Genomic DNA, 277,675 nt, shown 5'->3' on the forward strand with positions numbered 1-277,675 from the left:
GAGGCATCTGAAAAGCTGAGCAATGAGATCTTTAAGTGAATGTCTAAAAGCTGTCAGGGGGATGTGAGCAACATGCTGAGGAGCCTTCAAAAACAGCTGTTGACAGAGTCATTGGAGATTCAGTTAAAAAGTACCCTCTTAGCACTGTTCATTCAGAGCATGCCAGAGATAAGGGCAGCACCTTATCAGCAGGAGAAAGGCCAATTTCCTGTGCTGGCCTCAGCCCAGCTGACAGTGACCCAGAACTCCCTGGGGGCTTCTGCAGGTACAGGATCCTCCTGCATGATGGCTTCACCTAGCAGGAAGGGGACCTGCAGGTTGGCAAAGATCTTTTATTAAATCAATTAATTCAGAATTTATTCAGACTTTTGCTGTGGTTTTTTTTCAGCAAGCTGGACAGCACACATTAATAGCAGAGGGGTTTCACTCTGGGAAGCAGAACTAGCAGAGCCAGAAGTCTGTAGGGCTATCACTGTATCACACTGAAAGGAAAAGCAAAAAAGCATCAAAAGGGCACTTTAATTTCCCTGTTCAGTTAAATTACTAAGATACAATGTTTTGTCTTGTTCTACAAATGATATTTTCTCAGCCAGCAGTGATTTTCCCAAATAAACCATTTACATCTGATCATCCCACCAGCTCTGTTTCCAAGTTTGACAGCTTGCACTCTAATGCCTCCAAATATTGGGAAAGGCAATACCTCCTACATCAACCACCAGCTCAAGCAGCCAGAAACCCAACCCAAAGCTGTGTATTTATGCAGTTAGAGAACATTCCAAGGCTTCTGAGAAAACAGATACACATTTTAACCTGTTTTCATTATTTATGTTGTCTTTTAGTCAATGTTCTGTGCATAACTGGCCAGTTACCTTCCCTCCCTTGCAAAAAAATCCCTGCATTAAGAAAAACAAGAAAACAGTTTTACAATGGATTTTAGGAAATTAATAAAAAGTCAGATGCTCACCTGGCAAAAGGCCAGTATATGCTTCACATTAATTGCACAATATTTATTCCAGTTGAAAATGTGACCCACTCTCTAAGGAAAACCTTAAAAATTCAGTAACCCTGCAAATTACACATAAAATCTCCTTTTCCCCCCAAAGGCATAAAGTTTCTCTTTAAAATTCTACAAATCTCTTTTGCAGGGTAAATAATGTTCAGCCTTTAACAAACACCAGACTAATCTTACAGTCTCTGGAAATGAGAATTTCTTACTGCTCTGCAGCAGCCACTGTGCTCACCCTGCCCAGGCTGCAGAGGAGGGAGCACCCTGTGTGTGAGCAGGAAGATTGTCTTGGTCTCTCAGCCTGCTCAGGAGAGGATTCAGAGATTTTTTCCTCCACAAATACACTGAACAGCCAGAGCAGGGTGGTCCTGCTGCCATCTCAGCTCCCAGCACCTGCCACAGCTCTTTGAGACATCCTCCCCAAGCTGCTGGAAATGTGCAAACAAGCTGCAATATCACAAAGCCATTGATCAGGAAAAGCCATTGATGTCTCATATGCATATTTCTATGCATCAAATATTTGTTTTACCCTACCAAGCCTGTAGAGAAAGAACTGCAACAGCTAGAGGGCCCTGGCTTTGCAAGCTCTGGTATAATTAAAGAAAAAAACACTAAGTTTGTGTGGTGTTGTTGGTTTTCAACACTTGTTCAACAAGCCCTGAATAATTCAGTGGTACCTTTGCTTCTTATGAATAATGTACTCAGTCTTGAATCTGAGCCAGTAAAAACTTACATTGCATCACTGAATTTTCTCCTAGGCACAACATCAGCAATGATCCTTACAGATGTCTAATGGTTTAGGGTACAAATTTGTTTTGCCTGTACTCCAATATGGCCATACCCTTATGAATAACAGCTCCTTACCATTACTTAAATGCCCCCATGACACCTTTGACTGGAGTTTTCCATATCCTGAGATGATTTTTAGCCTGATTGCCTGAGAGTGCTCAAGAGTCACAGAATTTACTGCTCTGTCCTCTTCCTACTAATTCCTGGGCACCTTAACTTACTGTTTTGACCACTGCTGAGCAACCAAGACAATGTATTCACCTCAGAAACCATCACAGCCCAGGTAAAGCACTCCTGAATGGCAATGGTCAGCTCAGAGCCAAACATTTTGTACATGATGTTAGGACGGGTTTTCACCATGTATAGCTCTGTACAATTACAAATAGTGAAATCTCATGGTTTTCTGCCCAGTCACTCTGTCTCCAAAGATCCCTCTTGAATTCTTCACACATGGTATGATTTTTTACCGCCCTCAGAAGCTTACTATGAATATATTGAACAAAGCACCTCAGTGCCTGGGCCATAAAATCATTCCATCCTTCCTTAGGTTATTCATTCCTCTGCTCCATTCAAGTCAAAAGAACTGAATTTTGGAGAAAGATGAAAGACAGAAATTGCTAAGTCTTGGTATAGAAAAATTAGGAGCAGAAAGAATATTGCATGCAAATATATACAGCTGGGAAAGGAGGCAGTTTTTGTCCCAGCCTCACACTGTCCAACTGGGACATCCCACATGCAGGCCTTATTGTGCCATGCCATGGTGGGACAGTACAGGGCCACCTCTCTGCACAGGTGTCCCTGTGTGCCTGCCAAGGGGAGGGCAGCACCTCAGGCTCTGGGAGCTTGGAAGTGCTGCTGGCTCAAACATTTCAGGCTTGAAAGGTTGTGGGGAAGGGGCAGGTGTGGCCTTGGCTCTGGTGAGGTGATGCCCTGCCCTGCACAGCCCACACCCCAAGCCTCTACCCCAGCTCTGCAGTGGCTGCCAACCCCTGGCACCCCAGAGGCAACACTCCACACCCATCTCTGGAGCCCCAGCCCAGCTCCTGAGAGGACAAATGACCAGAAGTTCCACCTAGGGGAAGGGCCCAGGAAAGCCAAAGGTTGTTTAACCTGAGACATGAGGCAAGCATGTTTTGACCCTGCCTTCTCTTAGAATTTCTATCAGCTGAACACAGCTGGAATCAGGAGTGGTAATTATGTTTGTTCTTTTTTATATCTTTTCTGTCTTTCTCACTCTCCTCTTTGCCTAATTCCTTCTTGGGATTTTGAGAAACTTAAAATCAGAGAGGCTTAGCATTTGCTACTTGAATGGGCGAAGTTAATGCTTTGAGAAGAGCTTTATGTTGATTGAATGCTGCTCTAAATCTTTTGTCGAAGTTATTTGATTTTCTAAAGTTGCCAGTGAAGTTCTTTTTGTTGTTTTGATCTCCTGAGAATATGACCAGTATTTCTCCTGTGTGGCTGACTCAGAGTACGTGAACAGCTCAGTCCTTTGAAGTGTCTCATTGAGGGAGAATTTTGGGGCCTCACACGAACCCTGAAGGGTTTGGTTTGCCTTAGTGCTGAGCTATGGCACCACAGTCAGTGCCTGCAGCAGCACCCAGAAAGGGAATCCTCCTGCTTGCCAGCAAGTGAATTAATTTGAATAAATAAATCTACATCCTGACTCCATCCAGCCTGGCATCTTTACAAAACAACAGTGTCTCTTCAAAACTCATTGCTTGGGGCCGGTTGCAGAATATTGTCCCTGTGGCAGGTCAGGTCCCATGCACCCAGGCCATGGCTGCTGGTGGTGCAGGGAAATGCTGCCTGGCCTCAGAGCTGGAGCCTGTGGGAAGACAGTCACAGCAAGGGCACCTTCTGCACCACCCCTCCATGGCAGGAGCTCTGGGGCTCTCCACTCATCCCCTGCACCCCATGGAAAGGAGGAGGGAGGTGGATGGAGCTCTGGGACTGTGCCAGATTCCTCCCCTGTGCCTCAGAAAAGCACCAGCCTCCAAACACAACACCTTGCTCACGCCTTGCATTCATTCATTCTCTTCCTCTGTGCTCAGGGTTTATCTGACATTATAATCCACCTCTATTCAAGCCCCAACACAATGCACCAAGGATCAATTTATAAGATAGATACAAAATTTAGAAAAGAATACTAAAATAAAATTCCAGGAGTCTATGAGATCAGACTAAGTAATCTCACAACTGCTCCAAATCCTTACTGATAAAGCCCCTAAATACATCATACCTTAAGATCAAACATTATCACAGCTGAGGTACATTTTATTTATAATAAATTCTAAATTTCTAAATTATAAATAAATTTTTATTTATAATAAATAAACATTGCCAGTAGTGCCTCTGACAAGAAACTTCAACACCTTTCTTACATAACAAAGTCTCTGCTCCTTCTGGCACTTCTCATTTGCATCTTTTCCACTCACTCAAGTCTGAATATTGTATTACATCAAAGGGAATACAATAACCTCTTTGCAGACCTAAGTCTAAAAGAAACTCTTAGGCATTCCAGTGGAAGAAAAGAAATCTTTCAGTTAGAGACCCATAAAAATCAGCAGGTATCAGGAAACATTTCCATTTTGATGAAATTACACTCTTTGCTGGGAAAATATTCCACCTGAAGATTGAATTTATTCTAGCTCATGTGAAATACTGCAAAATATAAAACACTTTAAATGCCTGCATGCAGGTGATGACCATTTAGTTCTGGTCATTCACCTGTGAGGAATGACTGGTTTGCAGCACAAATACAGGAAACACCTGGATCATACCAATGCAACCAACCCATTATTCTCAAAACCACGGAAGAGACTCTGCACATCAGATATGCAGGTGCACTGTGGTGTCTGTGGGTCTGTCCTGAGAGCTCAGCTGCTCAGCAGCACAGGTGCCAATAGCCTTGTACTCCAGGAGAACCTGCTAGTGAGACCCAGGAGACAGTTCTCTCTTCCAAAGCTGTAATGATGGTTCACAGATTTTCATTTTGCCCTCTTGTTTGCTACTCATTTATTCATGTTTATACCAAAAACTCCAAGGTGATACCCAAGATTTTACAACAGTCCTTACAGAGGTTTCAAAAATAGAAATAAAATTTAATTGCTCACCAAGCTGCATAGTCCTCATCCTGCTTCCAAGTTATATTTGATCTTGTGTCCATGTTATGTAAAAGGCAAATGACATCATGGGCACCTCTGCTGCAGGTTTAACTCAGCAGCAGGTCTGTGCTTGCTCTTACAGGGCACTGAAGATGTTCTCTCTGCCCAAGACAGGCTGCTCTGAAGCAATCTCTGAAAGTCCCCCTTGACCTGGCTCCTCTTCCTCCTCCCAGATTTCAAGCCCAGGCTGTACCCAGGCCCCAGCAGAAATCCCTGCACACTCCTCTGCACTGGCTGCCCAGCTTCTCTCAAATGGCAACTCAGCCCCACCATTTGCTTTTCTAATTATCATAGAGAGTTAAATACCTTTTCTATCAGCATCCTTATCAGAGAGAGAGGGTGTGAATCCTGCTTGTGGTTTCTCTGTAATGCTGCTGGTTTCATAGGCTCACTTCTGGTGATCTGCTCATCTCTGGTCTTTGCATTTTCTTGGTCTTTGCATTTTCTTGGTCTTGACCAGCATTAGGGTCAGGTTCAACCTGAAAAGCCTCTGTACAAAGGCACAGCAAATAATTACCCCAAATGGGAAAGCCTCATGAAATGGTAGGCACCAACAGCCTGCAGAACTGATTGCAACACAATTCTGGCTCTCCCTAAGCCTAATATTTACATTTACTTTAATAACCACAGATGTGTTCCTTTCTCCCTATCATCTCTTGTTTGTTTACACATTGTTGCAAACACTTGTCAGCAACACCTTTCCTGCATTTAAAAAGACCAGCCTCGTTTCATGCTGAATTTCAAGTGCTCAGAGTCCAAGGCACCCTCAGACACCAAGGGAAGGAGCACTCTCCAGCAGTTCAGCTCCCATAAGGTGGGATTGAACTCACCAACAGCAAGTATCAGCTCTTGCTGTGGCTGCTGAAGGAGGCTCACACTGATGCAGCTGGGCCCTGGAATACTCCCAGGATAAACATAAAAGGATTTGTTAGCTGCAGTTCCTCTGAGTTTCAGAATATCTGAAAATCTTCAGCTTTCCTCTAAATTTTAACTTTAGTTCCTTGCAGGTATCCATAATTATTCCAGATCCAACCCTGACCCATCCTAAGTGGACTTCCACCAAGCCAGCTATGGATGCACAGCAATCACTGACTACCTCCTCATCCTCCATTGTGTATCTTCAACCCTGACTCTTTCCTACCTCCTGCCCCAGAGCTTGGTGAAAGCCTCCTCCAGTGTCCAGCCTGAGTCAGAGACAACAGCTCTGACCAGCCCTGCAGCAGCCTCAGTGCAATCTGAGTCCTGAGATGGTGCCACAGGGCTGAGCATCAGCACACCCTGAGGAAACAGGGAAATCAGCCCATCCTGAACTGTTTTCTGTCCCACTGGAAATGACTCCTCATCACTCACCCCAGAGCTACTGGGCAGGGAAAGGCTAAGGGCCTGACCCTGCCATGACTGCTCTGAAATCAGGGAAGAAAGGGTAAAGAAGAAAGGTTCTACCTACTTCTTGTCCATGCAGGAGTAGCAGGATTTTTTCCATGATGGAGAAATCCAACCCTGCATCCCCAGGGACAGGGATCAGCATGAAGTTCCTGTGGCTTACCCAGAAAGTGCTGCAGAATCAGCATCATTTCATACACTCCCAAGGTACAGGGTCACTGCAGGATCTCTGTCTGGATGCAGGCTTTGGTGCAGTGAATTCACACTGCTTCCAGATGGGCCCAAAAGTCTTGACTGTAAAAGAAACCTGAGATCCAGGAGTCTAACACAGACAGCTGGAAGAAACATGTTTTCATCCTGTCAGGCTCATGCATTGCCCAAGGTCACCCTGTGGCTCAGGGTAAACAGTTTAACCAGAATTTGTCAGCACAGCTGTCTGAAGGCCTTCCCCACACTGCACAAAAACATAAAGCAGAAAAGAAATTAAATAGGGAAAGCAAGTGTTGATTTGCAATTAAATAACAGCCTTTACATTTTTCAAGTTTTATTCCAGCAGCTTTTACATCTCATTGTACACAGACATGTCTCTTACTTAATATTTGCATAAAGCTGATGATGTGCAACAGTTTTTATTAATAAAAAACCTACCTCCTCTCCACTTTTTAAATTCACAATGATAAATACATTTAGAAGAAAATTCTCTATTCCAGCTGCAGCCCCACAGCCCACTTACACACTGATTACACTGGGGGTGCCTGTGACCAGGATTACTATTCAGCATGATAGTACTTCAGAAGCTCTTGTTGCTAGCATCTTTTTCACCTACACTACAACCAGTCTTTTCTTCATGCCCACCACCAGACAGCTGCAGATTATATCCCCTCCCCAGCCACTGTTTAAACCACACATTAATACCAAAGATGGTTTAGAATAAAATTCTTCAGTTTTGTTCTCTCCCCTACAGACAAAAAGAAATGCCCACTCCTGCTGCTGCCACCTCCAGTTCAAACAGAGCCCTCAAAAACCTGCCAAGTTGTTCTCTGCCAGTGATCAATACTCTCCAGGCTTGATTACACAATAATGGCTTTCAGGAGGAAAGCCCAGAGGGTACAGATAATGCTCAGGGAGACAAACTTGGCCCACAAGAGGATCACAGAGTACCTCGGGTCGGAAGGGACCCACAAGAGCAATTTCATGCCAAACCCTGCAAGCTACTGAAGGTTTAGACTGCATTTCTCAGTGTGTTCCAAGAAACTCATTCCAGGGAGATCAGACCCTGCAGCTGTTGTACTCCCAGCTTTCTCAGAGCCAACCAACTTACAAAGCCAAACACACAAAAAGGGAGCGTGAGCAACAAATCAGAAGCATTTAAAAACCAACAGAGATCCTGGTCCTGTTTACTGCTGGCAAGGAGGCACAGAAGCAGCCAAGTTCTTCAAGGAGTTCTCTCCAGCTGTGGTACCTCACCCACAAAGGTAACACCATGTGCATGATACATGGCTTGCAGGAGCTCATTCTGCTAGGAAATTCAAAATCACTTTTTCCAAGCCAGGCTTCCACCACCCAAACTCTCTTAATGTAATTCAAAATAAGTGCCCTTCATTCTCTTACAAGGCCAGGCTGGATGAGGTCCTGAGCAACCTGACTTAGTGGGTGGCATCTCCTGCCTATGGTGGCAGGAGTGGCATTAGCAGAATTTTAATGTTCCTTCCAACCCAAACCATTCTATGATTCTGTGATCCTCTGACAAGAACTGGCAGTCCTGTAAAAGGTAAAACATGGACTTGAACACAGCAATGTTTTCAAGTTTTAACTACCAATGAACTTTTATCTGTGCAGTGCTTTTTACTCCTATTTTTTTCCTGAAGCCATCTGAATAATTGCAGTTTCATTCCAGTGAAGATTTTTTTTCCCAAATGATAACAAAAACATATCTTACCCACAGAATCACATAGAGACTGGGGTGGGAAGAGACCTCTACAGATGGCTTAGTCCAATCTCTTTCTCCAAACAGGGTCACCTACAGCATGTTGCTCAGTGCTGTATCATTAGGTTTTCAGTATCTCCAAGGATGGAGACTCCAGAATCTCTCTGGACAACCCAATCCAGTGTCCCATCACTCTCACAATAAAATGTTGGGTGTTCTGTTATGCTTAAATATAATTTTCTTTCCTAACACTGAGAACTACATCTCACTTCTTTACTCTCCCCCCCAGTCAAGTACTCACACATGGGTAAGGTCCCCTTGAACCTCCCCTTCTCCACACTAAATAATCCCAGCTGAAGCCTTCTCCTGTGGCACGTGTTCCATTCCTTAACCATCTTTGTGGCCCTTTTCTGGATTTGCTGCAGTATGTCCAAGTCTCTTCTGTAACAAGGAGCTCCCCTATTGGCACAGGCCCCAGATGTGGGTGGCCACCTCTGCCTCAGGGGCAATTGATGGTTTTTGGTCGTCCTGGGGTCCACCAGGACCCCAAGGGCCTTTCTGGGGTCAGCCCCAGCCTGTAGCAGTGTATGGGGCTGGTCCTGCCCAGGGCCAGCACTGGCCATATGCCTTGGTTGGACATCATGAGGATCCTGTCACGTTCCTCCAGCCTGTCCAGGTCCCTCTGGAAGGCAGCACATCTCTGGTGCATCAGCCACTCCTCCCAGTTTCACATCACTGCAAATGTGCTGGCACAGCAGCACAATCAACCAGGATCATTAACAATGAGATTAAACAGCTCTGGCCCCAGTATCAACCCCTGGGCCACCAGTGGTGACTCTCCTCTGGCTGGACATGGCTCTGTGCCCAAACATTCAGGCAGTTTTCAGTCCACTTCACTGTCCATGTGCTAAAGGACAACATCCTTTAAACATCATAATAAATAATAAACAACACAAATAAACAACATCCACCACTCTCTGCTTGACCACTGTGCCCATCATCTCTGTAGGAGGGCACCCAAATTCAGCCAGAACTAGACAGAAGTGACACACAGGACACATTACATTATACTAAAATTTAAATAACAATCCCTGAATTGTGATTCCATTTTATGCTTACCTAGAACAACACAGACTCCTGCTTTGTTTAAGAATAACCAGTTTATAACATCAGAGGGAGGTTTGCATTAGTCAGGTAAGCAGCTATTTCCTCCCATGTCTCCCCTGGAAAAGCACATTTGCTAGAGTTCCAGCAGAGATGGCATCAAGATAAATGTGTTCTTGAGTGAAAAGAATATGCCACAGCTATTCATATGCTGACTTGTTCTTGTTGCCTCTTGACTTAAATTCATGATCTATATTAAGATTAATGAGAAAGACTAAGTATGTGCTCTGAAACATGCATGCTAATGAAGATGGCTTCGTTTGAAGCCAGCTGAGAGGGAAATATCTTGACCTCTATCTGCTATTGAGCTACACAATTACCCCCGCCCCCCCCATCCATTTACTCAATTTCCATTTTGAAATGCTGCACATCTCTGTCAAATTGCAACAAAATGCCAAACATTTCTAAAAGAACCCTGAGATCACAAGGAAAACCATGCAGAGGCCAAAGTTTTCAAGAGGTTAGTCAGAGCAACAAAATGCAGTCTCTCAAGCTCTTCAACCAAAGCATTTCTGATTTTCAACACCCACTACCTGAGCCCAAAGAATACTGGCAAGGTGTATTCCTGCTGCCTGCCTTAATCTCCCTACAGTCCACACATCCCCATGAGGTTTTAATATGTTTTTAATTTGATAACATTTTGAAGCATTTTTCCTTATTTCTAACAATTTCTTAGAAGTGAATTCTCATCCCTCTTTCACTTGTCTCTGTCCTACTGACTCATCTCTTCCCCCTCCCTGTCAGCCCAGTTTTTAACACCAAGTACTGTTTTCTCTCACACCTCCCTATTTGACCCATCCATCCTGTGCACTCCAAGTAAAGCTCCACAGCAGCAGGCAGCCCTCACCTATATGTCACATCCCTGTTTGAATGAGCCTACATCCCATTTTAACTACCATGACTTCAGTGCTACTTTTCCTCTTTTCCTCCTGTCTCTCCCTCCTGACTCCACGTTTTGGTTTTTCCCCAGTGTTAGAAGCTGTGAGCTTCTAACAATCTTTTAAGCCTCTCTTCCACAGCACCAAGCATTCAGTATGAGCAGCTGAACTTAGCACTGAGCAGTTGTGACAGTTGGGTTTTGTGTCCAGTGCCAAATTGTCTTTTAAATGCATTAACATCTCCCTGTTGCTAGTACAAACCCAGTCTCTCCTGGTGCCAGACTTGGCTGGAACCCTTTGCTGTCACTGATGCTGCCTGCCAGCAGCTCCTCAATGAAGGAGTTTCATCAGCAGATTTCTTCACCCACATGACTAGAGGCCAAACATCAGGTCAGCAAGGGGGGCTGAAGCTATGACAGGATGAGTGTCTCAGGCAGAGGACAAACTGAGGCAATAGGGATGGAAAACCTCTCTCAATGTCATGACAAATTTCACCACACTTGTGACCAAAAAGACCCCATTTTTTCCACATTCTAAGGAAAAATCTTTATTATCATTTGGTCAAAATAATCCCGTGCCCACAGTTAGTCCTCATCCTTGAGACTGAAGGGACATTCACATCTTTCTTGCTGTTGGTGCTGTACCTCAGATCCTATGAACCTTTTACCCAGAACAGTCTGCAGGGAGACACTGAACTGTAACTTTCCACACCTGAGTGACTCCAGCATCACCAGACTGGATCCTTAGTAGTTACATATGTACTTTGGTGTTAAAAGCCCAAGTAAATTGACAAATAATACCCCTACAGCATTGCAGAGGGCAGGAATGCACCACATCTAGAGTTAGAAGCTCTGTACCTATGCACAGATCTTACAGGCCCAACTAAACTTTGGTTAAAGGTCTCATCACAAGAAGGAAAGTGGAGTGGCCTCAGCACCCATGAGTTTACCCTCAGTGTTGTGCATACAACAGGTGCTCATCCTGTGGCAGCTGCTCAAATTTAACTGGAGCTTATGCTCCTGGAAAAGGAGCTTCCCAATTTCCCAGACAACCCTCATGCACCTTTTACAGACAGACAATGCCCACCACGATCTGTGCATCTCACCTGGTGGAGAACCAGACCAGCAGCCACTGCACAGAGGCCCTGCTGTCTGTTCACCGAATTTCACAGAAGTCTGTGCACATTTTCCATTATTGACTGTTGTGTTCTGGATCCAGCCCGGTCAAATCTGCTTCAAACTGCCTAGAAACCTGGTATACCACTGCCAGAATCTGCTCTGCCAAGTTTGCAGAGCTGGACAGGGAACTAGAGGCTGTGAATGCAGTTTAGCAAAGAACCTGACCTGCTTTTCCAAAAGTCACTTCAGACATTAAGGCAAGTCTCCAACAGAGACGAGGCACTGTTATTTCTTTCAGGCCAAGAATGTAACAGCCTCCCTCTTTATCCAGTGAAGGACAGCAGCCCTTTTATTGTCTGCCAACAGAAATGTCACTCTGCCAATCCCACACCACAACCAAAACCAGTGTCTTTATTTTTAATTTAGTAGTGTTTAGTCCTGAAGGAGAAAGACTTTATTGTAGCTTTGAGTTTACTCCAAGTTTGGAGCACAGTCATGTTAAAATGAATTCTCATCCACCACTATTATTCTTCTCTACACTCACACTGATTGCAAAAGTCACTCATCTTCTAGACCCTACAAGGCATGTATCAAAATTGTCATACAGCCAAGGGTCCAGGAGTCAGGGAAATTAATGTGGGCCAGCCCCAGGAGGTATCCATCACATCTGCAAATGCCCATTTCACTGGCCTGGGTCACCCCTGTGATTCAGATGTGCAATAGATTTTGCTGGCTCTTCTCCCAGGATCCAGACTGGGCAGCAAATCTCCAAACTGAGCCCTACCATCTGACATGCCATGAGCACAGGAGCTGGTCCTGAGGAGCCGGAAACTGCACATAGCTCAAAAGCCAGAAAGTGCTAACACTCAGCTTACCCACAAATTTGGGAAATAACTTAGAGTTAGTCAGCTTTTCTTCCTCTTTGGAAGCAGGGGGATGCACCATGCTCCAGAGGTGCCTCTCTGACTCCCTGCATGGCTCAGAGGGATGTGTAACTTCTAGACAGCCACAGCTAAGTGAGACAAATACTATCCTGCAAAGAGAATGACAAGCTGACATGCTGTAGACTCCTCCAGCAGTATTATTAAGTGACAAAACTGCCAGTTTCTATAAACTGATTCACTAAGATCAGCATAACCAGAGTCTGCTCCTGTGGATTGAACATTTAAGAATTCTTAAAAATTACGGGGGCAAAAAAAAAAGAGAGACACAGATTGTGGAGAAAACCAGCAAAAAATTGGTTTTGCATGGGTGGTAAGTAATGCTGAGAATATGCACAGCTTGACATAACTGGCATTTATAAGACAGGAAGCAAAATATTAACGTTAATATATAACTAAATACACTTTCCCCTAACTACTGTTTACACTCTGCCTGTGGCAGGATACTGTCAGAAGGATTCAAGAAGGTTAGGAAAAAATTCAAACATTTTAAATACAAAATAAAATCTAATTGCATAGGCAGAAATTTGGAACAACCAGTAAGTGTTAGGAGGCAGCAGGGTTGGAAAGACAAAGGTGAGTGAAAATGAAGGACACTCCCTCTGTGCAGTCATAAAGGCTGACACAGTTTTGACTGCACAGACAAGAGTATCAGGAAGAAGGGAAAGTAACTCAGATTTTCCTAATTGTTACAGCTATCTTGTGACAGTCCCTGAACTACTTCATGCTGTGTTTTAAAGCACTAGAAAATGGAGCTTATTTACTTGCAGAAATAACAGTGCTACAGGGGATTAATGGGATATACAGAAAAGAGTGGTTATGTTCCAACAGTGACTAAGTGTAGTTAAAAGAATGGACATATTTCCAATAGATTAATATTTTTCAGTATGCATATACACTTACCATGGGGTAATGAAGGTTAGGAAGAAACTTCCACACAACTGAAAGCAAAATATATCAAAGCTGTAGGCCACAGTTTGTAAAAAAGCCACAGAATCACCATGGCTGCAACATCTGACACAATGCTGCCAGGTGCAAGCAGAACAGTCATTTATGGATAGCAACAACCATGGATGCTTAATTTTTTTCTAACATTTACACATCTCCAGAGCATTGATGCAAAGAAAAAAGCATATTTAGGAAATGCAGAAACATCCACCTTTTGTTCTGTGGCACTACCACTCCTTCTGCACTTTCTTATAATGTGGAGGAAATAAAAGAAATAACCACATCACAAACTAAAGGACTCTATCTGCAAACTTTACCCAGAATAAGATTAGATGAGGATGTGAGATAAGATCTGCAAAAACCACAGTGCATACTGAGAGTTTATCAGAGGACACCCCTGGTATGTTAGAAGACACCTATGACTTGTCCTGCAGCAGACTGGTTCTTTCTGAAACAGGTGCCTTAGCAGCAGGAGCTTTCCAGCCTCTGAGTTGCTGTCCTTGCCCTCTGGTCTCTGGTTTATAGGCACAAAGTGTGGGTGCTGCCTCATGTATGCTTTAAGTTCCTTTTTGTTGAATTAGCTGTTTAATTTAGCAGACTGCCTTTTTCATGCAAAGTAACTTACAACAGAGAACCCCACTGCTGTGCAATACATAACATCAGCATCACTTGTCACAACAGCAGAAAGAAAACCAAAACAAAAAACCATTGTAATTTGTTGCTGACACAGAGTGTCAGAGAGAACAACCATCAAGAAAGGAGCAGCTCTTCCCTGCTGGAAAGTTTTAAAGAAGTCATTTGTTTCCCTGTCAACCCTGTTTGCCACCAAGCTGCTCCACTCAAAAGGTCAGTTTGCTTTACAACAGTCAGCAGTTTCCATCCAATGAACCAGTTATTTCATGGGGAAATTAACTCTTCCATTTCATGGAACAAGCTATCTTGCCTAATTCATAATTTCATTGACCAAAAGCAACATAGCACAGGGCAGGTCAATCAAAACCTGTGCAAACTCTGGGCAAAAGAAAGGGCTGAAACTCCATTACACTCCAAATATTCACCATGGCTTAAAGAATATTAGAAGACTGTAGGAATTAACATCAGCAGTGTATTTTTGGTGCAGAGGCTGTAAGGCAGTACCCTCCTACCTGCAGCATGTGAGAAATCCCACCCTGAACTGCAACACCGACATCAGACAAAACACACTCTGCAGGACTGGTTCTGCCATACACAAAGGGGTCATGAGCTATATAACACAGAGGGAGTAGCCCAGTTGCAACATGAAAAACCTACATTTAGGTGGGGAAATCCCATCTCAAGAATCCCCCCAACATATGAAAACTGAGCCTTGAAGCCTGAAGGATATCCACATGTGACTGAATTTACAAGTGCCCAAATCCCTCACATGTCATCTTGGTGACCTGTAGAAAAATGACATGCAACTGCCTTTTGGCATTCCTAGGACTTTAAAATCTGCAAATCACACAGCCAGGCCATTCATGCACTGCACAGATTAGCAGAGGACTATCCTATGAGATGTTAAGGTTTCCAATGGGGGGTCAGGAGGAACCTCTTCTTTTTTTAATAGCCACATGAAGGACTACCCTGCTCCTCAGCATGTAGCACAATAACCCTTGCCACAAATGAACACCATCCAAAATAAACATTTCTTTTCCCAGAGAAACCATCCCAGTGTCTGCTTCCCTTTACAATGCAAATGAGGACTACAAATGAAGATAAGACAGCCTATCACAGTATGGGCTCTTCTTGGGATGTTTTCCTACAAACAATGGCTCTGGTTGCAGACTCTTCTCCAGTCCTGACATTCCTTAGAACATTGTGGAGCTCTCAGGGAGAAAAGTGTGCAGAAGGAAAATGATACTACTTCTCCAGTGTTCCTACCCAAAAAGAGGCAAATAACTAATAGCAGAAAAGAAAAAAACAGTCACAGATCTTCATGAAAGCCTACCCGAAACTTCACCAAAAGAGGTTGTTCCCCTTTTAATATCCAACTGGCTTTTGGTGTGGTATTTGGTAGCTTGCCCCTTGTATTGCAAAGGTTGATCACCTGTAAACATTCTTCTCTTCCTGTTCAAGGACTTCTGTCCTTTTATATCTCCTTTCCTTTGATGGGTCCTTTTATGATTGAATGGCTACGATGAGCAGAGAAGCCAGTCTGGGGGAGGGAACCTCACTAGCCCTTTGGAATCTTCCAATGTTCCAGCATGTTAAAATCACTCTCACAGCATAGAGAACAGCAGGAAAGTACTATGAATAAAAATAATTTTTTCCTTCTTTTAATAAGACCCCTATGCATCCCCATGTAGGCAGAATGACTTAGAAGAATCTCATTCTCCTCACTTTCCTTGTTACTAGCTGGAAATAACAGACAAGTAATTTTCACAAAACTATAAAGAAACACCACAATGCAAACAAAACCACCCTGCCAAACCCAAGTAGCAGTGCTGTGCAAAGACAAGGTCTCACTCCCTGTTATTGTCCTACCAATCCATGGTACTGCTCAGTGGAAACCTCTTCTGAACAGGAATGGCAGCAGTAGATCCCATATAGCAAATCTTACCCTTTGGATCCAAGTTTTCTAAACAGTGAATGGTCCCACTCAGGACACTTCTTATTCCATAACAAGATACTCTATTTTCTAACAGATCAATCAATACTCACATGTTTGGAAGTGCTTAAGCTCTCAAGGCAAAAGCATAAGGTCTTTTTCATACCAACAGACAAAAAAAAAGACACTCTGATAAGTACAGTATCAAGAACAGAACACAAAATGGACACAAAATGCATTAATTTAAGGTCTCAAATACTTTTGTATTTTACAGCAACTTAATCTTTGCACACATACACAGAAGAGTAACTCAGGACTGTGAAGCAGCATTTAGTCCTTTAAACCATTTGCTCACATACTGTCCACTACTAAGCTGAAGACTAGTAAGTCAGAACTGTTTCCTGCCTGCAAAAGGCCTTACCTTGGCAACATCTACTTACAGGAGAAGTACTGCATCAGCACTTTAACACACACAGCTGTCTTCCAACACAAAATTAAAAACTCCCTTCTGCATTTATCTTGCCTGGCTTCAGAATCTCAACTTTGTCCAAACCCTCAGCCCACAGCCCCTTCCCTGCCCCAATGCTATTTTGAAGCAACACTTTGGATGCCAAGGGTCCTGAACACTGAGGCAAGGGAAAAGCCTTAACAAACACCTAATACAAACTTCAAAATGGGAGCTTGAATTTGTGTTATGAGGTCTAGCTATTTTCTTAATATTTTAGATTGAGAAATTCCAGAGGTATAAGACTCTCAGAGCAGGATGGTAATTCCTCCATACTTTATTAAGACCTTCAGTTTATATACTGCTGCTTTGTTAGCTTGTCAATAGACCGTGTAAAACATTAGACCAAGTAAAGGGAAATGTTTGGTAGAAGTGTGACAGGCTCTCTGAACAGCAGGAATGAAGTTCAACTACACAACACAACCACAATGGAGTAAAACAACAGCCAGCCTGTACAGGCTCTCAAAATTGAATGAGACCATCCTTACAGTACAGAGGTTTTACTCACAGCACTTCTTCTTGCACAGACATCAACAAAAAAGGACTGTCCAACAAGAAAAAAAAAACAACTGAAGAGCTCCAACATCCAGGAAAGCTCAAAAAGGTTTAGGCTACAAACAAAAACCCTCAGTTAATTCCAAAAGTTCAAGTGCAAGTGAACTTCTGATTAATATTAATCACAAACACCACCAGTTTACCATGCAAATATTTTAATTATTTAAATTTCTCTCTTCTGAGCATGAAGAGACAGCAGTACCACTCCATGGTGGTATTTCCTATGACAGTGACAAAGGACCGCTTGCTTATAACTTAAATATAATAAATTCCCATTTTGTATAACTGAGGCTGAATACCCACAGGATATTATTAATATTTCCCCTCCAGCATCTGGTCTAATAAAGAAACACAGAACAGCTTTGCTGTAGTACAAAAGTTTACAGAAAGTTCAACAATTTAATTAAAGACAATACAAAATATGTTGTCTGAATTCAAATAATTTATGTAAAAGTACACGCATGAGAAAATACTGGCAAGAAGATTTGGGTAACCCTATTATCAGATGCACGTTCTTTGTTCCTAGAGATAACATACAGTCAAAAATACATTTATAATTTAAATTACAATAGAAGACAGTATTTCAAATACAATTTTGGGTCTGCCAGCCCTTCAAGGCAAAAGAAATTCCTGTTAACACAGGACAAATGGATAGAATAAAAAAAAATAGAGCAATACTGAAGTCACTTAACAAGCCTGCAGTGTTTTGTTTTTCCTTTTATCAGGAAGGGAGAAGATACCAGAAAGTGAAAGGGACTGTGTCTTCTCAGTCAGGTTTTCAGTAAGTGTGATCAGAGCATCAGGGATTACTTTCATCCATATACCCCAGAAAAACCCATTCTCCTTGTGGAGAGACAGGGCACAGATCTTCTCTTCCACACACAGCAGTGCCATGCCCACATAAGTGTGGATCCTGAACTACCTGGTTCTCAGGGGGCAGCTTGGCCCCTACAAACTCCTTCTCTGAGCCTCCAACAGCACCACTAATCCTCTCACATCACAAGTTATTCCTCGCCTTTATCAAATACTGAAACCCCAGAAGTCACCTTCTTCATTATGGTATCAGACTAAAATACCCAATATTTCTTACCATGTGTCACTTGCCCTCCACATTTTTGTGGTCAACTAAACAGTTTAACAAGAAGACACATGATTAACTTCTTTCAAGATACTTTAGTTCATTGATTCTCAATAAAAGCACTGGTTGCAGTACAATAGTTTGACATACAGCAACAAAAGGTACTCAATTTACATGCACAAGCTATTTAACAATATTACACAGTCTTTCCTATTGCCATTACGAAACAAATACTACTGTGACAGCTGGCACAATCTTCCAATTGTTTTCATGAGCTGTAACAGAGTGATGAAAACAGTGTTGCAATGGTACAATGCCAAAGAACAGAGATTTGGCCACTGCTGGAAGATTTCAATCAAGATGTCAGTACTGTAATGGGAAACAATGTTGAAGTAATTGTAAAAACAGCAACAAAAGAAGCTATGTAAAATTGCTTTGACTTGTACTTCAGTTTAAGAAAAACGTGAAATCTACATACAGCTTTGTATAGAAACAAAAGTGCACGCAGAGGCAGAAAAGTTAAAAGTTCAAGGGAAGACAAATGTGTGGATGAGTAAAAAAACCTCTGAACACTGAAGTACTGTAAACCAGCAGCAATCTGTTGGTGAAAGAGTGCATTATTGCCTTTCTGGGTTGTTTTTGTGGGTTGGGGGTTTTTTGGTGGATATTTTTGTGTTATAGTTGGGGAGGTTGTTGTTATTTGGATTTTTATTTTTTATTTTAATAAAGCTTCCATCTTTGAAGCACAAGTGAACCTCCTCTGCATTTGTGTTTGCTGCTTGGCTGAGCTTTCATACAGTTTTACAGCTTGGTCCAGATTTTCCTGGTTTAATGTGCAAAGTACAGCACATACTATTAGGACTACTCACTCCAAGCTTTTAACATCTGCTTTTTAAGAAACAGATACAAGTGTCACCTTCATTAAAGTCAGTTTCAGTATTGCTGTTAAAGGGCGTCTAGAAATCAGAACAGAGAAGTCAGATTTATAACAAGGAGCTAAGCAATGAGTTTTGTAAAACACACACGTTACAGTAAGACTTTTCCTACAGCAAATAAAAATCATCAGAGGACTTGACTTTTTTTTTTAACTTTTCTCTCTAGGTTTCAGGAGTGCTAGCAATTTCCACAACAAAACTTTCAAAGTGCCCTGGCTGTGTCACTTTTTAGTGGCTTTTCCAAGTGGTATTCAAACAAGTAAGAAACCTTCTCCTCTAAGGGACAATTAGCAGTTTAGCATTATGCTATTGGCAAGTAAGATCCTGAAATATTATGAATATTCGATAGTTGTCATCATTTTATTCATAACCATATAAAAAAGCACAGTTACATGATACTGTCAGGTCTATAATACGCCAAGTGAGACTACAAAAATAAAAGTAAAAAAAAAAAAAGTAAAAAGGCCTCAATTCTCCTATTTTTGTTGCTTTTTTTTTAACTAATTGTCTCAGGAAAAAAAAAAGTAGCAAAGGCTAATCTTAAACACAAAGGTATTATCATCAAATCAGGTCCTCTAATCCAGACTGATGGTACACTTATTATTTCAACTGAACCACTCATAACAAACGTGCAATGCCAGCATTCATTCATACCCTGAACTGTTCCCTGGCCTCATCTACCCAATCAATTATTCACACCTTATATTAAGCAGAACAATTTCAAAAGTTGTTTGTGGTTTTGAAACAGTTGGTCTGAATTCTTTAATACCACACTCAAAACAGAGGAAGACAAATTTAAGGATATTTCAACTCAATTCACAAAACACTGTTTAGAAAGGGAAAAAAGAGGCACAAATATGGAAGTACAGAAGGTTTAAATCACCACTTTAAAAATGGACTTGGTAGAGAGCCTACACTGGAAACACTTACCTTGTCAAAGCATCAACATGATCATCAGAAGACAATTCAGAGACACTTAAGTCAGAATTGTGAAAAAAATGAAACTATACTGTCAAAGATCACTGAAATATCTAATCTAAGGCAGTGCAAAATGATGGCTGGTGAGGGGCAACCAGTCTCCTTGCAAAGTGAGGGACTTCAAATTACTCATCCCTGACCTTCTTAGTAATCTGCATTGAAGGACCTGATGAACACCAGTGATATTTCTGTCATGCAATTACAACTGTTAAGCAACCAATATGCAGCTTAAGAGTGATACTGTCATCCATGGTGGATTATTGAAGTAATAATCCATTAAAGAATAAGTTCAAAGGGGAAAGTGGTAAACATCTTGCCATAAGTGAAAACACCTCAAAAATTTACAATTAAATAAAAAGTTAGATGATATCTTATAAAAAGAAGTACTGAACACAACAAGGCCACAATAAATTAGTGTTTCCATAAAATGACATGCTGAAGGTTTTGTTCCCAAGTCTATACATTTTTTTACTGTCTGTTAATTCCTAAATATTGACAGCATAATTGAATAATTGAGGTACAGTAGTTTACATTTGTATATGTCTTGTAAAAAGATTATTATTTTTCTTCCAGTTTTTCTTCCTCCTCTCCAAAGAACAACAAAGGAAACATTCCTAAAATGCAGCCAACGGTCACTCCAATAGCTTTACCCTAAAGAAAGAGGGGAAAAAATTAAGTTTTTCACTGATCAGTTATTACTCATTTCCCATGTACCACCACAACCAGGGACACACAACCCTTGTCCTACTTTTCAGCTGGGAATCACATTTTTCTTAGCATGCAGACTAGAAACACAGTCTATGAGAGAGAGACAGATATGACAAGGTTAGAAACAGCGTTTGCTATGACAAAAGACAATTCTGAAGGAGGGGGGCAATGATAATGAAGAGCTGCACAAGTGGAAAGGGAGGAAACAGACATTCAAAGGATTAGCAGAATGGCCAGGAAAGGAAAAAAAAAAAAACAAAACAAGCCACCAAACAACACCTACACGTATTTTAGGTGCAATTATAAATGCATCTGCTTGTATCTGGCACTGCAAATCATCAAAGGAATAAGTGGCTCCTTGCAAACATGATGGCTTTCAAAGGCAAAAGGCAAAACCAACAAAAACTGGAAAACATTTCAGTTGACCTGAATTTATGAGTCAAGAGGAGAGGCAATAAAGACAAGCAGCCTCCAAACCACATCAATAGCAGTAGGTGGATAGTGTTGAAAAACTTCAGACAGCAGGTAAAAAAGACAAAATGCTACCATACAGGCAAAAGTGCACAGAAGTCTTTTCACAGAAAAGGAATATAAACAAACTGAGTGCAATGACAGGTTTTGCCACAGGCTCAGCTTTTACTGAGAAGACTCTTAGACTATGGGGCAGCCCCCTGACAGCATGCCAACTCTTCACTGCTCTGTGCTTTGATCCATCACTGCTAAAACCTGACTTTTTCTACCATAACTTTTCCTCAATAAGTGCTATTTCTTCTCCCTTAAATCTCCAAAAGTATTTTTTCCCAATGAAGGCTCATTCTGACAAAGTGAAGTATCTGTTTCTTTACTCAGTTTCTGATAATCTGTTTCTTTAATCATTGCTCACTGCTGAAGTGGGACCACTTCAAATATTTAGATGTTAAGTAAGCAATCACCCTGAAAATGCATCTGCAAGGTGAGTGTCCTGTAACTGTAAACACAAGCAGTGAATACCACTCAAATGTTAAAAGTTTGGCCAGAGAAAAGCTGATTTCATATCCAAGCTAATTATAGAACATTAGAAATTAGTACAAACCAGCACAGGTATATGAATAGCAAGCACTTGACAAAGAATATATAGGAGAGAACTACTAAATGGTAATAACTTCCAAGTAAATTATCTTATCACCACAGCCAGAACTCAGCCCAGGTATCTGCACAGTGTACACGAAGTCATTGCAGAGACTATCCGTGTCACTTGTCACTTGGGCTTGCTGCGTACAAAAAAACCTCTCAAGCTCAAAAAATTGCCATCTCTTGATTCTCCCTGTCATGGGCTCAAGACTAAACCCTCTGGGGAACATGCACAAAGTTGGTGGTCACTTTTTCCATTTATTCCTTGATGACAAAAAGCACTTATCAGCTGGTTTGAACACAAAAAGCTCCACCCCAGCAGTGCTGCCCACAGGATACTCACCAAGTGTGCACTGAGCCGGGTCTGCCACATGTCAGCTTGTTTGGGTGTCAGGTCAGGGATTGACAGACCCAGCCGGGAAGCCAGAGCTTCCACATAACCTGCAAGACTGAAGAACAAGAAAACAAGAACAAATGATTTTGAATCTCACAGTATCTTCTAAGTGAGGGTTTTGAAATACTTGAACTTAAAGACAAGAGCTTTTCCTTCAGCATAACAATAAAGTGATTGAGAGAAAGTTATGGAACAGAGTTCAGACTTCTAAAGGTCACATTTTGCAATGTAATTTAATTATCTCACTGATTGAAGACACAGTATTACTAAAAAACCTTATGCAGTACAACATAACTGGTGTGAATGTTAACGCATTTTTACAGAGCTTTTTAAGTAACCTTTACTGGAGGAAAGGTCACACACAAACTAGTTAGTGGCAAGCCTTGTAATTTGCAGAAAACAAAACAGAGTGAAAGTGGGAAAAACAGGCATAACAAACAAGTTTACTTCCAGCAGTTATACAGGAACTTCCTGTAAAAACTAAAAAAAGCTGGATCTGTTTTTATCAGAAATAGGTATGCCTAAACCTGAAGACATTGCAGAGATATTGTTCTAGCTGAGGAGAAGGAAATCTCTTCAGATCTGGGGATAACAACCTGAGACGGTATATTAGGCAGAACTATACTACATTACAAAAAAAATTATTTTTCCACTTTGCATCTCAATGAATGCACTTAATATTCTTAACACAAGTTCATACATACCCCAGTCCAGCTAAATCTGAAACAAGGTTTCCCAAAGCTGCAGCTGGAGGGAGGAAGAGGGAAGAGAAAAAGGTATTATTTTAGCTACAAACAAACCCAGCTCCCACCCTGAAGTGACCTTCGCATACTCTCATTTTTTATAGAATTAAAGACTAGACCTAAGCTCCTTATATTTTAGTTTTTATTCTGACCTTATTACAATTTAATAACAGCAGCAGATTAGAATTAGTAAGAGGTGCAACTATTTTTCCCAATTTACATGGCGAAAACTTGACAAATACAAAAAAGGCAGCACTAACACCTGGAAATCAACATAACTTTTGAGATCAGAGTTAAGAACAGCTGTGCATGATTGTCAGCTCCATGCAGCTAATGCTGGACACCAAGAAAAGCCACCCAGTGCCTGAAGAGGCACAGGAGCACTGGAAATAGAAGGAGCTGTCACTCAGGTATGCAGCTTTGATAAACATGTCAATATATCCATGAACTGTGTCAATTCAAGAAGAAATACTGTACACAGGTGAACAAAGTTACACACAAAATACAGATTTCACAGCAGACCTTACTAAGATAAGCTTCCCTGTGACTGTCTCACATTGAACCAAGGCCTGCAAATTTCCAAATCTTTAACTTGCCCTGCTGTAACATTTTCAGTTCAGCTCTCCCTCCTCGTGCTTTTCAGCAATGCTGCACCTGCAGCTGGTGGATCCATGAGCACCCTGTGACACTGCAGAGGCACCAGAGCTGCTGAGCAGAGCTTATCAGTTTGGCCCAGGGCAGGGGCAGGGTGGCTGCTTGGCCTCCTGTGGTATCTCACAAAGGCAGAGGAGCCACCAAGAAGTGCAGTAAAAAGACACCAACACTGATCTCCCCTTAGCACTGCAAGCCATCAGCAACATACAAACACATATATCCACATACACTGACACTGGGCCCTGGGGAACTTAGAGCAGTTCCATCACAGAAATGCAAATATACTTTCCCAACTGACCCAGGATTTTAATTATTAGGCTGAAATCAACAACAAGCACTTCAAAAGCTATTTGAACTGAAATTCCATTTCTACAAATGGAATATGTCCTAGCTTCACCCAGAGGTTGTTTCTTTATTAGGAAATGCAGCTGCAAGACTGAGGAAGAGCCATTTCCAGCCCTGTGTGCTACTTTCAGCTTAAAATATAGGAATGGGCCATATTAGTCTAAATGTGCTGCAATTTTAATACTTGCCTGCCATAGTTGAAATTCCTAAGACAACTCCAATTGACAATTCTATCTGGGTTCCCTGAAAAATAAAGAGTTTTCTCATTATTTGAGGGATTTGGAGTTAAAATAAATTATATTGATACAACTGACAAAAGTATTGCTTATTGCTTGTCTACATTAAAAGTGAAAGGATAAATGGATATTTCTTGTATTAGATCACAGAGATCTTATCTTCCTGGCATATATTCCCCCTAAGGCAAGGGTCTACTTCTGAAAGTCTTTTAATATTTCATCTGTACTCTCTCAGGCAGCTGGGGGACAAACCTGCAACCCCTATCCCTGCATAGCATCTTCCCCACTGCAATTTTTAGCTGAATGTAGAGCTCTGAACAAAAACTTCTACAAATACTGAGCAAACAAATAAAACAGAGTATCACAGCTCCTTCTGTTCTCAGCTGAAGAAACAAAACCACATGGTCTACATTATGAAACACCAGAACATGGTCAAAAGATGAGAGACAATGTGCATGAACTAAAAACAAGACATGTTCCAGTTGGATATAACAAATCATTTTCCATCCTGAGGACAGCTGAGCTTTGGAACAGGTTGCTCAGACAAGCTGCCCTTGGATTTCTCAAGTCCCTCAGGATAAAACCATGAACAACATGGTCTCATCTTACAGCTGGCTCTGCTTTGAGCAGGAGGTTAGACTAGAGACTCTGAGATGGTCCTGAGCAGGGGGACTTTCTAGACTAGACTTCACAGGCCATTCTATTCTGTTCTCTTGAAAAACATGAATCTTACACACTTGTTCAAGGAATTAAACAGTGAACTTACCGCAGCAATCATAATTGCGTTATCCAAAAATCCAAACCCTACAAAAGGTAATGCATTGTGGAAGAACACTAAAAGAAATAAGTAACAAAGAAAAAATAAGTATTCATAAGAGAGTTCACTAGTGCACAGGAACAACTGAAATGTCTAATACTGGTTTTAAGAGAAACAAAGGCAAAATACACAAAATTCCTTTCCTCCTGGTCACCTTTTTGTTACTGGCAGGTGTGGTAAAACCCTTTGCTACACAGAAATGTTACTAAGGGCTTGTGAAGAACCAGCTAAAAAATCTACTTTGCAAATACTTTTACAATTTCAGGTGGAAACTACTTATACCTATTAGTGCATAGGAGAAATACTTAAAACTACACTAACTCTGCTACTATTTACAGACCTTACAGCAATGTTGCAGTATCACTGAAAATCACCAAACTGTCTCACCAGACTTCTTGAAATAAAGACCCTTTTTTCTGCAAGTCCCTCACTATTTCTGTGCAAGAAAGAAACTCCATCTTCTTCACACATTCCTAAAATTTAGTATTTCAATTCTCGTCAAAACTCCTTCAGCCAAATCTGCAAATGCTCAGGTGGGTTTCACTAGGGTGTCATATACTGTTAATTATCTCACAATTTCAATTGTGAATTGTATCTCGACTTTGTATGAGCACTATCCTCAGTGCAAGTTAGACTTGTAGCTGCTTTTTAATACATTGCTTAAGAAACCAAACTCCACCTTTTGTTTCATGCATTTTCTTCTTTTTTACTTATAAAACAAATTAAAACCTTTCTGAAAATATTTCTGTTGCAGAAGCCTGGAACATGCTGGTCTGAGTAATTTCTCAGAATGAGCAGAGTGCTACTGTTTCATTCCTTTTTGTCTTGTTAATTTTCTCTCTCAGGTTTTAGCTTGTAGGCTTTTGATGGGGGTGGGATTGAATTTGCACAGCATTGCCTCCAGCTGCATTTCAAGGTGCTCACTTCATAAGACAAAATACAGCATGAGAAGAGACTACATGACAACAATACAGCTGAAAGTTGAATTTTTTCATTTTTTAACATTTAAAATGCAGCAGAGTTTGGATTTGGCTGGAGTTTGTTTTTTTTTTTTTTTCACTTCACGTTGGACTATAATTCCTCTATTTTACAAACTTAGAGATGCAAACCTAAGAAGAGGGATGAAAAAAGAGTGGTTGAACCCCACAGTCATATGAAAAGAAACTGGTATCCAGTACCTTTTGGGTTTCCTTTCTGCAGACAGTATGAATCCATGACCACACAAAAAAACCGAAGCCACATTCAAGATCTTTCATGCTTAGGGTACTAGAACATGAATGGTCATCTGTAGCTAGTTTGTGAGAATACACCTATTTTCTAAACTGCACAGGTGAAAGACTACAGCACAAAACCTATGAAACGTTTCAGTTATTTTTAAACTATCACAGGACAAACTCAGCAAAACATAAATAACAAAACAAGCACACAGATATGCCCAATATTTTCAAAATGTGTGTACTGGAGCTAAACTGGGACCTGAAATTCTTGTTAAAATGCACAGAATTTTGGAATTCATGGAGTAAACAGAACTCCAGGGACAAAGGAGGAGGGAGACAGACAAATTAGAAAAAAAAAAGTAGATAATTAGAAAAGGAAAATGTTTGCCTAAATAAATTTGCTCACTGCAGAGGACAAAACCACAAAAATACACTAATTTGGAAACTAAATCAGAATTTGAATCATGAATGCACAATCTGTTTCCAATTTCTTTGCCATTATATACCACTTCTCAGTCCTTTCAAAACACAAAACCTGCACAAGGCACTGCAGCACCAACACTGCTTGGCTTAGAAAAACAATGTTTGCTGCTGGCTTTGAACAGTGTGCTCTCATTTGGGCTTTGTGTCCTACTTTCACTGAGTGCTGCTCATTCTCCAGCCAAGGTGTTATGAAACAAAGGCAGCAGGGTGAGTGTTGGTGCTTGCTTTGGTTTTCTCTTACTCCATAAACAGGGATGAGGACAGACCAGCACTTGTGGAACAAAGATGAAGCCAATTCAAAGAGAGACTGCACAAATACTGAACCACATTCAACACACATTCTTCTTTTACCATGTCTCAGTTGTCCTGGAGATGGTGGTGCAACCTCCAACTTCTCTAGAGAAGTCAAAATGAAATGAGAAAGTTAGCTGCTTCATCATAGATTCAGTTTATTATCAAGTCTTTACCAAATTTCTAGCAGGCAAAAAAGCAGTTATGTTATTTAACAGCTATCAAATGAGAAAGAAAAATACTTCACACCTACATTTTTATTATTTTTACAAAAGATAACATGGTATTAAAAGCCAAAATCTCTTAGAATATTACAAACTTACACCAGTATAAGTGATTATGCACAGTAACAGCATACTTCAGAAGCAGCCCAACAGCCATCTTCATTTGAAAATTACAAAACCACACCAAAATTAGAAAAATCAAATCTTCTACAGACAATTGTATGTTATTTTTTAGAGGTCCTCTAAACATGCAGCAGACAACCTTCTTTTCCCCAAAGAGTCTGCAAAACAAATACTACCATTCATATTCTCACAAAAGGTATTTTTCACAGCAATGTAAGAATAAAACAAAAATGGAAACCACTGATTTTGGTAACAGCAGATTAAGTTTGGTCATTTGGTGCATGTTTCAGGTATCCTGGACTCAAGTCAGTGAGAGTTTGCAAGGACCAGGACATCACTCCTGAACCTGACAGAGTACTTTCTCTACAGGAAACCAGCACAATTGTGATCAGAGATGCTGTGCAGAATGCAGCAGCAAGTTACTCGTTTAACAGCAGCAAGGGAAAAAACCTAGCTACTCTTTTAGGTTTCTCTTGTGCATTTTTTAATGTAGATATGGAGTATAAGACCTCCTTTTTAAAACAGAAAAAAATCATTCCCCAAATATTTTCCAATATTATGAGATTATGACAAGTTGCTTCCATACTTCTGCTGAGGTAACTTCCACAGACAAAGGTTAAAAATGGTACAAAGTGGAAACTACAGCTCTCAAGTATTCAAATTTTACTTGGGCAGACAAGTCATGGAAAGACAAAGCTGCAAACACAGAGTGTGATTGATTTGAACCTATGTCTGAGCACTGCAGACTGGAGTGAGTATTCTTGCATCCAAGTCACTCTTAGACTCAAAGCTATTTCAAGGAAGAAATGGAAATATTCACTAAAGTACCTTTGAGGAAAAAAACATTAGATCATAATACCAGTATTTAGCCAACCAGGACAATGACTTCCAAAATAATTTCACTAACTGAAGGACTAACACTTTCAAGCCCTAGCAGTTACTGAAGAGGTGCTTCCTCCCTCTGCCCAATATAAACACTACCTAAGCTCTACAAACACCAGATGCACTCACCAAGGAAATGGGACAAGTATAGCCCAAACACTACAGAAATAAAGATTATTTTGCTCTCCCCTAGAAAATGTCAAGGAATCCACAGATTCAAAGCTCAGGCTGGAAGAGGAACATGGCAAATAGAGGGGCCCCCTGCGAGAGTCAATCTTCTGAAGCCTCGAGTATTGATGGCAAGGAAACATCAGACCAAAATTTCCAGCTTGTGTTCAGGGTGAATGGGACTGGGGATGGGACTCACTTTCATAGGATCTCCTCCTGTTCTCACAGGTTAAGCAGATCTTTTACAGAAGCACAGACAAAGAAAGAACTGTCTATATACACCAGTACTGCCCTTTGGGCAGCTTTCCTCAGAGACAATTTCCAAACACTGGGGAAAATCAGAGCCACCTTGAAACAGAGATTATTAGCGGAGGCCACTGACTCCAAAAGCTCCAGATGCCCTCAGGGTGGCCAGGAAACCTAAGTTAACACTGTCACATTCCTGATGAGGCTTACCTAAACTCATTTGCTCCATCCTGCTGAATGCCAGTGTGAGAATAAAAACCCCACACTGAACACAAGCACAGGAGGTCACAGAGTGCTGCCCTCCATGGCTTTCTGCTCTGGTGGGAAGCTCCCACACTAACCACTGTGGTTCCTGGGCTTCCTGTGGCACTGCCACTGAAACCACCCCTGCTGCAGTGCCCATCAAATTTCTAGATCTATGTCTCCATGTAAAGGATTTTATGATAAGAAACTGTAACATAAAGAAATTTCCAGGAAACACTCTACCTCTGAGAAAGGCATCTTTTCAGTTTTCCCTGATTATGACAGCCAGTTAGATTAGATAATTTCCATCTATTTTGGGTATCAATACAGAATACAAAACACTATTCAGCTTGTCACAAAATACTACAAAGCTCTAGAACATCAGTTCTGTAGATTTAACTACAACTGAGTTTGATAGCACCTGTCAGTCTACAAAATTGCATTCTACTCAGTCTAGCTAGACAGCTATTAAAAAAAGCTAAAAAAACCCAGTGAATATTTGATTTCAGAACCTTACTACCAAAAGAAGGAGAATTAAGGGTGTTTGGTAGAAGGACAAAGAAATAAAAATGTCTTACATCTAGGCCTAATGGGAGTTCCAAGTTATAATAACTAAAAAGAACATCAGCTCCTCCTTCTCAGCATACATCAAGGGCTACCTTGGGATGTTTCTAAAAAAGGGAGGCTGGGGGACACTACTTTGAGGTTAAAGACAAATTAGTGCAAGCTAGAGGGAAATACCAGGGGATCAAACATAAACAAAAACTACTTAATCATTGACATAATCTGTTTCAGTAGCATGGGATTCCTGCTAAGTAGGCATTTTATCAAGCAGTCCTTCAACACTATCAGGGCAGAAGTTGCCAGAGAGGTCACTGGGGACAGCATGGTGGCACCATGCTCTGGAGACCAGACTGCTCCTGATCAGCCACAGGGAGCTCATGCCAGTAATGGCATCCTTCTTACTGCACATGCAAGAGCTTTATTTTATAAAAGGGAGTCTTGTAAACTTGTGTGGAAGCGTGCCTTGCTTAGAGCTTCCCTCATCATCAAGATAAAAATTAATCTGTGAAAAAAAATCTACGATTACACATATTAATGAGACAGGAGAAGTGTGCCAGATGAAGTTCAGTAACTGGTGCTGGTGAGCCCTGCTCATGGTCTGGCCAGGGCAGCGCTCCCTGCCTGAGCCAGGACAGAGCCTGAGAGAGCCTCTGACTCCCCAGCACAGAGCAGGGGGCTCGGGACCTTGTCACAGGGCGCCTGCAGGACCAGGCTCATGGGAAAAGCTGTCCCCTCTGGAGCACCAAAACAAAGCTCTACAGCACAAAGGCAACTTCCCTGAGAAGTGAGGCTCTGCCTCTGCCAGGTACAGAGCACTGCCTGCTGCAGGAAAGGGCTGCTGCAGCTCAGCTCCACTTGCACAGGCCAATGATTGCTCTAAATCTGGGACATGGAGAAGGAAAAACTGGCGTGAAAGCCAAAAACCTTTTTACAGAATCATTTCCAATACCACCTTTTTAAAGCATAGCGTACTTTAAAACTCTCCAAGATATGAAAGCACTGAGAGCCAAAAAAATTCTTCAAAAAATTTTTTTTAAACTCTAGATAGCAAAATGTATTTCAGTACAGGTATTTATTCATAGGAAGTTGTTCTGACTATTTGAATTTTTAAGACTCAGCAAAAAATGAGAATAAAAATATTCAGAGAGTACAGCAAGGGAAACATGTCCTTTGTTTATTTTCCCAGAGGGAAAACAAAATCCAAATTGCAAAACCCTCTTTAAAGAACTCAATTCAGCCAGAATCAAACAATTGAGAGCTTAAATGTCTGGAGGAAAAAGAAAACAACTCTAAAGTACTCCAGAATTGCATTTCACGATGGCCATTCACCAGCTCATCCTGCACTCAGTAAGACACAGAATTCATCTTACTGCAGAGGGAATGAAATGAAATGGTGGAGTGAGGAATTGCTATTTTCTAACTGACATTCATTACCATAAATGAGGTTATAAACCAAGGTTCAAGTGCAATACATGTCATGAGCCCTGAATTAGCAAAGTCTGGGAAGCAGAAAAACATTTACTACTTCTTAAATCTGTTCTTGATATTTTTAAAATGTATACAACCATCTATTTCTCTATTTTACAAAATTGTTAGAACATGGGGGGAAGGGGGGGGGAGCATGGGGGTGAAGGAGCGAAATATAAAACCATCAACATAAACAATACCATCATCCACAACTTGGTCCAAACCAGCAAGTTAAAGTCACTATGCCAACTGTAGACAAGTACTTGCAATTTAGTTTTAGAACTATTATTCTTAGCTGACAAACTAACCACTGACTAACAGGTAATGGGAGTGCGCTTATTAAAAAAAAAAAAAAAAAACCCAATCAAAACCCAGCAAGTTGTCATCACCAGTTTCTGAATTATCAATTTTTTAAGAACTGACATACAAGAGAACTTGCAAGCCTAAAGGCATGTATTATGTTTTATTCAAATTGCAGCTAACACCACCATAAAATTTTATAGCTGAATCTGTTACTGTCACCCAGAGGCAGGGAACACTAACACTGAATGCAGGTACTACTGCCAGAGCTACCCTAGAAAATACTTCTGCTGACTATTGCCATATCTGAGGCAAAAATATGAGCAGTGTTTTATAGATTTTTAAATAGTGACTGAATTGCTTAAATTAATTATTAACCAATGGGTATCAAGAAGAAGAATACAATAAATATTAATAATCTAGATCTATTATAACATCACTTTAGGTTCCAAAGGCATGTAATCTAGAAGTTACAGAGGGTTTTGTCTTGAATTTACCAATTTGTTTCCTCCACAAAGCCTGTCCAGATAATTTCAGGTAATCATTCAGATACACATCACTGAAACAACAAAAACATCACTTACACAGAACAAGAAATCAGAGCAAAAAGAGGCACTATCTACTAAAAAGAGGCACTCCTTTGCACATAAGTTCATGAGAGGATCTATGCAACCAAAATTCTGGATTGGAGCTTAAAAATGAGATGTGTTATTGCTTTGTTCAGAGGTGGATCCTCAAAAGCAATTTCTGACTCTGATGTATGAGTTCATTCATGGAATAAGATCATAAGGCAACTCCTTATCATCCTTTTTTCTTCCTCTGCTCTTCCTCAGTGTTTTCACCAAAACTGCAATCGAGCAAAATTGAAAAAACTTGTCCCATTGATCTTCAGTTGGGTTCCCTTAATATTCCAGATGGGGAAACAACAATTCCTGAGTTGACAGTAAAGAAAAATTCTGCATCATTTGTTATAACTCACAAGTGGTTTCCTGTTACTACAGCAATTAAGGCATGAAAGGAGGCTGACTTGTGCAGTGCTAAATATAAACCTGGCTGTCAGCCCCTTCAGTCACATGCCCAGCACAGGGAAAGCTGGGCGAAGCTCTGGGACAAATAGAGGAGCTGATAGAAAATTTCTCTACTACTCTGGAGAAGGCAGCTATGTCCAAAAAATATTCTGCATAAATACAAATAGGATAGTGGTTTTATAATACTCCCTGTAACATTGTAGAGAATTACACAGTGATCCCTGAAAAACCTTGAAGCAGCAGGAGATTATCACCTTTATTTGAAACCTTTGTTACATCTACTGAACAAAGAGCTGAACAAGCTTTGCAGGAATGCAGTGTGCTCCCTGGCCAATCAATTCCCTTCAGAACAAGCCCCAGTAGTGACTTCAGGTTTAGTTCATTCCTGTGATCCCCTGTAGTGAGTGTACAATACCCTTATCCTATTATCCCTTCCAAAAATGTGGCACAGCATTCATACCCTTTTAAAGATGCTTGACAAAACAGAGAGACCTAAGATGGAAACCCCAACTGGAAATGTAGGAGAAAGTATGAAATGCAAATGGTATCCAGAGCCTCAAATCACTGTCCTCATCATTAAGAGGGTTTTATCCTTGACCTAATCCCCATCTTCATCAGTGCCTTATAAATGTGAAGGTCAGCATTTCCACTCAAACAGGTTAATGCCAAAGTAGTATTTGCAGTGGTTTGCTTAAAAAAGGTCTCAAACCACAGCTGGAAAAAAAAGACTTAAGATGCTTGCCTTGGGATTCAAGGGGGTTAATCAGCTAAAGTGATGACAACACAGAAAGGACTCACAGCTTGCAATAGAGATGCAGGATAAGGATAGAAATAGAGTTTGAGCTATCTCCTTCAGAGAGAAACAGAAAATGTCAGAAAAGCAGCTGAAGTGTTTGCATAGAAGTGCCAGCAATGTAGTAAAACTGATAGGAGAGCAAACAGGACCAATAACGACATCTCTGTTCCAGAAGTAAATGGTTATATTATTATTTAAGGAAAGAAAATAAACATAAGAAGGTTCTTGAGAGCTGCCAAGAAACAAACTTGCTATAGTGATTTCTTCACTGGAAAGAACCATCTTCAGAGTTAAAATTCTCTGCCTCAAAAAACCAAATACTTGTCCAACCAAGAGAAGGCTGGCTCTGTCTTCCCTCCTCACCCTCTCCATTTCAATGCCTGAGGACTGCAAGGAGTTCTTGGGAGCCAGAGGACAGACATCTCCCAGTGGCATAGCATTTTGGATGAAAGAATCTTTGCCTGGGATTGTTAACAATCTCTGCACTAGATTTGGAAAAGGACTGGATGAGTCCTTCTGACTAACAGAGTGGAATTAATAGCATCCAAATATGTTCATTTAGCTGTTTCAGTAAGATGAGGTTTTGGCATTTCTCTGTCAGCAAGGTTTTTTCTTGGGCCCCCTCTCGTTCAAGGGAGGGATCTGTCCATCATTTCATGGGTCTGCAGTTGAGCAGAGCAGCAGCATAGCAACAAGTGCTGAACTGGAAACAAGACCATGGTATCTGTGCTTTATCAGAGAGCAATATATTCCCCTAAAAGGACAAGCAAAGCAATTCTGTGGGACACCACAGAAGATTTGCTAACAAAAATTATCAGCACTCTGTGTACAATCAGAGATCTGATCTATTAGAGAACTTTCATCACCTCTAAATAGGGTTGTGTTAGGCAACACTGATATCTAACCATGAGAGCTCATGAAATATCTAGGGAGTTATATGTACAATATCCTTTATTCATTTATGTTCCCCCCAAGCCCTGCTTGAACAAGAAATCTGAAAAGCTGGCAAGAAACAAGCTTGTTTATTCCTGCTCCTCCTCTCCCTTATGCCCTTTCCCATCCTGCACAAAACCACACTCCTTTCCCCAGGAAAGAAAGCCAGTGGGAGAATGGTTTTAGGACAGGGAGCAGCTTTGGCTTTCAAGGCCAGGTCTGGTACCTGCAGCCAGCAGCAGAACCCCTTAGAGGAGACAGCTCACTGACAACTGCCAGTGCAGAATGCAGGGGAACCAGGCACTGCCTCCTCCCTGCCCTGGCACAAACCCGAGAGAGGGCAGTGACACGAGGGGCTGTGCCTCAGCCACAGCTGGGCTCCCACAGCCCCTGGCACCAGCAGCACCTGCACTCACACAGCACAAACCCTTCCCACAGCCACCACCAGGCAGCGGGGGCTGGCTCGTTAAATATGTTTCATGGGATCAATCTTTTCCTTTGAGAAAACCTTTGACTACAATCTTTACAGAGAGCTGAAGACAAACTGCTATTAAATCACATCACTAAGTACCAGCCCTCTTGTAAGCAGAAAGTTCCATCCCCTGCCTGAGGACGACCTTGGAAGCAAGTACAACTGCAGAAATAAGCTTCTGTCTGAAATAACTTTAAATGCATGTAGAGTTTATTGCTTTTCATCTGTCTCAGACTTAATAAAGCAACCCAAAATAAGAGAGAGAGAGAGGACAGAGAAACTGAATGATTGTCCAACATTTTGTTACAGACTCATATTAAGTGTAATGACATTCCTCCTAATTTTTCATTGCATTAGGGCATTAAAGACAGAAGTATGAGCTGCCTTGAAATCCGTAAGAATCTGTTCATTCCTGTCAGCAAAAGGAACACCATAAGAAACCACTGTTTCTTTCTGACAATTTAAGTTCCAGCCATAAATTACACTCAAGTAATTTGTGCCTCTCTATATAAATGCCTAATGAATACAGAATGCAGTAGCAATGAAGCTATTCTTAAATCTTTACCTGCTGCTAGAGGAAGTGCAGCAGATTGATCCCTTTGATACCCCCTCCCTTCCCCATGTAACTGAGCAGAGCCTCATTTGTGAAACTAGTCTGACACCCTCATCTGACTCCTTGCACAGTCAAATTCAAACTGCAATGACAGCTTCCTCTGGCAAACAGCTGAAGGAATGATTATAATATAAAAACAGATAAAATCACTCCACAGGAACTTCACTGTAAAAGATTTTCTTTTAGCTGTTATGTTGTAAGACTATGAAATATCTACAGGTCTGTTCTGCAGCTGCATTATGTAATAATTTATTCTGCATATGAATTTTAAGTTCTAATAAAAAACTCATTCTGTTCACAAAAACTGTCTGAAATATTAAGATTGCTGGTTTTGTAAATAGAGTCATACAGAAGGAAGAAGCAAAAGACAAAAGCTACTGTGCTCTACTCTTCCTAAAAGTGAACAGTACCGAGTTCTAAGCTCATTTTTTATTCTTTCAACCATTTGCCTTTATTCTGCAAAGCAAAAAAGGAACATCCTTCTCCTGGTCAGTGTTTCTCCAGCCTCTGGCAAGCATCTCTCTCAGAAGGATTCAATCACAAGCGCATCCCTGCAGCTTCCAGCTGCAGAGCCAACGCAAGCTTCATTTCCCATCACACCCCTGCGAGTGCCAGCTGTGCACACACTCCCTCTAAAGCTGCTTCAGGACCTCTGCTCTATGGAGAGCTGCACATCTGCTCCATCCATTTAATCCCAATGCCTCTTAGCTTTCCCAGAAAGTACCCAGTGTCAGTTTATGAACACACAGTTCTGCTACTTAGGACAGTTTTTGTTTTTCAACTTTACACATTTCCCCTTTTCCACTCACAGGGTTTTTAACCTGTTATTTTGTCACAGCTTCACTGTAAGCAGGCAGCAGAATCCTGTGGGTGCTGAAATTACACCCTTCACCTCCAGTTCTGCTAATCAGCTTGAGAATTAGTGAAGTGCAAGCACAAATCCTCAGCTCAGAGTTTGCTGTATACAGAAGCCTGTTTTGTTTTCCACAGGAGAGGAAATATGGAATCTAATGTATTTAACATTTCTCCCCATGGCAATGGAAAGCATGCTGTGGCACTGCCCACATCAGTGACATACTGCAATGCCACTATTAACTGGAGATCTTAATGAAATATGCACCCCTGCAGTTTTCCACGGTGTGCAATGGAGACTGATCACAGTGTGCCTCCAGCATCCTTCCCTGCCTCATTCTCTTCTCCCTCTGCTTCTCCAAAATCTGCTCAATGTTTACACAGCCCCTTTTCCAGAGGCAAAGAAGGGGAGGGATTCAGGCTGAGGTTGCTTTTTGCAGTGCTGAAGCAAAGTACTGTGTGATGTGGTGGGCAGCCACTCAGACCACGATGAATAATCCTGAATAGAGAGCCAGAGGAAGGAAGAGGAGAGACAGCTCCCTTCCTAGGCACAAGACAAATGTTGAGATAAAAACTATAATTGCAAGTAGTTGCCAAAACATCAAAGGTAACCTGGGAGATGAAACCAGTATTGCTCACTAGTACAACTCAGCGTGCACTGTTAGGGACACAGAGATCCCAGAAGAGACTCCTGCCTGAGGCACAGGAACCCTCCTGGCCCTACCCATGGGAAAACACAAAGGCAGAACCTTAGGTCAAATACAACACTGCACCCTGAAGTGATCTGAAGTCAAGTTGTTACTGCAAGGGGTGATTTGATACTTTTCCTCCCATTTCTAAACTCCCTCCTGATCGTGTATTTGGGACTTCTTTATTCTGGCACTTGTTCTCAGCCAGGTACACAGCCAGGCCCAGAGAATGACTGCAGTGCTAGGATGGGAAGCAGAATTGAGACTTTCATACCCTGAGGTTTTTGGGATAGGGAAAGAACAGAACACTCTTTACAACACCACAGGTGAAGCCAGCAGTAAATCCACACCCAGATGGCCAAGTCACATCTGCTACACATCAATCACCTCATCCACAGCTCATCCAGGCCTGCCCTTACCCACTGTGGAAAACCCAGCAGAATGCTTTTCCTCTATGGCTGGGAAAAAGTAATTAAAGTGAGCCTTTTTTTTTTAAACTGAGCTTTTAACACAGGATCAGACATAAATCACAGTAAAACTCAGCCATAGTAATGTGCAACTGCAAAAACTGAGGTAAGCATGGAAAAGAGGTAGACACAATAGGTTCATAGCCTCCAACCCTGAGATGTAATCCAACAGTGAAAACTTTATAAATCCAAAGACTTTTTTTATGTTTTGGTAAACCAGATCAAATACACAAGTAAAAAACTTGTAAAAGGTCACATATCATTCCCAAGAAGAACAGTCTTTTTCAGCCTGGGCCATCTGTGATTTATCAGAACTCAACTGCACATTGGTACATTTCTTCTGTTCAGGTAAAGGGACACTGAATCAGAGGAAGTCTGTTGAATATTTGCAAGAGGAAAAGGTCATCAGGCTGATTATTTATAACAGCACTGTCACTTTTGCAGCTACCTATTTACTTAATTTACTTTACTCCATAAAATAATATAAATAAATAATGAATTTGCAGAAGGAGTGGTGGATTTCAAGCTGTTCTCCTATCTCTTCCTTATGGCAAAAACCTTAATTAGACAAGAGGGCTGGAAACCTAACTGGAAATTGTTAAATCTCACTCATGAGTGAAACAGTTAATTTTATATTTGTAACATCAAAGTTTTACTTGAACTTTGTGAAAATCAGCCTGTTGCCAGAACTGAAGCAAAGAAACAACTGGATCAAGAGGTTACCTGTAATCTGAAAATACAAGCTGATGGTATTTGAAAGGGCAGCTGGCTAAAGAAATTGATTTGTTCCATGCACATTTTTCTCCAGTCTTCCAGAAAATTAAATAAAGCAGAAAAACCACAGTTTCTACCAATTCAGATTGTTATGAATGATGAGATAATATCCTCATGGAGACTGGTGATTCACACCCTTAGTGTAAGATAAGTTACAGCAAAGCAGCCAGCACTAAGGGATAGATCACTCCACAAAGTCAAACGCTATCAAGTGCAAATAATTTGAAAAGTTACTGTAACAGCACAATAACCAGAAACTGATAATGCCTAGAAGAAAAATGTAGCAGGTCAAAGTGCAGCAATTGTTGGCTCCCAGTAAGCATTTGGACCTGAGCTATGTGGCAGTACAAGTTCACATACAACATAACCCAAAGCACAGACCTCTGTCCATGGCATGGACAGAATCACACACCAGGGACTGTCTCCTAACCCTCCCCCAACATTCCCACAATGTTTTGGGAAGCCCAGACAACAGGTCCCAGATATCTCCAAGAAGTGAGCTTTGGGAACCCAAGGCCAGGCCACTCTGCACACTGTATCTGCACAACTCCTCTCAGTTGAAGTTGGTCTCACTGTAGAAACCTTTTTGTCTCAAACTTTTCCATTCTTCCTGAAATTAGAAAGATTTTTCAAAGCTGTGTCCTTCCCCCAGGTCATGCAGGAGGCTTTCACCAGGATCACTGCCAAACAGTAAGGCATGTTTTAATTCTGGAAATGCCTAAAAGCCATGAAGCATTTTAACAGCATTAAGGAAAGGTTTTATTTCTACACACAAGCAGTAGGAGATAATAAAATAAGCCACCTTCTTCTTATGGCTGCTTTAAGCCAATAGGAGAGTTAATACAGAACATGATCAATCTCAAAATACGGAGTCTTAAACATGTTTCTATTTCCCCTTTCTATTATCTAGAGAAAATAATGTGATTTAAAAAAAGAATTACTTGTAAAAGTATCTCAGTCTAAATAAAATTTAATAAAAACTCAAAAGATACCCAAAAATGAATGAATATTATGAGCCCATCACATACAAAATGAAACTGGCAACTGATGCAGGAGAAAAGTATAGCAAGTAGCAATAATCACTATGTATTATGGCTGCTAGGGAGGGTATTTCATTAACAATTAGCATATAAATATCTAAGTATCCAAAGTAAATGAACACTGGAAAAAAACAGCTATGGTTTTATATTCCATAGTTTTGAATGAAACATGCACTCTGCTGGGTTGAACAAAGTATTTTGTGGGCTTTGCCTGAAAATACTCCCCATGTTTCAGAGGAAGCATGTGGTTCAGGCATGAGTTAGTCATGTCCCAAAAATTCCATGTTCATTCACTGTTAAAGGAAGTTCTCACACACAGCAACAAAGCAGAAACAAAAAGGCATGCTTTCAGAATATCTGAAATATCACTATGCTAATTTAAATATAAAGTAGAAGGGAGGCACAAGGCAGCTCACATATTCATGTCTAACTTTCCCAAAAAAGAGCCATTTTTGTAAAAAAATCCCAACAACAGCACAGAGACCCAAGACAGTTTCTTTAAGTACTCTGCTTGCCTGTTATATTTATTTTTCCATTTACTGGTTGTTTTTAGAAAGGATTTTTTTCTGGAGATAACAGATGCCTCTGTAGTTTCATATTTGGATTGATTAAATAATAAATGAGGCTGACTTAAGCTAAGAGTTTTCAGCTGAATGAGTCAGCTTTAAATAATTTCTTTCTTATAGAAACTGGCAGACTTCCTTTTCTTTTAATTGAGGTTACACACTGGAACCTCTGTGTTCACAGAATAAACATGATCTATTTCATTTGTGCCTGTTGCAGGGAGATCTTAATGTTTTCAATCTATCACTCTCAAGGGTTTAAGTTGCACTCTAAGTAAAAGCTGCATTTCAAGTGATCTTCTGTAAAAAGTCCTGAATCAAAAGCAGTTTTGTACTGGACAAGAGAGTTATTGGGAGACGGATTTTCCTTTTAGCTCTAAAATGTACTATTTTACAAAAGACACAGCTGAAGAACAATGCCTTAAGAATCAGATATTTTTTTCTGATTTGTGAGATAAAGGATATTTGCGCATGACACCTATTTTGTATTCATCACATGCTTAAACACATGCAAAAGACAAAACAAATTTTACTTGGAGCAATGTTTTATTTTAATTGAAGCAATCTTATTTTACCTCTGGCAGCAAAGGGCAAAGGCAGCTAACTAAATATTTTTTTTAATTATAGTATCATTCCTGCATTATATTTGGACCTTGTGATTTAACACACATCACCTTCCAAGAAAATAACATAAGGTAGTTGATACTGAGCTGCTTCAAAAAACTGAAGTTGTTTCACCTGATCAAGTATTAACTAGAAACTCTTGTATAGTGCAGCAGTTTCCAAAATACCTGTGCTTAAAACACCTTGGTCAAGTTAAGTGTAAGTACCTGAAGATGTGGATTGCTGAAATTCTTGAGACTGAAGGCTTTATATGAACATGAACAAAAACTGTGTACTTCTATTTCTTGCAGCAATACATGCCAAATGCATCAAAACAGGCATGCAGGAAGTCTGTCAAACCAGCAGCCTGCTGGCCTTATGCAATGCATATGTCAGCAAACACACTTTTCCATTTGGGCTTTTTCTACTGTACCAAATTCACTGGTCGTCTCTGGTGACTCTACCTCCTCTGCTGGCTTCTCCAGTGGTACCAGTGGTTTAGGATACCTTAAGCCTACAATGAGTTTTCAAAAGCAAAACAGCAAGCAGTCATTATTTAAAATCTTCCAATCAATACTGGAGCACCCACCAGCAAGAAAAGATCCTTTATAAATATTAAGACTGGATTTCTGTGGGTTTTACATCAATTCCACTTGATTGTTTGCAGGGTTTTCTCTGCAAAAAAATAAGATGAAGTTTCTGCATTTAAGCAGACTAGAACCTGCTTTAATTTTTGTGAGCAAGTAAAATTTCAGAATATGGAAGCAAACTAAAGCACAACAGAAAAATCATGAACTTCAGAAAACATTACCTTGCTGCAGGTGGTTGAAAGGTAGACAGTTACAGCTGACATTTTCAGAGAGCAGTTTCAGAATAATTTTACCATGAGTGACCATGCACCAATTTTCTTGTTTATGACATTAAGCCTCAGCCCATAATTACATAACAGTCTGGGTTTGAAGGGATTTAATGATCATCCAGTTCCAACCCCATGGGACACCTTTCACTAGACCTGGTTGCTTCAAGCCAGATCCAACCTGCACTTGTAGGAAACGGGCACTCAAAGCTCCTCTGGACAACTTATGCCAGTATCTCACCACCCCCACAGTAAAGAATTTCTTCCTAACAGCTAATTTAAACCTACTCTGCTCCACTTCAAAGCTATTCCTTCCTGTCCTATCACTAGATGTCTTTGTGACAAGTCCTCTCCAGGACACTTGCAAACCCCAATTATGTGCTGGAATGTGCTACAAGGTATCTCCAGAGCTTCCTCCAGGCTGAACAGCCCAAACTTACTCAGCCCAGAGAAGCAGAGGGGCAGACACAGATCTCTTGTTTGTGGCAGACTCAAGGGAAAGGCCTGAAGTTGGGTCAGGGAAGGTTGAAGTTGGATCTCAGGAAAAGGTTCCACACCCAGAAGGTGGCTGGGCACTGGAACAGGCTCCGTGGGGAAGTGGTCACAGCACCAATCCTCACAGAGCTCAAGAAGTGTTTGGACAATTCTCTCAGGCACATGGTGTGATTCTTGGGGGGGTCCTGTGCAAGGCCAGGACCTGGACTTGATGAATCTTGAGGGTCCCTTTAAACTCAAGATATTCTATGATTCTGATGCATGAGGTTCAGATATTAATGAAAATGACCAGCAGAGCCTCAGCAGCACTTTTCCTTCGGCACTCTGCCTTCATGAGAGAGCTTCAAGACTCGGGTCAGGAGGTGGGGGGTACAGTTAAAAAAAAAAGTTTCAAAAGCAAAATGTAGCACATCCTTCTATCTGAAACACAATGCTTCTTTCACCAGCTAGTATTTTTGACACAGCAGTGAGATTGGTAACAGTCCTGGTATAGGCTGCAATGGTCTGAGAGCATAAAGGGACTCACATAGGCAGGCCAGCAAGAGTTTGCCATTTTACCAGCTTGACAGGCACTTCAAACTTGTGAATCAGACACCTGCCAGCAGACCTTTTCCTAGAACAGCAATCAAACACTAGAGTTAAAAAATGTATTGACCTAGGTCACAGCAAGGGAAAGAGAAATAGACAACACTGCTCCACCCACAGCATGGCACTGACCTGCATGTGCTGGGTGTGTGAGGGAGAGAGGAAGAGAGAACTGTCCCCACCAGGTGCCACGGTACCTGGCACAACACCATGAACAGCTCCTGCTCTCCCAGCTCAGGGGCTGAGGGCAGTGCTTACCACAAACCTCACACCCGCACTCTGAAATCACTCTTCAGACAAAACAAGTACTTCCAGAAGGATGGAATTCTGTTTTGTCGTGTTAGCACAGATTCAGTTCTAACAAAAAGAGGCACTAAAATCCAAGCAGCCCTAAAGCACCATGGCAGATGAACCAGTGTGTTCATATCAGCAAGAAGCATCTGATTCATGCAACAGAGGGAATCTTTTTCACAGGAGGCTTGTTTAGAGTGTCTAAAAACCTCAGTGAAATCCACTTGTCTTTGATGACTTTGCATCTTTTGAATTAACTTCTCTTTGTAAAGCTGTGGAAGTAGAGGCACGTAGGCTCTAACACTCCCTAAGCTATTCTAGTAAACTGGGGAGCTCATAAATTTAACACCAGAACATAAGCCAATGAGGTTTCTTCTGACACCAAATGAGATTTCACCCAACAATAGCTAAAACCTTGTGAATTCCCTGAGATTCTGCACCAGCTGTCAGCCCAGCTGAATGCAAGGAGGTGCAAGCTACGGTTTTGGTGCTTTGTTTGTTTTTAACAAAAACAAGGTGCAGTAACTTGAACTTATGAACAGTTTTCTATCAGAATGCATCATTTTGGTCAGATTGTTTATGTATCTCAGATTATTATGAATGGTATGATATCCCAGTGCCTTCAAAGAGAATCTAGCTAGAAACTGCATTCTCCAAAACCTGTAAATTAAATTACAAAAACAGTTGCCAAGACTCATTGCTGAGGTGTTTTTGCATGTTTTCCAGGTAACACAACCTCACCAAGCAGAGGAAGAAGAAACTGCACTTCAAAAGACCTTTCATTTAGTGATCATTTCACTAAAGTCTTCCACTTAAAATATAAAATGCAACTAGGTGCTTTCAAGGAATTGTGTTCAATATACAATGTACATACATTATATACTAAAAACATCTGTTCTATGTATTATATACACACACATATGTATTTTATGTGTATGTACACAAAGATAGGAAAACAGGAGTTGTTTTCCCATCTTTGCAACAAAAGATGGGAAAATAAAGGATTGTCTCACTCTCAAGACCTGAGATTTCTTAGAGGCCCTAGATAATCACTGTGTTAGTAATATTAATGAAAAGTAGTTAGATCTGGGCTCAAGAATATTGTAAAGCAACACATAAAAGACCAACAATTCCCTAGGAAGCAATAAAGACAGAGCAAAAATGCCAAGTTTAGTATTTCTTACTTAAAGTCAAGCCCTTTAGTATTTTCCCAGCTCATTACCAGGCTTGCTGCACTGCTTACAAGTGCATCTTTCATGAAACATCTCATATCATACATTGGAAACCAAAGGTAGAAACCCTAAATATAAGCTCCTTAAGAAAGAAGTTCCATCTTCTTCCTAACACCACTTTTGTCAATGGAATATTGCTATAGAAGATCAGAAGCATTCTCCATATTTTCTGGAAGATTTTACACTTTCATCTCCATCATTCAAGAAAGAAACAAGAGAAATCTGATTATCTGAAGCCAACAAAACTAAGCCTTGTTTATGGGGCACTACTTCTGGTGACAGAAAGCAGGACTATCACATTTGAAATCAACCAGCCTACTTGCTACTTCAGTGCTCCTGTAACCATGAAAATAGAAATATACAAATTACTTCTATTCAATTCCACATGCATCATCTCTTATCTGGTGTGGCTGGGTGTGGCTGACATGCTTACAAGAAACATAAGCTAAAATTTAAAATCTTTGTTTCAAAGGTCTTCCTGGGGAAAAGTGACACTTTATTCATGTTTCCAAGGTTCAAAATGGGAAAAAAAAAACCCAAAAAACTCAAAAACTTAAAGACTTCAATGCCGAAGGAAAACTAAATCCAGATGAGAAAGGATTTGCAGCTGTCTTCAGAAAGAACAGCTCAGTGATGTTTTGACTAAATTTTAAGATAGTAAGATACAGATTATAGTCTAAATCGGGAGATTTTCAAAATATTTTCTGAGAACTGTTCTATCAAGATTCAATTTCACAGTCTTCCCCCCAGCTTCTACTATGCAAAACACATCTATGAATTCAAACTCCGGCTTTTAGCCCTCAGCCATCACATTCTCACAGACAGAGCTCTGTCTTCTGAGGCACTACAACAAACAGCAGAATTTCAGTCAGTGTTCATTTATAAGCTAGGCTGCTCAGCAGACCTCTAGTGCCCAGTATCTGGAAGCTCCATAACCCTGCAGGTAACACGGGTGACAAGGTGATGGCAGGCAGGAACATACTCATAAACCTCTCCCCACCTACATTTTTCATGACTACAGCATAAACAGATGTTTAAGGTTTCAGAGACTCAGCTAACTTACAGGTACCAGCTACAGCTCACCTACCTGAGGGCCGTCCTTGGGCGCAGCAGCCGCAGCAAAGGATGGGTTTCCCCGCAGCCTCTGCCATTAGCGGAGGCCACAGATAGTGTGTCCTGTCATATTTCCTGCTAGGGCAATTAGCTGCTGGAACTGCTTCCTTCTGCTGGTAGGCCTGGGAATGGGCTGAGGAACTTGCCCCATTTGGTTCTTGATGTGCCCAGGTCTGCCCATATTGCTGACAGCCTCCCCTAGCTGATATGGGGTCTGTTAGGGCACAGAAGAGGTAGTGAAGGAAGAAGGTCAAAACTTAACCCAGTAAGGACTGTGATAAGGAGGGTATGGACTAACACCTCCCTTTCCATAAAGAATTATGAAAAGATCACAGGCACAAAACAAGCTTAAGCAGAGTAGCAAAACTACAAAGGCATTTCATGATCAAGGAGAGACTGATTTTTCAGACTCAACCAGAACACGGGAATTTATGCAAGCAGTAGAGAAGAGAATTTGAAGGCTGCGTTTGGATCACTTTCATTGGAAATCAACACAAAAGTATAACCAGGGCCCTCAGCTAAAGAATCAGCTGCTGTGAGCTACAGCATGCTGCCAACGAACAAGATAATTGATAACATTGCTATAATAGTTTTGTCTTGACTGAAGTCATGATTTGTAAAGATCAAAAGTGCCACAAGTCAATGAGAGAAAGTACCTGGAAAGCAAGGCACAAATAGCTCTCCCCTCATCTGCTACTCACAACCTGTGTACCTATTCAGGTCATTGCTTCACAGTCACCATTTCAACAGCAGGAAACAGCAACCATACAAAATATTTCTAAACATAATGAAGCATTTTAAACACAGAATACAAACACCTAGCTCAGAAAAGTCTCTAATTGTCTTTCAAGGGTAGCCCTTCTATCCACCTTGTCTTCTTCTGGCACTCCACAGCATTGACAGTGATGATACATATCCAACACCTCTCTGCCCTTCTTCACACAAAATCTGAATTCTTTCTTCTCCTCTACAGAAAACAGCTATGGGCAATAAATTCAAGATAGGGTTTTTCTCCAATTTCTATTTAATTACTGGAATTACTCAAATTCTACTTAACTTACTAGAAGGCTCTTCAGTTATGATTTTATTTTCATAACACATGAAGAAACAGAATTTCTTACAGGTAAAAGCTGACAGCTGTTATCATGCTGCAGTTTGGTAAAAATATCCCATGAATAGAGCTGGCTAAAGGAAAAGGTTATATACAAAAAATGTCTTATCCAGCTAGATGGGCAGACCAAGAATCTGACTCCAATGATGAGGTCCGATGGCACTACAACACTTTATGCAGCCCTTACTTATGAGACTACAAAGCCCACAGCTGAGATTTTGCTGAAATAATCTCTCCAGCAAGATTACTGATTACAGTTTCAGGCACAAGTGAACTGCAATTTCCACTAGTGGAATAAACTTAAAATCAATTAATAAACTCCCATGCAGTAAAATGTCTAAATGCAAATTGATGCTATTGTTACTTTGCTTCTACATCCTGAATCATCAGAAAGTCACAGCATTTTATAGAACAGACTTTCACATTATAACTAACAGCATCTGAGCAGCAAGATATTAAATACGACCATCTGTTGATTTACATCTGTATAAAAGTTGAGACACTATACTGAAATTTTAAATCTCATTTTGATATCCACCATATGATCCTCCAGATACACAGTTCCGTTCTATTTAACCTGAGCAATACCTGATGAGACTCACACAAAAACCTCATGGCAAGAACCCTTCAGACACTTAGAAGGATTTATTTGGGAAGAGTATTAGTTGTTAGTATTCAAAAGTTAGTGTCAACTTACAGTTCAAAGCATTCTACCCTCTGCGTTGTAAAAAAAATAAAACTGATTCACTGTCTGCAAAACAGAAGCGCTGCTGCTCCCAAAATAAGGTGTTTAAGCGAACTACTCCCACTCTGACTAGAAGCACTAGTGTTTATATGCAAGTGTGCTACAAACAAAACCCAAGAGATACCTGAAAGGGTTCTGTCTTTTCACAAAAGCAACACTTTTACAGCTGACTCTCAGACCTGCTCCCTGCCCACCCAAATTTTCTTCCAGACATCTACAGAGGAGCCACAAGACACAGAAATGCCCTTTCCAAGGGCACGCCACTATCAAAGTCACAAAGAGGCCTAGATCAAATGCACACTGATCTCTTAAGTACCCGCTATCATCTTCGCTGCAACACGGATTGTAAATTACAGCTGAGGATCAGAACGAGAAGCAAGGAGGCTGTAATTAAGAGGATTTGGTTTTGTCAGGTTTTGATTTGTTTAAGGAACAGTGTCAAGTTGGCAAGAACAGTTGGATCAGATGAGAAAAATCACTGTGAATTACTTTAATTGGCGTTGCATAGCCGTGTATTCAGAGATACATCTGTAAGCCTTCCCGGCACATACACACCTTCCCGAATGAGAACCGACACTTGCAAGAAGCAGCGCCGGCAGCTCTCCGGGCAGGGAAGTGTAACTCATGAATGAGCGCCCAGAGCAGCAGCAGCCCGGCGTCTCTTAAGAGGTCTGAAATCAATTTACTGCTGCCCTGGTGTCAGGGGGATTTTATGAGACACACTTTGCTACTCCCATTCCGAAAAATGGCCACCCGTGGCTCTCTGAAACACCCGGTGAGACGACAGACCCACCGAGGATTTGGCACATTGGGCCGGTTTAAGTTCTAAAGGTGCTGCGGATGCTTCTGGAAACTAAATTTCGGGTCGTGTACCTCATTTATACCCAATTACGCGAACACACAGGGGCGAGTGCTTCTCGATGCCTCCTTCGGCTGGAGTTTCCCACTCGCCCGAAAGAGCCGCCTGGGCGAGGGCAGGAGCACCCCCAAACTTCGGAGGCTCAGCCCCGCTCCGGCCCGGCCCTCCCACCCCAGTCGGGCTCGGGTGGGTCGCGGCTCACCTTGGGCGATGGCGATGGACTCGAAGCGGTGGAGCTCCCGCAGCAGGCAGCTCCGCTCGGTGGAGTGCAGGCTGTAGATGAAGTCGCGGGCCCCCTGCGCTGTGTTCAGCGCCTCCATCGGCTCCTTCTTGGGGTGGGTGCCGAGCGCCCGCGACCCCCGCGGGAGGAGCAGCCCCTCGGCACCGCCCCGCAGGCAGCTCAGGCGGCGGCGGCAGCAGCACCGCGGGCCCCGCAGCGAGCCCAGGCAGGACGAGGGGACGGCGGCGGGGCCCCCCGGCCGCCCCAGCAGCAGCGCCGCCCGGCCGAGCCACGCCGACATGGAGCCGGGGAAGGGCGCGGCGCTCGGGCCGCCAGAACCGCCCGCGGCCGAGTCGCCCGGGCCGCGCTCCCGCGGCTGCTCCGCCGGTGGGGCCGGGCGGTCCGCGCCAGGCACCGCCCCGCCGAGCTCCCGCCAGCAGCGGCGGCAGCGCCGCCCCGCCCCGGGCCGGCGCCAGCCCCAGCCCCGCTCCCTCCGCTCGGGGAGCCTCGGCCGCAGGGCGGGGCGGAGGGGCCCGAGGGGCGGCCCCGCGCAGGCGCCCGCCCGGCCGCGCTGAGGGGAGCGGGGCGGCAGCGCCCGGGGAGCTCCGAGCCCCGGCCGGGGCAGCTCCTTCCTTCCAAAGGCTTCCCTCGCACCCACTGCCGAGTGCCCGGAGCCCACAGGGCTTCTCGCACCGCCAGGCTACAGCAGCTTAGCAGGGCAACACTAATGAGGTTTCGCTTCTCTCTCCCGTTTTCCAGGGCCTTGCCGTAGAGTACTGTGGTGTTGCATCATCCAGTTTTAGGTTAAGTCCACTTCGCTTGCATATAGCGGTTGTATTCTTTTAAATTAATTGGCAGGTATTCTACCTGACAGTTATTAAAAAAAAAAAAAAAAAAAAAAAAAGGCAACAAACCCAAACCTAACACATTAAGGACAGAATTTATATCTCGAGGGAGCAGAGGTTGCTTTGAAATCAGGTTTGGTTTTAAACCTCTCTTAGTTTCGCTGCCACAAATACCATCCATATGGGTTAATCCACAATTGTTCACTGTTTTGTCAAACACTGTATTCAAATGGTGTTAGATATTGTAATTAAACTGCAAAGAACCTATACAACCACAAGAGACTCACATATTTTATGCCTCATTCATTTAATACGAAAGTGTCTTCAGGAGGCACTCAGCATTTACTGCTGTATCTCCAGCTCTTTAACACCAAAGGTAGCAGACCTATTGATGTCCATCCAGGTGGTTTCTTCAACCAGGGGAATCTGCTGCCTTCTTGGAGGGAGGCAAAAAGGAAGTTTTAACTTTGTATGAAAAAGCAGCATTTTCTTTCCATTTCCATGGCTGCAGAGTTAACAAATGGTATAAAGATCTCATGGTAAACAGAGGTGCCTTACTTAGACCATGCATTCAAAACTATGGGTGTTTACCTATACTACGTGTACAGTACAGAGGGAGCAGAAGTTGAGTGCAGAAATGTAGAAAATAAGTTGTAAAGGCCTGGCATATAATATTTTAATTCTCACCCTGTTAGTGAAATAGCAGAGATAAATGAGTATAAGCTACTATTTTCATTTAAGTGCATTTTCCCCTTGCATCTAATAGAGCCTGCCTCTGAGAGGAGAGATTGTATTCAATTCTGTCTCTCTGTATACTCCTGACCCAGAGCCACTAAGCCTTTGATGGTGTTCAGAGCTGTGCTTATCTTCCCAATTGTTTCATTGAAAAAGTGCAATCTTCTGCTACTCTTTGGGGGAAATATGGAAATCAGTAATAGTTTTCAACCCCAGAGAACTGTAACAGCAATATTCATAATTCTGTTCAAAAATGCTGTTAAAATTTTGGTACCAGATCGCTTTGACAGTAAAAATGCATGCTTCCACATGGAAAGGCTGGACATGCAATGGGGCTACAAATACCTGAAAAAAATATCACATGAAAATAAGGAAAAACCAATCTTTCCAGAGGCCAAGCCTTTGCTACTTCAATTTGTTGTATTTCTGATTGTGTTATACATTATATATGATTTTATATATTCACTTAGCTGGATTGCACCACACTACAGACAGAGCAAATCAGGAGCACTGGCCTCTGGCAGGAAAAGAGACTTTATCTCTTTCCCACCACTGCAGCCCTTGTCACACTGCTTAGGTATTACAAAAAGGGATTGCATCTGGATTATTCTTCAAGTGTTTTGACAAGACTCAAAACACTGCAGGTCTTTTCAGGCACTGAAGCACAATGAGCAGGGAGTTTCTAGCATAGCCTTTAGGTATTTGCTGTAAAGGAATATTCACTCTATAGAGAGGTGCAAGGACATTATTTAAGTAGACAATATACAATACTGTTATGAAAATAAAAGTACTTGTGTGTCAGGACTGAGATCACGGTTTAGCAGACAGTAAATTCTTCTCTGGCCATCAGCTGTGGTTTACACCTTTCCAAGCCTTTAAACTGCATTGAACAAATTAGAAAAAAATGGCATTGGAGGGACTATTCTGCAAGGACAGGAAATTGTCTAAATAACCTAATAGGTTTTTTCTGTTTTACTTTGCTGGAGCTTTTATTTTGTGAAAAAGGGAAATTGAAACCATTGGCTGAACTGACACTTAAATTAATCAGACTGTCTACTTAACTCTGTTCAGTGGGTGGTGTACAGTAACTTTCATTAGTCCCTGCCACTCCAGCAGAGCTTGAGAACCTGCTGAAATTCATATTTCTCACAATATTCTGAAAAATGCAGAAATTTCCCTGTATTTTTTTTAGGATTTTTGCTGACAGCCTAATTTTCTCCTAATATGATTTATATTATGAGTGACCAAATTAATAGAGATGGCTTATGTACCAACTGACAGAACTGGAAGGAAATTGTTAAAAATATTACACAGAAAGTTAGATAAGGTCAGCCTTAAAAACTGGAAGGCAGTTTATGTAGAAAGCAGCAGAAAAATGCCAACAACCTTTAAGAGAGTTCTGCAAGGGCTCCCAGAAACTGCAGAGCTGAGACACAAGTCTTTTTGTGGATATTGGCAGGAAATATTTTGCAGCCCTCATCCTATATAAATAATGTGTGTATAATATGATATAATTATATTATTTTGTGGTCAAGTAATATAATATTAATAAAGGAACTTTCTATTAAGGATGATCTCCCTGCCCAGTGTAAAGGTGAATATTGACCCAGATTTAAATGTTGATAATCCATAACATAAATTGCAACTACACATAGTTTGTGTTTTACTAGTTAAGTACTATACTTTTATATAAAGTACTGTATTTTGAGCTATGCAGGTCAAAATTTATAGTAACTTGCAGATAAATAGCCCAGAGAGTGCAAGCTACTTTTATTTTGCCTCACATTTCTGAAAAACAAGTGGGTCCTCTGGTCCTGCTAGCCCAGCTAGGGGCTGACCCTATAGTCCTTTGTGTGCTGGCAGGTGGAAGAATCCACAGAGTATGAAACACAGCTGCTCACTCAGAAAAGGAGCCCTGAAATATATTGGCCATTTGCTAAAATTAAAAATTCTATCTACAGTCTAAAATAGTAATGTAAGGCAAATAGAGGAGGTTAAATTACCATTAATTACTGCAATAGTGCAAAAAAATGACTAACATCTTATCATTTAGGAATAAAAGAAGAATTTGTATTAGTCTTAGAATAATAATCATAGAATTACAGAATGTCTTGGGTTGAAGGGACCTGAAAGACATCTCATTCCAACTCCCATGTCATGGGCAGAGATGTCATTTTTACTACACCAGGCTGCTGAAGGCCCCTTCCAGCCTGGCACTGAACACTTCCAGGGATGGGGCATCCATAATTTCTCTGGGCAACTTGTTCCAGTGCCCCACCACCCTCTGAGTAAAGAGCTCCTTCCTGACATCTGATCTAATTCTTTCCTCTTTTAAATGTTTAAAACCATTGCCCGTTTTCCTGTCATGATCTGCCTGTGTAAAAAGTTGCTTTCCCAGCTTAAGAACTTAAAGGAGATCAAGTGCAGCCAGAGGATCTTTCTCACCATCACCACTTCCCTCCTTGTAGAGTTTTGTACAATCATATGCATTATAATATTGATAAACACTTATAAATTATTTTAAACAATTTTTGCCTTAGACTCTACTGGCTTTGTCAGGGACAGTTAAAATTGTTTGCAGTAACTGGCGTGGGGCTGTGTTTGGGATTTGTGCTGAAAGCTGTTGATAACACAGGGATGTTTTAGTTACTGCTGAACAGTGCTTACACAGAGTCAAGATCTTTTCTGCTCCTCATCTTTCTCATGTAAATTATTCCATGCTTTTAACATTCAGAAAGCAGAAGGCACAATGTGAGGTTTGAACAAACCTGAATATCATGGTAGACAATCACTGCAGTAGGCTCCCTCTGGAACACTGTGCCTGAAAGGGATAGTGAGTCTTTTTGCATTATAAACATGGGTAATCAAATACAAGATGTGAAGTTACACGTATTCTCTTGTCTGTCTTTCAGGGTAAAGGCTTTCAGAATATTGTATTCAGCTACAGCATCCTCAATCTGGGATAAATTGCACATAGTTTAAAAAAGCATTGGGAAAATTAGTAAAGGTTGGGAAAAATGCTGGTTAATAAGAGACTTCAAAGATCAATTTATCCACTTTATTAATTGGAAGTTTGGGAGTTTAACATAAACATAGTGTCTAAGACGCTTTATAAAACAACATTTTCAGCACACAGTGAAATTATACAGTACAGTCACAGCTGCCCATGTATATTGATGTATGGCAAATCTTGGAGCCAACACTAGTCAGAATTAGAGTTTTATTTAAGCAGTTAAAATAATAACAACTGGAACAACTTTCTGAAGGGTAATTTTCTACAGGATGGGATCTGCTTCGTATAATAATTAAGTGAAGTCTTATCTTAGTCAAGCTCTTCATTCTGCTTAGACAATCTATTAGTTCTTATTTTGACTTTGAAGAGGCAGATAAAGGTGTTTACTGTAATTTCTCCCACAATTACAATACATGGTTCACAACATTTCTTCAAATGAGTCCTGAAGCTTTTCACACTAAACATAATGGAATATTTTGCCCTTTGTTCTCCAGTATTTGTGTTCTACTTGGAAAAGATAAAGATCAGTACATCATTTGAGATTTTAAAAGAAAAAGATTGTGTTTGTAAATTGGTTAAGGTGACAGCACTGAACTGTTAGAGTTAGTTAATTGCACTAAAATGTGTCATGGAATGTATGAAAGAAGAGAAATCTTCCAAAAGAGGGTCAGGAATGTCAGAGGAAAGCAACACATATAGCTTACATTTATTGAGCCAATTTAGCTGTTTTCTATTTCATCTCTCCCAAAAAAGGACTGGGTGATCCAAAATTGTCTCTGGTAATTTCTGCTGTACAGAGGGTGTCCAACATCAGTGTGAAGCTGTGACTCATCAGGGGGTACTTAGACATACTTGAAGGTGTGTAAGATGGATTTTGGGTGTATAAAAATGCTGAGCAGGGCGTGGGGTGGCTGATGTGCTGTGAGGAGTGAGCAGCTCCTGCCCAGCTCTGCCAGCTGAACACGAGGATGCTGCAGAGCAGCTTTGCCCAGCACCTGCATCTGGCTGCTGAGTCCTGGGGTGGTGGAATATTATACCATTGCCTTCCTTTGAAACATGAAAGGAAGATAAAGGTCTCAAGGCCTTAGAACAAGCTGGGTTAGGGCCTTGGAGACATCCACCAGTCTGCAGGATAGAATGGATGAGGTGACCTTTAGTGACCCATCCTGATAATGTTTGGCTGTGTCTGAGGCTGCTGCTCCCTCGTGCTTTATAGAACATCACCGTCACCATTATCCACGCTGCCCCTTGATCCTGTTTACTTCTAATGAGCAAAGCTAATTAGTCACAGGAGATGAGAATTAAATGCCACCAAAAGGGCAGCCCAAGCTGTTGTTCAGCCTGTTTACACATTCAATGAAAGAGGTCATGAGCAAAAGCTTTGTTACATCCCCCCAGAGGTTTTCAGGCAGTTTGACATCACCGATTTCTCTGTTTTCCTTGCTTTTCCTTTACATGAGCCTCTTACTTTCTTTGGCTCTCTCTACTCTAGAAGTCTCCCACCCACACTACCCTGTTACCACACTCAGCCTGGCTGTGCCTGATCCATTACTTTAGAAGGGCCCATGGCTGCTTTTCAGAGGCTTTCCCCAGTCCAGTTGCTACTTGCTGGTCCCCTCTTTTTCCAGAAGTAACCATGACAACTTGTGTTGAAGCCTTCAGTGCAATTTTCAATCTCCATTCCCTAATTTCTTGGTAATTAGGTTGCTGTTTGAAGCTGCCTTGTAATACAAAAGCAAATATGATTATACACTGTGATAATGTGATGGCCCCTGTCAATAATTGTAAAATTTCATAGCCTAAACTCTTCTATGAAAATTCAATTTCAAAAATCACATGAGTTCTATGAACACAAGTTAGTTAGGATGCCAATTAATTAACTGATTCTATCACCTAGATGGTTTTTAAAAAGGAAATAAACAGGTGTGAGGTACCAAAAAATCCAATGTCTTACTGTAAAATTATTTGTATACTCACTGTCTGGAAGCTTGAGGGTCATCTAAAACCAGTGAATTAACTCTTTCCTGAACAAGGTCACATATGCATGTCCCCTCAAATTAAAAAAATTGCTAATACTCAGAATATATTAGAATCCACATTAAGATGTTTCCTGTTGAATAGCTGCTGTGCAGATTTAACTACTGGATTAATTCATTCTGAGAGTGGCAATGAATATTTAATTACTGCCTGTGTAAATCTCAGACAACTTCCACTGTTTCAGTGAGATCATCAAAAGTTCTATTGCCTACAAGATTTATTTAATTGCTGGTAGAGGACTTATAAATCTATGTAAAATAAGGAGATGTATGATGACAGAAAGATGAGAAAATGAGCAGAAACAGGTGGTGTATAAGATCGTGATGATAGCTTGCATTAATATTTCATTCAGAAATGGGAAGAAAAAGCTATAGGCAGTTCATAATAACTACAGAGGTATAATAATCTCTAAATGTGCAAGTGACTGTGAGATTCTAAATCCATCATTAAATCAAATGGTGTTTTTAACATGTTTTATGTTATGGTTGGTTTTGTTTTTAATCATCCACTTTATTTATGTATGGATTAATAAAGATCAAAATTTTGAAAGGCTTGATTGCCCTATCCTTTAGCAAAAAGGAAGTAACTTCCTATGGATAAGAGTTACAAGGTAGAGAACTTTTACAGTAACTGGCCACTCACAGCAAAGAATTGGAATATGCATGTTATGCCTGCATGACTGACTCCTGTGCAGGTAAATACTGATGAGTTACTCCAGCCAACTGCTCCTAGCATTGTATTCAACTTAAATACCCAATTGAGTATGAGAGGAGGTGTTGAAACCTTATTACTAAAGTCCCATACCTTCTCAGTGATTTCTCATGGGCAGTTCCTCACAGCATTGACTCCTTCTTCATAGCACAGCCAACAAACAGCAGCTCTTTTCTCAACCAGCTCCCCCACTCTTCGGTAGCACTCAACTCCTTATTGGACACAGCTGTGACCTATTGAGGGCAGGCCTGTTCCTAATCTTTGGTGATTAGTGCAGTTGCAACTCCTCAGGTGTGAGACTACCTTCTGCACTATATTTTCTTACATTCTATCCCTCCACAAGGAGGCAAAGAATTTGTTCATGAAGAGAAACTTCACCCCAGAAAACCAGATGCAAGTGTGAAATAGATCAGTAATGACCAAAAGCCACTGCTTTGCAGTGTCTCAGGCAACACAACACCCTGAGCTCCTTCCTGAACAGCTGCATTTTGTGTCAAACTGGAAACAACCTGAACTGTCAGGGGCAGCTGGCTGGGTACAAGGCACAGCCTGATGTTCTGCTTCCCTGGCACTGAGGGTTCCCTGCTGGCAGCCCCTGGGAGTGTTTGCTGTACCAGGGGGGTGAACAGAACAGTAGCACATGGAAAGTCCTGGCACTAAATTCCAAATGGCCCAGTGAAGCTGATCCCCAGCTGTTACAGGTAAGGAATGACTATTGCATGTACATCACAATATTGGCATGTGTTCTGTGAAAGTTAGTATCTGTGATGTTTTAGTAGTTTAGATGGTAATTGTAATACATTTTAGTATATTTTTAAAGCATACTAAAGAAAGAACCTGGTTTCCTTCCCAAATTTTGAATGCACAGCCTTATCCAGGAGACCTGGACAAGCAGCTGACAGAAGGAATTCTCCCAATCTCATGGGCAGGGGCAGAAAACTGTCAATATTCATTGCAACAAAGTATAAGGTTCTGGGCACTGTATCTTGGCTCCATTCCCTGTGTTCTCCTGATGTCCTCACCTCTTGTTTTCTGGGCTGTTGCTGGGAGAATTTTTATAAAACAAGACACAAGGTATGAAATTTGTCCTTGTGCAAGCCCTTAAGAAATTGTCCTGAAGCTAAAGAGTCAGAACAAGATGAGACATTTAGCAGAGTGGTTATCAAAATTGAATGTGAAAAGGTTGGAATAGAGAATGAACAGTACGAGTCAGGAGTGAAGCAAACTCTAGTTCTGAGCCACTTTGAATGGAAAGCAGGTTATTATTCCATACCTACCTGCTGTGGGTTTCTTGCATTTGTGCAAACGTCAGGTAGCAATCACTGTCAGAGATGAGATTTGTGAACTAGAGGGAGAAGAGGCTGCATGAACATTGTCACAACCAATGCTTCTGGATTCTCTCACACCCTTAGCCACTTGTTTGGAAGAAGTTGGAGTGGATACACAAACAAACAGTTCTGTTCGTAAAGGAGAATGCTTGCTGGCACTGAATCTCACTTGTGAAATCCAGGGATTTACCTTGCTTCTAAACTGCGTATACTTCATTTGAATTTTCCAGCACCTTCATAACTCATGGAGGAATGTAATGCTGAAATGCTTTGACCCATGTTCTCTCAGACAGTGCCACTCTTAGGAGTGGCTGAATTGTTCATTGCTCTGATCTTTTTAAACAAAACAAAGGACAGATCAGTCTTGTAGCCGTTCATTACCAACACAGTAGGCCACTATTGCACTCTTGTTTTTCTCTTTTGCTCTCAGTCTATAGGAAAGTGTCCTAGAACTAGTCTTTATATATAGGGGATGAATAAATGTACACAATTTGCATTTGGGCTTAAAAGGTGCTACAACAACTGAAAATATATTTATTGATTTATTGACCTGTTTTCCTCAGATACTTCAATGCTATAGAGGAATTCTTTTCAAGATGATTTTTCTTCTGAAAGAAATAACAGATGGGGAGGGAATAAATTGCCTTTTTGGGGATTTGTGTATTACAAAGATATTTGTATTTGATAAACAAACAGAGGATTTAAAGTGTGACACCAAACTTTTGGGGGCCTGGAGGTAAAGAGGCTCAGTGGAGCTATGACACTTCTATCACTCAGTGTAATGCTCCATAACCATTCAGTTTATAGTCTAGTTTTAACAACAAAATGAACTGCAAGTTTATATTTCTATTTTTATTTGTTTATTTGCCTTATTCCACTGTCTTTTTATATGTCTGTACAACTACAAGAAATAAAGATCTTATGTTAAAAAAACGTTTCCCCAACAATGCTCAATATCTAAGACTGCTTGCCCACAGGAAGGACAGAGTCTGTCCTGCCTGCTTTCTTCACAACTGTGTAATCCAAGGAGCTATTGATTTTATTTTATTACTCTGCTTCAGTAGTGCCTCACCTCAGTGATCTCTGCCAGGCATCTTTCACTTGCATTTCAGCTCTGTGCTGCCTCACCTCTTGCTCCCTGCAGCCTACGTGATCTGGAGCAGCAGCACAGATCTTTACAGTTTTGACCCTGTGTCATGTGTGTGTATTTTCTATCAGTCTCCTCAGTCTCCTGCAGTTTTCCTTCTGGGCTTTACTGCCTGAACGTCAGGTTTCCATGGACTATAAAGAGAGAGTAGAGCAGCCAGCTCATATTTGCACACCTAGCTTTGCAGATATCCAAGGTAGCATCTAAGTGCAGGTGTCTGTGCAGAGGTGTCTGGCCTCCCAGTATTGGTGGGGAGGGATGCAGACACCTGTGGAAGACAATTCACTTGATTTGCTTAGAGGCTTGTCCAGTGAGGAGCTTAACCACCCTCTGCTGGTGCCTGGCTATCTGCACAGACTGCAAGGAGAACTGGGAGTGACTATGGCTTAAATGCTTAACTTCCAGATGCAGGAGCTTTAGCAGGTAGGCTTTCTCAGAAACACCTTTAAAGCACAGATACTGCTTGTCCTCACATGCTACTTTACTTTTATTGACTCTGCTTTTTCTACGGCAGACCCTGGGTAGGATTTTAAACCTGCTCAGCGGAGTGCTTGCTCTTCAGGAAATAAACCCAAAGGACAAGAGGACATGAGCTCAGTGCATGGACTCTCAGCTGGTTGGCTGATTTGTGCAGAACAAGGGAACCTGCATCTGCTATGAGATGTGTCAGAAGGTAAATCCCACAGTCCAGAATAACTTCATCCATATTTATCCCAATCTTTTACACCCTCTACTCTCAAATTATTCTGGAATATAAACTGGTCTTGCCAGTACAAATTATTATCTGAACAACAACTGGTATTTTCTCAAAACTGTATTTTGGAAAGAAGAAGGAAACAAATACTCTCTGTGCATGAACTGCAACTGAGGGAGAAGCAACTACTTTTCTAGAAGTTTCCAGTCATGATGCACCAGAGGAGCAATTTGTTGATATCAAGCATTGCTATTTTCTGCTGTATTGCCACTCACAAATGTGATTTTTAAGTGGTTTACAAAATTATTGCTGTGGAGGGCTCCAAAGCACATTGTGTTTGACAAATATAGGTGGTAATTAGACACAGCGTTAATGACTGGAGGCAAATGTTCCTCTGGAGATGTACTGGGGATATGGTGTCCTCCAGAGAAGCAGCCTCCAATGCAGATTGCAATGCCACTTAAAGAACAAGTGGAATCACGACCAGAAGTTTTGCTCTTGGCATTGCTACAAGCCAAGTAAAGGATCAGTTACATAGCAGTGGTTATACCAGTCATTGCAACACAATTTTTCCTGATTTCTGTCCCTCCCAATGCAAGATAATTGTGTGATTATATGAGAAGAAACAACAAAATCTTCAAAATGTGTGACAAATAATGCACTGTGTCTTCACTTGTGTTCTTTGTGTATTTTGCCTCTTCCTCTTTGCAGCTCTATGAGCTTACTGTACTCACTTTTAAGTAAATACTTCCCAAGGCACAGAAACAAATGAACTTGTGATTTGAAACTTTGCAGTTTAACATTGCACATAACCCATAAAACCAAGATATGAGATGATTTTTTTTAGAAAATGCAATCTGAGCTCTAGTAATAGAAAAAGTTGGTTTTTTTTTCAATTGACAGTGTGTATCAGACACCACACACAAAATGCATGTGAAGGGCTTCAGAACAGAAGAATGTTACTTTCCCAACAGTGGAAATTGTCTTTGGCTTTTCCACAGGACAAAACGTTGAAGTTGTTGATTCTGTGGTTGTGTATTTTCATTACCAAAGTGTGTTTGGCCAGAGAGATCTGTAAACACATAGACTTGATTTTTGCAGTAGAATATAAAAACAATTTTTAACATATCTATTAAATGGGAATTGCTTCAGAGAATTAGCATCAAAATTGTTCTGTGTTTTTTTATTCCAGCCTTGTCTCATTTTCTGATTACCTAGAGCTCTTGCTTACATTCACTAAATGGAAGACACTGGTCACTTTAAAATGAGACTACAGACTGCACCTAAGTCAGAAGTTCCCTTACAAAGTTGTACTGCTTCATCTTTACAAAACACCATTTAGCTTATGCTCCTGCTTTATAATTCTTGGGGAGTTTGAGGCTTTTAAATACATTCTATCAATGTTCTAAAAGTTTTTATTATAGTCACAATGACAAGAAATTTACATGAAGAAACAAAAACAAAAAAAGGAACTATTGTGTAAACTTTAGACTTGAGCTCTTAAAAGCCCCACCTGTTATCATGAGCATCATTAAAACTATTAATGATTGCCCAGATCAGAGTTTTACTCCATGGAAGGGTGAACCTGCTTGCACATAGCTTTTAGCTTTGCTTACCTCAGCAAATTAAATGACATTAGGGGGTCATCAGCACATCTAAGATCAGACAGAAAGTGAGACACTGAGAATTCAGGGCTATGTGTACTCTAATTTGAAGGTCAGAGGTACTTAGAGAGTAGTCTGGTGCCATGTGTCAATTTTGACTTTACAGCTCTATTTATGAATATTGTTTGTAGTCAAATGAATAAATTAAGATTTTTAGGAGTGTTTTGAAAAAACTGTGCCAGTCTTCCAAACTGTCTATATAATGAAATTTTCCATGTTAATGGATTTCTGGGTACGTTTAGTCTAAAATACAGATCTACAACAGAGCTAATGAAATCTCCATGAACTCTTAACAAGAGTTCTGTGCAACTGAAGCGCAAGCAGCCAAGATTATCTAGAAGTTTCCATTTCTTATATAGAATATGAAATTATGCCTAAAGTATGTTACAGAACTTGTTTCAAATTCTACTTGAGTATGCACTTTACCTCTGGGCGTGTTCTGTCTTGTTTTGGAAGATCTGACTGAAACTTCTCTTTCTCTATCATGTTCTCAGCAAATAATCAGGAAGGGAATTGCTCAATAGAAGACTTAACAAAAAAAAAAAGTACAGACTGTGTATGATTCCTTTATAATCATAAAATGAAAAAGGAGGAACTTGGCTCAGTATATAGAAAGATGTTCTGTAATGATCCAATTACACAGAAGTATAGAATTAATGCCAAATAGGTAAAATCCTGTAGGGTGAAAGATGGGAGAACATATACATATTCATGAGTGTTTAATACATAATCATCTATGTGGATTAAATTATAAGATGCATTTTTTTGTTTGTTTTACTAGTTCAGAGTCTCCACAGAGGTCTCCTTGCTGCTGCTGCTGCAAGTATTGTGAGGAAATAGGAGAATAGGGCCCTGACTTGGAGAGCTTTGTGCCACAGGAGTCTGGCACTGACCATCCTATCAATAACCTTGATACCAAACCTTTATGAAATGGTAGTGACAAGAATACACAGCAATCAAGGACTCACAGGTAAATTTTCCCCCTGCCATTCTGGCAACATTTGTATAGCACTTTATACTTCTGAAGAGGCAGATAAACACCAGTGCATTAATTCCCTCTGGAGGAAGGCACTTACACTTTATTTTACAAGCAGAGAAAACACCTCACAGTGAATCAGTGGTTTAAGACCTGCCCAGGTGTATCCACTGCATGTGAGATTTGACTCATTTGATTAGCTCTCATCATCCTCTGCTGTGGCAGTCCCGAGTCAGAGGCTTGCTGTGCAGCCCCCTTGGTGGCTCCTGCTCTGCAGCTGGGTGCTGGGGTCTGTTTGCCACTGTCCAAAATATCCATCATCTGCCTCACGATCGTCACTGGGGAGACCACCGAAAAAACAAGACCCCTCGTGTCTGCTGATCCTGTAGGAGAAAGTCATGTGCCTGAGACATGAGAGTGTTGCTAAGTTATTGTTTTTACAGGTGCATTTGCTATATGCTACACTGAGCTCAAAGGGCATTTTCCCCTTTTGCACAATAGCTCTGGAATTCTCCCCACCTCTCAGCCTGGCTGGACTTCTCCTAAGCTTTAGGGTGGTCCCCCCCAAAAGAAAACCTCTTGTGACAGACAAGCTGAGAGGTAAGAAGCCTCTTCATCAAGAGTCCAAGACATGAAATCCCTATTTGAGAAGGCCCCCTCTCACCTTCTTCCAGGGACTGAGACTGAAACCCCCAACCCAGGGGAGGTGTACAGTGCAGGGAAGAAAAGCTGCCCAAAGCAAGATGGATGTTGCAGGTGCAGGCAACCACGAAAACAATGGCTCTCGCCTGCTGCTGAACATGAACTGTGTGTACCCCTATCCAAACACCATTCTTTCCCCTGAAGATACAACAAACTACCTTTGATTCAGTTGCAAAATCCATTCCCCCTTCCCCCATCGAAAAAGAGTATAATTGGGGTCCAGATGAACTGCACCTCTGAGATCTCCCCGACATAACAGGTGGATCCTCGACTGGACTGGACCAAAGGACTTTGTCTTTACATTTGGTAGCTATATCCCCCTCTTTCTCTCTCTCTTTTCTCTCTCTTTCTCTTTTTCTCTCCCTTAATCCCTCTATCGCATTTTGCTGTGGTCATTCAATAAAGGTGCATTTGTTTTGTAATCCCCTTGTACCGTGTCGGGTTTTTTGGCACCCTGAGATCAATCCACGAACCCCATTCGTAAGGACGGATCGTGACACCAGAGCATCCCAGAGCCCTTTCCCAGCCACAGCCGCTGCGGGGGCAGGTGAGCTGCCCTCTGCAGCCGGGGGCTGTGAGCAGTTCTGTGAGCTGTGAGCAGCTCTGTGAGCTGCCCTCTGCAGCCGGGGGCTGTGAGCAGTTCTGTGAGCTGTGAGCAGCTCTGTGAGCAGTTCTGTGAGCTGTGAGCAGTTCTGTGAGCTGCTCTCTGCAGCCCGGGGCTGTGCCCTGCAGTGCCCGAGGCCATCCAGCCCTTCCCGGAGCCAGAGCCCGCAGCTGCAGATTTGCCCCGTGGTCTGTGGTGCAGGCTTACCTTGCTGTGTGATCTGACACACAGGGACACAGCACACAGCACTGGGACAAGTTAATCCTGCTTTCAAAGCCATTGAAGTCCCGCTGTAGGTCATGTGCCAAGCAGCCTGAATTGGCTTTAAAGCCTTCTAAAAATGGCTGTTAAAAATTCAGTAAAAAGAGTCCAAGGCACTAAAGCCTTGTCCATCCAATAGCCCCAACTGAGTTTAAAATTGACAAAGCAACTCCCCAGTGTGCAATGGGTTTTAAAAAGCTAATACTAGCAATTTTATCTATTCTAAAGCTTCAGCTTTGCTGTAGTATTATACAGAGTTCACTAGAGACCATCATCTCTCTGTAATAGCAAATAAAGATGTTGAGCAACAAACATACAGTATCTTCTTTTGGGTAGATTTCAAAATATTTCCATTATTTTAAGAGTGCTTGAAACTATGTACCAATATAAATTATGTAGGTTAGTAATGAATATTGCTACACCATTCACATCTTATTTTATCTTATTTATATAATATATATATATAAATTATATATGTTATATATTTACCAATTAAACTAATTCCCAAGACAATGATCAACTCACAAAAAGTCTTTTTTACCACCCTTAGAGAGGGTGAAATTGTTCTGGTCATGCAGACATTCTCTGTGCATGCTGAGTGGTCTCGTTAGCAATGTGATCTCTGCCTCTTGGCTGAAATCACCCCTCTCACCTGGTTACTCAGAATCCTCTAGCAAATTCAGTTCTAAAGCCCATCTTCAGGCAGCCACCCAACTCCAGCCGAGCAGGGCTTTCCTCAGAAGTGTGGCAGGTCACAGCACAGCTCCTTCTGGAGGCGATGAAGGGCAGCTCTCATGCAGAGCCCAGCAGGGGAAAGCTGAGTTCAGGGGAAAGGCTGACAGAGAAAAATGTGATTAGTGATTTCATTCATTTTTGGAGTTCTTATGGTTTCCATTGTGGAGTACACAAAATTAATCCCATGTGAGATTAATACAGGCAAAGGAGGAGCACCTTCTGTGTTGTTCAGCACAGAAAAGCTGTCAGGCCTGTCCAAATAAAACACGTGTTCATTTACAAACACAAACAGAAAGGCTGCAGCATGCCTAACAGTGACATGCACAGCCAGGCCTTTTGATGAAAGTTTGGAAAATCCTCTCTATTTTTGCCCATTTACTTTAAAAATCTTTTTTTTTATCTGTCATATGTTATGCCTGTGATAATAATGAGGGAGATTTTGGGACAAAGAACATGTGTTCTTAAGTGATTTTCCACTGGGTTATTATTCTGTAGTCATGTGATGTTATTTGTAGACCATGAAACTTGGAAGATGATATCCTCAACAAATGAGAGAGAAATCTGTATTATTTAGAAGGAGGAAATGTTTCTAACACGCTGATCCTGGCATTTCACTACAGCTGAAGAAGCACAAGCTCAAAACTGTTTGTCAAATTTTGTTTCCAAAGTAGCCTGTCTCTGTATTCCTCTTTAATTTCAAATTAAAGTAATATTTGACCATTGACCATTTGACCCTTATCATTTAAAATAGAAAATTTGAAAGTTTGCATTACTTGATAAACTTGCAAAATTAGAAGTAATTTCAATGAAAAATCACTTACATTAATTTTAAAAATTTCTTCTAGATCCCAAGAGAATTATCATAACAAATTATTCTATAGCAGCCAGATACTTGATTATCTTGTACAGCAAAAATATATTGATACCGTATACTATAATTGCAGTGGGATGGAAATTAACAAATCCAAATGCAAGATTCTGCACCTAGGGTGGAATAACAGCAGGCACAAGTATAGCCTGGGAGACCAGCTCTGAAGAAAGGGATCCAGGGGTGCTGTTCAGCAGCAGCTCAAAAGGAGCCAGCAGTGTGCCCTGGCTGCCAAGAGGGCAAACCCCATCCTGTCACAAACACAGCATGGCCAGCCAGGAGAAAGAGGTGGTGATCTCTTGGGATCTCTGCTGCTCAGAGTGACCCTGAGGTACATTAGAAAGTCTCTTTTCCCAGCCCAGTGGTCGAAGAAGGAGTCAGAACTCTTCAGTTCTCAGTTTCAAGGTTGTTTATTGTTTCTTATCTATAAAATTCTTTCTCCTGTTCAGCCAAGGTCCACTCAGAAGGACAATCAGAGGCACTCTGCCTGCCCCGGGGCAGTGTTATCTTTTTATACTAAAAACTACATGTACAATATTCACAATTACTTTCCAATACCTATCACCTGTGATAGTGAGCTTCTACTCTAAACCCATCCAAAAGTGCCACCATCACAGCAGAAGATGGAGGCCAAGAAGAAGAAGAAGGAGAAAGGCTGGACATGCCCAGATTCCTCCATCTAGCCTCCTGAACCCCCATTCTAAAAACTAAAAACATCTATTTTTCACCCCATGATAAATTCACTATCATTCTACTTAAACTTTCATGGCTTGTAATTCTTTGTATAAGGTTGGTAATTGTTTTCTCCAAGGGCTAAATCAAAGGCACAGGGGTCTTGGGCTCTGTGCCAAGGTCTCTGAGCCCCCTGGGCAGGGGCTCGAGCTCTCCAGGGCAGCCAGAGGAATTTTCTGGGTTCCGACAATTATCCTGCTGTGTTCAGCCTTGGAGCAGCCTCAGCTGGAGCTCTGTGTGCAGTGCTGGCACCCACCAGTGAAAAAAGATGTGAAGGTCCTTGAATGCATCCAGGAGAGGGCAACAAAGCTGGTGGAAGGGCTGCAGGGCAGGTCGTGTGATGAGCAGCTAAGGGCTCTGGGTTTGTCTGGTTTGGAGAAGGGGAGGCTGAGGGGGGACCTCACTGCTCCCTTCCTGGGGAGGGGTGAGGGAGGGCCTGAGCTCCAATCCCTGGGATCCTGTGCCAGGGTGCAGGGGAGTGGTTCAAAGCTGCTCCACAGTAGGAATAGACTGGATAATAGGAACCACTGCTGCACCAAGAAAGTGCTCAAACACTGGAACAGGCTTCCTGGGGAGGCAGCCAATGCCCCAAGCCTGTCAATAGGCCTTAACTCTTGGTCAGGCAGTTGGACTAGATGAGCACTGTAGGTCCCTTCTAACCAAAACTGTCTATTCTACCCTATTTTACTCTGCTCTATTCTACTCTATTCTTCAATACAATATAATGTAATATTTACTCATACTCCCTTTTCTTTGACCTTATCCTAGATTCATCTGTTCCTGCTATATAACTCCATCTTGCATGTGTAAGCAATAGGGAAACTTTTTTCCAAAACCTCTGAAGTTTGTGAATGAAGACAGTTCTCTCTCCTTGACATACAAGAAGATCCTTTCACTGACTGGTTTTTACACAACTGCATAGTGGCAGTGCAGTAGTGTTTGAACTCAGCATCTTCCTTAATATTCCTGTCCCCTCCCTTCTTTTATCTGTGACTAACGGTGTCACTGTTCTTCCTGCCACCCACACTTTCTAAACTGGGTGTCATTTGTTTCTTCCTTTTTTGAGCACTTCCTTTTCACCATCAACTTCATTAATATAACATTTCTCATTCTCAGCTTCACAACCTTGCAGGAAGCCCTATTAACTTCCTTTCCCCCTCCTTCCTGCATTCATTGACTTTGCCAATTATTTTGTCTTTTCATTTTCACAATTCAAGCCTCAGGACTGAATCTTAATGAAGCAACTCCACCAGCACACCAGGGCCTTTCTCTGATGACCCCCTCCACTCACACTCCTGGCCAGCAGCAGCAAGAGAAACAGCTGGATTTAGGAACATGCTCTGGTTTGCATTCACAGTCAGCCAGACACTTGTGTGGGCACTAATATGTAAATTGATGGTTTATGTGGCTACAAATGCTTTAGGAACAGCAAATCACCTTTGAATAATTTTGATGCTGTGCTTGACATTTCATGTTATTTTTGCCAGTTCTGGAGGAGGGAAAATGATGAGGGGGAGGGAAACCTACTGTCAATATCTTTCCCTTGAAGATACATGGTGTCTTTACCATTAACTGTCTTGAAAGGTTCTTAATTTTAAAATGATCACTTTACTGTACATAGTGGACTGAAAGGAATCATATACCTTTATGCATATTTGATTAGTTATTATGAATCTGTGAAGTTTTTGTACTGTGTGGTGGATTCAACTTGCTACTTTCTAAATTTCCTTGCCCTGAAATATATTCTAAGCTTGGACTGACACTGATGATTTTTTTTTTTTTTGTGTTCTCTCATCAGAGTCAGAAACATCCCACTAAAATCAGATTGTTTGTTCAGACTAAATTTTTGATGTTAGGGAGGAATTCGTTGGTGCCTCAGCTGAATTCAATCCCAGAAGAGGAATTTTGGTTATAGATAAAAATGAGACTGTTACTTTTTATCACAGTTCTGTTAGTTTTAGGGCACCCTTGGGAGGAAAGAAGAAAGCAGTTTTCTCAGCCTTTGCTGTAGACATTCAGTTTTACAAATTATAAATTGCTGGAATGTTCTCCTGCTTGTTTACTGACAGAAATATCCCAAACTAAATTAGTTCACTACAAATTTCTTTTCTATTGTCAGCAATGAAGTTTGTGTCCAAGTCATGTTTATATCATATTAGCACCTCAGATGGTTTAAAAGCAATCTGAAAACATGGCATTTTATACAAATTTATTCTTAGTGCTTAAATTGGTTTCCACTTGTTTCTGGGAAAGCAACAGAGGAACTGAAATATGTTACATTAAAGAGGATAATATAGATAAAGAGGCACAGGTGAAGCTGTCAGGTGATTTTCTGTTATAATTTTACCCATGATATTAAGGTCAGCCACGTGTTACAGGGGAGAAACACCAACCTCCTCTGTTCAGCCATCTCAGGAGGCTGAGGCTGTTGTGTACAATTACTTCAGTTCTGATCCTGGGTGGGCACTGGAGAAACAGGAGCAAGGAGCATTCCAGCTGGAGGCCTTCCAGATCCCAGTCCAAGGAGCATTCCAGCTGGAGGCCCTTCAGATCCCAGTCCAAGCCTGCAGCAGCTGAGACAAAGAGGCTGGGCAAGGACTAAGAAGATGCAGAAGCTTGTGTGGGACACACCTAAAGGTGACCAGAGCAGACAGGTGGCTCTGCTCTTCAGAAGAATAAGAACAGCAGGCCAGTGAGGACACAGCTCATGACACAACTCTCACCTGTGCCCCTCCCCAGCCTCCAGAGCCCACGGAGCTGGTGCAGCTGCAGAGCACTGGGCCTGAACCTGCCCCCACTGGCAGCTGGGACAGCACCTTGCAGCCTCAGCACCCACACTTGGCAGCTGGGAACATGTTCCCATGCCTTTGCTCTACTTTAAAAGCAAGTAAAGACTCAGGAGGAGTGTGGTTTTTTCCCATGTTAACGTCCCTCAGCCATCACAGTTTTTGCAACACCTGACAAGTTGACAAAGACAATGGATGAGAGGCATTTGAATCATAGATTATCCTGAGTTGGAAAGAACCCACAAGGATCATTGTGTCAGAACCCACAAGGATCATTGTGTCCAGCTCCTGGCCCTGCATAGGACCTGAGGAATCCCACCATGTGCCTGAGGATATTGTACAAAGGCTTCTTGAATTCAGACAAGCTTGATGTTGTGACCAGGGAATTCTGTTCCAGTGCCCAGCCACCCTCTGGGTGAAGAGCCTTTTCCTGATATCCAACCCAAACATCCCCTAACACAGATCTGTGTGCAGCCATTATTCTGTGGAGAAGAGGAGCAGGGCTCTGAAGCCTCACACCCATTAAGGGACATGGAACCACACTGCACCAAGATTCAGAGCTGCAGGAGAACCACCTGCCCAGAAAGTACATGCCATCCTGGAACTGGCTCCAGCAGGGAAAACAAGTCCTAGGAATGGAGGCATTAACACAAGAACCTGCCCCAGTGAATTCAGTTGCAAAATTCTCATTACTTCAAGGGACTAGGATGTCATACATTGCACTTGGGTATGGGACCATGTCTTCTTAAAGTGATTAGGAGAGGATCAGCATTTCCTTTGGATAGCCCATTATGGGATAAATTAATCCTAAAAACCTGCTGGCTCCCATATCTTGCTGTAACTGCTTGCTTAAGCTGATCTTCCAGCATTACATTGAAGACTATGGTAAAAAGCACCTAATGGGAAAGGAAGGAAGTCTTTCTCTCTTCCCAGCTACAGTTCAGCTTATTTCATTCCTTATTTGCCATCTCTATTGATGTCTAAGCACATATGGAAGTGGGGAACATTTAGAAAACAGCAAATTGGTCCTTGCTCCAACCACCTCTGTGTACATAGCAGCAGAAGTGATAATGTGTCCCAGAATGGGGACTTAATGTGCTCGTCTGGTGGAATATTACATTTTGGGGACAGAGAAGTGAGAATAAGAGGTTTCATGTGGTTAATTGCTTAAGTAATGTGAAAACTACGTGAGTTTGAAAACAGCCTGAATGAGAAAATGTGCGGCCAATGAAAGTAAATTACTCACTTTGCTGCTCTCACATCATAGTGAAAAGCTACCGGGTGTTTGCTAGTGAAAGCAACAGTGTAATAAACCTGGTTGCAGTGGTTGATTAGCACTAAAACCAGGTCTGTGTAACCCAGCATTTACTGTTGAATTCTGAATTCTTGCAAACAAAGTGTTTGGCTGAGTAGAGTACAAATTCATACTTATCTTGTATTTATCATATAAAGCAGCTATCTTTCTGGGAAATTAAGGTTGAAATATTTCTACACATAAATCACTAGGAATTTTTCTTTCAATTTCAGTGAAGAAATCCAAAGACATTAGGAGATGAAGAAAATTAGCATAATCAGCTCATGTTGCTTAATCCCCCTAGTCCAACCCAGGAATGTTCTCTATGTGCTACGGGTTAACACTTTTATCCCAGCCAGGTTTAGATGACCTGTAATTCCCCACTCTGCTCACAATGTGCATCTTGAATCTCGCAGAAAGACATGCTGCACAAATATATTTTAAAAGTGTAGTTATATTAAGTATAATGAGAAAGAGCACAGGGAAATATGGGAGCTACAAAAGAAAATGCTTTCAAATCTGATTATTTTATATGGTATAATACATGTATATTTTTGATTCCTTCCTTTTAAAGAGGTGTTATGATTTAATAGTGACTGGAATGATGAATGCAACAAGAGAAGGAGGGCTTGTAGTAGGAGATTTTTCAGAAAACAGAGAATTCTATTGAAAGCTGTGGAGTTTCCCCTGGACAGCACAAGCATTGTGGGCTCAGAACTGCCACAGGTAAGAAAAACAGCTTCTGTTATGCACATATTTGTGTCTTGCTTAAGTAATGCTTGTCACCTGTCTCTATAATGTTTATATTAGAAACATAAAGTCCTGTCAGGCTTCATTTCAAATAAAAGAGTTTCAAATTCTATCCCTCAGATCAATCAATTTTCATCAAACTAAGGTGAAATCACCCCCAGGTTATTCCATGTGAAATGAACTGAATGTGCACTGATTGCAGACCATGCAATAAATGCCACAGTATTGCTGGAATTTATACAAATCACTGTTATTAATGCAATGCCTGCTGCTACAGTAGAAGAAACAAGGTAAACAGCTGTGGTTATAATAATTTTCTCTTGAGAGTTGAAGAAAAACATTTAGATTTAGACATCTATGATTGATTTTTGTGTCATTAAACAGAAATAATGCCAGTTCTGGAGAAACTTTCCCCATTTGTCATAGACTCAGCTGGTGTCTTTCATTCCACTGAGCTCAATAATCTGAGAATACCTGACAATTTCTCCTCATGGCTAAATGTTATTCCATTATATAAATCCTGGATGTTATTCCAATACACAAAATCGAAAAGAAGAAAAGGTAAAACTAGTGTATTAGGTTGGTTGCTGACATGAAAATCTTGACAGAAATGAAATATTTATTAAATCCAGCAACATAACTTGGTGGGAACAGGAATGGTGGTTCAAAATGTCTCTAAGAATGTTTAACAAATATGTAACGATATCAACCCTATGGGTGGTCCCTGTACAATAGACTTTGGGCAACAGCCACAATTCTTTTGTATTTTCTAGAGATTAATTTGCCTTGGAAAAATGCAAAGTTCATAAACACACATACCTATGCATCATTTTCCAGTGGCACATTTGTAATTTGTTGTCTTCCAACACAAGAAGAAAAGCATTCCAGTTATGACTGTTTCTATTTTTAAAATGGCTTAAGGAAAAAAAAAAAAAAAGCCCAAACAAAGTGCTACAAAAATCTGCAGCAAGAGAGAGAGTAATAAAGGGATGGTCCACTCAGCCCTGGATAGTCAGAAGCATTACTCTGAGCTCTAATGTACGAAGCTCTTCCCATGGCTTTCTCCTCTCTCCCACAATTACCACAGGCCTGTTTGCTTAGGAGTTTGTTTGAGCCAGTCTGACCATATGACATTTATTTTTTTCCTGTGAAGAGCCTCACCAAAAGTTATGTACTGAAAGTTTTCTGGGTTGTTTGGGTTTTTTGTTTGGTTTAGGGGTTTTAAATTTATTTCGATAGTTTCTTTTTTTAAAAGGCCAGTTGTGACTCCCAAGAGATATTCAATCCAGGAATATCATCGAAAGATAATGGAAAAGCTGCTAAAGCTCTTAGTTCCTGTAGTTACAGTCTTTACCATATGTAAACTGCAAGGCTTTTATAATGAAAAAGCACAAACAGGTTTTCAAAGATTGTTCACCCATATTCAGTGAGGAGGATCTGGCACAGGTGGATCTGTCCTTATCCCTGCACTTTGTGTGTGATCCCATCTGCTTCCTCAGGCCAGAACTGCAATGGTGTGCTCATGGGATAATGCAAACCAGGAAACTAATCTGGGGCTGGGAAAAAAAGGATGCTCAGTCCATAGTCTGGTTCACTGTGAAGCCACATCCTGCTGGGATGAAGGGAGGACAAGGATTAAAGCAGGGACCTCCCATTTCACCAGTGACACAGAAGTCCATTGGTTCAAACAGATCAAGGCAGTTTAGCCAGATGGCCTGATCCAAATCCTGCTAAAGCCACTGTGAGCCCTCCACTTTATCTCCTCTGGGAAGGATTTCAGAGAAGGGTGAGCAGAGAGAGAGAGAGGCTCATAGCAGCACTGTGGACACCCTGGCCAAAACATCTGGGGATCATCCACTGCAACTTTGCAAAGGTTTCTCACAGCACTGAGCTGTGGGGAGTGAATCCTGTTTAATAAGATCCTGTGTAGGGACCAAGAATTTGGCTCTCAGAAAGGAGAATGCACCATAATTTTTTGCTGACAGTGCAAATAAATTCTTTTGTAATAATTGTCATGCCAGACAAGACTGAAGGTGCAATTCCAGGGACATTTCTTCAAAAGCAGTCCTGGCACATGGCTTGTGTGGAAACAGTAAGCTGGACACAGGAGCTTCCAAGCAGGTAGAAGTATTTTTTCCTTCCAGATTTTTTTTTTCTCAGCAGGGTACTTTTTAAAGTTCACTGCACCTTGAAGAGATGCTGTGCAGCTAAATAGAACAGAATAGAGCACATCACAGTGGCACAATACAAATGTTAGAAACACTCCATCATTTACTGTATAGAAATTAATTATGAATGTTATGTAAATCAATACACTGATATGAGGCATAAAAATAAATCTTCATAGCTACCTCCCTGCCCTCCTGTTATAAAAACCATCAATAGTAGAATTTCCAGAGCTCACTAGGAAGCTCATCACTGTGCTGAGCTCTTTGGAGATGGAAAGCTTTCTGTAATACTTAATTGAATGATATTTTGGTGCATATTATGACATCCACTTTTTTCCTGCCCTCAGAAGGAATGCAGAGAATGTTATCACCACTGGTTATTTTGTCCTCAAAAAATCAGCTGGTGTATGGATATGTTTTTGGTTGAAGGCTGCAATGCTTTTAACCAGAAAAAATACATCTTACCTTAAATGAAAAAATGGAGATGAGAGGGTAACTCCTTCTTCCTTGACCTCATATATAACATCATCCTTGTCAGGAATATTTGAAATTTCTGGCAAAGCTGCAGTGTTTTCAATAAGCAGAAGAAATCTATCCTTTCTGTGTCATTTCCATGCACACTTTTGATTACTGAGACATCTAAAATTTCTGTTTCATTCCTTGTTCGTGACATTCCTAGCTGCTCAGAATGTGCATATGAAAATCAGCTTAGCAGAAGTAAACCATAATGGAAATGCATGGGAAAAAAAGCCTGGTATGTTCTATTTTGTTTGCATCAGCCTTCTTTCCTAAAAATTCTTTTCCACTATTTAGCTCCGCCACAAGTCATAGAATCATAGAATTGTAGAGGTTGGATCATTGAGTCCATCTGTGTCCAACGTGACTGGAGTGTTTGCACAGCATTAGAGTTTGAACTCACCCTGTGCAATGACAGAAAATGGAACATTTTACAGAGGATCCATTTTCTCTCTGGTCCATGAGTGAATGCAGCCCCTCATGGCCTGGTCAGAGGAATCCAGTTCAAGCATTATCAATACTCAAACCCCACCTGTCTAAGCCATCATGTTCAGCCTCTTCTGTGGCTAAAATGTTGTCAGAGGCCCCCAGTAGCTCCCCTAAAACAGTCAGCAGTGGGAAACATTCTGTGGCTTTGAATCAGCTGCATCACAGTCATACAACTCATCTGGTCTAAAACCTCTGACAAATGTCCATGCAATATTGCCCTATCTCTTCACAACCCAATCTTTGGGTCCCTAAGACAGTTCATATTACAAAGTGTAATTAAGTTCAAGACCTCTGTCCTGACCCTTAGGGTAACCAGTGACCTGTGCCCAGGATATCTGATAGACCAGCTAAGGGCTACAAATGAAAATCAGTGTCAGCAATTCAGCTCTCTACTAAAGCAGATTATCTTACAACTACACTAAAGCTCCCTGGTCTAGAAAGTCACACTTCTTGTAAAGTCCAAAACTATTATATTATTTCCAGTAAGCTCAGAGGCATTATGAGCATCATGACATTTTGCCCTAAGTGGTAAATGTATCCCTTCAATTTAGTCTTCCCTACAGACATTATTTCCACAGTGGGGAATGCCAGGTCATTGAACAGGAGCTTTGTAGAATCTGAATGTTCAGCCCCTACTGGGAAACAGGTATTTTGCTTTCTCCAATTTGCACTTCCAGCCAACTCAATAATGAGTTGATAAGCAAAGAGCTTTATCCAGTTACCAGTGGCTGGAACACTAGACAGAATTATTCTACTTCTAAGGAAGTTAAAGCTCTCCGTAGAATTCTGGAAAGCATTCAGGAACTGCAAGTCTTTGATAGCTGAGAGAGAGAAGTGCCAGGCTGTAAAGCAGTATCTAAATTCACTGCATGCCTGTCCTTGCCCCTCCCCATGCCAAAGGTATGGAAGGAAAGAAAGAAATAACAGAGCAAAGCAAATAATTAATTGAAGATGGTAATTCACTGTCACTTCATAAGGCCAGGAACATCTCCTGCTCATTGTGAGGGTGGATGCTGGGTCAGAAAGCCCAGAGCTGGGAGGAGATGCTGGGTACTATTTGTGACCTGTGTGGGATTCTTCTGTGGCTGTTTCAGAACTGCTCTTACAGACACAGACACTAAATGTGGGGCAGCAGAGGTGCAAGGCTGGCACCTGCTGCATCCCTCAGGAGCACATCCCCTGTCAGTGGGGTCAGAGGGATTTCCCTCCCCGAGCATTTCCTCCCTCCCCCTGTGCATGTGCAGCTGTAAATTATCACAGCTTTTGTCTCCTTTCTTATCTCACAGTTCAAGCCTTACAAGGATCACATAAGTAATGTTAACATTTCTAGTCTTGGCTGTGAACTGTTTGATTCTTACAGCACCAGAACACCTGTGTGCCTGGCACAGCTCTGCTCTCCCACAAAACACGCTTGCCATCTTCTGGCCAGGCCACCAAGCACCACGGGGCTGGCTGGAAATGCACTCTCAGCTGTCTGTACCACACAGGCTTTCCCAGCTGTTTACACAACCACCCAAGCAAGCAGCTTGAAGTGAAATTTTGCTTTGGGAAGTTCCCCTATCAAGAGGAATTTAGCTTTCAAGCCATGCAAAATTTGTCTTTCTTGATTCATAAAAATTTGCATGAGTTTCAGCTTCTGTCTTTATACCTGCAAATATCCTGGGTTTCATTTATCCAAAACTTAAAGAAAACAACTGGACTCAAGTCTGTATTATTATGCTACTTTTACATTAAGCCACAAGTTTCAGTGTGTAATGTAAAAGTAGTTTTCAGTAGGAAACTAGTGTTGATCAGAACTGGAATTACAGTTTCATTAATAGTTATTAAACACCAACCTTGCAGTGGAAGGTGAGGCTGAACAAAGTTCATGTGGTATCAGGTTCCAACACAAATATTTGATGTGGCTGTAATTAAAGCCAGTGCTATAGTTTGATATTCACCTTGATACCCTCCTCAGCCAGGGAGGATCTTTCAGGAAGATCACATCTTCTGCCATGGCAGATCTAGTCTCCTGCATTCTCTCTACTTTTGTCTCTCTCATGTTGTCTATGAACACATATCCCCCAGATCAACTCTTCTGAAGACTGAAATCATCCTGAGAGGTGAATCACTTCAGGCAAAAGTATAAAAATTATTCTTTCTAGTATGTAATAACAATAACTATAATATTTATCAATGTTAGTATTACTATTACTATTATTTTAATGCTACTGTGGAGAGCAGCTGACACAGTCAGTTGTTTGCACCTAGTTTTGTATCAGCTCACTGGTGTTATCTTGCTGCAGGTGCTGGTGACCAGCAGTACAATCTGGTCTGTGAGCTGTTTTCAGCTATCAAGAACCAGCTAAATTCAGCAGCCCACAGATCAGCAAACAGTTCCTGTTTGGGACTGTGTGGGCAGAGGACAGGGGAACTAGGGGCAGGCTTGTCCTGTATGTCACTTCAGAAAGTAGAGCAGAGGTTTTCCACTCTGATTTCTTCACCAAAGCTCTGTACTGACAGTGGAGTTCAGTGAGAGTGGGAATGGCAGCGTGAAGCTCAAGGCAGAGAGGCAAGCCTGGCAGGCAGGCTCAGCTCAGGGGTGACAGGAGTTTCACAAATGACATTTCCTCTACAAGGCAGGGTTTGCAGGAACACCACATTTTCTGCTGTGGCATGGCCAGTTCCCAGTAAAATTCTGATTCTCTCCACTTCTGTCTTCCACAAAACAAGCAGCACAAATGGTAAACTGAATGTCAAGCCCCAAACTAAAGGAACTTGCCTTGCCCTCTGTTATTTCACTTTGTAAATCAGGAGTTCTATAACTGCATTCCAGATGTTACTAAATAACTGAGCAAATATTGAATTGGAATAAGCAGATCTTGCATTTCAGTGATACAAACTCCCCACATCCAGCCATGCATCACCTTGTAAGGGGAAAAAAATGCTGAGTATAATGTATAATTAATCTCCTTAGCTGCAAAAAAACCCATATAGTGCAAGGTACAGCTGCTACTTTATTTGTTGCTTCAAAGGGAAAATTTTCATTAATGAGTTTAAAAATTAACACTAGATCTGCATTTTATTTCTTACATTTACAGCTGCCTAACACAAAGCATGGCTGAGGCCAGATAAAAACTGCTATGATGGCAGCATGTGCTTTTCCATGTGCTCCACACACAATAACACATTCATTTCCATTCCTCCCTCTCAGGCACACCATTTCTGAGCTGCTGTCTGGCAATTGAAAAAATGTGCTGCACCAGCTGTCAGGGTGTTCCAGCTTCCCCCTGTTTTAGCAGATACATTTTTCTTTGAACAAATAGATACCGAATTTCCATTACAATAAGTAATAGTCAGGAACAGCTACAAAACAGAAACTAATATTAAAATACAGAAATATTAGAAATATAATGAATATTAACTCCTAGGACAAATTTCTAGCATCTGATCTGAAATACTTTTAAAATATTTTACTACTTGAACATTCTAGACCTGTTTTTACTGCGTATGCAATTTGTAGGAAAGCGTGCTGGTTTTTTTCTATGGAATAATAACAGGATTAGGGGATTGGGAAAACCACTAAGAAAAGGGATGATATGCAACAGGCAAGCTCATAATACTGCCTGTCTCAAGCAAGACGTACTCAAACACTCGAAAACAACGGCAGGAGACAAAAGAACACATGGCAATAATGAGGAAAAAAAAGGGATCTTCATTCTTTTGGTTTCTGCTTGCTTAGTTTTATCTTCAAATCAGGCCTGGAACACAGAGTCAGCAGCTCTGGGAAAGAAGGCAAATCTCTGCAGCAGGAGCTGCAATGTGTGTGCAGACAGATATTTCTCCGTGTAGTGCTTGGAAAACAAAAGAACAACATCGACAAGGTTCAGGAAGGATCTGGGAGGAGCGATCTAAAGCGGTGCATTTCCCAGAGCCTGGCAGAGAGGGGAGCGGCCCGGGCACGGGGCTGGGCAGGACCCACGGGGCTGTCCGTCAGTCCGTCCCGTCAGGAGCAGCGGACACGCGGGAAGGGGCTGCACTCCTGAGCTATCCTCCTTGTCTCTAAGGATGCTGGTCAGAGTTAGGAAATGAGACAAATGTGCCAATGAGTAACTGTTAATAGACTTTGTTCTCTTAGCCCTTTTTTATTTTCGCAGATGGCAAAGGCCAAAGGCCTTTTATCTGCACAGTTTTGTTCTGTAGAAATTTGTAAAGCCATATGTTACAGACATTGTGCAGATAAAAAATCAAAATCAATCCTTCACACAAACAAGTCATTACAATTTGGTTTGCTACATGTTAACTATAAGTAAATCTCTTTCTGCTTTGTTAGCATCTTTTAAGGCATGCTATCTAAGCCCATGGCATTTAGCTGTAGAGAAGGACTAAAATCTAAAGTTAATAACTAATCTTAACCACATGAATTTTTGTAGGGAAATTCTTAATATGTTCCGAAGATCCCTAGGTCAATAACTATATTTACAGGTTTTATCTTAGCTTTTAAAATATTACTTTGATTTGCTTTTTTCTCTTCAGAAGAAGACACAGATATAAACTACTCCCAGGTAAAGACTGGTGGTGTCGTTAATAACAATATTAAAAATACTCCCATGAGTGTAAATAATTTCTATTGAACTTTAGGCAGCAATATGTTCACTCATCTTTCAATATTTCGCCATTACTGCATTGGCAGTGCCCCATACGCAGGTGTGTCCACCCTGAGCATCAGAGATGAGGGAGAGCTGTGCATCTTTGTGCCTGTGGGCACTGTGCTGTCCCAGCAGAGCTCACAGCAACAGCACCAGGCAGAGCTGGGGCACGGGCTGTGCTCTGCAGGAGCCACAGAGCTGCTCACCAAGGCACAGCTGCCGCTCAGTCACCAAAGCCCACATTAATCAAACATTGACATTTGGCTTTTTAAATATGCAGATCAGTCTATTTAATGCAAGCAGATCATCTTAGGAGAAGAAAATCCACCTTAGGTTCCTTTCATGAGCTTTTGGTTTTTGTTTCAATCCAAAATACAGATATCCTTAGTGATCGTAATGAAAAACAACTAAAAGAAAGATAGATTGCACAGAGCTTTATTCTTATACGAGGAATGCAATACAATATCAGAGAATCCACTGCAAAAGGTCTCTGGAAAGGAGAAATGAAATTTGGGAATCGTTTATGGATTTTTTGCTACATATATTGCAAACTAAAACACAGTTGACATGTGCATTTGCACTATTTTTCTTAGGAGACAACTGTTTTCATTCTTACAAAAATTACTGTTACTGAATCAGGCTAAATTTACACCGGGTGTTTCAAGGCAAAGGTATTGTGTGCATTTAGTTTTTTAGGATCATGTCATTAGGAAAAAAAAAAAAAAAAAAAAAGCTAATCCTCTTAAAACCCTCCCTACATTTTTATTCTTTTTAATTATGAAAATGTGATTTTTGCAAGACCATGTGATTTTTCACTATCCGATGTGAGCACTTGCATTAATCCAATAAAGCCTTTGGCTCAAAGGGATCATGAGAGCATTCAAGCAAATGGGGCAGCTTCAAGAAATCTAAAGTTGTTTTGCTAAAAAGTGGGTTTAGATTTGGTCATATTATATAGGCACAGCCCCTAAGCAAGGTCTCAGCAGACTGACATAGAAAATAGGCTGTTCTACCATTCCAGAAGATAATAAAAATTCTCTTATGTCCAGTTAATTCAAGGCATGTGACTTATACAGCTGATAATTTACATTTATGCAGTTCCTCTTGTTCTAAAAATCTCAGATGAAAAAAAAAGCTAAGTTTTTGAAAAAAAATTGTATTAATTTTGACCACTCCAAACTATCAAAAATACCTCAACAATCATTTTTACATGACAGAGTAAACCCCAACCTTCTGCCACATACTGTAAAGAACATCAAAGAATTCCAGTGTCTTGTTATTGAAATAGACTGATCTGCATCTGTCTGACTCAGCCTCGTACATGAGGTGTATTAAGTTATTCTGAAACTATTTTTGAATATTACATCCTTATTTATTATGAAACAGCTCCCTAGGGCTTGTTCTTTTGTGCTGCTGTGTCCTGGGTGTGGGCCTGACACCTGACACCCAGCCAGGGCAGGTACACCCAGTCCCAGTGATGCTCCAGGGAACAGCCTTCATCCTGAGCCAGCCATTTCCCCTCAACAATTCATCTATACAGACAAATGAAGCAGCTTTCTTCTTAATTTGTATGTTAGTTATCAATGAGAAATTGAAGAATTCCTCAACCAGGGAAACTTTTTTTGATGCATTAATAGAAATGTACTGGGAATAGTATTTAACCCCCAAATGTACACAGAAGTTGAGACTGGATTTAACTCTCAAAATTGTATGCCAATTTTTCCTGCACTTGTGTCTATGACTGAAGTGATTTCAGCAGAGGTGTGCTTGTGTAACCACGCTGAATTTGGTTTATTATTCTATTTGAAGCTAGGTGGTGCAAATTGCAAAATGAAATATATCCAGTAGATGTCATCATGCTGCATCCATGTGCCTGAAAATCCAGTTTAGATTTACCTTTTTTTAATTGAACTGAAATCAAAAGTAGGAGTACTAACAGAAATAGGTTTTCTGAAAATTTTGTGTAAAACATACTCATTTGATATGCCTTACTAACACTAAGATTTCTGGAATGTTTACAACCTGGAAGTGTTCATGCACAAAGTGATTTTCAGACATCCATGACTGCACTTACATGTCCAAACAACATCTGTAAAATATACCAGCAAATGCTTGTATTTAAACTTGAAAATCCATTTAATGGGTTCCATTTAATCCACATGTCCTTAAAGCAATATAAATATGTACTACAGCATCACCTCTGATCCTGAAGTCTGTACTGCAAAAATAGATTTAAGATACTCTTTACAGAGGAGAATATTAAATGAAGTTGAAAGGGCTTTGGGAGGTCAGGTAATTTCATTTCCATAAATAGTGCTTTGAGTTGCTCATTTCTTGAAATTAATATCTTCATATATATTACTGGGATTTATCAAGTACTCTAATGTGCTTGATTTGAAATTAAAACATTGGTTTTAATTTCAAATCAAATACTGTTATTTACATTCAGCAGCTTTATACTTAATTGAGAAGCAAAATGGTTCAGGCAAGTCCAAATCACTGTGATTCAGCCGTCTTCAAACGTTTTCACATTTTAAACCCTGACCTCTATTATTTGCTGTGGGGAGACTTACTGGGTCAGAGTAATGCCTCTCAGTATGTGATTAAAACTTGCACTTTGTCCACGTCCATGGATTTTGTAATACAATCCTTTAGCAATCTGGCAACATTTCTGGCTTTGTTAGCTGGGGCATTGCTTAGGAAAATTCCTGTGCAACACAGTTGTGGTCTGATCCAAACCCCTTTGGAAACAATAGAAAGGCTTCCAAGGGCTTAAGCCATGGACAAATGAGGTTCGTGCAAAGGCTGAGCCCCAGCAGGTGAAGCAGCAGGCAGACACTGCTGGGAAATTGCAGCGTGGCAGATGCCAACAGGCTCACAAGCTCATCTCAGTTGTGTCCTGGAACTTTCAATTCCCACAAGGGATGGGGTGGGAAATGTCCCAGTTTCAGATGGGCTAATAATATTGTTACACATTGCTTTCAATTTAGTAATAATTTCTTTATTTAGTAAAAATGGTACAATCACAGAATGTTAGCGGGTTGGAATGGACCTAAAGGATCATCTAGTCCCAGCCTGGTAGGGACACCTACCTCTAGACCAGGTTGCTCAGAGCCCCATCCAACCGGGCTTTGAACACTGGCAGGGTTGGGGCAGCCGCAGCCTCCCTAAGGAACCTGTTCCAGTGTCTCACCATCCTCACAGCGGAAAATTTCTTCTTTATGTTTACGCCAAATTTTTCCTCTTTTAATTCGTACCCTTTACTCCTTGTCCTATCACTACAGCTCTTGATGAAAAATCAAGGCAGCTTGAAGTTCCCACTTGCCCTTGTATATGTGGCTTCTGTGAAAATGCATGAGAAAGGAGAGAGGATCTGAAAGGAAAATGCCTTTCTTCCTCTGACCCCTCTCTATGGTTATGCATTGGCTAAGACAGGTCTTGTGCATCCCGCTCAAGAGAAATGGGAATTCTGACTAAAGCCCATTTAATCAGGCTGCACAGCTCCCTGACAGCCCTGGACGGTACCGAGCACTCCAACATTCCCGGACATCGCGGGGCAAAACTGCAGCCGTGAGAAGCGCTGCGGGATGGGGACACGGGGCTGACCCCTCCCGAGGGGCTGCAGCACGAACCCGCCTCTTTACGGCTGGCAGGGGATTCCTGCCGAGGCTGGGCTTCAGGGGCACTTTAGGGACACCAGGGGCCGAAGCGCTCACGGGAGCAGGCCCGCTGCCATGCCGTCATTTGAGCCAGGGCGTGCCCTCAGGGCAAGGAGACCCGCGGCAGCCGGGGTTGTACCGGAACAGTGTGAAGAGCACGACCGGGCAGTGACTGTCCCTTGGCACCCCGTGCTGCGGCCACAGCCCCACCGCTGTGTCCGGTGCTGGGGCCAGCTCTGGGCCCTCAGTTCCAGAAGGACATTGAGGGGCTGGAGCGTGGCCAGAAAGGGGCAGCAGAGCTGGGGAAGGGGCCTGAGCACCAGGAGCAGCTGAGGTTGTGGGGGGCGTTCAGCCTAGAGAAAAGGAGATCCAAGGGGGATCTTACAGCTTTCTACAACTCCCTGAAAGGAGGCTTTAGCCAGGTGCGGGTCGGTTTTTTCTCCCACAAAAGCAGCGACAGGCTGAGAGGAAATGGCCTTAAGCTGCGCTAGGGGAAGTTTAGGTTGGACATCAGGAAGTTTTTCAGAGAAGGCTGATCAGACGCTGGAATGGGCTGCCCCGGGAAGCGGTGGGGTCACGGTCCCTGGAGGTGTTTGAGGAAAGCCCGGGGACGGCCCTCAGAACGCTGCGGGGTCATGGCCCGGCCCCGGCGGCTCCGCGCCCTACCCCGACCCAACCGACCCCGGCAGTCCCGGGGGCGGGGCTGCGCATGCGCCCCCTCGGCGCGGCCCCGCCCCCGAGCCGGCGGGCGGCGCTGCCGCGGGCGCGCGCAGGAACATGGAGGCGGCGGCGCGGGAGAGCCGGGCGCGCCGGGCGGCGGGCGCGGGGCGGTAGCGGCTCCCGGCCGCCCTCCCTCCCTCCCTCCCTTCAGCCCTCCCTTCCTTCGCTCCCGCCCCCTCCGCTCCTCCACCGGCGGAGAGAGGCGGCCCGCCTGCCCCCCCACGCAGGGCATGGCGGCCCCGGGCCCTCCGCGGCTGCCCCAGCTGCGGCTGGGCCCGCGGCTGCGGGCCGGGCTGGAGGTCGCGCTGCGGGTGCCGAGCCTGTTCCTCATCGACGCCATCTTCAACTCGGCCCCGCTGCCGGGCGGCTCCGTGAGCGCCGCGCTGCTGGGCGCGCTGCTGCGGCTGCTGGGTGAGACGCCTTCCCTTCCTCCCCTCCCGAGAGACACGGACCGTGCCCCGGCGGCCCCGCTCGCACCGCGGGCACGGCGCGGCCGCCGCTGCTCCGCGCCCCTCACCCGCGCCTGGCTGCTGCTGTTAGTGCTGCGGCCCGGCTCTCCCCTTCCCCCGGCCCCGATTCCCGTCCCCACCGGCTCCTCTCGGCCACCGCCGAGCCCCTGCTCGGCCGCCCGGGCTGGATCATCACCTCGGCCCCTCGTGCCCGCTCCGGGCCCCGTTCACCCCCCCGGTCTGTCTCCCCGGCTCCTTCCGCCTCCTCCTGCCCCCGTAGCGGCGCACGGAGCCGGCGAGGGCTCGGGGCTGTGACCCCCCCCCCCCCCCCCCCCCCCCGCTCTGGGGGCTTTGAGGGCGCAAGACATGTGATTTAGTGAGTATAGGGTTTTCATGTGGTTTTTAAAAACCCTTTGGATAGCGTGATGTCTTCCTGAAATACGCTGTTAAAGCCTTATTTTAGCAACAGCAGTTCAGAAGTGCCGGGAATTTGGTTCACAGTGGAAAGAGAAGCCTTTTGAAACTTGCCAATGGTTATTTTCAAGCTTTTTTTCTTTTCTTCCCATGATGGATGAAAGTCAGTGGTATAACTAGGTGATACTGTTTCCAATGTCGATAACTTGGGTTCTTACATAGCCTCGGTTCAATGGCAGTCCCGTTCAGTGAGCTGCTGTACAGGTGATGTTGTGCTGCGGATCACGGTTTGGAGCTGGAGACCCTGAGGCAGGAAGGAGAACACAAATCAAGTTGTTGTTTCGGTTTTATTTGGGGTTTTTTTTGCAGGCCCGAGAGAGAAGGATTTTCTTTGACGTTTATTGTAGAAGAAAAACAGGAAGGAAATAGGCAGTACAGCTTTTGGGGCAGGAAGCACAGAAGAGGGGGTTAAAGGAAATGTGCACAGTGAGAAGTGAGTTGTGACTGCATCACACAAGTCAAGGAGCAGAGGGGGAAAAAGTGAACAATTGCCTATAGTAAGGCAGCAAGAGAGGAGAGCAAAGGAAGGAGGTAACAAAACACAGCAGGTGTTTTATTTTGACTTTTTACATTTATTGTATGTTTTATGTTTATTATTATTGCTTTGGTTAAGGGTGTCAGGGGAAGTCCATGCTCACATGAGAAGTGATGCTGAGGAGGTCCTAAGTTGCCTCCTTTGCCTGCTGTGCCATGAGTATGGTGTGTCTGGGATGGGGAGCAGGGGTTCTTGCCCCCTGCTTCCCATTTTCTTCACCTTTTGTTCAACACTTATGGAATTGCTAAGAGTGATAATTCCTTTTTAAAAAATTTGCATTGCAGTGCCCCACCAACTTAATTTTAGGAGCCCTTCCTCGTATGATCCAGATACTGTAAGAAGAGCATCAAAATGAATCCACCCTGTGTAAAGGAGAGGTGGATATGTTGTTCAGTGATGTCCCTCAAGTGTGTGGTACTGGGATTGAGGTTTGCATTTATTTGAGCACTCTTCTGGAAGGGGTTGGGTGAAGAAGAGGGTAATTTTTGCCTTCTGCAAAGAAGCTTTGGGAGTGTTTTATGCCTAGAAACTTATCTTGAACATTTAGGAAAGGGGTCTGTGGATCTTGGTGTTCCAAAACTGAAGATTAAAATATAGGCACCTAAAGATGATCTTAAACACTTTCCACATGGTTCAGACAACAGAGTGATTTTGCATGTTTTTTTCTCATCTGAATTTAAGGATTACAGGATTGGGTTTTTGCTGCTATTAGGAAAGTGATCTCGTTCTTTTGGATCATTCTGTATTTAAGTAATGGGAAAATGTCCTTTTACTTACCATTTGCAGACTTTGAAGTACTGATCCAAACTTTCCCTGTAGCACAACAGCACAGGATAAATGGGCAATCTGTCCACCAGACACAAAGATTGAAGCTCTGGAGAGATTGATGATTTTTGGAGGTGATGTTAAACAGTTCTGAAATATTCTGGGAGTACAGCTCTTCAGGAATGCTAATACAGATCTGTGTGGGTGTTACAAAGTTTTACAGCAGGATTCCTTGGTCTGATTCTTCCATCACTCTACACAAGTAAATAGAGTTATACATGGCACAGAACCAACTTCACAGCTGGAGCACGTTTCCTTTTGTGCTTTTGGTTAACCTTGCTTTGTCCCCAGCGCAATGTTTACCTTTCGTATCTTTGCACTGGGTTTAAGTATCTCAATTTCAGCAGAGCCACCACCCCCAGGAGTGTGTGACTGTCACCTCAGACAGCAGTCCCTCCTCAGTGAGGACACTGAGTTTTGAGAAGGGTTCTATAAATACTTGAGTCTGCAGAAAGATGTGGAAGTAAATAGAATGACTGGAGCTAGGGAAAAATAGTTTGGCAGTTCCACATGAATGAAGTGCTGATGTGTAAAAGTGATTGTCCCCTGCACATGACTGAAAGTCAAATCCTAAGTGGTGGGTGGCTATGAAGATACTAACAATTTTCAGGAGTTAAAGAAAATGAGACAGAAACATTCCTTGTAACACAAGAAATTCTTTTAAAAGCAAGTGCAGCGTGGTTTGGTTCAAACACAGCGAGTGCTGTGTTTGGAGGCCATACTGGGACAGTTGTCAATGAGGTGGCACAGGTAGAAATAGTAAAGATGAGTAGAGAGACAAACCTTATCAAAGGAGGAACTGCAGCATTTCCTAGCAGAGGGAAAATGGAAAAAGACTACTGTTTTGAAGGGCACAGGGCAGGGCAAAGTCTCCTCATGTTGAGATGGACTAAGTGACATAAATGGAGATGGGGGAAAGGAGTGCTCACTGCCCCTTCTGAGATCTGTTACCTCTTAGGGTCTTTTGAGTCTCATTCCGTGAGCCTTGACTTTTCCCTGTATGTATTAACAGAGACATGCTGTACTTTTTGTTAGTGCCTGTTCAGAGGAACCAGTAGGACAAGCTCTATTGACTCACTGCTGTACTGTTTTTAGAGATGTGTCTTGCATGTGAAACGTCAGTGTTTCAGGATGACCTGCAGTATCTAAATACAGGCCTGTTACTGCCACTGCAAGGCACAAAAATAGGTTTTGGTAAGGCGTGTTTCAGAGCAGCCTGCTTACTGCAAAATGCATCTCCTTTGGCTCAAATGATCACAATTACATAAATAATGACCTTGCACAGGCATGTGAGCCTTTTCTGTGACTCCTGAGAAAAGACAAAGGCTACAAACTTGTCACCAGTACTGGCTTTCCTAAAGATGTTTGTGGTGGCTAAAATGACAAGGCAACTGTCAAGCTTATTGTGTAGAAAGTGCTGCATGGAAGCAATATTCAGCTTTTCCTGGAAAAACTGAGCTATGATGCAAGGGGCTGTCTGAAAACTGATAGAGGCTTTTCCTCAATCCACTTCACACAGTTACCAGGTTAATGATTGATTAAGGAGAATGTGTTTATATTAGCCAGTGCTACTGGCAAGGAATATTTTTCAGGGAAATTCATAACTTTATTTTGTAGCCTGCCTTTAGCAGCTGATTCATGTTCATCCTCTCCCTTCTTCTCAGTCCTCCAGGATCTGAAGGCTTGAGGGGTTTTTTGTGTATTTTTGAGTGGTTTTTTTTTCTTTTTTTTTTTTTTTTTAATCAAATGCTATTTCAAAGGTTTTATTTTCATGATCAAGAGGCTATGGTTTAATTTTTTTTAATCACTTGTTTATGGTGGATTTAGAACAGCCTAAACTGTCAGAAAAGACTGACGCTGCCCTCCAGCAGAAAGAGGATTACTCTTGATTTCATTGGTTTTAGTGCAGAGATTGAAAGCAACTTAGAATCAAATATAAGTTGTAGAGATAGAAATCTCTCCAAACTGGTTTCAATGAGAAAGCAGTTGCATAGGGTGGAAGCTGATTGAGAAGTCCAAAACAAAGGCAGTGTGTTTCCTGAAAAAGAAACTGTTTAAGGAAATTTATCTAGTGCTAAGTGCTTTTTAATTTAACACCTCTGAGGGCAGAGCTCTTACCTATGTGGTGCACAGTGATGGAATTCATAAATTACACTGCAGAAGTTTACTGCAGGGACCTGTAACCCCAAACTCCCAATGCTGCAGTAGCTCTGATAGGATTTCTCATAGGAAGGTGCAGACTTGCCAGGCATGGTCAAGATGTGGTTATGGTCAGTATGAGGGAGAGGTTAGCAAACAGGAATTTCAAGGCCTAAATCTGACTTACAACAAGACAGACAAGTTTGCACTGGCATTGACAAAGAGGCAATTGGTGCAGTTTTGGATTCTGTGCACAGAAGCTGTGTACTGTGGAAAGTGTTCCTCATGTGACCTTTGTCACCACTCACCAGAAATACAAGCAAACTGAAGGGAAATAGAAGTGCCTTCTCCACAGCAAAGTACAGCATTTTTTCACTATTTTCCCATTAAAGAGTTTAACTAAAGTGTTTTGGTTACTTATCTTTAGTACTCCATCGTGGACAGCTGTAGTTGAGTGCCTTGCTCAAGTGAATTAGGGGACTTAGTAAATCTTACTCAGTTATTTTTTTATGAGTTTTCTTTATAAAGGTGATGCTTCATCTGTTGGAGTTTCTTTGGTTTATTTCTAGAACTTGTCTACCCTTGGATTTCAGGACTAAGGCTGAAAGTCTGGGAGTTGTCACTATTCTACTCTAAAACTGCAACAAACTTCATAGTAATTGTGATTTAGGGCTTGCAGTGGCTTTGCATCACAACCGAGGTGCACAGATGTTAAATGCAGAGATTAACTCGCCCTCTTGCTTGTTCTCTGAAAAGGGCACCACTGGTAATGCAAAGTTACAAGTGATTAATGGAGAAGTGATACATTAAGTAAATGTAGCTCCAGAGCTAATAGGTTAAAATCTGTTGTTGAACTTTTTCTGAGAACTAAATTATTTCAATCTGGTTTTAGGTGTCTTTGTATCCAGCGTTGTTCTGGTCTTACAACAGCGAGCACTTTTCAAGTTCTACATGATCACCTCAGCGTTTCTGCTGGCTGCAACTTCAGTTTTGGTGAATTACTATGCTGCTTTGCACATAAACTTCTACAGTGCCTACAACACAGCTGCGTTCGGAATTCAGATTTTCCCACATAAAGGACCTTCGCTATGGATGGCACTTTCCATCCTTCAGCTTACCTTTGGAATTGGATATGTTACCTTGCTAAACATGCAATCCATATACTCTCAACTCATTATCTTGGATATACTGATTCCTGTAATTGGCTTGGTTGTTGAATTACCTTTAAATGTCCGGCAAGTACTTGTTTTTATTTCAGGCCTAGTTCTGACACTAAATACCACAGCCATTTTAGCTACAAAAATTAAGTGGTTCTATTATTCGGTACGATACGTTTATCTGCTGGTGAGGCACATGTATCGTATTTATGGATTACAGCTCTTGATGGAAGACACATGGAAAAGGATTCGGTTTCCAGCTGTACTCCGTGTCTTTTGGCTAACAAGACTTACAGCACAAGCTGTGGTATTAACTTATGTAGTAAAGATGGCTGAAAACAACACAGAAGAAAAATTCTTCTTGATATCGTGGGATAACTGTTGGGAACTGATCTGCAGCCTGATCATAAGTGGGTGTGACTCTACTTTAACTGTGTTGGGCATGAGTGCCGTCATTTCCTCGATAGCGCATTATTTGGGACTCGGTATCCTGGCCTTCATTGGGTCAACTGATGAGGACGACAAAAGGCTTGGGTTTGTAGCCCCCGTCTTGTTTTTCATTTTGGCTCTGCAGACTGGTTTAAGTGGGCTGAAACCAGAGGAACGATTAGTTCGCCTGAGTCGAAACATGTGCCTTTTGTTGACCGCAGTCCTGCATTTTATCCATGGAATGACAGACCCCGTGCTGATGTCTCTCAGTGCCTCCCACGTGTCATCGTTCCGCAGACACTTTCCTGTACTGTTTGTCTCCGCCTGCCTTTTCATTCTTCCAGTTCTGCTCAGTTACATCCTCTGGCACCACTATGCACTAAATACTTGGCTTTTTGCAGTCACAGCTTTCTGTGTAGAGCTTTGCCTAAAAGTAATAGTTTCTATCACTGTTTATATATTGTTTATGATTGATGGCTACTATAATGTGCTATGGGAAAAACTTGATGATTATGTCTATTATGTTCGCTCAACTGGCAATATTATTGAGTTTATATTTGGAGTAATCATGTTTGGAAATGGAGCTTACACGATGGTTTTTGAATCGGGAAGCAAGATTCGTGCTTGCATGATGTGTCTGCACGCGTACTTCAACATCTACCTGCAAGCCAAGAATGGCTGGAAGACTTTTATAAACCGCCGCACTGCTGTGAAGAAAATCAACTCGCTTCCAGAGGTGAAAGGAGCTCGGTTACAGGAAATTGATGACGTCTGTGCAATCTGCTACCACGAGTTCACCACCTCTGCGCGCATTACTCCATGCAACCATTATTTCCACGCACTTTGTCTTCGGAAGTGGCTGTACATTCAGGACACGTGTCCGATGTGCCATCAGAAAGTGTATATTGAGGACAAAGAAAATGCCAATATCTCTAACAACAACGGGTTTGTAGCACCAAATGAAAATCCTGTACGGGTTGCAGAAGAAGCTGCTGATGCTGAAAATGAATTAAATGAAGATAATGACAGTTCTGATAGTGATGAGGAAGATGGCGACTGTGGGGCACAGCACTTGAATGAGACTCTTAATGTTGACTCTAACACTCTTGGTGATTAGGATGTTCTTTACTAAGCCGTGAGCTATTTGTTCAAGATTGACTCCAACAGAATAAAAGTATCACTTTGTAGTTATTGTACTTAAGCACAACAGCAGTATCTCAATGTTGAGTCTGTGAATGGTGGTTGTTTACTGTGGTGTGTGCTACTGTAAATATACCTCTAATTTTTGCTGGTCTCTTTCATGACCACCTTAAAATTATGTACATTATTGTACATGGAATAAAATGTTTTCACGTTTTTAAGATGGTTGGACAAAACACTCTTTAATTGATGTGGTGATAAGGCTGTGCCAAAGACCGTATACCAGTAATCCCCAATCAATGTCTTCTGGATGCAAATGAAAAATACTGGTGAAAATAGACTGTTCAGCCGGTCAACTCAGAAAATGAAAGCCTGAGCCAAAGCAGCTTTACTTAAAAATTCAGTATTAGCAGAGCTTTATTGCAAAAAACTAGTGAGTCGTGTTTTAAAAAAAAAACAAACATTAGGTTGGTAGACTTAACGCTATAGCATTTGCGTATGTGGAACAAAAGGCGACACTGCTCAGCTTTCTGGTGCAGCAGCAAAGCGCATGCCATGGACGTGTCCGACCCTCCTGAACTGCCAGCAGGGGCTTGAAGTGCTTCACATGTGAATGCAGCAGCCTGGTGCTCATCCTGTGCCTCCACTGCTAGCTGGAGTTACAGGCATGGCCTGGCCTTGAAGTCAATCCCGAATCTTGACAAAAAGGGAGAGGGCTGAGAAACTGCACAAATGCAGACCACCTTTTCCAAAGCAGCTTTAATCTTGTACCATAAAAAACCCCAAACCCACTACACATTGGCTTCCATTGATTAGAACTTGCAGGAATGATGATTTTTAAATTTTTGCAGTATCTTTACAGAAGTTATGCTGAATAAATGTAAGAAAAACAACTTTACATATTTGGAAAGAAGACTTTAATGGTGTTGTTATATAGAGTATTGGCCAACTCAAGTGGGTCATCTTCTCTTACTGCCGCCATTATTTCCAGTATTTGACTAAAAAAGAAAGATTTATATTAGAAGACTGAAACCCAGTACTTCAGAATGTACTTCAGATTGCTGCATGTGTATGTACAACTCACTGAGATTAAGCTGGAATAAAAACCTACATTAAGAGCAATAGGACAGGGTGCTCAGATATGCAAATAGCTTCACTCTTAAGTTACTAACTGCCATTTTCTTTACACTGAACACTGGTTTGCTTACTGGTACAGACTCATCTTTGGTCTTTTGACTCTTGTTTGGAGGTAATTAAACAGCTTTCTGTTTTGAAGGAAGTGTCATTTTGTGGGTGTCTTTATCAATGATCTTGATTTTTCAAACAAAAATTCACTAGCCTGTCAAGGCTAAAGCTGCACTATGAATAGACTGGTCTAAGGGAAATCTTAAATTCCAGACAAATCTTTATCAGAGCACAGTGCTGCCAAAGTAACTTACTGCTACTTCCCTATTCTTTAGCTTAATTGTGATTAATGTGGCCAGGTATTAGCACTAAATATTTCTGAGCAATTTCAAAAGGCTCAGGGCCTTGATACAAGCCAGGAAGAGGAGGCAAAAGAAACGGGATGAACATGATTAAAACCAAGCTACAACTGTTTCTCTGCAATTGCTTTCTTGATTTTGTATCAGTCATTCTTAAAAAAAAAAAAGTAATATTCTGTACCCTTCCAGAGATGTGTCATACTTTGAGTTTTTCCAGTAGCAGCAAAAAAACTTTAAACTCTACATTGAAAAGTAAGAAGCTTAAACTTTGTAGTAAGGTTTGGTGGGCTTTGGATTCTGCCTCTAAGCTGAGGCACTAGCTAAACTTTTTTTGAAAGACAGCATAGGAGAAGTTGCTCTTAATAATTATATTATTGCAAATATTTTCCTAGATGCAGAATTAGCAGTGAGATAGAGTGAGATGAGGCCTACACAGAAATAAGTAACAAGTACCAAAGAATTTCAGCCAAGAAGACTTAGGGTTTACTTCTCTCTCCTCACTTGGATGTAGTAGAAGGCTGTAAGTTACTGTAACACTGTGTATGTGAAACTGCTGAAGGAGAAAAGAGAAGTCTCTTGTGGCTAAACTTTTTAAAAAATAGCTTCCAAGGGAAGTAGTTCTAAATATATACATATGAAGCAGAAATATCACTATCAAAACTGAAAGGTGTCCAAAAAGCTCTAACAAAATCAGACAAATGGTAATTTCCTCCTGCCAACTGAGCTGTATTAAACTGTATATATACCTGAAACATGCAAGACACTTTGTGGACTGAGTAACATTCCCTCACACCAGATTTTGCTACTTGAGAAGTCACAAAATACCAATTATCAATTACCATTCCTAATTTTTCTTAAGGCTTAAAAGGTTCTTTAAATTCAATTGCTTATAATGAACATTATTGGGATAATAATTTCAAAGGTTGAGCCAAACAGTATTTTGTTCATAAAACAAGGCAAAAGCCAAAGCACAGCATTGGTGTAATGATCTTGAGTGCATTTGTGCACTCTGCATCTATGCAGAACAGATTGTGCATTTTGAATTTCGGGGCTTCTGAAACATTTCTGTAAACTACAACTAAGGCAGCAGACAAATATGTGGGGGGTGTTGTTCACATGGGCTGGTTGAAAGAGTAACAGTGGAGGCCCTTCACTTGTGATCAGAAGAGTGTTTTCTATGATCTCTTCCAAAACTCCAAAGTCATGGACTGACCCTAGAAAGTCTTAAAATACTGAAGAAATCTTTCTGTGCTAATGTGTCTTCTTCACTTTTAAAATTAAAAAAAAAAATTAACAAGTATTACAATTGACCTAATTGCATTGATTATACCTGAACGCTAGGAGATGTCACCATGTAAGCTTAAACTGTGCTTTTACATCAGTGGTTTTCCAAGTTCCTTCATGTCTCAAAAAGCATCAGATTTCCCTTCACTTCTCAAATAAATTCTTGTTTAGACACCTTAACTGCATACCTGGATCTTTAGTATTATCCTGAGCAGTATTTCAAAATCTAGACAGGGAATTCTGAAAATTCAGTATTTCATCCATTAATAATATTTAATGCAGATAGCTAAACATTTCACTAAAACAATTACACATTTTTCTGTTTTTCACACTTCTGTGAGGAACTGTGTGGAAAGGAGGCAGAAAACTGTGTCTGTGCTTACCAATTCTGTTCATAAGCCCCTGGAGTTTTCTTTCACTACTCTGTATCTTGGGTGCTGTCATTCACATCTAAATTGCACAGGATTGTTTGAAGCACAGCAGCAGAAGGAAGAAACATCCCTGACAAAATGCCTGCTGTGGCAGTTCGTGTCACAGGCCTGTGACAGCAGCAGTGTCACAGGCACTGCTGGTGCTTCAGCACTGTCCCACCTGTGGGACTGTCCCCTGATCCCCAGGGCTGGATCAGTTTTTAAAATTACCTGAACAAAAACCAAGTGCAATGAATATTCAAGTCAGCTTACTTCAGAGGGTTTAACCTCTTCTACAGTGCATCAAGTGAAAAAATAATAATGTACTGGTTTCACTTTCAGGGAGCATTATACATTCAGAATAGCCGAAGTAGGAAAATTAGGATTTTAATTTTTTCCACAGCTTATAAAACAAAACCTTGCACAAGTTTCAGTATATTTAGAATTAATTTCTATTTACTACGTTACTAGTGAACTGGGATTTTTCTATCTTTTTCACGTCAGAGTTGAAGTATTTAAAATAAGAGTGCGGTGGTACACTTACATTATATGGCAGGGTTCATTTCTGTCCTTCAAGCAGTGCCCTTTTTCCCATTTCTTTTTTGTAGGAAATGTAGTTTTAATGTATTTTGATCCAGCATGAGTATTTTTCACTCCACACCAAGGTGCATCTAGTTGAATTTGAATAAAAGAATTAGGAGTGCAATTGTTTCAGAACAGCATGAGATAGTTTGATTGACTACTTCTACAGACAAAAGCTCCTGCAGTCTCCTTCCAGCAACAACCTCCAGCTCAAAAGGAAATGTAAGAGCAATTTAACATCCTGGATTTTTATACAACTATCTTCAGGATTTTACACTTGAAAAGATCAGCAATAATAATACATAACACTGATTTCCTCTGACATGATAAAGACAGCCAGATACATTGCATGCATTCCACAGAAACTTCCTGTATAACAGGTCTGTACTTCACGTGCAAATACATTTAAGGATTTAGCAGTTTGCAATTTTCCTTTCTCAAGAGTCAGAAATTAAAATAAATACTGTATTTGTACTGTCAATTATTGATATCTGAACATGAAAAAAGAACACGACATCCTTAGTCAGTCCCTTAAAATGACTGCTCAGTGGGCTAAGAGGGGAATTCAAGCATTCTTCCACCTATTCCACTTAAAGAGCAGTTCTTTCCAAATGCCATTACTGCTGCCAGTGGCTAACTCACAGCCATTGCCCTGTGCTTGGCACATCTCCAGCAAGCTACATTTTAAAATAAACTTAAGCTGGTACAAAAATCCAAGTTGTCAATTTGTCCTTTTCATCTTCCCCTGCAATGTCAGGAACTGACACAGCAGCTTATTCCTTCCAGCAGAAGGCTGGAAAGGAGTAGTTCTGTAAACTGCTTTCTCAAGTAAAGAAAGCAGCCAGTGTTCTGAATTCCTTAGGTCTTGATTCTGCTTTATGATTGCTACACCAGTATATCTCATTGCCCATTGTCACAAACTGACCAAAATACAAAATCTTACCAGTCTCTATCATTAATCGTTCACTAGGAATGGATTTCAGTGTTTCCAAGTTGGCTTCTGTTTTCAGTGAACTAGAAAATTTAGAGTTTGGTTAAAAAAATCCATAAAAAGCATATTAAAGTAATTACTGTGCCTATTAAAGTGTTTTGTAGCAAAGACAGCTTCCTAAATAATTTTGTTAATTAAAAAAAAATGTGCTTCCTTTTTTAACAATACTGCCTGTAAATTAAAACTGTGCTGCAGAACCGCTTTGGCTGCCCTTGCTTGCCTGGTGCCAGCCTCTGTACCTTACAGAGTGGTGCTGGCTGGCATTTGGCCAGGGGACTGCTGAGAATCCAGACTGCATAACCAGGGGATGAGGCACTCGGGTTACATTTGCATTACTCCAGCATTTGACAGGCACCTTAAAGTCAGGCTGTTTTTTAAATGCTCCTCAGAAGGAATCTTTCCATGTTCAACAACCTTATTTAATTGCAAGCAAGGACTGTCCTGAGGGTAGTAGAGTGGACATGGATTAGCTCACTGAGCTGCACAGCAAGAGCTTTGATGGTTAACAGACTAATGTGAGCAATTCTAAATCTGTCAGATGATTAAGGGTCTAGTGAGCTTTGAAAACTTGACCTCACTGTTTAAAAGAAAGCAATGAGTTCACTACAGCTGCCATTTTAAAGCAGTTGTATTTCTTGTAAAGAAATACAGCCATTTATTACAGCCAATACTTACCAGCCATTTATTCCAATATAAAGATCCAAATCTATTAGAGCTGCTGCTTGTTCCTTTGTGCCATCAAAAGAATGTACCTAGAACATATAAATATAGATACACAGACATATAAAGATACTTATGTGCTTTTATTAAAACTCCAGTCATTCAAAAGTATGTATTACCTTTTCTTAGCATCAAATACCTTCAACAGTATGCATTACACATCATTACAAACATCAAGATGGGACATGGCTCAGTTGATTCTGAATTTGAGCAAAATTCAGGCTGAAGTCACCTGAATGCTGCACTAGAAGTGGTTACTACACTTAAACAGTGATAAATATGTGTATAAAGGCCTACCCAGTGATACTCTTTTGGCCCTGGAATTCCCTGTAACTGGGAGATCATACTCAGGAAGTAATCCTGTGCATGCTGAATTTTTAGATTCTTTCCTCAGTATTCCCTTCAGGGCACTGCCAGGGCCACCACAAGAGGAGCATTCTGTTCTCCACAGGTGTCAGTCGGTCCAATGGAACTAGCAAGACAGTCCCTTGGTCATTCCAGAGAGGAAAGTAGAGGGTGACAAGTTACACAGTGTAATGCAGCTGGGAACTGCATCTTCTGAGCCTGAGTGGAGCAGAGACCCTGTCTGCTCTGCTCCCCTGTGTGTGACAGGGACAGGCAGTTGCAGAAGATGCCTGCTCATTTCTCCCCTCTTTCCTGGCTGTGCAGGCAAAAGGAAAGGGAGGAAGGAAGGAGAGCCTTCACAGAATTACACACGACATTACACATGCAAAGCACTGAGTGTGGAGAAGGGTTTTGTGGGAACAAAGGACAAACCTGGGGACTGCAATATTCTTGTAGGAGGTGTGGTCTCATGCCAGAATCATGAGCATTTATTTTGAACTTTTGAAAAATTCAGTCATAATGGAAACCTGAAAAAGCATTGCTGGACTTCCCATTCCACCCAAAGCCTTTCCTGTTAGACTTCTGAATTTAAAAACGTGATGTGAATATCTAAAGACATAAAGTAATCAAAAGTTCCATCTGGATCTAATTTGAAAATTATGTCCAACGTCAGAAGCAAATGTCTGAGGTTATGGCTTCCACTGGGAACATGCATCTAAATGATTTGTGGTCTGAATGCACTGCAGTTACAGACACTGAGGAGTTGGGAAAAGGCCAATGTCAATTATGAGGTGCTCAGACTGTCCTGCTGGCAGGCCAAGGAAAACTGTTCACATCAGCTGCAGAGCTTTTTCTCAGCCTATCTTTTTACCTTGCAAAAATCCTGTAGAATAAGCAATGAAAATAAAAATGGCAAAAGAGACTGGAAAATTTACTAAATAATAACAACTTAAATGATGTAACAGGAAGCCTACACAGATTCCATGACAAACAAGAAATTGCATATTAAGCAACAATATTCACACACATGCATGAAAAAATGCACTGAAGTCCATACTTACCACCCCTCCTACAATTCTATCTCTGTTTCTTCTCATTGTGTCTAGGAAATGAAATAAAAATATAAAACAGCTTTATAACAGATGAATATAGAAGATTTTTATATTCAGAATTTGCTCTAAATATGAAATTCTCAAACAAAACCCACCTAAAAATTCAGCATGTGAGTTTCTACAGTGCAGAAACATGGGCAGCTGCATCTGTTCTGACAAGTCAAATTGTTTTTCAAAATACCTGTAAAATAAAATTCACCTTTAAACTCAGTGCAAGAACAAATAATGACAGTAAAAGATTTGTTACCCAAGCTTCTGTCCTCCAGCACTAAAGACAGAATTAATGGATTTGCCGTGCAACAGTCCTTATTTGTGCAAGGATTTAAAGGAACCTCTTTCCCATGTGTATTGCCACAGCTGTGATCTATGCTTGAAGACAGGTAAGTGGCCAAGAGCCTCAGTACTGCAGAATGTATGTATGTATACATGCTGAGCACATACACTTGTGTAATGTGAGTCTGGAGTTAATTTTATTTATTTATTTATTTATTTTTCATGGAAGAAGAACTGACTGTTCTTTCCACAAAGTTCTGAAATGTCAGGAATGGGAGAGTGAGGATGACAGAGGCCCCTATTTCAAGAAGCACTCATAAACACAATGAGGGTGAGCAGGGGGGGCACTGTGCAGGCTTCTCCAGCCTCCGGTGGCCAAACTGCATCAGAGCTGCTGACCTGTGAGTAACAATCCACTCTCTTGGGGTGGAACAAATATCAGGTTAGACACCATGCTTCTGCCTATTGTCTTTACCTGTTTTCCCTCCCTTCCTCTGTGTTCCTGCATCCTTTCCTTTTCACTCCTTTTTATTCCTCTCCAACTTTGTACTCCTCAGAGCTGCTCTTGATGGGGGGGTAACAGGGAGGCCCCACCGTGTGGACACACTGGAATGTGGGCAGAAGGAAGGTAAGGAGGCAGCCAGGTTCCCCAGTGCAATTGCCAGAGGAAACTGCTCAGCACTGAACTAACCTGTGCTTGTCATTAGCAGGAACTCTGCAATTACCATCCCACATCCCTGCTGCCCTGCTCCACCCAGGCAGGGAAACCACCCAGGCTCAGGAACACAGCAGAGGAACCAGAGCATGGCAGAAGGCCTGCAGTGCATGGGTGACTCGGTGTCCTCATGCCATTAGAAAGATGATGCTACTTGGGTGAAGCAGGAGAACAACACTGCCCATCCCAGCAGGCTGGGGCTCCAGGCACGTACTGGATTTATTGAGGTGTTGCTGTTAAAACAGTCCAGGGCACTGGGAAATTCCCACCACCAGTTATCACAGCCATTTCAAAGGGAACCTCCAGTGATCACACACTGCTGAGTATCAGTCACTTATCAATCAGGGGAAAGTGTAGCAAACCATTAGTTTGATTTACATTTTCCTAAAAAAACCAACCAAAAAAACCGACCCTAAACAAATATGCAACTGGTCATTTAATTTAATGTCATTGTCACTATTTTCTGTATATTACAAGTTGATATTTCTCAGATCAAAGTTACCTTCCCTGTTAATCACTGCAAATCTCTGAGATAACACAGGTTAAACAAATCAGCTGTAACCTTGAAAACTGACATGAAAATTCATGAGAATGCATTACATCTACTTTGAATCTTCTTTGTCTAGATATCGTGCTTAGTTTAGCTTGTTTGACTAAATATAAATGAATTGCAATTCATGATTGCTCTTGTGGTTAAATAGCTACAATTGCTTGATTTTTGGTGTCAGTTTTCTTTTAACAGAATACTTGTTTGATATGGCTAAGAGGTTTTAGGGACAGAACTGCAAGTAAGCTCCCTAAAGTAACCTACTGGCCAATTTCCATCTAATTTTGAAGAGCCCTTGAAAGTACAGAGTTTAGTGTCCCTGCAAATGGAAATGTAACTCAGGCTTCTTCCATTCCTAGCAACAACAAAGCCCAAGTCATGTTGAAAGGGGAGGTGGATGGGGCAGTTATTGAAGTGACAAAAATAATAATTAAAAAAAAAATTAAAACCCCAACTCCTGGAAAAGCATAAAGAAACCAGACATACAGTGACTGGAATGATAGTAAAATAACTCAGTAGGAAACTAACCCTGCTGAGTTCCAGTGCTTAAGGAACAACCTGTTCCTTTGAGCAAGCTTCGTTTTGACCATCACGTTCAAATGCTACAGGATCAAGACACTAAAGGAGCTAAAGCAAACTGACCTTGCTGAGGCAGATCTGCAGAAAACACTTCTGAATTAATCTGATTAATGGTGCATGTGATAGTGTGATTATACAGACCCCTCCCAGTAGTACAGCAGATGTGAAACTTCTATATGCTTACCAGGGCATTTATAACACAGCTTTCACTTTAATATGAAGGCAGTACCTTCATCTTACTACCATTCAAATCACTGCTTTCTGTTGGAAAAGTTCTGAGAATGGGAAGATTTCTGAAATAAAAAGTTCTTAGGAACACTACAGCAAAAAAAATTTCAACTTTATTAGATTCTTATTAACTTTTAAACTGAAAAAAAGCATCAAAAATAATGTACAGGTGAAAATTATCCAAAAGAAAACACAGCATAACTAGCCAGAAAAATGTTGATTAAGTACTAAATGAAACAGAGGTCATGCTCTGTTTTTTGTTGGGAAACAAACCTACAACTCCTCTGTGTGGGAAGTGTGCAGCTGCATGCCAGCCCTCCTGTGACTGCTGCACCTGAGCTCCTGAGCAGCTGCAAACCAGTGAAGTGTCCCCATGTATTTCACACTCTGCCTTCCTGTTTGGTTCACTGCTCAGCCTGTCATCTCTTTCTTTACAATTCAATTTCAGTGCACTCAATTAGCTGCTCTTCAGCTGCAGTCCACTGGACAAGGAAATGAGACATAGATATATTTTCTCTCTCTAAAATCAAGGCAGTTACAGATCTTAAAATCTGATACTCCATCAGTATTTTAGTTTGCCACAGAAAAAAAAGATTATACTCTAAGGTGTGGTTTGCTGAACTTCATGTACACTGAATTCTACCAGGACAAAAAAATCCTGTCCCTTTTGCTGAGTATTTCACTGTAGGTCAGTAGCATTATGAACAATCCTCCTACTGCTAATATGCAGCAATGAGAAAAAACACAACCAACCACTGCCCCCCAGTGACTAATTTACTCAAAACAGTAACATGCAAATTTAATTCATTAATCACATTCATTAATGTGATTAATTAATTAAATTGTGTGAATTTATCACTTGTATCTTTCAATCAGTTCCCTCTGCAGAGAGAATTCTCAACAGGAGAATGCAGGCTGACTGTAGGGGCTGTGGTAGCTTCTTTTCATTCAGCATCTATGCTGCATGTGTTACTTCTCTACCTCCTGAGATTACCTTTACCATCAGCTCCCCATTATCTGCTCCCAGCTAACACCTTCCTTACTAAAAGCTCTTTTTTATCCACTACTTTTACCACTGCTTTTGATAGTTCTGCTCCCTTCCTCATGCCTTTCACTCAACAACCCAATTCTTTCACACACTACATTTATGGGGTTTTTCTTCCCATAATTCCCTTAGAGCTCCTAACTATTAGCAAGAACTAACATCTCTCACCCCCAGAAATCCACAATTTCTGGTCAGTTTTACAGAAAAAGACACATTGACATAAGTCAAGGCCAGGCAGGTAGCAAAATTTAGCACAATGCACTACTTAAATGTAGGCATAGTTCATTAAATTCCCATTTCTGCCAAAAACACTCTGGGCCCAACCCTGCAAATTTTAGGGCTAGATGTGACAGTATATTATGTGACAGAACACAAGACAGAAAACACTACTGTAAATTGCTACAAGTCAATTCACAGTCATCAAAAGTTTCTTACTTGAGTTGGATGTCCTTTGGGCAAAATTCTAATCTATCGAAATCTACAAACAGAAAGAACAAGAACCCCATTTAGTATTTTAAGATTTCTTTCAGTATAAGTCTAGAAAAAATAAATACTGAAGTAGTAAGAGAACACTTACCTAAGCCACATTCTCCAACTGCTACTACCTTTGTCCTATTGTTTTCAATCAGCTTTTTTAATTCAGATAGGTACTGTTCAGGGCTACTCTGCTCAAATTCTCCACAGCGAGTAGGATGACAGCCAACAGTACTGAAAAACATGTCTGAAGCAAGAGTGTATTAGGAGGTTTTAAGGAAAAAAAAAAAAAAGAAAATAAATTTAAGGTGCAGACAACATCTGCCTCTGGAGGTTTCTTTATTGGTCACAATTTTAAAAGAAAACTCCCTTTGACCATATTTATCTTACTGATAATTTCATTGGACAGGAATTTTCTGCCTTAAAAATGTCAGACAGTGTCTCCAGTGGGGGCATGTGCACATGTCTTCTTTTAGTACACATTATTTACTGTACTCCAAAACTGCAGCTTAGAGCTCAACTGTTCTGGTGGAGCAGCCCCCAATAAATCAGGCAATTGGTGAGGCTGGATGAGACCTCTTGAGATCATTTAGAAATACATCTTGTTCAAAATACATCAGGTTATCCCAGCTGTAAGAACTGCAGAGAGCATTTCCCTTATGTCCCCTGCACAAGCTGCTAGAGAATTTCAAAGCTCACATCTCCTGATTAACCCAAGTGTCTGATCTGGATTACCATGCCAAAACCATCATTTCTGCTAAGTGTAAAAGCACTGGGGGAGGGAAAAAACAGGTAAGGCCCTGTGCAACAGGCCCTAATGTTCAAGCCAGTCCTGCCTTCCTGATGGGAAGTGGGGATGTGGACTGGCTTGGACCAAATTATCTCCTTGAGTTCATTCAAACCAAAATTATTTTATCTTTCTGTTAGTAACAGTACTTTATCATGTGTTTTAGTTCAAATACATATTTAAGTAATTAGTGGAATGAAATCTGCCTAAAGAGAAAAGAAGAGCCATTCTCCTTTCACAGAAAGAAAGGAAAAGCCAGAGGAATGATCAAAAGAAAGATACCTCTCTTCATCAAGCTGGTCACAACAGACTGGTGAGTAAAAAACAAACAAAAAGCCAACAAACTCCATATATTTCACAACATGTAAGCACTTGATCTTATTTCTAGAACATAAACTTGTATCCATATTTTTATTCCAGAAATTTTCTATAATTTCTGTTTTTATTTAGAAATAGAACATGCAGGAAAAAGAGTGATTCCTTCCAGCAGCAGGGATCTAAAGAGCAGCACACAAACTCATACACAATGCATTCATCCCACTGCAAATGTAATTTCTCATTTGAATCTGAGTCTGTAAACACCTCTGGGGCAGGTCCTCTTGAACTCCATTCTGAGAGCAGAGAAGGTTATATTTTTGACTGACAATGTAAATTTAAAGTGAAAATACCATTTGTCTGTGCCAGCTGCAATGCATCTTTACTATCTTCTAGACTCCCACCTGTAATCAAAAACTTGAAACAAGAGAAATACTGTCAGTGTGGATGTTCTTTGAACATCAAACAGAATGTTTTAGAAAACACACAGATACAAGGAAAGATCTCAACAGAGAACATCAGAATACAATTACTAACATACATAAAACAAGATTTCATAAATCAGCAATAAACCTCAATGGTCCTCAGGAGCCAGTAAATACAGTAGGCTGCAAAATATTTTTTCCTCTTATTAAAGTATCTTGTATGTTAAACATTTAAATCACTAAAGGAATAAAATACTTCAATTTGCAGCAATATTAGCTTCCTCACACAATGACTGAAGACTGTATTTATCAAGAATTGATACTTAGAAATATTCTCCTTGTCCTACAGCTGGGCAAAGTATAGACTCCCAAATACCCAAAACAAGACATGAGTAAACAGTTAAACCAAAAATTGAGTCTGTATCAGAGCTGGGATTATAAATTTAAGAATTTCCATCTCTGATCTTTTATTTTTACCTTAACATTATCACATGAGAATTGTTGCCTACAGTGTACTTTTTGAACCAGCACTTGCAGAATATTTCACCCTAGGTTGTAACAGCCATGTCTACAGAGGTTTTGGACAACTCTTTCCCCTGCAGGTGCTATCCAGCAGGCTCTGCCAGCACCAGCTCAGACATTCCCACACTCCCAGGGCACTCATGACAGACAGACACATCCCAAAGACATCACCATTTCATCAGAAATGTTAAACTGAAAATGGCTCAGTGCATACATGACACAGAGCAAAACTTCACAAAAAATTACCATAAAGCAGCAGCTATACAGAAAAATAAAATACTTTCCAATCAGCAGATTAAGGTTCTAGGCAAGCAGGAACAATCTGTGATTGAAAAGGCTTCTGACACTGTACAGGCCAGTAGCAAGACTGAGAACAGCTAAGGGCAGGAACTCCTGAATAACATTTCTCAATCCACTGGGCATCCTGAGAAAGTTATGCAGCTAAGCTATTTTTGATGATAAAATTTCAAAAAACTTCAAAAATTTCAAAAAATTATTTTCAGAGAGTGGTATAAAAATTAAATAGCAGTTATACAGCACATATAAATGTGATCTCATCCTGTATTTGCTGCAGTGAGAGAAGTTCTCCATCACTAGTTTTCTTCTTTTGTTTCCCAGAGCATTTCCCACTCATTTCAGATGAGAGTTTTTCAACAAACTCCCAAGATGCCTGTTCCTCTGCTATAGGGGTGTTCACTTCTTTATTTCTAATCTGGCAGCCTCAGTAGTGCAGTAGAACAGTTTGTGACAGTATGCACTGTATTCTATGGTAATTCATACTTTTGTCAAAAATTTATTCAGTTTTGAGAGAAAGAGAGACAGGCTAAACTATGGGATGTGATGCACTGCTGGAAATACCAAGTTCACGTTCTGAGTTAAAATTCTCTCATAATGGTGTTGTTTTAATACATGTAAGCCAGTATTTACCAGCAAACATGCAGATGTCTCAACTGTAAGAGTCTGTGGGCACTCCCAGCTCTTCTGCAGTTTCCAATTTCTTTTACATATAGAAGTAGCTGGAAACCTCAATCAGAGGAGTTTGATCTTCAGCAGTAATTGCTGATTAAGAATCACAGAATCATTAAGGTTGGAAAAGACCTCCAAGATGACTGAGTTCCACCTCTGACTGATCACTGCCACCTTGTCAACTAAACCAGAGCACTGAGTGCCACATGCAGTCATTTCTTGAACACTTCCATGGGAAGATGACCAGCACTTCCCTGAGCAGCCTGTTCCAGTGCCTGACCACCCCTTCCAGGAAGAAATTCTTCCTTGATGTCCAACCTGAACAGGGCCTGAGGTCATTTCCTCTTCTCTGGGAAGAGACTGACCTCCACCTGGCTACAGCCTCCTTGCAGGAGTTGTAAGTGATGAGGTCTCCTCTGAGCCTCTTTTCTCCAGGTTAAACAACTCCCAGCTCCCACAGCTGCTCCTCATAGCATTTACTCTCTAAGAGCCACACAGAATATAAGAAAAAAAAAAAGGAATGGTTGCCTATAATGCAACATGGAAAATTATTTACCACTTCATGGCAGCAGGTCAGAGGAGAATATCTTTCTGTTGAAACTGTACAAAATAACTTCTACATCCACATCCCCTACAATATCACTGAACTCCAACAATCAGCTTCAATAATGATCTGTGCAAACAGAAAGACCATGCTCTGCACAGAACGCTTTTGTTTTATGCTACTGAAGGAAGTTACTGCATTTTCCATTTGGGTCCCACAAACATTGTTTTAGTGAGAGAGCACTAAAAAATCAAATATTAGAAAGCAGCTTAAAATTTTAACACCATTTCATTATAAGAAATTACCTTTTTAATGCCAACTTTGACTGCTCTCTCTATTACATCCAGAAGGTCATCTGCAAAAGTTCATAAAAATGTCATAAACTGAACTTGAGGTTTTACAACATAGTTCAACTGTTTCAATTTTCATGTAGTCAAAAGTTTTGTAATTAAATCTTTAAACCATACTTAATCTTTATAAGACAATAACAAAGTGTAATAACTGGATATCCAATTTAAATCCAAGAAGTCAGTGGAAGTTTCTCCACATATTTTAGGAGGCTCTCTGCTTTTACATCCATATCTAAAGGTCACAAGAGCAAAAAGTCCCACATCATAATCAGTAACTGTGATTCAGCAATGCAATACTTTGACAGACCACTGTTCATAACTCTCAGATCAGTTTATCAATGCAATCCTAAGTAGATTAGCAATTCTCCATTTTGCTCCAGAAGCAGTTACCTGCATGTAAAAAGCAATTAAGACAATGCATTTTGGTTAGGGTATCCAACTTATTTAGTCAGGCTTTCTTTTTTAAGCCCAAGTACATAAGGAGGAGAAGAAAGAAACCATAACATCATGTTCTGACATGCAAGAGGCTTCTAATTCAGCAAAAAGGATTCTGTCTTCCAGCAAATATAAATAAATATTTACCTTGATGTTTCTGTGTTCCCCTGTAGATTCCTCTGAACATAGGATCTGTCAGGTTAATACCAATATCTATGGAAAGCCAAAGATAGAAATTAGAAGTTACAGCTGTTCTGTATTTTACTCTGAGTATTAATAAGCTAGGGAAGACAACAGAAACCCTATCTAAACCCTGAACCAGCACATTGGTAAGTCATAAAATGTTTAAGCATAAGCTTACTTGCATAACTTGAAAACTTACTCTACACTAGAAGTGACAGAAAAATTAAACTTTTCTCTCTGTGCAACCTTAGAATTTCTGTGAGTGTATTATACACACCCTCATAACCATCAAAGTGAACACACATATGCTTTTTATTGCAAACAAATCTGCTTCTAACACAAAAACACAGATTTATGCAAACAAGCATTAAAGAAGGGAAAATGCAGCATCTCCCATACAGCCTTCCACGGGCAAGAACAGCAGCAGCAGAATGCCTCCTAAGGGCTGCCTGTTCTCCCTCCTAGTGCCGTCCCTGCCCATCCCAGCGGCCGGGCAGCACTGACGGGGCACTGACAGGGCACTGACGGGGCACTAACGGGGCATTGACAGGGCACTGACGGGGCACTAACGGGGCACTGACGGGACACTGACGGGGCATTGACAGGGCACTGACGGGGCACTAACGGGGCACTGACGGGACACTGACGGGACACTGACGGGGCACTGACGGGACACTGACGGGGCATTGACAGGGCACTGACGGGGCACTAACGGGGCACTGACGGGACACTGACGGGGCACTGACGGGACACTGACGGGGCACTGACGGGGCATTGACGGGACACTGACAGGGCACTGACGGGGCATTGACGGGACACTGACGGGGCACTGACGGGGCACTGACGGGACACTGACGGGGCATTGACGGGGCACTGACGGGACTCTGACGGGGCACTGACGGGGCACTGACGGGGCATTGACGGGACACTGATGGGGCACTGAGAGGGCACTGACGGGGCACTGACGGGGCACTGACGGGACACTGACGGGGCACTGACGGGACGCTTACAGGGCACCTGCAATGCAGGCACCGGCTGGAGCCGCCCAGCCCGGCCCAGCCCAACCCAGCCGCCTCGGCCCGAACCCCGGCTCCAGAACTGCCACCTCTGCAGCTGCCGGCGGGGATTCTAGCGGAAAGGGAAATTTCCCAAGGAAATACTAAGCTGCTCCACAACACGTAGGGCCTTTTGAAGTTATTTACACGCTTTCCGCCGAATTTCCTAAAAATACTTATATTTACACCTAAGCCAGTTGCATGCAATCAGAAACAACCACGACTAATGCACCAAGGCGCGACAGGGAGCGAAGGGCGGCCGAGCCCCCGGAGCTGGCGGTAACGGAGAGCAGCAGCCCCAGGGCCCGGACACAGCACAAACATTCCCAAACGCTTCCAGGGGCTCCGAGGCCGCCGAACCTCGGGACACCGGGAGGGTCCGCAGGAGGCGACAAGCAGGGACTGGGGTGGGAAGTGACAAGCCCTGGCAGAGGGGATGGGACAAACCTAAGAGACTGTAACAAGCCTAAGGGACTGGGACAAACCTCGGGTAAGGGGCTGGAGCAGGAGGCGACAAGCACTAGGTAAAGGGCTGCGACAAGCCCTGCCACTGCCACAGCACAGCCCGAAGCCCCGTCCGCTGCTCGCGGCCCCTCACGCAGTGGGGTAGCGGCGGCCGCCTCGGTCCAGCATCGAGCGAGGAGCGGGGGGCTCGGGTCGAAGACCCGGGGACAGAAACCCCTGCACTCCCCATGGCCCCTCCGCCCTCCCCGCGCCCCCTCACCGATGAACTTGGCGCGGCTCATGGCCCCTCCGCCCTCCCCATCATCCCCTCACCGATGAACTTGGCGCGGCTCATGGCCCCTCCGCCCTCCCCATCATCCCCTCACCGATGAATTTGGCGCGGCTCATGGCGGCTCCGGGCGCGCTCGGCAGCGGCAGCGCAGGCGGGCAGGGCTGCGCCCCCTCCCGGCATCCCCCGCGCGGAGGGAGGCCCGCGGAGCCGGGCGCCATGGCCGCGTACCTGACGCACCAGCAGAAGGTTCTGCGGCTGTATAAGAAATCCCTGCGGCACCTCGAGTCCTGGTGCATCCATCGGTGAGGCGAGGGGAGCCGGGAGCGCTGGCCGCGCTCACATCGGGGCGCTCAGCCCCGCACTGGCTGGGCCCGGGGTGGGGGTGGTGGTTTTCCTCCTCACTGTGCGTGACCTCTGTCCGCAGGGACAAGTACCGCTACTACGCCTGCCTCCTGAGGGACCGCTTCGACAAGAACAAGGATGTGAAGGACATGGTGAAAGCCACCGAGCTGCTGAGGGCCGGCGAGGAGGAGTTCTGGGCCAACCAGCACCCACAGCCGTACATCTTCGCCGACTCCCCCGCGGGCATTGCGTACGAGCGGTACGAGATGTACAAGGTGAGACAAGGGACAGGGGGACACGGGACTCCCAGCCGCTCCTGCTGGGCGCTCCTGCGCTGGCTTTGTGTTTGGTGTCACTTGATGTGGACAGGGCCGCAGCTTGGCTCGCTGGGTCACTTCGCCGCTCCATGAACATCTTGTCTTGCTGCTTGTGTGGGAGGAGCTGCTCTGCTCCTTGAAAATGGAGTTTCTTGATCAGTTCGAACATTGGGATTTTTTTCTGAGGATAATCATCTGCTTTTTGCCAAGGGGGTCAGGCTGGCGCAGGAAAGGAGCTGAGCTGGGGAAGTGGGCAGTGCCCAGGGAGCTCTGGTGCCTGCCCAGCACAGCCTGGGCTCCTCTGCTCAGCTCAGGTGTCACCTTGGCCGTGGGGACTTCATCCAGTCTTATGGCTCTTCCAGCATTTGAGTAGTGGTACAAATTTCCATTTCCCTCCATGTGCTGCAGTGCCAGATTGTGCAGTTGTGTGCTGTTGTGTGACAGCAGCACTGCCTGGAAATAGAAGCCTTATGTTTAGACTCTTTAAGGCACTTCTACAGGTATTGACCATCAAGATTGTTTTATTTAGTAGCAAAAGATCCGTAGAAAAACACAGGGGCTTTGCTTTTTTGGCATCATCTTTTTAAGGCATTAGAAGTTAATACCAGCCTAGAGACTGCCTGCACATGTTTCCTCACAAATTTGAAAAATGTACTGGCACAAGACTGGATCTGGTCAGATCTTTTTGCATATTAAGCCCTGGAAAAAAATATATGACATAGATTTTTCAGGGGCAGAATAAAGAACATATGAGTGAGAAGAACTTATTAAAACTTGTACCAAGGTCAAGGGCCTGAGCAGTAGTAGAGATAATACTGACAGAGAATGTGGACAGAAAAAAAGGCAGCTGAGCAATAAGTGGTCAATATTAGTCTTCATACAGAAACACAGACTGGGTTATGCTATCTTTTCCCAGTTTGGTGGGCTAAAACTGTCTTAACAAAAGGGCTGTGACAAGGCTTTGGCTGGTTTGTGTATCAGTGACCATCCATTGTGGATGCTGCTCCAAAATGTAGTTTTTAGAACTCAGGCTGATTGCTGGTGTTAATTGGAGTTCTCTGTGTGTGGATATTTACTTCAGCAGCTGTTCTGTTTCCATTCAGTCAAAGGTTTGTTCTGTGATGAGAATCACAGCAGGAAAAGTGTGATATCACTATAAATGAATGATGGTACTGGAGCAACTTCTTTTTTTTTCAATTGGGAGTTTTGGTGGGATTTTGTTTTTTAATCAGTGTTTCTTTCTTTAAAATGTAAACAATTAGGTGTTTTTTTAATTGCTGCAAAGTTCTAAATTTTGGTTTTTTTCCTTGACAGAAGGTCTTAGAGGTCAGAACATTGTCAAGATCTTAAAGGCCTAAGAAACTGCTCATTTCTTAGTAGTTGTAGATAAGCAGAAATGAGCTGTAATGTTCTGTCTTTGTCAAGTAAAACAAATCATTAGTTGGAGAGAAGGATTCCTTCCTCTAACCTGCTGGCTTTGAGAGAAGGAAGGGAAGAAATCAGATCTTTTCCTCCACCAACTGGAATTATTTTGAGAAGTTTAGAATAAACTGAGATGACCTGGGACTTGTTTTGGAATGCTGTGATTTAAGCAAGTCACTGTGGTGTCTTCCTGTGGGTCAGGATAATGTGAAAAGTTCTGCCCTCTGCCACATGCCTTGAGATAGTCAGGCAGCTCTTGAATGGTGTTTTTATGTTGTACTTCAAAATGGGGAAAACCCTAGGGAGTAACACTGGTTTCAGCTTTTGTGTTTCATTCTTCTGCATGTGTGTACAGATGTGATTTCATATATAAAAATAGTATTTTAAATTACATTTTTCTTCAACAGCTTCCTGAATGGTGCTTGGATTTCTGGCACCCATCTGAGAAGGCAATGTACCCTGATTACTTTGCCAAACGAGAGCAGTGGAAGAAGCTGCAGAGGGAAAGCTGGGAAAGAGAGGTCAGTGCTTGCTCTATGCAAAGGAAAGTCTCTTTAGCACACAGGTATCCTGTGTGGCACAGATGTGTTCTTGGAAAAATTACTGAGTGCCTGCTGCAGTCTCAGTCAGACTCTTGAGTGCTGGAGCCCTTGTCAGCGTGAAACAAACTAAAATGCCTACACATTTGTAACAGCTTCTGGAGGGTTGTGAAGGGAATTTGCTGTTAAAGCTGAACCTGCAGCCTTGTGTCAATTAATAAGAGCTGTTACAGCAGTTTTGTGGGGAAAAACAAAAAAAATTCAAAGTGGGATGAAAGGAGACTACCAACCAGAACATTCCTCTCTGCTGCTGTGGAGCTCTGACACTTCCTGGTTACACCTTTGAAGGTGATGTGCTGCAGTGGTCATCAGGTGGGCATTGAGAGCAATTTCTGGGCCATCCTGAACGGAGAGTTGGTTGGAAGAAGTTGGTGTTCTTAGAACAGTCCTTAGATCCAGTTGGATTGTATGGAATGTGGCATTCTGGGTGGAATTGACACAGAGGCAACCAGCACTTGTGCTGCTTAAAGAAACGGGCATTGAAAGCCTGTGAGGGGCTGCTGGTGATGTGCAGGAACAGAAGTCTCCTACTTAGTGACTGCAAAGCAGCACAATTCAGCCTGTTTGAGAGAGTCATAGTAGATGTGAACTACATGGAAATAATGACCTTTTAAGTGAAATTCCTCTTGTAAATCACTTCTTGCTCCTAGAAATTCCTTCTTAATTAGGTAGTATGAGCCTACAGTGATTACTGAGTGGAAGTTAAAGTAGGGAAACGTGAAACCTGTCAGCCAAAGGTGTTACCATTGATTGTTCTCTGTGGGAATAGAGAAGATCCAGTGGTTCTTTGTTTTGCTCACTGCCTGGGCACTGAAAATGGAAGTGTGTGTTAATGTGCTAAAGCAGCTCTGTGTCTTGTCTTCTAGGTTAAGCAGTTACAAGAAGAAACTCCATCTGATGGTCCAAAAACTGAAGCTTTGCCTCCAGCTCGTAAGGAAGGGCATCTGCCCCCCATGTGGTGGCACCACGTCACCCGCCCTCGTGAGCAGCCCATGTGAGAGCACCTTGGGTGTGGGTGGCAGCAGTCTGTGCTGCAGGCAGGTGGCACCTCAGTGTCCACCTGCTCCTCAGAGTAATAGAATAAAGCCAAATAAAGTAACAGAAAAGATGTTTTTCTGGCACACTGCTCTTCTCTGACACACTGACACTTCACTGCCAGCTAGTGCAAGGCAGTTCAGATCAGCCCCATGGCTTGGAATGTGATACTAAATACAGGCAAAGTGTTAAAGCTGGAGTTAAAGATGCAGCAGCAGATATGGACTTCGGATGCTCTTGTAGTGAGGGTATTTCTGACCTTGCTGCAGGATCTTTCCCTCCCTTCCCTTCTCCTCAGGCTCTTGGCTGCATTTTTCACTTTCATATCAAACCTCACAAGATGATACTTTCCTTACAACATGGAGCTTTCCTCATGGCATGGATACCAGTGCTGTAGAGCACCAGAGGAAGGTTGATCCCCACTTAAACTGAACCCCAGATAACCACTGAGCTGTATCAGTTACCATGCTGCTGAGGATTGTGGCTGTTGTGTGCCCATTGCCTGGTCACAAATGATTCTGGCAGTGTGACACACTGAAGTGGGGACAAAAGGCTGTTTGCTTCTGGCCACGTTCCCAAAGCACTGGTACAACACAGGGGAAGTTCTGCTAACACTTCCAGTAACTGCCCTGTGAGAGAACAGATGCAATGCAGCCACTGAGCAAAAGCTCATAGGAAAACCTGGCCCTTCAGCTTTTTCCTGTTTTTAGGGCTAGGAGATGTAGGGTGCCTAATCTGACTTCATTCTACAGTAGTTACTTGACTATGGCTATGTTTAAACCTAAAGCTTAATATTTCTCTTAACCCCAATTGAACAAAAGATGACAAAGCTTCAGCTTTTATAAGAACCAAAGATAGGTAGCTCAGGAATAAGGCTTTAGTCTGGTTTATTTTTAGAAACTTTAAATCTGCTCCTTTCCAGTAAGTCTGCATGCTAAAAGAGGTATGAATTTTGAAAATAAAACTCCAGAAAAATAGCTTTACATATTCCACAGCTGAAATTTTCATTCCTGCCAAGAAGCAGGATCTGTTCTCTGTGCTGTTAGTCAAAAGCAGTGATGGGATTGAGGTGTGCCCTCTTCCAGCACAGCTGTTCAGCACATGCCACACCTCAGGCTGGAGCTGTCACTTGGAACAAGTGCCTTCAGTATTGAAACAGCTGAGCAAAGCACTGACACCCGAGTGAGACAAGATGCTCAGCTGTACTTCAAATACAGCCAGAGAGAGAAGGGGGAATCAAACCATGATCCTTTTGGAGACCTTTCCAGCCAAACCACATTGGCTTTTCCTTCAACATCTTCCTGACTGTATTGGGATGGGATGGGTTAACTTCATACAGAGCAGCTCTCATAGTCCTGGGAAGGTATTAAGAGCACACCAGTGCTCCACAGCATCCAGGGTGTCCACTTGGCATCCCCCTCACCAGTGGACTGGGGGTGGGAAAGATCTTGGGAGGGGACAGTCACGACTCAGGACAGCTGACCCAAACTGACCTAAGGGCCTGAGCTCCTCTCTGCAGGCCTCCAGAGGCTCTGCCAGGAGCCTCCTCCAGCACAGGCTTCCATGGGCTCTCAGCCTTCTCTAAGCACCCACCTGTTCCAGCATGGGCTGCAGGTGGATCTCTGCTCCCCCTTGGACCTCCCTGGGCTGCAGGGGCACAGCTGCATCACCTGCAGGAGAATCTCTGCTCTAGCACCCGGAGTAGCTCCAGCCCCTCCTTCCTCACAACCTGTGTGTACACAGAGCTGTTTCACTCACACACTTTCACTCCTCTTTCACTCCTCTCCCCACCTGCTATTGCTGTCCCACAGCAACTTTTTTCTCCTTCTCAAATCTTTTATCCCAGCGGCGTTACCACCATCACTGTTGGGCTCGGCCATGGCCAGTGGTGGGTCCATCCTGGAGTTGGCATTGGCTCTTGCAGATGTGGGGGAAGCTTCTGGCAGCTTCTCACGGAAACCACTCCTGTAGCCCCCTGCCACCTGAATCTGGCCTCATAAGCCCAGTGCAGTAACAAATGGACCCCTTTAGAGAAAAATGAAATCATTGCAGTGGCAAAGAAACCAGGCTATTGTGTGGCAACTCCAACAGAGAACAACATCCTCCCCTTTCTGCCTTCAGTGCTGAGAAAGCTGAACAAAATAAAAAATTCGGGGCAGCTGTGGGAGATGGTGCTGGTGTTGTGCTTGATAAATTCTGGCTGTGTTGACAGCAGCAATTTTCCTCCTCTGGCCTAAGGAACTGGACTGAGATGGATGCATAAAAATGCAAAGTCATCTGTGCTTCTGGCCAGGTAACAACAGTGAGGTGCAGGGAAATGTCATCTGTTACTGTTTAATGGGAATTTCCATCCTTAGCACTGCACTTCTGCTCCACTGCTACCCTGCTGGTGCCCATCAGTACAACACAGCTTTATGCAATTTTATTTACTTGGTTTTTAATTCTCTCTGGCTTCTATGATCTTGAAGGCCACCATTGATATCCAATACTCTGGAAGCAAAAAGTCTTTAAGAAGCAAAATACAGGAGTTTTTCAGCAGTTCTTTATTTATAATGTAGGCTTAAGCAATCATTACAATGTAGAAGGGAGACACACTTACAGCAATTATTTATACCAGTTTAGAACAAAAAACTGCACAGGGAGAGGTCAACTCTCAGTACAAACTAGCAACTAAACCACAATAATTTACCATTAGAAACAATTTATTTTTCAGCTGTGACACTGCTTTTACAATATGCAAAAACACAAACAATAGAACTATCCAAAGTGTTTTGTCACATTCTTTCTACATTGAATTTGGCAACATTTTATATTAAATTTTACTGATTATACTAACGTTTAAGAACTAAACAAGTGAAAAGCTGTACTTGGGTACAGTTACATCCATTTATTTCAAAGGTTTAAATAACACTTTTAACTATTGAGATTATCTCCTAACAGTTTTTGTTAATGCAAAAACCATCTCAAAGCCTCATTTGCACAATGCATCAGCTACTGTATCAAATTGGTGGGCTACACCACAGGCACTACTGTTTATTATATTCTGTAATAAGGAGCTTGTTTTTCAAAGAAACGAAGGTTTAATATTTTCTAAGAATCATGCTTTTTTTTTTTTGCTTTTAAGCCATAACAAAAAAAAAGTTTAGCAAGCACAGCAGTGTAAAATGTCATATAGAACACAGTGACTACACAGTTACTAGAAGTTTCACATCCAATGCAGTTATGTATTAAAGCATAAGAGGTCATGTAGGCAAGTCTAGAGCCAACAGAAATCTGCAGTGTGTGGTGGAAAGCAGCCCCTTACGTGTGTTATTGGTGCCCTTCTGAACAATCCCGGATCCGCAAGTCTGGTGTCCCTCCACATGTGGGTCTGCTGTGGGTGGGCAGACAGCATTCTTGCATCCTTCTGGATTGTCTGACTGGAACACGTGTCATGCCAAGGGCTCTGCACATTTCTGTCAGCTTTAGGAGACGGGTACTGCAGCAATAACTTACTTTTATTTTAAGGAAAAAGTCCAACTCTTAATGATTCTATCAACAGCGTTCCAAAAAACATTACTTAAAAGTACAAAAAAAGAGATTACAGTGGTCAGACTCCCAGTATTATCAAAAAGCCAGTATCCCCCCCCCACCCCCCACCCCTCAACCCTTTTCTTTTCGGTATTTAAGAAAAGCCAATCAACTGCCATTTAAAAGAAGTTAAGAAAAACAAGCCCCTGTATTGGAAAGAAACATTCGCAGTTTATTAGATCACAAGCTGGTTTCACCTGTCAAATTTTTAAGTGTTTTCTCAAAATAGTTGGGCTTTCTAAGGTGCCCAGCCTGCTGGGCACAGTCAGAAAAAGGCATTTTGATAACATTTAAGATAACATTTAAGAACTCCCTGCTTGCATTTTACAAATGTTTTCACATTTATAACTGCCTTAAGCCTGTTGTCCTTGTTTGTATTCAGCGGAAGGATGAGCGGAACAAAACATGAAGGTGGAAGAACCAAGCCTACACAGTTAAGGCTGCATGCATGTGACTGAGAGTTGCTGCTGTGCAGTCAAAAAAGAAATGTGGAAAAACCCAGTTTTTAAAACACCCTACAGAAACAAAACACTGCAATCCAATATGGCTTATTCTGATGCATTTACCATGAAGCTACTAGTAATTCATCCTACTAGGCTACTTTTGTGCAACAGCATCTGCTATTTTGATGGCATCTCCCTCCCCCACTACCCCCCAATAACTCTACCAACTGCAGGTTTCTTCCTTGCATTATATATTGCTTTATTGTCAATTTTTATTCCTGCTTTTCAAACTTTTTTAAATACTTAAATGACGATCCATTCGATATAGCTTGACTTAAACTGTAATAAGTCCCATTGTTCTATTTTTTAACCTCACTATTACAAGGCGCTCTACAAAAGCTTGCAAAAAAGCCAAATTTTCATTAAATTCATTTGCTGAAGTTAACTACTCGACAATTTTTTTTTTCTTCTATGATTTAAAACTTTACAAAGAGAGTTATAAAAAAGGTAAATGGGATTTGGCACCTTCAGAAAAAATTAAAAGTGAAACTTAGATCAAAAAAATGCAGAAACAAAATCATTGATATTTACAAATTAAAACACCACTGAAGATTATGTCTTACTACGCTCTTTCATTTGTTTTCTCTTTTAGAGTACTTTCAGACCGTCTGTTACCGAGTATCTTAAAAAAATCACTGATTACAGATTGGAATGGATAGAGACAAATTCGTTTTCTCACAGTTCCTCCTCGGTGTTCAGCAGTCTGGCAGCTTCTCCTCTCCTAGGAAATGCGAGGCGCCGAGCGATCGTTCGTGGTCGTCTTCTTCAGCTTGACGCCGCGCCGGATGGCGTTGAGCATATCCTCGCCCTGCGGGGCATCGCCGGGGCTCAGCTCGCCGGGCTCCAGCTCCGCGGGCCCCGCGGGCGCCAGGCTGCCCAGCCCATCGCGCTCGCCCTCCTCGCCCTCTGCCTCGGGCACCGCCTGCCTCTGCTCCTCGGCCGCGCCCGCTCTCTGGCCCGCCGCCGCCGGAGGGTTGACAGCCGCCTGCCCGCTCCACGAGGGCACGCCGGCGACGGCCTGCCCGCCCTCTCCTGCTGCCGGGGACTCCAGGCCCTGCTCGGGGCACTCCTCTGTCCCAGCCAGGGCACCGGGCAGCCCCCCTGGGATATCGGGGACGGTCGGCGTTTTGACGGGGATCACCGGCGTCTTGATGGGAATGGGGCCTCCGCCGATGGTGCCGCGCCGGACCGAGGGCTTGGTGGAGGGCGTCCGTCGGATGGTGGCGACGCCGGGGGTGGCCATGACCGGTCCCAGCGTGGTTGGCAGACCTGCGGTGGAAGCAGGACGCTTGGTTTGAAACATTCTGCGATAGGACTGGCTAATGTCACTGTTTCTTGGGATGGTGGAAGATTTGTCAAACTCCTGTTGTTCTGCCTCCTGGTCACCACTCACAGAGAAATAATCATAATCTGAAACTGATGCCAAAAGACAGAGTTAGGATCAAGCTGGAGCAGACAGCTGAGTCACGTCAGTAAGTCTGAAGTACGGACAGGTAACCAAAAAAGCCTGGAGTCAGTAAGAACAAAGGGAGTTTCCACCTTTAGAAGGAAGAAAGTCCAAGGTTCTGTGACCAAGATTTGATGCCTGAAGGCATCACAGAAGACCAATCCTACAGCTGCAGAGGCCCCATGGCTCTTGTGAAAAAGAACGAGCTCCATATTTGTCACTAACATGAAGATACCAAAACCTACAAGCCACGTGCCACCACTTGTAGATAGAAATACTTGAAAAATGTACTTTAGATTAGCCAAGTGGGTTCAGGGGACCGTGTAGCAGTGATTTCAGCAGCAAATTTGTTTATTTTGCAAACAAAGTAAATCCCAGCTGTCAGCTCTGAAAACTCAGCCTCAGCTTTAATAATTGCACTGGGTTCCTTCCTCTCCATGTAAGTGCTGAGGAAACAAGGCTTGAACTGCAAACACCAAGCCTGGTCTCTCAGCTTGCTGCTGGTTCTGAAACAGGGTACAAAACCCAACACCTTACTACAGCTTCCTAGCTATGCCTAAGTCTCCAATGCCTAAGACTCCAATTGAGTCTTTTTCCAATTACATTTCTGCTTAGGCAGGAAAATAAAAGATCACCAAGGGAAACCAAGAGCAGATTGAGAGTGCTGATGGAAAACAGCAAAGCTCATGAGTGTGCATTTGCTGAGACAATACCTCAGAAAGGACCCAAGAAGTATTGGATGCAATACCAGTGTCATTTTACAATTCCAGGATCCTCTTTAAAATGGTGGCATCCTTAGGCTGAAACTCACTGAAGCAGTGCACAAGAAAATACAATTGTTCACTAAACTATGCAGCAGTGCAGGTTTCTGTGTAGTTAATCAATCTAGGTTGCATTGCAAGCTGGAAAAATCTTCCTAACAGCAATGCCAGCCTTCCCCACCAGCTGACTACAAAGCCAGCAAGGGATAGCTGCTCCTTGCACCATGGGGTGAGTGTGTGATGGCCAGGGTGGGAATGCTCTAGAAAGGAACATGTCCTGAATGGGTACCTTGAGATGGGATCGTGTCCTCTGAACAGCACGGAGTCGTTGTCTGGGTGCTGTAGCCACTGGAGCACTGCAAGGAATCCCGACTGCTCCTCTGGGTGTCCAACTGCAGCCCTCTGGACAGAGCAAGTGCCAGCTCCTCACAGGCCTCCATCTCCTCACCCTGCTGCTTACACACAGGAGAGAGACTTGTTACACCTGGAAGGGTCAGTCACCTTCACCCACTTTTAGCTAGCTGTCCTCCCCATCAGAGCTTGTCACCATCATAATCCAACAGGATTGAGCCCAGCCATTTGCTTGGCCATGGGAACAGATGTTTCTTTGGAGTACACTGCTCTGTGAAAGTCAGTGCCCAACAGTGCAATCCCTCCTGCCTGCATGATTCCCACCAACCGCACCGGTACCACTTCCCAGATGAACACAACACAAAGCCAGCCTGGCCATTCCCTTTGCACACAGAGGGTGTGTGAAATGAGAGTTCACCCTGGTGGCAGCCGACACCGTCATGCTCCGAGGTCTCTGCGGCTCCTCGGGGGCGGCGGGGGCTCCGCCGGGCGCGGCTCCGTTGGCGTCGGGCTCGCGCTTGTCCTTGCGGCGCTGCAGCGTGTTCACCACGGGCTGGTCGTACGGGCCCGGCTTGGCCCAGTCCTGGGGAGAGCAGCTCGTCAGGGACAGATCCATCAGGAGCTGGGCTCAATCACAGGCACAACTATGCAACAGGGCAATCTTAATGCAGCAGATTGTGTGTCAAACTGCATATGCCTTTCTAAATATGGTGAGAAATTAATTTTGAGGATATTAAAAATCCTCATTTATTAAACCTATTTCCTTTATTAAAAGGAATCTAAATTTCCCATTCTACCTAAATGTTCTTCTATGAAGGTATTTAACATTTTGATACTATAATTTTATCTAAATTAAATTCCATGTGTCAAAGCCTACATTTTCAGAATTTCAAGCACAAAAATCACTGTCACACAGCAGAAGATACAGATAAATGTCCAATCAGTGATGAAACTGTTCCAGATATACACAGGTTCTAGTATTACATGCTGTTACAGATGTCTTCAGTTCTGAAAAATTAGGCTTGAACAGATTTTTCATACATATTAGTGGAGCAAGTTACTGTGAATTATCTCTCAGTTTACTTACTAACTGAAATCTAGTTTATAATGATAGTCTGTACTGAACAAAGACTAACCTCACTCTGAATTACTGGTGCTAAATTTGAAACAGGAATTCCTCAGGCCATGAGGGCTGTATTCACTTGGGGCTCCATTAAGCAAAGTCCTGAGGGTATCCAGAACCCACACGCTGCACACAAAGAGCTTGGCTGATCCAGGCCCTGTGCTGGGATGCAGAACCAGTGCTAAGCAGCAACACCAGCTGCTGCAGGGGCAATCCCTATCCTAAAAGTTTTCCTTCACTGAGACAAAGGCTGCTTTAAAAATGAAAGGAACAACTAGTGCATGAGAATGGGCCCCACACCCTCCCAGCTGCCTGCTGGGCAGCCTCCCACAGCCTTCTGATGGACAATTAATGATGGACCAAGATCACATTGTGGGTTTCTTGAGGTGTCTCAGTCCAAGAAACCAGAAGTGCACGGCTGCTGAACTGACAGACTCCTTGGACAGACAGGTATTGGTTTTGTTAACTCATGTGAAACTCTGCTTTGCCTTCACAGCTGTGTCTCTGCTCTCAAAATGTTTTGTTGTGAAATATATTGGCAAAGAGCTTCTAGCAGACACAACAAAAGACCCTGAAGCCCCAGGAGAACTGTGGCCACTCTGAATGTATCCCAACAGTCTCCAGCTGCTGGAGAGAGAGTAGGGGCATCTGTAACAAGTTATCTCAATTTAGATGTGTATACATAGGTCCTGTGGTGCATATGCAGCATTACATAACCATCCACAGGCACTTAAAATCTGCACAGCTACTGCTGACAGCACTTCAGCCTTGCTGAGGATCCAGAGCAACAGACAAGAGACCTTTTCCCTTTGCTCTAGGGCAGAGTCTCCCAGGGGAACCACCTGGCAGGGATGAACTTTCAGGCTCTAGCAGAGCAGACATGTTTTGATGCCAAGTAAAATCCCTGCAGATCCAGCTGGAGCAACTGAGAGAAGATACTGCACTCTTTTTTGGTATTGTCCCCAAGAGAGCAAAACAAGCTGGGTGAGCACATCCAGGTTGTGGCAGTAAAGCTTCAGTCACTACTTGGGTTTACCTGGTGCTGAGCACCTTCTTAAACCACTCCAGCTGGATCTAGGAGAGTAGGCCTGCCTACAGCCATAGGGAGAACATCAGGGTGTCCAATGTATGGTCCCACTGAAACAACTGGATGCCCTTCATGCTCAAGTGAGCGTTATGACCATGCTAAATAAGCTTTTTCCCCCCCTAAATAGAGCCCAGGCGTTTCACCAATGTTTCAGAGCTAAATTATTCCTTCCTACCTAGATTTTGTCAGCTTTGGCATGTTTCAGTTGGTGCCAGAATGCACACGGTCATTCAGAAATACCCACAACCAGATTTTAGGTGTGATTTTCACCATGCAGTGCCCATTCAGAGTGATACCAAACAGAGCAAATCACCCAGGAATTACACGGACCGAAAGGGAGCAACAACTGCTGTGTGCATGCTGTTGGGATGAGAAGTGAGGACTGCCACAACAAAAGGAACACAAACCTTCCAGCTAGGGATCTTAGATGATGGCAACATGCCTGGCCCAATGGTGTAATAATGAACGTAGTCTGGAAGGAGGGCTGAGGGAGCCCGAGTCCACGCGCGGGAGACAGGCGGGAAATGAGGGAAAGGACCTGCACCAACTGAAGCTACGGATGGGTCACTTGATAAACTACAGTGATAAAACCCATTAGACAACTGGAAATGAAACAAATAAAAAAAAAACAAAAACAGAGAAATTAATATAAACAGGATGAACATGAAAATACACTGTGACTGATGCTCTAGGGAGAAAGATCTCTGTATCTTAAAACAAAAGAAAGGAAATTCTTCAATTTGCTGCAAATAAAAAACAGAAAATTGGTACAATGCTTGTGAAAAGTGAGATCACCTGAAAACTGTTATCTATAACAAATTTCAGGCATCAATCTAGCAGTCATTGTCTCCAGGCTGAGCAGCTTTTCCTTCTGTCCATGAAAGCAGCACACTGTGAAAAAGCCTTTGCAATTTAGGTACCCTGCAGACTCTGGACATAGAAACAAAACTTTTCCAAACCTGAAGGCATTTGTATTTGTGGTATTTAGTCTGTAGTGTAGCTGGACAGAGAGGAAAAGCATAAAGCCTTCAAACATGACATGTTCTGGCTGTGTGATGATATGGAAGAACAAAACAACAAAAACCAACAGCAAGGATTTACCAGATGAGAAAGGAGACTGCTATCACTTCCTCCCCCAATTTAGAGTCTCCCATGTAATTTAGTAGAGTATCCCATGTAATTTATTCCAACCATGTGTATTTTGCTTTCCTTTTTGGTAAAAAAACCAAAAACAACCATCAATCAGTGTAAGGTATGCTACCTAATGGGAGAGATGGGAGAAGCTACAAACAGCACAATCTGGGCAAGGCGCATTTTGTCAAGCAACCAGCTGGGTGTGGGCAGCCTTCAACAATCTCTTTGAGTAGAAAAGCTGGAAAATGACCTTTTCTTAGAAAATGACCTTCGTAAAATGCCCAATTTGTAGCTTCTCCCAGTAGCTAGTTCAATGGCAATTGTGGTTTTTATTCAAACATATTGACTTCTAAGGGAGTGTGCAGCAGTTCCTGGTCTCATCCCCACAAAGAGGAATCCTGGCTGCATCCCACGCATGGAGGTTTTGTCGAAATGTTGCAGGGTTTGGATAACGAGCTAGTAGGTTTGTATGTCTTGGAGATGAAGTTTTTCACCTTATCTGTGGAGGCCCAAGCCCCCATGGTGGAGCCTGAGCTGACTGAGGTGGGGGAACTGCACTCGCTCACTGACTGGCAGGTTTCAGAGGCTTCTGAAGAGGCAGAGCTGGACGAGTTCTGCAGCATAAAACAGCACCGCAATGCAGGGAAGGGAGACACAAGCCACCAGAAAAGAAAAAAAATCACAAACAAAAAGACAAAAAGCACATACACAGAGACACACAGGAGAGGGAAGGATGAGAGAAGCAAAGTGTTAGGATTTTAAAGATAAATTAGAAACTGCTCAAAACTACTGCTAATGTTCATGAAATCTATGAAAAAAAAAGAAGCCACTTGCTTAATGCGAGAACTTGCCACACTGCTTAGGAATGAGGGAATTGAGGCAGAGACCTCAACTCCTCATTGCAATTTCAGCATCTCAATTCTGCTGCTGTCTTAGAGCAAGAAGCTGAGGGACCTGAGGGCACCTGTGGTCCAAACATGCAATATACTGAGACAACTGATTTATACAGAAAAGCAGATCATCAGTACTTCAAAGACACAAGTTTAGATTTAAAACATGGAGTAGCAAACATCACATTCACAAGTTCTCGTACATTCTGATCTGCAAAAGTGCTTGTGAAAAGCTCATCTGAGTTCAAGTATTATGGAATAGAGAAAGAAGAGATACTTACCAAAATTGGAGGTTTCCAAAGTGCATGACCTGTATGCATGTGCCTCTGCAGGTAGGATGCATACACCAAAAGCACTCTGACTCAAACCCTCCTGCCCAGCAGCCAGCAGGAAGGTACATGCACTCTGCTGAGGGCACAAGTGCTGGCATGTGCTTGCCACCTGCCTTCTCCCAACTGCTGAGGCAGAAAATACCAGGGACTTGGATGGAAAGGAAAATGCAGTGTCCACTGAACACATCAAACATTTTGCTCCTACCTAGGAACTTCTCCAATTTTCAGGGCACACCTATATGTACCTTTGCTGCTGTCAGACCTCTACAACAGCATCTAATTCAAAGGCCAAGGGGAATAATCACATGAACCATTTTACCAACTACAATGCTATTCCACATCTCCCCCTTGGAAGTGGCATCCTGCTCTGTGGGGATGTGTGTCCAGGTCCAACTGAGAGCTTGGACATGGTCACAAACACTGGCAGAGTTGTCAGGGCAGCACTGAGCTCTCTGAGCTCTCTATTCACTCTCAGAAATTCAACACTAGCAAGACCAATTCACCCTTCAGTAGCCAAGGACCTGTGAAACAAGACTATCTAAGGTGCTTTATGACAGCAGAGAGAATGTGCTGTTGTATCCAGTTTGTGTACTGAAGACAGTGATTTCAAGGAATGACATGTTGCAGAGGAAGGGAAATCTCACCTGCAGTAAAATTCCCCAGTTAACCTTAGGTAAGATCTGGGGTGAGTTTGCAATAGAAGGACAGCTGGGTATGAGGCAGTGTAGGGGAGTAACTTCTCCTAAAACCCACAAGTTGTCTCACTGCTCACCAGGAGCTACAGATAGGTAATTACAGCCAGCACCTGGGGAGAAGGAAATGTAGCTCTTCCAGGATGGAACACTGTCACCATAAGGATTTTGGTGAAGGCTGCTGGGGCAGCTGAGAAGTCAACACAGTATCAGCATCTCGAGCTTACTGGTAAACTGCGATTTCAGTGAAAGTTTGCAAAGGCTGCTAAAATTTTAAAAAGCATGTAGAATGATGGAGTATTTTATAGAAATAACATTCATGCCAGCCTATGCTGACGTGAGATGATCTGAAGGTGACCTGTCAAATGTGCTTAGGGTACAACTCTGCTCAGCTAACAAGGCTTGTATAGAAAGTGCAAGAAGAGTTTGAGGTGAAGGTGCAATCAGAGGGAACAGCAACAAATGACACAGAGCTGTTAAGGACAGCAGTGGAAGGGGTGTACCTGATGATGCACTGGCAGGATATTTAGTGGAACTTGTCACATTCTTGATTTAATGCAACTCCTTTTACAGGAAAAAAAGCCTCTAAAAATAAGAATACTGATTAAGATAAGCTGCAGTTGACTCTGCCATCAGTCATAACCATGGAGATGAGACTATTGGCTCTATCCCTAGAGAAAAATACATCATAGAAAACTAGCTTTTACACTAAACTCCAGAGTTCTGCCTGACATTCCAGATACCTCAGCAAAAGAAGCCTCAGGAGAATACTCACACTACTGTTATGGTTTAACCAGGAAAGAAAAAACAAGACAGAAAAATGCAATTACAGAAAATACTTTCTGAAACCTCCTACTTATGGCCTGAATGACCCTCCAGGGTCTGCATGCTCTGCACATGGCAAGAGAGATAGGAAGGGTCTGAGTGCCAAGCATGGCATCTCCCATGCTACCTTGTTTTCTACAGATGTCACAGGGTGACAAGTAAGAATCTGTAACTTACATTTAATACACTGTTTGTGTTTACAAGACAGAAATTTCACAATGTTTTTTAAAGTAATGGTAGAGAGAGCTCATAAATGAGATTTATTACCAACAAAGATGCTGCTAAAAAGGTCAAAAATGCAGATTCTGAAGATGCAAAGTATTGGCAGAAAAAAAAGACTGGATTTGGTGAACTTATTTTTGCAATAAAATGACTCCTCCAAAGTGAAAAAAAGATGACAAAAAGGACTCTCCCACTAATTCAGTGTGTCCATTTTCAGCAAGGAAAGCTGGACAGAGGCTGAACCAAGATGCCATGGGGAAAACATCCTGGAAGCTGATGGAAATGCAAGAGGTGGTGGTACAGAAACAGGGTCCCCTCATCTTCAGAAACTTGCAAGGCACAGAGGAAGGGAATCTCTGGTCTTGCTAAAAAAGGATTCCAACAATGGAGGGGGAGGCAGAAGAACACTGAACTCCTGAAGGAAAAGCATAAGGAAAACATGACTGGCAGCAGGTCAAAGGATGTTTGGATCAGACTGGAGAGCCAGTCCTGAATGGCTGCACCCAGGTGTGGGAAACACAGACTTCCCTTCCTACCATAAAGTACATGAGGGGCTGAAAACAGAAACTGCACAACTGCTGCTGGGGCAAGGAGCCTCCAGACTTTGGAGTGCCTGTTCAGGATGCACAAGCCTTGGCACACCCACTCCTGGGAGCACACACAAAGGGCAGAGCAATTTCTACTCCCGAGCCCATGCTGTGAGAAATTTGACTGTCAGACCTTTTTCACTTTGCTTTAGCAGATTCCTTTTTTAAAATGACTGTTTTGTTGGAATAGTTTTTTAAATCAGTTCTTCCATTTTAGCTGTTTTTTCCCACAGCTGCAATAATGGCAGTTCTGCTCTGTTCTAAAATTATCTCTTCTGAGGAAAAGCTTAAAATTAATGGTATAAAGCTAAACTTTATGCTCTGCAGTGACAAGCAGTGCCCCAAATGTACATTTGTACAAGTGTAGCTTGGTCTCTGGTCTCTCAGATGAGCCATGGATAGTGTCCCACTGCTTGGTGTGGTATGTATAAGTGCCAGCAGGGATATAAAATAAAGATTTTCTGAGCTACTGGACTGTACAATTTTATTTTCCATCTGCTGTCCTACTAACCTATAAAAGGACCATGGTTATCTTGGATTACTTGCATCCTTTGTTTGCTATGTTTTCACCCAACCATGGCATTGCTTTCTTAACCCTCTCCCATTTTCAAACAGGACACAGAGATTCCTGGACAAGAGTTTCCCAGGAGACCAAATCCCAATGATGAGCGTGGTCCAATGTCCCTCTAGAGCCAGTGGAAGATGGGCTCAGCTACTTTCAGAAAAGCTCTGGATACTGGCTCAAGGTCACCTCCTGAATTTGTCTAATTTCCAGGAATCTGCCTCTGCTGACTCTAAATAAATATCTCTGTATGTTTCTAGTCAGGAACAAACTATTGCGAAGCAACTTAGAAAAGGAATTTTAGAAGAAACAAATATCTGGTGATAAGTTACAGATGTGTTTCAGTTTGAACTTGATTTTTGGTTTTTGTTTTGTTTGTTTGCTTTTGGTGTTGTTTTTTTTTCTGTTTTGGGGTTTCTTTTAAGGTCTGATTTGGAAGCATTTCTTAATTTAAATGGAAAACTGAACAGCTGCAACAATATATTTCCCCTATTCTCACTTGCAGCTATTTCAAGCAATGGAATCTACTCAAAAGCAGACTCTTTCCAGCTTTATAACCTGTACATGCAGAAGCAGCTTTACATCCAGTTTCCCTCTACTTCACTGTTAAGGGAAAGTGCTTTCCAGATCATTCTAACAATTAAGACTTATCTCTCTGCTGTCTGACAGCACATCAACATTTTTATCTTCATCTGCTTCTTTCTCTCCCTTTGCTTTCATCTCCATGAAGTCACAAGGAGCCTGTAAAATCCAGCTGTGTAAGTGCTTCCCCACATGCTCACTTCTAATCCAGCGGATCCTACAGTTATCACGCCCTGGATCAAACATCACTAAACTATAACACTATGTGACCACAGACACTCCCAGGCCTCAGTTTGTCTGCACACAGGGCAAGGTGTGGGTTTAGCAGCAGCAGCCCATCCAGTGCCCATCCAGGAGCCACTCTGTGCTTCCAGCAGCTCTGCCAGAAGGGCTCTGTACGAGGTCACTGAGTGTCATGGGCAGTGCTGGCCATGCCTGACCTTACACCTGGCATTTAAAGAAACTGTTCCACTCCAGAAAGAGACCTGTGATGCCTTTCCAGCTGTTCAGCTACACCCAAATGTGCCCTTTTAATGAGGATTAAAGCCTTTTACAGTGACCTTCCCTCATGTACAGCCATGTGCTACAGGCTACCTTTTACTCCCAGCAACTGCAGAGAGGTGCTGCTCACACACAGTGAAAGAGCAGTCTGGTTTTGCAATTGCTCTTTTTCCTATCCTCTATGCTAAGTGTGGTAACAGTAAACACTTACTGCTCTTACTACCAACTATAGGCTGGAAAGCAATCTTCATTTTGTCAGACATCTCTCCTCTGGTATGGCCTGTATCTTTTTTCAATCTCCAGTTACTCTTTGTTTGAGACTCCCACCAACTCCCCACCCCCCACCTGTGATTTTGAGGAAATTCAATTTAGTTTTCAGTGACACTTGCTTGCCTAAAATATAGGCAAGCTTATATACATAACAGCTTCACAGAACTCATATATTCACATTCCTATAATATGGAATTACACACAGCCCCCTTTTTTTTTTTTCTAAAACTCATTATTAAATGAAAAAAGGCTTTGTTGATCCAACATATGCCACAGCATGTAGCTAGCAAACACCATCAAAGTGTCCACCTGCACAAAATATACAGCTTTTATTCTCCCTTGCTCGTTCCAGAGCTTGCTTTTCTGCCTTCTCAGTGTCACTACCAGAAACAATGTCATCAGTGCTTGAGACAGAGCAGCAGCCTCCTCCCACCCAGCACCAAGCACAGCCCCAGGAGATCTGTCAGTTGGTTAGAGACACACAACACGGGTGATGCTGCCCACTGAACAGCTCCTGCTCAGCTCACAGTCACCTGTCAGCACAACACACACACTTTACTTAGTGCTGAACATACAAAGCAAGACACTTAAGCAAAGATGAAGCAGCCAGGCAATGATCTGTTACCTTTTCCTCTGTGTAAAGGTAAACAGAGCCAGAGACATACAGAGCACATACCTATTTGTTATACCAACACACTACACTTGTCACACTGCTGCAGCCTTCTACAGCTCATGAAAAGCTCAAGGGATGCTTGGATCAGTTTGCAACCTTAAGGAGAGTTTCTAAAATGAAGTGAAAGCATATGAACTTAGCTGGTGTAAATCAGAGTGACTCCCATCGGCTTTCAGGATGTTCTGCCACCTGACACCAGCCTAAGTTCTCTCCTCTGCTTAACAGGGGAATTTGCAAAGAGAGGTGTTGGTTTTTTTCATGCTAAGAGCAATTGCAAATTTACATCCTTGTCTGCAAACACAGCATCATCATGTGGATTACTGCCCTTTTATGCAGGTGCAGTGGATACTATGAAAACCAAAGATGATGCTAGCATGTGCAACTGATGTATGTATCTTAAAAGTCAACTTCCTTACCTTGTTACTATTCCAGTTTACTTTATTATTGCTCATTTACTTTTTTGCATTTCACTTAGGTTAGCCATAGCCAATCTAAACAAAACATTCATTTTATTAGTGTGCACAAAGTTCTTCAGGGTGTCATCTATAAAAAAAAAGCTGCTGTGTCCAGACTGGGGACAGAATAGGTATCATTTGAAAAGAAAGCATTTCTATTAAAATGAAAGAAGGAAATAAATTTTAAAACCATTGAGTTTCCCTTGAGAAAGTGTTCCAAGCCTAAATGAACCAGTGTTGTTTTGGATGATACTTTAAAAATTTCCCTAAGGGTACTACTTAGTAAATGTTCTGCAAAAGGCAAAGGTCTGTGTGCTGTCAAAGGTTGTCTAGGGTGACATGGGCAGGTGACACTTGATAACCACTAACACTTGCTGACTATGAGGATTAACACTCCCAACCATGCCTAAAACTACCTACTCCCCAACATGTAAAAAGGAGTGCAAATATATTTTTGAAGTAAAAGACAGTTTTTCTCCAGTGACCTTAGGGTGCATTAAAGTAAGTAATACTCAACAAGGATACTAGGTCATTTCCAATTTGTAGGTAAAATTTTCAAGGGGATTTATAATGTGAGAAGGCAATTCAGCCTTGATTAAAATATTACAGTTGCTGTATGATTTCTTAAAAAAAAAACCTCAAAAAACAGCAAAGAGAATTCAGGTGCTGAAATGTACAGGCCACAGAGCATTGCAAATCTCTGCCTGCAGATGGCCAGTGAGATTTTAGAGGAAGGATGCCATGAACAAACAGTAGCAGTTTCCTTCTGCAGATCCAAAAATGCTCAGGGAAGTTTGCTTATATTTGTAGGGAAATCCCCTCTGTGACTGGCTTCAGGATGTTATAATATATGACTACACAAAAACTCATTTCTTATGAGTTTCATAAACAATTAATAACACCTCCCTTTTTCATGCAGAAACCTTATTTCTGCAAGGTCCTCAACTGAGAGTCCAAAATTCAAGTCTATCCACAGAAATGGGTGTCATAAAAAATGGCAAAACAAATTCCATATGATAATGCTGGCAGCATTTAGAGTATCCCAGACCCATTGCAGAGGAGGAATTAAAGAAGTCTCTCTAATGCCAAAGGCATCAGTATTATGGGTGTCAAAAGGATGTTCTGGCATCAATATTTGCCCATTAAACAACAAAGAGCCACCAGATATTAACCACTTGCAACCTGCTCAGGATATTAACTGGTAAATTCAGTGGGTAAAGTGAGTATTATTGCCTCATATAAGGTGGGTCCTTCGTGCTCTTGGTTGTCTGTATTTATCTCAAAGTTTGGCATCTAGGCTCCTTCCAGGACCAGAGGGAAAATTGTACAGCCCAGAAAGGACTCATCCCTTTTATGCCAAAGCAGCTTAAATCACTCCAGCTAGAGGCCCAACTTTTGGATAAATGAAATGCACTGAGACAACCCTTACCCTCAATGTTTAAACTGACTCCAGGTACCCCAAAACCACACCAGCTCCTTTTCCTGAAAGGTGAGCCGAGTTAGAGTCCAGCTCACACTCAGGATTGTGTTCTCATGCTTGCACGTACCTGGTTAGGTGCCTCTGGTGGCATGGGGGATGGCGATTTGGACTGGAAAGCATCCTGGGACATGAATCCAGAATCATGGGAGGACACACTGGACAGCCTCATGGGTGCCTGCTGAGGCAGATTGGAGCTGCGATAGCGATAGTGTGAACTAGGTGAGTGCGAGTGCGAGCCACTGGAGCGGGAATCACTACTGTTAACGCTGTTCAGACTGCTGTGAGAGACAAAAGGAACACAGAAAGGAAAGGGGAGAGGAAAGGACACAAGGGTGGGGTGGGGAGAGACCCATATACAGTACAATTAACATTCCACATGTCTCTAGCAACAGGCAGCATAAACCGGAAAAGAAAAATGTTGACAAATTAAATATATATATATTTATATATATATGCACATATATATCAGTGAAGAACCATAAGCAGCTGCAGTATCCCTGGTGACCAGACAGAAAATGGCATTTTAACTTGAGTGTCATTCAAATGATCAAATCTTGACCACTCAGACTTCAAACTCAGGTTAGGGATGAAGGAGTTGCTACATGCCCTCCCTGAGCACGGCACTTGCTCAGAAAGTGTCTGCTGATGGTTCTCTCCTATTTCTGACTCACAGCTGGACCAGACTGTCAATGGGATTTCTAGCAGGGGGACCAAAGACACTGGAGTTCATCTAAAAGTCTGCCTCTGGGCATGCTGCTGCAGACAGCCAGCAGGACAGTGTGAGACTTCTGAAAGCATCACCAAACCCCCACACTTCAGAGTACCTGGGACACGTTTTGCTCACTTGAAGGCTTCCAACCAGATAAAAACACATGACAGCACATGGAGTGAAGCCAAGCCACTGGGTATGGAGCTTTAGTCAGTAACAAGGACAACCAGAGAATGAAACCCCAAAATTAATATCCATTAAAACAAACCAAAGTGATTTTTCAAAGGAAGAGACTGATTTGTAATCCTCAGAATCCACACATGCCAGCCACAATGTGGGAGCTTGGGAATTTCCTGCTGGGGTGGCTGAGCAGGACTAGCAGGATGCACCAATCTGATGGCAGCTCCCTGCTGCACTGGCAGCTGCCTGGCCTGAGGATGGCTCTAAAGGATGCACAGGTGAGGCTGCACCTCCTGTGACCAACACCACCTACACACACCCTGCAAGTCAGCAGGGAGCAGAGCAGGAGGAGCTCTGCTTTGTTTTACCCACACACATCACTCTGTGCCATACAGGTTTTACTGTACAAGAAGATGAATTTGATTAGGAAGAGATGATGAATTTTTGGGTTTTTTTTTGCCATTTTCTTTTATACCTTCAGGATATTGCATCTTTAAGCCTGTGCTCATTGCTCTAAATATACACATTTTCACATATATATATATATAAAATACTGACTTTTTTATATATATCTGCATGCAGAGACAAGTAGGTGCATAGAAGTTGTGTTCACTTGCTCTGACATGCTGTAGGTAACTTTGCTCATACACAGGGAACCTGCAGTACATAGCTCATAAAGCAAACTGAAAGGTAATCATCTGAGAGCAGCTGGAGAGGTGTTGAGCAGAATACACAACAGGGGATCTTCCTTTTCAGTAAAAGGAAAGAGTAAATGTGGACACCAGGATATGGGGGCAACATGCTAATAAACTGTTTTATGAGAGAAAACAGTTTTTACAGAGAAAGCATAGACAGAATCCAGTGTTTCAACATATTTCAGGACAGCATTAGACAGCATTAAACAGTCAAAAAAACTTGTATCAAAAAAGCATTTCCATCTACCAGATTGATAGGGCAATTGTCAAGGATGTTTTTCCCCTTTTCAAATAGTTTAACTTACTGATTAGTAACAGCTACTTAGAATAATCTAAGAAGTCATCACATGAAAAACAGAAAAGGAAATTATGAATGGACAATCTCAAGAGTTTAGATCAGTACAATCTGCTCTTTGATCCAAAGTGGATTCAAGAGAACTGAATCAAAAGCATCTTCAAGTTGTGTTGCGTTCAAAAGTTGTTCAGTCATGCCCATCCTTTTTAATATCCCCAGCACATACTTAAATGAGTAAAGACCATGAGGGACTGTTGCACTAAGACTTTCTATTTAAGATTTAAGAATGTATACAAATCCATGTCACAGTCTGAACTTGCCTCCCTTTGCCCCCAAACAGGTTAAAAATACATATTACCAATTAACTTACCTGCAAACACTAGATTTTCTGGACATTGTAGTACTGGGAGAGGATGGAGGAGTCTGGTAAGACCAGCTGTAATCAGAACCTTTCAAATCTAAAATTACCTGATGAAAGATAATCAATAGCATCAAGGATGTGGAAAAAAATTCACCCTATTAAAAGAAAGCATCTGATTCATCTGATTGTCATACAGCTTTCATCCCTGCCACAAACTTTCAGTGCCAATTGAGTCTCAGCTCCCTTTCAAAATTATGCTGTATCACACAGTTGAGTCAGTTTCATCCTTGGCTTTCCTGCTATTAGCATACTTCAACACTAAGGCTGCCACCACAGAAAGAAAGTTCAGATCTGAATGGAAAAAAAAAAACTTTTAGAAAGTAAATTGGAGATTTATTTTTTTGCATTAAGGAAGCTTTTCTGGGGTTTGTTTCTTTTGTTTTGTTTGTTTTGACTTTAAAAAATTATTACAGCCTTTGAGCTGAAGTACTGTATTCAGTATTCAACCACAACACAGCTTTACACTTCTAGGTCAATGATAAGGTGACTACAAAGAATGACAAAAAAGCTGAGTTCACACAGCAGGATTGCAGACAAATGTCCTGTTTGAACTCATTTAATGACACACATTTTCCTATGCATTTTAAGGACAGCAAGGAAAAATGCTCAAATGTTAGACTCCATCAAGCTTCACAAGCCCAGCAAGTTTGTGACTACAAAAACAGAGGGATGCTCAAACATAGGGCAAGGAGATGACACTCATTTCTCAAACACTCTCCAAAGAAATTGGGCATCTTCATACCCCTTAAAGTGTTACTGCTATTACTTCACTCTGGTCTCACCAAATATTTTAGGGGCACTCAGCCCCTGAAAACAAATTGTCACAACAAGATAGTTTTTTTTCTAAATTTCTCATGTTAAAAATGACCTTGCTGCTGAAAAGCCTCTACAAAGCATCACATTAAACCACTAAGCACTAGTTGTCAATATTCCTCACAACACAAAAGTGGTGCAAGCCACAAATAAAATGTTTTTCAGATAACAAGATCTAACCTGTTCACTCGAGGATGGCAATTTGTGTGGATCCATGGTGAGACTTTTCAGGTCATCTGATATGGTTTGCAAGTGGGTTATTTCTCCTAGCATTGATATTTCTTCTTCCTGAAAAGAAAAGCAAGCCAGGCTAACCACAGTCTTGGTTTCAAAAATCACACCACAATATATGACCTTTATCATTTTGCTGATGACTGTGGGGATGCCCAGTGGTAATTACGAAAAGTTGAAAATACTAATTTAGAGTTTTGTAACTACTTTAAGATTGGTATAAATTCAAAGGCCCAGAATTTTTTTCCTCTCATCTACAAGATAAATAAGTCTCAGCCTTCTTCTTGTGACATCTTCAGAAAAAGAGTGTAAGTTTTGCTGCACTTGACAAATACCTGCTCTATGTACACTCACTAATGTGTCCTAACCATTTTAAGCTTGAGTGTAAATAGGAGTTAAACTCATAGTTTTTGATAGTTAAGTTAAAAGCATTATACAAGTAGAGAGCATTAATACATCTATGATTGATTCTGGCTGAAATTCCTTTGACAGCTAACTCAGATGATGATTCCCACACTGTAAACTACAACAGTAATTCCTCAGCTACCATTTCTTCCAGGTCCTCTGAGTCTGGAATTCACCTCCTCCTGCTCAGCCATAACTTTTCTAATTCTCTAACAATGGTTTTCTGTTGAGACTGATGCTCTTTATAAACAAGCACTGGGAACATTTCCCAGTGGGTTGGTGACCCTTCAGAAGTGCACCTCGCTTGCACAAAGCCATGAACAATTCCTTGTCAGGCTTCAGACGACCTGAGATGATGAAAATTTACCCAAACCTTTCCAATGAACTAAAAAACTGTCATGTAGAAGGAAAGGAGCTATCAGAAAACTGCATGGAAGCAGTCTGCAATTTGTCAGATAATGTCATTATATACCCAGGGGAGGTCTTGAAACATTTATCAGTCCTAGCACTGGAGTAGGAGTAAGGAGGATTTATATTAAAATGTGATGTTAAGAAGGAAAGCAGTGGAAAAAGCTGGATTTGCAATGTCTCAGGCTGGAATGCATAAAAAACACAAACTGACTTCAGCCTTTGTTTACCCATCAGTCACCTTGAAGGTGTTCAGTGTTTTCCATTGCTGAATCACTCCAACCGCCTACAAGAAAGGCCCCAGCTCTCCCCACTTGCTAGACAGAGAGAGATACATACAGGCTGTATTTTGGCTCTAGAAATTAATTCCTAAGACACAATGAGATACTCTCTTCAGAGGCTTCTGGCCACTTATCTAATCTGTGCATTGTAGTGAGTGCAAACGAAGAGCTCTTACGATCACAGGGCGCAGCATGGAGATGAAAGCGCAGAATCGGCCGCGCTCCTCGATCAGAGCTTTCCTGACAGCTTGCTTCTCGGTCTCCTCAAGCAGCAGGTACTTATCATTGACATCTTGTAAAGCACTATCCAGCTGGGGCTGAATGTCACCCCGTCCTGTATACACGAAACAATCAAGAGCAATATTGTCAAAACTGTGCCTCTCCAGAGAAGATGACAATATTATCAGCCAGCACTGCTGCTGGATTGTGCTTTTGCAATTTGAGCCTCAACCAGCATTTTCCCTTAATTCAAATCAATAAGGATGTTTACCCCCTCAATTAAATCAAGCATTTCAAAGCATTTATTTTTTTTCCTTTTGCACAGAACAAAAATCAAGCTCAATTCAAAAGGTTTCAACAAGGCAACGACGGCATTTTAAATAATGACTTTACCAGAGCATTAGCTGTAGCAACACATCTTTCACATCATCCTTGCTGAAAACCAACATCTTACTAACTGGGAGAGTATAAATCACTAGCCCAGGTGTACTCCTCTGGCTTCTTGCTTCTGTGCCTAACAAGGTCCTAATGAGAATTTTGTGGAGCCACTAAATCAATGAATCAATCTCCTATACAAAATGCTACTATGGACATGGATCACTGCACCACTGGGTTCAAGTACTCTGCACAAACCAACTGCTGAAACCATTTTCTTCATTCCAGAGTCCAAACTAAACCAAACCTCTCAACATAGGTTATATATATACATATATTTTTGACACATATGTGTATATATATAAATATATATATATATATATCTCCAATATATGTCATGGATACAATTAAATTCCAATGTTTTGCAATAAAAAGCTTCACTGTACTAATTACAGTCAACTCATAATACCAAAACTTCCTGTGACAGCTAAGTACCTTATTCTGTGCTGACTGCTTATGCTGCATTGTGCCAAAAAAATATTCCTCTAGGAATTAAGAGCTGCTGCTTAGTAAACCATAACCAATAACGTTGCAGTTGCAAAATGTTTTCATGCACCTTACACTCCTAAATATTTTAAAGGATCTCAGTTGTATAAATTTGTTGCAAATCTCCCAGAAATGCCATCACATGCAATTTAACTACCAGGAAGACAACACTGAAAAAATGGTGGGTGAGTTACAAGCAGTTACCCAAAATCAATTTTTTGGATGATAACCTTTCTGCACAGAGGATTTAAAGCTATGAGCAAGAGGAAAAAAGTCTCTTCACATGTGTAGCACACAATGCAGATGACTCAATGTCAGGCTTAAAAAGGAAAAACCTTTGCCTTACTGTTATATGTATTTCCTTAATACTCCAGAGCAAGGCAAAGCCATCAGCCTCCCTGCACTGAGCTGCAAGAAAAGAGAGCAGCAATAGAAGCAAAGAGAATCACACTGGCTTAGCAGAAATACAGGCTGGATACATCCAAATCTCCTCTGCAGAGTTAGACCTAGTCCAGATAAAATGCACTGACACCCACATGCAGAGCTCTGCAATGGATCCTGGAAGAATCACATGCAGTGCAACATGGACACAGCCACTGCCAAGCCACCTGGTACCAAACTTCAGCAGTGTCTGATCCTGCAGATCAGTCTGGCTGCTCTAATGTGGTCATGAAACTCACTTACTTGAAAGTAAACAAACTTTAAGAAGAACAGAGTCTGAAGGTCCTCTGCTTCCCTCTATCAAAATCAGCATCTACCAGAATTAAGTTATAGCAGAGCTTTGGGTACCTCCCTGAAGGTCCTGTGCCTTTTTGTCCATCACCCTCAGCAGACAAACTGGGCCTTCTGCTTCAAGACCACTCTGTACATTTCAGGCCTTCCCCATACTCTGCCATCAGATGCAGTGCTTAAACATTTCATACTTCTCTGGAGATGTTCTTTCAAATTCTTTAGGAAACAGAAACTTGCATCATTGCTCAGGCCCTTTTTGAGTGCTGTCTGGAATTACAGTGGGTAAAATAACTACCTGTTGTTCAAGCCTAGATAGTGGCTCACTACCATGGATGTTACCAAGTGCAAAATATATTAGCTGCAAACTAAAGGAAACACTCATTAGTTTGCCTCTGGAGAACTGCTATAAACATTCAGCTGCTCCACCACATTCATGCACATAATGCAGTAAATCCTTTTTAAATGCATTTAGCTATGCAGTGAGAACACACACATTTAAAAAGCAATTGGACATAACTGACAAAGTGGGTTCAATTATAGCGAACTTTGGTACTTTCTGTGGACCTTAGATTTGGGCAGGACATCTTGAACCAGAGAAACAAGAGCAGCCAAAACCTGGGGCAAGAATAAACCTCATTTGCACCTGTGTAATTCACTAAATTCAACAAAGTTATGAGGATAATGTTCCTATGTTCATAATAATGCTGGTGTAAAAAGCATGGTTAAAGCATGTGTAAAACTGCACCACGCTCCAACTTCCTCTGCACCTCTACAAAATTCTCATTTTATTTTTTCCAGTGAGTCAGTACAGTAACAGACACACAGCTTCCCACCAGTATTTTCACAGACCCATTTTTATGCTCAGGGGCATTTGGGCAGTCTGTGAAAACACAGAAGCTGTCTCAGGAACAATTCAGAGCAGGAAACAAGCTTAGGTGAATCATTTAGATGAAGCTCTGAAGTCAGATGTTTACAGATGAATACAGCTCTCTCCTGGTGACTTCTCATAACTCATCTTTTAGGAGGAGGAAAGCTTTATCAACATCCTTTGAAAGCTCCACAATGCAGACATCAATCTAGCACGTCTTTTGAAAGCAGGCATGGCTCTTCCCACTCCCTGAATCGCCAGCTGCACTCAGGAAATCTGAGGGATGAGATCTCTGCCTAATTGAAGCAGTTTCCTTTGCTAAGCAGAGCAGAGCACATCCCCACAGCAGCACTCCCACACCCAGAGAACAGCAAAGGTGTGAGGGTCACTGCTGACCACCTCTGCTCCTCAGACACCCTGGGTCTCCACTGATCTGAATCTGCTCCTTATCTCAGAAGGGAGTACTGACCTCTGGAGAGCAATGCAGCTCTTTTCCCCCTTGAACAACAAGGAGAAGGTTAATTGGCCAAAGCAGTATTTTTGATTGCAGTATTTTTGCTGTGGTCACAAAGCACACTTTAATGAGGAACATCAGCAAGTGATTATTTCCTCCAGCCCACATTCTCTGGCCTTTAGGTTATGCATTCCAAAACACTTCCAAACCAACACAACTACCACAATGGCATAAGATAGTTCCAGAAGAGTCTATCATGCAGCAGCTGTGGAAGTGCACCTGGAAGGACACTCCTACGCCAGCTGCAGGCAGGTTTGAGCGACCCACCACAGCAATCAGCAACAGCAATGGTCAAAAGCATCCAATGTAGCCATAGGTCTGCACCAGCCTGACATGAAAAGGAGGTAGGGACGGCTCTGCAGTGTGTCCAACTGCACCCAAGAACAAGTCAACAACCTGAACACTGAGGAGGAATTCAAATCCAGCCTCTCTCAAAGAGCAGCTCTGGTGATGCAGAGAGGAGCACAAACGCAAGACCAGAAGTTGTGGACTGAATTCCCCAACAACACCATGCTCCACCAGCCTGGTGACCGCCACTGGACACAGGCAAGTGACAGCTCATCATGTGCAGGGAGCTGAACTGCTCATCAAAAGTAACATGGATCTGCTGCTACTTCAAGGACAGTCCCAATGTCATCCTCACAGCAGGTGCTTTACATCATTACCGTGACATGCCAGGGCTTTAAAGGACCAACATGCAACAGAACTTGCATTTTACAGTGTTTTGTGTGAATCCTGGCTAAAAGCCTCATGCAATTTCTTAAATAACTATTGTTCAAAAAAAAAAAAAAACAACTTTAGTGAAGGAAAAATATTAGGAAAAAAGGAAAAGGCAAATCCAATTTTCAACCTGTCTGTATTTCATGTCTGTATTTTATAGGACATACTAGCAAAACTCTCAGCAACACCAAATAATTTTTAAATTCTCTCTGCGCAAGTTGGACTGCTAAAGTTACTGCTGTTATTGACAATGCAATGCAGCAAATATTGGTGAAATTACTGCTTTTCATGTCCTCACAGAAAGACACTTTTTAAAGCATCTGCACAGAACTTGAATATTCAATACTGGACACTTGACAGAGTGGCAGAATTTACATGAGACAATGCTGAGTACACCCTACTTGTATAATCAAAGTAGGCTCCATGGCAGTCATTCCCAAACCATCCTCTTTACAAGAGCACACCTGCTCCAGCTGCCAGAATGAAAAACCTCCTTTAAGTTCTGCACAGGAAAGCAAACAAATGAACTAATACAGATCTGTGCTGAGAACAGAAGAATTCTGCCACCATAAACCTCCTAACTGGGATTAATCTCAGACTCCTTCAGAAACCAAATTCCAATCTTTCTTTTGGCTACTGGAGATCTGAGTCAGTTGCTCATGTTCAAAAGTGCCAAGTTCTGCCTTAACAGAAAAGCTACAAGTTGCCAAATGGCATTTCTGGATTGAATTACAAACCAGGAAAACCATAATGGGTTGTTTCAAAAAACAGGGACAGGCAGCAGCCTCAATAAGGCCCAGCTCCAGGAGCCCAGTGGAGGCAACTTGTTTGAGAGCTTGCTGATTTAATCACTTCAGGCTTCTCCCAAAAGCAACACTTACATCACTACATTTACAAGTGCAGGTATGAGTCCTTTGCTCAGATTCAGAAACACCATGCTTCATTCACAATGGGATCCCAAGGCAGCTACTTTAAATTTGCAAAATAGCTGAAACAGCATCCCAATTTAAACATATTTGAGATGTGATCAGGCAACAGGAGACAACTGTGATGCTGAATTCCAACCCCTTCCCCAGCATGAAGTAAACAGAGTGACTTGTTATCTATCAGGTAAGAAAGGTGCATGCGATTTTCATAAAAAGGGAATCTGGATCACAGGTTACAAAGACCAACATTAAGGACTTCAGGCTCTAGACTTTAAAAGTCATATTAACAATAAGATACTCAATTATTTGAACATCACCTTGATGACATGTCTATTCCATTTAACTTCTCTCCCAGCTATGACAAGATTTATCTGTCCATGTTATCCCTTTCTAAAATAAACCAGAGGTTTATCTAAAATACTGGTTTTCTTCTTTTACAGTGTTCCAATTAGATGTCAAAAGAAAATAAATCAAAAGATGGTTTGTTCATCAAGATTAGGCAATATTTTAGTTGCATTAGAAATTAAAGTCTAGGCAGTTAGTGGAGACCAGACACCATAAAGAGGCCACAGCAAGGGCTACAATAAACCAGCCACCAGGGTCACAGCATGGCACAGACTTACCCAGAGCCTCAGCTGGCAGGCAGGTGCGCATGGTGAGAAATTGCAGGACACAAAATTGACACAGAAAGGAAAATAAAAAAAGTCAAACTGGTATTCCAGCATTCCTAGAATTTAGACATTATCATCAGTGCCAAGACAAGAGAGTGAGCAGTTTGGACTAGAGGATTTTGACTTCTTCCATTGCTGATAAAGACAAACGCATTAGTTTTACATCCTGGTGAGCTGTTGCAAATTAAACCCCTGGTTATTTACCACAGTTTTATTTAATGAGACTTAAACCAGTTTAGACTCCTCAGTGAGAAGATGTAAACCTGTGCTTCAGAGAAAGTGCACAACACAGATAACCAGACCCTGGTCTAGTGGCACAAATCATTCCCTCCCAGGGAAGAGGGAACTCAAACCTGCACAACTCTAGAGGGATGCTGTGTGAGTAAACCACAGCACTTTTTAATGTTCTCTACTGCAATTACATCTACAGATTGTTAATTAAATGAAAACCTAATTGCTGATGCAATGTGGAAGAACATCAAAAAGATTAACTTTGATATGTGTATTTTAATTTACAAACTTTACATAATAAAATTTTGCAATAAAACTGGCTTGCTGTCAAAAAAGAGGGGAACTATCAAGAGGCCTTCAAAACTCAAGGAACAAAAGTAAATTGAAGAAATGTCTTCAATCGCTGATTTAGCAACATGTCTTCACTGCATTTTTGTAAAGGAGAGCTCATATTATAAGCTTGCAGGGGGAAAAACCCTAAAAAAAACCAAAACACACCAAAAAGCCCTGCAGGCACCATGGCCTCATCCACACAGGATTTTTTTCCTGCAACAGATAAGGATAATTTGCTCATTAGCTTCCCTCCTTCTGAGCTGCATCTTATTGACTCCACAGAGTTTTGGCTCTCACTTCAGTCATGGTGCCACACTCGATCAAGTTAGAGGAATGAGGCTCCCTCTGGGGAGGAAGGCTCTGGCCAGGGATTCTCCCTCTCCAGCCTGCCACTCCAGATGGGGAAGTGCCATGTACAGACAGAGTGCAAAGTGCTTGAATGAGAAGGTCAGCACTTGCTGTAAGAGCTGAGACATTCTTCACTTATGATTGCATTGAACAGCTTTATGCTTTTTTAGTTTAGAGTCACAGGCTTTGCACAACCATCCTTGAGAGCAGTCTAACAACATTACAAAGACCAGAGGGAAAAAAATCCTGAAAAAGCTCTAAAACACAAAGACGTCACCTTTGCTAACCAGGAAGAGGAAGAAAAAGCACTTTTGGCAGTATTACAGTAAATTAATAATAATGTTCTACAGTAAATTAAAAATCATGTCCTAGTCTCTGAATTTCATTAGAATCACAGAATACTTTCCAAAACTGCTGCATACTCAAAAGGAGAGAATGGCAGTTTGGATACTCAGCATTGATGGGAAAACAAGAAGAAATGTTGTACTGAATGTAAAGGGAATTCTGCAGAAACTTCTACATGTCTTACAGACAAAACTCAGTTTTCTTCTTAATATGTGCTATATTATTGGGAGTGCTACATCCAACAACTTGTTACATATCCACTTGGATTTAAACATTTTCCTCAAAGCTCAAACAGTGTCACATGAAGAACCTGAAAATGAAACCTACCAGTCAGATTATAGGTAGGAGGGAAATCTATTTATTCATTGCATTTCTGAAATACAGAATTTATTCATTGCATTTCTGAAATACAGAAAATACACCCAATGCACTCCAGATTTTACACACACATTCAGATATATTTTAATTTAATCACTTGATCATTTTTTCTTCAAGAATCATGCATTTTGTTAACCTTCCCAAATGGTTACATGCAGAGCCACAGCTGCTGCCTCTCTCCTGATTCAATACAGCATCAACAGCCTCTAGCAGCTATGGAGCCACTTATAAGGCCCTGAATCAGCAGAAACCTATATTTGGAATTTATTTCAAGTATATGCATAATTATTCTGCTGACTCGGGTTAGCTGGGCTGACTTCTGGTGGCCAATGTTTGTCTGAAAACAAAGAGCAATTTAGGAGATGTCTGCAGTTCTATGCACTGCACAACTGCACCTGTTCAGACAGGAGCCAAGTGTCAATGCTGGGGTGGGCAACAAGCCCTAGGGGCCTGTTCCCCATGGGAACAAGGGTGAAGGAGGCCTTGAAGAGGAACCTTGAAAATCCCCATGAAATCCTCAGGGACTGCATGGTTCTGGGAGGTGCACCAGCATCCTATTTAAGACTACATCGATTTAGCTTCAGATGGATTTTTTTCCTAATAGTTAAAGACAACAAATAGGGTGAAAATTTTCTCTGTGAGGTCTTTTGAAATGCAAGACCTTCATTTCACAGTTGTGTCACTCCACTAAAAATACCCTAGCAAACTTCCAGAAAGGACCCTGGAGTTCTTTGTGTTTTGTTTGGAAAGCTTGGTGTTTTCCCCATCTCTTCAAGCTTTGGAAACACGCTTATTGCAATGAACACACTTACTCTGCAAACACAGTTTCTAACACGTGATCTTAAATGCCCAGCCTGAACTCTGACCTTGGCCACGTGGAACAGGAACAAAGAGACCCCGCAGAAGCCATGGAACAGGCAAACCCCCGTGGATTCAGCCCCCAGAGCTAAGGCAGGGAGCCCAACCTGCAGCACTCCCACCAGGACAAGCCCCAGAGCCCATGACCCTCCTTCCTGAACATCCTTGGGATGCAGACAAGGAGCAAGGAGCTGCTGAGCAGCATCAGCTGTGAGAGAGCCCTGCAGCCTCAGGGCTGGGGGACACCACTGCCAGGATGGGAAGGAGGAAAGGAGAGGCTTCCATGTGAGCTCCTCCAAATGGAGCTGCCCAAAGCAGAAAGAAAACTCTTTCCCGTAAGGTCAGATGGCAAACAGCAGAATAAGCTTAAAGGACCTTTATAGTAGCATGCACAGAGTTGAAATCCAGAATTCTGCACACATCCCGCTTGCCCACAGGTGATCATAAAGTTAATTCAAAAGTATTTTTACAAATGCTAGGAAGGGAATGAATTGGTTGTTTTAGAGTTCCCATAGGTGAGTCAGTAACTTTACAGAAAAATCAAAGGGACAGGTTCTGCTTGAGGAAGAACAGAACAAAAAAGTCTGTAAAACAGAGAAACAGGAGAGTTGAAGACACAGGAAGACATTCATGCACTCAGCCACTTGCCTCCAGCACAGTTTTCCCATAGTTCAAGCCTCATTTGTGTCCTAAAGCAGAATCACTTCTGCAGCTTTATCATGTTACAAAATAAACCCCTTCTTGATTTTTTAAATCCCTCAGTAGAAGCAAGAGCAACATACTTCACCACACAGGACACTGAACAGATCTGTCAAGATGGGTACATACAGAAACATTTTCACAACAACACTTGACACTGCAGTCAGACCAAAGCTTTATTTCTTCAAGATAGGGACCAAAACAACAAAGAGGAGAAAAGGCATCTGCTCCTGTTTTTTTCTTCTAACTTAAGCATTGTTGATAACTTGCAAGAAGGCAGAGAGAACTTCCTCCCATCCCCTCTCTACTCCTGCTGGGGCCAACAGCTTTGGCATTTACACAGCCTTAGGAGCCAGGGCTTCCTCTCCCCAGGGCCATGAGAACAGCTCTCAGCTCCTCAGCAATGCTGCAGCTCCTGCTTTTCCCTGCACTGGCTGCCTGTGAGCCCTCAGCTCTTCCACCTGCCCCATGCACTCAAACATCCCCTGACTCCCTGTGGTTTTGTGCTCTGGAGCAAACACCATGAGTCTGACAGCAGCTCCCAGAGGGACAGCACAGAAATACAGCACCTTCACCACACCTCCAAAAGAACATCGCAACGGCAAATTAAGCAAGGGAATCGGATTAAAAAAAAAAAAGAAACAAAACTTCAATCACATCATGGCTGCTACAACAATGGCAAAATGAGGCCTGTTCCACTCCTTGCTAAAAGATGTTTAATCCTGAAGGAGGACAGAACACCAGTTTCCTGACTCGCATCATGAGACTTGGTTCACATTTGAGGAGGGGGATATGAAAGCAGAAAATTCAAGGACCAAGTCTGCTTGCTTTAACCACTGCTAACAGATGCAGGTAGCATCTGCAGCATGAGAACAGTGGGGGTTTTTTCCAGCTTCCTCTTTCGTCTTCACAGAAGATGATGTCTCCTCCTTCAATACTGCAGAGTGATTTACTGAACAGTCAGAAGCAGGATAAAGGGGAGATGGAGCCAGACAGCTGTCAATCCATAGAAACTGGCTCAAAAAATGGCTCCCTCCTCCCAGATCCCAGACATCCACCCAAACCATTCCATGTTTCTATGTTTTTCTCAGTGCTTACCTACCATGCACTGATGGGTTGTTTGTATCACACAAAAACAAGAAGAAATAAGACTAGAAAAGATAGGGGAGAGGCAGGAGAAGACATGGAAAGAATACCACAAACTCTATAAAGCTGTTGGTCTGCTGTCAGACATTTCATCACACAAAATGAGAAACATGTTTACACATTATCCAAAAAATAAATCTTATCTCAAAAAGTCTTATCTCAAATGGTAACGGTCACCATTCTGATTTAGGACACTGAACTGACAGACACACAGAACCTACTGAGCTAAGCTCCCTCTTGGTGGCTTTCATCTCTCCTTTCCTCATCTCTTATCTAAAGCCAGCTAACATTCAAGAGCAGTTTTCCAGTCACCTGGCTTTCTATCAGTGTGATTATTGATTTATCTATATGGAAAGACAGTTAGAGACAGCTCACCTGTTCTGGGTAACACTTAACACAATTTCAAAATGTCAAGAAACTCCCCACCCCAGCATTTATTTTGCTTGTCCCTGGGTTCACAGTTTTTAGGCAGGAGGGGAAGGACAAATTTCAACCTGCAGATTGAGAGCTGCTCAAAGCACACTTCTGACCCAGCTGGAAGAGCCCAGTGCAGGAAAGGGAACCAGGAAAGGGAACCAGGAAAGGGAACCAGGAAAGGGAACCAGGAAAGGGAACCAGGAAGTCCTTGTACAAGCTCCCTATCATTGTTCCAAAGCCTGGTGGGGTTTGCACCTGGCCAAATAACACCCTTAGTGATGGCAGTGCTGCAGCTAGCAGTGCTGCATGTTTCCATCAGAACAGTGATGAAACTCCTATGACAAGGTGGAGCTGGGAGAGCAACATGAGATACAGCTGCTAAAAAAGACAAACTGTCTTTCAGGAAAATTCCCTTTTTCTTCTCACTCATCTTTAGTTTTCTATGATTGCCAAGAACCCTTCCCCCCAAAAAAAACCCCATGCCACTGTCTCAGTCTGATCAATAAAGAAAGGTTTAGGAGATTACAGGCTGTTAAAAAAAAAAAAGGAAAAAAGAGGAAAAGTGCCAGAAAGGAAGAACAGTGAGAAACATTAATTAGTTAGGGAACATTTACATAATGCCTTTTTTTAAATGATTCCAAAAGATTCTAGAAAATTTTACAGGTATCTGCACAAGTTATGTTAAGAGTGTCAGTGTTCCTAAAAAGAAAAAGTTAGCAGTAAGGGCTCTATTTTAAAACATGACTGACTTTGCACAAACAGTTTTAAGGCTTTTGTATAAGAACATTAGACAGCAGCTCCAGAACATGATTTAAATGACACATAGCAATTGTATCCTGCTACCCAAGAAGGTACCAGGAATACATTAGAGGGGCAGGATTATTACAGTAGAAAGTTCCATCACTGTTCCATCTCTGTCAGTGAGCACAGCTCAGGAGGCTGTTAACAGTACAGTAGGAAGCAAGTTACCTTTCTTTGCTTTCTTCTGTAGCTTCAGTGTGTCAGATGACTTCTTTTTAATCTCCTGGCGGGCTTTTTTGTATTCTAAAAAACACAATCTCTATTATCAATACAATCAATGCCAAAATGAGTGTTTTTCACAGAAAAGGCTACATTTAAAGACATTAGACTACAAACTTTTTGAGAACAGCTACCATTACACAAAGCAGCTTAGAACTCACATTTTGTAAAGCCTATACATTTGGCTTAATATAACATGTTAGGGTGTGAGCACATTCACATACCAAAATCCTTCCCAAATAAACAAAGCCTTTACAGAAATAACAACTGAGAACACAGTACAAAATTAGAGTGCTTTTCATTTCATCCACTCTCAGGAATGGAAAACAGAGATGACAGGTTTCTCAAAACATCTGTGTGCAAAAAACAGCAATCCAGAAATGGCAAGGCAGAGAATATCCTGTGATCCCTCTCCAGCATGAGAGTCAGGCAGAGGAAGAGGCTGCTAAAACTCTGCCCAAAGAAGGGTCACATTCCCAGCTCCTTCTGATGAAGTGGAGCACACTGCACTTGTCCTCATTTTCAGATGAGCTGTACATCCCAGGAGGCTTAAAATCCCAGCACAAAATATTCACCTCTAGTGCAGGAACACTAAAGGTACCACATATGAAAACTGATACTTAAAAAAAGAAAAGAAGATACAAGGCATGTATGCATGTATATACACGTACACATACATTTTAACAAAGCAGATCAGTGTTAGTACTTTTCTGTAGATGGAAAAACAGAAGCAGATTCATGGCAGGCACAAGAACTGTACTGAGGCCACCTGCACTCCCAACACTCAAGTCTGCCCAGTAAACCCTAAATCTCACTGCCACTTTGGCCTGGGTCACCCCTCCTGGCAATGACCCCATGTAATTCCTCTCTCCTGCTCACTACATGCTTAACACTCTGCAGCACAAGGCAGGAAGCTTTTCAAGAGCTGCTGATTCAACTCTTCTATTGGACCCCAGAAGGAAATCCTCTTTTGGAGGTCAAGCCCACTCCCTCCTATCAGTTTCCATGGTGCTGCTGCTTCTTTCAGAAATAGTAAAAGTCTAAAATTTTCAAGGGTCAGTCAGTGGTGAACTGCAAGCTGCTTGCAGCACCTGTGCTAGAGGGCCAGCATTCCCAGCACAAAGGCATCTACCAGCACGAGCTTGCTGGGCAAGACTTGGCTGCCTGCAGCTCAGTCCCCCAGGAAAGGGGGCCCACCCTCTGGACCATCATCAGCCCTGCAGCCCAGGGCACCCCATGTCCCACAGCAGAGCTCTCCTGCGCCACAGAGCACTCTCTGTGTGGTATCAGGTACAAAATAACAATGCTCAGTGCTCTACAGGGCTGTGCACTCTCTGGGGATGCTCTGGCTGAGGCATAACATGATCTTACAAGCTGCTTCTAACAACACCCCAGGGCTTTGCAGGGATACATGTGGCATCCCAAATCCTCAGCTCATACAGGGAGAGTGGGCTAACAGAGTTAAACCCAGTCACTGCTTCTCAGTCTAGGAAAACAACCCACCCCTGGGTCCAGCAAACTAAACCTTCAAAATGCATGCAGCAAGGGTTAAATTTTTGTTAGGCACTCTGGGAGAGGAGTGTTTCAGAAGAGAAAAACTGCTATACATATTTAAGCATGTCATTCAGTTCTCCAGTACAAACATGAAAAGAGGAAGCAAAACTGATATTACAATCTTACTCCTATTAAAGAATTCTTCCTCTGTAACTACCTTTTGCATGGTCTTTATCCAGCTGATTGGCCACTTTCTTCCACTCTTCCATCTGTTCTTGAAGTGGGTTTATCAGACAGTCAATTAAAGCACTAATTTTGTTGAAAAAACACAAAGAGCAATCAAATCCTGCAGATGCCCTTATTCTTACAGAGAGAGCCAAGGTCAATACTGGAGTATTTTTACTTTTTGCTGTGACAGCTACCAGTGTCACAGTGTAAATATCAGAACATAAGACTGTTTACACTAGAGAAAGCAAAAGAAAAAAGTAGATTAAAAAATATAAAAAATCTACATCACAAGATAACCAGAATTACAAAAGCTCCAGACAGAGAGGAACAGAGAATAAAGCAGAAGAGTGACCTGAAACAGTTCAGAGTAAACAGATCCTACTCAACTGTCACACAATTCAAATGGAAACTCTGGAGACCAGAAAGGTTCATGCAGCCATGGAGATTATAAACTCAAATAGCACATGTATATACACAAGAAGACAGAGCAGCTGTACAAAAGAACAATGTCCTGCCCACTGATGTGCCTCACCTCACACTGGTGGAGTCCAGCACCAGTAATGCTCCACTAATTAACGAGACTGGGATCAAACCATTTAAACAGCTAACTCTGTGGTAACTGGAGACCAAAATTGTCTCCTCATGGCCAATTTCATAAATACCTTTATTTTAAAGTAATCACAGCATAATCATAGAATGTCCTGGATTGGAAGGGACTTCAAGGGTCATCTGGTTCCAACCACCCTGTCACAGTCAAGGACACTTTTCACTAGACCAGGCTGATTATACCATCCAACCTGGCTTTGAACACTTTCAATGAGTGGGGGGTGAAAGGGAATAAACATAGCAAGTCATTAGGCAAATGGCGAAGCATCATTTTTGTTCACCTAAGGTCATGTATAATTTTTAAGTCTGGTTAAAAAAGGCATATATGCAAACTACTACTAACTACTGAAGTAGGTTGTTTTTGAACAGCCCAGGTTGCACATGAGTTAATGTTCTCTCATTACCTCTGCAGTCTAAATTCAACTGCAAAAACAGGATGAGAGAATTTGCATTACCTATACTGCTCTGCTGAAGGTTTTTCCCTTGGCCACAATGTATCTGGGCTCTGCAGTAAGCTGAGGAAGCAGCACAACACTTGCTGCTGCTGCTTGTTTAAAACCCAGTGACAAAGCTTAAAGTCCTGCAACAAAGGCAGGTCAGTTGGTCACATCAGCAGCCGCCTGCTCAGCGCTGAGCCACAGGGACTGACAGTGGGAATCTGCAGCATTCAGAGGTGATCTGAGGTGAACTGGCCCAGCCCCATAAACGTGCAGTGAAACCCAGCATGTTCACAGCTCCTAATGTGCCGCAGGGAGAAAACAACTGCTGCTCTCAGGGACAGGGGCAGAGGTCAGCTGTGAAGCCAGCGCTGATGAACAGCTTTAGATGCTCCCCAGCAGCACATGGAGGAGGAACCTCCAGTGCTGGGCCTGCTATGGAGCCACTCACCTTGAGAACTGCCTGAGTTTGGACTCTATACTTCTGTGCCTCATACACATCCTGGTGAGAGCAGACCCAATCTCTCTGGTACCACCTGAAAAACACAAACCAAAAGGCAGGTGAGACCCCTGGTGAGATTCTTGCTTGTGGTGTAGAGGCATAAAAACCAGGAGGGGGGTGCCAAGCCTTCCAGAGCAATTGTAAAACAGATTATTAATATGTGTATAATCAACTAGGCTATTAACAGGGCAGATCTCAGAGGTATCTGCCATCCCTGGAAGAGATTAATTCCTGTGCACCTAGAGACCAGAACTGAGCAACCAAACAATTAAAACACAGTTCTTCCAGGAGCCTCAACCCTGCAGCACAAGACTTGAAAGAAAAGGGTTTGAGATGTCAAAAGCCAAGAAGCACAGCTGTCAAGGGAGTGGGCATCTGTGAACAAATTACTTCCACATTTTAGAACCAGACCATGGGGATTCGATGAAATTTTCCCGTCTCGGGATTCTTTAGACCCAGCGCCTCAGGAGGGTTCGGCGGCCGCAGAGCCCGGCCCGGGCCCCGCCGTGATCCCGGCATCGCCAGCAGGTGGCGCCCTTGGCCGCCGGGCGGGACCAAACCCCGCGGGCCGAGGGCTCCGCCCGCTCCCGCCGAGCCTTCCCTGCTCCCGACAGAGCGGAAAACAGCCTTCCCTGCTCCCCACACAGCCCAGAACAGCCTTCCCTGCTCCCGACAGAGCGGAAAACAGCCTTCCCTGCTCCCCACACAGCCCAGAACAGCCTTCCCTGCTCCCGACAGAGCCGAAAACAGCCTTCCCTGCTCCCGACACAGCCCAGAACAGCCTTCCCTGCTCCCCACACAGCCCAGAACAGCCTTCCCTGCTCCCGACACAGCCTTCCCTGCTCCCGGCTCAGCCCTTCTCTCCCCTCTGCCACCGGCCACACCGGCTCCGAGCAGCTCATTCCATCTCCACAGAACTTTGTTTTGGTTAGTGCCAGTTTTGGTACTTGCTTAGTTCCCATCTGCACCTTAAATCTACTATTTCAGGACACAAACATCAACCTTCTAATGAACTGTTTCCGAGGTGCAGTGCTCTCTGGAACAGTGAAATGTATCAGCATCTATTTAGAAGTCTTACTTGATTATTAAAATAACCTTAGACTTTCATCATGGAGCAAAATCTTCCCTAGGCCTTAAAAACAGTATTGTTCAAGTAAAACAAAAATCTTCCTAAGAAACTTGAACATTTTTGATAATTTTTAATTTTTTAAAAATGAAATCAAGTCACCATCTTCCTGCATTCTTGCAGAATTAGATCCTGTGCCCACGAAATGGCTCTGGAACAAAGACATTAAATAACTGGAACAAATTGTGGCTATTTGGTATTATTCAAAAAGATAAACACAAAGTCCTTTGTCACTTGCCTGATTAATCATGTTTTTAGAAAGAGCTTTTGAAACAATCTTATTTGGTAACATCAAAGAGCTGTAGCCTCATTGACTACAGGTGGGAAAAGCACACGGACTCCAGGCTGGATCTGTACCCAGCTCTTCCAGTGATGCTGCACTTGCTTGCACAAGCTGAGACAGACTCCAGAAACTCAAAAAAACAACAGAGAAGATGGGGAGAGGTGTAAGAGACAGAAAGCAAGAGGAGAAAGGGGACAGCACCCACAAAGAGTGGATTTCTGTCCCAAAACATGGGCATTCTTCTCTAGATCCACTGCCTAATAAAAGCAATTTTATTTCAAAGGCTAATGTGGTACACAATTGCAATGGCAGAGAAGAAATGAACCAAAAATTTCCCTGGCTACCAGCACTGAGTTTAAGCAATAGGTAGGTTTTTAAGGTTGAAAACTCACTGAAATACTGGAATATTAAGGACCATCAATGGTTAAGTGGCACTGCTTTCCTAAGTCTGTTATATGACAAAAAGAAGGGTTGTATCAGAACAATAAAAAGGAAACTGTGTGTTTGGCGAGACTAGGAAACAAGGGTCAGTTATTGTTAACATTAAATTCCAAGGTAACAGAATTTTAACTGAAACACAATCAACCAAAGTATAAATATATCCCCTCAACACATGTACATATGGATGGGTAAGGTCAGAACAGCCAAACAAAGTTCAGAGTACAAAAAAAAACCCCACCAAAAAAACCTCAAAGAACAACCAAATCAAAAACCCTCAACAAAATAAATTAAGCCTGGAATAAAGAGGTTTTTCCAGGGGAAAAAAACCAAACACAACTGGTTGGTGATGAGTGGGCTACTGGTTCTTCCCACCTTTTGAAACTTCATGTTATCCTTAAATGTTTACAAGAACATCAAACGATGAGGTGTTAATTTTATTCTGTGAATGAAAACTACTCTAATGAAGTGAAGGTAAAAGGAAAAGAAATGGTTCTGAGAAATCTTTGATGTCCCTTCTGGAAACAAGGTGTTGCTGAAGATGGATTGAGGATTCTGCTTGGGAAGAAGAATGAGGGGGGCTGCTAAGAAGTTTGGGAGAGCTGAGCCAGCTCTGCTTGGACAGCAGGGACACAGGGAGGGGTGCAGGGAGTGGGTCAGGGCTGGCAAGGATCACCAGACTGAACAAAGGACAGTGCCAGCCCATCCTGTCCCACACCTGAATCCCACTGCTTCTCCTCAATGTATGACTGACTGACTCCAAAGCACTGGAGTTGAACAGAGCTTTACTTCCCCGTTCCCAATTATATTAACTGTCAAGGATACAAATGCTTCCTGAGAAAGTAAAAAAAAAAAAATAAATACAAGCCTCTCACCACCCCTTGATTTATGGAGCTGGAGGACCATGGCCATCACCAATGCATTCAGCTGTTCTTCCAGGAACACCCACAGTGCAAAGGGCTCATCTCAGCTTTCAGCAGGCTGTTGTAGGGCTGGTTCCCACAGCAGAACTGCACTGATGCTCCTGTCCCCAAAGGTCTGGGATCAGCTGGCTACACAAACTGCAGAGGGAACCATTTTGTTCCACTGCAGTGGTTTGAAAATATCCAAATGTAACAAAGGATAGTAATTTGGATTTGTTTCTTTTATCCAGTATCAGCTGCAGTGAACAAGACTGATTTATGCTTTATACAAATTACAGTTTGATGAGTAGTTTACTCACAGCCAGAGTAGGCAGCCAAGATGTGCACTCTGCACACAGGGATGGGCCCTACAAGCAGCATTAATGTCTGTGCTATGCACCTGAGCAATCAAAGTCTAGGAACAAGGTTACTGCAGCGGGCAATGCCACAGTCACACAACACCTGCTTCACCTTCCAGATTCATTTATGGTTTATCTTTTCAAAACCTGCTCCATAAGTGACCAATTACCTACTGACCCAAGGATGGAACCATGAGCCAGGCAGACAGATGACCAGTGGAGATACTTCCTTTTCAGTGCTGCCAACCCCCAGATGTGGTGGCAAAAAGAGCATCTGGCAGAGAAGTGTGTCAGGGACACACCAAATGCACTGTCCACCTCCACTCATAAGCAGGTCCCTGGAAGAAAGTCAGGACATCCTCCAGCAGCTGTGACTTCCCAAACTGAAATACTGAGGCCACACTACCAAAGCTTTCACCAAACCATCAATATGTTGGTGGGTAACACGGGCTCCATTCACTGCCCTGCAGCTCTGCAAGTCAAACTGCTGTGCCCTGGGCTCTCAGTTTATAAAATGAGGCTGTGAATCATCTGCTTCTCTGACATATTATAATAATTCATCCAGTAAGGCAAACAATGCCTGGGAACAGTGTAAAGTAATACTTGGAAACCGGAGATGAGAGCTGTATTCATCAGAATTCCCACTCAGAGAAAGTGGCTTAACAAAATGCTCCTGTCAAATTTGATTAGAAAGTGGGTGATAACATCAGCCTTACTTCTCATAAGTAAAAGGCAGTTCTGGTAGGCAAAACGTGCCTTCACTCTCACCTTCCCTGCCTTTCCCTTTCCAGCCTAAGCCTGTAAAAGACCACAAAGTTTTTTCATGTGAGATAATTAAACAAAAGTCTGTGGACCACAACACTACAATGAGTCCACTATAAAGGGCATAAATTATTTATTTAGACGCTTGATTGTCATTCAACATCACAGAGAGACAACAGGAAGAGATTGTAGGAAAGAGACTCAATTGTTTTATGGAAGTCATTATGTTTGTACTTAATCATGATCATATATCAAGGAAATGATTATTTGTTGAAATGTGCAGCTGTACAACTTCATGGCCTCTATAAACTCCAAACAACTGGCTACAATCAACCTCTTATCTTCCACTTCTCACTTCACTCTTGAGAAACTCCAGCACCCTCAAAAGATGCTGCCTTTCAGGAAGTGCCTTTGAGGTTCCAACTTACTAATGAGCTCACCTTTATCTTCAAGGCCATAGTCCAAATGTGCCAGCCACTCCCCTCTTTCCCAAAAGGGAGAGAATGATGAAAAATGGCTGTAATATTTTTGTAATTTGGAAGTTATCAGAAGAGGCTTCCATTTCTGAGTAAAGATTAAAGCAGGAGCAGAATGGGGGCTGGATTATTAAATGCAGTTCTGAACATGGAGGCTATGACAAATGACTAACAGTAGGACATTTTAAACTAATGGCCATTTACCCAGCCCTTATCCAAGCTCATGCTGCTAGAAGAGCAAGCAGTTTCCATCACTGATTACATGGGACACAGGCCTTGATCTTGCTGAACTTTTTATACAGATGCCTCCATGAAACTCAAGGATGATAGGATGAGTTCCAGGGTGTTACAGCAAACGGAGCAAAAAGGACAGCTTTTGCTTAAAACTGACAAGTACAGCTATTACTACTGGGATAGAAATCTTAAAGTGGAGCTATAGCAGCTCTCTGTGTTCAGGATGTCAACAGTCTCCAGGTAAGGCTTGCAAGTTGGAAAAACACATCAAAACTGCAGACAGACAGATGTTGTTCAGCATCCACCGGGCAGGAAAATAAAACAGGGCACCCTTATTCCTACAGCTGTGAGCCCTTCTGAGCAGCCCTTGGTAAAGTCTCTCAAAGCTGCTGCTCAAAATGAGAAAAAAAAATCCTGATGCTTTAAAAAAAAATTAATTTAGACATCTCTCAGTGAAGACTGGATCAACAAATGCAGATTCAAGGTCAAACTCACCTATGAATTTTAGATTAACCAAATTTAATAAAACAGCTCTGGCAGGCCACTGTCATATACTGCACCTCTGCAGTTGTCATTGCAAAGGAACAGACTGCTTGCAATGTTTGGTCCGGTGGCCTTTTGGGCAAATAATTACTTAGAAAACATATTTACAGAGGCCTGCTATGCAGTTCTCTGTCACATTTGCCAGAGCCCCACACAGTCCAGCTGAGAAGAAAATGCAGGGGATGGCTTATTTTCTCATTTGCAGAAGAAACTAGCATTGTTCATGGATGGGACTAGCGGGATCTCAAACTGCATTGTCATTGACCTTAGATGACAAAGGAGCTGAGAAGAGTGGCAGTGGCAGTTAGTTAAAGCAGCAAAGAAGCCAAAGGAACAGGAAACCTGAGCCACCCCTAGCCCACAGCCGGTCCTGGTGACCACCAGCTTTAGGAAGCCTTTGTAACAGACTGTGACCATGTTCCAGTCACTTTGGTTAAGAATATGCAAGAAAGCTCTTGTGACTTCTGAGCTTGCTTATTCCTTCAGTGAGCAACATTTTTGCTTACTTTAGCTGTTCTAGCTTAGCACTGGGCAAAATCCTCGCCCCATGGGAGTTAGCACTAGCCCTGCCATTACAGAAGCAGGGTCAGAAGTTCACCCACACACACACAGGTCAGTGCACAGTCCATCCTGCACAGAAATATGGTCATGAACCAGCCCTGCTATCATCTCTGGACACTTTGGCTTTAGTCAGCCTTCTGTGCATGCAAAGCTCACCCATGGCCCATCAAAGAGGATGTCACACACACAGGTGGACAGAAGTGCTTTGGCAAGGTTTGAGTTATCATAGGATGCATCAGTTCAATTTCTGAGAAAGTAAGTCTGTCATTGATTCACTAACTTGTAAGGAGACACAAAATGCATCACTGAACCATGACATCCTGTCAGAGAGCAGAAATCCAGGCAGAAGTGTTTCCCAGGAACAAAATGCTCAAGTTGAGGTGTTTGTGCCAGGAGTGCAGACTGGCTTGCTCCCTCCTCCTCTCCCTTTCATAAACGGTGTTGGCAGCACAGTCAGAATTTTGTTTCTGGCGATTTCTTGCAAGAATTAATATCCATCCCTCCTAACAGGTGCCTGTTGCTCATTTTTATGAACCTAGAATTCTGCATCAACTTCTTAATACCACAAAACCAAAGTGAGATTAAAACCAGATTTGTTTATAAGAGCAAATGCCACAATTGTGGTTTCCATTATTTACATTTTATTATTTAGAAAACAAATAGTTTCAATACTGAAAACATACAGGGTCTGTTAAATATCTGTACTCACAATCAAGCTGTCCACTAATATTGCCCATACCTTTTCCCCATTTCTTTTCAGACTTATAGAGAAATGTATTTCCAGAAACAGTCTATGCATAGCTCAGTAAACCTTACAGTCTTAATCTGAGCAGATCCAATTGCTTTGCTCCAGCTGCTACACCCATCAATGGCTCAAGGAAAGCAGGCACCAAGCTGGTGCTCTCAATGAAAACCAGAACAGGCTAATAAAAAGAACTCTGTAAGGAAAACAATTCCCGAAGCTGAAAAACACAAGCCAGGCCTGTGTGCTAATCTGGAGTAACCCCTCACCTGTGCAGAACCCCGAGGCTGAGCTGCCAGCCAAGGGGCAGGGAAAGGCAGCTCCAGCAGCCAGGGACACTCTGCACTGAGGCCACACTGCACTGCCTGCTCCAGACGGTGGGAAGATGGAGATCTGGTTCTGGCCTATTTGTATAGCCAGACCCATTGATCTCCATACCTCCATGAATCTGGCTCTAAATGAACACTTTGTGTCAGCCCAATGTGTGAAGAAGGCAGGAACTCAAGATACTTCTGTTCTTTTGAAGTGCAGGCTTTATTGTGCCTGGGCCCAGCCATGAACTGCGATGCAATCTGATTAGATGAGAGCAATATTCAGTGAGGGGAAGGGATAACACACTTACAGCAAATGCCTTGGAACACCAACTGCAATTCCACTGCACACATGGCAAAACACACACTGCTGATTTTGAACTGGCAACTCCCACAGAGGCTCTAAAAAGCCTACAAGGTCTTTCTCCCCTTTATGTTTAGTTACTGGCCTCACAAACACCTGTGGCCTCAAAAGCCCCTGAACTCAGGTCTCCCAACCACCTGTGCTGCTGATCCCAATCCAGCAAGGATTTCAGCTATCACCAAATGGCTGCTGCCTCTTAAGCACAAGATCAAGCACCGCCAGGACAAGCAGGTGCAAAAAGCAGAAGAAAAGTTTATTTTTAAATCCAAGTCAGCAGATCTAACTGAAACCCCGCAGCAAGCAGATCTGCAAAATAAGGCAGTGCTATTTTTACATGCTGTCACTTCTTCCAGCAGAGCACACTTCCTTACTGAACTGAGGAAAAGATCATGAGAGTACAAAGGGAGGTAAAAATCATTCAAACCACCTTAAGAAATTATCAGTTCAAGATATTTTGGAGAATGCCTATTATTTCTTCAGTTAGTTATACAGAGATAAATAATCATCAACCCATCAAAAGGCTCAATGCACACCTAAACATTGAGTGCAACATCTCAGGCCCTGGGTGCAAGGGAAAGCTCTGTCCCTGCCCCAGGTATTCAGGGACATGGTTTCCTCTCCTGGGGCAATCTCGTGCCTTTGCTCAGGGTTAATAATCTCTAACTGCAACTCATCCATACAAGGGGTATGGTGCTGCTTCAAAAGGCCATACATTCTCTTTTTGGTACTTTCTCAAGGCAGCTGCTCTGTGTGCTCCAAAGGCCACTTAAAAATCATCCCAAATATGTATTGAAATACCCATTATTCAACTTCATCCCCACTGATTTATTTACTATGACTCCAAGCTCATTTCAACGTGGCTTGGTAAAAGAGATTAAAACCACACTGATTTTGCAGACTTCTCCTCTAAACCCCAAGAGACTCTGCAGCAGTCCCATGGAGAACCTGTACACCTTTTTAATCAAGTGACAGATAGCAAGAGGGTAGCAAGAACCCAGGGCACTGGTGTTTAGTTATCCAGATTGCCTCAAAGCTCCTGTTGCCTGGTATAATAAAGACAGTTGTGCTGTTTGTCAGGTCAGCTCTCAAAGAGTTAACCAGTTTTGTCCTCAATGATAGGCTGCTTTTATTTTAAATTTGGCTGCATCCCACTTCAGCTTCCTCAGCCTTACTAAAATATAATGAATTTTCACAAAGGCAAAGGAGAATGTCACTGCATGGGTTTGACACCAGCTGGCTGCATGAGCCTGCAGTACAAAGAAATTTGATACACAACAGTGAACCCAGCTTAAAAAAAAGATATATTCCACCTGTTACAGAAAGTGAAATAAGGACAGCCATCTCAAAGCAGAGAAACTGGAGGTCTCTGTGCTTTTGGCCTGAAACTCAGTAAACACATGTTCTTAAAAACACAGCAAACTCTGAACCTTTGTATTTAGAAAAAGTACATTTTCTCCTTGTAAGCAGCAAGTGAAGTTCACAGACGGCTGCATGCAGAGGTGAGACATCTTACAAGCACAGGGCTGGGCTCACCAGATCTTTGGCTGCTTTGAATGCACAGATTCACATGCTCTGCAGGCAAACTCCTGTTTATCCCGTGAATCCTTCCAAATAATCTGTGCTGTCAGGTTTAAGCAGGCACACTCCTTTAAAGTGTGCCTGCTTAAACCATGAAGAGTGCAGCAGGAGAAAAGCTTCGATTCTCTGAGCCACAAAAAGGCACATCTTGCAGAAAAGCTGAAATGAAGCTGCCCTGGTGTCCAGCATGACCAGCACAGAGTACAGCAGACACTCAGCAGCACTGATGGCACACCAACACCAGGGATGTGCTTATCCCTTGCTGCGAGGGCACAATAACTGCATTTCCTCTGGCACACAAGCTCTGCTGAGCTGCAGTGAGCACACCTCAACCCCTGGAACAGCAGATGCACCTGACCTGGCTGGACTTGCCTGCTGTGACCCACACAGCAGGTCTGTAGGACTGGGCAGGAAGGCCAAGCTTTGAAATGTCCCTCCATCACCCTTAGTAGTGAGGACAACTGCTTCAGAAAGCCATGACCTGAATCAATGAGAAAGACTAGAAATCAAAGGCAGAAGAAAAGCAAAGATTAATTAAGAACAGGGCTTTACAAATCTTCAAATTTCAACTTTGAAAGAGGAACAGAAACTATCCTTCTCCATGGCTTTATCCACTCTCTCACTGCAGTGCAGAACACCTTTAGAACCCCCTCTCACTGAACAGCCCCCAGGCAGAGGAGCAGGAGGGTATTCACACCTTACACAAACATTTAGAGCACTATTACCATTCTAGCCAAGTCCTGCTCATCTCATAGTCCTTGATGATCAGACCAGCTGGGGCTGGGCAGCTTTAAGTAAGGCTGCAACCCACACCCAGAGTGCTGCTGAGGCTTCAGCAGCAGCATGTAAACCTGAATTAACACTTTCCTAGGGGATGCCCCTCTTTCCAAAGGAGGGAGTCTCTGCTCCCCTCCAAACACTGATGTAACACCTTTGGTTGTTAGTCCTTCCTTTCAGCATCTCACTCAGGAAAAACCAGAGAGACAAGACTGGGGGTGACCTTGGGGCGCTGCCTGGTCTGCTCAATGCCCACTAAAAGCAGGGCCAACTTTCATGAGGTTCCTGGGGGTCTGTCCACTCCAGCTTTTGAGCATCTCTATGGGTGGAGATTCCTGGGCTTCTCTTCCAGTTGCTGGTTAGTGCCACTGTGAAAATTAGTTTCTTTACCTAAAATCCAGAGTCCACTGTCCCAGCAGCTCAAACAGTTTTCCAAGCAGCCCTGGCACTGTTTTGTCAACATAACACAGCAAATATATGTGGAAAGTGTTTATTTGTTTTATGCAAGTAAAAGCTTTGACATCAAAGGAATGTGAACACCCACCATAAATACACAAACCAGCATTGTCACAGCCCAGTCTATGAAAAAATGAAGTCTGTGGCATTTTGAAAATGACACAAAACCAATTAAAGTTTACCTACAAAAGCAGCCAGCCCAACTGCTAACTCGCTTCATTTCTTCGGGTTTCTCAAAAAAAGAATGAACAGTGCTTTACAATTAAGTTGATTTCAGCAGAGAAACATTCATCTGGTCATTTGACATCCCTGGTAATGCAGGAAATCCATCTAAACTTCAACTCCTCACATGCTCTGGTGCTCCCTTGTTCTTTTAACAGACCTCATCAGCCTGCACCTCCAGAACAGCTGGCTGTGCCCTACAGCCATTCATTTGGCCATTAAAGACAAGACTAGGTGCCAAATTTGCATGGAGGATTTCTGACCTAGGCTTTAAGCACTGTAATGCACAGGACTAGCATATAAATTACAAGTGTAGATAAAGTGCTCAGAAAGGGTCACCTCCTATTCAGAATTTATGAACTGTGTTCCCCCAGAGACTGCCCTGATTTAGCACCATGTACCCACATTCCCATATTTCACTGTGATATTGCTACATGAAAGGTTCCCCCTTACTTGCATCCTGCTCAGCCATGTGAAGCAGGATCAATTCCACCAGCTCTTGATCCAAAGACAGCCAGCCTGAGGACAGGTCACTCAGAAATTGCACACACAAACAGGCACACAGTCACAGCCTGTCTGAGGAAACCCACTTTTGTATTGCTGTGCTGGACATGCTGAGAATAGTCTTGGATCACTCAACTCTTGCCATGTGGTCTCAAATGCAGTTTGTAACACGAAGAGCCAACAGAGATGACGACATTTCAGTCTGCTAACCAAAGTGAGAGCCCCCAAGTTTTGGAAGCTTTCACTTTTGGGCTTTATTCCCAAATCACCAAGTGTAAGCTTGACTCAAATCCACCTGCTGCTACCAGCATGGTCAGATCAGTCCTAGACGGAAAGGCTGAAATCTTGCAAGGCAATGGAAAATACAGGCTGCAGTGTAAGGATGCAGCTGCTCTGAAAAGGTGTGCAGGGAAAAGGGAGTTACTGAACTGCCTGCCTTCCCCTCATGGCTAGGCAGTAATGCTTTAAGGCCCTGACTCATGAGCAGTGGTTTTCAAGACAATGGTGTGTACCTACTACAAGTCCACAGGCTGTGCAAAGCCCAGGCTGCAACACAGCTGTGTTGAAATCCTTGCAACCAAATGTTCTACAGAGCAAAGCATTTGTCACTTTATACCCAGCAACCTCCATGTGAGCTGCTCAACAACACTCCTGTGCCTGTATTTAGCATCTGCATTGAGAAGTAATTTATGGTTTTATTCAAGGAGAGCTTCTTGAAGAGGGCAAAGGTGCCTCAAATTGTTTTCCCCAGAGTAAAGCGCATCAGCAGACAGTTCCTCAGGAGCAGCTAACACCCAGTGTTAATAACACAATGCCATTCTGGTTTCTTGACAGTCTCCTGGGGATTGCAGGGTCAACACAGGACAAACTTTTGCAAATTTAAAGTTGCAGTTAAAAAGAAAAACACATATACTTTTCACATTATTTATAGACTAGACACAACTTGTTCCAGAAAGATATCAATGTGTTTCTTCTTTTTGTACAAATATCCACCAGCCAACTTAACCATGCTGGACAGCCAAACACTTGTACTGGTAACTAGTTTTGCTACCACAACATGCCAAAGTGAAAAGGAACCTTAATAATGTGACAGAAGCAAGACTTAAAATATTATTTTTTTTAATGTGCTCATTTTTCATGTGGTCAACTTCTGCAGTTATGCTCTGGTAAGCGTGTCGTATCATCAGTCTTAATGGACTTCCAATGCAACAGCAGTTTCTGATTTATTCCTCCCCACCCCACATCCTCTTCAGAGTCCATTTCTATTTCAAGCATCAGTACCCAATGCCTGCAACATCTGCAGGTTGCCAAGCCAGTCTAGCTATGGAAAAATGGATACAAACCACTTGCTAACAGAAGAAAATACACTCTGCACTGCAAACTGGCTAGCTTGTGTTTTTTCCATCTATCTATAAATAGGGCAATGCCAACTGCTAATTAAAACTGACAGGTTCAAATGGTGCAATGCTGTAATCACAGTATGACATGTGTAAGTCTCTAAACATGTATTAAGAAATGAGGCTAAAAAGCCCTCCAACCCAAATGCTGTAAATGGATAAGAACTCACAGCTTTTTACACTGCATTAAGGAGAACAGAGAGCTGCTGATAGGGGCTTCCCTGCACAGAAGGCACAAGATATGCATCAGGAAGCACAGAAAACACAGACCATGAGATCTGCTGTTCCATGGTACTAAAGCCACGCTCTCCCCAGGCTCCTGAGGAGCCCTTGGGCTGCTGGAGTGTCTGGAGTGACGTGAGCTGGCAGAAACTGCAATGCAGCACTTGCACGGGCCACGAGTATCCCTGGATTCCTCTTCTGCAGCAGCACTGCCACTCATGCTGAGTGAACTCAAGGGCATGCCTTCCACAGAAATCACTGCCACATTCAATCTGTCCAGCTGCAATCCATCTCAGATACAACTGCTTGCAATAGGCATTAGCCTAGATTTTTTTGAAGTTTGTTTAAAGTAGGTAAAATAAATGATTCAATTAAAAAGGTAGCCCCCAAAGAACTGGTTTTTGAAACGGGAGTAAGGACAGAATAATTGGGTCTTGATGTAAGGAGTATTTCTCTGCTTAAGAAAAAACTCTGGCCAAAGTAAGTAGTTAGTCTCATTAATCTGGCATTCCCAACAGGATCAAAAGGCCATGAAAGGAATGGCTTGCAGGTCAGATGATAATAAAAGAAGCAAAAGGTACCTCAGTTGTCAGCCTAGGATAAATCACCAGTATTCACTGGGCATGCATTATTTTCCTCTATGCAAGATATGGCAAAACCCTATGGCAGCAGAGGTGGGAAGCACTAAAAAATCCTGTGGCAGACTCCTGAATTATAAACATTAGTAAGAACAGAATCACATTGAAGGAGCTCCAGTTTATCTATTAAGAAAGCTTTATACCAGGACTACTAAAATGCAGGTGAGCTAAGGGGAGATTTAGGCATGAAACAACTAAAAAATATATTGAGCTGCAAAAAAAGACATGGCAAGTTATCTGCTATGAAAACAAAAGTAAACCTAATACTATTTTAAAGCACTTAAGAGTGTGATTTAAGAAAAAACAGGTATAAATCAGCATCAGCAATTACCCATCCAATGACTGCCCCTTACTAGAGGCAGCTCTTGCAAGTCCCATCAGGAGTCACAACGGGCAGGAAGAGGGAGCAGATCCTCAAGGACACTTTTTTCTACCTATAACCAAATCTGTGAAGACTCCACTTTAAACTTAAAGTGCATGGAGAACATGGTGTGATACAGCTTCCTTTGAAGTTTGACTGCCTTTTGCAAAAGGAAGAATAAACAAGAAAACAAAGAAATCAGCTTGCAAAAAAACAGTGAGGAGACTTTCCAGCAGAAGCTGTTTTCTGAGAGGGCACCCCCTTCCTTCAGTCTGTTCCCTGTCTGGAGTCACCCCCACAGAGTAACATGGACAGGTGCTCCTCAGCCAAATGTAGCTGTTGACTATTGAAAATGCACTTTTGCTTTGAGGTGTTGTTAACAGAGTTGCACTGGACACATTTCCAAAAACTTCAATGCTATCAGGCTTTGTCAGGGTGAAACACTGATCTGTTTCTAAACTGGGTGTACCTCAAATGCTTGAGGCAGGACAAGCACCCACCTCAGTAATCTCTCTGCCAAGGCACACCTCAAGGAAAAATATTCTGAGACAAGCATGCAAATACAGAAAGTACAATCTGCTCATTTAAAAATATACCTGCCATCAATTTATTCTGCCATCTGTTAGTGAGGCCAAAGGTCAATCCAAAATCTGCACGAGCCAGCAGCCCTCACAAGTGAGGGCCCTTTTCCCTACAGCCAGCAGCACACCTTTGATGGGCTCAGGACTCAAGCCAGCTCTTTGGCCAAAGTGACGTGGTGCACTTCGACCAAGGCTGGCCAGGGACAGCCTCAGGCACAATGCAAACCCAGGCACAAATGGGGATCTCTGGATGTACAGCAGGATGATGTTATCCACCCTATTCCTTTAGAAGTTTTGGGCCCTTCTGTCTCTATGTTACATCAATGTCTCCCAACAGAAGTTCTGCAGCCCTGGAAAAGGCCACTAGGGCATCCAAGGATCCCTCCTAAAAATATGAACAGATGAGGACACCCAGTAGAAAGATGGGCACAGAGACAGAAACCAACACAGAGCATCTCCCAACACCTCACGACATGTGAGACCAAGGTGCATCTTCCCTCACTTCACGAGAATGCTTCACGTGGTCGTTGGCCACCAAGGTATCACAGAGTCTTAGGTTGGAAAAGACCTCCAAGATCATCAAGTCCAACCTTTGATAAAACATCAACTTGTCAACTAAACCATAGCACTAAATGGCACATCCAGTCATTTCTTGAACATTTCCAGGGATGGAAACTCCTCTACCTTCCTGAGCAGCCTGTACCAATGCTTAACCAACCCTTCACTGAAGAAAATCTTCCTGATATCAAACTTCAACCTCCCCTGGTACAGTTTGAGGTCATTTCCTCTTGTCCTTTCACTTGTTTGCTGGGAGAAGAAACCAAACCCACCTGGCTACAGTGAGTTGTAGAGACCTGTGAAGTCTCCCTGAGCCTCCTTTTCTGCAGACTACACACCCCCAGCTGTTCCTCTTAGGACTTGTGCTCCAGCCCATTCCCCACCTCTGCTGCCCTTCTCTGGACATGTTCCAGCACCTCAATGTTCCCCTTGTAGTGAGGGGTCCAAAACTGGATACAGGACTCAAGGTGTGGCCTCCCTAGTGCTGAGTACAAGGGGACAATCACTGCCCTGGTCCATTAACCCCAGGTCTGTTTCTGCTGGGCAGCTTTCCAGCCACTATTCCCCAAGCCTGTAGGATTGTAGGGGGGGTGTTGTGACCAAAGTACAAACCCAGAACCTCACCTTGTTGAACCTCATGCCTGGCTTTGGCCCATTGATTCAGCTTGTCCAGATTGTTCTACAAGAACAAGAACTTGGCAGCTGATAGGAAACATGTTGTCCTGACACCACGCTCTCTCTGGCCCAGTCCAAAGTAAGGCAATGGTCAAGCTTAAAACATGCCAGTGGTCTATCAGATTAGTACAGCCAACACTTCCAAAAGGAAAAACTTTCAGGCTTAAATCACACACAGTCTTTAATGCAGCCTCTCAAACAGAGTAATTTATAGCAGGATATGCTTCCTGCCATAAAACATACATATGCAGAAAATATTATAAACTTCCTTCAAAATCTATATTTAAATTGGAGTGCTAACACTCTGCTGATGTCGCTGGTGATATCCATTGCACTCACTGCTTTTGAAGTGACCTAGAGCTTTAGATGTTTTAGCATGGCTTCCTGTTATTTTATCTGTAGGTTTTCCTCCACCACCATCTGAATGCTTCTCCAGGAGAGCCACCAAGGCAGACACCACCTGTCCTGGTGACTCACAGCAGTGAACTGGATGTAAGGAGCATTAATCACTTAGAAGAGCCAGACCAGCATTTTCACAGAAAAGTGTTATCACCTTCATGAACCTGGAAGGCTCTTTTCCAGCAGAGTATGGGAAGATCCACCAGGCAAAGAGCCACATCCTCTCTCACTGTCTGTCAGAACCTTCCTGACAATGGCTGCTGCAGCTGGGGACAAGTGCAGGACAGTAATGATTGTTCCATCGAGGTGACACAGTTCCTCTGCTCACTCACACAGACAAGTTAATGGCAGAAAGAAACAGTCTGTTCTTTCCCCAGTCCACTAAAGCCCCTTTAGGCAGGACCAAGAAAACTCTGTCTCCTTTAAGATGCTCTTGCCCAATGAACAAAGCACTGTTAATTGAAAATACTCAACTTCCCTGGCTGTGGGAATAGGGACGTGAGCTCCAGTTTCACTCCTGGAATTCCTTGTGAACAAAATGAACTCCCAAATATCTATGACTTCAAATTGGACTCCACACAGAACACCAATGTCATACTGGTGATGTTTTGGGGAAATTTGTGCAGAGCCAATGCAATGTTTTTCAGCATGGTCTCTCTCATAAATGAACACATAGAGGTCCTCCGTGTGAGCCTGAATGATAAACATTCTGAGTCTCACCTTCAGAACACAGACCTCCAGAGTATCTGCTTGATTTCCCCTAGTAACTTCAGGCATAATGGGGTTGGAGGAGGAAAGGAGGAAAGCAGCACTAATACAGCTAGGATTATGACCTTTAAATGTTTAACTAGGAATCTATTCTTTGCAGTCAAGACAAAGCAGCAGGTGATTAGCTTCACTATGAGTCACTCCACTCCTGTAGCACCATAATTCAATGAGACATTTTAACAGCCTTCAATTTTGTTTGGGATCTGCTTACTAGAGCCATCATCCCCTAGCTACAATTTTGTTTTGCCTCACGAGCCACACAGGGTCAGTCCAGGTCAGTGCTGGATTGAAGGAGATGCCTCAGAGAAAATCCCAGATGCTCCACGAAACGGGCCTGTTTCCTGAGCAGGCACTGGGGTCTGGGAGAAGGTCTGGAGCTTGGGCCTGGATACAAGCTGCAAACTTCCAGCAAGCTACAATCTCTGTCTCACTGATCTTCACTTGCTCAGACTGTCAACTATCCTATCCAGCTACATCCAAAACACCATTCTTCACTTTCTGCTGCAAATACACTCTTAAGGAATTCTCTCATATCTCCAGAAATGGCTTCAACATGGCAGTGTAAGACTACTTACCCATCCTCACCTTCTGCCTGACCCATTCCTCAGCTGCTCTTATGGTATCAGGAAACTGCTGGAGAAACTGAATAAAATTTCCCATGTAATATGTAACACATAACTTCATTGTCCTTAAACCACACCTGGATTTCAGAAGTTATACAGGAAAGAATTTGAAAACTCCAACTACCTTCTTGACAGACAAAGCTTTTTCCACTTCTCCAGAGTAGCTTCTTTTTCCCCAACAGCTTGACAAGCAATTCTGAAAACAAAAAACATACATTGCCTCCTCCCCATAGCTGAGTCAGCAACAGCAAATTCCTGAAGCATGCCTGTACCCTGCTGGCCTCTGGACCCCTAGAATTGCTTCACTTTCCCTCAGCACTTGAGTTCACCAAGCCCAGGCACAGCACAGTGTACTCAAGTTGCACTCATGCTTGCAGCACCAGCCCCAGTTCCTGCTCCCAGTCCACAGGGTTACCAAAACACAAATATAAATTAGTGGGCAGAGCACATGTTTCTTTCATCACCCCACTGTCAAACATGCTTACTGAGAAATGAACTACACACACTGTGTCCTGTTCCAAACCTGCACCATTAGGCACACAGGTCAAGTTTTTACTTAAAAATTACCTTTGGTCACCTGTTACTTACCATTTCATAAGGCTTAGGGATCTCTTACAGGCTGCAAGCTAATAGGTAAGTGCTTAACCTTACAAAACATTTGCTCATGGGTTTTGATCCAGAAATCCTGGGTTCAAACTCCACTGCTGTGGTCGTTCTGTTTGTTTGGCTTGTACAGTTGCAACAACTTGGAAAAAACAAATTACAAGCTTTCCCAGAGAGCAATGAAACATTTTTGTTTCACAGCAGGTAGTTTGATCAAAGCCTGTTATTAAATATTTGTACCTCATACCTACCCTGGTTGTATTTTAAAGCCACACTGAATATGATAGCTTTATTTTTTAATCCAGATCAGACTCACCAAGACTCTTATCAGCATATCACTCGGGGGTTTGCAAGGAAAATATCTGTACCGTAAGCTCCAGCATGTATGAACACAGCTTCATTAACATAAACACTTTGATGCCAGTAAAACTGCATTTTCACTACACTGCTATTCACAGAGGTGTCAAAGCAGAGTTACTGCTTAATGGGCATAATATTACTGTGACACAGGGAAGCCCTAATGAGAGTTTTGCAACACACTATTGCAAAAGGGCCCCAGAACCAGTTATGACAGGAAGATCTATGTCTGAGACATCTATACCTATTTGAATGGGAGATATTTTGTTTTACAGGGGTAAAAGACTAACACTTTGTCCCTGTAACAGATAGTGAATCAAGATTTTAAAAAAAATCATCTCACACAACAAGAAAATAAGCTGGCCAAAAAAAGCAGGTGAAGAGTGAAGTCATGTATCAACCTCATGACTAAAAAGCAAGAAAGATGCAATCTGTTTGGCTTATGTCTCTTATATGCCATTATAATCTTGTACCTTGGTTTGGACAGTAACTGTAAAGGTGCAGTATGCAGGCACCACAACCTTTGCTGCTTCCAAAATCACCTTCAGTGCTTCAACCCCTCAACACTCCTACAAGAAGAACCTGGTGAGTTACCACAAGCAACCAAAATGCCCAAACACCTGTGACCTGTACAGAGCTGTGAGGCTCTTCTACCTATGAGATTTCATCTGCCCACCAGACGATGGCCAATTCTGAGATGGCATAAATGCCTTCAAAACTTGAACTGGTGACTTAGGGAGCTTTCTGCTGGAAAGAGGCATGCCACAGGCATCACAAGTGGAGGTTTAAGGGGAAAAAGTCTGAATAAAACATATGTTTGACAGCTAGGCTAGGAGAGGCCCTAAACCTTTCCATTTCAAAAGCAGTGCAATCTCTACACCACATCCATGTCCTAGGGGTGTGGAAGCAGATATATCCACGGCCTGGCATTCTGGGCACACTGAAACCTCAGCAGCTCTTGTCTCTAGTGGGTAAAACATAAAACTCATCATCAGCCTGAGAACAGGCACAGGTTGTGCTCATGTATGCTCAGCACAGGGGAGATGGTCCTTCCCTCCAGGAGCACAAGTGATTGGCATTTGGTCAATTAGTTCTCTATTAACATGCAGCCAGGGACCTGGTAACAAGAACATTTCTTTTTCTTCCTGATTTGATAGAAAAGACATTGAAACATGTTTTAATCTGCAACACAGACTGGTAAAACCAGCTGCCCAACAGACAGGCTTAATTCTCCTTGGAGGGCTTGAGAGCAGCTTTACTGCCTGCCGGATAAGTCATGTTTACAGCAGATCCTCAGAGCTGCTCAGCCTCCTGGATGAATTTAGAAATCAGCCCAGAGAGTAGATTTGCAGAACAGTAATTAGCACAGGAGACAGTGGAGAAGTGATTGAGAAGAAACATTTAATCTGTGTCAACATGGGGGGATTTGTCCAAACTTCTGGGCAGCTCATGGAAGAAAGGCAGAGAAGAATGAAACAAAAGGAAACCGCACTCTAAAACTACTTTCCACAGACCACCTTGAGGAGCCTTAATCAGCTTTGCAACATTTCCTCCTTCCTATTTCAGGGCTTTTTATTTTTTTTTTCTTTAATTTTTTTTAATGGTAAAGAAAAAAAGAAAATAGGGCAGGCCATGGGCATCCCTGGCAGGCAGCACACCGTGTTGCCACAGTGACTGTAACAGTACACGGTCAGTTGGCAGGCAGAGGATTTCCTCACTACTGTATTTCTGCTAATGAGTCAGCAAGTGCCTTAACTTAAACACACCACCAGCTTGATCAGGCTTGTTACTGTGCAACTGCACACCAGAGCAGAGCAGATGGAAGAGCTCCTGTTGTACCAGCTGGATTTAACCCCCCTACCCTCTAAAGCACTTCCACAAAAAGCCACCATAGGGAACACCAGCCACCATTTTCACAGAACTCAGCATCACTGTTTCCACCTCAGATGGGTTGCATCAGCATCAAAACAAAATAGAGAGATCATCAGAAGTTAAAAAGATTCAACTATGAACCCTCAGGTCAGAGGAGGATCAGGAATCACCAGGGAGTGCAGCTCCTTCTGGGTTCTTCTGAAATAAAACTGAGCCACAGCAGCAACACTTATCTAGTGCCTCTCATGTGAAAAGAGAGAACATGTCAAACAAGTTTCTGTAGGAAGGGTTGGTTTATTTGTACTTCTCTTCATTCTCAGGAGCTACACGTGTTTTTTTCAAGTCAGTAACAACCTGTTAGTGACATTTCAGTGACAGACAAAAATCAGCACCAACAGTGTCCATTCCAACACGTGCTCCTCCAGTTACCCCTAATATGTTCCCACTCCTGGATTTAAATTTGTGAACACAGGTCCCAGAGTACAAACAACCACTGCAAACTCAAAAGCATAGAAACTAAGAAAAACATTAATTTACCTTACGTAAATGGTTTAAGTACTTATATTCCTTAGACTTCAATATGTAAAACAACACATGCAGATTCATACTAGAGTTAAATATGGAGTTATGGACAGATCAAGTAGGAGGTGAACAGGTCTTCTTGCCAGAGATATTTATTGGCTTTCTGAAAATGGCAAATGGGCATTAACTCAGAAAGTAAAAAGTGGTTCAAGAAGAGAAATAACATCACAAGTAAAAGGAGATCAGATGCAGCCCTTTCCAACTTCCAAACTGACTTTGCCCCCTCTCTCATTTTCTAAGGCATTTCCCATCTCTATCTGTGCCTAGCTGAGAAAATTGAGTCTGACACAGCAGACAGTCTGCTCCCATTTGATGAAGGAACAGCAATTCCTGAAAAAAAAAGCAGGGCTAAGAATAGATCCCAGTGGTCAGAATAACTACATGAACTAAGTACATGGCACACATAAGATTTATTAGGTCTCACACTATAACAGCACCTTGAATCCTAATGGTGCCCTATTTGCTATCTGTGTCTGCCTTTAAATCAATGACAGAAGTTCACTTGGCATAGTAACATATAATGAGTTTCACCTGCAGTGGTTTACTTCTAGCCCTTCCCAATTCACTTGCGTTAAGCCAAAAACTGGTGGAAAAAAATGGAGACGTCCTGCAGTGTGTACAAGCTGGTGAGCCTGTATGGCTGCCAACCAATTCACCAGGCTGGGAGTGCTGCACTGTGACCAGCTCAGAATGCACACTAGGCATGTGAGTTACTCAATGACCATGGAAGGAACACTAACAGCAGGTAATTTTACCTCCAAGGACAGACTCCTTACTTGGAACCTGTGATCTGAACCCTGACAAATGGAGGTATTACAGCAATGGTGTTGCTGTTAGAGCCAGCCTGCAAAGGCTGCTGGACAAGGCACCTTGGAGGGGAACATGGGCTGTGCCAGGCAGTCCTGTTTGCAGGTGTGCCAAAAGGGCCATCAGAGAAGCCCACAGAGATGATGCCATGAAGGGCAGACTGTTACCACCAGTGATAAATGACCAAAGGAAACAACAGGGAGCAAAAGGGGAAGTGAAAGAGAGGAATGAAAAGCCTTCAGAGCCCAAAGCCACCAATGGCAGGTCTGTTCTTCCTCTTGTTTTCCACATAGAGTGGCTACACATCTGTCACCACAACCAGACTCCTCTGCATGGCAGGATCACCAGGGCTCAATCTCAAGGCCACAGAAGATTTTCACATCTTACAGAGCACATATGAGCCTCTGGTGCTCTGTATATTCAGTACAGGGGACAGTGACCCTCTAAGGAGGTCCCATAACCACCACCCCACATCCTGCTGTACAACCTGCCCTTCAAGGCTAAACATAGGCAATAGCCCAAGCTTGTTTGCTGTGGTCCACAAGCCTCTGTATTGCTCATCTGAATCAATACCACCACATTATTTGACCTAAAATAATATTGACACCTTCAGTTCACAAGCAGACACTTCCATCTAACGCTAGCTTTGGTGCTGCCTTCTCTGCTGGGAGCATGTCTCCAGTGCAAAAAGGATAGTAAACAAATTTATTATTTTATCATTTGGAAAGCTTTGAAGGTGAAGCAATATTCAGTCACAAGCAGTGTGCTCCAAGTAAAAGTACAGCTAAATATTCCAGCAGCCACTCCAGGGTCAGCATCATCTCTTAGATCACTATTTTCCTGATACATCATTAATGTGAATAAAACAAAAGAAAATATATGAAATCATAATAATCCTGCCCTTTTAAACACACCTAGTATTTGCTGGTCCTGCATCCCAATTGCAGGAACTTGCCTGGGATCACTGGGGAAACAAATAGATGGAAATGTTAGCTGCAAGATTTACATATTTTCTCCATGATGAAAAGGGTCCCTCCAGGGCTGGTTCAGACACAAACTACAGGGGATGAGGAACGTCCTGGCTAATGCCCAGGGGTCTGTTCTCATCACTGCATGTTCCTCAGTACAGCTGCCTACAGGATCTCTGATTTCTTCTATCTGTACAAGCCTCACTCAACCTTTGCTGGCTGAGGACAAACAAACCCTGATGGAACCCCAGAGCGTTCCCAACAAGCTACAGCTCAGCTCCTCACTTCTCTGGTTCTACAAGAGACTCATGACCAGCTCCCATGAGCTGTCTGGGAAAACAGTGATCTCTTCTGGCAGGCAGTGCAGGTCTTGGAGAGACCATTTTTGCCAGAAATCTCAGCAGGGAGAGAGGCCTCACAGCGAGAGGCTGGAAGGCAGTGATGGGATTTTGCAGCAGCTCTGAGCCCTCAGCACCAACAGTGGCTCTGCTGTGCATTTAGGATTATTGATTATCCTCTCCTAATCCCATGATTGAATGCCCAGGGCGAAAGAAAAAAAAATTGTATTATATACAGATAGATAGCTATTTAAAATCATTAACAGAGATTTATATCTCTGAGCCAGTCTTCTGTTCTCTGGGGAAACTAGACAGCTACACAGTAAGAGACTGAAAGCTACAATAAAATGAAAAAATGAGTTTCAATAAATCATTAAGCTAAAGTTTATAATGTTTATTTGCAATGTCATGTCCTCAAAATCTACAAAAGCAGATGTATAACTTTTTGTTTTTCTTCTATGAACTGCTAAACTGTCATGTAACTATTGCAAAAGATTGAAGCTTTTTTTTAAAGCATTGAGCATTAGGGACTGCAGTTTCTTGTCATGGAAGGGATGGATACTTAAATGCCAATTTTTATTTCAAAAAAGGAATGGGAGATAAAATATATCCAAATAAAGGTTTGAGGGTGAGGCTGTTCACCTTCTGCTGATGATCCAGCAGTTAGATGTGCCCAAAATTTCATTAATTTCAGATGTGCACCTCTGTGAGATTATTTTTACCAGTTCTGCTCCATCTTCCCTCATTTAGTCTCCTACACTCCATCCCTACATTTCCAAGTATATGACACATACAACAGGGCAAAGGCAGCAGCAAAAAAGCTCCTCAGCAAGGAAGGAAAGTCCTGTGAGCTGTGGCACGCCTGCCATGGGAGGGGAGGACAGGCAGAAAGCCTGGAAGAAGGCAGACTCATTTCAAGAGCAGAAGGGGTTTCTCAGGGTCAGCAGCTCCTTTCCTGCCCCCCTCCCTTGCACACAGCACTGGTTCTCCCCCAGCCAGCTCCGCTCTCCCTCCCCAGCCCCACAATAGCTGGGAGGATGGAAAGCCCAGGGCTGGGCACTGGAGGAGGAGGAGGATGGCCCTGCAGAGACCCCTCTGGGACAGCAGCTGATGGCAGATGCAGACAGCTGTGCCCCAGTGTCCTCCCCCACAGGCTGGGCAGGTGCACACAGAGGGGACATGTGGCCATGTCCCCAAGACTCAACAGTGACCACAACAAGGGGCAGCCAGTGTTGCATCCAGAGCAATGTGTCTGCATGATCTCTCTGTTAAAAGCTCAGCTCTTCCCTGGGCAGCTCCATGAACACCACTGACATTTTCCAGCCTTGCACTCCAACAATCTACAGGCACAGACCCTTCATCTCTCCCTCTGAAGTTCTATTACAGCCACCAGCCACCAGAGGAAGGAGAAATTAGCCTCAGGTATTTTAGGGATCCAAATAATTATATTAAACCTTGTTTCCATTTTTTAGAAGAGGAATAGAGCAGTAAAACTCTCTGCTCCCTCAGGCTTGACATCCAAAATTTTTTAGCATTTGCCTGTTTTACAGAATAGGACTTGCTCTATTCAATTTAGACCCAATCTGTTAATCTAGAAACAAAGGCATAAAAATACTGAAATTATGACTAAGGGGGACTTCAAGAAGCCTACACTTTACACTGTTTTTCTGAGATATTAAGAATAGACTCTAACATTTATTCCACTGTATCTACTGCTGGCACAAATGCAAAATTCAAAAGCTGCTGTGCTGCTTTTGTCTGCAGCTGCTGATGTGCAGTGTAACTGTGTTCAATCCTGCAAAGGCAGCTCTTTAAATGTTGAGCTGAAGCATGATTTCCAAAATCTTGGTCATACAAATCTGTGAGCAAATCTCTCAACTGCTCTATGCAAGCCCTCAAATTATTGCTATGCTCCAGTCCTTGAAGACCACCAAATTAACAAGCTCCAGCCCACATGACTAAGGTTCACAGAAGTTCAACCCCAGCTTATGTAAGAGACAGAACTTGTGTGTTTGCCTTTAAAAAAAGCCCACCAAGATAAATCCTAGGGTCAGCAAACATGCTGTGCAATACTTAACAAGAAAAAGCTGTGACCTTAACAGGATTTGCAGCCTAAAACTGCTCCTGAAGGCAACAAACATGACATGATCATTCTGACAGCTGTGACAAATTAGGTTTCATTTGCCTGAGAGCCAGCCATGTTCATTTAACTGCAATTACGGGCACATCATGATCCCCATGCTGGGGAAAGCACCCAGCCATGGAGCCAGACAGCAGAACAAAGCATCTTCTACAGATCAACCTCTGCAAATGCTGCTTCTCTAACAACACCAAGCCTTCAAAAACAAACACTTGTTAACATGCACCAGTAGCTTCCCCAGGTATTTATTGTGGTCCCTCAGCTCTTTTTCAACCAGTGGAACAACAAAACCTGGTTTAGATGCTTTAAATTCTGCATCCCTTCCCTGCATGCCTGGTTGTAAAATGCAGTGTTTGCAGGGGAACATGCTATTTATAGCTCTTTAAAGTTGGGTCCAATCCAGGAGATTTGAAAAGAGTTTCATCCAGCCTGAAATACTATTTTGAAAGACTAAACACATAAATTAATTAGTTTGGGGGTTTTTTGTAACTTGTCTTTATGCCTGAGAACATATCTGGACCTTGCAATCTTCAGAGCAAAATTCTGCATATTTACCCTTAATTTCATAAAAACCTTTTCCTTATCTGCTTATACTTCAGACCCACCAAAGAAGAAAGCTTTGATCAATTATACATTCACCATTTCAATGTATTTAGTTGCTGAGTTAATTTAAAGAAAAAAAAAAAAAAAAAAACACCTCTGGGATGTGTCCATCAGCTTCCTTGAAAATTCCTAGATAACAGATCCACAGTGAGTCTAATCCATTTAGACTCAAAACCACCACTCCTTTTTTCTTTAAGATATCATTTCTTTATTCCCAGGCAGGACCCTCCAAGCCCATGCCCTGGGTAGGCAGGAATGCAGGAGCCCTGGTCCGTCTGTCTGTCCCTCTGTTTGCTGTCGAGGCACCAGCTGCCAGCAGTAGCAGGTGTTTTCTGGTTCTCTTCTCAAGAGAAAGTCCTGGGCGCTCTCTGCAGAGGAATGCGGAGCTGCAGCGCGGCACGGAGCGGCATTCCTGCCGCCAGCGCAGCCCTACCGGGACGCCTTCCTGGGGAGGGAGCTGCCCTTGGGCACATGCACTCCAAACATTCCGCCAAATCACCACCTCATGATCGCTTTTTTTTGCAAGGAAAAGCTCGCTTATCAACAGCTGTGGAGCACTGCACATTTGTGCAGTACAGCAGTAATTAACAGGACAGGGTCAGCTGCTAGTTCAACGAGGCCGAAGGTTCTGCCCTGGCAGTACCTAGCTTCTATTTGATGTTTCTGTGCAGGGAAAATATTCAGAATTTACTTCCAGTTATAATTTTTTCTTTTCAAAGTCTTCAGTGAGCCAACTGAGCTAAAATTTCTGAAAATAATATACACAGGGGAGAAATGAAAACAGCAGAATTAAGAAAAACAAGCGGTGAAGTTGAGGAAAAATGTGGAAATAGATTTGTGAGAAAAAAAACTACAAAATAACCCATGACCAAAGCAAACAGCCATGTAACATGCCACCAGCATCTTCTGAGAAATACTTAGCAGTGAGGCATCACACAATGTAACACAAATTTGAAATTAAATCAAGTTTTCTTCTGATCTTCAAAGCCTTATAAATGCATTAACCTTTACTCACTCCGTCTAGTCCTACATATCTACAGTGAATTAAGCTTAAATAACTGTAAGATTCCATCATAGACTCCCTGTAGGAGTGATTTTTCTCATCCCATTGTACACTGGGAATTTTTAGACAGCAGTTTTCTCATGGTGGAGACAGATGACAGCACCTAACATGCTCCAAATGGGAACGTGACACAAGCAATAAAGCAGCCACCCAAAACCTACTCATGCTGTTCATGTTTATGATGTAAAGAGTTATGTTTATACTGATAAACACAGCTTTTGAAAAGGTTATTTCCCTCCTCCTCTGCAAACAGAAAAGGTTAACTTCATCATCTGCTGCACACACATCAAACCATCATGCAAAGGAAGGAGCTGCAGAGCGCAGCCCTGGATTCCTCTGCACCAAAGGACCTCTCGGAGGATCCCAGCAGAATGCCCCAAAAACCATCCCAGGGCTAGACATACCTGCCTCAAATTCCTCTGCCTGTTTCTTTACAAGACTCAATTTTAACAGCAAGCCTCCAAGTTACAGTTGTAAATTCAGAGCTAAAACCCAGCTTATCTTTTTGTTTATCGTAGTCATTAACAGTGTTGTGACAGGAGAGTTCCTTCTCTGCCTGCTTTCAGATTAACCCCACTGACACAGCTAAATCTCAAAAATGTACTTATTCAGTGATAAATGAGTCCTGTTATGCTGATAAATGAGTCCTGTTATGTATCCAGCTCAGCTTATTATTTATATATATTTTTAATTACTTTTTTTTTGATAGGGCAGGAACATCATCACTGTAACAGTAAATACAGCAGCACTCAAGCTCAACTGCTGCCTGTGAGGTGTATCAGCAAAGTTCAAAACAATCATTTCATCCACAGTCAGGCAAGATGCTCAAAATGTAAGAGGTCATTTCAGCAAAGCCCAGAGATGCAGGAGCCACAGCTCCTTTGACAGTTGCCTGGCAACGCTCTGCTATCTTTTATTCATTTATATTATTTTCAATACACTTATACTTATCCCCAGGTCTCACCCAGGGCTCACTGCAAAGAGAGTTCAGCATTTTCAGGCACTGAGGGTGTCTCTTCACTGCAGATCTTCTGGAAACAAGTGAGTCCTGCTGAGAAGAGCACAGGACAGGAGGGCTTTCCAAGGCCAGAGTCTGGAATGGGCTGTTTGCTCCTTCCAGCCTCAGTTCTGCGTCACACCATGCACTTTGTCAGGATGTTTCCCAACAAATACCTCTTATGACTGCTGCCTTTCGTCAGCATCCAGCCAGCCACTCAGTGCATGCCACGAAGACACAAGCTGCACAGATTTTGTGAGCTAAAAATATCACTTAATGGGAAGCTACTGCAATATTAAACACATTTTTATTCTGAAATAAAAAAATCAAGTTTATTCCCTTGTCAATAAAAACAAGGCAAACTTTGAATTCAAGAGGACCTTGATTTGTCACTAGGTTTTCCAAATGAAAGAAAAAAAATTCAATTATTTATTTCTGGAGAGCGAAATCTCCCCTTGTCCCACATCCTCACTTAAAGAAAAAGAAAACATAACCAATGCCCACACAGAAAACACCCTAAAGCCCTTTGGGCATGTTTTGAAGAAGCTATTTAGAGTAAGGAACATGGGCATTCTCTGTCCTTCTATTTATAATGAGGCTCCATCATCCCCAGGAGCCAAAGCAGAATGAAAATGGGTCACATATCTAATTAGCACTATTGAAGCGTGAAGCCCAAACATCCCTGAAATGTAATAGATTTCTTTTTTTTTAATAACTCCAGCTTTACTAGAATATCCCACAGTCACTTATGTCAGCAGCCAGAAGCTTAAAAAAGGGTACCATGAAGCAGGCACATATCCAGCACCATGCTGCTTTACTGCTGGGGAAGGGGAAACAGTGCTTTAGACAAAATCTGATCTATTAGCTATAAAAATAAAGCAGTCAGTTGGTCTAGCACAGCCTGTTCTTTAATCACTTTTTATTGTTTAAAAAACAAAACAAAACAATATAATAAAAATAACACAATCCTCTTGACTACAAAAACTATGCAGATCCACTAGCATGGACGTGGATGAAGCATATTGAAGGAGGGCAGCTTCTAAAGCAGACAAATGGACAGACACTGGTGGATTCCCCCTCCCTCTCACCAAAGATGCCACGCTGCCCCCTGCTCTGCCCCCTCTGCATGTTTATTCAGAAGCTCCACAGCAAGAAGCCCCAGCTCTGCCCTTGGTTCTGCTCCTCACCACCCCTCTCTCACACACAGCACCTGTCCAGGGGCTGTCACAGACCATGTCTGAATTCCAGGTGTGTGCATGGCAGGGAGCCCTGGGGAGCTGCTCCTCCTGCTCACCCAGAGCAGCACAGGGGATTGCATGGGTTGGTCAAGGGCAGGAGAGGCAGCTGCCAACTTCTAGCAGCACAGATGGCTCAAACCTGCACACTGGGCTGCCATACTTTGCTTTCCCCTCTGTATCCATAGCCAGCTCCTTGCTTTTGCCTCCCAGGGCTTGCTTTAGCTTCAGGCAGGCTCAGCCTCCTGTGCCCAGCACCCAAAATTCATTTGTTTGGGTGAGATGGATGCCAGTGAAGCTGTGGGAACCCAGCAGCTCAGGCCCTCCACCCAAAAAGGCATCCAGGGAAGGCTCTGACATGCAAACTCTCTCTGGTTGTGAGCAGCACTCTGCACTGCACTTCCATCAAAGCCAACAAGCCAGAAACACCACTCACCCGTGAGGCTTTGGAAGTCACTACAGACTCCTGGGAAAAAAAAAAAACTATGAAAAAAATCAGAGGGGTGAATTAATTGAGCCTGCAGCTGTCTGCTCTACATATGACATGTCACAAAGTTCATGTTGCTGCGCAGGATTTTTTTTTTTTTTACAAGGTACGAGCAGGCGAAAGCAGTGCAAAAAACAGAACAAAGTGTTTACTCTGCTCATCCATGGCTGTGCTTTCACCCCACAGGCAACTATGTCTTTTCCAGGACTTGGCACATGAACATTGTGATGCATCTTTTGCAAAAAATTCTGTAGTTCTGCTTACTACAATGAAAAGATTTTCTCTTTTATTCTTTTTTTTAGCTTCTTATGTCACAGTTGAGAACAAGGGATGCCACTGCATAGGAGTGAAACACACAGTATATTACTTGGTTTTATCTATAACTTCTTGATCTGCAAATAGAAACAAAATAGACTCTCAGATATTGAGACATATATACAAATGCACATATTTTTTAATTGCATGATATGGTCATTCACAAACCACCAAGTTCTCCAAAAGTGCTTGGGTGCAACACAAGTTATAGGTGAAGCAGAGCAAACAATGCCCAACAGCAAAGCAACAATGCTCAATGCTCTATATCAATGGTGGAGATCAGCAAAGGCTGGAGATCACTGGTCCAGTATCAAGACCAGATCTTATGTTATCACATCTGGGGTAATAATCACCATTTTTATCACATGTTATTGTGAGAATTTCAATTACATTAGTAAAAATACAGCTTATACCAGAAGTTATTCTTCACAATTTCTTCTGTAACCAGAACTTGCTCTTGGCTGCAAGGACACTCAGCCACTAGAAATCTCTAAGTGGTTCAAATGGTATAATGCTTGCTGTACCTACTTTTCCCCCCCTCAAGCAAATTGTTCAGCAATTTCTTAAAGTGGCTCCAGAAGTCCTGACACCATTTCCTGAGAAGCTCAGCATCCACTGAGGCTCTCCCTCAGCAGCTCACTCCACACACACTCCTCAGAACGGGGCCTCCTGCTCAAACACCCAGCTGGAAGATGCCTGTGATGTGTTCCCACCATGTCTGACCCTGGGACCCCTCCAGGCTCCAGAAGTGCCTTTCAGGGAATGAAGCCCATTCTCCAAACCAGCCTCCCTGCTGCCTGAATTGCAGGTTTGAGGCTCCCCACACACAGCAATGGACACAGGCTGTGAGGAGCCAGGAACAGCATCCAGAGCCTCCACCACCAGAAAGCTCCATTTACTATGGAACTAGAAATAGCAGAGGGGAGGCTTTCAGTGGAAAATGTGATGAGAATAGAAAGCAAGAGAGTAAAAGCCCTGTCAGCACATTTCATAGACAGTCTTTTTAATGAGGAGATAAACAGATAAAGCTTTCAATCCATGTATGGAGGTTTTTTTTTTAATTTGAAAAGAAGCTAACCAAGCACAGAGGATTCAATATAAAACAAAGGCAGAACAAAACAGTTTTTGACAAGGCCTAAACAATATGAAAATTGTCAATTCTAGTGCCACAGAAAAACCAGAGGTCTCCTCCACTCCCTACCCACCCTATTTATTTTTCTGTAATTATCTTTTCCTTTCAAGTAGGTGACTGTGCAGTGAAGTTAACAAACACACAAACCATCCCCAGTCCTGTGTGGGCCCCCCAACCTTTGCTGCAGCAGCACAAGTCAGGGCAAAGCCTGGAGGAAGCTGAGCTTCCCTGCTGGAGTCAGCTCCATCCCACACAGTGTGGATCCAGACCTCCCCAGATGTCAGAGCTCAGTGTGACAGGACTTTGTTCCCATTGCACAGTTCCCAGCTACACTATCTGCCACCCTCTACAACCATTTGATGTGCAAAGAGCCTGCCCTGCCAATAACATAGTAACTGTTTCTTAATCTGATGCAACACATGTAAATCTGGTGTAAGCAGAAATTCAGCGTTCAAAAATCTGCCTGAAGCTACTAAGGAACAAGAGAGATTTGTTTCACACGAAGATGATTTTATACACAGAATTTAGAAAACATGAGATGGGACCCAGAAAAGTAACTTTGCCAAGGAAAGTCCTCTCTTCACATGCCACACAGCAAAAGCAGAATTCTCTCCCACCATGGTTTCTTCCATCATAACCTGGAATAGTAACCTCAGAATGGGAAAGGGGAAGGGGGGAAGTGGTGGCAGCTTAACTCCAGTGGCCCCTTGAATGTCCCCTCCCCTTGCTGCTGACACTCATCCTTTGGGGGGACTCCTCAGATGAGTTCTCTCCCATGCACAAAGCCATTAAAGCCAGGAGCCTCCAGTGAAAGGCTTTATATCCTCCTTTTATCTTCTATGCTGTGCTCTCCTGGGTAGCTTCCAACACCTTCACATCTCATATGTGGCACCTTCAAAGATAAATTATCTAGAGGGGCTTTCTGCACAACCTGCAAGTACCACCACAGCTTTATCCCTGCTCTTCTAAGAAACCCCATGCAAACACAGCTCAGGACTTTTCCCCAGACAAGGTTATATATACATATCCAAAGGTTATGTATACATATCAACAGCCCAAACTTAAAAATGGAGACAAACAAGTTTAATATACAAAATCCAACTGACGGTCATACTTGACAGAAGATAAATATTGTTGGGGGGAGAGGGTATGTTTCGGATGCTGTATTTCAGGTTAGCAGAAGATGACTGCATCCTAGAGAATCAAGCACAGAAACCCACTACAAACACAAATACACTTAAATATGAGACACTGCTCCCAGATATTTTCAACAAACTGCAAATCTACTGTATATTCAGACATCCTGGATAGTCCTCAGGAACCATTTTCTTCTGTGTTAATATTCAGGATTTGGAAGTTCCACTCTGTAGGAAGCTGCACAATCCTGTAACCTGTTACCCAGGTTGTACACAACACACAATTTAAAGCATGTAGGTTTTTACTTTGAAGCAGTTAAGTAGGGTTAAAAACTGCCTTCTGCAGATAGTTATTAATATAGAAAAGTAAAATTTAATCACTGACTACACGACAGATGAAATAAAGTCTAATGTGGTTTCTAATTTGTAACAGCTGGGCCAAAATTATCTCCAGACATTAAGGGTGATGATGAGAGCAGCAGCCACACCAGCAGAGCCCTGCAGAGGGGCATTGCAGAGCTGGGCACTGCAGGGCTGGCAGTGCCTGTGTCCCTGCACAGCAGAGCCTGTGCTCAGAGCTGCAGGTACACAGCCCACGGCAGGGGCTCTGTGTGTGACTCTGTGTGTGCTCCCCACTGTGCAGTGCAGGCTGAGCACATCCACCCCAATTCTCCCATTCTCCTCTGAGTTTGTTAAATGCTTGCTAGAAGGGTGTTCTTCCCAGATGGCAGTGTAAATAAATATCTGAGTTTCTTTTGGGAATTTTTGCTTTCTTGCTTCTCTTCAGCAGAAGTGAGTTGGGTCAGATTTACCAGTGGATCAAGGAAAGCAATAAATTCATCCCCACTCAGGCTTCCAAATCTGAGATTTGAACAGCCTGCCCAAATGCTCTGGGCACAAAAGCTTCCCAGTCAAATCAAGGAGATCTCATTACAGGAATTTCTATGTGAAATTCTGATCTGAATTGAGTAACAGATCAGGCAAGATAAAGAGACAGGGTGTTTTCAAAAACCTCCTCAAAAAAAACATGCTCTCTGAATAGATGCAAAAGTTACTTAGGGCTACAAAGGGATATATCCAGTGATTGCTCTTGAGACAACAGAGTAAAGCCCAGATGAGGGCAAAATTGTAAAATTAAATACAGCAAGGTCAACCATCCTAATTTATTATAACAGTAGGCCAATCCAACATGAAGTATGATTGCTCTTTTTCTTGCATCTAAACCCTAACTTTCAAAATACACCCTGTACTGCCTTCCTCCAATACCATTTTTTAATTTGTACACTGACTTTAGTATTGAAAAATCTGCATATGTTACTTAATTTTTAAGGAAAGGAATTCAGCAGTTAAGCACTTTTTTTTTTTTTAACTGGGTATTTCAACTGGTCCAGAGCATTCACCTCTTACTCCCATGAAAAGAGGAATTTTTTAATGGACTTTGCTTCAGTCCCACTCGCTTTCATGGTATATATCCACAGCAAAGAAGTTTCTCCACAGATGGAAAATTTCCAGCATTTGCTTTCAGGCTGCTTATCATGAAAAATATAGATGTATTCCTTAAATATTATATGAATCAGAGCCAGAACTCAAAGCCAGAAATAATTACCTTCTCTGGACAACATTCAGCAACCCATTCCCTTCTTCTCCAGCCTGCCAGCTGTCTTCAGAACAAGCAGCCATCCTCCTTCTTTTAATTACCCTTTCATTTGTTTCTTGTGGTTTAGTCTTCTCCCATTTTTCTCCTCATCCCTCCCGCTCCAGCTGTTTCCAGGAGTCATCCATGGCTCCATCCCCCAGGCTTTTTGCCCTCTGCACTCTGCTCAGCTTCCTCCTGGGGAACCAAACTCCCACTGAAATACTTTTGTTGTGATCAGCTAGAGTGAAGCATCCTCAACCACTGAATAAAGTATTTGTGTTTTCAGTATTCTCATATTCAAACATAAAATAAACAACTTCATGTGGATGACTCAAATTAGCTCTTCAGTCTTGTTCCCTGTCTTACATCTTGGATCACTTGCATTTTTTATTGAGGTTCAGGCATTACTTTAAGAGAACCACTGCTGAAAAAAGGTCACCAAGTCCCCTCTAGCCCCATTTCCTGATCACTGGGGACACAGCCACCCAAATGACAGGCCCAGCCTTGGGGGGCTGCTTTCTGCTTCTCAGCTCTTTCTCCTGATCCTGACTTTCCTCCTGAAAGCAGCAAAGATGGCTCTTCCCATCCATCTGAGCACTGACACTCCTAACTAAGTTTGGGTTTTGGTATTTGATACATGTGTCTTGTTGCTTTGTTCAGACCTGGCTTTCCTTCCACTAGTCTGGTACTACCAATGACACTTAAAATCATTGCTTGCATTCTGGTTTTTGACTTCTTTTCTTTCATCAGGCTCATGCTATTTCAACCTTCACAGACTGACTACACTGAGCTATTGAAATTATTTTTCTCCAATGAACTCACTGTTCATCTGCCATGTACAAATACACACCTGTCTGTTCTCACAGCTTTTGCTGTGCTCAAGTCAGCTGTCACCTATCATATCCATACTGTTATCATGATTATATATATTTTTTATATATGGACTATTTCCACACTGCAAGTCTGTGGGGGGAAAAAAAAACTTTCACCAGGTTCAGCTCTGTACAATCTTGACTAAATACCAGCCACAAAGTAACCCTACATTTATTAAAAACTAGCCACAAAATAGCTCAAAAATATTCCCAAATATTATTATAACTGAGAATACTCCCAAGTATTTCATAAAAAACATTCCCTGTCTAATTGCTGCTTTTTTTCTTTGGAAGGCAGTCACTAATAGCAACGCTGATACTAGCATATGGAGCAGACTGCAGCATTTCAAAGTTGCCAACAAGTTTAAACAAACAAATTGCAGGAATTAAAGTTTAAGCAAAACTTTCTTCCCAGAAACAAATACTGACACAGGATACAAAATATGAAAATGCCAAGCCAATACAAACACCAAAGGAGACAAAACAAAACCAGGCAGGAATTCCATTTTTACATAAGTGACAGCAGTTTTGTATCTGGATCACAAAGGAACCGTTTCACTTCTTTAAAATGAAGAGTCTGTCCCCTCAGGTGGGCATGAAGCACCTGGCAAGGCTGGGGAGGATGATGCAGAGCCCTGCTCTCCCCTGCCCAGTGACTCACCAGGGAGACACTCGCCAGATCCTTTCAGGTTTTTAATTGTTTCACACCGGGCAGACTGGCAGCTCCTGGAGGCAGCTTTTCCTCAGCTTTTCCTGTAAATGTGGTGCCAGGAGATCACAGACTGCACCAGTGGACAAGCCTTGGAGGCAAAAACCTGGGGATGCAACTTCAATGATAGAGATATCTTTTGATGTGACCTACAGGATTAACCATAAGCCTGGTGTGACTAAATATGTTATTTGCCATCTTTATTGCCCATGAAGGAAAATTTAAGGACAGCCCTACTTCCTTCACTATTCCAGGCCAGCAAAAGACTGGACTGGAAGTAATATGCAATACATTTAGGCCCTATTTCACAACAGCCAGTTACTTTTTGTCCCTTGTTTGGACAGATGTTGAAGTAAATAACTGCTAAGACATTAATAAAAAGAGTAATTCAACTATCAAAAAATGAATAAAAAGCAAACCAGGCATCCTTAGTATTTTCCTCCCAACAAAGGCATTCTGTAGTCCTCAGTTCCCAGTGAACTGCTGCCAGCACTTAAACAGCATTTCCATTTGCTGATGCAGGCACAGGCAGAAGGGAGCCCTCTCTGCAGGGAGCCCTTTGAGTTACCCAACACAAGCCAACAGAACTAAAGCACCCATAGCACCTCAATCTCGAAGAATTGTCATTAAAGCTCAAAAAACCCAAGCAGAACAGCAAGCTCAGGCTGAAGTAAGGGCTTTCATTGCTAGAAGGGGCTGCTTTAAGAGCATGCTGAATAGAACAGCTAATTTTTTCAAGTTATTTTGCTACAGGACACAATTACTTCAGACTAGCATTAAATCTGACCATTGAAAACAGAGAAGCAAGCAATAATGCAGATCACAAATAACCAAATCTTACTCTGTGACCTTTTCAATCAGATGCTACATAGCAACTTATCTCTGTTGCAGACCATTGGTATCATCAGGGCTGCTCCATAAGATACTTTCTACAGTCCAGTCTAATATTACATCAGCAAGTCAAGTGAGGACACAGACATTTGACTTTCTCCTTTAATTGAGACTTTGCAAAAGAGGAGCAATTCCTTAGGGCTTTTTGCCCTGCTCAAAGGAGGCCATCATATTCACACTTAACTAGCTGAAGCACTTAGAGCCCTAAGTGGTCCAGGACCAGGTGGTCTCAAAGACATTCCCCATGGGCCGTTCTACACTATCTGTGCAGAGCAGGGTCTGGGTATTCAGTGTGGAACCAGCAGCAGTTCCACGTGTTTTCATTCTAACAGTCAGTACACAACAGACTGGCTTCAGTTCCTTCTGGCCATATTTTCTAGAACTTTCAGAACTTTACACACACCCTGGCTCTGCCTCAGCCCGAATGCTGCTGGCGGAGAAGCTGTGGCTGCACACAGCTCCGTGGTGGATGTGCAGCCCACTGCCCCAGGCAGCACTGCACCATCACTGAGAAGCCATCCAGACAGCAGTGAAAACCCAGGCTGCAGGAACACACAGGCTCCAGAGCCCAGGCAGACACTACTCAGCTTAATTGCCTTCCCTGTTGTTCAGCTTGCCCCAAAGCCATCTGTCCCAGGCTGCATTCCTTCAGCTGCTTGCTCATGGTGAGTACCTGCTCCCTGAGCTGCCCTCAGTCACGTACACAGCTCCCTGCCCACGCTCTGCCTGCCTGCACACACCGCAGCTCCTCTCTGCTCAGGCTGGGTAACATTACACTCCAGCTCAGGGCTGAAAACAGACTCACACAGCTCTGACAGGCCACAGGACAGTTTAGTGGAGGGGAAAAGAGCATGAAGGGTAAAAAGGCTAAACTGCCCTATAAAACCACTTTGCAAACTCATAGGAGGAAACTTTTGTTAAGTATTAGGGGATTTAAGCAATGAGAAGTCACATGCCTAAATAACCCTGTGGAGTTTTACCCTCATGCTGAGGCTTGATGGTTTGAGCTTTATTGCAGCATAGTTATCTTCTTGCACAACTGCAGGCTGAACCTGGGAAGGAAAATCAGCTGTGCTGTACCCTACCCAAAAGGAGGAGGGGCTGTGTTTACTCAGGTCCAAACAGCTTCACAGAGCCCACACTGGTAGCTCCTATCAGAAGCCACAAGATTTCCTCAGTATACACTGTTTATTATCTGTTATAACCAATAACAAGAAATCAGGCACTGTGCTTACAGGACAGACAGGAGGCTGCTCTCCAGTGGTCTGCACAAGGTATAAAATATAACTGCTACCCATTTCTGTCCCTGATAAAGCTCCCAAGATAAGGAATCACAGCATCTGTAACTTTACACTTGAGGACGGTGGAAGAATGAATCATTCAAACACACACAAAAACTTTTTTTTTTTTTCATTATTAGCCTCACATGGCCATTTCTGCCAGAGAGACTGGAATAACCCAGATGCAGGAATTAAATTCAGTTTCACTTCTCCCTTGCTGTTACTCAACATTAAGTTCTGCTATTAGTGCTATGCAGAAACTTCATTTTTCATACAAATGCCTGGATCTTCATTCCCATTCACAGCACCCCAGTGGCAACAGCAGCTAAACAAAGGACCACCAAAGCAGAGAACATAAAACTTTGGTACTGCTAACATAGAGCACATCAGGCATTTTAACAAGACTAAACAACAATAGCTACAGCAAAACCCAATCTCATGCCCATTTATCACTGCCTGCATTTAAGTCTGTTGCAGCCTGTCAAGTATCTGGAAGCTCTTCCTGCCATCTGTTTCCTTCCTCCAAGGGTGGTGCAGTTTTCCATGATTACTCTCTCTCTCTCTCTCACACATATAAAAGTCTTTATTTCTCTGACTTGTAAGAATTATTCTTGAAGAGGGCTATGAATTTTCAACCTGCCTGTGCAGCATGTCATTTGCTTGGATTGATAAAATTCACGGTTACCTCCTCAGAATAACACCAAAATCTATTTTCCCCACCCTTTCTTTGTGGACTGGCAATATTAAACCCAGCCAGTTAAAATGACAAGAATTTACCAAGCTGTTTCCAGAATGCAGTGGCTTGCTGCTTCCACAGAAAGCTGTCACAACAATTACCAAACCAATTAACAACAACTAAGCAAAGGGACAGATTTGTAGAAAGATTTGCTCGAGCTTCAGTGCTGAGTGGGAGTCTTATTGCTGCCCTTTGAACACCAGAGTTTACAACAGATTGTAAATGGTACCTTTTCTGCAGCGCTGAGATTCCAGCAGATGAGCATCTGCCTCCTTTCTGCATGTACATATTGCCCTTTTCCTCACTTCCTACAGAAGGCACCTATGGATTTTACTGTCTCAGGAAAAAGGCTGCCCTACATATTTACTGATCCTTTCAGAGTTTTACAGCAAATAGCCCTAAATGTTCATAATCATCTATTTGTACTTTTAACACAGCCTCGTTTTCCCATAATGTGGAAGTTATATTACATAGCTATCTGTCCTTACACCAACAAAAAAAGTCAGGACTTCTAACTGTAATCAATACTCTAGCAGAATTAAAAATCTTTTAAACAATTTACTTTCTGCAGCTATTAGCTTTGATAACAAAAAACCAGGAATGGACTGGCTACCTAGCATTCATTTTACTTTTTGTTTTATACTGCAGCCCTCCTACAGAAGTAGGACAGGATTTCTCACAGGAAAATGTTTTCATTTTTAACCTGAGCCTAAACTTGTAGTGGCACATTTACATTACGAATACCATTGTAAAAGAGTCAGCAGAAATACTCTGATGTTAATATCAAGTTTGAAAGTAAAGACAAAAAAATCTCCTTAGAGTATATTTTGCAATAGAACTTCAGGAAGCAAAGAGGAACACACACAAAAAACATCCTGCCCTAGGTGCATCTGCAGCATTTGAGAGTTTTGATAGTTATAATAATGTGTTTACATAATCTCACTGGAAAACATCAGACCAATCTGACCTACATGTTTTAAATAACCTGTTGCTTCTACTTGATGGAGAAGCTGGTATTAAACTATTAAGCTAATAGAGCTGACTACTGTTTGGGTTTTAATAAGATCTGGTGCAGCTGATAAAACAAGTGAGAAAGAGTTTTGCAAATGGAAGCTTTGCATGAAAGCCTGGTCATGGTAACACTAACTCAATTTCCCCTCTCAAAAGATCAGCCATGAAGCCAGCACACTAAGCTGACTTGCTCCATCTATAAAAAGGTATCAATATCCACCCATATTCTAACAGGCTGTGGAAGCAAAGGCATTTAAGAACAAAGATGTTGCTCACAAGGGTGTTATGCTTCGCTGTTCATATAAAGAGAGCTGAGCCTTATCCCAGTTCCCCATGTTTTGAATACTGAAGACCTATTCAGCATGAAGGACCATAGGCCATGTTAAAGCAAAAAACCAGCAACAGAATTCAGCACATCTGCCTCCAGAAATGCACAAGTGCATAAAGAAGCCAGTGCTGAAACGTTTTTAATTGTGAAATTGTGTGGGAAAACTGGGAGGAGGCTGTGTTGTCAGACAAAAGGGAAAACAAAATCCAAGCATTCTTTGAATTAACTCCCAACTGCCAAGCACTGCTTGCCTCCCTTTTTCCACCCTTACAACCTCCCCACTATGAAAGAGTAGCCCATGCAGCCATCCCTCTGTGCCTCCCCTCACAGCACTACCAAGGGCGTTTGTATCCTCCAGGACATCAGCCCAGCATCACTTCTTTCCCAAGAACAGAAAACAGCAGCAATTCACAGGATCATTAAATAGAACACTGGGATATGCTGGACAAATGAGCCCTGTGAGACTGGGAATGCTACAGAGCTCAAGATGACCTTCACAATTTCATCTGTGACCATGGGTCTGGCTGGAGCGGCTGCCTCTGCTTATTAGAGGAAAGACTCCTGTCTGCTCTGTTCCCAAATTCTCTTCCATCTCCTAGCTCATCGTTCTGCAAAGCCAACACGATTCTTTTCAGACAGCAATGCCTAAGACACTTCCCAAGGGATTTGTTTCACAGCATTTCCTGCATGCTGCATCTGCCCAGAGAGAGTACTGAACTGAAGGACCAACCTTGATTAATCCATCATTTTTACATCATTTTTGCATTTTTACAGCAAAGACTTACCTGTCTACCATGACAGCAGCATGGCCAACATCAACAGTAAAAAGGTACTGCAAGTAAAGAAATTGAGCTGTCTTCTAGCTTTTCAGTGTTTATAGCACATTCAGTTCATGTTTTCACATTCTCCTGCACTGGAATTCTTTTAATCAAGACTTTAGTAAGATTCACAAAAAACCTGAAAAGATCGTGGAAGACATGATTTGAATACAAGCCCAGGAACACTCCGTATTTGCTGCATCCCAAAAAGGCCACCTTTAAAAAATAAGGGCTTTCTAAAATAAAAAGCAAGTAGCATAGCACTTTTAACTCCTAAATGGTACATCTGCTTTGGGTTCAGATGTTTGGTGTGAGCTATGCTGTCTGCACAACCCTAACCATTGCCTGCTGTCTGCAGTTCCCTTGAGGAATGTAATTAATATCAAGTTAAAACCCCACCTTCAGCATCAGGGAGATAATTGAAATCTAGGCAGTCCCAAGACTCTTCTCAAATTGAGAAGTTGCTAAACCAAAATGTAAAGCTGCAGCAAGATGCTTATATTAATTATACTAACCAACCACCAAGGGGCTCCTATCTAAGGGCTGTTTTCCATGGATAATTCATGGCAGCTTTTGAATGATGGTCCATTCCTCAACAACACACACAAGCTGGTAGAGCTACTTCAGGCTTCCAGCATCAAAGTGCAGTGGCTGCTGAACCCCCTAGAGGAACCAATCTCTTAAAATACTATCTTTCAGTGACTCCTTTGTCAAAACAAAGGGGCATTTCACAGCTTAGTAGTTTCCAACAAAGTACTGCCTTGTAACACCCTCAAACTTTCACCACTCAATGAAGACACCCATGAACTGAAAGTCTGAAATTTCAGGCAAAAACATCTCTGAACTTGTTTTTAAAAGATACTTCAGTGTTCAACCACTTTTTGCAATGCCTTCCCTACTAGGTTTTGGGTTTTCCCCTTGAGGTTCTGTCCAGCCAAACTTTTCCCACCTCCTCTATATAAAACTACATAGTGAGTTACACCAATACAGTGAATAACTATGCCCCCTATATATGAGCAAATCAATTTAATTGACCACCTACAAAGTTAATCAATTAGATTAACGGTTGACCTACTTGAAAAGGGGAAAAGTATTTGATAGTTGTTTTCTGGAAAACAGAATGCACAGAGCATCACCATATAAATACTCAGGCAGTCCAGATAAAGCATGCTGAAGGCAAAGGACATGCACGATACTGGAAGAACACTGGGCTCAGTGGGAGGCAAAAGACTCCATTTCATATTGATGCATTTACTTGATGTTTGCAGTCTTGGGGGAGAAGCAGCAGGACAAAGGTTCTGTATGGTATATGAAAAGCCATCTCAACACACTGAGATTTTCCCAACAGAGGCAGCTCAATGATCAAACATCCCTTTTTGGATTTTTTGAGCCCTCTTCAAAGTTTGTGGCTTAACGAAGAGAGGAGACAGGAAGAAATTGCTGCAACTCCCTTTTCCATGGTTCCTCTCTCAGACAACCACATGAACTCCACAAGCCCATGTTTCACACTGTTGCATCTATGCCCTAATAAGCCATTTATCCTGCAGCAAGCTGCAGCAGGAGAGGTTTATCTGCATTCACCCTCAACTGCAGCCAGCAGTAATCTCACTGCACATACTCCTAGGAGCCCCTGCTTCTGGGCAGAGATTAATTTACTGGACATATGATTCTCTAAACCACTTTTTCCTGTTCAACTGACAGCATTTTGGGGATATACTTTATGAAAGCTGATTCACAACACTACAAACTGTGTGTTTCACACCACTATAAACTGTTGGGGAAAGGTGTGGGGCTTTCATTGTTGCTTTTTTTTGGGTTTGGAATAAAAAGCTTCACTGGGAGAAGCAGAGCCCAGATAAAGGTTAGAAGTTCATGCTCCACAACTGAGTGAGCAAGAGCAGCTCAGCACCATCAGCCTCCTCACAACACTATAGCCCCTCAGCCTGCAGTGTGGCTTCACACCTGCATCCCTGGATTAAGGCAGTGACTACAGAGCAGAAAGCCCATTTTATTGTTTGATGAAAGGCTCCTGTGGCAGTGCCATGCTACTCAAAAAGACCTATTTGTACTGAATGCTGGAGCCAGAGCAATCCTAGTAAGTCATTCCTTCAGATATTTGTCAATCAACAGATGGGTACACTGATGAAGGCTGCACTGTCTCCTGGTGAAATGTGCTTGCTTTCTGTGCACTCAATCTGGAAGTTGTAATTCTAGCTCATATCAGACTATGTGTAACATCACTTATAATTAACAAACCTGAAAAGCAGCAAGTAATTCTGAAAGACAACTGAACAAATGATGTCAGGTTTTATGACAAGACAGTTGCACCAGAGGCAACGCATCAAACAGCTACATGACATTAAACTTTCTTCTGAAGAAACACTCACCTGCTCCCTTATTAATTCACTTACTTGATATTTAAGAACTGACAGTGCTGAAAAAATGTGTCATTCCATTAGATGGATAGCTGTCCTGCCTCAGGGGAAATGCTGATAGTGTAATGGAAAGAGTTCCAAGGCTGCTGTGTTGTCAGCCTGGGTCTGCCCTGAGCAGCTGTTCAGAAACCCCACACAACCATTCCTCAGGAAACCACAGACACAACAGCACAGCCAGAAGTTTCCAAAAAATGAAAAGCATCTCTCAACCCCTCAAGAGAACCTGGGTAAATGGAGAGAAGAACAGACAAGGAGGAGAAGCACAGGGAGTAGCTGGGAATCAAGGCCTGCTTCTGCTGAATATCCCTTGAATGAGGAAATTCCAGACAGAGGATATAGGGAAAACAACTCTGCTTTGCAAGGTAAATTAGAACAATTCACTCAGGGTTCCTGCTTTGAAGGCAGTCCAACATATTTCATTCAATATCTAATACACACAGAAAAAAACCCCATTTATTATTTGTATTCTTATTTACTCCCAAGAACATCCTTTCCTTCCAGTTACGTCGTGCTTTGCACTGGTAGCTAGAAAGGTGTTAACACCACTGTGTTATTTTGGTGACTTATTTTATTCATTTCTTCCCCACTTTTCCCAGAAGTTTTTCCTGAGAGACAGTCTTAGATGGCTTCAGCTGCATACTTTCCCTTCAGCCCTGATCTCCTTAGTGACTTTTAGGGTCTCTTCATGAGATGTTGCCAGACAATTAAGTTCCCAGTCACCTGAGCAGCAGCATTGTGTAAGGACAGCAGCAGTCTTTGGGATGGATTAATTTCACCCTCCACCAACAGCAATTTCAATACTCACAATGCATGATGAAAGGTAAGAAGCAGAAAACCAACACTTGGGGGAACGTGATTACAGGAGAGTCCAGCAGTAAAGGGAGTCTCCTGCCATTTCCCTTTGTCCATATATTCAGTGATGGCAGATCCCTCCCCTCCACAGCATGTGCTGCTACTCCCTGCTGAATGGAGTATGCAAGAGAAGAGATCCTGACTATTGGGTTGCAGGCTGTACATGACTCCCTAATCCTTTCAGACAAACTGACCAGGTCACTGTTTTTCTGATGCCTGGATTTGTTCCCTGGCACATACCTATTTCCTAGCTTAGAGGTGTGAAGAAAGCTGGGTTTGCTATCTTGAAAGCAGCTTGCCAGTACTCCTCAGCCCTTCCCCATCCCTCTATCTCAAAAGCAGAGCAGTGCTGGTGGAGTGCCATCCCGACCAGCTGGGCCTCTCAGCACTCTTTACAACTGTCTATTATCTTTGTTTGACCTTCACAGCACTAACCAAGTGCAGAGAGGGCCAGGCAAACAACTCAAGGAAGAACACTAAAAATATCCCACACTTGCGTTAGTCACAGGACCGTGGCCCTGCTGAGAGCACCAGGCACTGCTCAGTGGAGCCACAGCCCTGCTCTCCTGCCTCAAAGGGATCTGCACATCAAGTAAGCTCAAACTCTTTCACTGGGGTTATTTTAAAATGGCAGTGAAGAAACACAGATCTCTACTGCTGAGTTTTGTCCCATGACCAAACCAGAGTATTAAGAGGCGGCTCACTGATCCCAATCGGCAATGGCATAATTCAATGTTCAATAGCTTCCTTGTGCCACTGCACCACCACATCAAAGCTCTGCCACCGTGGGTCATTCTCCTGTGATTCAGTGAAAGCAGCCTTCCTCTCACCAGTTTGTCAGAAGACTGTGCAGAGGAAAGTATTTGTTCAGTCTTTAATATGGAAAGAAGCTCCCTGCAGACACAGGAACCAAGCCATACAACCTCAACACTGAGACAGGCAACACCAGGAGCTATTTGGATCAGCCCTCATCAACTGGACTCAGTTACTTAATTCCCATCTGGTTAAAATAAAATGCAGTGTTTCAGATGGATGGGAACTTAAAATTATTCTAAGTTCCTGGGCCAGGCAGGGTCCCAGGGATTAAAGGGCAATAAAAGCATCTAAAACATGGAGAATTTGACAAATGGATATGAAACACAGAGTGAAAAACAACTTTTCTGCTGCTGTGAATGGTCACCTGCAAATGAAACCCTTTCCTCACTGACAGAAAAACTGGCTATAATAAATACAGCATCTGTATTTCCCCCTCAATTTTAAAGCAACCACTCACAGAAACACCAGTGCATTTCTCAGGCACACCAGACTTGGGTGCTTTTAATAACGTGCAATGAAGACTCCCAGCCAGCCAGCAACCCACAGGCAGTTCAGAGGAACAGGAATGTGTGGGTGCAGAGACTTTCCTCTGTGGCTTCCCCACCAGCTGGTGCTGTGGAAGGGACGGCTGAGAGCAGCTGCTGTAGGATGTAAATAGGCAGCAGCTGTTTGGCCATGTGCTCATGGTTTCCATGGGTTCCAAAGGGTTAAACAGGCCCAAAGCAACAGCCCTGCCTCTGTGTGCAGGATCACTGCCTCCACCCTTTGGGTATGGGCAGGGGAATGAGAGGGAAAAACATTGTCTCTCAATTTCTTAATATTTTATTTTGAAGACAAAGGCAAACCTCTGAGGGAAGTCAAAACTATTGCCATTGCTCCATGGCACTTGTCATGTGAAGGCACTGATGCAATGCTGCTCACATCAGAGCTATTTCAGACCAACAAATTCAAGTGCATTTCAGTGCATGGTGACAGTCATCTTCAAATTCAAGAGACACTTCTTGCTGCCTGTCACTGCTCAGCTGGAAGCAGCTCCACACCCACAGCAGCTTGCTGCTCCACTGCATGTTTACAGCCACAACTGAGCCTTGGAGGCTCAGCTACCAGTCCCCTGCAGAGCTCTGAGTTTTGCTTGGCACCCTTCTCCTTTTGGGGGGCTGGCAGTGACCTTCCTCTGCCTCCCACCATTGTCCACAACACTCCAGTTTTGGTGGAAACAATCTCCTGACTGGGGCACACAAAGGCAGCAGCTCTTTTTGGAAACAAGCTGCTCAAGAGGAGTTGAGAGCAACCACAAACTGCAGCTTTACAACAAAATCTAAAACACAGTCTCAGCCTGGACTTCCTGTCAGTCACAAGCACAAGGAAAGATTTTAGGGGAATCCTCTCAGACTGGGGTGAGACAGGCTGACCCACTGGGTAAACAATTATAGCACTGTATGGAGTGTTACACAGGGGCAGAATGGAGCCTGAAGTGGTTTTTACACTGTGAACTTTAATAATTCTCAAATCCTCCCAACCCTGTTGCAAGGACAGCTTATGTGCTGCTGTTTGTTGAAGGAATTCCTGAGCTTTGCTGTTCCCATGGGGCTGGAATGGGGCTGACTGAGCTGCTGCCACAGCACCCCCATCCAGCTGTGCTCACCTACCATCCCAAACAGTTTGCATTCTGCCTCTAATGCCAGGAACTCATTTCTCTCATCACAGCACTCATGCAAGATTTAATGAAGACACACACCATACCTGAAAAGAAGTGACTGAAAGAAAGGGATGAATTATTTAAACTCCCAGAGTCTCTCTTTTCCCCATCAAGTGCAATCATACAAATGCTCTCCTCTGGTACAAACCCTTACCAGTCAACCAAGTCCCACCTTCCCTGGAGCACAGAGCAGGAGTGAACTCTGCTTCTTCCAAAACCAGTTCTGACACAAACATTTAAAAAAGAAAAAAAAAGCAACAGAACCAGCTGCCTCCCAGAGAGCGGGAGCAAGACACACGGACAACACAAACCACTGTACTTTAACAAGAGCTGCTATTTCTGGTACAAGCCTGGGCCCCTCGTTTCCTTTGGCCAATTATGATAATAGTATTTGGCAACAGTACCAGGACTAGTACAAAAACAAGACCAAAATGTTTATATAGAGAATCTGCAGCACATTAGTAACCTCTGCAGATACTGATCTCACCAGCCAGTAGCATCCCCACCAGGGCTGAGAAATGGAGAGCACAGAAGAAACCCAGGCAAGCAGAGTTAGGGGCTTGCAGGGGCCATGGGCATCACAACCATAGATTTACACCCAAGTAAAGCAACTCCATCCTGATATCCCTTACATGCCAACTTCAGCTGCAGTGAAAATCTAAAGGATAAAATACCATGCAAAGAAGCACCCTGAACAACAAGGAGGAAAGCCTGTTTTCCCTGTTTATCACCCCACCTTAACATAAACTCTGCTATGTGGTCCAAAACTTCTATTTAAAAAAAAAAAGGTAAATAGTACTGCAATGGTCCTGTGAAAGAGGCCATGGGAAAACGTGTAATGGGTAGGGTTTGGCCAGGATTCTCCCATTTATTTCAATGATTTCCCCTCTGTGAAATTTATTTCTTTGGGCTATATCAGGAACATCCTGTCTTGTCAGCTCTTATGACAAGCTGTAGTCACAATGTCAAAGACCACAGAAGCCAAAATTGTGATTCTCCAGGAAGAAGATAAGCAAGCTCCTATTTTTTCAGGTACTGTATGGGAGATTTTAAAGTCACTAGTACAGAGAAACCACTTGCTAAATCGGGTCAAGACAAACTACATCATTCTTAAGTGTGACTACAACACAACCTTCAGTCCAAAATTAATGCCAGAATGCAAATAAAAAAAATAAATAGACAAATGAAAGAAAACACATAGTTTAGCATGAGGTGGGGTTCTCATGCAGCAAGTACACAAGGTGATTGTAGAAATCACCTGATTACATAAACACTTCCCTGTCACTACTATTTCACACTACTTGCTGTGTTAGCACAACAAACAGAACACAAAGTTCTGCAATAAACACTGGTGCTATTTATTCTGGTGCTTTCTCTATTTTGGATGTAAATACACCCATGATAATGTAATCACATGAGAACTATCCAGCTTTCTAAGCCTTTTCCCTGTCCCTCTGAGGTTAGGGGTACCTAGCACAAATCATTTTGACAAAATTGGCTTGTCAATAAAGCCATGGCACCAAATTGTTTATCTATAATCAGGCACTCCAGAGGTATTTTTTCCAAAGCTGTGTCCTTAACCAAGTGCAGCTACTTTTTATATCTTTTTGAAAGTTAAAGGTAATGAAATGAACTGCTGTAAGTGCATGCACCAGGCACACCCACCACCCCCTACAGAAGAGACAATTATATCCAGCCAGAAAGTTGAGCAGTGCAAGGTAGAATACTGGGATACATTAATCCGTGTAAATCAAACATTGCCAGTCTGCAGGAAACAAATAAGATGGTTAGATACCAAAGCTTTACTCTTGCTACAATAGTGTGAGTTCATACTCTCTCCACTTTCACTACTCATGGTGTGGCCACATTTAAAGGCACTGGGAACTGTTTCACCAGCTAAGATCCTCCTAGGAGGGGAGAAGGGAGGCTGCAGACAGCTGCCATCAGCCACTCATGCATCGGGGGGAACCAAAGCTGAGCTTCCTGGAGAGAGGCAAGGATTTTCTCTGGATTCTGCATGAAGAGGTCAGTCCAGCAAGTCAAGGATGACACACTTTCATGGAAGCCATACAGCCTATTTCAATCCTATTTTAAGAATCCAACAGTGCTTCCTTACAGTTGGTTGACATCAACAGGATGCAGCTTTCTGCTAGCTGGTGCAGGTTACCTCTCTGCAAGGCATATCTTCCAGAGCACGTTTTATGCCAGTTATGCACTCACATTTAGATTAATGTATTCTGTGTGTCCTATTGTTTCTCCACAGCTTCCTTCCCAGGAGTTCATTTCCCTCTTGCAAATAGTCACAGGAAAATAAATTGCTCTTTCAGAACTGAAGGGATATTCAGCAGTTAACAGGAGACCTGCCTTTTCAGTTTGTAAAAATAGCTCTTTTCCTTTCACAAATTAACTAACTGGGCAGTAAAAAAAAAAAAAAAAAAAAAAAAAGAGGAGGAGGTAGTTTTTTGGTTGTTTTTTTTTTTTTTTAGTAAACTACTACTGGAATAGTTACAACTGTATCAATGGTTATCAACTGTACCTTTTTATGGTGGTGAAAAAACAGTTCCAAATTCCAGAATTAATGCTGTTAGTAGACACTTGTTTGGCTTGAGAATTAAATAAGAAAATGTAAGCTTCCAAGTGGCTTTCTATTTGAGGCTTGGGTGACTTATTATGTATTCAGATGCTGCTTGTTTTAATATCGACTTGATTCCCATTCTCTTTCTGTAGGAAAGAGATTCAAAATACTTTGGAAGAAAGTTTTTCTGACTGTGAAACAGAACTTTCTGATGCAGTATTTAAAATGGAAAACATAATTCCACAATTGGAGCAACATAAACTAATCTGCTTCTTGGCAGAGAAAGTAAAAACATTTCTGGTTGCAACATGTGAAAATGGATAATGACAGCGAAATCTCAACTGCACCCTAATCCTCCACTTCTTAATACTAACTGTGCCACCTCAGCATTACCTGATAAAATGTATATGAAGAATAGAAACTGAAAATCAGCTACCTCAAATGCCAAAGTCCCCCTTCACTGAAATATCAAGGATTCCTGATCCAACAAAATATTGAAGGGGAGGCTGGGAAGAGACCAAGTTTCATGGGAATGTGTAAATTAATTTGAGTTTACATCAAAGCAGAAGGATTGAACCCTCCTTTTATGTGTCTGGGAATCCTCCAAAGTAATCCCTAAAATTTTTATTCTTTGTCATACAGTATGGTAACAAATACACTACCATGCATGACTGATGTGAACCTTGCCTTCCCCTTCAAGCTCTGGTTTTCAGAAACCTATTTTTGGTTGTTGAACAAGTATTCCAAACTAAAAGCAGACACCTATTATACCTATGTGGGTGTGCAAATATAGCAAATACACTTTTTTGCAGGGACTTGTCTCTGGAAAAAATGTAACCTAAACATGTCTCTTACTGGTTATTTCACTGCAAATAAGAAGTTTAATACACTGCTATAATTAAATGAGTAAGGCAGAACAAACAAGCCATTTAATTCTTTAAAAACTAAATTCATGTATCTGTTTAACTCTTACTTCTTCCATCCCCACATGAGGTTATGTGAAACTTTTCAATCTCTCTTTCTCTCCTGTTTAAAATGTTGATGGTTTTGAGCTTTTACTGATGTGTGGATGTAGGGAATGAGAAATCAAAATTTTTATTTAGTTTTAATTACACAGTTACAGATTTACATTTTACTTCCACAAAGACTAAATTACAGCATTTCCTCCAAAGACTGAAGATCCAGGATGTTTTACTGGGCATTCATGCTGCTTTATGCATTGGCATTTACTGCTAAAAATGGCACCAGCAAACACAGGTGCAGCACCAAGGGATGCTCTCAAAGGGGGACTTAGTAAGGCCACATCTCATGGGCAGTGAACTACATCCATCAGCTCGTGCTCAACCCAGGAAAAGGCCCGTTAAGGCTTGAATTTTAAATCTTTATTTAGAAACTTTTTAAAAACACATGAACCAATTGAGCCAGATTTGATTTTCACAGAATCATCAAAGTTAGAGAGACCTTCAAGATCATGTGCTCCAGCCATCAACCAGCACCACCACAGTCACCCCCTAAACCAATCCCAGGTGTCACACCCAGATGGCTCCTGAGCACTTCCAGAGATGAGGACTCCACATCCTCCCTGGGTAATTTATTCCAATTTCTGAGCACTCTTACAAAGAAACAACTTCTTCTAATATAGAATCTGAGCCTTTCCTGGCACAATTTAAGGCCATTTCCCCATATCCTTTCACCTGAGACATGGCAGAAGAGGCCGACCATCATCTACTACAAACCCCTTTCATCTGTAGAGACATTGAGGTCCCCTGAGCCTCCTTTTGTCCAGACTAAACACTGCCAGCTCTTCTCACAAGATTTGTTCTCCAGACCCTTCACCGGCTCCACTGCCCTTCTCTGGGCACACTGCAGCACCCTCATATCCCTTCTGAGCTGAGGGGCCCAGACCTGGACACAGCCCTCCAGGTGTGGCCTCACCAGTGCCGAGCACAGGGGACAATCCCTGCCCTGGTCCTGCTGGTGACACCATTCCTGACCCAGGCCAGGGTGCCGCTGGCTTTCCTGGCCACCTGAGCACACTCTGGCCCATGTTCAGCTGCTGTCAGGCTGCACCCCCAAGCCCTGTTCTGCTGAGCAGCTCTCAAGCCCGTAATGATGCACATGAACTTCCACGAATCTGAAAGGATGAATTTATTGTCAAACTCGCCTGTTTTCAGTGGTGATGGGACTGTGTGATGTGAAATACCTCAGACCACTATAAGCATTGCCTATTCCAATGTTTCCTCTCTTGCAATTAAAAAACAACAACAACAACAAAAAAAAAGCAACCCCAAAAACCCCCAACTCCACAACTCTGGAAGTGTAAACCATTCAAACCCAACTAGGATTTTTTCCTCTTCTTTCAGGCACCGAGGACGAGCTTCACACCAAGGCAAGTCAGTGTTGAGACCTGCAGTGAGGTTGCTGTCACCTTGACTTCCTCCAACTCTCATTCAAAAGTCCACTTGAATCCTGTTTCCTATTCTGCTCAAACACTGGAAATCCTGAGGTCCTCTCCCTGCCCCTCAGCCCCTGCAAGGAGCACAGCACCTCTGGCATGAACCCCAGACACTTCTGTCATCTCCTGGCACTCGCTCCCAGGTCAGCTGTGCGATGCTGCTTCCTCTCAGAAGAATGAGGAAACGTTGCCAATCTCTTTTCCTCCTCTCATTTTTTAGACACTATTTCACAACAAAGCACAACCCTCATGACATTTAAAAATAAAAATGCCCAACCATCAATTTTCTCTTCCTCCCACCCGAAATGTCCTTGATGTGTTTACTCAAATATTTAAATTATGAGGTTTTCCTGTGCCTGATGTAGTCATATTTAAGGTATTGCTGGTATTTTTACAAGATGCAGGTGTAGTCAAAATAATTGCCAGTTAAAAACAGATTGATCTTTTACCCGTTATTAAGAAACACTGAACAGCACTATTTAAATAGATAACATCCTGCTTCCAAGAAAATATGATTAAAAATGTATGCTAGTGAAAAGGACCTACTATGTTATTACAAAAAAGGAAACAATGGAAACAATAAGCTCTGCAAAATGCCCTTTTTAAAATAGACACTGTGCTGAATACAATGCAGATTATCTGGGAGAATATGCAGATATCACAAAAGAAAGATGAGACAGGAATTTTCACTGTGACAGAGAGGATTTATCGCGAAGCTAAAAAATAAATTCTTTGTCAATTGAGAGAAAATTCCTTTTACAACTCTGGCATCTGATACCAGTTCAGCACTATTTGGATGCTCTGGATTCTCCTTTTTGTCTTAACTTGGTCTGTTTTAGAGACCACACAAACATTCTTCTGCTAGAAGCATTTGTTTCTTGAAGTTATTATTAGCCACGAAGATCTAAAGCAGATCTGTTCTCAGCTACATTCACAGCCCAGATGTGGATATTGTGAAGACTCTGCATGAAGAATCAAAGCCAAGATTCCAGAGTCCTGTACAAGAGACCCACAGGAGATGAAAAGAAGGCTGTCTTCAGCATTTTCATCCTACAAGCTATTTATGGGACTATGACTTCATACTTTTTGTTCTCAAGTAGCACAGATGTGCTGTATCAATTCATAGATTTGGAAAAAGATATGTAGAATGAGCATACATTAAAAAAATAAATTTTGCACCTGAAGCTGCAGCAATACAAACATGGAACTGATAGGATGTGCTGTATTACTACTCTGGCAGATTATTTATTCACTTAAATACTTACATTACATTTTGTCTGACCATCATTAGTCTGAAGAGATTCTGAAGCCAACAACAATAAAAAACCTATTTTTAGTACACCAGCTGAAAAACAAGTTATTTTGTCCCTGTTCTCAGCTTGTTTAATATGCAGGAACAAATCCTGTCTGAATTAGCAGAGTATCTTGCTTTTGACTTTTATGTTAGCTACATGGTAGCCATTTTGTAGAAGGTTTATTTTATATTTAAATCAAGCACTGTCACTTTTAAACAATACATCCTGTCATCAGACCTCAAGAGAGATAAAAATTTAAACAAAACCTGAACATTATGGTTAGACTAGATTATCCTAGGTATTTTCCTGTTTAAATGATTGTATGATTCTGTCCTCTATAAAAATGAAGATATTAATAGGTCCAGAAAATTGACTTGATGTGCCATAAAACAACTTCCAAGTATGCTAAAGGGGGTGTAGTAAAATTCCTCATTGTAGTTGTAAATTCGCAATACCTTCTGCCAATAATGTTTATGAGAAAAATACTTTATGAAGCAACCAATAAAGTTTCTGTTCCTATAATTTTTCATTTACATACCACATTAATATCTCTTTTGCATACATGAAAATTCTATTTGCCATCAAATTAAGAACATACAACATCCAAGGATAAAGATCAAAATATATGATGAATTCAAGAATTTGCATTGGGATGTCCCTGAACACCAGGACGCTGCCCCAGAAACCCTCCTGATTCACTTGAGTCTTCTATAGAATATCACACAGCATCACAGAGGCACAAACAGTTCTGCAAAATTTTAAGGAACACATTTTCACTGCACAGCCCTTATTCCACTCAGTGGTGCAAATTAGCAAGGGAGGCTCCTTAATTAGGAAGTGCTAAATTTAGGATTGCAATATTCATCTCAAAGGGTCACAGCCATCTGTGTTTATTCCAGCAACTACAAAAATGCAGCTTATATATGTGCATTATAGTGTATCATTTACTACATGTAACTTTAAGGTTTTTGAAAAACATTTCCCCAAAAAATGTGAACACCCTCCCGTTTCTTTTTCCTCTCCCAATCTCTCACTTCCACTCAAATGAGGTTAGCTAAGAAAAAACCCTATTCACAGGAACTAAGAACTAAATATCAGTCCACTCTAAAAATTAACAAGTAGCCTCAGTCAGTGTCTGTGCCATAAACCTGGCTCTGGAGCTTTATAAACAGGCCCCTGTACATTTTAACTTGAATGAAATATGTCTGAGCTATTAGAGATGCTCGTACCAGTAAGAACTACTGAAAAACTGCAAGACACATGTTTTGCATTGCATTAATAGAAACAAACAGTGATGCCTTAAATGTAATGGATTAAAGGAAATCATGCTCTGGACTAAATCTGTATGCTTTTGATTACCTCTGTGGTGTAAACGTCTCAAGAATTAGAGGAGGGAAAGGCTCTCAAGCTGGTATTCTGATGGTACCAGACACATAGATTTTCCTTCCTTCAAGCAAGCCCAGCCACACTCAGTGCTGAGGATGCAATCACAATGTTTCACAGGTCTTGCAACCAGTTCATTAAACATACTGTTAACTAGAAACTTCCAACTAATGACCTGCAATTGCATTGTCACTCAGCTTCCATGCCCCTCATCCAGCTCTGAGCACAGTCTAAGCCTCATCTTGTTTTCAGCACATTTAGCAATTGACAAGATCAGTGCCTTGACAAAGCTCAAAGCGGGGCAGATGTCTGGGTCTAGCACTAACACTTTCTGCAGAGCATCCCCCTTAAAGTAAAACACTGAGCCTCAGTCCTGGGACATAAACCTCTGTAGCCCTGTGCAATTCCATCTTTGACCAACCAGCTCCCAGACCACTAGGATGGCCACAGCTTACTGACAAAGAGGTCCCTGCATGCCAGAAGCAGCTTCCTATGGGAGGAGGATCATTCTTCCTCCTTGTCTTCTCAAACCTTGCACACAGAGAGACAACAGCTGGATAATGGGTAGGCTGCAATCCTCCCCATTTTACATGGTCTTGCTCCACCATTTTTCCTGCTTATTACAGTAATTCATCCAGCAGATCCATGAAGGCACCACACTGGTCATTTCCATCAGCTAACTTGCAGGAGCTATACATCCTTTCAACAAAGCCTTGAAGAGCTCATTTTCAGTCCCTTTACAGCAGGTGCCAGGTCATACCACCTGTAGATTTATGACCCATTGGGAATGTAGGAGACACTGGAAGGCTGCAGCCTGTGGTACAGACTAAGTGCCCAGGTCACAAGAATTGGATACAAACCAGAGATGCATCTCTGAAGGAAGCTGTTATCACTTTAACACCAAAAATACAATGCTTACCACTCAAAGACAGGCTCTAAAGAGAGTAACTATGAGACTGGTATGCTGGAGGAACAAGCAACCCTAAGATGTTATTGCAAATAACAAAAGTATTCCCTGCCAGTGTGGCAGCTGCATAGAAGCACTAGCAAATCTGAAAATGCTAAGACTGTTTACTCCAAATATAGTGGACACATCCAATTGAAATGGCTTAGAGTGGAAATCAAAATACCAAGTAACAAGCTGTTGCAAAATCATCTGTTATTTCTTTCAAGTCTTGTCAAATAGAAGATCTCTCAGCCTCTACCAAAAGAAAAATCATCTAGCAGTAGTTGATATAATTAAATTTAATGCAATAAAACAATTACCCAAAGTCTAAGACCAGCTCATAAATATGTAAATTTCATTGTTATGAAAAGACTAGTCAATCAACTCTATGAAGAGATAGTGAGATATTAACTTCTTTATATTGTTAAGTGCCCATCACTTTTGCCCAGATAGTTGAAATTGCAATTTGCAAATACACAAAGCTAGCTGAATAAAGACCAGCATCTCATTTCTCTCCAGCTAAAAAAAGAAATGAATGTAATCAGCACATTTTCTCTCTAGATGAGAATGACAAACACAATCGCTAATGCATTGTACTGCATTTCTGGTCTTACAGCTGCTTAAAGCTTCTACTTCCAAAAAAAGACTCTCAAAAGTAGGCAGCTGTGAATGTAACTTGCCCTATGCAAATGTTTTCAACTTTAAAAGAAAACCACTTTCCTCACTGCCTAACTCCCTCTTGTAGTGCAAATCAGGAAGAAAAAGGAGGAGAGACAGCATGCTTAGATTCCTTCTTTCTGTTATTCCAGGAAGCTGTTTGGGAAAATAACTGCTCAGGCTGTGCATTTCAGAATAGCATCAGATCCCCCAGCCACCAGCAAAGGGCTTTCCTCAGCCAAAGATCATGCTGCACCCACGCACTCTTCAAAGCTCCTCCTGCTGATCCTCATGACCATTCCTGGAAACTGGTATTTGTGCAATCCAAAGCACAGCTCCAAGTACATCTCCCTGGTCAGCACAACACATGCCTAGCTGCTATAAACCACTCTGCACACACTGAGAGGAAATCCATGCAGCTCCAAGGCATTGTGTAAGCAAGCTGACATGCTGCATAACAGACAAAAAAGTTTAACAGTGTAGGGGGACTAGGAATTTAAAATGCGTACAGGACATCTCTGACTTAATTATGGCAACCATTGCATTTCATTTTTCTTTTTAAAAAATGCTTATGGTTACTTACTGTACTTATCTAGCTTTAAAATGTCAGAGCACAGGCACAAAAAAGGGTATTAACCACATAAGCAAGCAATGCTGCTTTTCTTCTTTTTATTTATTTTATTCAAGTAACACCTGCAACTTTTCTTCTATTTTTCCACATCTTCTAGAGAGCAGAGGACAAAACTGCTTAAAGCAACATGGGAAGAAAGTACCTAAAGGATTGACTGATTATGTTGCACCTAATTGAATGCACCAACATTAATCTCTTGAGCCTGATGCAATTTCAACTCTTACACTTTCACAGACTTCTGGCTAACCAGCAAGGTGGCAGAAACTGGAGGAAAGCTATCTCCAGTTAACTCCTGTTATTTTGTATTCTTGCTCTTATTTCTAGGCAAACAGCCTGCAAAAAAAATCTCCACAAAGCCTCACCACAGATGGCAGTTTGGCATTCTCCAGCCAAGCTCACACCTGCAGCTTCCATGACCGCTGCTGCAGCTGGGCTTTTTGTCTCCTCTCACTGACAAAAACTGCAAAAACCACAAGTGGTAAGTGACCCACTACTACCACCATCCATTTCATTAATGAACTAAGTCCACAGGAAATCAAGATGCAAGCCTCCACTCTTGGCTCTGCTCCCACCAACACAGCTCTGCTTATTCCCCAGGCAGGGGTAACCTTCGGGCAGTTTGGGCATAGAATTATTGCCACGGGGAAATTCCCATCCACAAGAGGAAGGAAAGAAAAAGCACACAAAACTGACAGTTCTGAAGAGGATTTCAGCCACCAGCATCAGTGTGAGACACAGGAGCCCTGTGCTGAACAGGCCATAAGTCCTGAAAGGGTGAAGCAGTTCTCTTCACAGCAGTTTCACCTGAACTCTTGCAGTGAGCCACCCCCAAATGGGAGTCACCAGAATCTCCACAGCACTTTACTGTCTCCTGGCCATGACATTGCACTCCAGGCCATGGCTTGAGGCAGTCCATGAGCACCAGGACAGTCATGTTACAGAAGGTGGTATGTTTTCTTGCACACTCTGTGTTGAGGCAAGACCATCTCTCCCTGTCTGTGAATTTTATGCAAAACCCACAGATGACAGACACAACCAAACCCAAAATCTGTATTTCCTTCAGAAATCCAAGCAAGACGTCTTATGTGTAGCAGTTTGATTTAATTTTTTTCTACATATATATTTATACAAAGAAGATGCACCCAGAGCATTTTCCAGCACACCTGCACTGCAGAAATGCTGCCTGTTCCCACGGCTCTCTGTGCTGCAGGGCCCCAGCCAGGCTGTGTCCAGCACAGCAGGCTCAGCCCTGACCAGCCCTCCAGAGATAATCAGGTTAGATCATCTAATGGCCCTCCTGGTCCTTAAAAAGAAAATGAGGTGTGAATCACTTTGATGCTTTGAAGCCCTGGTCCAGTTTCTCCCACAGACAGAGACCAGCCACTGCAAGATGAAACTCAAATCAAAGCCAAGTTTTATTTCTGTGGTCAGCAGCACAGACATATTTCAAAACCAAGGTGAAGCAGATGACCAGAGAAGAGAGATGAAGCCAGACAGGCTTCTCTGTCTGTAGGACAGGGAGGCATTCTGTTGGCTAAGAAACAAAAGGGAAGGGAGACAGAGAGCCTGAGAGGCTTTCCGGCCAGATGCTTTCCATAAGTAAACCCTAAAATGGCAGCCACTGGTCCCCACTATTCATTCACTCTGTCATTCTCACCAAAGAACAGGTCTCACATCAGCTGGACATAGTTTTGTCTCTTGTACAGGCAATTGATCTGATCTTGCTTCACCCTAATACTTTATGCAAGATGTTTTTAAAAAAAACTCTGAATTGTGCAGTACATGACTATTAGCAAGGATAACCCAAGAGGTTTTTTTCTAAGCTTAACAGCTACTTTTTCTCCAGTTTTTGTCCAGTTGTCCATACTAAAGCAGCTCACAGATATTTAAATCATGCAAGGCCATCACTGTTTAATGCTTTCACAGAAAGCTTCCCCAGCAGAATTAATTAGCTGATAAATTATATTGAGAACATATCCATCAAACCTAAGGATGCTGTTCCTCATGTTTGTTCCAAAGCAACTCTACTCCTACTCTTCCATCAGCATAAATGAGTTTAAAAATAGCCTTATAAGAATATTTAAATGGGTTTCATTATAGCTTAAACTAGTGAGAAGACTTTGACAACTATTGCTACAAAGCAAACTCCCTGTAGAACCTTTTTAAATATCCTAAAAGGAGTTGCAGCTCTACCTGCAGAATTGAAATCAAAAACAAGTTAAGAGAAAACAAAAGAGAGAGTAAGTTATTTCAAACAAAGTGTTCATTGCTGCACGGAGAAGTCTTTGTTCAAATATATTGCATGTAAGAAATCTTATTATTGTGTAATTAAGCCCTGAACTAATGTGGCCAGGGAAGAGGAGCCTTAAAAACAAGGCTTTCAGGATTGTCTAGTTTGACACCTTCTTTACATGGCAGAAACAAGTTTGTCTGCCTTAATCCTTCCTCTACAACCTCTGAGAAAGGTCTGTATGTGCTACAAGAAGAGCACTGGAAGTTTTCAGGGATCAAGAAAAGAATAGCATAACCTCAGTTACACCTAATCGCATTCAACCAATCAATACTGCATCATGCTCATCTCTCGTTATTACCAATCCTCTTGCAAAATGAGGCTGTTCTATACACATATTTCCCAATCAGCCATCTTAATGCAAATATGCTGAAAATGTTGCAGGGAACATGCAGGGCCACAGCCTGAAAGGAAAATGCACAGAAACCCACCAGGGCCACAGCCTGAAAGGAAAATGCACAGAAACCCACAGAAGCTGAAAACAAAAAAACCACAGGTAAGCCTCTTTCCAATAAAAACAAACAATGCCCTCTGCAAAGCACAACTAAGTGTACCAGAGAGGGAAATCCAGACAGAGCCACAAAACACCAGAAAACAAGTTACCCCAGACTTCCTTTCAAAAAAGGAAAAGAAATAGAAAGTGGGCAACTCTAGCTGCCTCCTAGATTCTGTGAATAGTTATCCACCTATATCCACCTGTCCATTCCCAGTGATGCTTTGGGATAGTTGTGGGCACGCAAAGCAGCATATCTAGGATCCTAAATAACATCACAGAAGGAATTAGGTACCAGGAAATACAGACCCTCCATTTTTAATGCAGGTACTCTCCAGGAATTACATGGCATCTCACACAGATCTCCAAAGCACCATCTCACCCTCCAAGTAACCTGAACAATCTTTGCAGATCTTAACATCAAAAGAAATTCTCATTGCTATAGACAGGTCATATAAAATAGATGTGCCTGACATCCAAGCCTTGGGGGTCAAACTACCACTTCACACCTCCATCCAGGGGGATGTCAAAACCTCTACAAACCAGGATTATTCTTGGAAGTCTTTATTTTATTCTCCCTTTAAACAGAACTAGATCTCCCTTTAACTACGAATCATTGCAATTATGTAAATTGCTGTTATCATATTGCTTGCTTTTAAAAAACAAAGAAATATTCTAAATTTTATAAATTATGAATTTTGTGCATCTAGTTACTGAAACTATTGTTTGAGGCAAAATATGTCATCACAAGACAGAGCTAAAGGAAGAGACTCCTGTTTGCCTTGTGTCCCTTCAACCTTTCCTCACGGCTGGAAGCAGTGAATCAAAGGTAAAATGAACTGACTTGCCCCAGTTTGTTTCCATGCAACTTAAAGCTGCATCATCAATGTTTAATGCTTAGTCCCATTGGTCACAAGAAGCTTTTGATATGCTGAATATATTCCATCTAAGAGACCTTTTCTCTTAAAGAAAGTTATTCATACATCTTTCACCTTATAGGTACACCTAGAAGGCATGAATTTTGAGTTCAGCTTCCTTTTTTGACCAAAAAAAAAAAATCACACATGAAAATAAGTTGAAACCAAACTGACTAACTTGAAGTAAACAAAAGTTAAGCATTAACAAGAAAGCATACATTGCTTTATCCATGATGATCATGACCTGAAAAACTGAACTCTAGAGAGGCTGAAATTCAGACCAATTTAAACAGATTAGGCAACAGTAAACATTGGAAACAAGGAGCTTTGGAAAGGATATTGAATAGATGAATTTCTTAAACTGACCAAGCTTTAACCTTTATTAACCAGCCTAAGAGGACAGGACAGACTTCTTGCCACTTAGGCTCAAAAATCCCTTAGCAGTATTCATCATGGGCAGATGGGTGGTTGTTTGCTCTTCTGAAGGCATTGGCTTTTTTCCTGTGGGAGACCCCATTAACCCTACATAAAGCCTTAACAAGAAAACTTCCTTCTAACAACTACTTTATAATTTGCTTTAAAATACTCAGATCTAAACTTTAAGCTTTATTACACTGTGCATAAAGTCACCCTAAAATAACATCTCAACCAGCTTCTTCATTGTCTCTAGAGATGCACACAAGTTTAGTACTTTCACCCTAGCTGGGAATATACATGGACACGGCTTTTTCTCCCACTCCTAATTTTGAAAGCCATGTTAAATTAGTAAGGTTGCCAACAAAGAAAACATGTTGTGAAGAACAAAGTCTCTGAAAGCAGGCAGCCACTTCAGACAGAACAGCTAAAACACTTGTGAAAGTGCAGCTTGAGAAAAATGGAGTTTATAGCTCTGAGTGAAGCGGGCCTCAAGCTCACAATGAAAGATTAAAATCTGTTCGTCTAAATCAATTATCTGTCCTGAGCACACGTTGTGCACTTGAACCCAACAGTCTGGGGAGGGCTTTGCATCACAGTACACACTCAGCACAACACTCATTTCCCCAGCAGCAAGCTACATTTCAGCTTAATAGCTAAAACATTCCCTTGGCTGCATTCATAACCAAGGCTCTGCCTCTGCAGCAGCTCCATAAGAGTTACACATGAACTCTTTACCTTTGAACCAAAGTGACTAACGCTCACACAGAGCTGCTGTTCTCCATGCAACACAACCTAGATTTAACATGGATACAGCCACAACAGCATCAACAGAAATGTGCTCTGCTGGACTCCAGTGATTTTGCAAGCTAGCAGAAAATGAACAAGCATTGAAAACAGGGATAATCCATCACAATATGCACTTAAAGTATTTACTAAATTTACTTGGGATTTGATTTATTTATAACAACTCAATGTTCTGGACTTCCATCACTATATTGTGTAAATGTAACCAAGCCTTACTCTAAGATTCTCATTTCAGAACTCTGCTTAGTACCTGTTTGAAAGAACGGGAGATTTTTTTTAACTTCTACACAAGAACAAAGGTGAAGATGATTTCCCAGCATCATGAGTCATTATAGTCCTAAATGACAGTTTCCAATCCTAGATCTCAAACTGTAATCTGGTCATATCTCAGTGCCAAATTCTCTCAGATTATTCGAATGCATCATTACTCTCTTGACGCAAATAGTTTAATCCAGTCATTTATTGGGGTTTTTAAAATCACTGTAATACTTTTACTATGGACTTGCATACGTAAACAGTGAATATAAAAGATGACCTGTCTGAAAGGATTTTTTTTTCTAAATAAAACCCCTCACTTCTTCATGGATATGTACTGGATGTCCTCTAAATATTCTCAGCACAACACACCCAGCTCCTCTTTTTCCACCATACAGCTCCTCCTCTCTACACTCACTTTCCTCAGCCTGCTCCAGCATCCCCAAACACCAAATGAGTAAGAGGCTGCTCTGAGGGTGGCCTAGTGAAGGCTCCCCTTGAGCTGGCTGAGCAAATGGCACTCCTTGTGTGCACACATGTCCATGTCTGCAGGTACACAGGACATACAACTTCACCCTCTCCTCAGAGATGCTTGGCTTCTGGGGGAAGAGGGCTTGGAAGACAAGCATATCTAAAATATATCTCCTTTTCTAGCACAGCCAGGAAAAACAACCTTCAATCATACAAAATGACATCTTCACACTTCAGACTATTTCATCAATGCCCCAAGTTTGCTTTACAGATTTGGCTTGATCTCATCACAATTTGGAGAACTGGGATTGGGAAAAAAAGAGACCAAACCATTGCTGCCTGCCTAAGTCCAGTTTCTGTACTTAGAGGACAGCAAGCACCATTCTGCATTCTTTTCTCACCTCCACCACATTATTCAAATTTTAGAAGTGAAGATAGAATAAATAGAAGAGTCAGTTTCATTTTCATGCACCTGACCCCTGGACTAATTCTGGACAAATTGTAAATGGTGCAAATCAGGCTTTGCATATTGCCTGGCACCCTGAAAGCCTACAGCCTCTGTAAGCCAAGCATCAACACTCCCACCACTGCTTAACCCTGCGAAATCAAATACATTTAGCAGGTGTGTCTGGGACTAAGTAAGGGCAGAAGCTGGTCCTGCAGACAAAAACACATTAGCAATGCTATTTATCATGCTCAGCAGAACAAACACCAGCTCTGCCTCAAAACAGAGTAATGGCAATACCAATGGCTGTTACTCTTGGGAGAAAATGGACCCAGTTCCCAGGCCTATCTTTCACTTTGGGGTGGGCTGAAGTGACTCCAGGACAAACACTCATTTATGTATTCTTCAGTGCTTCCATCTGGCAGCTCTGCCGAGGGAGGGGAGTGGTGTTAGCGAAAAAGACATCCCCCCTCCTCACCTCCAGCTCCATTTTGCAAAATCCTATTTTTAGCCCTCAGTGTACACACCGAGGTGCACAGCACCACTACTGTAGTAATGGCAGCCACAAACCTGCCTGCTTGTTTGTCATCCATCAAGTACTCACACAGGGCTGCGCTGAACTGCAGAACAGGCTCAAATACTGCTCCAAACTGAAGTCCCAGCCAGCTCCTTGATATTAGTTACTATAGAAACCAGTCCCTTGGCACAGGCGCTCACAGCAGGAAATCATGCAGATTTCAATTTTACATAGTAATAAATGCTGCGGGAGAGGAGAATTTCACAACAATTGCAGGGGCTGATTGTACAAACTCAGACCTCTTCTACTCCACGACACTGCAGATGAACGTGCCCACGCACACAATTGCCACTGCTCCGAGTTTTGAAGTGGTTTCCACAAAGCTTTGAGTTGGAATGGATGCTGGAAAGGTGGTAGCATTTTTCAGTGGCTTCATTAGACTGGAAAACGTACTCATTTTTACATGCAAGGAGCCCATGTGAAAACAACAAAACAAGCACGAACTGCAAAGCAGCAGGAAGATTTAAGCATGTATGTAAGTACAGACAGTCCAAACATTTTACAGGAAGTACTGTCAGGTCACAACCCAGGGCTTCTTTGGAAACAGCCCATCTTCCTTTCCTTCTCCACCCTGTCCAAAAAAGCAACCTGAATAGAAGGCAGATCACAGATTAATTTGTAGAAAAAAAACTGTTGTAGAAAGCACAGAGACAAGAGGGAAGACTCTGAGCCCTGAAATGAAACAATAAGGTAATATTATTCTAACTTTTCAGAAGTAGTTCTACAGGTTGGACTCCATCATGCGTGGGAGGAAGAGGAAGATACACAGCACAATTCACTTCTTGTCCCAGGCAGAACTGAATTTTCTACTGAAATTCAACAACCTCTGGGGACTCTTCCTCACCTTTCTAAATGAGCCTATAAGCCTGAACAGGGCAGGTTTTACTATATCAACCAGGGAAGAAAAGAGCAGGGAACTGCTTCACTTAAGAAAACTAACATGAAGGGAGGAGGGAAGGGGTGAACAGCTTGCACAGCAACAGGGACAAACATTTGTGCTGGCAACAGCCGACAAATCATCAAGCAAACAGAAGGACAAGAAAATGAAGGAAGCTGGTCTATTTTTAAGCAAGACCTCATTATTACCATGAACATGCACTGCTTCCCAAGAAGCAGCAGGTATGCAAACATGAGATGAATCATATCACAGAGTAAATCACCTGGCAGCAGCACACTCGTTTGCATGGACACACACAGAGTGAACACATACGATCTACGGGCCTGACACCTACGAAAATGTGTGGAAGAGCATCCTTCTGGGAGGCAGCCTGAATTATGGAGAGCAAAAAAAAAACCTGTTAGACAATGCAAATGTCACTGCTGCTTCTGAAAATGACTTTTGTCACTGCTTTTGTTAATGATTAGATGGAGTCCATTGTTATGGACGCTCCACTCACAATTAGTCTGCTGCAGCTTGTAATTTCACTTTTTGTACAGCTCTCTCATATCATTAGAAACAAACACAGTTTTTGTATAGCCAGGGTGGGAACAGACTGAGGGAATTGGAGAAGACACCCCAAGTGAAAGCACACATTTATATCACAGCCTTTGCACAAACTACCTTGCTGATACAAAGGAAGGTCACAAGTGGTTTTAGGACATGTGGACTGGGGTGCAAGGAGGTGAACTGCAGGACTCTGATCAGTCCCCCCTCACACCCCCAGGTCTGGAGAGTTTGCAAGAAGCCATCTGACAGCACCAAATCTGATACTTCCCCAACACATGTGTTCTAGGCCGCCACCACTGAGGTGATCACCAAAAGGACAACCCCCAAAACTGCATTTCAGGCAGCTGTGAGGCACAAAGCACGAGGCCACAGAAGCTCAGCAACTGCTCTGCAGCCTCCACAGGCTGTTATGGGCAAGGTCCATGAGGCAAGAAGCTCTACCCTACTTCACAGAAACCCTGCTTAGTCTGAACTGATTTTCTAATTCTCTTCCCATGCCACAGAACTTCCCTTTCTCTGGTTTAGCAAATAAAAAAAGATACTAAATAAAACTCTATGAGAGCAGATCTTCAGCTACCTTTGTTATCCAGCTGGTGACAGATTAAAAATAAATAAGTAAGAGCTGCAACAACTCCCTTGTTGTGATTACTACAGGATTGTAACTATGTGCCAACTAGTAATTTATCACATCAAAAGGCTGCTTGAATTAGCCTGAAAGGGGATCTCCCACCACAGAAACATGTGCTACACTGGGAAAACCAACCACCAACCAAAACCTCAGCCTCCACTTTCAAATCCACATCCCATCATCAAAAGGATGCTTTTGCATCTTTGACTCTAAACTAATAAATCATCTGAAGGAAATCCTAAAGCCACTTACAATTCATCCTCATTACTTCCCAAACTCGATGATTAAGACATTAAAAGTTTGGTTCTGTTGCCAAGACTGAGAAAATTCTTTGCAGCTACAAAACCAGTATTTAGTTACTGAAGTGTAGGTGCTCTGTGTGAAGATGCCCACAGAGATATAAATTCATAATGCAGCTGGAAACAACAATCAATTCATCCATCACAAGCCTGCAGAAAAACTAGGATCTGATATTCTACCCTCCTAAAAGCAACACAGCTGTATAAGTAAGGAGAGAGAAAGAACCACAACCAAGTGTATGAAAAATTAACTCTGAGCTGTTCCCCCTCCCCACAGTCCCAAAGATTTCCAATTCAGATGATAGTGAGCAGACTTACATCCAGTCATGTGAAAAAAGTCCAGTCCCTGCTATCTTAACACACCAGCCCACTCCTTGGACAAGGTACTAAAGAAGTTTGTTTGCTTCTTCCTCCCTCGCCCTTTTTTCCCCCCCTCATAGAAGCAGGTCCTGCATTCAAATTTTCTATTTAGCCCACACAATCACCTGGTGGCTTTACACCCTTTCCTAACAACATTTCAGTCTCTCAGCACCTCAGCAAGCTCAAAAAAATACTGGGTTGTAGGGCAAATGCAAACTCCACTCCTGTGTCACTCTCTGCACTGTACAAAGGGACATCTATGTAAGTTATTATAGCAATTATTTTTGTCTTTTGCCCTGAATATTACTCCTTAGGTAAGGATAAATCAGCACAAATGTTGTCAATGACCCTGAGCTAGATTTTGTCTTGACCTTAAGAAAAATAAGGCATAAATAAGGCATAATATTTTTTTAAGCGGCAGTGCCTGCACTTCTCCAAAGAAAAGACAATGGCCATGTTTTACTTGCAGTGCAGCCCTTTCAAGCCCCTAAATACAAAATCTAGTCATTAATAACCAAACCACTTCCCTTGTGTTTGAGCATTTTAGATGTTCACCCCATTTTGACTGCTCCAGCCAAAGGGGCTCACATCAGAAACAGAGTTCTCAGGGTGACACACTTGGTGACAAATATGGACTGGCATTTGCTACTGGTCTAGAGAAAGATGGGAACACAGAAATAGTGAATAGCACAACATGGCCTTTGTGATTTGTAGTTTTAGCTGTTGTTAAGCAGAATATCCAAGTCCCACTTCTCCAAACACAACAGATATGTAATATACATCCAGCTTCAAAATTATCTGCCAGTGATTCTGATTTTGGTCCTGCATTTTGCATCATCTTCATGAAAACATAATGGAAGACTGAATGGCTCATTTAAATACTTTTCTTCCTGCTTATTTTGTATATGAAAATCCACAAAGAAAAAGACTGGACTGTATTATTTTTCTTCAAAGACTCCACTGGAGAATAAGTACTTATGACAGTCTTATCTTAACTGACAGGAAGCTTAACAAAGGTTTTGCTATTTGAGTATGAGCATGTGAAATTAAAGAGGAGTCAGATGAAGGAATGGGACAATGAGAATCCCTTTCCTCTTGTGACCAGCTTTGTTTTCACTCTGAAATTCGGCACAGATCACCATCACATCTCCCCAGTCCATAGCCAGGAGCAAAGCAGCTCATTTCAAAATGTTATACAGCTGTATGTCTGCTGCTGTAGACGGTGATGTCTTTCTCCTCTCCAAGCTTCACTTCTGTTCCATCTATTTTTTTCCTCCATGAAAATAAATAAACCAATAGAAAACACCCTCCAGCACTGTTCATTACATTTTGCTGTAGCACCAAGACCCTGCCCTACCTTGGCTCCCACTCTGCCTTATTTGCAGTGAGCAAGGTCCTGGTTCAGGAGGCCTAAACACACTCACTTGGGAGCTCATAGAATTACCAAAGATAATCCCAGCCCTGCAACACTGTGTGCACCTTGGGAAACCACTTCAGTACATACCATATAGATCCTGGCCAAAATAACAAGTGATCACCCAGACTAAGGGTGTCTGAAGGGGTGCTTACACACTGCCTGGAACAACATGGATGCAGAGTCTGACCAGGAACACCAATCTGCAGAAGAGGTACTATTTTAACTTATTAAAAATGAAGAGCAGTCCCTGAGTAGTGCTACAGAAGAGCTACCTGACGTAGTCACTCACAAATATTAATCAAATTTAATTTTATAAGTAAAAGTGTTAAATCATATTTACATTTTTGTGTGCTGTTGAAATTTAATGAGGCTTGAAAAAAGTGCAGGCACTTTAATGTAGCACTTCTTCCACACTGATATATCCGGCCCCTCAACAGGGGAACATTAAAATTACTGTGCTGATTTTGGTCCCTGCTGCTGCATGCCATGCAGACACAAACTGAGTTTTGCTTCCAAATCTACTCAGTGTCCCTTGGTAGCTGGCTGACTACCCACAGTGTCCTCCCTGATCACAAAACCCTCAGTCCAGCAGAAAGGGTCTCCTACTCAAGGGGAATTTCCTGCAACTCTGCATGGCCTTAAAATCCTCTCAGATATCTGTAAAATGAAAGAGATAGAAAACATACTAGATGTCAGAATTACCAAAGGCAGGGAGAATATACCTCTAGTAGCATTTGCAAAGAGGGAACTTCAAACAGCATTACAATCCATGGAATGCAGCTGGCCAGAGAAAGCTGTGTGATTCACTGACATCCTCTTGAAGTGATTTAACTAATCTGCTAATATCAAGCACACCTATGTATATGCAAAACCCTTCAATATGAATGAAAAACAGAAAACCACAAGACTTGAGTATCAGCTGCCTCATTAACAATCTCACTTTGAAGATCAATTTTAAGCTTGGGTAAATCAAAGCTTTTTGATCATCTTTCCATAAATTTTAATTTACACCTGTGCAGGTAGGCAAGATTGGGGCAGGGTTTTATTGGGAAGCTGCTGACGCTGAATTAAGTGGATACATAAGAAGCGTGCATATCTTCACATTAATCTCCCCCATAACACAAGGAGGATAGTTACTTTTCACACCTACTTTTCCAAGTTCCTGAGCTCTAGTACTTATCTACAAAGGACATTCAAATGCAGCAGAGGCAGAAGAAGACTACCATACAAAAAGCAAAGCAATTTACACACACTCTTTTACATACTGTTGAAAGCCAACTTGAACATATATCACATATAAACACGGTATTTGTGATGCACAGTTCTTGTCTTCTTTATTGCACAAATAATCAGGTAAATGGAAATAAAATTAAATTAGATTTAAATTTCTTCCATGCTTCAGCTAGAACTGATGAAGGTAAAAACATTCAGAATTTCAAATATTGCAAGAAACAAGCCATATAAGAAAAGCCTGAACTAAAACTCATGAGCACACATCTCCCCAAAAGGAAACTTCATTTTTAAGGTATTCAAGAGTTATTATTACACTATTTAAGGCATATTAAGGATTTAAAGGTACCCTGAAGCACCTCATTCATTTCACATTTTGTAAGCATTCTCTTTAATAATCATAGTGAGAGATAATACAGATTCCACTGCAGACTACCAAGTTCTCCTGGGCTGTATGCCAAACAGATGCAGCTTGAACAACAAAAACTGCTACATAGATGTCTCTATTTTGTCAGAGCTCAAAAATCAAAACATCTAAAGGAATTTTGTTTTCAAGAATCTCTGATGCCAGCAAAACCAGCACACATTGCTATACAGCTAGCATGACTTTAAATTAGCAACATAACTTAATCTCCCCCATTCAAATGATGATTCTCAGATGACCAGACCCACAGAAATCTAACATTTTGTTGATACATGCATCAGAACTAATTTCCCTGTGTTTTCCCTTGTCAGGTTAAAATCAAAGCATTGAACCAAGGGAACTAAACTGAGGAAAAAAGAGACAGCTTTGGGTTGATGCACATCAAAATGGAGAGACAGCAAAGGAGGAAGCAAAAGCTGAAATGAGCTGGCTGGGAATTCATTTGTGTATTGAGTCACCACAAAACATCAGGTACTTCACATTCAGGGCTTTTCCTACTTCAGAAGCTACAAAGGGAAAAAATACAGCAAAGTACAGGTTATCTGACTCATCCGATCAGGTTTGACCACAGGCAGAGCTCCAATTATGCCTTCTGAGCTCCAGATGGGAACGTGAAGATTAACACTGCAGGATTAGAAGGAAGTAAATGGCATGGAGAGAACAATGCAGCAGAAGAGCAGAGACAGTGCTTGGGAACAGCAGTAATGGCACCCAAGGTAAGGCTGCCAGCTGGAACAGGGACTGGCAATGATGGAAATAAGCTCTCATTCTTGAACACTGGGTGACTGAAAGGAGATTGTCTCCCCTTGTCTGTGTGTACACATGTATACCCAGGCAAACACTTTTTCTTCTTCCAAAGCTAATGCTGCTGCAAACTGATTAAAGAGTAGCCAGAGTTCTTCTGTTGACTGATAAAACACTTCCATCAGCTAGATCAATGAGTCTTAAAATAACAGGCCACTTTCTGTAGAACTACAAGCAATTACAAATTAAAGGCAGCACCAGCTTCACAACACTTCAGTCATCCTACAAGGAACTAACACTGTCCCTCCAGAGCAGGCACCTGCTCCAGCATTTCCATGCACAGTTAGTTCCCAGAGGAAGCATTTGGCTCATGCAATGATAAACCAGGCTCATGACGTAAAATATACCAACCTCCCTGCCTTTGTCACGGGAAGTGCTGCTCCAGTCTCATTTATCCCCAGCAGCTGAACATGACTTTGTCTAACTTTGGTTAATCTGTTAACTGCAAACTTTGGTTTATCTGTTAACTCTCTAAACAGGGTGAAACACAGCCAGATGTCTGACTGGACAATCAGATACATAATTTTATATACTGGGTAAGTAACAGGGAAAATTTAAGAAAGGATTTTTCACTTTATGTAACCACTCAAAGGGAAAACTGAGAGCCAGTTAAAATTCCCATTACAGAGAAAAAAAAAACCAATTAAGTTTTTCAGTTTTTCTGTTCAGTTTAGAATTCCTAAAACTGATGGCAAAATATGTTTTTATTGAACTGTGCCCTCATAAGTCATATGGATTTTTGCCATCACCTTCCCTGGGGACAGGTGTTTACCCTGCCCACAGCAAGGCAGAATGATCAGTATTTGTTAAAGGAGCAAGGTGCAACCTCAGAGATAAACCTGAATGGGAATAAATGGAAGTTGGGTTGGGTGACAGATCAGAACCACCAGCTAACTTGGGGTTTTGATTCACTGCCCAGAACATCACTTTCTAAAAATAAAACCAAAATTCCCTTCTATCCTTTCAGTCAGGGAAGGCAGAAGGCAGAACAGAGGAGCTATACAAATTTGGCATGCCTGGATTCACAGAGCTCCTTTTGTAAAGGATGTGCTGGAAGAGATAAGAGACAAGACACGACACAGCAGAAAGTGCAAAATACCCTTCAAAAACCCACACAAGCCATTTTTGTTTGAGAGTGGGAAAAGTTTCAGTCATTCTGGTATCTCAATGGAAGCCCTATAAGCCTGCCAGCATAGCCAGAAGACAAGTCCCAAGGATTTTGGTCGTTTACTTTGTTTCCCCTTGGGGAAAGCAGAAGAAAGGGAAAAGAACATGCTTGAAGGAAGGACATGTTAGAAATCCAAGTGAAGTTCTTCCTTGAGTCTCTTCCTTAGTTTATTCCACTTTCTGTCATGCTTATTATTTTATGTGAGTGGATTACCTATAATTTACAGGAGGTATGCATATAATGAGGAACTTCTTATCAGAATGTAAATATTAGCTTTAGACAGGAAAAAGAAGTATTTTTTCCTCTTGTCATTCTGACTTGGAACTCACTCCAGCAGCTGCTGCTCCTCCTGTAAGCCAGAGGTAAGGGAAGTTTGACTGAGCCTGCACTCTGCTAATGGCAATGAACACCCTTCATGTCAGCAATATTACTTTCTTACTCTCCAAGGCAAATGCCAACAGCACATTAGGAAAAGACCTTTAGGGTTAGAGTTGACCAAGAGCTGCTCCCTCAGCAGTGATTTATCTACGCTCTAGATTTACTCTTCAGCAGCAGTCCAAGGACAGTGACCATGGGGAATGCCCTACACCACTGCAGGGACATCTGCACATGATGCCTTGGTCACTGGGCATCCAGCATCAGAGAGAAGCAGCCTTTTGTCTCCTTCCAACTCAGCAGGCTGGAAAGAATGCCAGCTGCACTATTCTGGCTCTCCATACTCACCAATAAGCTGAGACTGCTACCCAGAGAAGGCCACAGCCCAGGAAAATTCCGTTTGAGCAAGAACATCAGACTTAAAGAGGAAGCACAAGCAAAGTCTTTGCTCAAAGATGTAAGTACAGGTCACTGTCATCATTACTGGCAGACCCTGAAGGCTACAGATCAGCCAGTGTCTGCTCTGTCTCCAGCAGCCCCCCAGTTATTTATTCCAGCTGAGTATCAAGCCTTTTACATTTCCACAAGGTACAGAGGCGTCAGTGAATACAGATTTCTGTAAATCTTGCTTTCTAAAATATTATTCATCAAAGTATAATTCAAATGGTAATTAAGAAGTGTTCACATGATTGATGACACATTTAAATTACAGGTTTCCAGCAGTTTTTTTTCAGTAAAGACAACTTCCTTTTTCACGTGCCACTTTTTCAACGTGCAAGTCCATCTAACAGATGTCTCACAGATCTGCTTGTCAATGTAACAAGACTTCTTTTTATTACTACAAATGGTATAAACCACACAGCATTCTGTTAAACTCAATATTGACACATCTGCTTACCACGTGTATTAGTAGCCATGTCAGCCACTTTCTGAAAGGCATCCAAAAAGGCAGCAGCTGCTACTACTGTAGTCCTGAAATGCATACAGATAACAAAACATTAGCAGTGTCTCATTGATGCCTATTTAATTACTGCCAAAAACATTTAGGCTTATAAAGAATAACACTGTGAACTTGCAGAGGCCACAAAAAGTATGCTCTTTTATATCTGAACTTAGCCTTTTCCCTCCTTCCTTAATCCCTTCCTTGCTTTGTGTTAGCACTATGGACTTGGAGGCAGCCACGCTAATTCCATGCTGAGAACTGCACAGGACAGGTGCTGTTTCAAAAGAGCACAGCCACCCTCCTTCTAGCTGATTTCCTCTGAAGAACTAATATTAAGCAGTCAAACATGAAAAACAAATCTAACACACATTATACTTCACCCATTAGTGAACAAATTATAGCCACTGCTATTTTCAGGGAACATGCATATTTTAAGAATAAACATGCAGCAACTTCCTTTTATCTAGGATCCTAGCCAAACAATTGCCACCATTTTTCATGTGGGGAGCATGAGCATCCCTTGAAACAGAAAATTTTCTGGAAATCAGATTGGTCTGGAGCTCTCGGACAAATGGAAAAGGAAAAAACCTCTCCACTTCAAGAAAAAAACCAAAACAACTTAAACCTACAAAAAAAAAACACCAACTCCAAAATGCCCAAAATAAACAAAACCCCTTTCTGATCTAGTGCTCCTCCAAGCAGGACCCTTCCTGAGAGGTACACCAGCAACCTCAGACTCCACAACCCAAAGTGTCAACCTCCCTAGCCCAATCTCCCTCCACGTGTGGAAACCCCCCCAGACCTGTGGTGGACAGATCTGTTCAAGTGGACAGCAAACGTGAGTTACCATTTCCAGACACGTTTGCTCTAGATAAGCATGCCCCAGAGCCCTGAACACCTCAGGTCAGTCCCAATTTCTGAAGGTTTATAGTCTGCTTGACCCAATTAAAGAGAAAGTAGGCCAGGGCCCTACAATTGTGCCCTCTCCACAGTTACCTCATGGTTCTGTTTCTGCACATTTTTTCTAACAGTAACTCTGATTTTCTCTCTTGGTGGTGTCAGTCAGCCTTTTCAAGCAAAATCCAGAACAGGGACTATCACATTCACTTTGTTTCAAGAGCTCCTTGGTAGCCTCAAAAAACCCAGCAGACCTGCAGGGAAGCTGATCCTCGGCCAGAAAGACCACAGGACTGCTTAATTAGGTCAGATTTTATGCAAGTCTCACTCCAAATATGCTCAAGGTACAGAGGACATAACTGGCAGTGTGGTAAATGGCCTACTGACAGCACAAAAGATTTGAACACACACAGAATAAAACCACCCCAGGCATGACAGGACCCAGCAAATGCGTAAGGACTCTCCACATGCCCAGGAGATTAAAGGGAGGGCAAACCCCCACCCTGACAGCTAGCTAGCAATACTGGGCCCTGGAACCAGATAATCTTCTCTAAAATTTTCCTTAACACTGTTTGTGATGTTCATCTTCCCAACTTGTGGGTCACACTGTTATTCATGTACTATGTTGTTAATTATTAATTATATTGCTAATAACAAAGTTCCATTTCCCCAGTAACAAGATCCAGAAAGATCTGGCTCCAGCTCAAATGACATCTGCTGTCCTTTATCAGAGCACACAGAAATGAAACAGCAGCAAAAGGCTCACATTTGCTAGAAACAAACAGCAAATCCTCGAACACAGGCTTTCAAGCTGCCTGCTTGCATGTTCCTGTGGCACTGCAATGACAGAATGCAACACCACAGGACTGGGAAATAAACAAAACAGTGCCTCATGCCATCCCAAAGGCCTGTGTTTGGAGAGTATAAAATGCTAGGAAAGTTCTCCATTTACTCTTTCTCTACTTCCTCTACATCTTCCGTACTCACTGTGACATGATTGCTGGAAAAGTCAAAAAACCACAAGCAAGTGTGGCATGTCAGGCACAGTGCAGCAAACAGCACATTCCAGCTGTTTAGGGCAAATGAAGCAAAGCCCCAGCTTCTCTGGGAATGGTTCATAATGCAACACAGAACCACAAACCAGACTGCCAGTAACCTGTTACCGCCACAGCTGCTGGGGAAAAGAAATGGTGTTCTGCAGAGCAGAGAGGAGACTGGTTTAGGGAGAGTTGTGAGGAAATGGAGCTTGTATTTGTATCAGCAGAAACAAATTTACAAATGAATGAATTCTAGAGGTAGAATTGGTCTGAGTGTGATACTTTGTCATATATCAAATAATCCAGAATGCCATTTTGAAAGTACACCTCAAATCCTTAGGTTTTAATAATCACCAATGTATGATCCAGCAAAGCAATTCTCTTCATTTTTAAGTCAGAAGAAAATGCTGGTAAGGCTACCAAAGATTTTTTAATATTTTGAGCCCTCCTCCCACATAACCCCTTTGTACTCTACACTAATAAAAAGGGCAACATAGACCTAACTCCAAACGTGTGTTCACTAAACAACAGTAAACTCTTTCCAATTTTTTATCAATATCCATGAAATTTAGTTCATTTTATATTTATTATGTATAGCTGATGGCATACTGTGAATTTTCCTAAATATGTGAAAACACCAGTAGTAGTATTTAAAAAATAACATGCAGGTGTTGACTAAGAAACATGCACAATTTTACTAGGATGTGCTTAGGAAATTATCCTTGCAAAAGCTGCATTTAATCTTAATGTTTGCACATCCAAGGAACTGTAGGGGATCTTGACTGCGTAACATAAAACTTACCGAAGCTGAGACTGCAGCTTCCCAGCTTTATTTATAAAATCTTCCCACACTGGATAACTTCCCTGCAAGAAAAAACAAAACACAACAATGAACACTTGATTTGAGCATTCTGATTTTAATACTATAGATCAAATTAAACTGGATATAAAACAATAACTAAAACTGTACTAAATCCATGAACACCAAAATCAACTGCTTCTGAAGCCAGATGAAACAGTAGTCCTCTAATGAGGCTTTACAGTTTTTCTGCATAGAACACTGGGCAAGAGGGATTTCAACTGAAGCAGCAAAAAGAAATGCCTTCCTTTGGACGGATACAGCAAAAAGCAAGCCCATTGAAAGCAGGGCACTGCAACAGCAAGTACAGAGAAGCTCCCAAAACCAAAGGCAGCATCAGAGTTGTTCTTCTTTACCAACCGATCATCTGTGTTTTTTCCAGGCTCAGAGCCTGTACAATGAAAGTGTGACTTGACCAAGACACCGCTTCAAGCACTGCCTCAATATAACTCTGTAATTGCACACAGAAAAGCACAGTGACAGCTCAAGACAACGAGCTTTCCCAACAGCTACCTTGTCACTGCAAGACCTGTTTCCAAAACAGTCAAAAGCCTTGGAGACAATTTCTGAATTGAAGCTGATAAAACAGTATGGCACTGAGTGTATACAAAGTGCTTAATAAGGTTTAATTCTTCCTGACTTCAAGTCTCCTATAGAATTTTCCCCATTTTTAAAGACTGGATTAAAACCCAATGTTTTACTTAGAATATGAACACAAAGTATTCTTGCAAGTCCTGATCTTTATTTGCCAAATTTAAAACAAAAAATTGCTCTCTGCAGAGCAAGTACAAATTTTCCGCTAACAGCAAAAATGTAGTAGAAAGAAACCTCAACATTTCCCTTTGATTGGAGTCTAGAGAGTAAAATAAAATATCCCTGCTTCCTTTAATAAAGGTATAAGACTTGCTGTTACCAGAGCAACAACACAATAAAACCCAGATAAGGCAGATCCTCAAGGCTAACATTACCCCAGCTCTGACTGGAAGAGGTTGCAAGAAAGTGCATTTGCTTGTAGCAAACTCAATCCACCCTTATAAACTGGTCTGATTTTTGTAAGTAAACCAAAATCCACTGCTGTAAGAGATAGTGTTTTGTTTTCAGGGCGAGGACAGGTCCTTCCCCAAAAGCTGTCAGACAAATTCCTGCTCCTCAGTACAGCCTGGCAAGGCAGCTCCCAGACACCTGCCTGGAAGCCTCCTGGTACTCTACTCTATTCTTCAGCAAGGCTTGTGGGGTTTTTGCAAAAAGGAAAAAAGAAAGGGAAAAGACCCCAAACAATGCAAAGCAGGTGTTCATAAAACCTTGTTATACCCTACACATGACAGAGCCAATGGCAAATACAGAAAATTAAAGAGAAAATAGCAGTCTGGGTGGCAAGATCTAGAATATAAAGTGCTTTGTGCTAAGCAAAAACCTGTCAGACATTTTAAAAATGAAAGAAACCCAATTATTTAAAAGAGGCAAAAAATGCTATTTCCCTAAACCTATTAGTCTTAGTGCAATCCCTACTCTGAACCCTCTCTCAGTGTCACCTGCAGCCGGGCATGCATTATGCATGGGCATGCCAGGAGCCCTGACAGCCCTGACAATCACCAGCACGGCCCAGGGCTTTACAGGATTCTCCAGCAAAATGCAAGCCAGCAAGCAGAGGATACCAAAGCAGCCCGATTATGTTTCCATCTCCCTGGTGCATTATCCAGCTAAACACACCTGATGGCATGAAGGGGATTGACACCAGCCCTGTGTTTAGCTGCTCTCCAGGCAAGCACTCCTATCATAACACCACTCAGGAAGAAAGCCCCCTTTTTTTTTAATTTTTGGTCAGTCTAGAAAGCAAATTTTGAGATGTCAAACATTTCCACAACTATTTAGCTCTTGTCTATAAAAATGCTGTTTTCCTCAAACCAAGGCTGCTCAAGTAAGTAGTAAGAGCCCACTTTGTTTAATTGTTTGCTGTATTTGGTTAAATCAAAGCAGTTTGTTTACCTGGGCTCCCTAAATAGTGGCAACGAGCATCTGATCTCATTTCAGACAGCAGAAAAATTGAGCTTTTGGGGCTTTTTAATGTCACTGAATTAATACCTTCACTGGTGGGTTTTGTTGGAGTTCTATTTTTGCTTGTTTTTGCATTTTTAAAGAAAACCTTCCAGCAGTTTTACATTAGGGATATGAAGTCCTATATTATTTGCTCAGCTTGCCATATCTTGGTTTCACACTCAGCTGAAAGTAAGAGGCATGTACTTCATCTGGCTTCCAGAATAATTTGCTCTCACTTTTCCCTGCTGGAGCCACATCCACAAGCTCATCTCTCCCTCAGATCATGAAGTCACGCACTAAACTGCATCATTCCTTTCAGCTTTTCCAAAGAACATTTCCATCCCTGCTGAAACTGAAACCCTGTCATTCCCACCTACAGCAAAAGTGCTCAACACCTACCACCACTTCACAAGACCAAATAACCAGGGGTTCATCCCAACTCCAGCAGCTAGGAAGCAAGGAAGCCATGTAAGTGATGCCTGTGGGGACAAACTGAGAGATGGCAGGAATCAAATGGTGCTGTAAATCTGCACAGTGCCAGTGCCCAGGGCAGCAACTCCTTCCCAAGACCTCCTCCTGTGCCACCTGGAGCACGGCAGCCCTGCTGTGTCTCACCTCCAGCAAATGTTCTCGCTGTTGTCAAAGCAGTGTCAAGAGAAATGTTAACAGTGCTGAAAAACACACATCCTTGATTCAACATGTATTACTTTCTCAATTTAAACACAAAGAAACAGCAGGTGGAATTTGATGTCTTTGTCCATGACACGCTTTTGCGACACAAAGCCTTGTCTGAAGAATAATAACACACTATTTTTAATGCTGCCTCTCCCAGAGCTTCCTCTGCTCCCCCTGCAATTTCCAATTTCAGCTGACTGATAAAGAAACTAATTTTTCCCTTTTTAAATATCAGGGTTACTCAGGCCTGGTGTTATCTATGAAAGCAGGAGTCCTCCCCCAGGTGCAGCCACACTTAGGGAAGAGCCACGGCAGGATCCTGGGTCACAAATTCCCATTTAGCTCCACATGGATTAAGCCAGGGATCGATTACAGTGAGGGTTCGTTTAAATAATTTTCTTTGAAATTGATAAATGATTAATCCAAGGACTATTTCCCCCAAAATAACTTAGTGCCCAATAATATCTTGGTCACTGAAGGCAGAAATTTGACCTGTCCTCCACAGCATGGGTGTTTCCCACTGCCATATGACACTCCATGGCACCAAGGCCCGGGAGCTCCTCAGCAGAGCTCAGCTGCCACCCAGCATGTCACCAGAAAGCTGCAGCATGCCATTATCCTACCCCACTGCTTAATTAGTGGGCTTAGAGGTGATTAGTCACCTGATCCCATAGCCCAGCTCCAGCTAATCTGTGCCAAACACAGGCAGGGCAAACACGGGAACACCTTTCAGCCTCGGGGCTGAGAAACACCCGGTGCCCCGTGCCTGTCACTGTCACTGCGTGGCCGGGCCGCAATCACGGACATGAAACAGCTCCCCCAGGGACAGTGAGTGTGTCTGGAGTGCCAGACACACACCCACACCTGGGCAGAGCCCTCCAAAGCCACAGCTCCCACACTGCCAGGGGAAAAGGGTGGGCCATCACCATTGACTGAAATCCCACCTGACAGCCAGACCCCAGGGACATGGGCAGATGTCCCTATTTTTGTCCACCTTCCTCACCATTCAAAACTATTTTAACTGGCAATAAATTTCATCTTCTCCACTCAGGTCTGGTTTGCTCATGACAATAACTAGTAAGTGGTTTCTGTGCCTCTGTCTCAATCATTGAGCTTTTTCTTATGATTTTCTCCCCTACACCACTGAGGAAGGAGAGATAAAAAGCAGCTGGCCAAGATCAGCCCACCACACCAGGGAAAAGCACAAAATTATCACCAAGATGCAGCTTGGGAAAAAGAATTTCAGCCTTGGGTAGAATTTTTTTTTTTTTTTTGGTGAACCAGCACAACCCCTCAACATAAACACAACTCTACAAAAGATTTATGGATTATAGTTTTTCCCTACCTTTCATGCCAGTGATCTCACACCAGGAATGAGAAGAGACACATATGAGAAACTCAATGATTTCTCAAAAAAAGAAGGGTAGACTTGCAGCAAAGGATATTTACTGAAGCTGTTATTGATGACATCTAAAGGCAAGAATAGGAGCCCAGATTGCTGTATCTAAGATTACAACTTAAGTATCAACAGCTTTGACAGTTTTAAAACGTTCTCTCACTCTTTCTGCCAAGAAGTTATGATTCTTTTTTTCCCATTAGGCAAAAAGATGCTTACTTTATTAATTTATTTCCTTGCACCCCAATTCCCACATATGAGACTCATTCCATCTTCAAAAAACCCTTGACAGTGTTGTTTTAAGTGCTTTCATTTATCAGAAAGGCTTTGCAGCCCTATTACCAGCTCCTGCTGACACATCAAGTACAAAGGCAGCAGGAACAGTTTGGAATTTTGTTCACAGCAACAATCCATCTAAACTTGTGGGGCAGGGGGAAAGAGCCAGGGAGGTGCTCTTCAGTAAAGCAAATCCAGAAGCTAATTTGGCTGTTTCAGCTAGAGAGGTAACAGAGAGAAGAACCAGGAGAGAGCAGGGCCTTGGTTTTATCTCAGTGGTTATCAAAGCAGGAGCTGTATGCCTTCCAGGAAAGTACTAACAATGACTAACTGCAAGACTTCAATGAAATGGAAAAGAAAACAACTGCACAGGCTACAGGAGTAAGAACTTCTCCACCTCAGTGTTGTTGTTCAGCTGTGATAAACTGAGAAGTGCAGTCCCAAACACACAACACTGTTACAGAGCTCCACGCCCTAGTAACACATCCAAATGCCATAGATCTGGTTTTGGAACAAAAATTTTAACTTGGCTTGTACATGTGACCTCCTACCCCACCAAAGTAAATCATGCTGGAAATCATGCTGGATTTCTTTTTATATTTTTACCAGATAACAGAATCACAAGGATTATTTTGAATGTCTCATTTCTGCGGCATTCACTACACTACCTTCAAGTAGCAAAGAGATTTTATTGTGCTAAACACCAGACAAGGTCACAGATGTTACACATAACAATGGCAATCAGCAAGTATGCACATAGAGACTGCCACTTTTCCAGAGTCCTTTAACAGACAAAACCAGGAAAGAGTGGAGGGGAAGAGCACAGGAAAACAATAACAGTCTGAAAGAAAAAGGAGGGGGAAAAAAATAAATGAAAAAAAGAAAAAAACAGGGAAAAACAATGGTTACAGCCAAGATGTCTCAACACATTGGAAGACACAACATTTGACAGGCAGTTTCCCTTCTCAGGTAACATTTGGCACTGGAATTTTTTCCTCTTTTCTAGAAAAATCAATAGTCAATTGGGTGAAAGAGCACTTGGCCAGCCATAACTGCAGAAGTCAAAAACTGCTACCAAACACTAACACATCCTCCTCTGTACAATCCACTCATTTAAACAAGCCCACAACTCATGGACAGGACTGCCTAGACCCTTAACAAGTCACAAAAGGTCTTGAAAATAAGGGTGAGGTCCTGGAGATTGTTATGATTGCTTGTGGGATGGAGATTGTGTTGAGTGGATGGTCAGAAATTAGGGTTTCTGCTTGCTTGGAAAGAAAGAAGTGATGAGACCCCAGTGGTGTTGGTGACATTACTAGCACAAAGCTGTTGGCTTGAGGCTGTCCTGTGTAAGTATTAACTTGACTGACTGCCTCCTGATATTTTAATTATCTTCATTTTGATCCAGCTGAAATATTGTGGGTCAGCATCATCTTGCCTGAAGTTCATAATTGCTCTTCTCCATCCAAAAACTCTGCTTGGTGGCTTTGCCTCTTTCTACTCTGAAAAGCATCAAGAGCCTGTCTCATGAATGCTCCTAAGCTGCATCTAAAGTCTCAAATCTTTCTACACATTGAAACAGGAATTTTGCTGGCAAGAGAAACTTAATTCTTTATGACACAGAGATGTACACAAAATCTATTCCATTACTCCTTTGATTTTCAAATACACACATTCACAGAACAGCTTAAGATAGAAGGGACATTTAATGACCATTTAGTCCAAGCCCCCTGCCAGGAGCAGGAATATATTTTACTAGATCAGGTTGTTCTCAGCCCCATCCAGACTGAACATGAATACTTCCAATGATGGAGAATCTACAACTTTTCTAGGTGACCTTCTCCACTGTCTCACCACCTTCACTGTAAATTAAATCAATTTGTGTCCAATCTAAATCTACCCTTTCTACTCCCTATTTCTTATATTCAGAACAAGAACTCAGCCAAGTCCCAGTACTGATTTCAAGAGCATCCCTGATGCTGTCCATCATCTCTTTCCCAGTGGTGCAGAACAAGAAACAATCAGCTTGGCTTCAGCAGAGAAGTTTCAGATTGCACAACCCATTCAACTATAAGACCAGGTAACAGGCAACTCTGAAAGGTCAGGCAGCTTCCTTTCACTAGAACTCCTTCAGGAAGGGTGACACATTTGTGTAGAGGTCTTGCAGAAATACTGCCACAAGCCAAGGAAAGGGACCAGCTGAATTCAAGGTCCCATCATTCTTTCTGAGCTGAAGGTATTGCCAGGCATAGAGGAAGCTCCATCAGCAAAAGGGACTCAACTTGTGCTGGGCCAGGAGTGAAAAGGCACCAACAGCAAAAGACAAGAACTCCACAGGATCTCACAGCAAGAGCTGAACACACAGCACTGAACAGAGAACAGAGCAGGCAGGTATAGACTCAGGGTCTGAGAGATCACAGTGCATGCAGGTGAAAGTAAAAGCACATTAAAGATGCCATTTAAGCAGTAACTACCCTTCAGGAAATAAAGCAGGGGTAAATCACAGTCTTGTGTCCATACATTTACTTTCATTATTTCTGCCTCTTGTTTAGGGAATGGCAGGATTAGAAACCAGTTTCCCTCAGCATGCATAGTATAAACAGGCATGCCAGGCTTTGTTTTTCAAGGACATACATTATCAGAATATTGAAAATTATGCAACAAAATGCTGCTGAAGACATCTCATATGCTATTAAAAAAAATGTCAACCGGGCACTTCTTCTACATATCACAGAACCACACATTAAGTATTTTCAAAATTGTTTAATTTTTAGTTTAAACAGTACAATTAGAACAATAAAGAAAACAGATAATGACATGAAAAAATTCTAAACTAAAATCCAGTCAGTAAAATCCAGAAAAGGGTATTCACACTACTGGGGTGAAAAATCTGAACAACAATACCACAGATACCCATTTTTTCTACATCCTTAAACCACCTGAAGAACTCTAAAGAATACCCAATTCCCTTAGCAGCAGCATTGAAATGCAGCCCTACTTTGTAAGAACACACATTTTTAGTAGATCTCACTTAAATTAGATCCCATTTAAAGGGGGAGAGGGAACCTAAGTCTGGTACCACTCTGTTGTCCGAGCTCAGGAGTCTTTAATTTGTATTATAATAATGCCTGCCGTGTGTTAGCCCATGCTTAAACATCCCCAGTGCAGGATACCAGTTGCTCTATCATTGTGACTCCAATCTGTAGTACAGGAAGGACCTGTGAAAACTCGTCCTGGTTACAAATCCAACTCATGAGCCTCCTTCTATGTCAATAGGGACCACGTCAAATCTGTACTGTCCACAGTTCAGTTTCATGGTTTATAAGATGAAGAAACTCCAGTCCAAAGCAGCCACTTCATGGTTTAAATCCAAGATTGGGTAATTAGCAAACAAAAGTTAGACTCGTACTGTGAGAAAATACATCATGCATAAACATACAGTCTCTCCTTCTCTAAACATAGGAAGTTATTCAAAAGACAAGGGGGTGGTGGGAAACAACTACCCACAGCATCCAGAGACCTTTTATCCCATGCCACATGAAAAAAGCTGGACATTAAGTAGTCTTCCAGAGGAAGCATTTAGTTCCACATTCTTCACTGCAGGTCTGAACAAGTCTGCAAGCCTGAATAGCAGATTTCTCCTCAGAGACTCATCAATACCACCTTTCATCCACTCAGTCATTAAGTGGCCACTGTACATACTCAGCAGTTATTTTCTAAACCCACAATATTTCAGCTGGATCAAAATGAAGATAATTAAAATATCAGGAGGCAGTCAGTCAAGTTAATACCTACACAGGACAGCCTGAAGCCAACAGCCTAGTGCTAGTAATGTCACCAACACCACTGGGGTCTCATCGCCTTTTTCTTTCCAAGCAAGCAGAAACCCTAATTTCTGACCATCCACTCAACGCAATCTCCATCCTACAAGCAGTCACAACAATCTCCAGGACCCAAACTACTGACAAGCACTTGAGATGACCAGGAAAGTTCCTACTGGGAGAAAGGCAGCAGCCAGGTACCCACGTTTTTAATGCTTATTGACCTTTGCCTCATGACAGACAGTGAAGTGCAGGTATGCTGAATGCAGGCTACTTTCTTTCCATTTTATTCATGAAAAGATAAATAATCCCTTTCAAGCTCCAAATTAGACCCTCAGTTTGCTCATGGACAATGAGCATCCACGTGGTTTGTTCAATGACGGTACTGTTAGGAGACATCCCAAATATAGCTCTATTAACAAAAAATTCTAAATTGTGCCTCTATACAGGTGGCTTCAGAGATATTACAAAGCCCACGTGTGACTTTTGTGGCAAAAAAAAAATACATCTCATGCTCAGATGAGAAGCATGGTGGCAGTTTATGCGGAAGAAAGAATGAGAAGAAATGTGAACCCTTCTGTACTACCAACCAAGTGTCTCTAGTTACACACTCATGAGCAGCATTTTACACACCAACACAAGCTCATCCCTGCAAGAATGGCTTGTTAAAGGATGACTGTACTCCAGGTAGCATCCTAGAATTCAAATCAACTACATATCACTTATGGTTGTTGACCAGAAGAGCAAAAAGTACAGAGCTCACAGAAAACCCCACAAGAGACAAATTCCTCACAATCAACCAGCTTATGGTTAAGATGTTCCAGTCAGGCTTCGCCACTAAAAACTGAGAGAGGTCCTCTAGTTTCAGTTCCAGGAGAGGAGTTCAGGACACTTCTGTTGAGAATTTATCAATCATCTTTAGATGTCATCTCTTCTGCCTGCAAACACCAGGTTATCACAGGGGTGAACAGCAACACTTCTTAATCAGTAAAAACAAAGTAGTGTGTACATGGAGATAGAAACCTATTATACTGTGAGCTTAACCAACATTCCCTCATTAACTCCACGTTGTAGATGCACCCAATTTCTTCTTGTCCTAGGGGGAGGGAGTAGAAGTCACTAAACCTGCAGCCATAGCTTCCCTTTCTGTAAAATGGGAGCCATTCTTTGGAGCCAAGTCACCCAGAGAGCACTTTGAAGATGAAACCTGCTATGGTCCTAGCCACAAAGCTACCAGACATTTTGTCTCCAATCCTTCCAAACACCTTGGCGTTCGAGCTACCTCAGCCCAGCAGGAAAAAGTCAATCAATGTCCTGAAAGGTCAGCGTAGATCCCAGCAAACAAAGCAGTGCTTGGCACTTACAGTATCAAGGCAGACATAATTTTCAAATTGAAAATGGACCCTTGAAGAGGAAAAGGCATTTCTATACATGTAGCCTAAACAGACTACCTTATTCTGAAGGGTAGCCTCTTTATGATGCTGACTCAAACTTCTCTGTACTCATCTTTGAACGCTCTGAAGTAGACCAAGAAGCCTTTTTAGATATAGTTCCTATTTTGCTCCCTGCTTATCTTCCAGATCAACTGTCTTTGGGTAGACCATGAACCTTAAAATGTTCTTCAGAAGCTGAAAACACACAGACTGCTATGCTACAGAAGATGCTGTTTACAGATTCACAATATACTCCATCAACTCTTGCAACTTTGGTCCTTAAAAAAATAGAATCTGCTTCTCAGGTATTTTGTAACAAAGATTTGAGTTCCGTTCATGCACACTCAGAACTCAGGTAGGAAGCAGCAACCTCCACTGAATATCACCCTCTGTTAGGTATTAACCAGCACTAAGCCCATAATTACACAGACTTCTTGTTCTCCAACATTTGTTCAGTCAATTGTGTTTCATGCAGCACTGCACAACTCCTTCCACACTTAGAACCTCACAAACCTCATTGCGCAGCTCTTGGCATAATGCCAGGTCCAAAAGGAACACTCTTGAGATATATTAAAAATCCTTGTTCTGGGTATGTCACAGGATAAGCCAGCCCAGTACACACTTATGTAGCAAATGTTCAACAGTTGTATAAATTGTTAACACTCACACAAGAGTATTTGGATCAAGAAAGCATGTGTCTCTAAAAAATAAACTACTTGTGACTAAGTATGTTCCCAGCTATGCCCTGTTGCTTGAACCTCAGTGTCTGGGCAGGCATGCAGAGGCTTCTCTTCCTGCACCATCTTTCAGCCTTTGCTGCATGCCAATCCCTCCCCCTCTGAGATGTTCACAGAAAGATACTGCAGCTGCTTGGAAAAGGCAAGAATTTCAGTGTACACAAACCAAGTGCCTGAGCAAGCAGGTTGTTGGGAGGCAGAGGGATAAGAAATCAGAGCAGCCAGCTATGCTCCAAATGCCTTGGTGCTAAAACCTTTGAGGAACAAAATAAATGGGAAGAAAAGCTCCAAATTAACTAATTCCAGACTTTTTGTGAAGGGGAAGAAACACCAGTTTGCTAGGTTTGAAAGAGATAGTTGTCCTAAAGACTGCTGTATGAGGGACATGCCAGTGCAACATGGCAGGTGTGCTTCCTCTCCAAGCCTGCACCTACCTGTCTGTTGCACAGAAAATCACAAAATGCTTTGGGTTGGAAGGGCCTTACAGATCATCTGCCCTAACCCCATCCACTAGACCAGGTTGCTCAGGGCTCCATCCAACCTGCCCTTGGAGGGGCAACCACCACTTCTCTGGAAAATCTGTTCTCAACACACAGTAAAAAAATTCTTGTATCTAATCTAACCCTGCCCTCTTGACTGAAGCCATTCTCCCTTGTCCTGTCACTACATGCCCTTGTCATGTCTTTGTCCAACTCTCTTGCAGACCCTTTTGGTACTCAAGGTGCAATAAGGGCTCCCTGGTTCACACAGCCCTGCCTCTTAAATCTGACAAAATCCCTTTGGATGGCATTGCTCCCCTCCAGCACGGTGACTGCACCACCCAGCTGGGTGACATCATCAAACCTGCTGAGGGAACACTCAATCCACAGTCAAAGTCACCGAGGAAGATGTTAAACCGTGCCACTCCGAGTGCATGACACATTTGTTCTTCCTTACAGTAGTTATCATCCTGAACAGCTGGATTGAAACTAACCCTTAAAATCATCCAACTGAACATTCCTAATCTCAACAGAGATCTCAAGCTTCAAATAAAGCACAGCTGGGGAAGAGCTGTTGCACTAGGACATGTCATGGTAAAATAAATTTGCCCAGGTTCTCTGGTACATGTGTGCTGCTCCTTGGATTAACATACACACTGAGGACTTGCAGCTGTACCTGCTGTAGTAACTGTCTCAGCAGTTCTATTTGCTCCATCAAATATTTTTTCCTCAGTTTATATTATTTGTGTGAATATCACAAGGCCATCCCTTGTAAGCAAACAGGGCTACCTAACAAACAACTCTCAATCCTTGATGTGGCCACTCCTGGTCCAACTTCTACAAAAGCAAGTTAAAATGCTGCCTCTCACAGATCACCTTCTAAAAGCAGGTTAGAGGCTGCAAAAACATAAATGTTTCTCATGCCCATATGTTCATGTCTGTCTCTTGTGTTTCAACCAAGAGTTTTGCATAGCTGGAAGAAAACGTGCACCACTGCCTAGTCCAGGAGTCTCAGCACCTCCTCTAGAGTATTATAGTAGAGGTTACTGATTTATTACTGATTTTATTGTGCTTTCAGCTAAACAAATATAAATAAGGCACACACACATATAACAAAAGCTTCTAAATCGTTCCAAAAACGCACATGTCTGTTGGGAGCCCCGTTTCAGGACAATACCTGCACATCCCGCACATGCAGGGAGATGAATGAGACTAACTGGTAATACACACCTGACCCATAAAAATTTAGTAAATCCTCTGACTTTGTATAAATGAAGTCACAGACAACCTGTGTTCATCCAACTGCTCATTACTCATCTTTCCCCCATGCCCACCCCCCAGGTGTCAGGTGCTGTACATACACAGAAAGCTCCGTCAAAACACATGCTGGCAGAAGAGGCAAGACAAAGAGAATGCTAAAAGCCAAAGAAACACCATCAAGCAACTGATGAACTACAAACACAGCCAATTTCAATGTTTTCAGAGGTGGTGGTTTTTTTCTTCAGGATAGCAGAGAACAATATGATTAAAAGGAATGTAAAATCAACTCAGAAGGAAAAGAAGCATTAAAGATCTGCTCTGCATGAGAAGACAAGTTCTTTTGAAACCCATCTGCAACAGGCCCTCCCAAAAATTAACTGCAATGATTTGCTTTGCACTAAAAGAGATATTGAAATTAACAGCACATTGCAGCATCTCATTTCTCAATTGCAAGAAATTACTTACAAACCATTCAGATCAAATACTCCCTTCCCACAGGGAGCTACAGAAAATTCGCCGCATTCAAAAACAAGTCACACAGCGTCTGCACGTAGCACACAGGACTCCTCCTCTGAGGGGACATTTTATTTTTGTTTTTATAAACTTTAATTGCTTTCAAGATCTTGCATAAGAGTGTAACTAATTGTAAGTGCCACATGCTCAGTGATGTATTGTAGGAAACATCAGGGCTGTGACAATGGACCAAAATAAGGATGGGATGGGCACACACACTCCCACCTTTATGATTCTTTAATCAGGTCCTGAAATCTCAAAGCACAGAAATCCAATTCTAGAGCACAACAGCCAAGTTCAGTTCCCATTGTGGACTTTACACAAACAACCCTGTCATCATGTACACCACCATATTACTCAACAAATCTGACCCTTGTTTGGCATGGAAAAAATGGACTTCCCTTGTCAGGGGACTGAAGTTCCAGATGTTCTGTTCAGCCTGGAGGAGACTGAGGGGTGACCTCATTGCAGCCCACAGCTTCCTCACCAGGGGAAGTGGAGGGGCATCTCTGCAGGACCCAAGGAACAGCACAAAGCTGTGCCAGGGGAGGTTTAGGATGGAGATCAGGAGAAGTTTCTTCACGCAGGGGGTGTTTGGGTACTGGGACAGGCTTCCCCAGGGAAGTGGTCACAGCACCAAGTCTGACAGATTTTAAGCAGCATTTGGACAAAGCACTCTGGCACACAGTGGGGTTGTTGGGGTGTCCTGTGCAGTGCTAGAGTTGGATTCAATGATCCTTGTGGGTCCCTTCCAACTCAAAATAGTTTGTGACTCTGCGATGTACAATAATGTGCAGTACAAATGGGATGTTTATTAACTGCTCTTACATTTACTCAGTAACATTTCTCCAAATCACTTAGCTTTATGCCGAGTTTTTTTGAAGCAGGTTTTGTTGAGTATTAGACACAAAAATATTTTTGACAGAGGGTGGAGAGAAATTTGGGGTTTATGGAGAAAACATTAAATGCCATTCAAGAGACCTCAGCCAGCAAGACACAATCTTGCTGTCAAAAAATGTGATGTGTTAGCCATACTGACATATATTGCCCATATGAAGTTTCAGATATAATAGAGTACATAGAGACAAATGGAAACAATCACATTGCTCAAAATTGTAATTCCAGTTCCTGTAACCTTGTCAGAACCAGGCAGAGCTCAAAATTAACAACAGGTACACCTGAGCCAGTTCTGCGTTGCTGTGAACAAAGAGAAAAATCAGTCTGCGTGTACTATATCTTCATCACCTCAGCTGCAGCACCCATCTGCATCCACTGGCAACACTTCAGAGTAATTGAGCTGTTGATTAACCCCACCATCTTTATAACAAAGTTTAAGGTAGAGCAATACATAGGATAAAAGAACCTGTGAAGCATTTGGTTAAAAAAAGGCGGATGCTGCATCAAATCCCTCAGCACTGCAGGGCATGTGGGGCCTTGATCACAGCCTGCCATGAGAAACAGGCACGGAGGGAGCACTCGGGGATGCGTGGGCAGACCCCTACGCAACATCTCCGAGATCCTGCCAGCAGCCTGCCCACACAGATCTGACTACGTGAAACAGCACTTAAAATGCTAATTTTCACTTTACTACTGAAGACATGATTAGTTGAAAGGTTCTGGTTAACTATCAAAAGAATAGCTACTTTTCCTTAGAAATTGTTGTGCTCCTTTGTGCGCAATTCACAAAGAATCCCAGTGCATCTCAGTAGTACAGCATCAGCCGCATCAAATCCAACTACAGGTAAAAATTCTTTGTTCTACTCATGCTAAATAATGAGCAGATTTTTTTAACCATAACAACCACCATGCTGCTAAAGATCTGCAGCTATTCCTTCCAAACCTCCCCCTTCAGTAATTGCCACTTCACAAAACAGGTTCCACTACTATGGAGCATTAAGAAAAAAATATTCACACCTGTGCCCATCTCCATACACTCATGTCAACATGTTTTCTGATGAGCAGCATTCCCATGCAAGTAGCAATGTGCCAAAGAAAAAAAATGAATCTACACAGAGGCCCACTGGCTTAAGAGCAAGAAAAACCAAATGCATCACTTATGAAAAGAAGGAAAGAATAAACATACTCTGCGTCCATCTGTGATGAAACCCAAAACCGCACTTGATCTGGAACAGAACATCTCCTGCCTGTTCCCTGCACTGACCACTAAAATGATTCCATTATTTGTGATCATTTCCTGCTTTTGGGGGGGATTTCTTTTATTTTTAAGTGCAGTCATTATTAAAAATCCAAGGAGGCTGAGAGCTTGAGGACCACCACTGCCAGGTCTGCAGCATTGTCTTGACAGATATACACAGACTGCCCCCTCCTCTCTGCCTGCTCTTGACAAGCCACGCTTTTAATTAAATGTCTCCTAAGATCTGTTGAGAGGAACGTGCATATGAACGTTTGCCAAAAAATAACTTCTAGTCCAAACAGCTTCTCCACCCTCCCCAAGAAATACAGTAGAAACCATTCACCTCTGCCAGGCTCCCTCTTAGAGCAGACCCTGTCCTCCAATACTACCTGGCAGCTCTTTCTCCCGCAGCCCCGCATGAATTAGAACACCCAGAGAAATCCCATGCCCTGCCTGGGAAAAGCACAGCGTGCACGGTTGCCGCCTTTAAATTACGGCAGTCCCCATTATCTGACACGTCCCTCAACATCTCCCGACAACTGCATCCTTCCCTGGCGGCCCTGGCAGGCAGACAAGCTGCCCTTGTCCAGGGGAACACTGCAGTATTCTGCAGTACGGCCGTGTGCCGGAGCCTGGGCGCCTCCAGCCCCGGCTTTGGGGGAGACATGACGGGCAGAACACAGCAACGCTGTTACGCTATTTACTTCCACGAGAGAAGGGTGGGAGGCACCCGCTCACCCAAAGAAAACCCTTAGGAGTGCCCTTGGCTGCCAAGGATAGAGTGGGAGCGCCTCTCTCAAAGGGACCCTTTGGCAGAGCCGGGATCAGCACACTCGGGTTCTGGTGGCTGGAGGAGAGACCCCCGCGCTTGAAACCTTTGCATCCATTCACAGAAGAAGGAAATGCCACCTCCACGAGCACATACAGCGTGAAAATAATACCACACCGAGCGGCAATTTTAATCCAGGCACACATCAACTTGTGAGCATCTCCAGGCAGAGATTTTTTTCCATCGCGCCCATCAGCTTGGCACCGAAATGCTCACACTGCCCTTCCGAGCCCCACCCCACGGCTGACATGCTCCGTGCCCGGCTCCTCCGCACCACGCTCCCGCCCCGCGGCATTCATTCTGCTACCGATCTGACAGCCCATACCGGGCGAGAAAAAAGGAGAATAAAAATATTTGTAAAATAAAGAGGCAAATCGCTGACCCTGGTGCAAGGTAACAGCTTGCATGTTTGAGCAGGACAAATAGAGAAAAGAAGGAAGGAGGAGAGAGGGAGAGGCAGTATCCTGCAACCAACTCGCAAGCCCCAAACCCTGCGTGTGAGGCCAGGAGCCCTCTGCCAGGCCGGTCCCGCCGGCGGGGACGCGGACCCAGCCCCGGGCAGCGTCGCCCCAGCGAAGCGGGGAGGTCGCGCCGCCTCCAGCCCTCGATGCGGCTGCACCGCCCGGGGCGAAGTTTCGCCGGGCCAGGTGGGAAGACGCTTCCCCTCCCCTGTGCTCCCCCACACACCTCAGCCTCTTACCTTCATGTCGCTTATGATCGTCTGGAAGAGCCCTCCGAGCGCACTACATTCCTTCTCTATCACAGCCTCCATTTTCCTGGCTGGAGCTCACAGGAGGAGCAGGATTTCACCGCTACCGCTGCAACTGCACTGCTCAGCTGGAGGAAAATCAGACACCCCGGGCTCCCACCTCACCCCTCCCCCAGAAAAAAAAAAAAAAAAAAAAAAAAAGGAGGGGGAGAAGGGGCAAACAAGCTGATGTAGGCAACGAGAGGGAAAAAAAATACACCCCAACACACCTGAACCCCTGTCTGCCTGCACCTCTACAAGGGGATAAAATCCAGCGCTACTGGCGCCTCTCTCCTACACGCACCTCCCCGGCACCCGGGCACTCAGCACCGAGCGGGCGCTACGAGCCCATGCGGGAGCAGCCACAGGCCCCATCTCTGCGCATCGCGGCCCCGGCCCCCCGCGCCTCCCGGCACGGCAGCGCTCAGGGCAGCGGGCGCCCGCGGCGCTGGGCGAAGTGCGCCCCGAAAAAACAAGGGGGGAAAAAAGATCGGTGTCTATTAAAAGGGATCGAGCGTCAAGCCGGTCCTCGTGGAGTACCCGGGAGGGGGTCTCTGGCAACCCCAGCGAACCAGACTACAGCCAAAGCACCCAACCCGCAGCCTGCCCTCTCCGGGAACAGCCGCTCCGCCCGCCCGTGCCGCTCCCGCGGCGGCAGCGCCCGCCCCCGCCCGGCCCCGCGCCCAGCGCCCCGCCCGCCCCGCCGCGTCACCAGCGAGGCCGCCCATTGGCCCCGCGCGGCCGGTGGGCTGGGGGCCGCGGGTTCGCGCCCCGCTACCGACGGGGCCGCCCCGAGAACTCCGCTGGACCCGGTCCGGTTCCCGTGCAGAAACTGACTTGCATGTTCAGCATTCGGCGAAGAAACTGTTTTATTCTGGTGACATTCGCCGAAATGGCCCAAATTCGGCTGTTTCTGGTGACAAGCGTCTGCCTGAGCCCCCCGATACAGCGCTGAGAGGCCTCGCAAAGCTGCAGCCTGGGGAGTGCAGCCGGCGGCAGCTGTGAGGCTGCTCATTCATCCTCTCCCACAAATGCCAGACGATAGGCAAGACTGTGAGAGTGGGTTGTGTAAAACGTGGGGGTTTGAAGTAATTCGGTTTGCACATTAACTCTGCCAGATTTTACAAAACATTGTGGTCAAAATCCCCTGTTTCCGCACGCAGACAGGCGGTGGCTCACACCGTGCACGAGTGTGACACTGGCACATGGCGCTCACACCGAGCGTCCGGGACCCTCCCGTGGTGTGAATGGAGCGCTGCCCGCACGGTGTGGGGGGCAGAGCTCCACAGGTCCTGCTGCTGCTCCCCCCAGGGAAATCACACACCGAGGGAACAGCACGAGCTGTGGTGTACGTGTTTTAGCGTAAAACTGCTGTAGAACCAGGAACATGGATGTAGAGAAGAATAAGCCTTAGACCTTGAAGGAGGTCCAAGGGTCTTTCCCTTCATATATGCACAGTGGTGCATGAACAACCACGGCTGAGACGGAAATTTAGGAATTCGAGTTATTGAAATTTATCTTACAAACTCTGCCCAGGAAAAGCCAGTGTCTTTGCCAGTGCATTTTGCTTCATTTCAGGCAGTACCTAGGCAGGTGCACACGAGGGACCATCCTCTGTTACTGATCTCTGAGGGAACAGGCTGGGCAGGTGCCCTGTCTCCAGCAGGGCCATGGCAGCACAGGCTGCCGCAGCAATTTCCCTCTGCTTAGACCTGCATGGGTCCGAGCAGGCAATTCATTTGGAGCTCTGCATGACCCTCACTCCCAGAGAGCCCGGCAATGTCCCCAGCAGCTCGTGATAATGACACTGCTCAAATCCAGGTGCTGTCACACGACCAGCGTGGCGGCGTTCCTGTGGGACACGCTCACAGCCAGCAATCCAGCAGGGAAAGTTGGTGGCCTACTTTGCTTTCTTCAGCCACCCCATTTCTGGGATGATCCTTGTTTTAGTGCAAACAGTGCCTTGGCTAACCTCGTTTCTGGAGAGGTTTCAGAGTGCAATGATGCGCATGGCAGAGGAGGGTGAAAAATCTCCGTCTGCAAGTAAAGCTGTTGTTTAAGGACTGCATTGATACTTCAGTAAATAAATCAGGACTGCCTGCTCTGTGACATGCAACAAGTCTTCATACAGTGATGAAAGAATATGCAGGTATAAAGAGAAAACTTAATCATTTTAAATCTCAATAACAAGTAAGTTAAGTGTACAATGTAAGATAATGGGTTTTACCTTGCAAATAAGAAAGTGTACCTCACGATGAGTAACTTTTTAAACCACTGTAACTTGAGTGTACCCAGTCACAACCTAGAGAGACCTAATCAAAGCTGTTCAGGTGGAATATTTTTTCTGTCAGAAGGTTCTAGGGCATGAAAAATGGAGGCATGATGATTTCAACAAACTTTTATGTTCATAGGACAAAAAATGTCAACAGGAAAGTGTTTTTTCTTTCCAGCATTTTCTTTTTCAAATCTATTTTGTTAAATTTTCTTTGTATATATCACTTAGAACAAAGATTGTGTTAATTTTATATTTAAAATTTTTGTTTGTAGCTTAACACGGCTAAAAATAGAGAAAGGGCATATAGCCTGAAGGCATCAAAATAGAGTCTTGATAACTGAATATTTTTTTCTTTTGCATTGAAGGACATTTCAGACTTAATTTTATCCTGCCTTTTACTGATTCTAAGGATAGAATTTTCTGTGGGGTGACAATTCAGCTTCAACCAGCTGTAGAGTGAGAGTGAAAATTTTTCTTCAAAGACCTGAGTCCAAATGGTTGTTTAAAGTGCGAGTAAGGAGTAGTTTGGTGATGTTGCAGTAATGTCGGGTTACCATCTGCCACATTATTTCTGGGCTTTGCTTGATTGATTCGTAGCAAATCACTTCCTGCAAGCATTATTTGCAAAACTTTATTATGGGCAAAGGCTATTTCTGTGTTTGTGAGCCATCGTTACCAGGGAGCATTTCATTACCAAGTGATGACATTCTGTAAAATATCCTGTGCATGGACAAATGCCAGCAGCACTTCTTGACAATGGGTCAGCTGAGTGCATCTTGCTCAGCAGCCCCCAGCAGATGTCAGCCCTAAATTTGTCAGTGGTGCAATAGTAGCCCATGTTCTGACATCCTTCAACACATTGGGTGCTCTGCTGACAAAAATTCTACTGAAACCCCGAGAAGACTGATGGTTAGGAAGGAATTTCTCCAGACATAAGTGGGCAGGTTGAGCAATGACTTGGTCACTTTGCCTGGCCTGGATGGTTCCTGCTGCTTCTTCCATGCTGAGCACCAAGGCACAAAGTACAGTCCACAAAGCTGGACACAATTCACGAGGGTCAGGAGTCCACAATGTGTTCCCAGGTGTTCTTGCCTTATGACCAGAATGTATCCATTCACATTCCTGTTCCTTGCTTTCTCCTTCTGTAAAATGAAAATCCCGATTTTAAAAAGCATTCCTACTGTTTATACACCAAGCACAAGTGTGAAATGTCGTTGCAATCAGAACAAATACATGCTCTGTCAATGTGCCATAAAAGGTTTAACTGTGGTACTTATTTAGGTCCTGATCTTATGAGGATTTAAACCCACTTATGAATGAGAGTAGCCCTGTGGAAGACTAGATTACACATGCACTTAAGTGTTATCAGATTGAAGTCTTAGAACAATAATCACAAAAGGTACTTAATCACCTTTAAATTACAGTGTTCCTAATTTAGCTAATGTTATTCCCCAAGGAAAAATTGCCTCATCTAGCTTACAATCAAGAAAGAATCAAGGGCTGTTCCTTCAAGTGGTTGACAGTTCAAAAAGAGATATGATATTAAAAGAATAGGTTGCTAAAGGCTGAACTATTTAATTGAATTATCTCTTTAAGAAATTGATGCAAATTAATATTATATTGCCTCAGAATCTTTCATCCTTGAGCCTTCATGAAATATATCAATAAACTTGAGAAGCAAATGAATACTTTCTTTTATTTTCTGAAACCAGTGTATTCTGTCCCCTTTGAGGCTTTCTAATAATGATTTATATTTTGAAGGATGATGGTGTTTTCCTATTTATAGATTAAGAAAAAAGAGCCCAAGAGCTTCCAAGAAATGGAGTCTCTCCCATCCCTCCAGTCCTCACGGTGCTCACAGGGTGTGATCCTGCTCTGTCCATGGGAGCAGATGAGCTCACTTTGCAGTGCCCTGTTGGACAGAGAGGTAGGATAGCAGGAAACACAGCCAGAAGGATGACAAAAGGAATTGGTGAAAAATTGAGCAAACCAAACAGAATCCATTTCACACAGCTCTCCCAGCATTATAAATAATATATCATTCACTGGCCATACATAGAGGTGAGGGAATTCCCTTTTTTCCAAGAGTGTGTGTTTACAGTCTGCAGTTTCAGAACAGGAGGAATAACAATGCTGTGGTTCCCCAGCCTTATCCGGGTTTTTCTTATGTCATGCATTGTTTTCAAATTACCAAGCAGCATTGCTATAGTGGGGGTACCTCTGCAATTGTTTCTGCTTGCTGTGTGCTGGCAAAATAGCAGCTGTTATTGCTTTACCAGATTGATTTCCATAGAACAGCTCCATCTAAAGCCTACCTACAGGCAACAACTCTGCAGCAAAATATCAATGCGGTCTCATTTTCAGATTTTCTCAGAAGGGAAAAAAAAAAAAGCATTTTCAGCAAAGTTCAACATGGGATGCCATTTATTCAGGGCACATAGAGGACAAGATGCTTATTTTTTAGGGACTAAAGTTCTCTTCCATTTTCCCCTCACCAACAAGTAGGGGAAAAAGTCCTGCCCCCAGGTATCACTGTGCAAGGCACAAAATCTGAAAATTGAGGTTTGTGTATTATATCAAGGGCTTTAGAGAGAGGCCACATTTTGCAGTAGTGGGAAGGTGGGATGTCTTTGTCACATGTGCCATCTGAGGTTGGCAGATTCTGTAAAGGAGCTCAGGTCTGTTACATCCTTCCAAGCAATGTTCCCATCATTGCTTTTAAATCTCCCCCATGATCAACCTCAGTAAAAGGCCAGGGGAGTCCCATGGCCAAGGTGATGTGGGTGCTTTGATCCTGTGCAAGTCTGCAGCAGCACAGACAGTGTATTGCCACTGTCACCTCCCACCCATGGGAGCATTTCCACTGTCACCTCCCACCCATGGGAGCATTTCCACTGTCACCTCCCATCCATGGCTTCTTTCCTGCCCCTCCATGCCACCAGCACCAGCTCAGGCACCCATGGGAGTTGATCTGGCAGAAAACTCTGCCTACAAGGAAAGATTATTTTGGCCCAGAGGAGGACCCTGCCTCTTTGTGTTTCACAAAGAAGGCACAGCTTGTATAACCCTTCCTGTGCTCATTCCCCACTGGATGCCTTCTTGTTTCTCATCTGCAGCCAACACAGGTTTAGGAACTGTTGGTCTGAACCTTGTTCAAACTGGCTTCATCACCTATATCAGGTTCTGGTGAAGACACACTCACTCCACAAAACCAGGCCTCCCTTTTACATTTTAAAGCTGTTCAGCTGATGCATCTTGAAGTCATGCCCTAAATTAACTTGGATACAATTTCCTGAGTGCACCTGTGTAGTCAAGCAATAAGTTTAAAAAAAAAGCAGGTTATACTTGCAGTTACACACATGCTTAAATGCTCTGAAGAAATAAAGCCTGTAATAGGTGTCACTTTTGCAAATATCTCACATCCTCATCTCCAGAGCAACATCAACTTTGACTTCAGGATAATCACATGTATATATCAAAGTTGCCTGTTGGACTCTCTCACCAGCACATATATTAATCCAAGCCTTTGTTGGCCATTTCTCCTTTCAGGTGGTATATAAATGAATCTGAGCTCTTCTGTACTTCCTATCAAGCAATAATTTTTGGTAAATCACTGCTCCTGAAATCTCTGAGATCTGTATTTATTGGTATGCACAGAACTCAGTATGTTGAACCACCTCAGGACATGGTCATGTGAAACATAATGCAACACTTTCTCCTGCAAAAGAAAATATTATTTTTTGCCAGTTCATAAATCCAGCTTTTAAAACAAGCACTACATTCACAAAGAAATTGCTTAGAAAAAAAACAACAACCCAAACTTATTTCAATGGGCAGACTCCCAACTCTGTGTGACTGGGGAATAGTCAGGCTTTTATCCTCCTATCACTGTAGTTCTGTTTAGTTCTTGAAATTCTGAGGAGAAGAGTACTAATCCTCTTTTCCAGACCTAGACACCTGTGATGTCAGTAAAGAGAAATTATTAGGCAGAGGTCTCTGCTGTGAGACCAAGTTAAGGTTCTGCTGCAAACTCTGTGGCCAGAAAGCATTTTGGGGACATCAGATCATGCTGACAGCCTGCTAGTGTACACTTTCTTAAAAGAAAAAAAAGAAACAGAGGGATTAGAAACAAGAGGAGCCCTTCCAATGAATCAAAGAAGATGGACAAAAAGAAAAATCTAGTCTACTGATCCAGATAATGCAGGCAGCCTAGCACATACTGGAATTTGGGACTGAAACCGATGAGAGCTGACATGAGGACACACTGCAGGGAAGGACAAGCACAGCCATGAATGGTGCCATTGTGTGACTATTTTAATTAATTTTTGTAATGAAGCCGAAGCTCTAATTTACCACATCCCAAAAGTAAATAGAAAAGGTTATGACCTTAATTGCAGAGGTGGGGAAGGAAAACCTAATTGTTGAGTAGTGAGCTATCACTCGTTACTGCAGTTGGATAGATACAATTGGTGTGTTACTATGAATAGTGCAGATTCGACAGTCAAATAGTGGGTAGTCACAGCTTCATTCCCTCTTCCCTTCATCCTCTTTCCAAGCCTTCGATTAGCAACATTTTGTACCAGTTTCACCACGTGGATTCCAATACTCCTGACTCCACAAGACTCTGACTTAACATGTCTAGGAGCATAATAGCCTTTATTTTCTTAGTAAGCAGATGTGTGAAGCTTCAGCAGGATGCAGAGATTACAGGAAGTCCTCCCTGCCTTCTTATTTTCTGCTAACCCCTCATGAGTATATACCTATGCAGGAACTAGTGATGGACAGACAGTTTTTCAATGTAACACGTCTACAATGTAAAAAAGTACAAAAGTCACATCTCTGTAACCATGGCCACTAAATAAATACAATTAAATGTGCATTATATGCTGTTCAGAACATGTCTGTGTATCTCTCAGACTGTGAACAACCATCCCTGCACTTAATTTATGAGGTCATCTCTGTGGACCAGGGCAAAAGTGCATGGACAGGACTGAGATTGGTGTGAATCCTTATGCCTTATCAAATGCTGTGCCTCTATGTGTCCACACAAAAAGTGTACAATACTATTTACTCACTAAATTAAGGGTTTTCTGATCCAGATCTTTTTGTCTTTTGCCCTATATTATCAGTTTAAGAGGAAATTATCCAGAATCAGACCATGAAGGATTTGAGCAGAAATGTTCATAGTAAAAACTCTGTTCTAGCAAGTTCTGCTGTGGCAGAAACAAAGGAGTGATCTGCATTAGGCTGACTAGTCCAGACAAGGCATACCAGTATTAGGGTGAATATTATTAGATAAACACCTATAATGTGGCAGCTGTCATCAAAAATTCCAGTAGTAAATAGCTACTTCCTCAAAATCCTTGTGTTAATATCCACCCTCCTTTCAAGCATATGCAGAAGCAGCTGCTGTTATTCTAGAAACACAAACATTTCTTCTGGCCTTGACCTTTCCTCAATATTACTGCTGAAAATCAGGCACTTCTTCTATATTGTGTCTTTAAACATTGAGTGGCAAGGCAGGTTAGTTAGCTGGTTGGCATCACATTTTACTAGTTTAGGTCCTGAGCACAAAACTTGATGTATTCTGCCAGGAATGAAGATCATCAGAAAAATTCTCCTGGTGCTTTCAACATCTGGGAAAAAACCTGAATGACTTTCTAAACTTTGGTTAGTACAGAGGAATAACAGATCTTCCTTCTTCTGTGGCTGTCAAATCAAAAGTGGACTACCCTTTTTTGAAGGACATGTTTTAACAAAACACAAATCAGCACAAATCCTGATGGCCTGTGCTACCTGACAGGATGATCTAACGGTGCCATTTGACTTTGAATGCTGTGGCTGTGTGAATCAACCTCTGACAAAGGGTTTAGCACAAATCTTGAGAGACACCTGCCAGTCTTACTGATGATCAGGGATGATATATAAGGAAAGCACTGATCCTTTCATGCTCCTGTCCCAGTGGGTTGAGGCACAGAAGCAGAAAGGGCAAAGATCCTATGATAGATGATCTGTGTGTGCCCAGTGGGCAGCGTGCTGGTCTCCAAAGCTCTATCTCTTGTGAGGGCACTACAGCTGTCAGCAAAGGTAATGTGTCTCATTAGGCCTAGCAGGATATTTGGGAAAAGTAGCCAAGTGTTTGAATGCATGAATGAGCTTTTCCTAAAGCCTGCCTGAAACGCAAAGATCTTCAAAGCTAAGTAAGGAGCTTTAAAATACAAAAAAATTTCTCCAGGTAACCTTTGACATTGCTCTCGTGAGTAAAAAAAGCAAAATGTTGTTTCTTAGAGAAGAGCTTCCACATCAGCTTTAGTTAGAGCAGAAAATACCCTCTCTGTCTATCTGGATACTTGGTTGACATCCACATCTTTTGGCCTTTTGTAGCTGAATCCCATGGCAACGCTGATTTCCCAGCCTGTGCTCTGCTGAGCAGGGATGGGTGAGCGGAGCCGACGGCGTTAGTTCCAGCTGACAGAGGCTGCAGCATGGGGTTCCCTCCTGCAAATGCTGCTGGAAAGGGGAGCAGATTTTGCATCCCTTCAGTCACAAAAGGAGCCCTTGGCTCTACTGCCAAGGCTGGCCCTCGGCTCTGTCGGTCTCAGTCATCTGCGAAGAATTGCTGCACGCTGACCCAGATACTCCATCAGCTCTGCTGCAGCACTGCCTCAGCCAGGGGCTGCCATTTCCCTGCTCTCTGTTCTGCCCTATATCCTGGAGATTAAATTTAAAAAAAAAAAAAAAGAGGGACAAATTAATGTTAATCAGAATAGCATTTTCCTGCAATGATTTTTCTGCCAAACAGAGTTTCCCAGGGAAATCTGTTGCCTTAATTTTCCCCTTCAGTTCGCCTTCCCTGACATCTCACTGTGCTGCTTTAACTCAGGAATCCTGACACATTTCTAACGTACGCTGTCCTTAAGAGAAGAGAAATGTGCCACCTCCACTCTGTGCTTTCCTTGCATCTCCTCCATGTGCGCCATAGTATGTCAACAGAGAGTAAGGAGAGCAATTTATGAGCTAAAGAGGGGAGCCCAGAGCGAGGGCTGGCAGCAGCCACTTGAGATACTCCCGTGGCTCTCCAGGGGTGTTTTGTTAACAGGGCACTCCGTCCAGCATGTGAGGATGCACCTTGAGTCCTGTGCCCAGTTCTGGGGCCCTCACTTCAACACATTGAGGTGCTGGAGTGTGTCCAGAGAAGGGCAGCAGAGCTGCTGAGAGCAAGTGACACCAGGAGCAGCGGAGGGAGCTGGGGGTGTTTAGCCTGGATCAAAGGAGGCTCAGGGGAGACCTTATTGCCACAGCTAGCTGTAGGAGTGGCCAGGCTGGGGCTGGGCTCTTCTCCCAGGAAAGGAGTGTCAGGATAAGAGCACATAGTGTCAAGATGTGCCAGAGGAGATTCAGGTTGGACAGCAGGAAGAACTTCATGGAAAGGGTTGCTAAGCATTGGAATGGGCTGCCAAGGGAAGTGGTGGAGGCACCATTGCTGGAAGTGTTCAAGAGATGACTGGATGTGGCAGTGCTGTGGTTTATTTGACAAGGTGGTGATTAGTCAAAGGTTGGACTCAATGACCTTGGAGGTCTTTTCCAACCTTAATGCTTCTGACATTATAAGCAGTATAGTGGATAATACTAAAGTGTCTTTATAGCTGCTAGTGTCTGCTAGAAAGGAATTGAAAAAAAGCCAAAACCTTTAATTGCCTCTGAAATTTCACTAGAGTCAAATTACATTGTCAAATCTAATTTTTTTCTCTAAAAAAATAACAGGCATAAAGGTATATGTGGGAACACCAGTAAAGGGGAATGTTCACCTTTGTAGTCTTCCTGTAGAGGACTACAGGGCAACACCAGCAGAAGATCCCAGAAGGCAAACTTCCTCCTCCTGGTTTGCTTGGTGTGACAGCACGAGGCCTTGAGGAGTCAGAGCATCCTGCAGCAGGATGAAGCAGATGTTGTACTCCCTTGCCATTCCCTTGCCAAGTACAAGGAGAAGAGCTGCCTGGGCCTGGAGACTCCTTGGTTGAACCTGGTGCACTACTGACTGCTCTGAATAAAATCCCTGCCCTCCTTTCTGCTCTGAACCATGTGTGGCCACAGGCTTTGTTCTGTGCTCCTCTGTGCCACTTCTGTGTGTCCTGAAATGAATAATTGGGACCAGAGTTCTCAAACTCCATCCCTTGGTTTCCAATCTTCATTAGAATCCTGCTGCAGCCTCAGAGGTAGCAGCTGCCCCTGTGTGCTGCACCAGAGCTCTGGTGGTGTCTGTCCAGTGGGATGGACAATGTGGTTTTGGCTTTGTGTTTGGTGGCATGAAGAGACGGACTGATTGTTCAGCCACATATGACAGAAGAGACCACTACTGACAGGTTATCTTGCAGGCAACATTGTTCAGATAAGTGGGAAGAAAATACTGCAAGGCAGAGCAATAAACACTGTAATCCACTCAGCAGGATTTGCAGGGCAGCAAGTGAATAATGCAGAAGCCAGGGGAAACAATGCAGCCTTATTCCAAGATGTATAAAAATACAGCTTTGGAGCCTGACCATTTCTCAGGATTTACAAAGCCCAGTGCTGTAAAGATAACCATCTTGAGAGAAGTAAAGGATTCCCTGACTTCAGGAGACATCTTTTCCTAAAAAAGGAGGAAGCCAAAAGGAGATGAGTTCTGAGAACCCTGGCCTACCATCTTTGTCTGCTGCTTTTCTTCTTGAGATAATAAAAATAGCAGTTTCTTGAAGGGCTCTTGCCTATGGAGGGACTGTGACAAGGACTGGTCTGGGGAAATGTCAGCCTCAGTTTTAACTCAAGCCTCTTATTTTTCCTCCCTCGCTGACCTTTGGTTAACCTCTGATTTTTCTTGTACATCCACAGTCTTGCCAGGGCCAAATCCTCTAACACAGAGTGAAGTCAGAGTAACAAAGCTGTGGCAGAAGAGAGTGATGGAGAAGCTGTGTGGAACAGGATTGGGGATTGAGAATAGATCCCCAAGGAACAAGTGTGTACAGGATGTTTTCTCACTCCCTGAAGACTTCAGAGCAATTGTGTGGCCCGGGACAGAGGCTGGACTCCCTCAAAGGAAGACTGGCAGCCTTGGCAGCCAGTGCCCAGCTGACTTTTGTGGAGATTGTCAGGTGACAGAGGACACAGCACCCTAAAGTTTGGTGCCCCACTACCCTGGGGAAAGGCTTCATGTTGCCCAGTGCCACAAAACTTTATTTCAGCTGAGCAGAACCAAACTGAGGTGAAGCTTCCCCAGGACAAACAAGATGAATCTTTTGTTCCCATCTTTCCCACAAAGGGCTCCTGAAGCTGGGAATTGCCTTCCCCACCTCTCAGTGCACATTGCAAGGTCCATCTTCCCCAGGCTGCAAAGGCAGACAGAGTAATGTGATCAGAGATGTAACTCTGGAGGCTGTTTTAAGCAGATATATATGATTTGGCAGTATAGACTGTATTTGGGATTTGTGGTTGGTTTTTGGTTTTGTTTTTGGTTGGGTTTCTTGTTTTTGTTTTGTTTGGGGTTTTGTGCTTTTTGTTTGTTTTTGTTTTTTGTTTGATTGGGTTTTTTTTGAGGGGCAGGATGTTATTAGAAGCTGTTCTATTCAAATTGCTGAATTGAGTACCTCATTGAAAAGTGTAGATGATTTACGTCTTTCTGCATACAAAATCCACTGCATAGCATTGCAGAGGCACCAGTGGATTAAAAATAAGGTAATATGAGAAGTCAGTGAGCTGATTTGTCTGTCACCTGTCATGAGTTTAAGTTTCAGTTGAATTCAGCAACTTTATTCTTAACGATACTGAGCTTTCCAAGTAATAAAGTAAATGCAAAGATGGCAAGCATTGCATTTGAAATATTTATCAGGGCTAGCAAAATAGATATGTTCCATTCCCCCATTTTTATTTATGAATTTAATGCAGCTAGATGAAGTAATTTTAAAAGGAGCACAGTAATATTTCCCTGCATTAATCACTCATTGATTGCCAATGCAATCTGAGATAGAGGTACCAAATAGAAAATATGCTTCCAGGTTTTGTTATCTGTATCCCACTGTGATCACTCACTGTGCTTGCTTTCCCCTCCATCCCAAGCCTCCATCACAGGCAAGAAGCTGAGTGTGCCAGGGAGGAATGATGGTTTGTGTCTGTGCTGTGACGCCTGCTCCTCCTGCTCCCACGTGGACCAAACACAGAGGGCACAGTAAGTGCCCAGCTGCTGCAGCAGAAGCTCTTTGAAGCACTGTGTCACCTGTCTCTCTGGTATCCCAACAAAACAGAGCTTTTGGAGCATTAATTTTTCAAGATGTGGGTGTTTATTTATACCATTGCAGTCTATGTCATGCCTGAGCCGTGTTTTGCCAGGTTGCTATTTTATTTCTTCAGTATTCAATGCACTTTGTATTGGTGCTGATGGCAAATCTCCCACTTAGAAATGCTGGGAGGAGGAACTGTCTATTGTGGTAACAGCATATTGTATGTGAAATCTGATAATGAGGATTTTGTAGATGTGGCACTCCATTATTTAATTGATTTAATGTCCATGCCTTGATCTGCATTAGCACTCTGAACTTAATGCAGTCCTTGAAACTAAAGCAGACTTTTCTAAAATTATTTCTGCAATGGCCAAAGTAGAGAAAGAGAAAAGAAAAAGGGATGGTTTATGTGCCAGGGGCTCCTGCATTTCACAAGTGACAGGAGAATTTCTGTCTCAAGAAACACTGAGGGTTTGATCTCCAGGTGGGAGCAGGGAGGCAGGAGCAGGTGTCTCTCCCATGGGCAAGCTCTGTGAAAGCCTGCATCCACCTCTGAGCAGAGAGCTCAGCAGCCTGCCTGTGCTCCCCAAATCTCTGCCAGCTGTCAGAGGGAAATGGTTCAGCACTGAGTCTCCTGGGCTGCATTCTGGCCAAAATTCAATTGGATTACAAACCCATTGCTCCAGCCTGAACCAGAAGCAGGAAATCACCATCAGCTGCCTCTGGGATCTGCTCACAGTGACAGACAGTGCTGCTGCTCCCCTGCTGCACTGTGTCTGCAGGAGCTCACTGGGAGCACTGGCTCTCTTTGGTGGCCTTAGGAATGCAGCACTCCCTCCCTCCCCAGGCTGGGGGACTGATGACTTCCTGGGAAAAAAATAGATTAAAAATATAAAGTGGGAGGAGAGGGAAGATGTACTGCTGCAAGCAGCCTTCTCTGATGGGTGATTTCTTGGCAAAACATCCTCTGAAACTCCAGCCACCACATTCTCTCAAAGCACTATCACTCTGACTGAAATAGCAAATAGCTTCCATCAAAATAAGGAAATTGCTTTTATTTCACATACATTTTGGCTGTGGACAGCTTGGCTGTAGGTTGACTCTAGAATCAAATCAGAGACTTTGCCAATTCTACAGGTAGCAAGGCCATCTAATCACAGTTTGTCATCAGTTCTGAAAAGGAGAAAGTTTCCTGCCTGTGAACTAAGTCAGGCTCTGATTATTTGTAATTAAAGGCAAGACATTAATGAGAAACAGACTGTCATAGATACAGCCTGTCATGTTTCTTCCCTCTTCAGCACTGACTGCCTACAACACACTGAGGGATTTGGTGATGAGTCTTAGGTACCCCAGCTAAAGCCTCACTTCAGCCCATTTGTAGGCTGGATCTTCAGTAGGATTCACTTGAAAGAAGAAGTCATTGTCTTTTCTTCACTTGTGGGTGCAGTGAAGCCATCACATTTCTGCCTTGTCAGCCCTTTATGACTAAGTATAAATGTGAACAAGAAAGCAGGATGCTGTGAAGCTCTTGGCTGATCCACAGAGCAAGAAGTGCCAGCAGTGGAGCATTACCAGGCTCAGGCTGCCCATGGGCCCCTCTGCTTTGAAGGGGTGAGACCTGTAGGAGCAAAAGGAAGAGAACAGAGAGATGTGGATTTCTGAGGGTAATCAGGAGCATCTTCTTATGAAGAGATGGGGGAAGGAAGCTTTGGTTCCTCTTTCTCCAACATGCCTTCACTTCCCTTTTTTCCCTCTCTATTTCTAGTTCCATGGAAGAAATATTGCTATTAAAGTAAAGCTCCAGCAACTTAAAATATTCATAAGGATTCTTCATAGGGGAAATCTTGCCTCTGGTGAAGTCAACAAGAGTTTTGGAATCAACTTCAGTGGTGCCTGAATTTCACCTTGTTGTAATACTGTCCTAAAACATCTCCAGGGCTGTACAAAAACCACTGCCTGCTCAATGCTGAGCTTTCTATCACAGCTGAATGGAGCCTGGTACCCTCCTGTGAAATTCACCATTCCTTTGTGATAAAGCACATCCTTCTCTCAAGGGGTAACAACAAATAAATACTCCCTACTCATCCTGAAAATGGGATCAGCAGTGTCATATATCACTGGGCACCATGAACAGACCTTTGTAGCTTCAGTGGGAAACTGTTGGAAATCACATGTTGCTACAGAGGTTGTTTATTTGAGGGACAACTGGAATATCCCAGTGATCCAGATTTAGTTATTTTTGGTGTCCCTTTCCATAGGGAGTTGGCAATGAATTTAAATTTGGGGGATCATGACTAGTTATTCAAGTTTTGCTCTGCTGGATTTGGGCTGTGTATATTTTGGAAACACTGTCTGCTCTGAGCAGCAGATAGCAGGATGCCACAGCCCACATCAGTGAAAAGCTCTTGTGATTATTAGTTTTTTCATCTTCCATGTTCAGAAAAGGCTGTGCTCTTTTCTCCTTCTCTCTCTATTTTATTGCCAATGTGAAATGCTTTAAAAATGCCATTAAGGAATGTGTTACCCAGTGGGATGTATGCTATATTTCACTCTCTATGCTCTTTCCAAGAGCATAGAGAGCAGTGTAGATCTGAATCTACAATATAATTCTGATGATTGAAAAAGTACAAGCATTTTCTTTTTGGTAAGTGTAAGTCTGGGTCTGTTGACAACAGGCAATGTAATGTGTAGAGCCCATGTTTCCGTAAATGCGCAGTGATTTTGATCTGATTGGCCTGATTTTCCAAGGTACTTGAATATCTGAGGATCTTAAGCTGGTGGTCTTCAGCTTCTCAGCAAATGAGACCAGACACCTGTGATTCAAAGGCTAGATCCAAAGAAGGAACCACCCAAATTTGTCAAGTCCAATGACTTTATCTTTTTCCTTACCCCCCTCTTTGCCTTTCCCATTCCGAGAAGAACTCAGACTGATTTCTTCACTTCCACTCTACCTTTCAAAAGCACTTCTGGAACATTTATTTCACCATCCTGGAAGAGCCCTGGGATCAGGGAGTGTATCAGCAGGAGGGGGTGACTCAGCAGTGAGAAGTGGTTTTCAGCCAAAGCTGCCTCCCACAGCAGCTCTGGGAGGGAGGAAGCAGCCCGTGTGTGCAAACACGGCGAGAGGGGATGGCAGCAGCTCCTCACGCAGTGTCTGCCTCCTCTGTCAGCTCTGTGTGCCCACCTGGCACCATCCCCAGCAGCCAGCAGCACAGTGATCTCCCCCTGCAATCCTTCCCCAGCCTGCAGCTGGGGATCCCTCACTGCCTCTCTCCTGTCTCACAGCTTGCCTGGCACCTGTGGCTCTCTGCAGAGCTCGGCTCTAGCAGGGGACAGCAGCACTTTGGGAGGCCCCTGAGAGAAGATGGGACTGTAGCTTTTATACATTTTATACTCAAAGATGATGTGATGGAGTTGAGGTTGCCCTGTGCACTGCTTGGTCACCCCCAAGCCCAGCCTCAGGTTGGTTTGGCTGTGTGCTGTGGGATGAGACCAGAGGGACTGGGAACAGACTGGCTGTGCAGGAGCAGGATGCTCAGAGATGTCCCCACCTCTGCTGTGGACTCACTGCATGAGGCTATAGGGGCAGGCATCTTCTTTGTTCTCCTATTTAAAGGCTGAAAAAGCAACTCTGACCTACCAAGATTAAAATAACTCAAGAGCCTGTTCTGTGTCTTATTAACTGATCATTGCCAGAAAGGAAGAGAAAAAATAAACTGGGAAATTAACTCTTTCACTTGTTTCATCCCACTGCTGTCTAATTCCCACAACCTCTACCTGCCTCCCTGGGCCCCTGTACATCTCTTAGCACAAGCACAAATTTGTTTGTTCTGCTGAGAGACAAAATTCTGGTGCAATGCATAGGGAACCCTATCATGTAGCTGATAGTTAAGTACAAATTTCATTAAAAATACTTTTAAAAGAGAGGAGGTGGATGGTGAACCAAAGGCTAGAACAGAGGGGCTCCTGCTGCCCTCACTAAACCTACTTTGGTGTCTTCAATAGGAGTCACACTGGGTATGGTGTCTGGGACATTTTGTAGACCTCAGCCCTTCACTGCTGTGACCAATGCTGGAGGAGGATGGTTTTGAAATCCCTTTCAGGCAGTTTTAGTGAAATGTATGTATCCAAGATGCTAGAGATTATTAGAGTTATTTTTGCTACCACAGTTCATTAAAAAATGTCCTTGGTGACACAGTTACTTTGTTCTGTGAGTTATAACAGGTGAATAAATATTTCCCTGCATAGGGAAAGGCTGATTTCTCTCTACTAAATGCACAATGAGTAGCACCAAAATTGTGACCTTGAGGAGCTTTTGTCAAACAGGGGTAAAATGTTCCAAAGCCTAAAGCCCAGCTTCCACTCCTGGGAGAAGGACCAGCAGTGTGCTGTATGCTTCAGGATTCTGCTGTGTTCCTTGCAGGCGCTGGCTTGCTCCAGCTGGTATCCAGCAGATGATGTCCTAAGTTCGATATCTGGAGTCTGTGGAGTTGGCGAGGCAAGCAGAGCACTCACAAATTGTTGGGGAGGGAAGAGATCCTTCAGCAGACCCTGTTCCTCTGATTTCCATCACAGCCACTCACCTCTCACAGGCTGCTCCTGCTTGGCCACACTGCCCATTGCTGCAAAGACAGTGTCTGGGGGTGAAACATTTTTTAGCTGTAAGAAACAGAATCTCTTGCCCCTTGCATCAAGAAATTCCTACAGCATAAGTCTATGTGCTTGTGTTTTTCCTCTGTTTACATAACTATAACTATTTTTAGCTAGGCAAGAACTTTTCATTGTTACCTCTGCTTATTTTCAAAAACTTTAACATGTAGAATCATATTAATCCCAATTATTTTGTATTGCTTTTGTTCCCTATTCCCTTCATTCCTTGCCCCCTCTCCTCAGTGAATCCTAGCCCATGGTCTCCTTCCCAACAGGCATAGGCTGGTTTCAGCATGTCTGTTCCACTCTGATTTAGCCTAGCCCCTTCCCCCAACACAAAAATAAGAAACCCTTCTCACAATACCCAGTCGCTATTGCTGGTGGCTTATTGCCAGCTCTTAAATTTACAAACCTATTTATAGCTCGAAACGCTTGAAAAGAAATCATTAAGGGAATACATTTGTGAATGTAGAACAAAGATCTGATTCTGGGATTTTCTTTATGCAATTACTTAGTGTAAATAACAGTGTTTGACACCTGCTTTCCTCTCCCATGAAATCTCAAAGCAGCTTACATCTATGAATCCATTGAGCCTGAGTGCTGCAGGGAGAGGAACCGTTCATGAGGCTCTAACCACATGTTCTGATCTACTGATGATATTTTTCTTTTAAATTCACTGACTTGCTCTCACTCTGTCTGTGACCCCACTCCTGCTCCTCCTCACTTCAGGGGCTGAAGCATGGGTGAATTAGACCTTCACAGATTCGAATTACATCAAAGATATAGCACTACAGCCCTCAATGGTGACATTCGATGGAGACCCTGAGCTCCTTGCTTTATTCTAAGCCATTAAGCATCATCATTCATCTATAAAATACAGCATAGTTGCACACTGATGCAGAGATTATTTTTCCCTATTTCTTCATTTCCCTTCACTATTCATGTAATGTGAATATCATTCACATTGTGAGTGTGGGGCTAAGGAGCTCCATCCTAGTGTGCTCTGCTTTAATACAAGTGTATTAAGTGTCAGCCTTAATACACTTTTTGTGCAAATTATGTTTTGCTTTTTTCTCTTGGTTCTGATGAAAAACTGCAAACTTGCAGTTAGTGCTTGAAAACCAGTGCTAAGTTGAAAAGTTCATGCATTACTCATGGGACTGAACTTCAAAACCAGAATTTCTCTTCTGGATCATATTTCTACACAGGGAAATCAGGACTCAAGTTAACAATTACAAACCCCAAACAGGACTCAAACTAAGAACACAGCCACATGAGCTTATCATGACTTTTTTATCCTCAAATTCATATTTTTCCATTTCCCTGTCCCCCTTCAGATCTGCAGTTCACAAAAGCTCAGCTCTGTTGTCAGCCTGTTCACAGTTTCTTTCCATGGAGGCCAGAATTACAAAGACAATCATGTTGATTTAGCCAAGCAAAACCATCCACCTGCACCTGATATAGCCCAACAATTGGTGAAAGTACAGCAAGGACAGCTATTTCAAGCACTGGATGAGTTCTTTCATGACTGTTTTTAACGAGATATTTTGTTTTAACTTCAATCCCATGTTCCCAAAAAGTGTCTTTTGGTGGAAGGATTGATTTGCTTGGGAAAATTTACTCTTGCTATGAATCATCCTTTGCCTTGAATCTTTTCTGTGAGCCTTGGCAAATGTTTCAAACTCCATTCAATTTTCCCTGGGCAATCATCAACATGCAGATCAGAGGCCTCATTCTGAAGACTTCTGGCCATGCTAAGGCAGAGCTGTGAGTTCAGAACTCCTCTACTACACAGATTATTACACAGATCCCTTGTAACCAGAGGTGTGCCTAAAGGATACACCTCAAAATATGTCCACTGGAAAATAAGGCAAAATTACCTCTCTTTATGAAGAATATTTTAATCTAAGTCAAAGTATTAGGCCTCATCTGTGAGAATTCAAGTGTTTTTAGGTGCTTTCTGGGCGAGGGATGTAACAGTGATAAAGGGGGGACACAGGGAGTGAGGGAAAGGGTGGGGAGAGGACCTGGAACCACAATTCTCTCCTGCATCACGAGGTGGGACTTGGGGTGAGACCAGAAATGCCTGTGTAGACGTGAAGCACATGTCTGAACGTCCTCAGATTCCACAGAGGTTTTCTTCTACTCATGTGCAAAACTAGCTTCACCTGGTTGGTCTTCTCACAGCTCATGTAATTAGATGGATTTAAAATCCTCTTATCTTTTACTCCTTCAGTCTGTGCAAGGTACAATCACTTTGTAATCACTTTGAAACCACGATGGACTTTACTGAGATTCGTTCATATTCTTCCTTGTTGTGATCACTGGGCTGTGTTGACATGTTTTTGCCCACAGCTTGTGCACCATCACTTTTTATAAACTCTGAAATATGCCTACACTTAGACTGAGCATTCAGAGCTTTGTGGTACCCTTCTGTGTCTCATCCTCCATCCTTGGCTCAGATACATCTCCTTTACACCTTCACAGACATTCAGTGGAGCAGAAACCTGTTGGCTCTGTGGAGGTGCCAGCTGCTTTTTAGGGCATAAAAAAATTACAGCCTAGAACGGGGCCAAGTGGCTGATGATAGCACTGGTGGGTGCCAGTTCCCTGATGGCTGTGGGGCCTGTTGGCCTCTCCTGTGCTGTTGGCCTCTCCTGTTGGCTACACCTGTGCTGAGGAGCTGGCACTCGTGCTCACCCTTGGGTCCTGGGGCCAGCTGGCACCATCTGCCCATCTCCCCACTTTTAGCTTTGCTCCCCAAACATGTTTGCAGACTTGCTACCACTACTATTAGTCCCTGGTCCAGCCTAACTGCTGAACCTCTGCTGAGGAGACTGCTGGTTACCCTGGGCCATGGTCATGGCCAAGACCTCTCCAGAGTTTCACAGTGTTGATGTTCCAGTGTTTGACCCTGCTCCCCAGTACTCTCTATGCCAAATGAGTGCTGATTTGCTTTGTGGTGTTGCAGTATCTTTTTTCCAGACATGAATGATTTTTTCCCCTGTTTGGTTGGTGTTAATTTCTGTGAATCCCCTCATTGTGTCCCAGTGTTCAGTGCATGTGTTCCTTGGCATACCTGCAGCAACCCTATGTGTGTATCTTCACAACAATTAAAAAGTGGTAGCAGTATTGTAGACATACAACAGAAATCTCTGGTTTAAAGTAATCATAAACCATAGTTTACAAATTTCCCTTATTTATTTACAGCAAGATAAACCAATCCCTGCTGAATCCCAGGCTGCACATCCAGCTGGTATTTCTGCAAGATGGACACATCCTGTGCCCCAAGCCTTCCAAAGTTTTAAGACCCTGGAGGTTCAGATCCTAAATAGCTCACTAAAGGTCATGAGGAAAGTCTGAACAGGATGTGAAACAGCTCTTCCAAGAGACAAGCCATCACAGCAGCCCCTGGAGCATATTCTTTAATTTAATAGGTGATGGGAGCTCATGAGGTGATGGCCTCATGAGATCCCACCTGGTGTACTGCATCCAGCTCTGGGTCTCTCAGCACAAGCAGGATATGGACCTGCTACAATGGCTTCAGATGAGGATAATGAGGATGATCAGTGGGCTTGAGCTCCTCTCGTATGAAGACAGACTGAGAGAGTTGGGGTTGTACAGCCTGGAGAAGTGAGGGCTCCAGGGAGACCTTGCAGCATCTTCCAGTATGTAAAGGGGCTACAAGAAGGCTGGAGAGGGACGTTTTAACAAAGACACAGGACAAGAGGGAATGGCTTTAAACTGCAAGAGGGTAGATCCAGATTAGGTATTAGTAAGAAATTCTTTCCTGTGAGCGTAGTGAGGCACTGCTCCATGTTGCCCAGAGAAGCTGTTGATACTCCATCTGTGGCAGTGTTCAAGGCCAGGGTGGATGGAGCTCTGAGCCACCTGGTCTAGTGGAAGGTATCTCTCTCTGCCCATATCTGGGGGAGTTGGAACTAGATGATCTTTGAGGTCCCTTCCAACCCAAACTATTCCATGTTTATGTCCCTTAAATTTTTTCCTTCAGTAAAAATACATGCAATTGTATGGAGGAGGAGGATTATGAATGAATTCATAATTAAGGAGCAACCTTAATTCATACAGGCCAGAGTCATAGCTCCAAAAGTAGAAAGCAAATCCCAAAGAAAAAGGAGGTGCCCCATAGGGCAGAAGAAGGCTAATTCAATGACCCAAAGGTCTTGGTTTTATGTGTATTCATATATTACAACTCAAAGGTGAGTAAAACAACTCCCATGACAGTGATATACTGGAGAAGGCTGAAAAAATTAAACCACAATAAAACAGAAAGAATTAATGGAAAAGAGCAAGGAAGGTCAGCTGTGCACCCTGTTCTCTGCAAAGAGCTGCTTCCCTTTGGGAAGTCCAGCTGATGTTTGCTGACTCCAGTGTGGCAGGTTTGTAGGTACTCCATGTGAAGATGGGAAGTAGCACATGTAGTTCCAGACACAGGAGCACCCTCTGCACCAGCTGTGGGTGGCTCTCCAGCATCCACAGAGGACAGACATCCTCAAGAGCAAATCAGGTCTCTTTAGGAACAGCCCCAGAAAGTCCTGGAGCAAATCCTGGCAGATGCTTATCATGGTAAGGTAATGGTAAGGCAACCACCTTCTTAATAACAGAGGGTTCACCCCTCACTTCTCCACTTACAAAAATAATTTATTTTCTATCATGCTTGTATCCTGGGATCTTTTTAATATTTTAAAATAACCTTTTCATTTTCCACTATGCTTGGATCCTGGGGTCTTATTTCTGCTGTCACATCCAGTTTGCTGAGAGAGGTAGGTTCTGTATCTTAGACTGAGGTATGATTTTCTGTTTGTTCTTTTGAATGACTTTGCCCAAAGGGGTGATAATAAAAAATGTGAGAGATGGTGTCAAAATAATTTTTCTGAGTCTGGAACACACATTTTTTTCATTATTCTTGACATTCTCTTTTATTTGTATTTTTTCACTTCTCCACTTTCATTCAGTATTAAAGCAAAGTAAAATACCTAGCACATATTATTCTCTTTTCATATTTCTTTGCTAGCATTGGCCCTTTCTTATGTGAATATTTGGGAGCTCTGAACATCACATCTGGTCTTTATATTCCTGTGATTTATGAAGAAGACACATGATTTTCCATTCACAAGTGCACAAGAGCATGGTCATATGACTCCTGCTATTGGGAGCTCTCCTGCTATTTAGCCAGAGCCAAAAGCTACAGAAGCATCCCAGAAGCAATCTCATCCAGCACCAAACTGAAAAAAAAGAAAAAGAAAAAAGAAATATTTAATATTGTCACACAGATCATCCAGAATAGATCTTATTGTGTCCTCCCATTCTGCTGGCCAAGTGGGATGATGCTTCCAAGAGGAGGGGGGCTAACCCAGTGCTTCATGTTTGTTGTTCATTTGGTTGGGAAGCTGGAATCTGAAATGCTTTAGGAACAGACCCTCCCTCCATGCTGTTTAGAAGGGTGTCAGGGATGTCTGGTGTTCTCTTGGTACATGGTGCTGAAGAACTGAGAGGAAGAGGCCTGTGCTGCTGCCAGGCTGCTGCCATGTGCTGCCAGGCCTTGGCTGCCCCTATGGCATGGTCTGTAAGTGGTGCCAGTGCTGGTGCTCCCACTCCATCTGCCTGGCTCCCAGATGCCCTTAGCATGGAGAGAGCAGAGCCAAATGGCAGCTCAGCCAGGCTGGAAAGGATTGGAACAGATGATGCTGTTCCAGAGCCCATCCTCAAATAAGGCAGCTTTAGGGAGAGAGTTCATCCCATGGTGATGCCACATTGGCACACAGTCACTGGCACAGCTGCCAGGGCTCTTGTCCCTATCTCAGTCCTCTTCACCTCTTTCTAAATTGCCTCCTCCCTGCCCCAGATTTTCTGTTTTACAGCCTGCTGTAAGGGACCTGGCCTGCTTCTAAACACATTCACATTCTCAGCTATTTCATGCAGTCAGCAAAAGCAGGGGGCTGATTTTTGAACGAGTGCCACCCTTTTGACATTTGCATTTGGGAAATAGCATCTCCAGCCTGTATGTCAGGGGTGACATCTCAGGATCAGGAGGTTTGGGTGGCACCATGGCTTTGATCCTGGGCATGGCCACTGCTCCCAAAGGCAGTGCAGGGTAAACATTCATGCTCTAATCTAAATAAAACAAGCTGACATGTTTTCAGTCTTTAGTACAGACATTTTAGCAACCCTTCAAACAATGCATTAGATAATGTAGTGACATGGAGGGCACAGTAGTGCAGCTCCCACATCAAAGAAAATGAAAGAAGTGGAAAAATGACAGATGCTCCATGTGGGGTTATTTCCATTCACCTATGACTTTAATATCCACAGCTAAAATGGTTCAGATGAAAATGATTGTTCACTGTGGATTCCTTGGCAAACCATAGCACCACAAAACTTGTAAAAATGAATTGGATGTCACAGTCAGTAGGTGTTAGTGAGCTACTGATGTCACTGCAAAACCAGGATTTGCCTCGTGGCTGAAACAAGGGATTGGGAATCTCCTGGTACTTGTTAGTTTCCACCACTGATTTGAAATGCTGGCTTAGGGCAAGGTTTTATTTTTCTTGTGGTTCTCCTGCCTGCACCACACAGTATTTCCTACCTTGCAGAAATGCTGGTGCTGGAAAATTAGCAAGGTGTACCCAAGAGCCTGGCATGATGTGGCCACTGTGAAAATTCCAGGGACTGTTCTCTGCAAGGACATGGGTTAAGTAAAAGTGCTGGTTTTGTTTCCTTGTGCTTGTTGCTGTCTGTCAGCACTGGGAACACAGCAGTGAGCACATCATCACTGTCCTCTGACATGATGGGGGAGCTGGGCCTCATCTGGGCATGGGAAGTTTGCAAAGGTTGGGTGCACAGTTGGTTTTTACATGGGGACACACATTTTCCTGGCATGGCTGATGCCCACAGTGTGAACAGTTCAGAGAATTGCTTTAAGCAGACACACTTTGCAAACAATGTTTGTTTTGTTTCAAAACAAACCAGGAGTGATTGAAAAGCATAAAGGTATTGGCAGTGCCACCATGAGAAAATTATAAAGGCAGTCACACGTGAAGTGTTGGCTGAGTTCACATACCAGGACACCTCTGGAGCTCAAATTTGCTAAAGAACAGGAGAGAGCTGGGTCTTCAGATCCTACAGCTTTTCAGTGGGTTTTGAGTGACCAGCACCTTTCAGCATTTAAATAACAAACAATTCATACTTGAATTTCATGTGAAAATGGGCAATTATGCTCTTTCCTCAATTCAGACCAGTGATTCCTGGCTTGGCCTGCAGCATGGAGGAGATGCTGTTTTCAGTGGAAAGCCAAAGGCTGATGTTGGTAGGTGCAGGGTGGCAGTGACCTGTCTGGCTCCCAGGTGTGGGGCTGGCAGGAGTGGCCAGGGATGGATCACACCAGAGCAGGGGACCAGGAGTGCTCCAGGGGAGAATGAATCAGCCACTGTAATTATCCACAGGCAACCAAGCAAGGACAGAGACTGTTTCCCCATTGCACAGCACACCATTTTTACAGAGCTTTTGTTGGTTAGATTCTTTCTCAATATACAGAATTTCCTTCTTTTTTGTTCCAGTCCTGTAGTTCACCAGACAATTCCTCCCAGCAGGTATTTTTGAGTAATAGAAAGTGCTGTGAGGTCTCTTCAGGACACAAGGATGACTAACCCTGCAGCAAGTATCTCCAGCATAGATCAAGCAATGAGATGCAACCAAAGGACCTAGAAGCAGGTTCCAACCTCCTTTACACCAGCTGGATTCTCAAGTAACTCCAGGAGCATCAAAGGCTTTATGTATCTTGTTTTAATATAAATAATCCAAAATCTGAGCTGACCTCCTGCTGTCAGCAGCAGCAATGATTTCATATGGGCAAGGGTGGATCCTACCCCAGCTGGTTTTGGAATGATCTCTGTTTTTCACACCACTCTGGCAAGCAAGGTAACCTGATCCACTTTGAGTTGTGCCTTACCATAGGATCTGTTTCTTGAGCATGCAAAGTGTAAGGTTCTCCTTGGTGGGCTGCCTTGCCCCCTTTCTCTCAGTATGATGAGTCAGAAATAAGACCTGTTTGAAATAAGAAATAAGGTCTGTCCCTTGGCTGGCACACAGGTGGAGGGACTAGTAACTGAGATCATCAGACAGAATGATTGAATTCTGCCTTTCATTGCCTCTTCACCAAAATAGAGATGTGGATAAAGGAGGAAGAGGAGGAAAGAAAGTGGGGGGAAGATTTAAGGAATAGATTTAAGCAATTTCAATATGTAAGTTAGAGTTTTCTGTTAGATATATTTTGGATTGGAGACATCCTACTTGGATCCCTCACTACTGCAGTCTGGAAATGTGGGGAGCTATCTTGGCACTTCAGAGAGGGACACTGTGATATTCTTGCATTATTTTTTAGAACAAACATGGCCTTTTCTCTTTTCCTCCAGCATTGCCTGCAGGAAGACTTTGGCCATCCATGGGTTTTATGTTGCCTGCAAAATGATGTTATTTTCCACCCCAAGCCTTACATGGCAGGATGGGATTGTCAGGCACTGCTCTACTTGCTCCATGCACATGCTCTGACAGCACTGACATGTTTATTATGACTAATAAACATTATTATTCACAGCACAGTGGCAGCTAGAGATTCTAATGATACATTAGGGCCCTGTTACTCTAAGCCTAGTAGAAACTCATAGGAAGAACAAGTAATTTAAATAGACAAAGAATGTTATTAGTATTTTACAGGTGAGACCCAGAGAGATTTGAAAATTCATCCTATGCCTCACAGGAAGTTGTGGAGAATCAAAAGCTGAGCTCACATCCCTCACACTCCAACCTCTAATTTTACTGAGATGAAAATGCAGGAGGAAAACTACTTGCATAAAACCAAGTGCATCACAAGATACACACTCATTCCCTCAGCCCCATAGAGCTGAAGAACTTCTGGGGTTTTTTTGGTTTTGTTTTTGTGTTTCCCTTCCCTTGTGATTAATTTTTCTTTTCTTCTTGACTTGTGGCTTGTGAGTCATTGTTGTAGAGATAAAATTTTCATTCAAAACAAACAGAGCTCAGTTTTAATCAGGAAATCAAACACTGTTCCTTTTTTTTTCTTTACCTCCCTTTTTCTTGTAATAAGCTGTATGAGATCAGGCCCTACAAAAAGAAACCCAAGATCCATTTGGATTAGCATTTGATTGCATTTTACTGCACCAAATACCAGTTCACTTCCACAGAGGCTGATGTAGAGCAATTTATCACCTCTTTACTGCTGGGTTTCCTCATCCTGCTGGCAGTGGGGATGTTCTTGTCCTGTCCAGGACGTTTGGCATGATCACATAGCAATAATTCAGTTCTCTCTAGTTCACTTGCAGCATGAAATGATGTCTCCATGATCTCTGCCACAAAAACTTCACTGAGATTCAAATCCATCTTGGAATCTTAGCCCTGTCCTCATGTTCCTGAGAATTTGCTGACCACTGTGTCCTGCCTGGGCAGCAGCTTGAGAGACACCTCTATACCTGACTATGACTGTGCCATCCTGGTTTTCCCCATTCCACCACTGCTTCAATTTATATTTTCACTGCAGGTGGTTTGTTTTCTACCAGAAATCCCCTTGGTGTTATAATTTGGGTGAGGAAGGGGGTGGTGAAGGGTTATTTCCACATTGGCATTTGCTTTCCTTTTTCTCCTGCTTCCATGCTCCATTTCATGTCATCCTCAGCCAAACAGATGTGGTCATCACTTGCCAGCCTGCACCTCTGGATCCTACGTGCTGTGGGTCCTGTCCCAAATACCACTGAGCTCCAGCCTCTTTAAAACCTCCAGCAGACCTGTGGGCCAGATGGGGACATCCAGGCATTCAGCACATAACCTGGGACTGTTCCTGGTGGGATTTCCATGGCTGGAGAGAAGTCATCCCTTCTTCCTCTTCAGGAAGGGTCAGCAGCTTTAGGATACCAAATGCAACTACAGGCAATGGCTTGAGGCATAACTTTGTGTGGTTATTAATGTTCCTGTACTACAAGCTGCACAGTACCAGCCCCCTGAAGAGAGATGACCCTTCAGCACAGAGAGGTGGCTTTCTGGCACTGCTGCCCTGTCACAGACATCTTTTATGAAAAATCCTTTCCTTAGGATTTTTTCCTCCTGAAAAGCTGAGAGGCCTCAGGAACAAAATGTAAACAATGGTTATCTGCTGCTGTGGAATGCAACAGGTGCATCTGTGATTGGTCTCATGTAGTAGTTTCTAATTAATGGCCAATCACAGTCAGCTGGCTTGGACTCTCTGTCCGAGACAGAAGCTTTTGTTATCATTCCTTCTTTTTCTATTCTTAGCTGGCCTTCTGATGAAATCCTTTTTTCTATTCTTTTAGTGTAGTTTTAATATAATATATATCATAAAATAATAAATCAAGCCTTCTGAAACATGGAGTCAGATCCTCGTCTCTTCCCTCATCCTCAGACCCCTGTGAACACAGTCACACTGCTCCAACCAACTTATCACTTGGTGTGGATACCTTTTAGAGGTTATGAATATACCCAAGCCAAGATATTGCAAATTTGGTCAAGGATATGGACTTGGGGGTCATTTTGTCTCCTGATGTACTGCAACCCAGTACAGCAAAGTGTGTTCCTCTTTATGACGTTAATTTTTAAGGGAGATAAAATTAAGCAGACTTCCCTTGAGGAAACAGAGCAGATAGCAAGATCTCAAGGCATGCTGCATTTTGAGTAAAAAGAAGGCATCATGAATGGCTGGGTTTGAAGGCAAAGACCAGATATTATGTAATCTGTTCTCTCCTATTCTTTTTACATAAGGACAACAGATGAATGCCTTTCCACTGTGTTTCAAAGGACTGACTCAAATGGTGTGTTTCAACTCCAGGCATCTGCTTTTTCCCAAACACTGAACCACCACGATGCTTCATAACACTTTTTATAGCTGTGAAGTTGAGGGGCACTAAGCACCTGACCAAAAAAAACCTTCTGAGTTGATATTCAAGTAGAGAGGCACTGGAAAGTATGTGATGCCTTGAAGATAAAGGACTTCTTGTTTTCTTTGGAGAAATGAGACTGTATAACTCTTGCTGATCAGTTCTGAGCATATCAAACATGCACAGATTTAACCATGATGCCAGGTGACAGGAGGGCACAGTGGCTGTGAGGAAGCATGTTCATTAAGACTGTTAGAAGACTTCAAGCCTGCTCATCTGTCCCCTGAGGACCTGCTTGACAGAGAGCTTGACGTTGTTCCTGCACCTTCCATCTCTCTTGGGCGTGATAGATTCATCTCCTCCTGAGAGCAAGAGACTCTTGGTGCCCCATTCACTGGGTACAACAAGGAAGGGAATTCTTGTGCCATTTCCCCTGCAGCTCCCTCATGAATTCATGTTGTGATAGACTGTAGCGAAAAATGGAGATTGCAAACCCCATGCTTTTGATTTACCTTGACAACAGTTGTGTTGCAGTTCCCCTATCTTTGTGGGTTTGCTTTCTCTGTGCTTTGGCATTTTAAACTAACAGCTGATGTCAAAACAGAGCTGGGCTTCCCCGAACTTTCCACTTTTGATGGCAGACTTGTCAGACCTCTCAAACCACAAAGATTTATGGTGGTGAGGGAGTTCTGAAAGGCCAGACACTGTGGGGAGCGGCGCTGACTGTTCACTGTGTGTCACTCTGAGTCACCACTGAGCCCATCACAGAGATGGGAAAACACAACGCTTCTCAAGGTACCATTTCTAAATGAAACAGAAAAAACACCTTGGCTTGTGGATACTAAGGCTTCAGAGGAGGAAACACTGCTATTTGAAATGAAAAAAAATAAAGAGCAAGCTCAACAGGATCAAGGAGCCATCTGGGGAATAAGGCTGAAACAGCACATGGTGCCAGATCCCTTAAAAGACTAAATGAGGAGTTCACCAATTAGCAGTGTGTGTGAGCAGCTCTCTGACCTAAGTTCACTTTACTCAACACACATTATCTGATGGCTTGGAAGTGAGAGGGAAGCAGTTCCCAGGAGGCAGACGGTCACTGTGATCTAATGTCTGCATTTGCAAAGCCAAGACTTGTTACTCACCCTTTAAATAGCTATTTTAAATAGTATTATTTTTAAAAGTAGCCACAAGACAGACTTGTAAAGCCATTGCTTGTACAAAACCACTGGTTCAAAGACCAGTACTCAAGTAGCCTTTTCGCATTGTAAATATGTTCAGTGCATTTCAGATTCTCCCTGCAGTAAATAATGGATTAAGTCATGAAAATCCCATTATAATGAGAATGACATGAGGCTTAAACGAGACCAGAGCTAGGAAAACTAAGCCAATTTTCTGTTTTCCTCAGAAATCAGGCTGAGGTTTATCATTAACATATCATGACTGGCTTTAATTAGGTAATTAATGAGAGCAACAAGGTAATAACAAGTTGCTTGGCAGTGGTATTCTAGCTGATTTATAGACACATCATAAAAAATCTGAGCTTTGTCTAGAAAAATTTACAACTGAAGAGTGAAGACTGTAATGGAGAGTCCAAAGCTGCCAACTTTGGGAGCACCCGAACAACAAGGTGGACTCTTCCTTACCCTTTCCTGTTGGAGCTGAACCCTGCACAAAAAAAGACCAAGATAGACATAGACAATAGACCAGCTACAATTAGGGATGTGGATGTACAGAACATTTCCTTCTCTCATTGACCTTCAGGAAACCTGTGAAGATGCTGAAGTGGAAAGGGAAGCAGAGGCACTGAAATCTCTCAGGCTGAGGGTAAAACCCAGGTCTTGCAATTTCTGGGCAAGTGCTTGAATTAAATGGTTTTTATGCAAAAAGAAGGAATTACCTGCTTCAGGTATATTCAGGAAGAAAAAACTTTTACAAAGAGCTACCTGGTATTCTCCAGCCAACGGAGGATTATGGTGATGTATGGGAGTGCTCTGCAAATCCCCAGCCTGGATGATTGCCCTTGCCACATCCTGACAATGGGCCATGGGGACACCAAGGTGTGCAGTAACCTTCCATTCTCTTCCACTCTTTGGACTTCATGGGAAGAAGCCGTGGGTGTGCGGGTTGGAAGTCCTGGCCTGCCCCAGCTGGTTCCTGGCTTATCTGTGTGGAGGTCTGTGGGGTGAGCTGTGCGTCACCAGAGCTCTGCAGTCTCAAGGCCCAAGCTGACACCTGATCTGAGCTTTCACATAAATACCTAAGTCAAAGACAGCTTTTTCAGGATTGACTTCTCCACATTTCAGTCTCTCTTAGCAATGTCCTGCTCAGAACCCTCGATGTGTGGGCCCCATTCTGGGCTGCCAGCCCCCTCACTGTGGCAGTGCTGTGGGTGCCTTAGCCCATGTCATCCTCAGAGCCTGCCTTTCACCTGCAGCTTTGTACCCTTTCTCCTAAGATGCCACAGGAATGTTTCCCAGCACTTCTGGGCTGGTTGTTTCCTCTGTTAGTTATTCTCATTACTGTTGTTCCCATGCTGCTACTCTTATGGCCTTGAGCCTGCCAACCTTATACTTTTCTTCAGGTGGGCAAGGGGAGCAAGTACCACTGGGGTGAGACTCATGTCCACCCTTTCTCTTCCTCTTGAGGGTATCTTGCAATGAGATACCCAAAAATAATCAGATTAACAACCAGCAGGCCTGCAATACCCACCCTGGTCAATACCCTCCCAACGGCATGGTGAGCAGGAATAAAGCACAAATTCCACCAAAACAATTCCTGATTAAAGCTGCTTGGTTATTATGGAACATCATGGTGGGGGGACCCTCCTACACAGAGAGAACACCCAACTATGGGGACCCATTATTTGTCTTCCCAGCTGGCAGCTCAGAGAATTTTCCTTTCTCCTTATCTGTCTCTCTACTTCGACACTCATGCCTTGCTGTCACTGATAGGGTGATAGCAGCAAGGGCTGCTTGATAAGATGACTGCAAGCATGGTGCCCTAACTCAGGATGTGGTTATGGCTGTATCTCAGAAAATTCATACATCCAAACCCTTGTCTTCATAGTACATCGTTCTTTCAACCAGCCAATTCAGAAATGTACTGAGCTCTTTCCAGGAAAGGACTCATGAGATGTTCAGGTCAACTTAAGATCAGGTCTTAAAAAGAATTCTTTTTCCCTATTTTTTATAAGAAAGACCATCAGCATCACCAATTCTACAGTGATGGTTTGTGTTAAGGTTTCATAATGTTAAAGAAATGCGGACCTACTTCTTTGACAGAAAGAAGTATGTCAGTTCATGACTGATGAATTTTTCAAATCCCCTTTATCTTTAGATCCACCTAGTCATTAAGACTCAGAAAGGGACTATACAAATATGTTTATATGCAAAAGATGGTGCTCTGTGTGGAGTAACTGATTATATTAGCAACTTCAATACTGAAATACTGTAAAGTTCCTTAGTCCTGCCAAAACTCAGGAGTCAAGGAGTCACTCCAGCTAAGAAAGAAGTGATTTCTTTGTGTATTTTCCAATTGTTGTTGGAGATTCACTTCAGTAAGAGTCCTAACTAGCAGAAATATGGACAAAACACAGGGAACACACAGAGATAGTGAAGGCTCAAAGTGAGAGAGCCTAACCTCCCAGCATCTTGAACAGCAGCTGTGAGAGGGTTATTACCTCATGTGATGATACGTGAGACAGCAGGGAAGATGACTAACAAGCCTTTCACTTGAAGTTGTAACTGAGTCTCTCAAAACTAGGAACACTCAACTGCCTCTAGGCAAAACTCTCCATCAGACCCAAGGAGCAGACTGTGCACTGAATGAGTAAACTGAAGCCAGGACACAGTGATTTCCAAACCACTTGTCACTGGTGATCTCCCCCCTGGTGCTTTGAGCTCTGGTACACAGCTTGCAATGCCCTGGCTCCAGATCACTGTTGGCTCGACAATGTCTAACATAACTCACCCATTACACATTGTCTAGGCTTCAGCTGTCATGGCTATAAACAGCAAAGTAAGAAGAGATAAGAGATTACCCAGATTACTGGCAGCAGTAGAAGCTGTAGAGCAACCTTGGCAAAGCTGCTTTTGCTATCTGGAAGAAAGCTGAGTAGAGAGAAAAACAAGGCTCTGCCCCTACTGGGGCACAGTCCTTGGCATCCTGCTAGGAGAACATGACACAGGCTGCCATCACCCTGTCAGCCCAGCAAGGCTCTGTACAGCCTTAGGACATCTCCCCAAGAGGAATATTTGCCAACAGCATGTCCCTGCTAAAGGCTCAAACCTGGAAGGGGGTTTTTAAGGAGCCCCACATGGTATCAGGCACTATTTCTCCATCATGTGCTTACCCTGAGCAGGCAGTAGAAAGGGTTTATGCTAACGTGCTCCACAGCCCCTCTTTGCAGCAGGCTAAGCCTCATTAGAAAGGGGCTGGAGTCATGGATGGGAGTCATGGATGGGAGCCATGGATGCTCAGTGCAGCGCTGGGTGCCCACATGAGCTGAACTGCAGGAACAGCTCACGGTCATGCTCTCACTCCTTTACAAGAATCAAGGAGAGCACGTTCATCCAACCCTCTTCCACTGAGGCTTAACATAATGTGTTTCACCTCCTGGCTGCCTCAGGCCAAGTGTGTGAATCAGTGAGCTCTTGCAGCAGAGCTGACATGTAGGAACTCAGCCATGTGTCTCAGCCTTCCGGGATAACTATTGTCACAGTGTCCTTCCTCCTGTATTTATCTCAGTTTGTTTGTGACCCTGCATGGCTGGGTCACAACAGATTTGCTTCATGCCTTGCCTTGGCAGGGGACAGGTTCCCATTCCATTTTTGCCATGCAGTTTTCCCTTTTCTGGGCTGCTGTGGCTTAGGCTCTTTTCCCTCTATGCAGGGGGGTGGGTTGCTGAGCTTCAGGAGTATTTTTTATGATTTTACTTAAACTCACCATTTCTGACCCTCTCTATTCATATTCAGACATGTTCCTCTATTGCTCTCCATGCAAGTAATAAAGCTCTCTTCATAAGAAAGCAGACAAACAAACAAAAAGCTTAGCACCAAAAGCTGTTTAAAACAGATAAAGTTGAAAGCCTTATATAAAAAGTGGGGCTGATTTTTGCAGTCCTCATTGTACTCACCAGAGCATTTTGTCATTATAACTTTGGACTACAGAAAAAGAAACTTGCAATAAAAGGCTGCCATAAATTGACCTTTTGTTGCAAATTCTGCCATTCAAGCATAAAGCAGCAGGAAAGGCTACATAAGCTGTGTTCAAAGTAGGTCACTGTACATCCGCTGTTGCCACGGCTGGGCCTGGCTGCGTGTTGCTAACAGGGTTTCTGGGTTTGGACAGCAATACACACACAGGAGAGATGGGAACTCACACTTCAGACAGTGCAGGAAGGCCAGAGTGGTGTCGAGGGGATGGAAAGCCTTGTTCTTAGGCAGGGCAGGACTCCTTGGACCATCTATACTGTGCTTTCTGAGAAGCAGGGCATCCTGCTAGCAGGGATGGTGTTCCTGCAAAGAGCCTGGGGACTGGCACTGCCACCCCTTGGGTAGGTTCTAGGCCTCTAGCCCAGGGTATTCCCTTTTCCTCAGCAAAGACCTTGCTCTGTTATGCTCTGGCAGCTACAGGGAAACAGGGGTGAAGAAATGACTGTTCTGGGGGTCTCATCTCTTCCAGTCCCATTGGTTTACTCTCCACAGTCACATAAAGTCACCCAGGCCACTGCAATATTAGATCTCTCTCAGCTAGAGGGCAGAGAGAAAGAGAACCTCCACAGGTGTCTGAATTGTCATTGGCTCTTCACTGTTGGTCCTCTGAAGCATTCAGATGGTCTCATCCCTGCAGCTCCAGGACAGTCCAAGTTAAAACAACAGCAGTGGCTTAACTAAACCTGTCCCCTCGTAGGGCTACATCCTATGGATGATCCCTGGGTTTTTTCAGCATTGTCAACATTACTACAGAGAAAGCTGATTCCAAGAGTCAATAGTGTCTTTCTCCATTGGCTCGAATGGGATGGCTACAGACATTATCTCAGAAAGCCACCACGCTCCCGAAAAATGTTTAAGTGCACCAAGCTCCAAAATGCCCTTCTGAATGTGAGTGAACAAAGCTCAGGGTCATATGTTTCCTTGACTCAGACCCTAACTAGCATACTACACATAATAGGAACTCCTCAAGAGAACAATTATAAGATCCATGTTTCCCCTGACTGACCAAGCTTATCTGGCTGAGCTGCACTAACTGGTTCAAAACAAGACTGGATTCAAGATCCAAGCTCCTCCAGGAGATTGACAGCAGACTCTGGCAGGTGATGGAGAGTAAGAGCACTTTCCCAGAACTGTTCTGCCTTGTCCTCAGCTTAAGGATTTCCTGTTAAATCTTTTTCTCAGCATCAGGGAAGAGTCTTCATTTACTATTCTTGACATACAGTGACATGATAGATGGAAGAGGAGAAATTGTTTTCCTTTCTATCTCCATTATAGACTTACACAGTGTAATAATATGCAGCCTTTGATCTTGCTTTGTTTGTGTTCTGCATCATCTTTGCAGCTGATTGGAAAATAAAATATAGAATGTGTTGATTTAAAGACATTCAAAGTAACAGACTAACTAGACTTTATTATTTGTGCTGAATTATTTACAGCACAATAAATAACTTGTTTTAATAGACAACCTGCCCACTCATTGCCTTCCTTGGGCTGCTGTTCAAAAGGGCTTAAACACTGTCAGAGGAGAGAAATGATGGAAGCAAGATGCTGGTGCCTGGTCACCTGAGGAAGGAACAAAATGTGGAAGTTGTTTGGGTGTTTTTAATTATAGCACTAGATAGATGTTAAGCAGGAAGGTCCTTCCCAATATTTCTGTGGCAGTTGTGGGTGGTCCCAAATTGATGTGTGATCCCTAAACTGAATAAACACAGGGTAGGCAGACTGGGCAGCTCTGGACCCCACAGAGCTAGAACACCATTACTTGGTGAAGGACATTGTAAGGCAACCAAAACCTGGACCAATGTGCTAAACTGACACACCAGGTGTTGCATTTAATATGCATTTTCCACTAGTTCTGAAGTATTTGCATCAAAATACATTAAATAATATTCTGGATATTATATGCTAAAAAGTCTGTGGCCTGTATTGCAAAAAGACCCAAACCTAAACACTGATTGAAACAGTGCTCTGCATATGAGCACCAAACTTCTTAACTGCCCTTGAAACAAACCTCTCAGAATTTCTGTTATCTTTGTAAGCCTGATTTTCTGAAGAGTTCTTGTAGTCATACTGTGTGTTCACACGTGTGTAAATGTACAGATGTGCCCATCCCATAGAATCACAAAACAGTTCAGCATTTTTGGGGACCATCTGGTCTAAGCAGGGGTAATTAAAAGAGCTTGCTCAAGGCTGCATCCAGTCAGGCTTTTAATATCTCCAAGGATGGAGTCTCCACAAGCTCTTTGGGCAACTGAGTCCAGTGTTTGACCATTGAACAGTAAAAATTTATTTCTTTGGTTTACACAGAATTTCCTATATTTCTCAATTTCTCACATTTCTCAATTTCTCACATTGCCTCTCTGGTGGTGTCACTGGGCGCCACCATGGAAAGCATCTGGCCCATCTTCCTTACTCCCCTCTCCTCTCCAGTCAGATATTTAAAAACATTGAAAAGTCCCCTTGCAGCCTTTTCTTCCCCAGGATGAATAATCACAACTCAGCCTCTGCTTACAGAGCCCTGAACCATCTTTGTGACCTTTTTCTGGGACTCCTTCCAGCAGGTCCATGTCGGTGTTGCACTGGGGAGCCCCGAGCTGAGCACAGCGTTCCAGAGGCGTCTCACAGGGCTGAGGGACAGAGTCACCTGCCCTAGCCTGACACAGCCCTGGAGGCTGCTGGCCACAAGGACACTGTGGCTCTTGCATCACTCCTCCCAGTTCTTTATCATCTGCAAACACACTGAGGCTGCATTTGGCCCCATTTTCCAGGTGACTAATGAAGAGAATTAACAGTACTGGCCCAGTATCAACCCCTGAGGTACTCCAGCCTCCAGCTGGACTTTGTGCTGCTGATCTTCACCCTCTGAGCCCAGCAGTTCAGCCAGTTTTCAGTCCATCTCACTGTCCACTTATCTAGTCTGTACTTCAACATTTGTCTTGAGGGTGTTACAGGAGACAATGTCAAGAGCCTCACAAAAGAAACAGCATCCACTCTCCTCTCATCCACTGAGCCAGTCATCTCACTGTGAAAAGCTGTTGGGTTAGTGAAGTATGATTTGACTTTTGTAAATTTGTGCAATTGGGATTATTTCCTCCATTTCTGAGGGATCATGGTGAGACTAATCACCCTGTAGTTCCTCAAATTCTCCTGTTGAAGACAGAAGTGACATTTACTTTCTACCAGACTTAAAAATCTTCCTCAACTTACCACAGTCTTTCAAAGATAACTGAGAGTGGCCTTGCAAGGACATTGACCAAGTCCCTCAGTACTAATGGGTGCATCCCATCAGATTCCAGGGGCTTGTATGTATCTAGATTGGCTAAATGTTCCTTAAATTAATTCTTATCCATTAAGAACAAGTCTTTCTTGCTTCAAACTTTCCTACTGGTTTCAGGTGCCTGGGATTCCTGTAGGCAAATATTATATTTTAAAAAACAAGGGAAAGAAGGCACTGAGTTTGACCTTTTCCACGTCCTTTGTCACCAATTTCCCTGCCTCATTCTCATCTCATCATCACTGCAGCCAGGGCTACCCCTGACTTTTCTACTGCTGACCAGATTTTCCACATTGTTAAGTATCAGGCAGAGCAGATTCTTTTTGCTGACTTCTGTCACAGACTTCTTTTCATTAAAATCCTTTCATTAGGATTTTTCCTGCTGAAGCTGAGAAGTTTCAGCAACAAAATGTAAACAATGGTTATCTGCTGCTGTGGAATGCAACAGGTGGATCCGTGACTGGTCTCCTGTGGGTGTTTGGATTTACTGACCACTCACAGCAGAGCTGCTCTCGCTCTCTGCTGAGACACAGACCTTTGTTATTCATTCTTTTCTATTCTATTCTTAGCTTAGCTAGCCTTCTGAAACCTTTTCCTTTCTATTTCTTTTTAGTATAGTAATAATGTAATATATATATAATAAAATAATAAATCAAGCCTTCTGATCATGGAGTCAACATTCTCGTCTCTCTCTCATCCTGAAAACCCCTGTGACCATGGTCACAGACTTCTCTGTCACCTGTGTCTGGAAAAGACTTATCAACAGCCTTGGTTGTTTGTGCCCTGGCTGCGTTCTTCTCCCAGCAGCTACCAGGGTGGTTCAAGAACCAGACCTGCAAACATGACACTTTTCCCAGTTGCCTGCTGCTTCTTCCCAATCAGATGATCTGGAGCTGCCACCCACCACAGTTGCTCACACTGGTCTGCCCTTTAATCCCCACCCATAAGCTCCCAGCTTGCTCATCACCCCTCCCAGGCAAAGCACAGGCACTGCCACTGCTCTTTCTCAAGAAGCTCTCTTCTGAATCTTCTTGATTTCAGAGAAATATCTATCTCAAGCATGCAAGGTTCCTGCTACATTTTCCATGGAAAAATGTCTCCATGAGGGGGGCAGAGTGAATGGACAGACACATGATAGGACAATGGGATGCAGGAACTACTCAACCTTTCTTAGACAATGGAAATCCAGTTATAGGACTCAAATAAAAGGGAAAACAGACTACATTATTTCTACTGTGTATGAGCAATTCTGTATCTTTTATAGAGGCATTGCAAGGCTTTGGACCTTCTAAAATAGAAAAAAACCCTTAATGTTATTCTCAGAAAAATGGAACAGCTACATCACAGGACATCCTATGTGAGATATCCTTACACAGCAGGAGTCCAGATCACAAAGTCATTATCCAGTCCTACCATTGCCTGTACTTTCCTCAAGAATTTTAACTTAGCTACAGCCTCTTCAAAATAATGCATGAACTTAAGGATTTTGTACTACCAGGGAAAATATGAAATATCATTCCTTGGGTCATTCACATTGGGGTTCACATTTTAAAGTATCTCACTACCACTGGAAGCTCCCACTAATGTCAGTTGTTTTATAGTTTTGGCACCACACAAAACTATGCTTAGTTATTCTTTACTGAAGGCCAGTGACAGGCTTATACAAAGCTCATGGAGAAGATTGAAATAAAAATCCCTAAGACTCCAAATGCAGACACAGATCCCACTTGCTGTTTCTCAGAGCCCTTTGTTTCTCAGATTTACACAGAAGGGAGAGGGAATGAAGCCAGTCACTCAATGAACAAACTGCCCTTCAAATCCTAAAGAATTAATCTGATGGCTCTTGTTGACACTATGTTTATTCTTTTCCTGGTGTAAAAAGATGTATGTTCTGTGGAAAAACAAAATATTGGATTTAAATCAGAGTTCCCACAGCTTGTTTGCAATTACAAACTTCTTGGAATTGTTTTAAAGCTTTATCACTATTTGCCTGCTTTCTAAATAAGCAGGAACGAGGAACAAAAACATCAGTTGTTACCTCAGGCAGGTATATCCTTCAACAGGGCTACTCTAGTGCCAAAGTCCAACCTTAATTCAGCATCCTGCTGAATGGAGCTTGGTGCTGCTCCCAGCAAAGCAAGAGCAGCCCTCACCCCAGGGAATGATGGCACAGCTGGCCTCATGCTATGGAATTAGAAGCTTCTCTTTTGAAAGGGTTCTTTGTTTCCATAAATAATGGATAAAATTCTTAAAAGTGCAAATCTTCTTCTCAGAAGTGATAGGAAGCCCTTGAGCTCGAGTCTCTGAGGCAGCTGCAGCTGAGTTACCTGATCATAGGAATCCCTAGGATTCAACATGCCCAAATACTTTTGGGACTCTGTGCCAAGAGCTTGAGTTTCACAAACAAGAAATGGAACAAAGACTCCAAAGTGCTGGGTTTTTGGAGTCCTTAGCTGTCCTAATATGGCCTTGTGAAACACATCAGCAGGACCAAAGAACAATTAAGACCATTTTTGTCTGGCTTTTGTTGCTTTTGAAAGGTTTACCCCTACCCCAAAGCTACGTGGCCACCTTGTTTAAAAGCCCAACCATTCTTGAGGAAGATCTGCAGTCAGTTCCAGGCTGCAGATGCTGTGGGCAGCACTGTGGTGGCTGGATGCCCTCCTCAGGCCAGAAGGCTGAGAGAGGCAGCACAGGGGCTCACCCCTCTCTGTTACTGTGTGACCAGCACTCAGTATCATTGCAGGCAGAAATAATCAGATGGATGACGAAAAACAGCCTTCTAGGTTCTGTAAGTCTGTCTTGTAGATTCAAGTTGGTGTCCCAAAGGACTTTTCTATCACCTGCAGGGGAATCACTCCAATGTCAATGTCAGGAGATTTTGGTCATCACAGACTGTCCTCCTCAGGTGATTTTCTGCAGCTCTCAATTGTTTGTATTGAATTATTGCCACCACAGTCACAGGATGTCTGAAGCACAGATGTCCTTTCTCTTCTTACTGCTGACATTCAGGATGTCAGTTAATTTTGTGTTTCTATAAACCTGTTTTTCTCTCAAATGCAAACAAACATTTCAGGTAATAACCTTGTCTCCAGCAGAATATTGCATTTTGTCCTTCAAAGAGTTCTTTTGATATGAAACCCCAGAAACATCCAAAAGGCTTTGACTATAAAACCAGAAGTTCTTGAATTAGTTATAAATACAAATGGCAGGCAATATTAAAAAAAGATAAATTAGGAAAACCCCCTGGAGCTGTTATTTCATTCACTTGCACCTGCCCATGCTGCTTCCAGATGACAAGACTCTAGAACTAAATACAGAAGTGATATAAAAAAATGTCATCACATTGGACCATTTTTAGTAGATGCAAAGCTGACCTGGCCTTTGTGGTTTCTTTTGCTAAATCAGGGGTGTTGTTTTTATTGCTGCTGTGTCCTTGTCCAGCAGAAACTCATGGCATCTGCATTCCATCCCTCCACAGTGACACGCTGGAGACCGTTCCGTGGGAATGCCTTATGTTAGCAGTACTGCAAATGACATGATGTGCCAGTACACATGTCAGGTGAGAATTTCACAGCTATGATAAAAATCACTACAAAGCCTGGCCAGCATACCAGGAAACCTCTGCAGACTTATGCAATCCTGTTTGTTCCAGTTACATCAATCAAAGTTGCCCTGGCTCAGGAAAAGTAAAGCAACTGCAAACAATTATTTTCAAATAACTAAACTCCCAAAATGTAATTGAAGAAACTCTGAACTCTGCTTTATTCCCATGTTAAAAAAAAACATTCCATACATATCAGGGATTTGTCAGAATTCCCCTTCCTCTGTCTTGCCTTCTTGTAAAACTTACTTTTAATAACTGTCAGCTTCCTGAACCACAAAGCTCTCTCTTCTGTTTTGCTGTTATTCACTGGGGCAAAATCAAATGCCAAGGCAAGAAGAGAATGCAGGTGTGTTTATCCTGGGTCAGGGCAAAAGGAATTTGCACTCCAGCATTAGCAAGAGGCTAATGGGTGTTTCCAGCCTTTGCCTGCTGCAGTGGGAGGTCTCCTA

General features: G+C 42.7%; 5 protein-coding genes across 25 annotated transcripts; 2 read left to right on the plus strand and 3 right to left on the minus strand.

Annotated features, from left to right (window-relative positions):
* Positions 1 to 17,085: 17,085 nt before the first annotated feature.
* Positions 17,086 to 47,791, minus strand: TMEM65 (transmembrane protein 65). 2 transcript variants are annotated; one of them, XM_063173821.1, is made up of 8 exons: positions 47,473 to 47,791; positions 40,417 to 40,497; positions 26,997 to 27,041; positions 24,895 to 24,962; positions 24,081 to 24,135; positions 22,855 to 22,897; positions 22,100 to 22,205; positions 17,086 to 20,589 (listed from the first exon to the last, which is right to left on the minus strand). In XM_063173821.1, exons 1-8 carry the CDS (start codon positions 47,789 to 47,791, stop codon positions 20,497 to 20,499), a joined length of 810 nt encoding a protein of 269 aa, XP_063029891.1. In that variant the 3' UTR covers positions 17,086 to 20,496. The 2 variants fall into 2 exon arrangements, with proteins under 2 accessions (XP_063029891.1, XP_063029899.1); XM_063173829.1 differs by lacking the exon at positions 40,417 to 40,497.
* A 33,991-nt stretch (positions 47,792 to 81,782) lies between these two features.
* RNF139 (ring finger protein 139) lies at positions 81,783 to 88,921 on the plus strand. Its single transcript, XM_063173840.1, has 2 exons — positions 81,783 to 81,963; positions 86,867 to 88,921. Exons 1-2 carry the CDS (start codon positions 81,783 to 81,785, stop codon positions 88,675 to 88,677), a joined length of 1,992 nt encoding a protein of 663 aa, XP_063029910.1. The 3' UTR covers positions 88,678 to 88,921.
* Positions 88,922 to 89,087: 166 nt separating this feature from the next.
* Positions 89,088 to 105,957, minus strand: TATDN1 (TatD DNase domain containing 1). Of its 4 annotated transcripts, none has more exons than XM_063173852.1 (12): positions 105,796 to 105,866; positions 103,981 to 104,046; positions 103,354 to 103,403; positions 100,945 to 101,008; positions 99,593 to 99,736; positions 99,451 to 99,493; positions 95,724 to 95,809; positions 95,578 to 95,618; positions 94,127 to 94,203; positions 93,404 to 93,474; positions 92,423 to 92,549; positions 89,088 to 89,698 (listed from the first exon to the last, which is right to left on the minus strand). In XM_063173852.1, the coding sequence occupies exons 1-12, from the start codon at positions 105,815 to 105,817 to the stop codon at positions 89,596 to 89,598; spliced, it is 894 nt and encodes a 297-aa protein (XP_063029922.1). In that variant the 5' UTR covers positions 105,818 to 105,866; the 3' UTR covers positions 89,088 to 89,595. The 4 variants fall into 4 exon arrangements, with proteins under 4 accessions (XP_063029922.1, XP_063029940.1, XP_063029931.1 ...); XM_063173861.1 differs by lacking the exon at positions 105,796 to 105,866 and adding an exon at positions 105,902 to 105,957 and having other exon boundaries at positions 89,445 to 89,698; XM_063173870.1 differs by lacking the exon at positions 100,945 to 101,008 and having other exon boundaries at positions 105,796 to 105,819.
* A 28-nt stretch (positions 105,958 to 105,985) lies between these two features.
* NDUFB9 (NADH:ubiquinone oxidoreductase subunit B9) lies at positions 105,986 to 109,595 on the plus strand. Its single transcript, XM_063173892.1, has 4 exons — positions 105,986 to 106,109; positions 106,232 to 106,424; positions 108,296 to 108,409; positions 109,354 to 109,595. Exons 1-4 carry the CDS (start codon positions 106,024 to 106,026, stop codon positions 109,483 to 109,485), a joined length of 525 nt encoding a protein of 174 aa, XP_063029962.1. The 5' UTR covers positions 105,986 to 106,023; the 3' UTR covers positions 109,486 to 109,595.
* A 2,447-nt stretch (positions 109,596 to 112,042) lies between these two features.
* On the minus strand, positions 112,043 to 237,682 carry MTSS1 (MTSS I-BAR domain containing 1). Of its 17 annotated transcripts, none has more exons than XM_063173903.1 (16): positions 237,266 to 237,682; positions 236,988 to 237,124; positions 220,641 to 220,702; positions 217,860 to 217,933; positions 146,570 to 146,654; positions 145,065 to 145,156; positions 143,303 to 143,377; positions 132,184 to 132,341; positions 130,863 to 130,970; positions 129,819 to 129,916; positions 127,637 to 127,847; positions 119,993 to 120,112; positions 118,772 to 118,966; positions 116,573 to 116,737; positions 116,093 to 116,255; positions 112,043 to 115,011 (listed from the first exon to the last, which is right to left on the minus strand). In XM_063173903.1, the coding sequence occupies exons 2-16, from the start codon at positions 237,057 to 237,059 to the stop codon at positions 114,317 to 114,319; spliced, it is 2,373 nt and encodes a 790-aa protein (XP_063029973.1). In that variant the 5' UTR covers positions 237,060 to 237,124; positions 237,266 to 237,682; the 3' UTR covers positions 112,043 to 114,316. The 17 variants fall into 17 exon arrangements, with proteins under 17 accessions (XP_063029973.1, XP_063029982.1, XP_063030004.1 ...); XM_063173912.1 differs by having other exon boundaries at positions 237,576 to 237,677; XM_063173934.1 differs by having other exon boundaries at positions 127,637 to 127,763; positions 236,988 to 237,682.
* Positions 237,683 to 277,675: the final 39,993 nt, after the last annotated feature.

The sequence above is a fragment of the Melospiza melodia genome, chromosome 1 (assembly GCF_035770615.1).
Source record: "Melospiza melodia melodia isolate bMelMel2 chromosome 1, bMelMel2.pri, whole genome shotgun sequence".
In the NCBI taxonomy this organism is placed as follows: Eukaryota; Metazoa; Chordata; class Aves; order Passeriformes; family Passerellidae; genus Melospiza; species Melospiza melodia.

Excerpts from the sequence above, each read along its gene's own strand:
- TMEM65 (XM_063173821.1), bottom strand. The coding sequence starts at position 47,791 with ATGTCGGCGTGGCTCGGCCGGGCGGCGCTGCTGCTGGGGCGGCCGGGG. Across the intron at positions 27,042-40,416 it reads AGAGACGACCAGTGAATTTG|AGAAGTTGGAGGTTGCACCA; the intron begins GTACAGTAGAAA and ends TGACTTCTCTAG. Across the intron at positions 24,963-26,996 it reads TCCAGGACAACTGAGACATG|TGTTCTTCCACAATGCATTA; the intron begins GTAAAAGAAGAA and ends TATTTCTTTTAG.
- RNF139 (XM_063173840.1), top strand. The coding sequence starts at position 81,783 with ATGGCGGCCCCGGGCCCTCCGCGGCTGCCCCAGCTGCGGCTGGGCCCG. Across the intron at positions 81,964-86,866 it reads CGCGCTGCTGCGGCTGCTGG|GTGTCTTTGTATCCAGCGTT; the intron begins GTGAGACGCCTT and ends ATCTGGTTTTAG.
- TATDN1 (XM_063173852.1), bottom strand. The coding sequence starts at position 105,817 with ATGAGCCGCGCCAAGTTCATCG. Across the intron at positions 99,494-99,592 it reads AGTTGGAGAATGTGGCTTAG|ATTTCGATAGATTAGAATTT; the intron begins GTAAGTGTTCTC and ends TTCTGTTTGTAG. Across the intron at positions 95,810-99,450 it reads CCAAAGGACATCCAACTCAA|GTATTTTGAAAAACAATTTG; the intron begins GTAAGAAACTTT and ends TTTATTTTACAG.
- NDUFB9 (XM_063173892.1), top strand. The coding sequence starts at position 106,024 with ATGGCCGCGTACCTGACGCACCAGCAGAAGGTTCTGCGGCTGTATAAG. Across the intron at positions 106,425-108,295 it reads AGCGGTACGAGATGTACAAG|CTTCCTGAATGGTGCTTGGA; the intron begins GTGAGACAAGGG and ends TTTCTTCAACAG. Across the intron at positions 108,410-109,353 it reads GGGAAAGCTGGGAAAGAGAG|GTTAAGCAGTTACAAGAAGA; the intron begins GTCAGTGCTTGC and ends CTTGTCTTCTAG.
- MTSS1 (XM_063173903.1), bottom strand. The coding sequence starts at position 237,059 with ATGGAGGCTGTGATAGAGAAGGAATGTAGTGCGCTCGGAGGGCTCTTC. Across the intron at positions 146,655-217,859 it reads CATGGCTACTAATACACGTG|GTGGTACCAGAGAGATTGGG; the intron begins GTAAGCAGATGT and ends TGTGTTTTTCAG. Across the intron at positions 116,256-116,572 it reads CGGTGTCGGCTGCCACCAGG|CAGGGTGAGGAGATGGAGGC; the intron begins GTGAACTCTCAT and ends GTGTGTAAGCAG.